Consider the following 245,314-nt stretch of genomic DNA (forward strand, 5'->3'; position numbering starts at 1 on the left):
ATGTATGACATACTGACTGGCCAGTATATAGATGTTATGTGACCTTGTCATGTATGACATACTGACTGGCCAGTATATAGATGTTATGTGACCTTGTCATGTATGACATACTGACTGGTCAGTATATAGATGTTATGTGATCCTTGTCATGTATGATATACTGACTTGCCAGTATATAGATGTTATGTGACCTTGTCAAGTATGACACACTGACTGGCCAGTATATAGATGTTATGTGACCTTGTCATGTATGACATACTGACTGGCCAGTATATAGATGTTATGTGACCTTGTCATGTATGACATACTGACTGGCCAGTATATAGATGTTATGTGACCTTGTCAAGTATGACATACTGACTGGCCAGTATATAGATGTTATGTGACCTTGTCAAGTATGACATACTGACTGGCCAGTATATAGATGTTATGTGACCTTGTCAAGTATGACATACTGACTGGCCAGTATATAGATGTTATGTGACCTTGTCATGTATGACATACTGACTGGCCAGTATATAGATGTTATGTGACCTTGTCAAGTATGACATACTGACTGGCCAGTATATAGATGTTATGTGACCTTGTCATGTATGACATACTGACTGGCCAGTATATAGATGTTATGTGACCTTGTCAATGTATGACATACTGACTGGTCAGTATATAGATGTTATGTGACCTTGTCATGTATGACATACTGACTGGCCAGTATATAGATGTTATGTGACCTTGTCATGTATGACATACTGACTGGCCAGTATATAGATGTTATGTGACCTTGTCAAGTATGACATACTGACTGGTCAGTATATAGATGTTATGTGACCTTGTCAAGTATGACATACTGACTGGCCAGTATATAGATGTTATGTGACCTTGTCATGTATGACACACTGACTGGCCAGTATATAGATGTTATGTGACCTTGTCATGTATGACATACTGACTGTCAGTATATAGATGTTATGTGACCTTGTCATGTATGACATACTGACTGGTCAGTATATAGATGTTATGTGACCTTGTCATGTATGACATACTGACTGGCCAGTATATAGATGTTATGTGACCTTGTCATGTATGACATACTGACTGGTCAGTATATAGATGTTATGTGACCTTGTCATGTATGACATACTGACTGGCCAGTATATAGATGTTATGTGACCTTGTCAAGTATGACATACTGACTGGCCAGTATATAGATGTTATGTGACCTTGTCATGTATGACATACTGACTGGCCAGTATATAGATGTTATGTGACCTTGTCATGTATGACATACTGACTGGCCAGTATATAGATGTTATGTGACCTTGTCAAGTATGACATACTGACTGGCCAGTATATATAGATGTTATGTGACCTTGTCATGTATGACATACTGACTGGTCAGTATATAGATGTTATGTGACCTTGTCAAGTATGACATACTGACTGGTCAGTATATAGATGTTATGTGACCTTGTCAAGTATGACATACTGACTGCCAGTATATAGATGTTATGTGACCTTGTCATGTATGACATACTGACTGGCCAGTATATAGATGTTATGTGACCTTGTCATGTATGACATACTGACTGGCCAGTATATAGATGTTATGTGACCTTGTCATGTATGACATACTGACTGGCCAGTATATAGATGTTATGTGACCTTGTCAAGTATGACATACTGACTGGCCAGTATATAGATGTTATGTGACCTTGTCATGTATGACATACTGACTGGTCAGTATATAGATGTTATGTGACCTTGTCATGTATGACATACTGACTGGCCAGTATATAGATGTTATGTGACCTTGTCAATGTATGACATACTGACTGGCCAGTATATAGATGTTATGTGACCTTGTCATGTATGACATACTGACTGGCCAGTATATAGATGTTATGTGACCTTGTCATGTATGATATACTGACTGGCCAGTATATAGATGTTATGTGACCTTGTCAAGTATGACATACTGACTGGCCAGTATATAGATGTTATGTGACCTTGTCATGTATGACATACTGACTGGCCAGTATATAGATGTTATGTGACCTTGTCATGTATGACATACTGACTGGCCAGTATATAGATGTTATGTGACCTTGTCAAGTATGACATACTGACTGGCCAGTATATAGATGTTATGTGACCTTGTCAAGTATGATATACTGACTGACTGCCAGTATATAGATGTTATGTGACCTTGTCATGTATGACATACTGACTGGCCAGTATATAGATGTTTATGTGACCTTGTAGTATGTATGATACTGACTGAAAACTGACTGGCCAGTATATAGATGTTATGTGACCTTGTCATGTATGACATACTGACTGGCCAGTATATAGATGTTATGTGACCTTGTCAAGTATGACATACTGACTGGCCAGTATATAGATGTTATGTGACCTTGTCATGTATGACATACTGACTGGCCAGTATATAGATGTTATGTGACCTTGTCATGTATGACATACTGACTGGCCAGTATATAGATGTTATGTGACCTTGTCAAGTATGACACACTGACTGGCCAGTATATAGATGTTATGTGACCTTGTCATGTATGACATACTGACTGGCCAGTATATAGATGTTATGTGACCTTGTCATGTATGACACACTGAACTGGCCAGTATATAGATGTTATGTGACCTTGTCAAGTATGACATACTGAACTGGCCAGTAATATAGATGTTATGTGACCTTGTCATGTATGACACATACTGACTGGCAGTATATAGATGTTATGTGACCTTGTCAAGTATGACATACTGACTGCCAGTTATATAGATGTTAATGTGACCTTGTATACCTATGACATACTGAGACTGGCCAGTATATAGATGTTATGTGACCTTTGTCAAGTATGACATACTGACTGGTCAGTATATAGATGTTATGTGACCTTGTCATGTATGACATTACTGACTGGCTCAGTATATAGATGTTATGTGACCTTGTCAAGTATGACTTATACTGACTGACCAGTATTATAGATGTTATGTGACCTTTGTCATGTATGACATACTGACTGGCCAGTATATAGATGTTATGTGACCTACTGTCAGGTATACATACTGCCCACCTGGCCAGTATATAGATGTTTATGTGACCTTGTAGATGTTATGTGATGACATACTGACTGGCCAGTATATAGATGTTATGTGACCTTGTCATGTATGACATACTGACTTGGCCAGTATATAGATGTTATGTGACCTTGTGCAAGTATGACATACTGAGATGGCCAGTATATAGTATATGTTATGTATGACCTTGTCATAGTATGACATACCACTGATGTTATGGCCAGTAAATGTATCGATGTTATTGACCTTGTCATGTATGACATACTGACTGGCCAGTATATAATGTTATGTGACCTTGTCAGTTATGACATACTGAGCTGGCCAGTATATAGATGTTATGTGAAAAACCTTGTCCAAGTATGACATACTGACTGGCCAGTATATAGATGTTATGTGGACCTTGTCCTGTATATGACATACTGACTCCCCAGTATATATGTTATGATGTTACCCCACACTGACTGGCCAGTATATAGATGTTATGTCATATATGACTTACCCCACTTCCCCAGTATAGATGTTATGTGACCTTGTCATGTAGGTGACACACTGACTGGCCAGTATATAGATGTTATGTGACCTTTCAAGTATTACATTACTGACTGGCCAGTAATATATGTTAATGTACCTTGTCAAGTATTACATAGCTGAACAGGCCAGTGATGTTATGGACCTAGTCAATGTTACAAACACTCCCCAGTGTATAGATCGATGTGACCCAGTATGACCACTGACCCCCAGTATATAGGTGTTATGTGACCTTGTCATGTATATAACACACTGACTGACCAGTATATATGATGTTATGTGATATTTTCCAGTATGACCCTGACTCCCCCCTGTATATAGATGTTATGTGACTTCCCTTGTCCAGTATACTACATACTGACTTCCACTCCCCAGTATATAGATGTTATGTGACCTTGTCAAGTATGACATACTGACTCCCCAGTATATAGATGTTATGTGACCTCCCCAGTAGTATGAGATGGTTAACCCACTCCCCAGTATATAGATGTTATGTGACCTCCCCATGTATGGGTGTTACCCACTCCCCAGTATATAGATGTTATGACCTTGTCAATGTATTACATACCGACTCCCCAGTATATAGATGTTATGTGACCTTGTCCCCACTGACTTGGGCCAGTATATAGGTGTTGTGACCTTGTCCAAGTATAGGTGTTACCCCACTTGACTCCCCAGTATATAGGTGTTATGTACCTTGTCCTCAGTAACATACTGGTGTTTACCCAGTATATAGATGTATATGTGACCCTTGTACCCCAAGTATACATACTGACACACCCCAGGTATATAGATGTTATGTGACCTTTTGTCATGTATGACATTCCTGACTCCCCCCAGTATATAGATGTTACCCCACCTCCCCAGTATGACATACTGACTGGTTATCCCCCAAGGGGTATATAGATGTTTATGTCCACTCCCCAGTATAGTATGACATACTCCCACTGGCCAGTATATAGATGTTATAGTGATCCTTGTCATGTATATGACACACCCCACTCCCCAGTATATAGATGTTATACCCCACTGTCCCAGTATATAGATGTTACTGACTCCCCAGTATATAGATGTTATGTGACCTTGTCAATGTATGACATACTGCTCTGCCTCCCTGTATAGATGTATATGTGTTACGCCACACTTGTCAGTATATAGAGGTGTTACTCCCCCACTCCCCAGTATATAGGTGTTATGTTACCCATGGTATAGACACTGACCCAGTATATAGATGTTATGTGAACACTTGTCATGTATATTGGTGTTACTGACTCCCCAGTATATAGGATGTTATGTGGACCTTGTTCCAGTATATGTCGTTACCCTGACTCCCCAGTATATAGGTGTTATGTGACCTTGTTCAAGTATGTTACCCTGGACTGGCCAGTATATAGGTGTTATGTGACCTCCCCAAGTATAAGGTGTTGACCCCACTCCCCAGTAATATGTGCTGAACTTGTCATGTTATGACTTTTACCCCTGACTCCCCAGTATATAGATGTTACCCCATGACCTTGTCCCTATATATGTTACCCCACTCCCCAGTATAGTAGTGTGTTACCCATGTATGACACTCCCCAGTATATATATGGTGTTACCACTGACTGGCCCAGTATGATACAGTGTTACCCACCACTCCCCATGTATGATAGGTGACTGGCCACTCCCATAGTATCATAGGTATGTTACCATGACCACTCCCCATACTGAATGGCATGTTAGTATGTTACTTGACCCAGTATATAGATGTTACCCCACTCCCCTGTAAATAGATGTTACCCCACTCGCCATATATAGAAAATACTCCACTCCCAGTATATAGATGTTTATGTCCCCCACTCCCCAGTATGACACCTGTGACTCCCCAGTATATATAGATGTTACCCCACCTTCCCAAGTATATATGTGTTTTACCTGTCTTGCCAGTAATATAGATGTTATGTTACCTTGTCATGTATGACCACTGACAGTATAAAGATGTTACCCCACTCCCCAGTATATAGATGTTACCCCCACCTTTGTCAAGTATATAGGTAACATAATGACTTCCCAGTATATAGGTGTTACCTCACTCCCCTTGTAAAGTATGAGTTACTAAACTCCCCAGTATATAGATGTTATGTGACCAACTCCCACAGTATGACACCCCACTCCCCAGTATATAGATGTTATGTGACCTTGTCATATATGACATAACAACTGGACTGGCCAGTATATAGATGTTACCCCACCTATGTCATGTATATGACACACCTCACTCCCCAGTATATAGATGTTGAGTGACATGTCAGGGGATGACATACTGTATAGGGTAGAGGAGAAAAGGTGTTATGTGACTTGGGAAGTAGGAGAGATGGACCCCACTGGACAGTATATAGATGTTATGAAGACCTGTCAAGTATGACATATTGACTGGCCAGTTATAGGATGTTTATTGTACCTAGTCAAGTATTGACATACCTTTCTCACTGGCCAGTATATAGATGTTATGTGACACTGTCCAGTATATAGGAGCATACCCTGACTGGCCCCCAGTATATAGTTGTGTGGTGACCTTGTCAATGTTTGACATACTAACTGGCCATTATATAGATGTTACCCCACTCCCTTGTCATGTATGACATACCCACTACCCCTGTAAATAGTTAGTTATGTGACCCCAGTATGTATGACATACCACCTGCCACTAGATGTTCTGTGATATAGGTGATGTTACCCCACTACCCAGTATATAGGTGTAAACCACACCATGTCATTGTATGACATATCTGACTGGCCTAGTAAATAGATGTTATGTGGACCCTTGTCAAGTATGACATACTGACTGGCAGTATATAGATGTTATGTGACCTTGTCAAGTATATAGATACTACTGACTGGCCCATTATTAGATGTTATGTGACCTTGTAAAGTATGGACACACTGAGTGACGCTATATAGGATTGTTACACTGACCTAGCCAGTAATATGGCCGTATGTTATGTGACTTGTCATGTATGATACATACTGACTTGCCAGTATAATAGATGTTATGTGACCTTGTATAAGGTATAACATACTGAGCTGGTCAGTATATAGATGTTTATGTGAGACCTCCCTGTCAAGTATGTTACCACTGACTTGGCCAGTATATAGATGTTATGTGTACCTTGTCAAGTGATTACTACTTGACTGGTCAGTTAAATATATGTTATGTGAACCTTGTCAAGTATAGACATACTGAACTGGCCAGTATATAGAATGTTATAGTGACGTTTGTCAAGTTACATACGAACTGACCCCTGTATATAGATGTTATGTGACCTTGTCAAGTATTAAAATACTGACTGGCCAGTATATAGATGTTATGGTGACCTGTCAAGTATGACAATACTGACTGGCCAGTATATAGATGTTACCCTGTGACCTTGTCCTGTATATTGATCTTACTGAACAGGCCTGTATATATGTATGTTACCTTGTGAAGTATGACACACTGCCTGACATAAATAGATGTTATTTGACCTTGTCAAGTATGATATGTGACTGACATATATAGAAATGTTTATGTGTCCCTTGTCAAGTATGGGACATACTGACTGGCCAGTATAATAGATTAAGGTTAGCTTGTCAAGTATTACATACAGACAAGCCATATATAGATTGTTATGTGACCTTGTATATAGATGTTACCTGACTTGCCAGTATAATAGGTGGTATGTGACCACTTGTAATGTATGACATACGACTGACATATAGAGTATGTGACCTTGTCAAGTATTACATACTGACTGGCCATATATATAGATGTTTATGTGACCTTGTCAAAGTATTACATACTGACAGGCCAGTATTATAGATGTTTATGTGACCTTGTCTAATGTTATAACACACAGACTAGGCCAGTATATAGATTGTTATTTGACCTTGTCAGTGGTATTGACATAGCTGACTGACCAGTTAATATAGATGTTATGTTGACCTTGTCCATGTATGAGCACAATGACTGGCCAGTAAATAGATGTTATGTGACTCTTGTCATGTATGACATGTTACTGACTGGCCAGATTATATAGACCTTGTCATGTATGACACACTTGACTGGCCGGTAATATGGGGATGTTATGTGCCCTTCCCATGTACATGTATGACACACTGATCCCCCAGTATTATAGATGTTATGTGACCTTGTCATGTATGGACATACCCGCACTTCCCAGTATATAGATTGTTAAGTGACCGGATGTCAGTGTATAGACATTACATGAAACTGTGGCCAGTATATAGATTGTTATGTGACCGAGGTCATGTATGAAACAACACTGACTGGCCAGTATATAGATAGACGTATGTGGACCGTGTCAAGCTATGAACATACTATACTAGGCCAGTATATAGAATGTTATGAGACCTTTGGTAATGTATGACATACTGACTGGCCAGTATATAGATGTTATGTGACCTTGACATGTATTGCATACTGATGGCAGAATATAGATGTTTTGTGACCATGTCCAAGTATGAAATACTGATGGCCTGTATAAGATGTTATGTGACCTTGTCATGTAAGACATACTAACTGGCCAGTAAAATAGAATTGTTATTTGAACTTGTCATGTATGCCATACTGACTGGCCAGTATATATGTTGTTATGGTGACCTTGTCATGTATGACTTACACTTGACTGGCCAGAATATAGAAGTTATGTTACCAAGTCACATGTATGATATACTGAACTGGCCAGTAATTATACGATGTTATGTGACCTTGTTAATGTATGACATACTGATGGCCAATATATAGGATGTTCAAGTGACGCTTGTCCAAGTATGACATACTGGACTGGTCAGTATTATAAGATTTGTATGTGATCTTGTCATGTATTATGACACACTGACTGGTCATTATATAGATGTAATGTGACCTTGTCAAGTATGACACAGCTGACACTGACCCAGTATATAGATGTTATGTGACCTTGTAAAGTATAACACACTGAACTGGCCAGTATATAGATGTTATGTGACCTTGTCATGTAGGACATACTGTGTTGGTCAGGTATATATATAGTTTTATGTGACCTAGTCATGTATGACACACACTGACCTGGTCAGTTTATAGAATGTTTATGTGACCTTGGTAAAAGTATGACACACTGGACTGACCAGTATATGAATGTTATGTGACCTTGTCAAGTGATGGACATAACTGAACTGGCCAGTTATATAGATGTTTATGTGACCCTGTGTCCACGTATGATCACAATGACTGGCCACTATATAGATGTTAAGTGACCTTGTCAGTGTATGACACACTGACTGGCCAGTATATAGATGTTATATGACCTTGTCAAGTATGTGACACACTACTGACCTAGTATATAGATGTTATAGACCTTGACAAGTATGACATACTGACTGCCAGTTATATGAGATGTTATGTGACCTTGTCAAGTATGACACACTGACTGGCACTATATAATGTTTATGGTGACCTTGTCAGTTATAACACACTGACTGGTGGCCAGTATAGTAGATGTTATAACATGACCTTTGTCATATATAAACATACTGACTGGCAGATATAGAAGGGTCTGGATGAGGCTAAGAAGATCCTTCTACTCATACTGCACTACCTACCCAAATCATGGACATTCAATTTCATTATCTTTGGAACAGGTAATATACTGACTAGATATGTTTCCTTGGGTTATTAAGTTGGTTTTTAGGGCTGAACATTATGACAGTGAATCAATAATTATCAGAAAGTTAATCTTCATATCAATCATTTAAACAATTGCAAAGTAGTGTACGTAACTTATACTATGGCTTTAGTAATTAGCATGCCCATTTGTCTCATCACAATATAAAAACCATTAGATTATTATCCGCTGCCCAACGAAGTTGGTGTAAAAATGTGTCTTTTAAAGCCAAATATCGCCTAATACTGGCCAACGAAACGACTAAATACCCAATACTACCCAATACTACATGTAAATCACTAATTAAACATTTTTTATGACATAATCTATTTAATTATGTTAAATTAAAAAAAAATTGTCTTATAAAATGAGTTTTGTGTAAAAATGTGAGTTTTAAGGCCTAATATCGGCCAGAAATTACCCAATACTAGCTAACGAAACGACGAAATACCCAAAACTACCCAATACTATATGTAAATAACTTACTAACCATTCTTTTATGACATATTTTGTTTATCTATGTGAAATTAATATAAAGTTTGTCTTATAAAATCAGTTTTGTGTAAAAATGTGTCTTTTAAAGCCAAATATCGCTCAATACTGGCCAACGAAACGACTAAATACCCAATACTACCCAATACTACATGTAAATCACTTATTTACCACGCTTTTGTGACATAATCTTTTTATTTATGTTAAGTTAAAATAGAGTTTGTCTTATATGACGACTTTTGTGTAAAAATGTGGGTTTTGAGGCCAAATATCGCCTATAAACACCCATATACCGCCAAACACATCTAAATGCCCAATACTACACAATACTACATAAAAAGCAACTAATTTAGCATTTTATGCAACATTTCTAATTAATTTTGCTTTATGATAAATAAGTTTTACTTATAATGTACAATATACAAATAATGTATCATTCATTTAATCCAAATTTCTAGTTTACATTATTCAAGGATTTAGAAGTGAGAGTCTTACTTATAAATCCTTGACATTATTATTTGAGTTATATATGGCATAAAAAGTAATTTGTAAATGTAAAATAGATGATTTGCTTTGATATCCTTTACCCATAAATACCTGATATCACGCAACACAATGAGTCTAGATACTACACAATACTACTTACACATTGTTTTGTTAAACTCTCCTAAGTATAATGTACATTATGTAACAATGTTATTTGTCAATAAAATGCGCGTGCTTGTCATCTACTGGGCTAGATATTGTTGTGGGAGTGGAAAAGGAATGACTTTCCTTGAGAGACAGCAGTCCACAATGTGACGGTTTATTACATTTTTGCTGTGAAATGCAAGGTTTTATTGTGAAAGTATACGGTATTTTCCAGTCGGGTAAAAATATCAAGTTTTGCATTTATTTGCAATACTTTTTTCATCTTTTATATCTAATTTGGCACCAATAGGCTTCCGTATATTTATATCCTAAAAGTTATCAATTTATATTGTAAAAACGTCATTTTGTACGTTACAGGAATACACATGGTAAAAATATGATTGGCTAGAAGTAGAAGATGGGATATGCATATTGCTCTATATACATTTTAATTTCCTGTCTTTAAGTCAACGTAAAACTATGAAAAATATTAATAACCACTCTCAATTTCCATTTGCCGTTCCATTATCTATTTTGAGCAATACGGCAAATATTCTATTGCGAAACACAGGGATCATAAAATTAGTTATAGTTTATATCAATATGGACCCGTTTTATTGGTATAGATCGAAAATCGGTAAAGTTTCTTTTTTTCATAGTATTGAGCATGTAAGAGGTCAGAGAAATCACTATATATTTGGAAATAAACACATAATCACGTGATCACTAGTTACCCAAAGTACAATTCCATATTTCAGCCAATGACACAAATGAGGAAGTAAGCATGGTACTTGTTTAACTAGGTTTTTTACTGCAGAAAAATGCACGTGTTTTGCACTTTTTTAGTGAAATTCTCTCGCGGATCGTGGTTTCATTTCCAAGGTTAGAAACAGATTGAATTTCACAAATATAAATTTGTATCTATCTTGTTACAAGCGTTTGTTATATAAAGGCATCACGAATTTTAATACGGTTTTAATGGCCATGTACAATATTGGTTCAACTGGGGGGGGGGGGGGGGGGGGGGAATCCTCCCGGAATGAATTTGAATTTCATACATGTACAGTATAAATAAAGATTAAGATGAATTGATAGTATCATATCCTTATTTATTGAATACAAGGTCAGTATAGAGGCTAATTTAGCAAGTCTGACCATTATGTATGGATATACATGTTGCGATATATTCAGGTACATTTAGGAACCATTGGAGATATTTCATTAAGTTCTCAGTATGGGCTGTGCATCGAAATGAAGTTTGAAATGCTCAATGCTATCCAATACTGTAAACAACTTATTAACCACTCTTTTATGACATAATCTATCTAATTATGTTAAAATCAAGTATCTTTTACCTTCAATAATGAACTTGTTTTTACAAATGTGTGTTTTAAAGCCAAATTTCGCGCGGAAATAACCAATACACAATGAATTAATGCCCAATACTTCATAAAAACAACTAACATGATTAACAATCCTTTTGCCGTTTTTTTTCTTTTGTGTTTTGAATGATGTTTTGGTGTAAATTTATTTCAAAATTTGTAAGTCCTATACTGACTGAACCAAAATATAAATACCTAATAACTGTTTCAATTTCATACTCGGAAACAGGCTTTGAAGACTTTCTGACAGACGCAAAATAAGAAAACTTGCGTCTATAAATCGAGAGTAATTTAGCACCATACTACCTCCATGTCACTTCTTCCTCTAAAAGTTCTTTGATACATTCTTCTCTCCATGTGGGAAATGACTTGGATGAAGCGACTAGATCAACACCTTCATTAGCAACTTTTCAAATATGTACATCACGTAATTCTGATAAAAAATATCCAGCCAATTACGATTTTGGTGACAGATTCTTCAGATTTCTTTATTACTCTCTGACACACTTACGTGTGTAACAAGAGGTCAAATCAGTATAATACATTTTGACATGACGGAACACAGTCAACATAGCATTAGTATGATACAGAATATAATGGACTTATTGATCTAATTATTATAAATTAATTTCTCTAATTTCTCAATAAACCTGCTAAGTTGCGAAAGAATACGTACGTTACACAGTGAGATTAGACCTTTCATTTTTGTTAGATTAGGGTTCGTAAAATAATATTTTGGTATGTGTATTTGCCTAATTTGATGAACTGATATGTGAGTACAATTAAATAAGTAGTGAAATTCGTCACCAATACCGTTGGAACAAAGGGGACAAATTCTTTCATTGCGGGTATATTAGCCCATCGTCCCGTTTCTATGGGCAAATGTAAATTAGAAGTACGTAATTTAACAATATTTTTTCTATCTTTTTCATTCAGTTTCAATAGATAATTCTCCATTTGAAAATCGTTTTTAAAAACTGTATACATTTTACCTTTTGATGACAAATTCATATCATTAAACCACCTTTGAATAAATTGATCCTTAAGTATTTGTTTAATGGTAAATTTTAAATATATTTTGTTCAATGTACAAGATTCCTGTATATTCCATACAAAATTTAAGCCTGTCTCATAAAAAATATTTCGCACAAAATCGATCCATTTAAAACTTATGTTTCCATTTACATGCAATTGGTACATTAGTTTATATATTTTGCTTGACAATTTATCAGTGGAAATTAAATTATACCAAAACATGACCATTCTACATTTCACTTCAATACTCAACGGATATCTACTCAATTCACCATAGACTATAAAGTTTGGTGTACTACGTCTCAAACCTAAGATACGTTTACAGAATTGCAAGTGATTTTTTTCAATAAGAAAATACAAATATTGTACATACAAAGTGAAGGCATCGATGTAGCCAGTTTTTCGATTTATTTCGAGTAAACATAGCTCACCAACAGTCCAAATTGTATCGTAGTCATATGTGTGAGAATGCCTATCATAATTTTTTTATTTCACCGAAAAACTTTAATTACTAATGCATATTTACTATGATTTTTAAACGAAACTTACTATAAATCCAATATGCGTGGGTTGATAAGTTGGTTGAAATGCTTGTTACCGCGAGAGTCATTACACATTATTAATATACTTTTGGCATTTCATTATAGTTACATGTTACATTTACTCCAGTGAGTGTAATAAAAGATTTCTTTTTCATATTAACGGCGGACAAAAGTAATTTGACTAAATATTAACTATCTAAATATCTGGTATAATGCGATTACTAGTCCGCTAAACCTGCCTATATTATTAGGCTTTTTTATTTATTTTTTTTTTGCCTAATATATAGTCTATATATTAGGCAAAAAAAATTAAAAAGCCGACGTCAATTTCTCATTTTTTCTTCATAATTCCACAGGCGAAAATAAAAATGTGTCTATCTTCAGTATTGAACATATTCAAGTCATATCATTTCGGATAAAAGTATCATTTTACACATTTCAGATACATTGTGCAATTTTAGAAATAGATTACACAGTGTATGAAGATATCTTATAAAGTATATAAAATATCTTATATATATGCAGTGAAATTAAGGATCGACATTGCTCTTTGAATAAATGTCATGTTGGCTTGCCATAAGATTGATTTGTTTAATTTCTTAGCTTCAGAGTCTTTTATCACTGAATATATTTCCTTTCTATAACAAGCGACTATACAGTGTCCTCGCAAGCAACTATACATCGCCAGTTTCAAAACAATGCAAGTGACTATACAATTTTAACTAATCATCCTACAACTTCAAAATTCGATTAAGTAAAAGATATGGTGTCCATTGATATATATTGATATGTGTTTTATATTGTTAGATTCACCTTAGATGGTGCTTGAAAGAATGGAAGTCATACAGAATACCTTAAAATTGTGCAAAATATTAGGCGGGCGTCTTAATTCTTCGATGATGAACAGCAGATCAACTCTCGAAATGTGTCTGAAACGTTAATGCTGATTAACCCTCAACATCTCATTAGTCACTGGTAGTTCAAATTGCTATCCATGACGCCATTTATAACTGAAAATTACAAAAAAAAAATGTATAGAATAAATGAAATTGGCAAAAATTATCCACTATCCATTGTCTTAGCAAGTGATCGAGTACCGCTATACAGACTCGCAACTACGAAATTTAAAAAATACTATTTATACACTTCCGTTCATACACTCTGGATTCGTTCATGTCCAATGTTAGAGATCAAGTAACCAATGAGAATTCAGCCTTGTCAATCACTTGATGATTATAATGACTGACACCTGTAATTAGTGTCCGCTAGCCAATGATATGTTTGAAGAGGAGGGGCCTAGAGTCGAGCACCTGTCAATTATACCTGACTGATCAAAGGGGACGTCCACGGACAAATGCCGTAATTTTTCTACACCGTGTATTTTGTAAAAAGATTAATTATAAAGTTTGAATGGATTTCTACGAAATTTTAGTAGAAAAAAATCGCGTTATTGCACAAAACTTTGGCGTTGTTACGCGAAACTTTGGCGTTATTACGCAAAACTATCGCGTTATTACGCAAAATGTACATTATACGTATGATGGTTAGCACACATTTTTGTAGCTATCAGAAAATAATCAACAACTTTCAAACCAAACGGTTATTACATGATCAATGGTGCAAAAACGTGTGCATTTGATGAGGCAAATATTTATTTTATGGTGTTATACCACCCTAATTAATTTACATTGTGTAAATTATGAATGAGGTCGTATACATAATCGGACATCATTTTTTATATTCTACCTGGGTAATATAACACCATATGCATATTAAACGAATTCGAATCGGTCCCTAATTTTTACATTAGATGTGTAGTTTCTCTGAAAAATATCAATTGGATTATTTGAGGTGCTTGAAGGATGGCCATAGGACACTACCCTGGTGAACTCAACGTTTGGACATTGGAGTTAAAAATTACAATATCTATGCGAATATGACGGCACAACACTAATATTAGATGATATTTTTGAAAAAGGTAAACAAAAACTTAAATGTCATATTCCTAACAACGGTAACAACCATTTTTTCCAATGATTTTCAAATTTCTTTTGAAGAGTATCGCTTTTATTAAAAACTATATATTTTTGGATACGGTAGTGATATTTTATAACATTTACATGTGCATTTACATTAAACGTTTTATGGAGACACTTTGTTTTATAAATATAGTGCTTAATAATTCTCACTTGCAACCACTGTAGTTTCGAACACACATTTTTACACAAAACTCATTTTATAAGACAAACTTTATTTTAATTTAACATAGACAAATAGAAAATGTCATAAAAAAATGGTTAGTAAGTTATTTACATATAGTATTGGGTAGTATTGGGTATTTCGTCGTTTCGTTAGCTAGTATTGGGTAATTTCCGGCCGATATTTGGCCTCAGAACCCACATTTTTACACAAAACTCATTTCATAAGACAAATTTTATTTAAATTTAATATAAATAAATAGATTATGTCATAAAAGGATGTTTAATTAGTGATTTACATATAGTATTGGGTAGTATTGGGTATTTAGTCGTTTCGTTGGCCAGTATTGGGCGATATTTGGCTTTAACACACTCATTTTTACACAAAACTCATTTTTAAAGGCAAAATATAGTTTAATTGAATGGTATTGATTATATAAAGTCCCAAAACAATGATTTATTAGCTATTTACAGGTAGTATTGGGTAGTATTGGGTAGTATTGGGTGGTATTGGGTAGTATTGGGTAGTATTGGGTATTTAGCCGCGCCGCAGGTAGACACATCAAGTGTTGACAAGCTTGATCCATAACACTAGTGCTTATGCTCTGTACAGGTAGGCACATCAAGTGTTGATATGCTTGACCCATAACGCTAGTGCTTAAGCTCTGTACAGGTAGACACATCAAGTGTTGGCAAGCTTGACCCATAGCACTAGTGCTAAAGCTCTATACAGGTAAGTACATATTGTTGATATGCTTGACCCATAACGCTAGTGCTTAAGATCTATACAGGTAAGTACATCAAGTGTTGGCAAGCTTGACCCATAACACTAGTGCTAAAGCTCTATACAGGTAAGTACATATTGTTGTTGCTTGACCCATAACGCTAATGATATCTTGTTAGGAAATTAATTCAAAATAAGTTGATCTATTTGATTGGTCTCAATAGTGCTGTCATAAAAAGGCAATATGTACAGTCAAAATTGTGGTTAATCTGAATGTACTGCAATCTATGAAATTTCTTGCAGGGATGCAGTTAAGTTGTTGGTTGTACTGTATGTACCTGAAAATTTGTGATTGATATATCATTTTATGCTGCAACTGTCCCACAAACTGACCGATAACTACGGCCGGATAAACTTCTGCTATATCTGTCAATATGAAATGCTTTAGGGGATCCGTCAATGCAATCACTTGAATATGTTACACATTTGACAAAACTTTTTCTTATTTGACCGATAACTTTAACCTTCAGGTGAATGGAACGTCATTCAGTCCCACTAAAAGGTGACATCACATTCACCGGAATTACGTCATTCTTATGATATTGCAAATCTTGTATAGCGCTTATATATTTCCCACGTTAGTAAAAGGAGTAGGTACACTCTCATTCGGTTATTAAATAAGTGAATGAATCTCTTCCTCCGCATCAAAGAAGTGTTTCACTTCGAGCAAAACCAAGTAAATAACTGGCAATTTGCTTTCTTTTTGAATGTCATAATGGTTGCAGGATAAACAGAATACATGGTTAGTATCTTATAATACAAGTTTTATTTTGGTGCTCAACACGGAAAGCCAAGATGACTTGGCACAGCCTTGTCATCTCGGCTTTCTTAAGTCTCACACCAAAATAAATCTTGTGTTGTAAGATACTAACCATGTATTCTCTATATATGTAAAGGGTATATTTACATGTCCATTGCATAATATCGAAAAATTAATTAATCAGCTTCATGTTTCAGTCACAGAAGTGCAAATATTGGTTGTTATATTTCTGAAATTGATGTGTTACGTGCTTAGGCTACCTTTACATTTTCTTCCTGGTCTGCTAGCATGCATTACTTAAAATTGGAAAGTAGCTAAATAAATTTTATATTTTATTTCTATTTCAATTGCAGTCTGTAGATGCTAACATGGGAAATACAGATCTGTACCGACCTCTGCACTCATTTTACCTTTTAAAGCCGGAGAATGCATTACGGAATATTTTCCTTGTGTCTGATGGACATATCAACCACAAAGATGTTACCATGGATACAGTACACAAAAACTCCCAACATACACGGGTGTTCACCTTTGGTGTCAGGTCTGAAACAAATCATTCTTTAAAAAATTCAACACTTATCATTGGAAAATTTGGGTAGTAGACTTAGAATATTGATTCAATAGTATTTAGTAATTAGACTGATGTGGGAGACCAATAGTAACCTTAGTGTCCATCTATATGTCTAAAACTAAAACAAAAATTGTCCCATTTCAGTAAAAATTGGTATACAGGAGTATTTGCAGGGGTTACTAGTCATTTACTACTAACTACAGCTAAGGGGTCAACTATATGGGGTCAGGGCCATTACTGTTGGATTTCAGTTTTCTAATAAGTTTTACTACGATAACCAAATATGATATTGACTTCCCAATCACTAGTCAGTTTTAGTGAGGATGATGTTTTAGTGATTTCACGTGCATGTGATTTAATTTGATTCGTAAATTGATTGTACATATTTCACATTTTTTCATCTGCAGGAAAAGGCCATGTAGTGTACTTACCTGGCAATTTTAAAGTTATCTTGGTATTGAATGTCTCCCCTCCTTAAAATCACCACCTTTTTGGATTTTTAGCCCACCATCATCAGATGGTGGGCTATTTAAATCACCTTTTGTCTGTGGTCCGTCGTCCGTCCGTCCGTCCTTCTTTCCGTCCGTCCGTCCGTTAACAATTCTTGTTACCGCTATTTCTCAGAAAGTACTGAAGTGATCTTTCTCAAATTTCATATGTAGGTTCCCCTATGGCCCTAGTTGTGCATATTGCATTTTGGGACTGATCAGTTAACAAGATGGCTGCAAGGTGGCCATCTTGGATTTTGGTAGTTAAAGTTTGTTACCGCTATTTCTCAAAAAGTGCAGAAGGGATCTTTCTCAAATTTTATATGTAGGTTCCCCTAGGACCCTAGTTGTGCATTTTGCATTTTGGGACGGATCGGTCAACAAGATGGCCGACAGGTGGCCATCTTGGATTTTGGTAGTTAAAGTTTGTTACCGCTATTTCTCAAAAAGTGCAGAAGGGATCTTTCTCAAATTTTATATGTAGGTTCCCCTATGGCCCTAGTTGTGCATATTGCATTTTGGGACCGTTCGGTCAAAAATATGGCCGACAGGCGGCCATCTTGGATTTTGATAGTTGAAGTTTATTACCGCTATTTCTCAGAAAGTACTGAAGGGATCTTTCTCAAATTTCATATGTAGGTTCCCCTGGGACCCTAGTTGTGCATATTGCATTTTGGGACCGATCGGTCAACAAGATGGCCAACAGGCGGCCATCTTTGATTTTGGTAGTTAAAGTTTGTTACCGCTATTTCTCAAAAAGTGCTGAAGGGATCTTTCTCAAATTTTATATGTAGGTTCCCCTAGGACCCTAGTTGTGCATATTGCATTTTGGGACCGATCGGTCAACAAGATGGCCAACAGGCGGCCATCTTTGATTTTGGTAGTTAAAGTTTGTTACCGCTATTTCTCAAAAAGTGCTGAAGGGATCTTTCTCAAATTTTATATGTAGGTTCCCCTAGGACCCTAGTTGTGCATATTGCATTTTGGGACCGATCGGTCAACAAGATGGCTGACATGCGACCATCTTGGATTTTTATAGTTAAAGTTTGTTACCGCTATTTCTCAGAAAGTACTGAAGGGATCTTTCTCAAATTTCATATGTATGTTCCCCTAGGGCCCTAGTTGTGCATATTGCATTTTGGGACCGATCGGTCAACAAGATGGCTGCCATGCAGCTATCATGGATTTTTATAGTTAAAGTTTTTTATTGCTTTTTCTCAGAAAGTATTGAAGGGATCTGTCTCAAATTTCATATGTAGGTACCCCTAGGTCCCTAGTTGTGCATATTGTGTTTTGGGACCGATCGGTCAACAAGATGGCCACCTGGCAGCCATCTTGGATTTTGATAGTTAAAGTTTGTTATTGCTATTTCTAAAAAAGTACTGAAGGGATCTCTCTCAAATTGTATATGCAGGTTCCCCTAGGGCCCTAGTTGTGCATATTGCATTTTGTAACTATTAGGTCAACAAGATGGCTGCACAGCCGCCATCTTGGATTTCATCGTTGAAGTTTGTTACCACTATTTCTTAGAAAGTACTATAGCGATCTATCTCAAATTTTATATGTAGTGTGTTTGAAAAAGTTTGAAAAGCAGGGAAAAGATCCCTCTTTCCATTGTCAGACATAGATAATTCTTTGGTGGGCGCCAAGATCCCTCTGGGATCTCTTGTTAAGGCAATGTGGTTTTCACTAATTACTACATCTTATTTCTCATATTTTTCATATTTTTATCAACAGCAGTGTAATGAATCGCCACTTGCTTGGAGCTCTTGCTCGCGTTGGGGCAGGTGCCTTTGAGGGATTTGATAGTAAAGCAAAATCAAAATGGGAAGGCAAGGTAAACTGTATTTCTATAAAACTTGGAAGTTTGAAAGTATAAAGTCTTGTTGAGAATGAAATTTTTATTCTTTTATAAAGAAACATGATAAAGTAATAGTCCTGCTAAGCAGTCCAACAGCAATGTTAACGAAAGTTCTATAATTACATTGTAAATTTTTGCTCCAATTACACATTCTGCTATGTGATAATAGACCTAAGGAGCTTAATTCATTCACTTGTGTTTTTAAGCCCAGCATCATCAGATGATGAGTTAAGTCATATCTTTTTTGCCAGCTATAGTTCTCTGAAATTGTTCTCAAAAGTTCTGAAAGTATCTTTTCCAAGAGTTTTTAACAATTCAAGTTTGTTATTGCTTCTTCTCAAAATACTGTGTGTTTCTATATCCCTATTGATCTCTAGGTGTGTGTATTCCATTTTGGAATTGATTTAGAAAACAAAGCCAACTGCAGGTGGCTATCTTAGTTTTGATAATTTAAGTATTAAATGTTTCCACAATAACCACATCTCAAAAGATGTTGGATTATTTATGGTCTAATATTACAAGTTTGCTCCCATTGTCCTTACCTTAGTATTGTTTATACATGTACTCCATTTTAGGGTCATATGAAAACCAAAACAGGAGAGAAATGAAAAAAGTATAGCTGATATATATAGGTCCTTGATTTAACCGATATCACATTATTCAGTTATGAACCATAAGATCCCTCAGATCTCTTGCTAAAATATATACAATACTACATGTACATCATTATATCTGTTTCCAGGTGAAGTCACAGATTGCTAAGGCGGGTCAGCCTGGTTTGACATCAGTTGCTGTCTCTTGGCAACAGGAAGATGGTGCCCCGCCTCCAAAACAAGCACCCAATCAAATCACAGCTCTGTTTAGTGGATCAAGGATGGTTGTTTACGGATTTGTAAAGAACTGTTCCAGTGTAAGTTGTTTGTCTATGATTTCCTGTAAGCCTTTGGGAGTCAGAAGTTGACAACCCTTTAATAACATGTAACTGTCATATGTTATACAGTTCTATGTAAAACAAACTGGTTACTCAGTATTGCCAACTCACTCGATTTCTCCGGGTTGACCCGTTTTTTTAGACATTTTAGAATGCATAACCTGATTGACCCGTCTGGTCATCAAATAACTTGATTTTCAGCACTTGTACAAAAGTGTCAAAAAGCTCACAAAAATCACGTCAGATAAAGCCATAAGCGCAATTTTAATTACATCTCAGGGCTTTAGACTCATATCGGCCTTTGTATAATGCAGGTAGCTATGTTTGTGTTTACACAAACTTTCATAAAGGTGTGAAATTGTAGCAATTAATCTATTCAGTCATGCATCACAATGTCTATGATCGTTTTTAGCAAGAGCCAGCTAGCAAAATCAGACATGGCCATTTAATACTCTTCAAAATCAGTAATAATCTTTTCAAAACTCTTCAAGATTTACTCACATAAATAAAACATAGTCACGTGAACGGTATCCTAGCTGTTGAAGTAGGCAGACAAGCTAATCATAATGGCTGCCATTTTGTTTAGTCAAAGACAATAGTGAAACCAGACAAAAATCCGGATTTATTTAATAAATATTTAAAAGATTTTTTAATAATTTTCTTTATTAATTATCAGATATTAATTTCATTATTACAAAAATATTCATAAATATTATTGAATAACAATATGAATATCATAAATATATGCATATTCTAGGCTTTAAAAAAGTGTTTAAAATTTCACTCAAATGACCCTTGTTTTGACCCTTTCACCCGTTTTTTCAAGGGTGATCACCTGATTTGACCTCATCAGAGGTTGTTGGCAATACTGGTTTCTGACTGCATAAAATATTATTTAGAAAAGAAGTATTAATATTGTAATTAAGTGTATTTGTGATGTCTACTGATGATAGTTTTCTGGGCATTGTGTGAACCACACCTGACATTACTCACCAGTCATATACAGGTGATGCAGTGCTTATATAAGAAATTACCCGCCAACTCTGTATAGATTGTCTGTAAACTGATTCCATCGCAACATTTAAGGTTCTATTAAGAAAATGTTTTGTTTCTTCTGCAGGCAACATTGACTGCTGAAATAGGCGACCAGGAAATAGCAGCTTTAGTGACCAAATCTGACCGATATGTCACCAAAGGAAAGGTAAGACAGCTCACAAGTGCTAAACAATAACGTGACGGCATCAATACATGTGGCGTAACTGCGGCGTGCATTGTAGATGACGTCATCAATATTGACGCATAACAACATTCCTGCGATAATGGCGCGATGAAAAAGCTGAAAACCAACTGGAATTTCATCATTTTTTCTACAAAGTATGGGAGAAAAAGAATCAAACATGGGTCTGTCAAGTGGACAAGCCTCGGGTTGACCGGCCAAAATCTTTCACTCGGGTTGAGATATCCCTGTCCACTTGACAGACCCATGTAAGATCCTAGTAGTCTCCTATGATCCAGTTTGCTAGTTTTTCTTAGATCTGTACTAGAAAAAGTAATTCTCCCATAATCTGTCAATGTCCCGTTTCCAGTTTGTAACATGTACATGTACTTGGAAAAGTAAAACAAAGGACTCACATGTGACTTTCCTTGATTTAAGCATGATATGTTGATTTTTAGTTTCAGTTTTAAGATGTTTGTACAGATTCAGGGAATTTCCACTAACATTTTGATGTTACAGATTTTACACCGTTTGGCAGCCAAAGCAATCATTCGTGATTGGGAGGATGGACTGCTCTCCCCAGATGGTCTAAATCAACAGGTAAGATGTCTTTTTAAGAATATTACTTTATCAACTGTGGTTTATATTTCTATACTGTTGTGTGTGGTATTTTAATACCATTGGTTTGGAAAAGTTTAGTTCAACATATGTGTATGTTGTTCAAGACACAAACATGTATTTCTTATAAAAGTGTTTTGAAACTCTTCTGGAATCTTCTAAGCCTTGACACTTTGAGCTGCACACAGGATTTACCTAGTAACTGGTTTATAAGTGATTGTCCAAAAAAGGATCACATATAAACCGGGCAGCGGTCCAAAATCTTAATATATACCGGCTACAGGTCTCTTATAGACCAGTTAAGGGTACATTCTGTGCCTTCCATGAAATGTAACACAAAAGGAACAAAAGGGTTTACACTATATTAAACTGTGTTTTAAGGGTTAAATAGACAATCTTTGGACACCTTCTTCTAAGTTACATATAGGCCAATAGCCTTATTATTTCTTAAAATGAATGGCTTTGAAAATTAATTCATGATTACAGGAATGAAGTAAGTTTTAAGTTTTAATAAGGATTGTTAACTCGATGTCCAAGGCCTTGGCAGTTGATATAAACATGGGCCTGTAGAATGCTTGAGTTTTGGAATGTGCTAGGTTTATTGATGGAAGAAAGTCAGAATACCCGGAGAAAAACCACTGACCAGCAGTCAGTACCTAGCAATTCGAATTCACGACCCAGAGGTTGAAGGCTTGTGGTTACACCCCCCCCTAAATTTGCTCTTGTTATAGAACATCTCATTGACATTAACTTTTGTATACATAGTTTGACCGTCTGAATTAATGTTTTTATTTCAGAGAATGAAGATGGACCTAAAAGGCTATGTTATAAAGCTTAGCAAAGAGTTCTGTATAGTGACTTCACTAACTAGCTTCATCGCAGTGGAAAAACGTGAAAAGGTCTGAGAGAAAACTTAATTTCAAAAATGTAACTTTGAAGTTAAGAGTTTGTATTTTGTTGTACTTTTGGCCGTTCTGCTCTTCCTATCAATATATATATATAGAAACAACCACATTATGGATATTTCTAAATAAATGTCACAGTAGGTTATTTTGTACTATGCCCCCTATGAAACAACTCTGTTGTTTCTATTGCATTATTATAGCTTTAGTTTTAAAACAATCTTGAATACTTTAGTACAAAAAGTCTGAAATTTTCTGATTATAATAATAGAAAGACATTTATAGAAATGAGATAATATTTTCTTCTAACAAGGTATTTTGTTATATCTTTACATATGAGCTGTTTATAAAAGGCTGACAAAATCATTGTGTGTTGACTTGTAATAGTGGTGATGTACTTGTCTGATTAATAATAGGATGAAGAAATGACATGTGCTCCGGATATCTATGAACTCTTGGATGAAGTGCGAGAAAATGTTTGTTCATTCCTTCGCCTCGACATCACCCCAAATGATTTTGAAGCAGCTCTAGATTCTGATGATGTAAGTGTGTTTTTAGATATAATCAAGCCTTCAGATTACTAAAAGGTTATTAGTAAGGCTTGTAAGACAAATTTACTTCAGATAGGGCTGAAACGATTAGTAATTTTTGTATTCAATTATTTGGTCTCATGTAATCGATTACTAATCGATTAATCGTTTGAATTGAAGGCAACTATATTGTTTCACTACTGACTACTGAAAACGTCCGCCATGTTTTGTTATCAACTAATAATAACACCTACCGTATAATATGACAGAGGACATGCCTTATATAATATAAGCCTACCAATATCCCAATGATATTTAAATCTCTGCAACAAATAAGAATAGATTTATTGACAAAACAAACGTATTTTATCCCAAATAAGCTCTGAATTCCGTTCCTGTATTGTCTTCCGTAACATCGTTTAAATCAAGTCTGCTAACCCGCTGTTTTGACGTGACCTTCACACGTACGACTAATCAACCAAATCTGGATCGCCACGGAGCAACATGACCAAATTTTCGTCAATGAACTTTTTTATTTCCGTGATCAAAAAAACAAAATAAATCAACAACTCTTATATTCAATTAGAATATGAACAAAAACATTCTTTTTATATGATAAACACATGCAATAGTAAAATCTAAATGTTCAAGATTACTGCTCCTTCCGCTCCCGAGCGTCCCGGCGGCGATTAGGCCTCCGTGACGTAACAACATGGAGTCGATCGCTAGTGAAAATTGGCGAACAGCGTGTTGCAAGCTTTCTCATGACATCCACTTTTTCATTGATTAATGACTTTAACTTCCACAGAGACGTAATTTAACAAGTATTTCTCACATCATATATGCTTTGTTGAGTTCAAAACATGTACATAAAGAGATGAAACTCCAGTCGGAATGGCTTACTCAGAAATCCATGATCTGTCAACGTGTTTAGTCAGCTTACAATGCACTGGCTATGCATGTTACGATTAACGATTAATAAAATCTTTAATCGATTATCAGCAATTAGCTTCATTAATCTAATCGCCTCCGATTATTCGACTAATCGTTTCAGCCCTAACTTCAGACCATAGGCACATTTTTAGTAGGGGGGAGGAGGGCAGTATTCTTGAATCAACGATCCCCACCTGTCCGTAGAAAAAAATGTCCAGACACTTCCACCTTATTTATTGAATCAATTTCAGTGAAACTTGGCAGCAACGCTGGCAGGGCCATGTGTAGATGTGTATGCAGGTTTTATCTTATAAAAAATTTGGTTGCCAAGGTAAACAGGTCACTGTACACAGGTTTTATAATGTAGCCAATGACTAAGCTTGTTGTTAAATTTTGGATAATTTTCTTCAAACTTGGTGAATTGTTGTAACACATGGATATCTATAATTTGACACACCACATGATTCCATAGCAGTTTTTATGGAAAAAAGATTGTACATAGATAATCTCATTTACTCTCTGATATCTTAAGCATGCACTATGATTACCAGGTACCAGGTGAGCGATTTTATTGTGTTCATGAAACTTAACCCTGTTATCTGACGTAAATGACCATACAATGTAGTTTGTTTCTGCCGAATAATTATGTAATGAGAGCAATATCTGACATTTAAATCAATTTGTAAGTTTTAATTGTAATATTAAATACTTCACAATTACTTAGTCGGTATATCCAAAGATGTAATGTAAATAAAAAACAAAAAGAAAAAAAAACCTCTGAGCCTTGTGTTTCCGTAAGGTTGTCAGTTATACACATATTTCATAACTTAATATTAATGTCATACAATTGAGACACAAAACCTTAATTAACCACTTTGTTGGAACTGTCCAAAAGTATATACTTTTCATAGACATACAGAATTCTGATTTATTCTCAGGAATCCACCAGTTATTCGACAGATGATACCGGTGAACATGTAAGTAATACATCAATTATTGTATGGATGTACCTTAAGGTGGCTAAGATGTGATATTGTTTATGTAGACAGAAGATCAAGTAAATGAGGTAGAGGTGTGATATTGTTTATGTAGACAGAAGATCAAGTAAATGAGGTAGAGGTGTGATATTATTTATGTAGACAGAAGATCAGGTAAATGAGGAAGAGATGTGATATTGTTTATGTAGACAGAAGATCAGGTAAATGAGGCTGAGATGTGATATTGTTTATGTAGACAGAAGGTCAGGTAAATGAGGTAGAGATGTGATATTGTTTATGTAGACAGAAGATCAGGTAAATGGGGTAGAGATGTGATATTGTTTATGTAGACAGAAGATCAAGTAAATGAGGTAGAGATGTGATATTGTTTATGTAGACAGAAGATCAGGTAAATGAGGTAGAGATGTGATATTGTTTATGTAGACAGAAGATCAGGTAAATGAGGTAGAGATGTGATATTATTTATGTAGACAGAAGATCAGGTTAATGAGGTAGAGATGTGATATTGTTTATGTAGACAGAAGTTTAGTAAAAATGGGTAGTGATATGATATTGTTTATGTAGACAGAAGATCAGGTAAATGAGGTAGAGATGTGATATTGTTTATGTAGACAGAAGATCAGGTTAATGAGGTAGAGATGTGATATTGTTTATGTAGACAGAAGATCAGGTAAATGAGGCTGAGATGTGATATTGTTTATGTAGACAGAAGATCAGGTAAATGAGGAAGAGATGTGATATTGTTTATGTAGACAGAAGATCAGGTAAATGAGGTAGAGATGTGATATTGTTTATGTAGACAGAAGACCAGGTTAATGAGGTAGAGATGTGATATTGTTTATGTAGACAGAAGACCAGGTTAATGAGGTAGAGATGTGATATTGTTTATGTAGACAGAAGACCAGGTTAATGAGGTAGAGATGTGATATTGTTTATGTAGACATAAGATCAGGTAAATGAGTTAGAGATGTGATATTGTTTATGTAGACAGAAGATCAGGTAAATGAGGTAGATATGTGATATTGTTTATGTAGACAGAAGATCAGGTAAATGAGGTAGAGATGTGATATTGTTTATGTAGACAGAAGATCAAGTAAATGAGGTAGAGATGTGATATTGTTTATGTAGACAGAAGATCAGGTAAATGAGGTAGAGATGTGATATTGTTTATGTAGACAGAAGATCAAGTAAATGAGGTAGAGATGTGATATTGTTTATGTAGACAGAAGATCAGGAAATGAGGTAGAGATGTGATATTGTTTTTAGGTCATCTGACCCGAAGGGTCAGGATGACCTATAGTCATCATGTTTCATCCGTCATCGTCCGCCGTCCGCCGTCCGCCGTGCGTTAACTTTTCACATTTTGAACTTCTTCTCAAGTTCTACCAGTGCAATTTGGCTGAAACTTGCATGAAATGATCCTGACATGGTCCCGACAAAGTGTTGTTATTTTTCGGGTCGATCCGAAATCAAAGATGGCCGCCACAGCCGCCATCTTGAAAACACATTTTGAACTTCTTCTCAAGTTCTACCGGTGCGATTTGACTGAAACTTGCATGAAATGATCCTGACATGGTCCCGACAAAGTGTTGTTAATTTTCAGGTCGATCCGAAATCCAAGATGGCCGCCACAGCCACCATCTTGAAAACACATTTTGAACTTCTTCTAAAGTTCTACTGGTGCGCTGAAACTTGCATGAAATGATCCTGACATGGTCCTGACAAAGTGTTGTTATTTTTCGGGTCGATCCGAAATCCAAGATGGCCGCCACAGTCGCCATCTTGAAAACACATTTTGAACTTCTTCTCAAGTTCTACTGGTGCGATTTGGCTGAAAATTGCATGAAATGATCCTGACATGGTCCTGACAAAGTGTTGTTATTTTTCGGGTCGATCCGAAATCCAAGATGGCAGCCACAGCCGCCATCTTGAAAACACATTTTGAACTTCTTCTCAAGTTCTACTGGTGCGATTTGGCTGAAACTTGCATGAAATGATCCTGACATGGTCCCGACAAAGTGTTGTTATTTTTCGGGTCGATCCCAAATCCAAGATGGCCGCCACAGCCGCCATCTTGAAAACACATTTTGAACTTCTCAAGTTCTACCGGTGCGATTTGGCTGAAACTTGCATGAAATGATCCTGACATGGTCCCGACAAAGTGTTGTTATTTTTCGGGTCGATCCGAAATCCAAGATGGCCGCCACAGCCGCCATCTTTAAAACACATTTTGAACTTCTCAAGTTCTACCGGTGCGATTTGGCTGAAACTTGCATGAAATGATCCTGACATGGTCCCGACAAAGTGTTGTTATTTTTCGGGTCGATCCGAAATCCAAGATGGCCGCCACAGCCGCCATCTTGAAAACACATTTTGAACTTCTTCTCAAGTTCTACCGGTGCGATTTGACTGAAACTTGCATGAAATGATCCTGACATGGTCCAAACAAAGTGTTGTTATTTTTCGGGTCGATCCGAAATCCAAGATGGCCGCCACAGCCGCCATCTTGAAAACACATTTTGAACTTCTTCTCAAGTTCTACTGGTGCGATTTGACTGAAACTTGCATGAAATGATCCTGGCATGGTCCCGACAAAGTGTTGTTATTTTTCGGGTCGATCCGAAATCCAAGATGGCCACCACAGCCGCCATCTTGAAAACACATTTTGAACTTCTTCTCAAGTTCTACCGGTGCGGTTTGACTGAAACTTGCATGAAATGATCCTGACATGGTCCTGACAAAGTGTTGTTATTTTTTAGGTTGATACGAAACCCAAGATGGCAGCCACAGCCGCCATCTTGAAAACATATTTCGAACTTCTTCTCAAGTTCTACCGGTGCGATTTGGCTGAAACTTGCATGAAATGATCCTGACATGGGCCCGACAAAGTATTGTTACATCTCTGGTTGATCACAAATCGAAGCTGGCTACCATGACACTCTATCTAATTAATTTCCTATATGTTAAGGCCCTTGGGCCTCTTGTTTGAAATAAAATTTGTTGAAAGAAATTGAAAATGATCCTGACATGGTCCTGACAAAGTGACACCATATATAATTAATTTTACTATTGCCAAGGTAGTCAGATGACCGTTAAGGCCCTTTGGGCCTCTTGTTGTAGACATAAGATCAGGTAAATGAGGAAGAGATGTGATATTATGAAGACAGAAGATCAGGTAAATGAGGAAGAGATGTGATATTGTTTATGTAGACAGAAGATCAGGTAAATGAGGTAGAGATGTGATATTGTGTATGTAGACAGAAGATAAGGTAAATGAGGTAGAGATGTGATATTGTTTTTGTAGACAGAAGATAAGGTAAATGAGGAAGAGATGTGATATTGTTTTTGTAGACAGAAGATCAGGTAAATGGGGTAGAGATGTGATATTGTTTATGTAGACAGAAGATCAGGTAAATGAGGTAGAGGTGTGATATTGTTTATGTAGACAGAAGATCAGGTAAATGAGGTAGAGATGTGATATTGTTTATGTAGACAGAAGATCAAGTAAATGAGGTAGAGGTGTGATATTGTTTATGTAGACAGAAGATCAAGTAAATGAGGTAGAGATGTGATATTGTTTATGTAGACAGAAGATCAGGTAAATGAGGAAGAGATGTGATATTGTTTATGTAGACAGAAGATCAAGTAAATGAGGTAGAGGTGTGATATTGTTTATGTAGACAGAAGATCAAGTAAATGAGGTAGAGGTGTGATATTGTTTATGTAGACAGAAGATCAGGTTAATGAGGTAGAGATGTGATATTGTTTATGTAGACAGAAGACCAGGTTAATGAGGTAGAGATGTGATATTGTTTATGTAGATAGAAGATCAGGTAAATGAGGTAGAGATGTGATATTGTTTATGTAGACAGAAGATCAGGTTAATGAGGTAGAGATGTGATATTGTTTATGTAGACAGAAGGTCAGGTAAATGAGGTAGAGATGTGATATTGTTTATGTAGACAGAAGGTCAGGTAAATGAGGTAGAGATGTGATATTGTTTATGTAGACAGAAGGTCAGGTAAATGAGGTAGAGATGTGATATTGTTTATGTAGACAGAAGATCAGGTAAATGAGGTAGAGATGTGATATTGTTTATGTAGACAGAAGATCAGGTAAATGAGGTAGAGATGTGATATTGTTTATGTAGACAGAAGACCAGGTAAATGAGGTAGAGATGTGATATTGTTTATGTAGACAGAAGATCAGGTTAATGAGGTAGAGATGTGATATTGTTTATGTAGACAGAAGATCAGGTAAATGAGGTAGAGATGTGATATTGTTTATGTAGACAGAAGATCAAGTAAATGAGGTTGAGATGTGATATTGTTTATGTAGACAGAAGATCAGGTAAATGAGGTAGAGATGTGATATTGTTTATGTAGACAGAAGATCAGGTAAATGAGGTAGAGATGTGATATTGTTTATGTAGACAGAAGATCAGGTAAATGAGGTTGAGATGTGATATTGTTTATGTAGACAGAAGATCAGGTAAATGAGGAAGAGATGTGATATTGTTTATGTAGACAGAAGATCAGGTTAATGAGGTAGAGATGTATATGTTTATGTAGACAGAAGATCATAATGAGGTGTGTGATATGTTATGTAGACAGAAGATCAGGTAAATGAGGTAGAGATGTGATATTGTTTATGTAGACAGAAGATCAGGTAAATGAGGTAGAGATGTGATATTGTTTATGTAGACAGAAGATCAGGTAAATGAGGTAGAGATGTGATATTGTTTATGTAGACAGAAGATCAGGTAAATGAGGTAGAGATGTGATATTGTTTATGTAGATAGAAGATCAGGTAAATGAGGTAGAGATGTGATATTGTTTATATAGACAGAAGGTAAGGTAAATGAGGTAGAGATGTGATATTGTTTATGTAGATAGAAGATCAGGTAAATGAGGTTGAGATGTGATATTGTGTAGACAAAAGATAAGGTAAATAGAGGTCAATCATTTAAATCGATGCATGTCATAATATTCTTCATGGATTGTAACCAAATTTGGCCAGAAACATCCTCTAAGAGTTTGTATAGTTATTGGCTCTGACCCCCTGGGGCAGGAGGGGCGAGGTTTAATAGGAGAAATAGAGGTAATTCCTTTAAATCGCTACTAGTCATAGAGTTCTGCATTAAATTTGGCTAGAAACATCTTTTGAGGAAGGGGAACAGACTGTTTATAAATTTTGGCTGTAAAGCAGAATAAGTGGAGCCTAATGGGGAAATTAGTAAATATCTAAATTTACTTCAGAAAAGAAACAATGAACCTGTAATCAGAACCTTACTTGGCATTACAAACCAGGTGAGCGATACAGGCCCTCTTGGCCTCTTGTTTAGATGATTTCAATACTTTTCTCTTTACTTTATTTTTGAATATAAACTGATAATTAGATAAGTTTTGTCTCTTGATAGGAAGAAGAAGAAAAGAAGGGTGAAAGTGATAGAAAGGTAACATCTGGAAATTGACCATAATAAGATTGATTATTTAGCCTTTACAAGCAATTTATTGTTCTGTTTATTATGTGCAACACTCAATAAACAAACAGGATACTTTATGATTGGAAACATTGCACAAATCGTGGCTAAACAAACTCTTGAAAAAAAAACTATCATACACCAATCCAAAAAAATGCCCTGCACTTAACAATGAAGGGCTACTTATATAATAAATCCAAATTTGGACACGCTTTTCATAAAATTATTGCATGTACCAGGGAGGAGATTAAAGTAAGGCCATAAATCACTATTTTGTAAAAGAAATCAAGGAAAGAAAACTTCACAGTTCTTATATTTTCAGTCTGCATTTGATTCGTGGTAAGTGAATTTGAGACTTCAAAAACGGGGAGGGGCGCTTATTGTGTCGGTATAGGGTAATCATGTTTTCAGTCTGTATTTAGTAAAGAAAATTTTATTAAAAGATTTAAATTCAGGGTAATTGAACTTAAATGCCTTGAAAAGGGGGAACCAAAATTTTATATCTGACTTCTGTATTTGACCCAGTAAGCACCCTACCCCTATCAGTTCCTCTCCCCCAGTTTTGAAGCCTCAATTTCACATACCTCAAATTAGATGGAGACAAATATATGAAAAACCAAATTAAATCATTTCTTGTTTTGATTTCTTTAATTTGCAAATTGATTTATGGCTTACTGTGTGCAATTATGTTATGAAATTAATGGCCGTCTTATTTCTTTCAATTTTTGAAGCATACTGTGCACTTCTGGGGTCAATTGTGATAATACATTAATTTTGTAGTATGTAATTAAAAAATAAAATTAATATAGTGACTTGCTTATATGAACAAGTTCAATAGTGTTTAATGGGTTTAGATTTTGAATTAATTGAAAATTTTAGATATTTTGTTTTCCTTTTTTGATAGAGTCCAGTACCACGTCAGTATGCCTTTTTTGGGGCAGGAGGTGATGATTATGAGTAAGTCTTAGTTGTAAAAATTACTTCAATTTAATGGAGTCAATTTAAAAGCATAATTCAATACCAGCGAGTTTATCACATCATTTGAAAATATAAAAATGCTAATATAAGAAAATAATGAACAACAATGATTGACATATTAAGTCCTTTTATTGGCTCAGTAGCGTATTTTTAAGACTGAGTTGGTTCAAGTAAATAACCTTGACTTTCATTTAAGTCTGAAAAGAATATTTAGTATTTTGTCTCTGTACTAAAGAGGCCTATACCATCTTCTCCACCTGATTATCACCCCCATTGGTCCATCCAGGTGATATGGTATGTCACCAAAACTATGTCAGTGTGACCTATTTTGAATTGAATTGTGACCTCAATTTAATGAAAAAATCACTTGTTTAGGGTCTTTCTTCTATATAATAAGGCACACTGAAGCATCGTACTTGGGAAACGGGGTTCATCTAGATGAGACATAGTGTTTCATACCAAAACCAGTACAATTGTTCAGTACCATTTGTGTAGTTATATCAGTGTTTATATTTCAGTTCAAATGGCTATATATATTGTCTACTTGAAACTTTAGTAGATGGATGAGACTTTGAACTACATATAAGATATGTTGGTTAATGGGTATAATAAAGTAGGTGAAATAAATTTCATGCCATTGAATTGACTTGCTGTTGATCAGTACATGTTTGTATGTAGTTTAGAATGTTATATTGAAGATGGTCTCAAACTCTTTTTTAGAGTGATTTCATCTTCCCATGATCATGACATTCCCACTGCTAATCCTGAATACTGTCTAATGTCTCAAGAGAAAGAATCTCCAGAAGACGTTGTAAGTATAAATCATTGCCTTTTGTCTGTCTTCTTGTGTCCCTAAACAATTGATATTTTAAACTTCTCCAAAACTACAAAAGCAAATTAAAAAAAACTTCTTAGGCATTAAGACCATTGAAAATGGTGAATTGTGTGGCCACTTTCCCTAGGAGGCTGTGGGGCCGGTCAAAAAGGCTGTAATTCACTAGAATTTCAAAAGTTGTCTTCTCAATTTACTTATGAAGTAGGATCAAATACTCTTCATATATAGAAGGATCATTATAAGGTTCTTTTCAGAAATTGTGAATTTCTTGGTCCTGGGATCTCAGCTTATCCCCTGGGGAGGGGATCAAATTGAATATAATAAACAATTATGGCCCTCTGTGGAGGAATACATCTAGAATTGTCTCCCTGGAAAGAGTTATTTTCTCGAGGGCGAAGCCCGAGAGAAAATAACTCTTTCCAGGGAGACAATTCTAGATGTATCCGGACACATAGGAACATAATTATTTTATTATACCGAACAAAATTAAAAGAAAAAAAAATCTCTGTTAAAAGAACCCAAGAAGATGTTTCCCAACAACAACGTTGTTAAATATTCGTTGGGCTACAAAAAATAAATAACAGCATTGCCATTGTTGGTTGACGTTGCAGATGACGTCAACTTCCGGTCACGTGCGGTTATTTCCCTCGCCTTCCAATTCCGGGGAAACATCTAACTTATGCAATATCATGTGATCAAGTTTAATCCAATCAGAACATTCTAAATGAAAATGAGGTATAATAATAGCTTATAGTCATACATGTTGTGTCCATCGTCATGCACCTTGTGTAAACTTTTAATTCAAATGACTTCTTTTCAATAAACAAAGGGCCCAGCATATTCATATTGGGCCTGCGGCATGCTGGCATAAAGTGGTACCAAGTTTGTTCGAATGAATGACCTTGACCTTCATTTCAGGTCACAGGGGTAAAAAAGGCTAAAATATTTAAACAACTTCATCTCTGTAACCAAAAGACCCAGGTTACTCAAATTGGACCTGTTGCATGCTGGCACAAAGGGCTACCAAGTTTGTTCAAATAAATGACCTTGACCTTTATTCAAGGCCACAGGAATCAAAAAGGCTAAAATATTAAAGACTTCTTCTCAATTGCTAAGAGCCCATGAGACCTGATATTGGGTCTGTAGCATGTTGGGGTGAAAGGCTACTAAGTCTGTTGAATGAATGACTTTGACCTTCCTTCAAGGTCACAGGAGTCAAATAGGCTTCAATCTTTTAATCACTTTTTGTGAATAACTAAGAGGCCGGGGTACTGATATTGGGTCTGAAGCATGCTTGGGTGAAGAGCTACTGTAACCAAGTATGTTTAAATGAATGACCTTGATTTTCATTTCAAGATTACATGAATCAGATACAATCTTACTGTGTATTTCAGTTTAACTAGATATTGTATTAGCAGTCAGATGACCATTAAGTCACTTTGGGCCTCTCGTTGAGCATTATTTGCTCACCTGCCCAAAGAGCAATTGAGCTTATATGTCCGTCTATCTGACATGAACATTTCCCTTTAAATAATTTCTTCTCCAAAAGTAGCAGACTTAGCGTCCTTAAACTTGACTTATATTATACTGGGATAAAAGGCTACTAAATAAGTTTATTCTAATGAATGACTTTGAATGAAGGTTAAGGTCACATATGTCAAATAACCTAAAATCTTTTAACGTTTTTTTTTTGTTAATAACCAAGAGGCCAGGAAACCTGATATTGGGTCTGTGACATGCTGGGATAATGACTGAATGTCAAGGTCACAGGGGTCAAAATAGTGAAAATCTTTAAACAACTTAAAATAACTAAGAGGCCTAGAGACCGGTTATTTGGACTGTGCCATGCTGGGACAATAGGCTACAAAGCTTGTTCAAACAAATGACCTTAACCTTTATTCAAGGTCACAGCTGTCAAATATTGGAAAAATATACAACTACTGTACTGGAGAATTACTAGTATATGTGTAATACTTTAATTGTTAGTTGAAGAAAAGGTGAACATTTTCAGTCTATTTGATTATTTCATATTGATGTGAAGTTGTTTTGTCCTACATACTGTATACTTGGAAGCCTGCTGTATTTTGTCAGGAAGCCTGCTGTATTTTGTCAGGAAGCCTGCTGTATTTTGTCAATAGTCAGATGGGCCATTTTTGGCACCATATAAAATTATATGCTCCCATTAGTTTAAAGCCAGATGGGTGCATTAGGGGCCATTATAGCTTTTACACATCTTTGTTACATTTTGTATCATATCTCAGGTGACTGTTAAGGCCCATGGACCTCTCTTTTGTTGTACCAATACCAATATCAAGTATGAATATCCAGGATATGAACAAGTCAGTAACATCAGTCCATAGGCTATCAAATACTTTTTAGCTCACCTCTTGAAGAGGAGGGGGGGGGGTGCTTATAGAATCACCCTGGTGTCAGCGTTGGCATTAAAATGACCGCGTTAAGGGTTTGGTGAAATTGTTGAAATGAAATAATGTTATCTGTAATAAATGACATGTAGTTCTACAATGATATTGGATTATAATTGTTAGCTCAAGATTAGCTTATACCATAATGTGGGTTCTGTCCTTCAACAGTCGACTTAACCGCTGGTCAGAATTTATCCCAATTTGACAAGTATTGCATCCTTAAGAGGTGGGAACTGAAAATTATACAAAAGATCAGGCTGAGTGGCGGGGCCAAAGGTATCAATTTGTCTATTTCCAGAATGATTTCTTCCCAGTAACTAACTAGACATAAGATAGTACACATATTGCATTGGTAGCAATCCTATGGAGTTGGGGATTCAAAATTGTTCAAATGGTTGGCCCCCTAGTTCACTTGAGGTAAATTGATATTGTATATATGTTGTAAGGTCAATTGAATTGGCATTAGAGCCTGAAATTGACAAAAGATATATATCATTTGCAGTATGAAGCAGCTTTGGGTGAAGTGTATGGACTTTTGTCTGACTTAGAAGAAGATGTGTATGACGATATGTATTGCAATGCCGATTCTGAAGTTGAGAGGTCACACAGGTAGGTAAAGTATTCTGGGAATGTGTATATATTATTTGTTAGCGGAAACTAATAGGATTACGCCTCATTAAGTAGAGCTTAATATTTTACTTAAAGACCTAATATGATACAAAGTATTTTTTTGCTGACATGATTAAACATTTTACTATAAATTCAATGTAATTTAAACTTTCAGGTAGCTCTAAAAGTTTCATGCATGATATGGTCCTGCTGATGTTAAGTTAAAGAAGTTTTATTGAATATTAAAATTGTTATGAACAAGGTCAATCATTTTGATAAATTGTGGAAGAAAGCAGAGTGAGGAGTTTGGAGGTTTCGTTAGCCTGCCATACCCCTTTCTAACTTATATAACCATAGTAATATGGCTTTTACAAAGAAAGTTGAGATCTATATCTAGCTCACCTGATCGGAAGGGCCAGATAGTTGCCATGAAATATCATCTATCCCTCTGTCTATTAATTTTTCCTTTGCTGCTAGATCTGCATAGATTGTAACCAAAGGAGGGGTATCACTTTGGGCTGTTTTACGGCCACTCAGTCATAAGCAAATTATTTTGCATGAAGATACATTAGGGTCAGCTGCATATTGTATGCTATTCAGAATATCCATGTTTTTCTATGCTCATGATAATTTCAGAGGTCAAAGATCAAACGGTGGAAATTCACATTTTCATTGTTTAAGTCCTAATTAATTAAATATTAGAATAGAGATAAACTTTTTTGCAGATTTTGCATGTAAATATTGGGTTTGTAAAGTTCAGTTCAGAAAACTGATGAAAAGTTCAAAAAGTAGGTCACAGTGACCTAGTTAAGCATTTATTCTATTTAAGCATTAAAAACTTTAATATTTTTGCTGAAAACTAAGATTTTTTCACCGATTTGATTGCTTGAAATTGATGTTTAGTACTGCATAAGGATCTTGACTTGACCTGTTTAAGATGATTACATCCTAGGGTCACATTGGTTAGGTCAGGTGCATAAATTAGGTCATATTCAATGAATGGTATCATCTATCCACTAAGCATATGCTGTTTTCCAATGTTTAAAACATGATTTGAAATTATTTAGACTTGTTTTATGAGCTTAATTTCAAGCAACGCATTGACTGTGGTAGGATGTTAGAATTATGCCTTCTGTCCCACTGCATGATCGTGACAGGCGACTAAATTTGGAATCTTAATTTCACGGTTACTGAGATGAAAATATTATAATTTTTCAACCATTTCAAAGCTTTAGAGTAATGTTTAGCACTTGATTTGTATTTTGTCAGATCTACAATAGATTATTACATCCTAATATCACATTTGCTGGGTCACATGTATAAATGTTATAAGTACAGGTTATGTACAAAAACATCCTTCAGGCCTAGGCAAACAGAAATTGTATAAATCTTGGTTCTGACCTCCCCCTGGGCCAAATATGGGGAAGCTGAGATAAGATAATTCCTCTAAATTGCTACAGTAACTATAGTCTTAAGGTTCTTCATCCAATGGATTTTAACTGAATTTGATTAGAAATGTTCTTTGGGAAAGGTGAACAGATTTTGTATAAATGGCTGGGTGGGACTCATTAGGGGGAAATAGAAATAATTCTTTTATATGATAACCTTGAGTAAATAAACATAACCTGTACCAGTGGAAATCTTACAAAATGACATAAATGAAATATCCCTGTCTATTTGACAGACCCATGTTTGACTCCTTTTCTCCCATATTTGAACAACAATTGATGAAATTCCAGTCATTAAATTGTGCCATATCCTAGAAATGTCATAATAATAATGATAACATTGTTGACAATGGGCGACACATATATTGATGATGTTATGCTTTTGTCTTAAGTATGGAGCCATCCTTTATGAAGTCACAGTGGCATATGTGAGTAAAGCCAGTCTGCCATATGGCAGTCATTGCTTTATGTCAATCTGGCAAAATTTCCAACTATGCAGTCAATGATGTCCCTAAGCATCATTATAGAATCTCGCCATGTTTTATTTTGAAATCCTTGTTGACCTTGTTTTGATAATAAATAATGTAATTAAAGACTTCTTTGCTTGCAAATAATTGGAGCATTCAGAATTTAAAAAAGTAGTTGTTGTAAAAATTCCAGTTACCTCTGTTTGTTACATTTTTGTATATCACCACATTGAATGTTTACTTTTTATCATCAGTAGAGTGTCAGAAGGGGAGTCAATACCTTCATCTTTACTGGTGACGGAAAAAATGGTGAGTTTACACAGATAAGCATTCCAGATTCATATTAATCCACCGGCATGCTGGAATGACTAGATCACTAAATAAAGTATTTCAGTGAAAGTTACTCTGTGTTCTATTTTGTCTTTGTATGTAACAGTTATCTATCCTTGAGTTATCTATTTGGCCCACTTCATTTAAAATGCCAGGTGGAGTCAGTCATGTGGCTGGCTTATAAAAGGCTTGTGTCAATAAAATTCTGCCAGTAAGCTAATTAAATCCAAATTTGTATTTAGAAAATGTGATGTTTTCCCAGATAATTACGGTAATATTTATTCCTGACTGGCATGGTAAGTGTGTTTTTAGCTCACCTGGCCTGAAGGGCCGGTGAGCTTATATATATTGATGATGTTTGCTTTTGTCTTAAGTATGGAGCCATCCTTTATGAAGTCACAGTGGCATATGTGAGTAAAGCCAGTCTGCCATATGGCAGTCATTGCTTTATGTCAATCTGGCAAAATTTCCAACTATGCAGTCAATGATGTCCCTAAGCATCATTATAGAATCTCGCCATGTTTTATTTTGAAATCCTTGTTGACCTTGTTTTGATAATAAATAATGTAATTAAAGACTTCTTTGCTTGCAAATAATTGGAGCATTCAGAATTTAAAAAAGTAGTTGTTGTAAAAATTCCAGTTACCTCTGTTTGTTACATTTTTGTATATCACCACATTGAATGTTTACTTTTTATCATCAGTAGAGTGTCAGAAGGGGAGTCAATACCTTCATCTTTACTGGTGACGGAAAAAAATGGTGAGTTTACACAGATAAGCATTCCAGATTCCAGATTCATATTAATCCACCGGCATGCTGGAATGACTAGATCACTAAATAAAGTATTTCAGTGAAAGTTACTCTGTGTTCTATTTTGTCTTTGTATGTAACAGTTATCTATCCTTGAGTTATCTATTTGGCCCACTTCATTTAAAATGCCAGGTGGAGTCAGTCATGTGGCTGGCTTATAAAAGGCTTGTGTCAATAAAATTCTGCCAGTAAGCTAATTAAATCCAAATTTGTATTTAGAAAATGTGATGTTTTCCCAGATAATTACGGTAATATTTATTCCTGACTGGCATGGTAAGTGTGTTTTTAGCTCACCTGGCCTGAAGGGCCGGTGAGCTTATGTCATGGCGCGGCGTCCGTCGTCGTCCGTGCCGTCCGTCCGTCCGTCCGTCCGTCCGTCCGTCGTCCGTCCGTCCGTCCGTCGTCCGTCCGTCCGTCAACATTTCCTTTAAATCGCTACTAGTCATAGAGTTCTGCATGGATTGTAACCAAATTTGGCCACAAACATCCTTGGGGGAGGGGGAACAGAACTTGTATAAATTTTGGCTCTGTCCCCCCCGGGGCAGGAGGGGCGGGGCCCAATAGGGGAAATAGAGGTAAATCCTATAAATCGCTACTTGTCCTAGAGTTCTGCATGGATTGTAATCAAATTTGACCACAAACATCCTTGGGGGAGGGGGAACAGAACTTGTATAAATTTTGGCTCTGGTCCCTCAGGGGCAGGAGGGGCGGGGCCCAATAGGGGAAATAGAGGTAAATCCTATAAATCGCTACTTGTCCTAGAGTTCTGCATGGATTGTAACCAAATTTGACCACAAACATCCTTGGGGGAGCAGAAACAGAACTTGTATATAAATTTTGGCTCTGGTCCCCCAGGGGCAGGAGGGGCGGGGCCCAATAGGGGAAATAAAGGTAAATCCTTTATATCGCTACTTGTAATAGAGTTCTACATGAATTGTAACCAAATTCGGCCACAAACATCCTTGGGGGAAGGGGAACAGAACTTGTGTAAATTTTGACTCTGGTCCCCCGGGGGCAGGAGGGGCGGGGCCCAATAGGGGAAATAGAGGTAAATCCTTTAAATCGCTACTAGTCATTGAGTTCTGAATGGAATGTAACCAAATTTGGCCACAAACATCCTTGGGGGAAGGGGAACAGACCTTGTATAAATTTTGGCTCTGACCCCCGGGGGCAGGAGGGGCGGGGCCCAATAGGGGAAATAGAGGTAAATCCTTTAAATCTCTACTAGTCATAGAGCTCTACATGAATTGTAACCAAATTTGGCCACAAACATCCTTGGGGGAAGGGGAACAGAACTTGTATAAATTTTGGTTCTGATCCCCCAGGGGCAGGAGGGGCGGGGCCCAATAGGGGAAATAGAGGTAAATCCTTTATATCGCTACTTGTCATAGAGTTCTGAATGGAATGTAACCAAATTTGGCCATAAACATCCTTATGGGAAGGGGAAGAGAACTTGTATAAATTTTGGCTCTAGTCCCCCGGGGGCAGGAGGGGCGGGGCCCAATAGGGGAAATAGAGGTAAATCCTTTAAATCGCTACTAGTCATTGAGTTCTGAATGGAATGTAACCAAAATTTGGCCACAAACATCCTTTGGGGAAGGGGAACAGAACTTGTATAGATTTTGGCTCTGACCCCCCCGGGGGCAGGAGGGGCGGGGCCCAATAGGGGAAATAGAGGTAAATCCTTTATATCGCTACTTGTCATAGAGTTCTGAATGGAATGTAACCAAATTTGGCCATAAACATCCTTTGGGGAAGGGGAAGAGAACTTGTATAAATTTTGGCTCTAGTCCCCCGGGGGCAGGAGGGGCGGGGCCCAATAGGGGTAATAGAGGTAAATCCTTTAAATCGCTACTAGTCATTGAGTTCTGAATGGAATGTAACCAAAATTTGCCACAAGCATCCTTTGGGGAAGGGGAACAGAACTTGTATAGATTTTGGCTCTGACCCCCCCGGGGGCAGGAGGGGCGGGGCCCAATAGGGGAAATAGAGGTAAATCCTTTAAATTGCTACTAGTCATAGAGTTCTGCATGGATTGAAACCAAATTTGGCCACAAACATCCTTGGGGGAAGGGGAACAGAACTTGTATAAATTTTGACTCTGGCCCCCCGAGGACAGGACGGGTGGGGCCCAATAGGGGAAATAGAGGTAAATCCTATAAATCACTTCTTGTCCTAGAGTTTTTCTTGGATTGTGACCAAATTTAGCCATAAACATCCTTGGGGGAAGGGGAACAGAACTTGTATAAATTTTGGCTCTGACCCCCTGGGGGCGGGAGGGGTGGGGCCCAATAGGGGATTTAGAGGTTAATATTAAAATTCCTTCAGAAAAGAAACAATGAACCTGTATTCAGAACATTACTTGGCATTACAAACCAGGTGAGCGATACAGGCCCTCTGGGCCTCTTGTTTACAAACAACATAATTATAGCCCCCTACCCTTACAACAAAGTTACGCCGTTTTGTTACAAAATGATAAAACAATTACTCCTCTTAAACTACTGAAGAAATTTCATCGAAGTTTGGTAGCAATAATCTTTATACAGTGCAGATATGCATAATTGATATCTGAACAAGACATATTCATCTTTATTTAGGTCATCTAACCTGGAGAGTCAGGATGACCTATATTACAGTGCAAATATGCATAATTGATATCTGAACTAGATATATTCATCTTTATTTAGGTCATCAAATTAAACCTGAACGGTCAGGATGACCTATATTCATCATGCTTTGTCTGTTGTCATGCTCTGTTTGTAAACATTTAAACCACTTCTTAATAACCGATGTATCTCCATTTGCCCACTTTTTATAATCTGATAATTACGGTAGCAGAATGTTATGACAAGGATTATAATCTATTTCAGAGAAGTTAACCTGGATTTACCTGTATTTTACCTGTAAAATTTCACCTGTACTACTGTACTTATTCCATAAGGGTATCATTTATATATAACATGTACATGTATGAAAATTATATTACATGGAAAAATCTATAAATTTGTTACTCTATTTGTGATCTCAGTTATGTTCTTGATATTTTTATATTAAGTGAACATATCAAATGTATAATCAATATTTGGTACTAACAAAAAAAATCCTTTCTATCATTTTGACAAACATACATACATGCCATACAATTACATTAAACTTCATGTACATATACACATAAATGATAACTAGAAAAATAGTTTATGGTAATATCTAATCATACAGTTTATATTTACGCCTCTTTTCATTAGAAATAACCTTTTTGACATTTTATTTTACTAAAATATATTGCAATATATCTTCATTTTTAGGAACCCCATTGTGCCAATTTGCTGACAAAAATCTTACCAGTACTTTTACGTTCATAATTGGACATGTGCGAAATTTATTATAAAAAGTCCTTTTTCGAAGTATCACTAGCTAAAAGATTACTGTTTTTCCGGGAAGATTGCGTGTTCAAACTATCCGGAATCAGCAAAACTTTGAACAATTTATCATTGTTCTTCAGTTATAGTATAATGTTAATCAGTTACAATTACATTTGTAGTCTCTCAAACAATTTGCATTCTGCAGAAGTATATCTTATGTAAAAATCCTTAGGTTTTTTATAGTGTGACATATATATATACCAACTCATGCAAATTCAGTTTTGCAGGCTACTGTTTTCGATATTACAGTACAACATTTAGGACAAAAGATATCTCAATTAATCCAAATATCACATTCTGACTAAAAGTATATTATCTTAACCTTTTATTAAGTAGATATTTTAGGGGCCATCTGGATGTTTAAAAAAAATTGCGAAAATATCATCCTTGATGAAAAAATAGCTGGATTTTCTCAATGTGTAACATACAAATATATACAGTCATTGTAGAATTGGAAGGCCGGGACATCGGTAAAATTTGGTATCGATTGTATCGTATAAAACTGTATACGATATAATTAATTATATACAATTATGTTATTTACATGTATATATATTGTTACATGTATCCTCCTATAGAACAGTATCTTGTGATATATTCTCTAATTCTCTATATGTTTGGATAAGTACACATGCCAACATAAGAAGCATTATTATCTTATATGATAATGTTAGTGGAATATGTGTATTACTTTTGTCAAATATTTTGTAGCTAACAGGTTAGTAATTACAGGTACATACAGTACCGTGCCAAAAGTATTGTAAATTAATGGTAATATTACATATTTGTTTTTAAATAACTCTTGAAATTGCAACAGTTTGTAAAAAACAACTTGCTATTTTTGTGACAAAAACATATATAGTACTGTACTGTATATATTGATATCTTTCTATTTCCCCACTTTTGACAAACTATAGTTTGCTCAGGTAAACTAATACAGGTAAGCACAGGTAAAAATTAATATGGAAATGACTATAATTGGTTTTCCATTGTTCTTCTATACCAACACTTTTCTTTGTTCTCTAAAAAGTGGGCAAATGGAGAACACACCACCCAAGGTACTGATATAAGGCATTTAGCATGCTTGGATAAAGGTTTATTAAAATTCACAGGGATCAAAAAGGCTAAACATTTTAAATGACTTTTTGAACAATTTAGAGTACTTGTGACCTGGTATTGGGCCTGTAGCAAGCTAGCGTAAAGAGTTATAAAGTTTGTTGAAATGAATGACCTTGAATTTTAAATGACTTACTGCATACTTCATTTCTACTATATGTAGTCAGATGACTGTTAAGGCCCATTGGGCCTGACTTGTTAGAGTTATGCTCTTTTGTTACACAAGTGGAGTAAAGTTGGATACCTGAATAACATTTCTGTTTTTTTTTCTGGTGTCAATTGTTTTTCTCGGTGTTCTGCCATACTTTTCTTGACCAGCTAAATCTCCCCTGGTCTAGCTATAGTGACACCCAGTCAGCACACTGGCAACATATGAAGTCCTACCATTGTAACAATAGGTGCTATAGTTATATCTAGCTATTAGCTTTGAGAGTTTAATTTTTGACCCTGATTGCATTGTTGTGGTTCCTCTCTCCAGAGTTCTTTGACACGTCTCACTCCTTATTTGATCCTAGCTGCTGTAACCAATATGTTTATACCATGAAAGCTGATATCTGTTCTGTTGCAGTCTATGATGTCTGAAGAGGAGTCGGATGAAGAAGAGGAAATGGGGTTTGGACTCTTTGAGGATGATCATGCAGCTGACTTCATTGTGGAAAAGCAGATGAAACTGTATAAACTACATCTTACATATTAATTATTTGTGTATCAAGCTAACTTATTGTGATTAGTTTTGTTATGACAATCACCATTTAGAAAACATAAATTTTGAATAAATGATCAATGCATTTTTCTCATATTTAATATTAGTATGATACCCTTGAACTGCAAATATATGTACTTAATTTGATCAATCATCAGATGGTGGGCTATTCAAGGTGCATTTTGTCTTGTTATTGCCATTTCAAAGCGATGCTGTAGTGATCTTTTCATAGAGAAGAGTAGAATTTTAGACATGAAATTATCTTCAAAGGCTGATTGTCAAGTTTTCGGATTTACTATATCTACTTTTAAATTAGTTTCATCAATAGTCATAACCAGAATGACCTTTGAACTATCCTTAAGCTTCAACCTATGGTAAGGAGAGTTCCATGAAGTTTCCTCTATGTCAAATATATTATTACATAAACTTGAATCATGAAGCAAGAACATTCTAAAAAAATTAATGAAAATAAAATGCCGGGAACTTACTTGTCTAAAGTTACACAAGTTAGCTGTATTTACTGCTGCTGGTTCTGCTTATAATAAAAAATGATTTTGTGTTTACAAAAAATGTATAATCTCTGTCAAAAGCAAGACATATTACATTTGTTTTTTTTACAGGAGTTCTGAAGAAGACTCGAAACAAGATCATCCAGTGACGCTACTATGTGCAGATTCTCTGCCTTCCTTATCAGAACGGTCTGCCTCACCTAAAACATCATTTTTACCCACTACAATAGAGGAGGACGTCTCAGAAGCTATTAGCTGTACCATTGCAAGGCCTGATAAGGTTGCCACATCGGTTTCCCCAAGGCCGTTAGGTGCAGGTCCACCCGAAGTCCCCCTATTTGACATGATGGATTTGAAATCCAGAGGCCCTCCAGATCATACTTCTGGTATGCTTAAAACCTATCGTCATCTAAGCCAATTTCATCCCATTGAATTGTCAGAAATACAACCTCCACCTGCCATGGCCTTTACACCTGGAGCAGCACCTTCCCATCAACAACAATCTGCAATGGCTGTTACACTGGGAGCTCCTCCACAAACACAGTCTGCCATGGCCTATACATCAGAAGTCCCTCTTCCTCTTCCACAACAAGCTGCTAATAGGTCAGCAATAAGTGCTCCATCAGCTAGGCCTCCTCCGCCTCCTCCGCCTCGTCAAATGCTTGACATGGCATTTACATTAAGTGGACCTCCTCCCCCACCAAGGGCTCCATCAGCTGGGCCTCCTCTGCCTCCTCAAATGCTTGACATGGCTTTTACATCAAGTGGACCTCCTCCCCCACCAAGGGCTCCATCAGCTAAACCTCCTCCGCCTCCTCCAATGCTTGGCAAGGATTTTACATCAAGTGGACCTCCTCGCCCACCAAGGGCTCCATCAGCTAGACCTCCTCTGCCTCCTCCAATGCTTGGCAAGGATTTTACATCAAGTGGACCTCCTCGCCCACCAAGGGCTCCATCAGCTAAACCTCCTCCGCCTCCTCCAATGCTTGGCAAGGATTTTACATCAAGTGGACCTCCTCGCCCACCAAGGGCTCCATCAGCTAAACCTCCTCCGCCTCCTCCAATGCTTGGCAAGGATTTTACATCAAGTGGACCTCCTCGCCCACCAAGGGCTCCATCAGCTAGACCTCCTCTGCCTCCTCCAATGCTTGACAAGGCTTTTACATCAAGTGGACCACCTCCTCCACCTCCTGTATCTCTCATGGCTGTTACATCAAGTAGACCTCCTTCCCGATCAAATTTTCGATTAGCTGGACCACCTCCACCTCCTCCAATGCCTTACAAGGCTTTTACATCAAGTGGATCTTCTTCCCCACCAATGCCTCAAATTACATTTTGTAAAATGTCTGCAAAGATTCCTTCAAGTCATAAAAGTTACTCATCTGACGATGATGATGAGTATTACAGGGTGCATTCTCTCAGTAAGCCTTCCAGACCTGATCCAATTCCAATGTCTTTGGATTATGACCTTGATGATGTACCAAAATATAAGGATGAAGGCAAAGATGGGGTTGTGCATTTTGCATGTTCACAGGTATGTCCAAGAGTTTGTGATTGATATATTGCAATACATGATATTTACTGATATCATAATTATTTAGGTATTTTTTGCTAAATAAATACATAATACATTATGTATATTATATTTGATTCAAAAGTGTAGTCATGTACATTCCTAGAACCGATCAAATTGCACTAAATAATTCAATCTATACATATGAGAAACGGATACATTTTATCATAAATGTACTAGTTAATCTACATTAGTGCTCCTTGATTACCTATACCTCATGAGAAAACATGCATTCGTTTATATAAGGGTTGTCAAACCGGTTGGAATTCACTAACCGGTTACTCGATATATTTTCCGATAAAGTAACCGGTTAGTTGGTGAACTTATATGTAACAATGGCTATAATTTAACGTACCGGTTTGTGTGCTGCAGTTTAAACGAGTTGTACTAACGACAGTGTGACTACCTTTTTAATAAGACTATTTTGTTAAACCAACACTTTCAATTCTGATATTTCTAAGAACTACTTTCGGTATGGAATCTGGAAATTCCAGATTCTGGAAAGAATAGAAAGTACAAAAAAGTTAAACTGACTTTATGCAGCGAGTCGTGAACAGTTGCTGATAGCAAATGGAGCCACAGCAAATTCTACCAATGTTGTGTTCGTTTGTTAACTACTATTAGCGTAGGCCTTTTGTTTAGACGTATTGCTATATAATTTGAAACTGTCACATCAAGAATAATGTAAATACTGCAAGTTTCTCTAAACATTGTACATTGTAAAGAGCCTGAATAAACCTGAATAAAGTTTGAAGAGATAGACTACAGGTATGATGTGTGTCTAGTTTTCAATCATTTGTTTACCAATATCTTTTTTGGGGCCGCGGTGGCCAAGTGGTTAAGATGTCTCGATATATTACCACAAGCCTTCCACCTCTGGGTCGCGAGTTCAAATCCCACGTCGGGCAGTTGCCAGGTACTTACCGCTGGCTGGTGGTTTTTCACCGAGTTCTCCGGCTTTCCACCACCAACTAACCTGGCACGTCCTTACATGACCCTTGCTGTTAATAGGACGTTAAACTAATAAACCCAAACCCAAATTAATATCTTATTGTGTCTCGCTATATACATACAAACATTATACAAACCTATTTGATAATACATGTACCATATTTGACCCTATAAACACTTCAGGCCCCTACAGAACTGGTAAAATGGGTTGGGAAATCATCAGAAGACCCTGATTTTGGATTCACGCTAAAGTTTTAAACAAATTTTAATAATTGCAGTTATGATACTTAAATGTAAAGTGAAATTTCTTTAATTTAGGTACTAGAAAAATGTGACAGCATTCCTTCACCTGCCAGTATTCTAGCTGATGAAACAGAGGTTATTGTTATTTCTGAGGTAAGCAATTTTGGATGTGTTTGGAACAGTCATTAAATACATGAATAAGGATACTGAGTTATACCTAGTTTTTATATACTTAGTCATAAAGTGAGACATATCTTCTCGTATTTCTTTATCATGGGGTATTAAAATGAAACTGAAATTTATTTACAGTGTTTATCAAGAGATAAATAACATGTAAGTGTGAAAACTTGAACACATACTCCAAATAGAATAGAAATATACTTTTAAATTGTTGCCTCACACACCACAGTGCTTTAAAATTTATCAATAGGATTGAATTGTATATAAACTGTCATTACATTGGAAAGGTTTGAATGTAACCATAAAATCTTAAATTGGGATTTTCTCAATCTTACAGGAGTTGACAGCACAAAAGGCTTCTCGTACAAAGAAAAAGAAGGCAATGTTGTCCATTTCAAAGCCACTCAAAAAGATCGACCTGGTAAATAATTAAGCTTCAACACATCTTCTGGTTCTAAAGATGTGATACATTTTTCTCTGACTGTATTTATAACACCCTCTGTTGTAGGTTATCATTAGTATAAAGTCATAGGTAGGTATTGTTATACTGTCCTTGGTACATAGTCATTGCTAGGTATTGTTATACTGTCCTTGGTACATAGTCATTGTTAGGTATTGTTATACTTGTCCATTGGTAATAGTCATTGTTAGGTATTTTTATACTGTCCTTGGTATATAGTCATTGTTAGGATTGTTATACTGTCCTTGGTACATAGTCATTGTTAGATATTGTTATACTATCCTTGGTATATAGTCATTGTTAGGTATTGTTATACTGTCCTTGGTATATAGTCATTGTTAGGTATTGTTATACTGTCCTTGGTACATAGTCATTGTTAGGTATTGTTATACTGTCCTTGGTATATAGTCATTGTTAGGTATTGTTATACTATCCTTGGTATATAGTCATTGTTAGGTATTGTTATACTGTCCTTGGTATATAGTCATTGTTAGGTATTGTTATACTGTCCTTGGTATATAGTCATTGTTAGGTATTGTTATACTGTCCTTGGTATATAGTCATTGTTAGGTATTGTTATACTGTCCTTGGTATATAGTCATTGTTAGGTATTGTTATACTTTCCTTGGTATATAGTCATTGTTAGGTATTGTTATACTATCCTTGGTATATAGTCATTGTTAGGTATTGTTATACTGTCCTTGGTATATAGTCATTGTTAGGTATTGTTATACTGTCCTTGGTATATAGTCATTGTTAGGTATTGTTATACTGTCCTTGGTATATAGTCATTGTTAGGTATTGTTATACTGTCCTTGGTATATAGTCATTGTTAGGTATTGTTATACTGTCCTTGGTATATAGTCATTGTTAGGTATTGTTATACTGTCCTTGGTATATAGTCATTGTTAGGTATTGTTATACTGTCCTTGGTATATAGTCATTGTTAGGTATTGTTATACTATCCTTGGTATATAGTCATTGTTAGGTATTGTTATACTGTCCTTGGTATATAGTCATTGTTAGGTATTGTTATACTGTCCTTGGTATATAGTCATTGTTAGGTATTGTTTATCTGTCCTTGGACTATATAGTCATTGTTAGGTATTGTTATACTGTCCTTGGTATAGTCATTGTTCATTGTTATACTTCCTGGTATAGTCATTGTTTATTGTTATACTGTCCTTGGTATATAGTCATAGTTAGGTATTGTTATACTGTCCTTGGTACATAGTCATTGTTAGGTATTGTATTGTACTGTCCTTGGTACATAGTCATTGTTAGTATTGGTATTGTTATACTGTCCTTGGTACATAGTCATTGTTAGGTATTGTTATACTGTCCTTGGTATATAGTCATTGTTAGGTATTGTTATACTGTCCTTGGTACATAGTCATTGTTAGGTATTGTTATACTGTCCTTGGTACATTAGTCATTGTTAGGTATTGTTATACTGTCCTTGGTATATAGTCATTGTTAGGTATTGTTATTACTGTCCTTGGTACATAGTCATTGTTAGGTATTGTTATACTGTCCTTGGTATATAGTCATTGTTAGGTATTGTTATACTGTCCTTGGTATATAGTCATTGTTAGGTATTGTTATACTGTCCTTGGTATATAGTCATTGTTAGGTATTGTTATACTGTCCTTGGTACATAGTCATTGTTAGGTATTGTTATACTATCCTTGGTATATAGTCATTGTTAGGTATTGTTATACTGTCCTTGGTATATAGTCATTGTTAGGTATTGTTATACTGTCCTTGGTATATAGTCATTGTTAGGTATTGTTATACATCCTTGGTATAGTCATTGTTAGGTATTGTCCTTTAGGTATTGTTATACTGTCCTTGGTATATAGTCATTGTTAGGTATTGTTATACTGTCCTTGGTATATAGTCATTGTTAGGTATTGTTATACTGTCCTTGGTATATAGTCATTGTTAGGTATTGTTATACTGTCCTTGGTATATAGTCATTGTTAGGTATTGTTATACTGTCCTTGGTATATAGTCATTGTTAGGTATTGTTATACTGTCCTTGGTATATAGTCATTGTTAGGTATTGTTATACTGTCCTTGGTATATAGTCATTGTTAGGTATTGTTATACTGTCCTTGGTACATTATCATTGTTAGGTATTGTTATACTGTCCTTGGTACATAGTCATTGTTAGGTATTGTTATACTGTCCTTGGTACATAGTCATTGTTAGGTATTGTTATACTGTCCTTGGTATATAGTCATTGCTAGGTATTGTTATACTGTCCTTGGTACATAGTCATTGTTAGGTATTGTTATACTGTCCTTGGTATATAGTCATTGTTAGGTATTGTTATACTGTCCTTGGTATATAGTCATTGTTAGGTATTGTTATACTGTCCTTGGTATATAGTCATTGTTAGGTATTGTTATACTGTCCTTGGTATATAGTCATTGTTAGGTATTGTTATACTATCCTTGGTATATAGTCATTGTTAGGTATTGTTATACTGTCCTTGGTACATAGTCATTGTTAGGTATTGTTATACTATCCTTGGTATATAGTCATTGCTAGGTATTGTTATACTATCCTTGGTATATAGTCATTGTTAGGTATTGTTATACTGTCCTTGGTATATAGTCATTGTTAGGTATTGTTATACTGTCCTTGGTATATAGTCATTGTTAGGTATTGTTATACTGTCCTTGGTATATAGTCATTGTTAGGTATTGTTTATACTATCCTTGGTATATAGTCATTGTTAGGTATTGTTATACTGTCCTTGGTATATAGTCATTGTTAGGTATTGTTATACTGTCCTTGGTACATAGTCATTGTTAGGTATTGTTATACTGTCCTTGGTACATATAGCCATTGTTAGGTATTGTTATACTGTCCTTGGTATATAGTCATTGTTAGGTATTGTTATACTGTCCTTGGTATATAGTCATTGTTAGGTATTGTTATACTATCCTTGGTATATAGTCATTGTTAGGTATTGTTATACTGTCCTTGGTATATAGTCATTGTTAGGTATTGTTATACTGTCCTTGGTATCATAGTCATTGTTAGGTATTGTTATACTGTCCTTGGTATATAGTCATTGTTAGGTATTGTTATACTGTCCTTGGTATATAGTCATTGTTAGGTATTGTTATACTGTCCTTGGTATATAGTCATTGTTAGGTATTGTTATACTGTCCTTGGTATATAGTCATTGTTAGGTATTGTTATACTGTCCTTGGTATATAGTCATTGTTAGGTATTGTTATACTGTCCTTGGTACATAGTCATTGTTAGGTATTGTTATACTGTCCTTGGTACATAGTCATTGTTAGGTATTGTTATACTGTCCTTGGTACATAGTCATTGTTAGGTATTGTTATACTGTCCTTGGTACATAGTCATTGTAGGTAGGTACTTCCTTGGTATAGCATTGTTAGGTATTGTTATACTGTCCTTGGTACATAGTCATTGTTAGGTATTGTTATACTGTCCTTGGTACATAGTCATTGTTAGGTATTGTTATACTGTCCTTGGTATATAGTCATTGTTAGGTATTGTTATATACTGTCCTTGGTATATAGTCATTGTTAGGTATTGTTATACTGTCCTTGGTATATAGTCATTGTTAGGTATTGTTATACTGTCCCTTAGGTATTGGTCCTTGGTATATAGTCATTGTTAGGTATTGTTATACTGTCCTTGGTATATAGTCATTGTTAGGTATTGTTTATACTGTCCTTGGTACATAGTCATTGTTAGGTATTGTTATACTATCCTTGGTATATAGTCATTGTTAGGTATTGTTATACTGTCCTTGGTATATAGTCATTGTTAGGTATTGTTATACTATCCTTGGTATATAGTCATTGTTAGGTATTGTTATACTGTCCTTGGTATATAGTCATTGTTAGGTATTGTTATACTGTCCTTGGTACATAGTCATTGTTAGGTATTGTTATACTGTCCTTGGTATATAGTCATTGTTAGGTATTGTTATACTGTCCTTGGTATATAGTCATTGTTAGGTATTGTTATACTGTCCTTGGTACATAGTCATTGTTAGGTATTGTTATACTGTCCTTGGTACATAGTCATTGTTAGGTATTGTTATACTGTCCTTGGTATATAGTCATTGTTAGGTATTGTTATACTATCCTTGGTATATAGTCATTGTTAGGTATTGTTATACTGTCCTTGGTACATAGTCATTGTTAGATATTGTTATACTGTCCTTGGTACATAGTCATTGTTAGGTATTGTTATACTGTCCTTGGTATATAGTCATTGTTAGGTATTGTTATACTGTCCTTGGTACATAGTCATTGTTAGGTATTGTTATACTGTCCTTGGTACATAGTCATTGTTAGGTATTGTTATACTGTCCTTGGTATATAGTCATTGTTAGGTATTGTTATACTATCCTTGGTATATAGTCCATGTTAGGTATTGTTATACTGTCCTTGGTATATAGTCATTGTTAGGTATTGTTATACTGTCCTTGGTATATAGTCATTGTTAGGTATTGTTATACTGTCCTTGGTATATAGTCATTGTTAGGTATTGTTATACTGTCCTTGGTATATAGTCATTGTTAGGTATTGTTATACTGTCCTTGGTATATAGTCATTGTTAGGTATTGTTATACTATCCTTGGTATATAGTCATTGTTAGGTATTGTTATACTGTCCTTGGTACATAGTCATTGCTAGGTATTGTTATACTGTCCTTGGTATATAGTCATTGTTAGGTATTGTTATACTGTCCTTGGTATATAGTCATTGTTAGGTATTGTTATACTGTCCTTGGTATATAGTCATTGTTAGGTATTGTTATACTATCCTTGGTACATAGTCATTGTTAGGTATTGTTATACTATCCTTGGTACATAGTCATTGTTAGGTATTGTTATACTGTCCTTGGTATATAGTCATTGTTAGGTATTGTTATACTGTCCTTGGTATATAGTCATTGTTAGGTATTGTTATACTGTCCTTGGTATATAGTCATTGTTAGGTATTGTTATACTGTCCTTGGTATATAGTCATTGTTAGGTATTGTTATACTGTCCTTGGTATATAGTCATTGTTAGGTATTGTTATACTGTCCTTGGTATATATAGTCATTGTTAGGTATTGTTATACTGTCCTTGGTATATAGTCATTGTTAGGTATTGTTATACTGTCCTTGGTACATAGTCATTGTTAGGTATTGTTATACTGTCCTTGGTACATAGTCATTGTTAGGTATTGTTATACTATCCTTGGTATATAGTATTGTACTATCCTTGGTATATAGTCATTGTTAGGTATTGTTATACTGTCCTTGGTATATAGTCATTGTTAGGTATTGTTATACTGTCCTTGGTATATAGTCATTGTTAGGTATTGTTATACTATCCTTGGTATATAGTCATTGTTAGGTATTGTTATACTGTCCTTGGTACATAGTCATTGTTAGGTATTGTTATACTATCCTTGGTAACATAGTCATTGTTAGGTATTGTTTATACTATCCTTGGTATATAGTCATTGTTAGGTATTGTTATACTGTCCTTGGTATATAGTCATTGCTAGGTATTGTTATACTGTCCTTGGTATATAGTCATTGTTAGGTATTGTTATACTGTCCTTGGTATATAGTCATTGTTAGGTATTGTTATACTGTCCTTGGTATATAGTCATTGTTAGGTATTGTTATACTGTCCTTGGTACATAGTCATTGTTAGGTATTGTTATACTGTCCTTGGTATATAGTCATTGTTAGGTATTGTTATACTGTCCTTGGTACTTATAGTCATTGTTAGGTATTGTTATACTGTCCTTGGTATATAGTCATTGTTAGGTATTGTTATACTGTCCTTGGTACATAGTCATTGTTAGGTATTGTTATACTGTCCTTGGTATATAGTCATTGTTAGGTATTGTTATACTGTCCTTGGTACATAGTCATTGTTAGGTATTGTTATACTATCCTTGGTATATAGTCATTGTTAGGTATTGTTATACTGTCCTTGGTATATAGTCATTGTTAGGTATTGCTAGGTATTGTTATACTGTCCTTGGTACATAGTCATTGTTAGGTATTGTTATACTATCCTTGGTATATAGTCATTGTTAGGTATTGTTATACTGTCCTTGGTATATAGTCATTGTTAGGTATTGTTATACTGTCCTTGGTATATAGTCATTGTTAGGTATTGTTATACTATCCTTGGTATATAGTCATTGTTAGGTATTGTTATAGGTATTGTTATACTGTCCTTGGTATATAGTCATTGTTAGGTATTGTTATACTGTCCTTGGTATATAGTCATTGTTAGGTATTGTTATACTGTCCTTGGTACATAGTCATTGTTAGGTATTGTTATACTGTCCTTGGTATATAGTCATTGTTAGGTATTGTTATACTGTCCTTGGTATATAGTCATTGTTAGGTATTGTTATACTGTCCTTGGTATATAGTCATTGTTAGGTATTGTTATACTATCCTTGGTATATAGTCATTGTTAGGTATTGTTATACTGTCCTTGGTATATAGTCATTGTTAGGTATTGTTATACTGTCCTTGGTATATAGTCATTGTTAGGTATTGTTATACTGTCCTTGGTACATAGTCATTGTTAGGTATTGTTATACTGTCCTTGGTATATAGTCATTGTTAGGTATTGTTATACTGTCCTTGGTATATAGTCATTGTTAGGTATTGTTATACTGTCCTTGGTATATAGTCATTGTTAGGTATTGTTATACTGTCCTTGGTATATAGTCATTGTTAGGTATTGTTATACTGTCCTTGGTATATAGTCATTGTTAGGTATTGTTATACTGTCCTTGGTATATAGTCATTGTTAGGTATTGTTATACTGTCCTTGGTATATAGTCATTGTTAGGTATTGTTATACTATCCTTGGTATATAGTCATTGTTAGGTATTGTTATACTGTCCTTGGTATATAGTCATTGTTAGTGTTAGGTATTGTTATACTGTCCTTGGTATATAGTCATTGTTAGGTATTGTTATACTGTCCTTGGTATATAGTCATTGTTAGGTATTGTTATACTGTCCTTGGTATATAGTCATTGTTAGGTATTGTTATATCTTTACTTTACATTCCTTATACTATTCTATAGTTAAAGTCTTTTAAAGTACATTTTTTTCAGATGTTTGTGCACGTGAAATGTTGACCAGTCAACATCGAAATGCTGACTGCTTACTTCATGTTGATGTTACAATTTATATTTGGCACGTATTTGTCTAAATGATAAAAGATATAACAAAACATTTGTAGAGTTTTTGGTCAACATGTTATATGGTGATTTGTTTTACTGAACTAACCCTAACCCTAGTTCAACGTAACACATGTTGACCTCAAACTCCGTCAACGTAAATGCAGTCAAGTGTCTGTCAAGAGAGACCAAATAGGATCAAATGAATTGTTTTTCAAAACAAAATTTTCTTCAATGCTTGGAATTTCAAAACAAAATTTTCTTCAATGCTTGGAAATAATTATTATACTGTAGAACCCTTTATCGTATTTATAATAGATTGAAAAATCTTATGGTGGAAGCATGATACCTGAACATGTCTTTATGATATACAAATAGGAGCAGTCTGTTTCGTGGAGGAAATGTGAGTCACCAGACTTCTTCAGAAAGATGGATCAAGAAAATGACTTACTTGAAGCTGATCAGAAGAAGCCAACAGAACATGCAAAGAAGGTTGGTATATAAAGCAGGTACAATGAAGTAGCAGATCCAACATATGTTTTCATCAGGTAATGTCGAAAGAAATGTCTACAGATACTTCTAAGTTATAGGTAATAATTAGTCCCAACAATTCTAAGTTAGCGTATTACAGAGAGATCTGTCCGTACAGGTAGGTATTGATTGTTATGTCAAGTTTTTCAGAGAAAAGACATAATTTTCACTCACAAACGTCTTTAATGTTTACATTACTACTGCACAGTAGAGCTTGATGTTACTACTAAACCCAATGTATGATAATTTACAATTTTTACATTTGTTTTGGCTCAGCTGGCAAAGTTTTACCTTCATCAGAGGTCACGAAAAGATTGGATTCATGACAGTATGAGAATTTACAAAGGATATTCTTAAAATTAATCAATAAGAAAATTAAAAGTGATTAAAAGTGTTCTATTTATCTTTGTTTATTCGGGTTATCGATTGAATGATTTGTTACTGTTTAGTTGGTTTTCCTTTCAACAACAGCAACAGTCCAGAAACCCATTAGTCCAGAAACCCATTATTTCTCATCAAATATTTTCCTCTATGCATACGTGTCGGGTTTTTTTCATCCTTTATATATATATATATATATATATTAATTTCATTTCTTATAACTGGAATAACTGTAGTGTAGTTAGAAAATTAGCACCTTTGTAAATAGTTATGTTTTACAAGAAATACGAGCACTTGGCTTAAAATTTTTAGCCTAAAATATCTGGCGCGAACAGTGCTAAGATGTATTTACCGTTAAAATATGTATTAACTGGTAATGACGTTACATTCAATACTTTCCTCCATAGACAGATATTCTGTAATACAAAATGAATGCAAAGACGGAATAAAAATTATAGGCATACATATATATACTGTAAACATGGATATTTTAGCGAGTGCTTAATTTCGCGATTTGCATGCATAAACTCCCCCTCTCCTAAATTTCCATGTTTATAGTAGATATAAAATTTGATATGTATGATAGGATTGAGGATAAGTGTACTAGAATAGACTTTGATTATACTATAACCTTTTGAGCTGATGGTTTCTCTGATACATTTAATAGATAATGCAGGATTTTGTTCTACAACATGATGTGTTTGTTCTTTTGATTTATTCAAGATACCAGTTGGTAGGAAGTGTCATGGAATGAGAGTAACAGAGAGCATTGAAAGAAATACGGAGGAATTAAGCTTCCAAAGGGCTGGAGCCTATCGTACAAGGTCTTCTGGTGGATCTTGCTGTATGGGTATATGCTATATTTGATATTTCACACACTTGTGACCTTGTTGGGAAGATTACTTATCAGATTTGCTTATCTGAATGACCTTGAGCTTTATTTCAAGTTCTATAATCTAATTTTGAAGATTGTTTAAACACAATTTAAGCATTCGAGAGCTTTAGATTTCTGAATTAACCAAAAGGCGAGGAATTAAGACCCATTGAATGTTTTCTTTACTCTAGTGCTTCAGTCTGTATTGACTTTGGCGTTGGTTGAAAATATATACATTTCATCTCAAATTATTTCTGTGTAAAGAGATCATATTCTATCATCCCTACAGCTCTAGAAAGGAAAGTAAATTATTGAACTTTTAAATTGAACTTTGTTAATTGTTTCGCAGAATTAATAGTCAGTGTTTGAAGAGACACTGGTGTGACAACATACTTTTGTTTCTTGAAAAAAAAACCCACTGATATTTAGAAGGACTAATCTGTTGTTTGGGCAGCACAGTCCCAATACCGCTCCATAATAGAGGACCTTTGCTGTTTCTTCCTGGTAGGCCCTAATACAACACTTGATATTTTTCCAATTTCAACAAAATCTAGGATTAAGCAACAGGCAATGCCTATGTAAGTTCTCTTTCTCTCACCATAATAACCACCTGTAAAACCACACAGTCAATCACAGTGCCCCGTTATTCAATTCTTTTGATGTGCATCAAAGGTCCAAACTTCCTTTTTATCTTTGCTCACACGGTTTTCAGTTTTCCTACAAAAATATCCCATAGGTGGATATAATGACAGTGATAGTAACCACTGGAATATCAAGGTGAATAATAGAACGCAAACGGTTTCTTGGTAGGCCCTAGAACGGCAACATATGAGAACACACGCAATGGAAGAGCTCTACATGTAGATGGACGATGGGTTCAGGATAAAGAAAGACCAGAAGAACTGCATGGATTTTTGTCTAAAGTCAAAGATAAATCTGGAGGCAAAGGCCGAAGCTTAAATGATCTGACTGACAGAGAGCCTGGTGAGTTAGGCTGAGACATAATCTCTGATACTACAAAGATGGTAGCTGTTTTCTTCATTTCTTCTCCTGGAACTTTTCAAAAGACAGTCAGACTTCAATTCATGATTTTTTCTTTCAGTGTAGAAGGCTTATTTTGTAGTGATATTCATACCAGGCAAGGGAGATGATTATGTCACACCTTGCAGTGGTTTGCTGACACTTTCTTGAAAGAGTGATCACATCAATGTTATGATGTATCCTGATTAACATGTCACATGATTGCGAACATGTCACATGATTGCCAACATGTCACATGATTGCGAACCTATTGAGAAGGTGAAATATTGTACACCAGGCCATTAATTTTATGGTTGACACAGAGGCTGTTATTATAATTTTTAGATTATATCCAACTGATAATATATTGTCCTGTTTAATAATCCAGAAACTTTGGTAGACTTTATGGATATCCAGTGTTAAGATGATAACTTTTAGGCTGCCTCGCTGCTGCTGATTATCAGCCAGTGAATGGAAATGGACTGGTCAAAATTACTCTGCAAGATCTGCTGATGTACTTAGCTGTAATCCCTAGACAGCCAGCTGACATATATCACATGTTACAATCCATTTATGTATATATTTATTGCTTCTCAAGTGATAGCTCTTATTTTGACAGTCAAATGTTGGCGCCTTCATGTCTTTATTGTTTTGTATAACCCCCTGCCTACGATCAAGCTATGTGGAGTATACTGTCTCATCTGTGTTTTGAATTGAACACTGACAATCGATGGATTATGAAAACATTGTGTACAACACATACAATGTTTGGCATATTTTCTTTTAATGATATTCCCAAAACTCCTTCCCATTTACTAAACTAGTACTTGTATTAGTACATTTACTAGTTTTTAGCTCGCCTATTCGAAGAATAGGGGGAGCTAATGTTGTCACCCCGGCGTCGGCGTCGGTGTCAGCGTTGGCGTCCCATTTCACGTTAAAGTTTTTGAGCAAGTTTCTGTTTCGTCAATTGTTTAAGCTTAAGTCATAATAAATGTTTATGATTTTATTTTCCTAATGTGTATGGATGCTGAACGTGATAATACAACCAATTTGGGGCCCTTTAAGGGGTTTTTGAGTCTGTTAATTTGTCATATTTCCATGTTTAAATAGTAAATACTTGAACATCAACTTCTTCTGAATAGACGAGCTTTGCTGTTCTCCAACAGCTCTTGTCTTTTTCCTAACTTACTCTGCTGTCACATTTTTCTCTCAAATCTTTTATAAAACTAGGTATGCTTATCATCTGTTGGTGTGTCTCCATATTTCCTGCATTATGAGAGGTTTTGCTATATGTTGTGAATAGAAAATATCATGGAAAACTCCAGTCATATGACACACTTAGGAACCAATTCAAATCTTGAATGTTTTACACGAAGAGTAGAGAACATGTGCAGGTCTTTTAATAAAATATAATTGGAAATGCTGCTATTGTATTTAAGTAAAAACAAGATATTATTTTCATATAGACAAGTTCTAAATTCTTATTTAGGATCACGTTTTAATAACATCATGTAAAATTGGTGATGCAATACACTGACATAAGCAATTGCATAGAAATGCTCTTTGTATACATACATTATAGAGTGCCATGTCAGTATACCGGGAGTTGGATTACTGGTTCGCCCGGGCCGTTGTCAGTATAATGTGACGGAGTGGGGTGTGTTGCTTTGAGTCTTTGGTGGAATGTTTCAAATATATAGCACTATAAAAAGGGCAACAGTTCCACTATACAAGGAGGCACAATGCGAATATACCACAGTCTTCCAAAGCACGCACAGCGCACTTCATACACACTGCACCCCGCATGCATGGGAAGCCATCCTTACATGACCATGGCTGTTAATAGGACATTAATTAACAGAGCACCATGTACTGACTGGTAACCACAAAATTAAATTTCATGTACTCCAAGGTCAAGGTCATTAGAGGTCATCCTGGTCACATCACAGGACCAGCGGGGTTAATCCCTTAATGAGCAAGTCATGGTTTACTCCATAGGAATGGCAAACAAAGCTTATAAACGGTCATGATTATTTTGTTTAATTGCATCTTTCCATAAAATTTCAGACATGTTGACTTTTAATAGAGAACAATCTATATTCCATGCGCATATCTGTTGTGCTTAAAGTGGCTTGTCGGAGTTGAAGAAATGAAGCCTATCTTCAATTGTTTTGTTTGTTATGTTTTAGATCTTGCCGATGTCGGATCAAAAATGCCAGTCATTGCTAAGGCAGCAAAGAAAAACCTCAGTAAAAAAGAATTTGACATCCTGAAAAAAATTCAAAATAAGGTACATGTATATCCAAACGTAAAAAGTAAATGGATACTTTAACATCTTTAAAGGATATGAAAATAAAGTGCAATGTAAATATTCATCTTCATAATAAACTATTGGATTGGATTTAAGGTTAACTATTGATAGTATTATCAATATTTTGAACAACCCTATTACTATTTGATAAATAAAGCAATTATAACCGAATCTCTATTATTATAAATATCACATTATGAAAACGATGAAATATTAGACTTCATAAAAGTCGAGGTATCAGCTGTATATGAAATTGAAATTTCACACTCATATTGTTCATAATAAACTGATTGTATTACAGTTAGGGGGTTGGACGAGGGATGAACTGGAGAAGGACCTGTATATTGATTTATCAGCCTGTATTGAGGTCCTAAACACTGCAGGACTGAAGTCACTTGGTAGGTGGTACTGCATCGTAACTTCATCTCTATGGGAGTTTACTCAACAGGATTTTTCTCCAGTTGCATTTAATTTGATAAAAGTCGGTAAAAAGAAATGTAATTACGTTGTTTATTTTACTTTGTGGACTTCCTTTTCATTTTTGGACAGTCTTGAGCTAAAAACTTTGGAAACAGGAGAAAAAAATATCATACACAATTAGAGCCGAAACCTTGTTTTCTGGTATGGTTCGATCACACATAATAAATTTATATTTAAGATGCTGAGTGAAGGGTATTCGATCATCGGTAAATGAACAGAAATCCTACTATACTGCATGAATATTTTTTTAGGTGTGAAGGTCGCTATGGAAATGGAGAATGTTTTAGTGACAGCATTTGTTGTCATGTGGATACTCAAGACACTGGCACCAGAGTTATTCCCCTTGGATACCACCACCAGGAATTGGTCCCAAACTGCCGTGGAAATAGCAGCAGCCGTACTGGAGATATATGACCATGATCGGTCGTTGTTGGACAAGGCTGTTCAGTACTGTGACCAGTTAGAGAGGGCACACCCAGGTGTCGCCTATATATTGGAACTGGGGTCTAACTGGTTCAATGTGGCTTCAAAAATATTAGGGTTATGATTTCTATAACTGATGCAAAATTGAAAAGACTGAGTAACTAGAGTATCATTTGAATATGAAGAATTTTGAAATGAGATTAATGTTCTTTGATTACAAGACATTTGAAATTAGGCAAAGGCATTTCAAATGAACTATATACTTTTCAAATGAAAATTGTTAGGTAGTTGATATGGTTGTATGTGAAAAGGTTTATTTTTTTATGAAAACTTATGGTGTGCTGATTATGTAAAAGACATATTTTAGGTCATCTGACCCGAAGGGTCATTATGACCTATTGTCATCATGCACCGTCTGTCGTCGTGCGCCGTGCGTAAACTTTTCATTTAAATGACTTCTTCTCTATAACCGAAAAGCCAAGGGTACTCATATTTGGCCGGTAGCATGCTGGGATGAAGGGCTACCAAGTTTGTTAAAATGAATGGCCTTGACCTTCATTCAAGGTCACAGGGGTCAAATAGGTGAAAATCTTTAAATGACTTCTTCTTAATAACCAAACAGCCTAGGGACTTGATATTGGGCCTGTGGCATGCTTGGATGAAGGGCTACCAAGTTTTTTCAAATGAATAACATTGACCTTCATTCAAGGTCACAGGGGTCAAATAGGTGAACATCTTTAAACGATTCTTCTTAATAACAAAGAGGCCTAGGGACCTGATATTAGGCCTGTTAGATGCTGGGATGAAGGGCTACAAAGTTTGTTCAAATGAATGACCTTGACCTCCATTCAAGGTCACAGGGGTCATAAAGGCTAAAATCTTTAAACAACTTCTTTTTAATAATAAAGAGGCCTAGGGACCTGATATTGCGACTTTGGCATGCTTGGATAAAGGGCTAATGAGTTTGTTCAAATGAATGACCTTGATCTTCATTCAAGGTCACAGGGGTCAAATAGGCTAAAATTGTTAAAAGACTTCTTAATAACCAAAATGCCTAGAGACCTGATATTGGGCCTGTGACATGTTGGGATGAAGCTCTACAAAGTTTGTTCAAATGAATGATCTTGACTTTAGGGATCAAATAGGCTAAAATATTTAAATGGCTTCTTTTTAATAACCAAGAGGCAAAGGGGCCTCTAATGTGCTTAGGCATGATATAAATTCTTATTCACTCTCCTATTTGTTAAGTATGAACCATGCATGATTACCAGATAGCAGGTGAGCGATTCGGGCCCATTGGGCCCTTGTTACATTTACAATAACACAGAATTGATGCACTTAATTCTATTGTTAATTTATAACTACCTATATCACTGTACAAAATTGAATTGAAATTGTAGACCACAACTTGCCTTCTTGGTTTGATTATGTCATGCGCATTTAAAAACTCTTTAGAAGTAAAAATGATTTTGACGGAACAAGTTCATGTTGTTATCAGATATATGTTTGGGCAGTTAAAAGAACTTGAACCGTAATTAAGGTCGGCTCTGATATTGTTGTCATATACTCTCAAAGTTTACTATAATCTGTATCTATGTAAAACATTAATCATACTTTCTAGGAAAACTTTCTTATAAATCATTGTGATATATTTTACAAGAAGTATTTTTTTGTATTTCTTTTACTGTTTTAACTATATTATAAAGTCTGTGATCAACCTGAATTGTGATAAAAAGGACATAGTTGTATGAGTGATGCGTCATAAAACTGGCCTTTAAGTTATAGGAAATTGTAGTTTCTCACACACATCTACATGCATTTCTCAATACTGCGAAATGTAGCATGTGATGTGTCAGCAAAATGTTTATATTGATGATGGCTCCACATTATGTGTATTGTTTGAAAAATGTTTTTTAAGCGGAAAACACTTTACCTTCATGATCAGTTAATGCATAATTCAGTACTCTGAACTGAAAGTTGTTAAGTATACGATTGGCATTATTCATGACTACTAAATAAGCTGTTGATGTAATAAATGAATTTGATCGTATAATGATGACCATTCTTGCTTTTCATGCTCATAAAAGCATTACAATTTTATCGCACTAACATTGAATTTAAATGTGGTGTATGGAATGATCAGTGATACGAAATAAATTCATAGGTTTTTGAAAAACCTTTTCTTATAGAAAAATAAAAACAAATGCTTATCTTAAGAATAGCACCAATGAGGGCAATTATTTATGCCTTTTTGTGACACGAACAAAACAAAACGGCTGAACTATTTTAGATTAGAGATTGTTGAAAACTAAAGCTTATATCGTTATGTTATTATTTTACATATTTTGTTTATTATTCATTTTAATGTGATATTGCCATGATGTATACTATGCATTGGAATATATCAATAAATGCATTTTCCATTTAAAACTTACCACTTTACTTGTCAATGTGTGTTCTTTTTACCAGTTTGTCATGGAGGTTTTCAGAGGTGAGACAGATCATACGATTCTTGCTGTTTGATTGAGAGCATGGAAACATAACTAATTATTAATATAATAATAATGAGGGGAAAAAGCAACAACAAAAAATTAAAACGACCAAATATGTAAAATTATGATATAAAGCTCAATATTTAGCGAGTCCTCTCTATTCTTTTGACACCCACAAATTTGTTTTTGACAAAGGGCTTCAGAAAAGACGCTTGCTAAGATTATTAAATAATATTAAGTATCATAGATTATAAAGTTTGTTTATGTTTAAAGAGAAGGAGAAACAGTAGGAATCCACTTAGATCTTTTTTGGTCAAAATAGAAAGATCCTCAGCAGTAAAAATGTATGAAAATGAGTTGATTTTACAGGAATTTTATGGACCGGAAGTTATTAGTCTATCCTCATGAGTGCCAAGTGAAGTTCGTCTATATTGTGTTATGTTTGGCTGGGATTTGAGCACACTATGTCTCTTACCTTTTATGATATGTAAAACCACTTGAGTACGGAGTCCGGAGATCTCATAAACAATTTCAAGTGATAACCATATGACGAAATTCCTAGCATTTCAACCAAACTGTTGTCTGAAGGTGAAATACCTGCAAATGGAAGGGGTAATCGGATCGGAAGACGGCAAGACTAGACAACGATGTTTAGTAGGCATATTGATTCTTTTTACATGTATATATGATGTTAAGCCGTAAAATTTCCTTGGCCAATTGATCAAATTGAGTTTTGACTATTACCGTCAAACATTTATATTTCATTTTGTCTTTGTTTTCGAAGGTGAGCGAAAAAGAACACACTTTGTTAGGTATTTATTGGGTAATGAGGTTTAACGTCCTAATTATAACCAGGGTCATTAAAGGTCAGCCTCCCCTATATGTAATGTGCCGGTGTAACGTTGAAAATGGACCCCCGTTGAAAACTGACCTCGGGTCATTTTTCAACGTTGAAAAATGACCCCGAAAACCGTTGAAAACTGAACTTTCAGCGCACTTTTTACACCTACCCGTTGAAAATAGACCCCGTTGAAAAGTGACCCCATAAGAACTCGTTTTTACACAACAACACAACACGACACCACAACACCACGAAACCACACACCATCACACAGCACAGCAACACACCAACAACACAACAACAAAACACAACATAACACCACACAACAACACATCACATCACACAACAAAACACAACAAAATAACACAACATCACACAACACAACATCAAACAACATAACATCACATAACACAACCACGCATCACACTAAACACAACACAAGACAACATTACACAACAACACGACACAACATCACAACAAAACATCACACAACACAATCACAACACACAACACGACCTAACAACACAACAATAGAACAACACAACACCCGACAACAACACAACATCACACAACATAACGCAACAACACATCACAAAACAACACAACACAACCATACGCAGAACACAACATAACTGATCCATACGCAGATATAATACATGCATTCTTGTATTGCAGGGAATAAATATATATTAACAATTACTGAATATCTGACAAACGTAAAATCGTCGAAAATATAATCATAAAAAATCATTAAGAAACAAATTAATGATATCCCATAATTATAGTTTTGTAACACTATCCACTGGTACTAGGAAGTGAACACCACATAGTACAAACTTAGTGCCGTATTCTCCATAATAAACATACAAGCACCTAAAATATTTAAATGAGGTATTTGTTACGATGATAACAATATCAATTTTCAATTCAAATCGAGGTGATTACGTAATTTAAATACCAGCACAGAAGGGTCGCTTATATTAGGAAAGGCGGTAACAGAATTCGAGAACAGTTATATATGTGAATGTACTAGGGTCATATTTCAACAGATCACCCGTTGATAGTTTGCCAAAGTCATTTTTCAACAGACCTGCCGTTGAGAATTGACCCTAGACACTGTCAATTTTCAACGGCATGTTCAATTTTCAACGGCATTCGGGTCCGTTTTCAACGGAGGTCCATTTTCAACGTTACACCGTATGTATGCATGTTTTGGGAGACTGCAGTATATTGTATATTTGTCCCCGTGTAATAGTGGACTATTGTGGTTTAGAGCTCCCTCACTAAAGCATGTCGTCAACAACACATCCATCCGTCATATCAAACTCACATCGGATAAACCAGTCGTCCCACTCCTTTTCTACTGAGCGTTAAGCAAGATCAGAAACTACCCTTTTAATGTCGTGTCACGACTAGAGGATATAACGTTGAGTCTTTCATACTGGGACGAACGTTTAACTCGAGGCCAAGGTAGTAAAATGGTATTACAGGAGACATTATGATGAAGAAAGTCAGTTAGGAAACGATAATATCTAGTCACCTTTTCAATTCATTCAAACGCCTTTCCTACAGGGGAGACATACATGTGGTCAAATCATTTACGTATTTGACATTCTATCCTTTACACGGTACTTCCTGAGAAGTTTCAGGTATACATGGCTTTAGATCGGCGTGCTGCCCTACATTATTCATGTACAACCTATATTTCATATGTCAATTTGTGATTATGAGTTGCGTGTTATAACGATCTACCTATGTTTATCCCATAACTATGCATGTTTCACAATGTAAAACTCCTGTGATAAATTCCATAGCAGTTGGTTATCGTTTATGTTTACACACTTCCTTGAATGAGAAACAACTGATCACCATGGTATTCAGATAGAGGTAAGTTATAGGATAAACAAGATCCCCAACACGTGACTGCTGTTCATCATGTTTATTTAACACTCGTTAGTTAATTTTCAAATTTTTAAAAGACACGAGCCTTAGCGAGTCGTTTAAAAATTTAAAAATTAAATAACGGGGTTAATAAACATGGTTAAGAACAGTCAGTTGTTGAGGAACCTCTATGTAACAGCACTTCAGGGTACCTGACGTCATTTTTTATCAAAGAAAACTACTAAGTACGTAACTTTTCACACAAACTGATGACGTATCAATCAGTACCTACAGCAATCAGAGTAAGTACCTAATTACTTGTCCTTCAGGATCATCTCCTGTGATGTCCATTTAAAATTACGTTTCAAGAGTCTTGAATATAAAAATATGTGTAAACTACCCCGCTTGTTAATTCTACTTTAGGTTGATCTATGGTTTGGCATTTATGTAGATATATCTATTTATTTTAAAAAAGTATATATTTTTTTCATGTTTTAATTTTAGTAAAAAAATAAACACTTCTCCGTCAACACTAATTCAAGTTTGTTACTCACAGTGGCAAATATGGACAGACTTATATCTGCCTGCTTACAATATGGCAACGGATATAAACCAATCTTAATACAATTTTTAGCTCCCGAAATGAGATAGAATGAAATTCTTACACATCTATGCAACAGAACAATGGGTGTGAGAATCGTGAGAGCTTATCACAAGGGAGAACCGACGCGCCGGAAGTTGGCCAGTTATGAACAGAATAAGGATATCAAGAAGAATGTTTGCTTTTGTTTTGCTGCTATTGGCTTCATCATCTGCAGCAGATGACGGGTAAGTTATATTGATGTAATAGCAATATTGTAACAATATCTTTACTTACTGATCACATCGTATGTTCCGTCAAATAAATATTCCATATCATTATTTCCTTCTTATTTAGAATATAACAAAATAAAAGAGCATCATCATTTGCACGGTAATGCTGTAGTGTAATAAAGCGGACCAAAGTTAAGGGTTACTAATAGGACACAGATATCTAAATCTTTGTTCAGTATCACTGTAGACGTATCATGTTGGTAGACCGGGTAAAAATACTTCCCACCATTTTTTTTCATATTTAAAAACAACGATTATGTTTTAACGTTGGTTCGGTAGTTTTAGGTAGTCTCTGAACACCACGTATTGAAGACAACAGGTACCGGTTAAATCTGTATATAAATTGTTTGATAATGATATTTCATTAGATATCGTATGGTACGCTCGTATTGCTTGTATTGGAAACCTTAAGATGCTAAAGTTTCTGTCCTATGGAAAATTGGTTTCCATAACTTTTTTTGTCTTTTTTTTTTGTAACAGGGTGTTTGACATCAAGTACCCAAATGTTGTTATAGCGGCCCAGGGTGATGGGAATGTGTCGTTACAGGTAACATTTGATATGTCTCAAGAATTATAAGGTGTTCTGCTTAAATATGGAGGATATAAAACTATATGTATTAATTGTTTGCGAAATCTAATATAACTAACATGCATAATAATGTATAAAGGCAGAATAATTCGCACTATTTTTTAACAACATTTCATTGGTTAAAATTGATCCTATATTGGCACGGTGGTTATCTTCCTTATTTGTTGTTACAAGACTTGTATTTATTACTACTATAGCTAAGCAAAATGTACATGATTGAATGGATATATGTGAAGTGAAAACTAATTCCCTACCTTTGTTATACTCCATTCATTGTTTTGAGGTGATAATCCAACACATTTACGAATATTGACGAAATCATATTGGCATCACTTAATATAGTAATTATTATCCTCCCGTCAGTCTGGCCCTGCCACGAAGGACTTGTACATACTTCCTGGACCAAACGGAGGCTCTGTATACATGGAGGATACAGATCTGCTGCATATAATAAAGGTAATAAGATATAACTATATCTATTTAACTCAGTTCAACAAGACTATGCAGTGTTTGTATGCTAGCATAAGATACAAACTTTTGGAAAGTCTCTCTGTTGACTTCATGATCACGTCTGGGAAAACACTTTCATTTATCAAATGTGAGATCAGATGTGTTTATTACTTTAAATATGTATGTTGGTTCCAATTTCGCCATATAACCTTATTCCATATAGTAAATTACTCTCTATCTTCATACGTAACTATAACTGTAATTATAAAGCAAGTAAAGTAAGCGGTTTGGAAAGGTTATGTGCAGTCTTCCCTTCTCGAAAGGGTTCATAGCGTTCGACATATCTATAGACGTTACCAGCTTTTACATTCTACAGAGTACATATTTGGGAAGGTGTTATAATTATTTTATTCCACTTATTATCGTACTAACTAACATAATTTTGTTATTTGTCTTTCTCTACTCTAGATTGCTGAAAGCCTTCCGCCTGTCTGGTCTCCTCATGCTCACGTAGCATTCTTCGGCACATTTAAGGGTGAAGAGAAGGTGGACTTGAAACTAGAAGCGGAGGTAATAAAACCTAAAAAGCAATTGTTTAAGGATACATTCTGTGTGCACAGTTAATATTTAGATGGTTTCCCCTGTATTTGGCATGTGACGAGTGCGTTTATGGTTTGGTGTCCATTCTATAGAATTGTATTTTACAGAATCATGCTGCTAAAGAGAAGGGACAAAGAACACATTGCACGGTCACATCAAATTGCCAACTTAATTTATGTTAAACCTTAATCAGAAGGGAAAAAAATACATTTTTATGCTTAAGTATGTCTCGGCAATGGGTAGAAACAGATCATTCCGCATAGAAGTGTACAGTCAACTCAAGGATAAACGTGAGGACAGTCTCATGGGAAGGTAATGTTCAGAAATGAAGTCATGTAGGAAGCGAAGATATTGTCTTAAATTTATTGGCCTCTATGATTTCGGTTTTTTCCAATCTGCGGAAAATTAAAATATTTAATATTTTGGAATTTTAAAATGGTATTCAAGTACTAAATCGACATTTTATTAATAAATTTTGCTGAAGTATAATTTTAGTTGCTATCGTTTGAGGACCCGGAGGGTAGGGCCCTCAAGTTTGCCCTCGTTGCTGGAGACCTACCACCAGGTTTCAAGTTGAACGGTACCACTGGTCACGTGACGGGTGTTGTCCCTGATGTAACCACTAGTTACAAATTCACCATCCGGGCTATCGATGTACATAACAAGTACGCTGACGCAGTGTTCAAGATGGAAACCTTAGGTACAACTAATAAAATAAGATGGTTGTTTCTTATTCTACTTTTCATAAAATTTCAGTAATGTATTTGAGATATATCTTATTCAAATGAATCAACTTTGGTTTTCATAAAAGTTCCGCTGTGTTGGATACACACATCGCAATTTCCTGTGTGGTCAGCGGATTGCATTTTCTTGAGAAAGTAAAATGATTTCTTTCACTATTTCGCAAATGACGTTTGGAGGTACATATTGCATTAATTCCTCGTCATTGAATGTTGTCTATTATAGAATTTTCCCTTAAAGTATTTTTGCTGTAAATGTAAACTTAATTTGTGTATAGCAAGATCATTTTTTTACGTGTACATTCATTTTCATAAGCTTACTTTTTGTAGCAGTTTATAACGTACAAATGGCAAGCCTTGGATAAGTTGATACAAAGACGTAAACGTTGAAAGAGAAACGTCCTTTACAGAAAGAAATTTAGAATTGTGTTCAGTTTATTGAATTAGAATAATTGACCTGAATACGTGTTTGATTCAAAAATAGTAGTCACTTCCATCATAATCGGTTTTTGGTTAAATAGAATCGCGTTGTGATGTTTTTTTGATATATCGAAATTAGCAAAGAAATGTAGTTAACCTGAATGTAAATGTAAATTTGTGGAAATAATAAGTAATGAAGAAGATTGTTTTCTTGCATTGATTATGACATCCTTATCAAATATGATATATATACTTCAGAGTTTGATCACTGTGCGTCCAACCCTTGTCTACATAACGGTGAGTGCACTGATAGGACAGGTGGATTTTTCTGTAACTGTACGACTACCTACGGTGGAGCTAAATGTGAATATGGTAAGGATTAAATTTATTGTAGTATTTTGAAATTTGTGTTGTATTAATGATCTTGTTTTATGTAATTGTATTTAATACTACTTTCGAAAAGGAGATGGCTAACTTATATTTATTTTTATCTTATTTCAGTGAGATACTTCAATGCTTTTCGTTATTTTTTGAGAGTTTTGTTTACAAAATAAAAAATGACTTGATATTCGATTTATTTGCTTTATCAAGAAATCATGTTTACAAATCTATATGTATAATCAATGCCTTTATTGTAAATGGAAAGTCACGATAATGTTGTGTTTTTGCTCTATACTTAGATTGTCTTTAAATATTGGTGGGAAAGAAAAAAAATATCCAGTGAGAATGTCGCATTCTGCATACAAACAGCGTAAAAAGGATTATTTACGTTTTATTTAAGCATGTTCGAATAATGCCGTTGGTATAAGAAGCCGGAGCATCATACCCGATGCCCAGTTGTCAGCCTATCAAACTTACAGTTCCTATCTAGCCTCCAATGGCAGATACAGCGCCAGCGGCTACGGTTGGTGTGGAGTAAATACCGATTCGTGGCTCCAGGTGGACTTAGGTTACTATATTTTCTTCTTTTGATATTTCTATTTTCAATAACAGAAAAACTCATTTGTATGACCTAGAGAAGGTATTTCGATGTCACCATATTTTGATGTCCTTGCTTCATCTGTCGACATTTTTAACATGAAATACCATTCACTCGATTTATATTCGTACCGTGTTATTTCTTAATATCAATAATAAGTTTCATTCGGTAGAACTTATGTAAAGCTGTAGGAAATAGCATTTAGTAGTTAAGTCTAAAATTGATGTTTCGCTTAATTAGCCATTAAATTTCAGTCATTTTCCTTTTTCCAGTAACACCACTACTTACGCTGTATTCAGATTTGATACTTTAAGGTTTGTTCTCAGCACTTTCAAAGAAAATAGCACAATACCTAACAGGAGTTTATTGATAAAATTATTGCTTAGAAAAATACTATGTTACCATTATGATAATAGGCCAATGGTTCTCGACCTGTTATTTTTACATAAATGTTATTGCAGGAAATATAACAAGAATATACAGAGTCAGTCAGCAAGGATATTCTAGTTCTCAGTACACCTTAGCATACACAATATCTTACAGCATTGATGGAAACACATTCCAGAAAGTCAACGACACGAACGGAAACGAGCATGTACGTATGGTTTAATTTCACAATGCATTTATGTCTGTTCATAAATAGCGCCCTTTTGTAATTCGTAATTTCCCTCATGCACTGATTTAATGAATAATTCAGTTACAGTGTTAGGTGTTTAACTGTACGCATGTTACAAGCATCTTAAAGAATCTTGACAGAGAATGAAAATTTCAACGTTTAAACTATGAATTTGTTAAAGCATGTTCTATGTAAACGTACGCATGTTTAGCATTGCTATGTTGAATTATTTTTGATGTTACAGACATTCTCAGCGTCTACAAGCACACGTTCCTACAGTCTACCCACACCCGTCGATGCAAGATTTGTTCGTTTCCATCCTACGAGCTTCCGTAGCAGGCCTTGCTTTAAAGTGGAACTGTATGGATGTCATGTGTACGAAATCTGAATAAATGTTCTCAAAATTTTGCAAAGATTTGAAGTTTTGTTATAAAGAAGATTTAAGTATTTTAACAATGCCACACAATGTAAATCGCCATAAATGTTACGACAATAGTTAGTTAGCAACTCTTTGTATAAAGAAGACAAATAAAACCAGGCTACTCCAATCGATTCATATTTCTATACGGCTTAAATTTTCAAAAATGGCTACTGGAAGATGGAAATTGTCCTCGGTTCACCACTGTCACCGGAACAGGCATTGAATAAGTTAATTTAAAATTCGAACCACAACTAATACTTTCAGAAACACAAAATTTGAAAATATGTATCATCATGAAAGTTATGCTTTCAACTAATTTGAATTTTTGAATAGTTGTATTCCAATATTTAGTCAAAGCAAACATTATCACCATCTTTTGTTACGTTATACGTATTTGAAATTGTACTTTACCAATGTATCAAATCTCTCGGAATATCTTTTATTTATACAACCTAGAGGAGTAAGCCACAAAGTCATAATCAAGTTTTGATGCTTATATACACAATTAGGATATTATAGTAATTTCGACAATCGATTCCAAATTTCATAGAATAAATATCATTTTGGATTCCTTTTGATTAATAATGGTAAGTTCTTTTTTTGCTATCGATATGCACGATGCATTTTGTTTTAATTCCAAGACGGCAAAACAATGAATTTAACCGAATAGAACGAAGAAACGACTGTACGTTCTATATTTATCATGCTTTTATTGATAATATGACATTATAATCAGGGACAGCCATATACTTCCACACGTAGACCTGGGAGACCGCCGGTGTGCCATACTTTGGGATAGAAACGGACGAATCTGGCCTGTACTGGTGTCACAAAGTCGTGTTTTATCACCATATCGTAGCTTGAACTACCAGAAAACGTCTGCAATAGATCAATATAGAAATTTCAATGTGGTATTATTAAGAAACGAAAAATATTGATACTTTTTAAGCTTCTCGCTGCAAATATGATCATGTAGCTTTAACGTACGATAAATAGCTTCTTACAATAACGTCATACAAGCGCAAAATTAAACAATTTAAATTCTTCTGAAAACGTTTTTATCGCCTTAAGAAAAGAACAAGAAGCCTCTAACTTACGTTTCCGCCTGACACCGCCGCGTCCCGGAAGGTGTTGCCGTCTTGACTGTAGGTAACGGTGTAGGTTAAGGTGTAGTAGGAGGATGAACGGTAACCCTGTGTAGCCACGCCGTACACTGTCGATACGTTACCAAGGTCCACCTAATTAAATAATATACATCTATAATAGAAGTCAACGCCTTATGCTTTAGTTCGTATCAGAATGGGCGCTTTTATCCGTTGTTAACATGCTATGAAAATATCACATTACCCATACATTATAATCACTTTATATTTGGAAAATTGAAAAGAAGGCATCCACCGCAGCGCTTTTCTTTCTTTAAGTGTGACCACCGTGTCAACTTCCCTGGGTTCTACACTTACTGTCACGTTAATTTTGCGAAATTCCGTCATTCTCTCAAATTTATGAAATTTCATTTATTAGCCCCAGACAAGAAGATTAGATAACTGCATTATGGAAAACTGTTATAAATTTAACCTGTAAGAAGGACCCGGTTCCATTCCCTACCCATCCTGTGCGTGAGTGCAGACGACCGTCGTGGGCATTGTACGTGTTGTAGGTTAAGTGTGCGGATAACTGGGCGTCAGGGATGTGCTTGACCGACTGGTCCACTCCGTATGAGTTCGTCGAACATACTGGGAAATACCATACAAAGTTCCATAAAAGAATAAAAGAATGAAAACATAAACGGTGTTAGTACCATAAATCTACCTGAAGGTAGCTCTCCACAGAAAATTACTGCATATTGATTTAAGGATGTACACCTCTGAGAAGTCAAAACTTTCTTGTATTAATTTTTTTCTGAAATATTTGTGTGTACATTCTTGCACGAATGTGGGGGTGTGTAAGGGTGAGTGTGTGGGTGGGAGTGTGTGGGTGTGAGGATGTGTGGGTGTGTGTATGTGTGTTTTTTATGTGTGCTCGCGAGTGATATGTGATTGTGAATACATATATATGTGTACCTGTATATTGTTTTATGTGACTGTGTACATTGTGTTGTAATGTAATTATGCAAAAATAAAAAAAAAATAAAAAAAATAAAAAAAAATTCTGATATAGAATTATCAAAATTCATACCACAGTTCATACCATAGAAGAAAATGGAAGAAAAAAAATATGTCCGTGTGCTCGTTTTTTAACTATTGTCACTCAAAGTTAAATAAGTAATTTCTTCAAATTCCTGTATAGAAAATCTACTAAAAATAGAAATGTAATTTTTTGACAAAATTTGTAACTGGCAACTTGCTACAAGTATTGATAGGTTTTTTTATCTATGTCGAAACGATACTTCAACGGGACTGAAACCTCAGAAGAATACACCCTTAATGGTAAAATTCATTCCTGTATACAAGGGAAATATAAATAATTGATTGTTTACACTGGGAAGACATACAATTTTAAAGTAATTTAATCAGGGGATAACTCACTTGTTTCACATCTGTTCCCGCCATAGCCATGGACACACCTACATGTGAATTGGTTTAGGTTATCCGTGCATGTTCCACCATGCTCACACGGCTGGTTTACGCATTGGTCTTGCTCTAAAAGAAAATCAAACTTTCTGTTTCTTTTTTGACGTTTTAACTACATAAGATAATATGTGAAATGACAACAAACCTTTTGCAAAAGAAATTAATACCAAGCAAAGAGTGTATTTAAAATATACAGACCCCGGATATTGATGCTGAAGGACCCGTCAGCATATTTTCCATGGACATCGGTGGCGCGAATTTCAAACTGGTAGGTTGCGTCTACATCGGGGGCAGTTCCGGATATCTCCCCAGTGGCGTTATTGAGTGTAGTACCTGGGGGCAGGTGGCCGGATACTAGTTCGTACACAATACGCTGTCCATCAGGATCCTGTGAAAAGTTTAATTGGTACAAAACATAAATAAATCACATAATTGTGTTGTAGCTCCCTATCATTTTTGATCGCCTGTTGTCTGTCTTTGTTTGGAAATGTTTTCGATCAAGATGTGTTGTATTACCATTACTTACCATAATTAAGTTTTAAACGATCACAAAACCCAGACCTGTTTTGTGAATTACCTTCGCTTCCACCGATACTGAGAAAGATTTCCCGGAGTTAAATGTACCAAGGGAACCATGCACTGATTGCTTAGTCCAGATAGGAGGAAGACTCTTCACTTTCTGAAAAAGAAAAACAATGTAATCGTCGCTATGGCCGCATTTGTATCTTATTGTATGCTGGTATGACATTTTGCTGTTTCAAAATCATTTTCGTGCAGCTGACGAATTTGACATTATCATTTCCGAAGGGTATCGATGCAAACGTACCTTTGGTTTACTACCATGGCTAACACACGCCTTGTGAAATGTGAAAAATAAAAATCAGTCAAAAGAAATAAAAATCTATAACTTTCAATGCGCTATATCTAGAAAGTACTGCTATAATACATTACATACGAAAAATAAATTGACATCATCAGTACTCAAGTGCTATACTTTCACATACCTGGATGAACTTCCTGAGGTCCACTCCAGCTATATACACGGTTCCCCCAGCTCCAGGCTTCAGGATTACATCTCCACCCTGACCCGCCTGAAATTAATATTTTTATATAGACTTTATCATAAAAATAGCATGTTCTCATTAATTTGACTAAGGAAAATATGATTTATGATATTTAGGCAATGCGTTTGCGGAAAACCAATTCGAGTTGAAATTCAGTGATACATTCCACCACCGGTAATGTAAACGTGCTAATATTTTATTTCACATAGAAACACAACTTAGGATTTATTCAGAATATTTTTTTTCATATTTATTTATTATATATTTTCAAACACTAAATGATCAATTTAGAATATAATGATACACGTTTATAGCATACCTCAAATATAAGATCTCCATTTGGTTCTGAGGAAATGTTTACATTCGGGTAGTCCACTTGGAAAAAGCTGAAAAATTGAATGATATAAAACACAGAAACTAATAAAATGTCTTTGTTTTAGAAAACATCACTAGTATCCGCAATATAAAAGTTAAACACGGACTTACCTGGCTTTAACAAGTGCTGGTAATATCAGAAAAATAGCGTACATTGCCGCCATGATGGATTTCTAACTTTTCAGTAACCGGAAACTCTTTCTTTCGAAAGCTTTACTAACTCTACTTGTGTGGGATACACCATGAACTCATTTTAATATCACCATGGTAACATAATGTGTGACACAGGTCTAGGACAAGGTTGGAGTTTTACCGTTATTTACTGTTCTAAAACCCAGGCTAATCCATGGATGTCATTCATATTTACCTCGTGTTTCCGACTCCATGTAACCTAACAACGAGTCTGACAACGATGATACAGGCAGACTTTAAATATCTGTAATTAAACTTCCTCCTTGTCACATGTCCTCTCCAACTATACGAACTAGTGCTTACTTAACTCATCTCATTTCACCTTGAACTATATTGACTAAACAAAATGTTGCAACATATATCTGTGTCATTAATTATTATGTATAGTAACACACCCAACACTAAAACAACGCCATACATTTTATTGTACCATTAGCTCATGCAGTTAAAGAGAACTTTATATTTTCCTGCTTTTAATAATTCTTTTTTTTTTCAATTATGGTACAGTGTATTTTTGTAGCTTATAGAAGTTCCTCTATCCCTCTACTTGGCTTAATTTACATGACATGTGATCAGTTTAAATATCATTTAATACGAAGCCGTGTTTACCAATGCCATACTTGACACATAAGAAGAACTGCGATCTCGTATATATGTTTGACAATATTACTGAGTCACAGTTGATTTACAAAACGCTTTTATTTAGTTGAACATTCTCGCATCGATCACACTACGATTACTATTATTAGTGAGACTAGAAAACGATGAAAAACGCAAAAAAGGTATTTTTTATATACAAAGAATTGAAATGAAAAAAGACACTTGGTTTCCTCATAAAAAATATTCAAAATAACAAAACTAATATTTTAACAAAATGCAACTTTTTGTAATTAAATTTGGGAAAAAAAAGTAAAAGAGGATATATTAGTCCGCTGCTTCATTGACGACATACCTTATAGGATTCTTGTAAAATCTGGGTGAAAGCACCATTTCCATTTCAAATTGTACAAGTTAGAATTAATCCTATAAAATTAATTAGAAGCACCTTTTGTATTGTACTATGGAATGTGGTATTGTTAGTCAGAAAAACCATGTTTAGACTTCATTGCATCTTATTTTACTTTAATACAAGTATTTGAATATTAAGCTTTTCATAATACATAGATTTTCCTCTTTCGATTGTTTTCCACATGATACCGATTCACCGCTTTATACCATCTGTAGGTAGCTGTATTTAACCAGGTAAAACTAGAGACACCAGGTTGACTTTCCAGAACATACGCTACACCATTCCTGTACCAACTTTAACAACACAAACATGCAGACATAACAGTGATTATAGACATCGAGCTTCCTTCGGTGACCGAATCAGAAGATATGGCATGGCATATTGGAATTATATTTATATTTTCAATTATTTTATCAGCTATTGATGGCTCCCCTGGCAAGTAAGTATTTTCAATAATGTCTTTCAATTAATCCATTTATAAAAAAATCATTGCCGTCATGGCGGAAATGACGTCACAGTCAATTTTGTAACGTTAAAATACAGTTATGCTTTACGTAAAATACATCTGTTTATCTTTAAAAATCAAATGGATCGTTCATATATTGCAGCCTATTATTAGTATTTTTATGAACTGATATATCCAATTATCATTTTCCTTTTCATGACAATGTCGTTTTGTAGTGAAGATATCACATTTGATTATATTCTATGCTAAACTGAACTTTAAATAGAAATATACCTCATGGCAGTGAATGCTAGAGTATGTGGTATATGTTTGAATGCATAACTTTCATATTGAGATATTTGTTATTCTTATCTAAAAAGCGTTCTTCAGTTGGACTATCCTGATGTGACCATAGCTGCTCAAAAGAATGGAACATTTTTGGGGCAGGTAAAAGTGGTTTCAGATTAAAAGAAATACCATACTATTAAATTATCAGATGATTAAATAATCTGAAATAATCAGGACCGATTTTACCGAAACTCTTAAAATTATACGAGGGTAAAAGGTAAAAGCTATACACGCAAGTAAAAATGCTTTCGAAACCAGGTGGATATGAGTTAGCGTCTTAAAACCAATACAGATGTATATATTTTTTTAACGTTAAATCTGTTATTTATATATATGACACATTCCAACTATTACAAAAATGTTGTCACGAATTTCTACTTTTTATTTGAAAAGCGTAAAATTGTCAATTTATTCCAATGTGTGTTATATTATTTAGTCCGGACTGAACGGCGACATCTACATACAGCCGAATAAGACCAATTTTGGAACCGTCTTCTTTGATGGTTATGATCTCCTAGAAATTATTGACGTATGTATATATTAAGGGAAACCAGTCAAACCTTATTAAATTGTAGCAGTCAATTAAAACCTACTTGAATTATTAGGTATTTTCTACATTGAATCATTAAAACATAACGATTATTTTGTAACTTTATTTGGGTTCATCCAAATGCTTTTAAAATGATTTGCAGGTAGATAGCTTATGATATACCAATCGGCTAACAGTTGGCTTCCAATTGATAATCACAAGAACATATTTCAAAGTTATATGTGCTGTAACTGGGCGAACATTTTGACATTTTATTAATAACTTATTTTTCGATAATCTATTGAAAACCATACGGCTTAATGGGTCAAGCATATATGATGTCTTTTAAACTTAAGTAAAACACAGAAATTACGCACTGTACAATTATTCTGCCTTTTTATGCCTTGTGCATATTAAGGAAGTAAATCGCCTGCAAAACTCACATTACAATTACTACTAACACTGCAAAAATGTGAAATGAAACCTAATTTTGTTCTTTTCACTGAACTATACATGGATTTGTGTTTTTAAGGTACTGCCAAAAATCATTTTAGCTCCTATTTGTTCAATTACATTAATTATAAAATTGAAACTTATGCACTGAACATATTGTAATTATCAAAATGTTGGTAACTTTTGGTGGTGACTAACATAGATTAACTTATTGATTTATTTAGATCATTAACAACATGCCCCCTCTATGGCGGCTACACGGCCACACCGGTTACTCTGGCACGTTCGAGGGCGGCTCGGACATCAACATTCCACTGGAGGTGTTGGTGAGGTTTAGTATCCTGTTCATAACAAGCGGTGATGTATAGTAGAAAATTGAAAACAAGTTTTCTTCTTGATACCGGGAAAGATTTAACTTTCCATTACATTTTCCGTGTTCAGTATAGTTATATTGCTTTGCTTTATGGTGTTCCAATGAAATCAGCAAGAGGTGGCTAAATGTTGAATACCTTTTGTTTGAATATTTCAAATAGTTTCTTTCTCTGTTTTGATTTTGGATCTCCAGCTTCTGAATGCTTTTTTCAAGGAAAATTTATGCGTTTTTGCACAACTTTTCCGGTTAAGGTTAAGAGTGTTTTTTTCTAACATTGCAGGACCCCGAAAGTCAGGACGTACGATTTGAACTTGTTGCTGGGAATTTCCCCATAGGTTTAAAAATAGCCAAAAATCCATGGAGAATCGAAGGAATTGTCCCGGACGAAGACGCCATTTTCACATTTACAATCCGGGCACTTGATTCAAGTGATAAGTACGCTGATGCAGTGTTCAAGATAGAAACTCTAGGTAACGTAACTTATCAGTATCTCTGACATCGATATCAGAGTCTTAGAAAACCATTGCAGTTGATCAAACGACTCAAACTCGGTGGTATGTAGGAAGAAAATGGGATATATGTGTATAGATATATTGCTTAAATGATACCAAAACTCAAATGATCAAATTACATACTTTCATCAGTAATCAGTAAAAAAATAGTAAGAAATAAATTACCTCTAAATTGTTGTCAAGTGTTCATTGATGTGGATTTTGTTTAGATTTTTGCTTCTTTGCATTGCTCATTGATTTAGAGGTAGACCAGTGCCTCCGGGAGATGTGTCATAACAATGGACAGTGTAACAATACCAATACCCACCGTGGGTTTACATGTACATGTCCTACAGGATATGGCGGACCAACATGTGATATATGTAAGTATAATATTTCATTTGTATGTTAACTTTTACGTGTTCTTCAAACCAAATTGCGAAAAACATGTCTGCTCATTTGCATGTGTTTCAATGTTATTGGTTCCTATGACAAAACCTTAAAGTTCTTCGTTTAGTGGAAAATCTGGGCAGGCGGTGAAAATCATCCATACCTGTTCACTTCCGATTGGTGGAATCAGCATCAAGTGGTTGTTAAAGGCAGCAGTGTCACACCAATATGGTGCCGCGATAATACTTCCTGTTGACTTGTTACTTAAACTATGTATTTGTATTGTAGATCCAAAGGAAGCAGTTTGAAGTTATAAAGATCTATGCATACATTAAATTAATACGCAAAAAGTATCAAGATTATATTTCCTTTTATTTATCTTTTTATATGTTAGCATTGCTAATACTATCCATTTATATCATATGTATATCTAAAATCAAAACTAAATGAAACTTGTAGGATAATAAGGATTGATATCTGTGTTAATTGACGAGTATATTGCATCCACTTTCCCTTTATCTTGTTATATACAGGACTAATTGTTATATTGTTTTTTACCCATTATGAAATGTTGTTATTCGTAACTTTTCCACTTTCTGTATTTCGACTTGTTTTAGCATGTACCAGGACTGCCTTGGGGGTCGGGAATGCGTCCGTGGTTCCTGACGCACAAATGAGTGCTTACCTCTCCAGGTATTTGTCAAAGGCAGAAAACGGCCGATTGTCGAGAAGTGGGAACAATTGGTGCGGCGAAAACGCTAATTCGTGGCTACAAGTCGATCTAGGTATTAACACTGTAATTATACATAATCTATATATTTGTGAGACTTCACTATATATTTGTGAGACTTCACAGTTCATGTTTCACAAGCAGAATATTAGGCAACGGGGGGGGGGGTTGAGTGAATGGAACAGATTGTTTTCGTGTTTACGAATTCCTTCCGTTTTTTAATTAGACAAAAAGAGCTACATATACTTGATTATAGATTAGCTTGAAAAGTAAAACTCATAATTCAGGTACCTAGAAAAACCCCCATCAATTTCCTTTCCAGGTAGAAAAGCACAGATCTACAGAATAGAAACAGCTGGAGCCAACTCAACGTTCTACACAAAGACGTATACACTATCCTACAGTACGACCGGAACCAGCTTTGACTTCGTCAACAGTGTGAATAGTACAACTGTACATGTAAGTATTGAGGTGTAAACACTTTATAACATATCATCATCAAACAGCTCTGGTAACTAACAAGGTTCTCATTCATGATGGACCGTAGCTTCATCAACACCGATGGTAGTGCCTTCTAACATTATCAGTTGTTTAAATGCTATATACTGTTTATTTATAGTAAGGCGATGTCAAAAGAAGAGTAAGATAAAAAAAAGAATGGCACCTAATAAATCTTTACATTGTTATTTTGTTTTGTTACAGACATTTCATGGATCTATTGGTGCAGAATACCAAACTCTGCCCGAACCTTTAGAAGCACGTTTTATCCGGATTCATCCGAAGACATACGACAGCCGATACCACCCCTGCTTGCAGGTCGAAATGTTTGGCTGTTGGCTTTAACCGGACTTTACTCTGTTTGAACCGCATGTTTTATTTACAGAATAAACATAGAAGTACGTGTAAAACAATTTTGAAGTATTTTTTGTCTTTAAAAGTCAGTTTTTGTTTCAAAAGCAACATAGTCAAACGAAACAGCTTCACATTGGACAAACAATTTCTGTACCATGATATTCATGTCTTATTTAAGTTGCATTATGGCATTGTTGTTATACTGCTTGAAGATGGTTGTATTTTTATACTAACAACAAGTCTTTCGTATTTGAGAATAGAATCTTATTCAGATTTTACCTAAACTTCTAGTAAGTGGATAGCTCCCCGTGAAGACGCTTATTCTCCTGATGCAACATGTTCAATTTTCATTGTATTTTTTAAAATGTGCTCCTGTAGACACTGATCTATGGTTTTGTAAATTATATCAACATTTATTGGTTGACATAACCCTGTCATCCTCCATGACCATTTGGCCTAATGTAATGATGGCTAGTTCATTATACCAATTTTTTTTCCTTTTCTCATCTAGATCACTTTACGACGCAAAACCCAGATAGGTCTTCCTAAATTAAAAATATCGTAGCGGAAAGCATATATTCCATTTTTTTAAAATTCAAATTTAAACAAATAATTATTTCCACTCTTGGACTTCAATGGGAAAAGGTGTTAACTGTGAGCAATATGAGATAGAGACAGGTTTTGATTTGTGGAGATGATTTCTTATGTAACCGTTGACGCCAACTATATTTCAATCGTCTTATATCTATTCAACGAGATGCATGCGTATCTTGGGATTAATATGGGTTTGATTAATCAATTACTTATTCATGTTACTATTGAAGGACTAACTGTTAACATCTGTTTGATATAGTTGTAGAAGTATATATAATATGATTGGTATAGAGTAGGTAATGATACTTTAAATTGAGAATGTTCTTGTGATAAAAATATAAGAATTGATAACAAATTCAGCACCATTCTTTTACTCTATTTCCACCAGGAACAATTAACGCTTTACATAACTGATTCAGGTTCTATATAGTTAATTACACAAACTCACTTACTGACATTAGTATGATATTATTTCGTAAAAGTTACGTTAAGTATTTTAGTTATAGTAAAACTGTGAGTTTGATATCCGATGCATTAACAGTTCTTATTTAAAAAAAAGACTTGAACACAGATTTGTTAGACTAAATCAAAATAGTTTTATTACTATTTAAATCAAAATTAAATCTGAAGACTTGATCTATACACCATCTGTGTTTCTACGAATTAATCTCGCATCCGTAAACCTCTACACGTAAGCCTGGGTGACTACTATACGTAACTGGCTTAAATCGGATGAAGCGTGCGTGGATTGGTGGAGTTAGTACGTGTTTAGTGATGGTGTTGACGTTGGTGCTGCCGTTATACACTTGAAACGAGAAAACATGGTGTCAAAAAGACTAAAATCTAAACAATAAAACCACAATAGAAAACAGAAAAAGGTTATCATAAAAATATGATCCATATATTTATTTGTTTGTTTGATTTATTAACGTCCTATTAACAACTATGGTCATGTAAGGACGGCCTCCCATGTAAGCAGTGTGTTGCGTGTATGTTGTGCGAGGTGCGTGTTTTGGGAGACTGCGGTATATTCATGTTGTGTCTTCTTTTATAGTGGACCTGTTGTCCTTTTTATAAAGCTATATCACTGAAGCATGCCGCCGAAGAGACCAAGCGACACAACCCACCCAGTCACATTATACTGACAACGGGCGAACCAGTCGTCCCACTCCCTGTATGCTGAGCGCTAAGCAGGAGCAGAAACTACCACTTTTATAGACTTTGGTGTGTCTCGGCCAGGGGACAGAACCCAGAGCCTTCCTCACAAGGGCGAACGCTCAACTCAAGGCCAAAAGTGAGGCGGTGCCAAGGGAGGCATTAGGAACGATAAAGTCGCCTTTTACGATCATGCAATAGGGGCAGCAGGTACAATTATAATGCCCTACCTGCAATGATCCATTTAATTGCGTTAAAAGCTCAATCAAATATCTATCGATGGTCTCACATGTTGTTAAACATGATTAATTAAACCTTTATCTGTGATATTGCACACTGCAATCCGTATGATAATGCAAACGATCAGGTTTAGATGCTTTAATGTCGTATCACAGTGTCAACCTACCATGTTGGATGTTCCGTTCTTTGTGTTGACGAAGGTATTTCCGTCAGAGCTGTACTGTAATTGGTAGGTTGATGTGTAGTAGGTCGAGGATGTGTAACCCTGGGTAGCGACGGCGTGAACATCCATAACGTTCCCGAGATCAACCTTATTGAACAATAGATTTCAGTCATTATACCTTATTATGACATCAGCAACTGATAATGTTAACGAACATTGAAATATTACCACTTGAAAAAACATTGTCAACGTATTCTATTTCCATTGAAGGACGTGAATTGCAAGCATGTTTTGTTTGAGGCGCACGACAATGAAACATCATTTTCATTTTAATAAACTCATATAAATACTTTATCATACGAGATTATCAGATCAATACATATAACCAAGAAAGTGTGTTCTAGCGTATTCAGCATTAATTAGTAACCTGTAACCAGGATGCTGTGTTCTGACCAATCCAGCCTTGTGGAGCATTCAGCCGTCCGTCCGAAGCAGGATGGTCTCCATACGAGTAGTGAGCAGACATCTGGGCATCGGCTATCTTCTTACTACTCTGGTCCACACCAAAGGCGCGGCTCTCACAATCTGGTACAGATTAACACTTTTGTAAAAGTAATTGTTATCCAAAATTAAAAAAAAACTAATTGGAAAGATATCTTCAGATAATTACAATCAATGTCAAACTTATTTTGGTTTGTGTTTTTATCATGCTTTTGGTCATTTAGCTATTAATTAGACAATTCCGCCATTTTCCTATAGTGACATAACGTTAATGCTTGATTGAGCAATCACAGTTGATAACACGGAATGTACAGGTTTTTATCCTGATGATATACCACCTGGCCAACGTTCCAGGTTATGGGCCTGACATTGGGCGCGGTACTTACTAGTAGCACAAGTCGTCCCACCGTACGGACTCTGACAGGTACAGACAAAGCTGTCTATATCGTCTTTACAGGTCCCACCGTGACTACAGGGGTTACTCAGACACTGGTTCTTCTCTATCACAATGTTAAAGCATAAAATAATATATGTGAGTTATCAATATCAGCACAACGGAATTACATAACTTAAAATACTAATGTATACCATGACACTACATACCTGAAAACTTCCGTCTTTGGTTTAATGAATATTGCAAATCCATTAATAAAAATCATTTATACATCAAATAACTTTCCAGAATGCTATATTAGTCACATATAATACATATCAAAATATTTTTCAAAGAAATATAATAATCCTCATCAACAGAAAGACTGCATGTCTTGGTCATATTACTGGATAAAATATAACGCCCACAACCATAGTTTCGAAACATTCCAATAACATTTTTTTAATATAAACATGTTAAACCAACCTCTTGTGTCAATGGAGAAAATTTGGTCAGCGTATTTTCCGTGTTTGTCCGTTACTCGTATCCCGAATTGATATGTGGCATCTACATCAGGTGCTGTACCGGAAATCTGTCCAGTGGCTTTGTTTAGAACCACGCCAGGTGGCAACGCTCCCGATACTTTTTCATATTTGAGAGATCCTCCTTCAGGGTCCTACATGAAATATGTTTTTTTTTTCATTAGGTAGTGATTATCAATGAATAAACAGAAGAATATACTATTTTGATCTTTATCACATTGTCATTTATCGATATTATGTTGAAGTTAGTAAGTACAGTAAATTAAGAGTTTCAATGAATCAGGTAAAAACGTATAACGGGGCGTTTTTCCTGATGTTTAATACATTTATATTACAAAAAACTGAACAGTTTAACTCACTTTCGAATTCATCACATTTTTATTACGTACAGTATTTCAATGTGTGATGCCTTACCACAGCTTCTAGATTCAGTGATATCAATGACCCTCCAAGGAATGTACCCAGTGAACCGTGAACGGATTTCAATTCCCAGACAGGGGGCATGCTGTTGACAACCTAAAGATGACATCAAATCTGTCACACAATAAGCTTGTAGGCATTTTCGAACCATTCAAAGGTGGATTTCTAGTAATTACCAAATGTGTTTTGAATACATCAAGTTCGCGAATGACAGAATACAAAAACTTCTTATAAAGTACGTTTCCGTGCTATTCTAAGTAAAATTTATGAAAGCTGTGAAATGACGACTATTAAAAAGTTTCAAGAAGCAACATGACTTTGAGCAAATATAAGGACATTGATTAGGTCTCATTAGCAAAGGTATATCATTTAATCATTCAATCGATATACGGTGACTGTTAAGGCATGACAACAATTAATTGATTATCAGCATTAAATATAGAGTGCATCATCGATTTATTACCTCAAACAGTTTCAGTATGTCCGTTTTGCCGATGTAGACAGTGCCGTTACCAGTAGGTTTCATTATGATATTTCCACCTTGTGGCCCCGCCTATCAAACAGCATAAAGTAAATCATTTGAAGTACTGTTACATCACGTTTTGAACACAACTTTATTGTTATATTAACGGTTCAATTTTATAAGAAGTTTCCTCTAATTAGCCCATTCAAAAATGAAATATAAACTAAACAAAGAGCAGAGGATATTAAAACATGCATAATGTAAACACCTAAATTTGATTGGTCTATGTAGTTACACTAAGAGTATTCACTCACCTCTACAGTGAGGTTACCACCTGTTTCTGCCGTTACCAGTACATTAGGATACTGTATCTCGAAAAAACTGTAAAATAAGACACAAACAAGATACAGATAATCCAGGTAACTAACATAGCTAATAACTCGGTAAATCTTTCCTGCTTCTAAAATCTCCTTTTCGTTTTTTATATGAGGAAGTCCCTTCTTTGTTTGTTTTTGTTTTTTTAAATTTAGTTCCCGAATTTTAATACATTCATCGTTCATTAGTGATTTCTTTGAAATATCTTAAACGTAAACTAGTGTTCAAAGCAGTCGTAGCAGCTGTAATATGAAGTTATCGAACAATCTTAAATACAAAAACAATCAGGAATATTGAATTGTATGGAATATCGAGAAACTTATTAAAAATTATTTCGAATAAAAATATTTTAATGCAAATGGATATAATGAGCTGAAGCTAAATACCTAAGACACGAAGTAATGACAATAAACGAAATTTACCTTGCTAAGGAGTTAGGCAAGAAGAGCAGGAGGAGGTACGCTGTTTTGATGGCCGCCATTTTGTTTAGAGATGGTAAACTGTCCTGAAGTCGTAAAATGGAGAGTTCACCTACCATATGTTGAAATGTTTGGTTGGCCTAGATGGTCATATCACGTGACTGTATTGGTTACCAGGTACGAAATCTCTCATACACTCATCAACATTCATTCAATAAACATTATCTTGTTTTGATGGTAATGCTAAATGATTGGTTTGCTTTTCATATTTGTGAACATTCTGTATAACATTCGATAACATTTCAAAAGATTGTCAAAGCAATATTGGTTTCTAGTTATGTCAAGTTATTTACATCATCAAGGAAATCATTTTTAAGTATATATCCAAATGGTAAAATAATCAATAAATATAATGGCCATTTTATTGTTTTCATTGTCAACTCAACTAACCAAATTCAATAAATAATTCTGAATGCTTACAAGTTACAGCACATAAACCAACGCATCCTTTATAGAGAGATTGAATTTGATGGTTCAGACCCCGAGATTCCAATGATGTGTGTTTTGTGTATCTAGAGGACTTTCGTGAGTACACAACCATGATAATAAATTGTAGCCGGAATGGATTACAATCAAATCCTTTAATAGCAGATACCCATGTTTCCAGACATGGCCTGGAATTGGGTCAGATTGCTCTAGGTGTGTCTGAGAATGACTTGTCAGGTAATGCACATTCGCTGCAACAGGAACATGCAAAGTCTATTAAAGTAAATCTGACCTTTATAAGTAGGATGTTTATACATCTCCCCGGACTAGCCTAATTTTTAATAAATGTTCAAACCAAAATATGCTTTCATATATTTTCTACAATTAAGGATAAAAGGCTAATTTCTTGTTATCATTAAATAAACTATTTTTGAATTTATTATGATAACATTTTAGGATAATTATCACACCTTGTTCATTAACTTATCAGTACAAAACTCGAATACTTTGCGGTCTTGTAAACCTATCATAAAACTAACTTTCCATTTATTATTTTCAAGGGCTCCACACATGTGGTGTGCTAAATCACCACTGTTAGCAAAATTGATGAAACTCACATTACTCATTAATGAAACGTCACTACGAAAAACAATTTCAAATGTTTACAATGGATCTGCTCTTAAACTGAAAGTAAGCAATAAAATGTGCTAAAACGTCTAAACCATTGATGAAGACACCTTATTTGATATTGCTGCATTTAGTTGAAAAAGCAAATATACATGTATTTGGCTTCGTGAACAAATATATACGTCATATTCTTTTCTATCGAAACTTAAGTATTGAACAGTTAATTTGTAAAACATATAAAGGACAATACATGTATTCTAAAAACATACATCGTCGATTCATAGAAAGTATCTGAGATCAGTTAAAATGATATGTCATAAACTTTCACAATCTTTTATATTAGAGGAGCTGTTGAAGGTGAGACCAGATGTTGTTTCCTTGGCGACAGTGGTATCTCTAGCCACTTCACGGAACCGCACTAAGCTGTGCGTGAGTGTAATTCAACATGGCGAACATGAACAGAATGTTTTCCACTTTGACGCTCTTGTTCCTTTTGATGCCAATTGCTGTTTTGGCCGCCACTGAAGAGTATGTAAGTTTTAACATATAATTTCATCCAAATTAAACCTGTAATGTTAGCACATGGTATTCATCTTATCAGCGGTATAAGTTTACTGTAAGCAGAAATGTAGATGTACTATCTAAATCACTGCTATATGATATGTATCGAACCATTGATAATTTTTTGATTGCTTGAATTGTGTATGTCTTTATGATATATAACATATACCAATGGCGTTATAAAACACGTTATGCTTATCTAAAACTCCATAGATCATATTGTCACAACAGTTACTTACTGAAAATCATCTCTGGATTACATATCTAAAGACTGCATAATAATCTATGCATTTCACTCATTGTGATGTCCTCTCAGTATTGACGATTTATTTTATATTTTTAGCCCTTTAAAAGTGGATTATCCTAGTGTGATCGTTCACGCAAAAGACGATGGAAACTTCACTATGGTGGTAAGTGAGGTTATTAAATAAGATGTATCACTATCCGTATGTTATTCTTACTTATGGACTTCTTAATATATCTGTGGTTTGATAATTCCACAGTCTATTACCATATATTTAAAAAAATAACACGAACCATTTGATTGTTTTGCGTGTCATTTAACATTTTTTCATTTTTAAACATTTGGGCCGAAGGAATGCACAATCTTTACTTTCGATAAAGTGTATTGTTAAAAAGCATATCGTCCATAGACGATTTGGGTTAAAATGAAAGTGTAGTCTGTTTTTTATAACATGATAATTTAACTATTTTATACAAGGACAAATACTATCAAATAATCATTTCGGGTTTTAATTGATCAGCACTTATTCTGTATGTTAACAGTCTGGCTTCAATGGTGATATCAAGCTGTTACCTGGTGCCAACAACACAGGGAGGGTATACTTCGAGGGCGAGGACTTACTCTACCTGTTTGAGGTAAGAGATTGTAAAGAATGTAACTTACCAGTAAGTTGTGTTCTGTTGGTGAACAGCCCTTTCACCGTTTTCCATTCGTCTGCAATAGAAAACACATTAGTTCATTAGAAAACTAAAACAGTTATCAAGACTTTTGTCAATTTAATTAATTATTTATAAAACATGCAAAACATATTCATGTCTTCACCAAAAATGAACCAAATGTATAAATAATGTAAATCACTTGCGATAAAAATTATTAGAAATGTGAATGTTACCAAACTTACAGATCAAAAATCATTCTCAGTCTTAATTATTTATAATATTGCCTTTTTGCGTGCAGATCATCCTTAGCCAGCCCCCTGTGTGGTCTGAGAACTCGCCGTTCGGACACATCGGCGATTATCATGGAGGGCAGAGAGTATTCGTTCAGTTGGAAGCAGTGGTATCCTCATTACTTTTCATACATTAAGTTAAACCTCTTTATGGTCATTATCAATAAACATTACTACTAAAAGAGTGATAATTGTATTTTGGTATGTTTTCGGAGGTATGGACACAGAATTGTTTAATATAAATTATACAGATGTGTGTATGTCAATTCATTTAATTACGAAAAATATAGATATAAGCACTTCTCTTTGAAAATCATGAAAGGATACATTTTTTGATGAGTCTGTTTTATGCCACTGACAAAACTAAAAGTTACAAAAGCAAGTGTATCGTTTCAAAACTAATGAAAATTTAATATTTCTTTTGATATGGTCAGGATCCAGAAGGAGGCCACGTGACATACTCTGTGGTAGCTGGTAATCTTCCTCCAGGAGTAACACTTGATTCCTCCTTAGGTGAAATAAAGGGATTAGCTCCAGATGCTGACACAACCTATACTTTCACTGTCCGAGCTACAGACTCACAGGGCAAATACGCCGATAACGTTCTGCAAATGAAGGTTCGAGGTAAGACATACCCGATTAAACAATTAAAGATTTCAAACATTTAGAAAACCTGACCATGTGCTCCGAAAGAGTTAATGTCTATTATAATTTAAAATTTGGATATTTTTATTCAATGGATTGAGTGGTCAAAAAGGCCCTAAGCATACATAGTCCTTTCATACGTCAACGTATTGTTTTCTTTCAATAGAGTTGATATTCATTGTTTTGTCCTGTTGATTCAGAAAAAAACCTGTTTTATTGTACATATTGTATAGCTCAAATCGATAAGCTACGATGATTGTGCCAATACATAGATAACAAATTTTAATACCATTTTGATTCGTTGTTACAGGTAGTAATTCGTGTACACGTACCACCTGTAGACACGAGGGGATCTGTCAGGACCATGTTAATGACTTCTACTGTACATGTATACACCCGTACGGAGGCAAAACATGCAACCTGGGTAATAGTTAGCCTTTTAATAATACAGTACAATCACTAAAAATCTAGCATTTTTTCTATTTCTAAGAAGAAAGCTTGTACAGGTAAACATTGATGACTGCGACTCGATTCCCCTTCGTAGTTTAAAAAATATCTGGCTGGCAACTCAATTTTGTCTTTTAGTTTGCGATATCTTTCTACGTCTTTTCATCCTTCATCTAAGCCAGTGATGATGGTAACTTAAACTTATTAATATTTGTTATCAATTGTCATTGTTATGCATTGAAAAAGTTAATATTGATACTTATACATATATCGATTTACCATCCAAATACCGTATCTGACACATCAAGTTTTTGTTTAAGACTGCCGAAGTAATGGCCTAGGAGTTGATAGTAGACACAAGGTTGTACCTGACGCCCACATGTCAGCCTTCAGAACCTACAGCAGCTACCTGGCCTATAATGGCCGTCTGTACGGGTCGGGATGGTATGGAGAGGACAGCAAATCATGGCTTCAGGTCGATTTAGGTAAATACGGTAATAGTTGGTAAATGTAAAACTCCATTACGCACAATCAAATTTTAGTGCAAAATTGATTTTGAAAAAAATAGCGCAATGATTATTTTTACGCATTTACAACAAATTGCTCTATTAAACAAAAACTTTCTGGCGCGAAATGCGTTAAAATATTATCATTACTAAAATATGCACGTTTACAGTAGGGTAGGCAAGTTGGTCAGTAGTCGTCTATGTATTCGTGATGGTTGGAATATATTTAGATTTTTATTAAAATGATCAAGTATTTAGATACTTACATTATCTAATTGCCTAAATTCATTTATCAAGTAATAAGTATATTAACTGGTCACTTCATTTGCCTAATATTTGCGTAATTAGCTTTCCTTTAATGAAAACAAATTCATTGAAAGTGATATAATAATTATGAAATAACATCGGAGTATACAATTATCTTTGTCATTTACATCACAAGTTAGTCATAGTATTTGTTAGTAACACAACGAGGATTTGACTTACAAAGTCATCTAAGAAATGAACATTCGTCTATTATCAAAGCAGTATGAGTCATAATGCCATTGTGTCCTAATAGGAAACATCACACAAATCCATGGCGTCCAAATGCAGGGATGTAGCAGCTACTATTATACTACAAGGTTTAATCTGCAGTTCAGCGTCGATGGGAATTCATTCACTAATTACACCACTGACGGCGTCAACCCGAGGGTAAGAATGATAGTCAAAGCATCAATCAGGCAACACATCACATGTAGTGAACGACATTAAGGTATCCATATTATAGGTAAAGGTTGAAATGGATGCATAAAACCAAAGCAGTGTATTAGAAAGCAGAAATATTTTTTTTAATTTAACGCTACTTTCTACTTATTCATTACGGCAGCTTTTAAGATTACCACGTCTCATTTTTTGAAGTAACTAGCGTTTTATATATATTTTAACCGTTACAGAAATGAAGTGCGATTGATGCTTAATGGGATCTTTCAAAAAAGACCTGAGGTGAATATTGAATTGTCCTTGTTGATTTCTAGGTATTTTCTGGGTACAGTAATACTAACAGCGTGTATACGTCGGCATTGGCCCAACCTGTAGACGCACGATACATCCGGTTTGTACCCACCAACTGGAACCACTCTTACAGACCTTGTATGAGGGTCGAACTTCAAGGATGCTACTACTTATAAGTATTTTTTTTCTTGTATTAGGCAATAAATGATAAGCCTCTTTGTCTTTAATGTTAATTCCTTAAAAACAATGTAAACATTACCATATAGAAAGGTTTCTGATATTGGGTGTATACGTATTATATGACTGAAAATATCATACAACAAACATGTCTTGTCGAAAACATCGTCCTAAAACTATATCTTCATTAATGTGGATATTTAGTTTGGATCGCATTCCTTATAAATAATTGTAAATGGAATTGAATCCAAGACCAATATATAGAATCGGGACAAATGTAAGCAGACGCGGGGTGTTTTTGTTAATAATACATGTATATTTCATGAATTTTGGCAATAATTTTGAATAAAAAATATTTATTCTTTAATTGATTTCTGCGGCTTACCAGGTTCTAAAATAACGTCCTTATATCCGTGCCCGATTTATTGTTTTCATGATTTAGAAGAATCATACAGAGATAGGACTAAATCGAAGTCAAGATGAACGATAATGATTCGGAACTTGATCAAATCAAATAAATATTGAACATCACTAGGCGGGTCCTATTTAGTCAAACAAGCCAAATTAAGCCGACATTGCAACGTCGTTGCCGATAACGTCATGTGACTACCGTAACTACGTAACGTTTGTTGGAACTCTTTCGAGAACGGGTCATAAACTTTCCGACTTCCGTTCGGCGATAATCGTAACTTCTATGGCGACCAGTTTGAAATGAAGGCATGTTTACAATTATCGACTTCCAACAACTGCTTTACCAAAGTTATTAAGAAATCATCATAAATAATCTTTGGCATGACTTAATTTCAACTACATCTACAAATATTAACAATATCGGGATCGAATCTAACTTGACACTTTGTTAATAACTACGTATAGTGTGACTTTAAAGTATGTGGATTTTTTTAATTTCAAGAAAACGCTACCAGAGTTAAAAATCTGAATAAATTCCGTTGTAAAAGAAAGTAGTAAAAATACTTGAAATAATATCTAAATACATGAAATATAAACAATACCAGAATTCCACGGAAGTGGGTGTGTTGCCTGCACAGCATATAAAACATCACAAAAAATAATTATTTACAGTTGAAAATATTGTAAATAACTAAGTTAAGTTATCAAGTCCCGTAACTCTTGCAAATATTGTCGGATTTTGACCAGTATCAAACCCATCTGAGATCTCATTGATATAAAGTAATATACATAATTTGGTTGAAATCGGAGTATAAATACAAAAGTTATTGAGCGGAAACCAAGAAATTATCTGTTTTGATGATTTTAAGTTATTGAGCGGAAACCAAGAAATTATCTGTTTTGATGATTTTAAAGTTCCGTAACTCTTGCAAATATTGACGGATTATTACCAGTATCAAACCTATTCTAGATCTCATTAATAGCAAGCAATATACAACATTTGGTTAAAATCGGATAATAAATATTAAAGTTTTCCCACGGACCAAGAGATTGTCTGTTTTTACGGTTTTAAAGTCCCGTAACTCTTGTAAATATTAACGGATTTGGCCAGTATCAAACCAATCCGAGATCTCATTAATATAAAGCAATATACATAATTTGATTGAAATCGGATAATAAAAACAAAAATTATCGAGCAAAAACCATGAATTTATCTGTTTTGGCGATTTCAAAGTTCCGTAACTCTCGCAAATATTGAAGGATTTTGACCAGTATCGAACCCATCGGAGATCTCATAATATCAAGCAATACACTAACTTTAGTTGATATCAAATAATGAATACTTAAGTTATCGTACGGAAACCTTTTCCCGGACGCCACCGCCACGACGACGCCTATGGGTCGCCCTTGCGTTGCAGGAGACACAGAGAATCAAACATTCAAATTATTTGTTAGATTGTTGCATCTAGGATAACTTTGATCTAGGTAGCAATACTGTGACAGCAATAATGCCTGTCAAGACAAAATGAGGTAGTTGCGACTCAAATTGAAATAGTATGTGTCCTAATTATCAATCGTATCAGTGCTGCAATATTGGAAGGTGCAAACCACCAAAAGCTTGGGGTAAAACAAGGAACCAATAACAACCGAGAAAATACAATAAAATAAATGTGCATTTAACATTAGAGTTAAGTCTGAAATGCATTTTATTGAAATTAAATAAACGCAAAACGATGTGATATCAAAACATGAAGACCAGCTTCCTTTATTTGAATTAACTTGTATATATACCGCAATGTAATAAGATATAATTATTTTGTGAGAAGGAGTGTTTTAAGAATAAGTAAAAAGCATATATAAAGAATCTGAAATACTTTGTAATGTCACAGTCCTTAAAAATATGCGAAAAATAATCAGCATGCATAAATTTATATTTCTTTTTCAATTTCATTAAGTTACTTTACATTTAAATTCGAAATCAGAAGTAAGCAGTGGATGCAATTACCAATTATCGTCTATATCAGAGTACATTTAGTAGTTAGTAATAAGAAATAGGAAAAGTATAAAATAAAATGATAACCATTTTGCTAATGAACTGTGAAATAGTTACGTTATAACATCAGAACTGTATTATTTGTTGCCGATAATGGTTCAAGAAAAACATCATAAACCATACAAGATTATTCCATCAATTTTGTTCGTTTTCCCCATTCTATTTCTATTTCTTGCTCAAACATATTCTATGAAAGATGTATTTATTGCACAAGTACTTGAGAGAGAAGACCAGCTCCCGTGATCATGTTTTAACAGAAATGCCAAATATTGTCAAAAATGGATGATTTGGTCAGAATTACGTTTTCCATTTCTTACATCTGAAAACGTATTACCCTAGATATGTAGGAATCATTATTGGTCCGATATATCTGACAAATAATTCATTCAAATTCACTGAAGGGACAGTTTAGTCTTTGCGTTCATTGAAATATTTATCATCCTCTTGCTATGTAGGCGACTTATAAAATGAAAAAACCCATTAGATATAAGGTTTTCCTATCAGAGTCTGTGGTGTTCATCTTGGATTTTTGATTCACAATAAAAAGACACCACAACAAGATATTATGCCATGTTGGGACATCTCTTAGGGAATGCATTGGTTTTAGCTGGTAATATCTTGAATCAGGACATAGAAGACACATTACCCACCAATTCATATCTGGTTTATAGAAATAATCATTAATTATTAGTGGTGATAAAAATTCCTTTGATTGTATGTGAATGGTCAAAGTAATATAAGGATTTGTTAAGGCTAGCGTGTATGATGAATGTACCTTGCTATATATTTTTCTCTTTACGAGAAGACTGAATATTTGAACCCGAGGAAAGAAAACTAACAATAAACTTATCATTTTACAATAACAATAGCATTATGTCAACATTTGCATAGAATTACTGTATTAGTATAACTGAACGGATGGAGACAACAAATCTCCGTGGTAACGATGTGCAGAGACGACGATCAACGGGTCCTAGCGACAACGTTTTAACAATATTACCACAGAAATGCTGCTTTGATTTTCTTCTTCGAATCATCAACAATCTGAATGGCAGATCTACATTCCAGACAAGCGTGCTGCATTTTCGCACGATTTTGTTCAATTGTTGCTGATATTTCTTTGATTTCTGCTTGACTTCTGGGCACATTGTCTACCATAGCAACGACATCCCAGCATTCCTCACACATGGTATTGAGGCGGGAATCCATCGTCTGAAGGTTGCTGTCTATTGTAGGACATTCCGCTTGTATGGCCTTACACACGGCTGCAAACTGTTTTAAACACATGTGTATATACATGTATCTTTATCAAAAATCAGACGACAAAAAAGAATATAAAGACGTATTAGAACAAAATTTCGAAATTACTCTTAGGATCCTACTCTGGTTTTATCAATCGTCAAATTGTATAGCATGGAATATTCGAGGGTGCTTTCTTTCGTGGTTTAAAGACTTAAAAGGTATTTTGTTGGCAAAACTATGCATGGTATGGAACAGCGATTCCAGTAACTTATTTCTGCTATATAAATAGTTCCTACTACATAACGAACATTTCATAGTATATAGTGTTAAATAAACCTTTCTCCTTAAATATAATAAATACGTAGTCAATCCAAGTGTCAGTAAATAATTATAAATAATTAATTACATATGCAAAACAACATGTTCTGTTCTAAAAGAAGCAAAACATTGGGATTACATAATATTATTTTGTTTTGTTAATTACAATGCATAAAGCATTGTGAACAGTATGAATTTTAACGGAATCCGTAGCTTGATAAAACTGCTTTATTTAATAGAAGCGCACCAATTACATGATTTCAAATGATGCAATGACATTACAATTAACCAAAATGTATGTATTTCACAAATCTTTATGATATCAACTGTCTTTCAAATCGGTGTAAGTTGTGTATAATAAAATGAATTCACTAATCAAATAGTCAGAAATATGGCAACTTACTTCATTGTGGAAGAGTTTCAAAAGTGTTCTCATTTTCTTCACTGGCTTGAAATTTTCATCTTTAGAGACAGTATCCAGCTTACAGAAATCTTCATCTTTCTTCACCTGCAGAGTTAATAGTTAAAATCTTCACTATCAATAGTTTCTTGAAAAAGAAGAAGTTGCTACTAACTTAGGTAAATGAATAGTTGGATAACTTTGATAAGTTCCTCATCTCTTATGTTAACCTGAATCATTAATTCAACAATTATTTCCTGTGAATGAATAACAATGAAACTAGTATGACTGCCAAAATGGAGAACGACACAATTTAGGTACAATTGTAGATATTTAACATGTACTTACTACAGGATGTCTTTTCTAAAGAGCAAATTTCAGTTCAGGCATGCTTTAGGCGCAAATGAGATATGAATCAAAATACTTTTTTTCAGTATGAACTTTGTACTTTTAAATCATCTCCTTTGTTCTTACCTTGAGTTCAGCTCCATCACCTATGTTCCGTTTGAGGGCAATTATACAATCTTCCAGACTTGTCTCCCCTGATTCCAGAATTTGGGCTTGCATGCACATCTCCTTGAGTTTTGTGACAGATTTATGGTGATAATCACGTAACAAGGCTACCTTCTTTACAGCAACGTCAGCCATCTCAAACACGTGGTCAAACTAATAACAAAACAAATTCTTGTATCATTGTAACATAGCAAACACGTGGTCAAACTAATAACAAAACAAATTCTTGTATCATTGTAACATAGCAAACACGTGGTCAAACTAATAACAAAACAAATTCTTGTATCATTGTAACATATCTAACATGTGGTCAAACTAATAACAAAATAAATTCTTGTATCATTGTAACATAGCAAACACGTGGTCAAACTAATAACAAAATAAATTCTTGTATCATTGTAACATAGCAAACACGTGGTCAAACTAATAACAAAACAAATTCTTGTATCATTGTAACATAGCAAACACGTGGTCAAACTAATAACAAAATAAATTCTTGTATCATTGTAACATAGCAAACACGTGGTCAAACTAATAACAAAACAAATTCTTGTATCATTGTAACATAGCAAACACGTGGTCAAACTAATAACAAAATAAATTCTTGTATCATTGTAACATAGCAAACACGTGGTCAAACTAATAACAAAATAAATTCTTGTATCATTGTAACATAGCAAACACGTGGTCAAACTAATAACAAAATAAATTCTTGTATCATTGTAACATAGCAAACACGTGGTCTAACTAATAACAAAATAAATTCTTGTATCATTGTAACATATCTAACATGTGGTCAAACTAATAACAAAATAAATTCTTGTATCATTGTAACATATCTAACATGTGGTCAAACTAATGATAAAATAAATTCTTGTATCATTGTAACATATCTAACACTTGGTCAAACTAATGATAAAATAAATTCTTATATCCTGTCATTGTAATGTCATTTTAAAAACTTCACTCTCAGTAACATGGTCGATCAACCAAAACCTGTCCTTATAATGACCCTCTGCCAATTCTAAATTACTTGAGGATGAAGTGTTTCCAAACATTAGGACAAGTTACCAATAAAACAATTCCAGGCACATTGCAATATTTTTAACAATTTCTGCATTATCCATGAAGACTCCCCATCATTTCTAAAGACATGGCCAAATTATCAACAATACCAATCTCAAACAGGTGACCTATATACCAATAAACCAATCTATAATTTTACAATCTCTGCCTTTCAGAATCATTAATAAATTCATTATATGTATATAAATATATATGCCAGCACGACCATTACAATGAAGTACAACATTAAGGTGTCTATTAATTTCACAATCATGGTTCAACTATTAACAAAACCATTTTTGTAACATTTAAGTAATATAATTGTAAGTAAGGAGTGGCATTTCAAATGAAAATTAAAAAACAAAAATGCTTTGAACAAAGGTTATACACATCAACAATTAACTAACCTCCTTAACATTTGTCAGTTGTAGTCCTTCATACTCGAGTTCCTTGGCTTTCTTCTGCTCCGAAGTCTTATCTTTCCGTTTATACTTGTTAACTGCAAACTTGGTCTCCAGTACATGCCGTATAAGGTACTGTATTGCTTCTCTTACTGATCCATCGCCATCTCGAGCAGACGCCATCAGGCTACACAGTAAAATCAGCTTTGTTAGAATAAATTGGTGTTTTATTTATTGCATGAATGAAAAATGGTTACAAAAATGCAATTTATAGAAAAGTACCATAATTGTATAATTTATTGGCCTCTCATCAATTTTTCTATAAATGTATTGCATATTGTGGATTTTTTTTAATTATTATTTTACGTTTTTTAAACATGTTTTTTTCAATATATTAATCCTCCATCTTCTTGTTGCAATCCACTATTTGTTCATATGGTGAATAGTGATCAAGCATGTACCTGCCATGAAAGTTGTGGTCTGTTGCTGTTTTTTCTAAGAACTTAACACACTCCGGTTTCTCTTCCTCCGTCATTGGACCATTTATTGACCATATTTTCCGAGAATTCTCCTCAATTTCTTGGTTCTCTTTATCTACAGAATAAAAAAAACTGGTTACTTATATAAATAATCTGTCTGTAAACAGTTTATGGCAAACCATCAGGTCTTCAATAACATATTACGATCTTATTGAATTATAGAAATATCATGATTCTTTCAAATTACATTGTAAAATATAAGATAACATGGTTATTAAGGCTTCAGTTGAGCAATATATGATTTGAATAAAACACCTGTAATAAGTCTGTGAATAATGCATTTACTACTAAGCATCACACATAGATAGTAAGTATGATTTGCTATAATTATTTTACCTTCTTCCTCTTGACTTTTCTTCTCCACTTTAGCTCGCTCTGCCATCATTTTCTTTAAACGTTCAGCCTGTATCCTCTGTTCTATCTGAAATTGGCAGTAGTTTATCTTATAAAAATTTTTTTTTTCAGATTGTTTTTGTTCAAAATCACAATATAATCTTGCTGAAATATACTGTTTTTCTTATGGATAGCATTGTTTTACTCCTCTTTGGCAAAACATAATGTAAATGTCTGTATGATATTAAGGTATACCCAGTAACAGATTTATACATAAATGATTGTTGGTACGGAAACTAAAATGGAGTTTTTATCCCTGTAGAGTGTACTTTAAGAGAAATAATGTGGTTGTAGTAGAACTATTTACAGAAATTTGACTGGTTCGATCATCGTGACCTGGTAGCTCAATCAGTAAGGCATCCAACTACTGACTGGAGGTTCCAGGCTCGTACTCGATTTAGCCACTACATCTTCTCCTCTTCTGTTATAATGATTTAACAATGTCTTTCTGATAATGGATTACATGTACTTGAACGATTAAATATGTTGTTTTATTAAACTGATACATAGACATACATATTACATTAAAGAATATATCAAGTCACCCACCACATCAAACTTGTTGCCTAGTAACAGTATCGGGAAAGTTTCCTTGTCAACAGGGGTCTCCTCCATGGTGGTTGTGTGGACCTGGCCTGCCTTGTCCTCCACTGGGTGTGTTATAAAGGTGTTGTTTAGGACCGTCTGACGCCACACTGGAGCCATCTCTATACTGGTTTGTTCCGTCATATCAACTACCACTGTAATACAGGAAAAGTAGTTCCATGAATCTACAGACAAATATTAATCACTATGAAGATATAGAGTTAGGATTTCTTACTAATTCTTCATTTTTTCCTCTAGTTCATCATTCAAAAAAGTCATATACACATTAAAATCAAGTTAGTTTTAATTTAATATTTATCTTGGTTTAAATCATTGTATGCTTTTTTAATTTACAATTATAGAAACATTCTGATCTTCCTTTCATTCAATGATTTTTTTTTAAGTGTTGATTGCATATTGTTGTCTATATAGGTAAATTAGGAGTAAGGGGATGAGGGGGGGTGACGGAGGTATCCAACGTCCTGAAGGTACTGGTTGGTGAAGGTTCAATGGGTTCTGTAGGGCCATCCACAACATGTCAACTAAATTATTTTTGAACAGAAACATTGATTTTGATGCTCCATCTCATTTCCATTTGTTGTCTTTATAGTAAACATGGTTGTGTTGGAATTAAGTATAGTGATAAATTACTAACTCACCTATAGCAGCATCGAGATTCCTGAAGTAAGACTTATGGAGATCTATATCCTCTCGTCCAGGAATATCCCACAAAGTCAGGGAAACAACTGTATGGCCTGGAACATTCAACTTCCTAACTGTACTTTCTGAAATCAGAAAACAATATCAAGTTATACATAGGTATTTCTAAACTTCTTACATGATCACAAGTATTTCTATAAACCACATGTAGGTCTTACATCACATATAGTATTACAATAGTATGAAGAAATAATCATTTCGGGGGATGGAGGCGCAACGTCCTGGGTTATGGAAAATGTAGAAATTCTTGATGGAACCGGCCTTGGATTCAAAAGAATACAGAGGCCTCACTTGTAATCCAGGTAAATATATAAAAGAGCGAGTCCAACACGGTAGTTCCTTCCAGTAAGCTGATTTTTTAATCAGAGAGTTGTTGACATGTTTCGACTCTAAGCGAGTCGTCCTCCTGGTTCTGAGGACAACTCGCTTAGAGTCGGAACATGTCAACAACTATCTGATTAAAAAATCAGCTTACTGGAAGGAACTACCGTGTTGGACTCGCTCTTTTATACATTTAATAGTATGAAGAGTTATGATGATCATCTTAAACACTAAACACTTGGTGGCAGTTTATTCCTCAACCAGCTCTGTAATACCCCTTTGGAGGAGAAATCTGTCAATACTGAAGTAAGTCTAATCCATAGTGTTCTTACAACATACCATCGTACAGAACGTCCAAATTCATGGAGAAGAATAAGGGAAAAAATAATCATGTCAAGTACTGCAAGCAGGAATTAAACCAAGGTCTTTGTCGTAAACTGATGGATATATACCTGCTGAGCCAAAAAAGCATGCTCCATCAGCTGAGTGATACAGATTGTCTTTACTGCTAGTAATAATACATGTACCGGGTATGTGTATATAAGCCACACCAACATTTTATATGTATATAATTCTAACCATTCCAACTCACCTATGACTGCCTTCTTGGTGGGAATATACATAGGACTGAACTGGTTCTTGAGAAACCTCAGGGCTACACATGTTTTACCAACTTCAGGATCACCTAAAGCAACACAGAGGTATGTTTTTAAAGTATTTATACAGTGAGAAATTAAGTGTACAAAGTAATTCACAATTCAATACACAGTTTTAACAGTTGTACATGTATGGTAATACAGCTAATACATTTTAAATGTTAACCATCTGTACAAAGTGTTGTCCATTACATTTCAGAATTGACAATCAATCTGATAAATCTTGTGAAAATAGACTAGTATTCATCACTGCTTAGTGTTGTAAAAATAATTTACTGATAAAATATATCTTACCAACTAAAGCAATCTTCAGAATTTACTGATGAAATATATCTTACCAACTAAAGCAATCTTCAGAGGTGGAACATGGTGCCCTGTGCCTATAGGTGAAAAGATCAAGATGTTTATTCCATTTCACTTATAACTCAATGTAAACATCAGCTTTGTATTGAAATAAATCAGCATGAAAGTCTGAATGAAAAATCAATACAACCTGTAATAGAATTTGATCATTCTTATTGCATCTGGTTAGTGTTCGGAGGTTACGAGTTTGTCACAGGCCTTGTCGCTACATTTTCTCCACTTCTGTTAACAGCTTATTCTCAATAACAAATACATTTTTTGTATGTAACAAAAACTGCATGAAATTATGGACACCTATGAAGAAAAAAAACTTTATTTAATTACAGTATATATCTTAAATGAATAATCAATAAACTTTGAGATGTCCTGACATATTGCCACAAGTCCTACATCTCTGGGTTGCGAGTTTGAATCGCATGTACATGTATAACACAGTTACCAAGCACTGCATGACCACTGGTCGGTGGTTTTTCTCCAGTATCTACAGCTTTCCTCCACCAACAAACCTTGCGCATCCTTAAATTACCATGGTTATTAATAACTTAATAGGACAATAAACTAATAAAGTGAAACCTTGACTACCTGTCGGTTTAATTTGTCAGCACATACAATGTACATGTAGGTACTACACTATATTGTCAAAAGCTTGATACATAAAGCATCCATCCAGTTACTGTACACTATACAAAAACAATGTACATAAAAAGGGCAAACAACAATGTACATTGTAGTAATGTATATGCTGTAATGATTATAGTATAATTGTTTGATTTCAGATTTCCTGATGGCTTAATGATAAGTAATAAGCAAAATCCACCACTTTGATTTGGACTATTAAGTTTATGTATCAATTCACAGGGGTTAATTTGTAATGAATAACTATCAAAATAACAATAATCTTAAGTCAAGATAAATATGAAGTATAACAATTATCTTCAGTTTAAGCTCTCAGAATCAAAATCATACATTTATGTGTAGCATTCAATTAAGACTGAGAGGAGAAAATGTAGTGGCCAGACCAGGTTTCTAGGTTATCAAATTTGGCATACTTGTAGAAAATTATCTTCAATTTCAGCTAATAATATTTACATAATTTTCCTTTATGCACTTTTTGAGAAAACCGTATTTCATTACCACACAATACTTTTTCATTGCCATTTTGATAAAAACAAAGAAGTAGTGCACAAAAAGGATACATATGAAAACAAAATATCGGAAAATTATACAAATATTATGAACTGAAAGTGTAGACAATTCTCTACAAGTGTGCCAAAATTAAGTAAAATCTGCCAATAGACGAGATCAGGAAAAATCAAAGAAAAAATGTAAAAATACATAGAATATATAGGTAAAAATAAAAATCACGAAGACTTTTGGCATGTTACTGTAGCTACTGTTGTAGCGGAAAAGATATCACCTTCTGACAACAAAAAGTCAGTCAGAAGGTGATATCTTTTCCGCTACAACAGTAGCTAAGCTACCTAACCAGATTTAGCAGTGCTACCGGACCTGCTAAGAAGCTCTTTGCAAAAACAATATCACTGTTCTAAACACACCTAACAGTGTTACCATCAAATATGTTGACTAATGTCATAATTCTTGTTAATTTTACAGATAGTAAATATTATTTTAAAGTAGATTTCGTTCCTACGCATAGTAGTAATTATGAAAGCACAACGTAATCAGGTAATTATGTCAACTTCCATCATCGTAACTTTAAAAAAACACCAAGTAGGCTAATGCATATCAAATCATATCAAATCTTTGAATGTGTTGTTTTAAAACCAACCAGAATAGACGAAGGGATTATCTAAATCTGAACTGCAACCTGCTCCCATTGTGATTTGTCTAATACAATCCAGAGTTCATTGTAATAATGTAACATATTTGAGATTGTCGGCCATGTTGTTGATATTGTAGCTAGGTGTTCTCGTGAAGAACGTCATCGTTTTATGTGTATTAACCTAACAGAGTCAGTCGTTATCACATGTACAGAAATATACGACATGAATTACATTTTGCGTAAACCAATAGCGTTATAATTGTAAATACCAGTCAACATACCATTTTTAGCAAATGGGTTGGTATGAGCTGGTTCTGTGGTGTAGTGGTTATCACGTCTGCTTTACACGCAGAAGGTCGCGAGTTCGAACCTCGCCAGAACCTCTCGATTATTTTTCTTATTTTTTTTTACAATCTTTGTTTTTACTTATTTCTTGGATGTTAAAAATGAATTTCTCATATCTAACAAAATTATGTGATTATAAATGAATAACAATTACTGAAAATGACGCATGTGTTTGCTTTTATGAGAATGCAGGGCCTACTAAGTTCTAAATCTCTGATGACTGGAGTGTTTTTATCAAAGTTCGTGTCATTATTTGAGGTAGACGTATATTTATGGTATAGAATGCATATATATCACAATAATACAATGATATTAAATAATAAAGACGCTGATAGCCTACAAGTATACTCTAGTAATACTCAACTCGAAATCCAAACATATTAGATATGACGACAGCTCGGTTCCGTGGTGTAGTGGTTATCACGTCTGCTTAACACGCAGAAGGTCACGAGTTCGAAACTCGTCGGAACCTAGACGATTATTTTTGTTTACATTATTCATAAATCAATATGTTAGATAGAAGACAGTATGAAAATTTCATTTATGTTTTTATGAATTGCTAATTTGTACACATGAGTTAGAAAATTCTGTATTGTTCATGCATACTTTTATACACTAACCATTCTAATTATGTTTACATATTTATTTTCATCTATTTTTCATCTTTACAAGATAAAAAAAGACTCGGTGTGTAAAGTGGCATGGTTATTTGATGAAAGAAATATGTACCGAACCCTGTGCACTTGCTGTATTGAAATGTACAATTTTTGCATATTTTAAGCAACACCACAATTTACGACTAAACATTAATACAGGTACCTAAGATTTACCTGATGCATACACTGATACTATTTACAGTCAACGGAGTTAAACTCAAGTACACCTAAGAAGTGTTAGGTATATAAAATATAAACATGTCTAAAACCTTAATCATGATCAACCAGCCAACTTCCAATTCCTAGTATGGAGTACCGTAGAAGAGTCAATTGTGGATATTCGGACCACTACGGGCAATATTATATGATGAATTCATGAGCTGTGGTACGACCAAAGGACATCAACCATTATAGATAAACCGGAGGTATATAAATAAAGTAAAACTTGAAAACATGAAAAAGGTATTATCAAATAACGTAACAAAAAACCCCAGAGAATTATTAAAGATAACAGGTATGATAAAACAACCTACCGGACTGATAATACTAATAACAGTTAATAAAGGATTAAGTCTGAATACATAAAGGACAAAGAAATAACTGGGGACTCATAAAGCATATATAAGTTGTCTAAATATAAAAAAATAAATGATTAAAAAACATGCGGAGATGTTGGTATGAGTTATTTTTTTTAAATAATTCTTTTATTTTTAAAATCATATTGATATTACAATTGATCATCCTCGTTATTATTTAAGATAATGCAATTCACCTTTTCACACATACATCTACGCATACACGATCATGCATACATACATGTACATACATACAAAATACATACATACATACATACACACACACACACACACACACACACACACACACACACACACACACACACACACACACACACACACACACACACACACACACACACACACACACACACACACACACATACATACATACATACATACATACATACATACATACATTAATTACATACTTACATACATACATCACATACATACATACATACATACATACATACATACATACATACATACATACATACATACATACATACATACATAAACATACACACACACAACCAATCACACTCTTAAATACATTATATGAGTTTTTAAAATTTACCAATGGCGGTGTGCGACCTGAATTATCACTGGGTGTATCGCATATCTTTGATATGTTTAGTCATTCAGTGTACTTATCTGATTGATCTGATAAGGGATAACATACTGATCTCATGCACTGTCCACAAGCAATGGTCACATCAATGTGACTCATATTGACTTCACGCCTGTATAACAATATGCGAAGAGATACATGACAAGCATGTAAAGACACATATGTTGTCTAGCTGATCAGCTACTAAGGTCAATTCAAGGCCCAGGGATCCTATGTTTAACTCCCTGTCTATTGACTGTATTGACAACAAAACTAATATAATATACCAAATGTAAACTCTACTTCAAATAATACAAAGCGCTGTTGATAAAAAACAATTCACATAATCATATAAGCATTGATGTCAATATTTTTTAACTTCATCAGAGTAAGAAAGAAATGTTGTTTGAAAACTGTTTGAATCCGCGCACAAAAGTTTGCAAACAAAACGATAACATAACCCGATGGAGTTAATAAAAAAGTTACATCAATGCTTATAATTAATTTTTCAGACTATTTGATAACATAAAATACTTTTAAGCGTACGATTCCATTGATTTTCCAATACGAAAGGTCGACGTCTCTATTGTGACGCCATGCTAACTTGGGTTTCCGCCATTCTCGGATTTTTTCGATATAGAATATGAAGAAAAAGAATCTGTCAAGCAGAAAGTCGGATTTCGTATGAATGCAAATAAAAATAAATTATATTTCTGTGAACTAATTTCTATTAGTACAAGGTACATATATCATAAAACAATAAGGCGATCATATTTCTTATCTTAGAAAGTGATTAAACTATGTGATGCTAGGGGGCCCTCATGTATTTTATGGGAATCAAAGACTACTAGAGAATGGATAAAAACGGGGCCAATTTAACAATTTTGTCGTTGACAAACTGATCTGAAGGAGTTTCACGGTCTTGGGATATCAGTTTTCACGCCCGGCATTATGCAATTAAACTATAGAAAAAAGTAAATTATTGGCCATTATTTGTTCAATGGTGATATGGAATTATACAAACTAATGAAAAGAAAATTTCAGTTTTAAATACACCTATCAGTCTTTGATACCAACAAAAACGTCAATATTTGTGTAATATTTTTGAAGGCATTACAAATGGACCTCTGTCTTGATTCACGCCAAAGCATAGTCAAGCCATTACCATCATTGCTGTAACCGTTGGAGTGCAATCGCGGTCTCGGTGCATAAACTTTTTTTTATATCACAATAAGCAGCAACCCGTTTAAATGTCATCGTACATGACACTCCACGTTGCAGACGTCAACACGTTGGGTTTGTTATCATCTTCATTATCACCTTTAGTACGTCTGTAGTTCAAATCAGAATAACAAATGAGAGATAAGAGTAAGGACATTTCGGTCGAAGTCGTGCATAGTGTTTCTTGACAGCAGCCTGTTAATAGATATGTCCTCAATTACGGTGACATTTAATGTTACTATCCTTCCCATATGCTTTGATAAGGGACTTGAATTTGTTCACTGATTCCGCATTCAGTGTCTGAAGGTAATAGCTACAGATCACTGACAAATGGATGTTTCCTAATGTTACATTTAAAGTCATGTTTATGTTTTTTGTAATCTTTAATTGTGTCCCTTTGGTCTGAAATAATCTTAAATCGACAGCAGACTGCGACCTCTATCACCTGTTGGGTCGATGTGTAATTGATAATTACGAATAAATGTAGAACATCTTCTCTTTTGCGTTTATACCCTAGAAATGGTAATCCGAGTTGGTCGGAATACGGTAATATGATAAATCTTTTCACCAGCTTGGTCGCCCTCCTTTGTACATTTTCTTGTTAATGAGAAGATCCTTAGGTAGCAGTGAACTCTGTGTGTTGAGACGGTTCAACAGTTACTTCGTTACTCGATTCCTGGTAATCTACGTATTCAGACGGTTCAACAGTTCCCTCTTCCCTTGATCTCTTGAAATCTGTTTGCTGATCTGATTCACCATCTCCCTCGTCCCAAAATCTCTTGCGGTTTATGTGCTGCGAAGGTTCATCAGCTTTATATAAACAAAACGTATATTTCAAAACAATGGCACATTTATGTTTCCAAAATAAACTATTATTCGCGCCATTAATATTGGACAAACACGAATAAAGCTCTCTTTGTCAAATCACGTATGCTTTAGTTTTCTGAGACAATGCTTTAAGTACATCAGCTTTTGCAAAAATCAGATATTTGAAATTATCACGTTTTTAAAGATTGTGAAATTACGAGAGAAATGTTGTATGTACATGTTAAGAAATAAAGTAGCATTATACACTGTACATGTACATGTATATTGTTTTAGACATGTATGCGATCAAGGAAAGGCATCGTATACGACCCAAGTTACACGTTGTTACACGTTTTGATATGATATTCAGTTTAGTCTACATACTAAATAAATGATAGATACTTAGCCAAATTGAAATATTTTTAGGAGACAAAATGGTCTAAACCAAACATAGCTTGGCAAAAGATAATTTTAATTTCCTGCTCCTAACTCTTGTCTTCGAAACACCCAATAATATAATAGACACTGTAATAAAATAAAACTATGAGATAGACACCTTAAACATCACAATAGATAAAAGTATATTGTGTAAACTGCTTTGAAAAAAAATCATTTGTCCATACTTTAACACTCAACATGACAAATTAATTTCATTAAATGTCATTAATAGACCTATTGCACTTGTTACCTGTAAATGTGTGTTCTGTATACTGTATGGCTTCCTGAGACCTCCCAACGAGGACTAAACACTCGCCTGTGATGTGGTATATCGGAAGGTCACTAGTCAACCTCAGCTTGCTAGAATTCTGCTCGATAAACACCTTCAAATCGTTTGCTACCTCTGACGCTCTGTTGAGATTTTCATATGCAAGAAAACAATGCAGCTTGATCACGTGGGTGTAGAACAGCGGATTGATGAACAGGACACTTTGGGATTTTTGAAGGACTTTTTGAACAGCTTTCGGTAAGAATTCTGTAAAAACGGGCAGACAGGCGATGTCTAGGGCTATGAATCGCTTTAGGGTTTCCTCAAAGGTGCTTGTTTTGGAGCGATACATTTCATGATAATCCTCGTCGTTTGGATCTCTGTCTCTGTTATGGAATGTGTAATGGATGATTGTCCTGTTGTAGCGGCTGATGACATCTTCAGCAATGTCATGTGCCTCTTTTACCCTTCCTTGGTTCAGATGAAATGTAGCCAGTACTACTAGACCACAGCAGAATGTTAAATCAGCTTGCCGTTCTAGTATTATTTGAAGTTCATTGTTATCACCTTCCATGTCTCTCCTTTGAGATTTGTAAAATTTGTGTATGGCATCAATGGTGTTGACTTCTTTCTGCAACATCAAACATATATTCTTTTGTAAATGTATATCCAAAGCTTTTTGTATTTTTTCTATGCTATGTTGCAGACATTTAGAAAATTTGTCAGAATTAGAAAAGAAATTCAGAATGATATGGCGAACAAAGCACAATGCGCTGAATGAAACATGGTGAACATAAACGTCGTTTTCGGCGACTTCATTCATTCGTTTTTTAATTATTTCTCTCCATTTCGTGGAATTCCGATTTTCAAAGGCCTTTAGTTCTGCCAGAAGTCCGTCTAAATCCAAAGCCAGTTTTGTGTCCATCATATTGTTTGAAGGAATGAAATAGTTTTGTATTTCCTTTCTTTGTACACAGATTATTATCATATTAAGAAACTTGTCCAGGCATTGGTAGATTTTCTGGCCTCCACAAGTCCTCTGGCGACTTCTCTACCATCCAAAGCATGACTGTTTTAATGAAATAAGACGGGAAAGCGTCTGGAAACTTCGAACTTATCTTCGAGTGGAAGAAGATCTTCACGGTATCGACACAGGCATATTGGGTACTATTGAATGACCATATTAGTTCTCTTCCATCTTGTTGAACGATATTCTCCATTCTATTTCCTTTTGTAAGGAATCGGCATGTCCTACGGGGACTAGACAGCACCCTAATAAAGAGGATTTGTCGATAGTACTTCTACCGGGCCAGTTGTACTCTCGATGCCTAGTAAGCCAATCTTTGGCGGTTTTAGGCCAATCACATGTCAACGCAAACAGTGTGTCGATGTTGAAAATTCTTTCCATTCCTCCATACTGGAATGTTATGCAAGGTCCATGAGGCTCAAGCTGTTTGAACATACCATGACGAGGAAAATATAATCCCTTCGCTATTTGCGTTTTCCAGTAATTTGACGTCTTTACACTCGATACGTATTCTGTGCCTTCAAAACAAAGTGATCGAACATCAATTTCACACTGGTTTCTTCTATTGACATCAAATAGTTTAACTTTGGTATAGCCAGGGTGAGTTCCATGTGTATCCATCACAACTATTGCATCGATTTCTTTCCTCGCTGAACCTTGTGCACTCCCATGATTTTTCCTGTTTTGTTGCAGGTATTTGGCCTGTTCAATCTCAGTTGCTACCTTAATAGGTTGAGATTCATATATAAGATCCGAGTCGCAATCCAATCCTTGAATAAATTCAGCTCTGCTACCAGATACAAACATAGGTTTTCTGGTTATTTCTTGTATTGTGAAGTTTACCAATTTGTAGCGTTCGATCATCTTTGCTACTCGTTCCTTGAATAACTTCACTATCTTTAAACTAAGATCATCCATGTTGGCAATCACTTATTCCTCTGGAACCGCTACCTACATTTTATATTGGAATACAACTATAATATTTGACCAATACTACCTACAGGATTACGGATTTAAAAAGGAATACGAAAGCAATAAAACTGTATATTTTCCTGTCTGAACATGCAGTAAAATATGACTACAACTGTTACAGTTCATATTTGCATAAGACTTTTAAAAACAACTCTATATTGGTTTATGGTTTAAGTTACTGTTAAAGCGACTCCTACAATGATGACACACAAACAAAATCATTCGGTAAATATAAACCATCAATACGAAAAGGAATTTTTAAAACTTCATGTTTTCTATATACAATCAAAGAAATATGTTTGATAATATCGAATACTTGGTTAAAGGAAATGTCTCGTTCATCTCATACTTGATTTCTATAATTGTCTCGAACTTGTTCGCTTTAAAAGACAATCAAATGTAACGCGATACATGACGTAGGCATGCAGGGCAACACCTCGCTCCTGTAATGTTTAAATTGCATTGATTGTAAAATCTCGTAACATGAAGTATATTTACCCTTGGGAATGCACTGCATAACCGTGTCGGTTATATAACATAACCAAAGGGAATAAACAAAGATCCTTTTTTGGGCCAGCTTTTCTCTCCGTCTGTAGACTCATATAAATATATCATCATTTGAATAGTATTGAGATATCCGTTGACTTTCTAGATCAATTCGACTGAGATCTATGCTTTAGTACTCCATGAATTGTTTTTTTAGAATCATTCTCAACAGACGAGGGTTAATTTTCAATTCATTTATTGATTTTCACCAGCATATAATATAATACAAAGTTGTAAGTAAATGGTCTATGTTTCTATATTTACGTATCATTAATTGATAGGGCAATTGCCTTACATCCTGGCTCTATTTTATAACAGAACCACCAATGGATGTAGAAAGTCAAACATAAAGTATTCCTTAAATGACTGTGGTTAGTATTCTCCTATTCGGCTAGATTAATGAGACTGCCGTTCAGTGTCCGTGGGGGTATGGTGTAGTGAGATATGTAAATTTTACACAATTACAAGACATGCCGTAGACTCCCAAAACACCATACAAAACAATCACTGCACACAACACTTCGTATTCACAGAAGATCGCCTGAAATGACTAACCGTTAATTTGATTAAGACCGTCCTGAAAATAACCCTATTAATGAGACGAAACATAATGTGTATTCTGCATAGATTGGTTACAACATTTATACATTCTATTCGATGCTATATTGGTTGATTTATGAACATTATAAAACATTGTTTCAGAGGGGAAAAAATATAAAAAAATATTTATCTATATATACTTTACTACCACATTAATTTACATTAAACTGAAAAATAGAAGAACAAACAAATGAATGATGTTGTACTTCATGTCATGATTGAACAAATCGTAGAGGGCGGCCAAATTAAGAATATTACTTTTTCTCTTCCTAACTAGCATTCTCTTTTCTAACGTCTTTTTTGACACCACGTGCACCCCATTTGTGGTCTGGAGGACGTTAAGCTTTATCATCCAAATAGCCAATCATATCATAACACAATTCTAGAGCCGAAACGTAAGTAATGAAATCCCTTGACGACTGTACACGGTAAGGCTGTTTTACGAATTTGGCGGTTTCATAGGCCAATATATATATTGATTAAATCTAATACAAAAAAAAAAAAAAAAAAAAAAAAAAATGGCGACATAAACCTTTATCGCTCCCAGCATCTCCTTGATGTCGCCTATAAACCACTTAATAATATCTGTAACACCCTGTCACACAATATTAACATAATTACATAAAATGATGATTGGCCTTTAAGATACAATGTAGCATGATGATGAAACAATGTCCAAACATGAGACAATTCATCCTCGATACTCCAGGGGTTACTATCACTGACGTTATATCTACCCCTGGAATATCTCATAATAAAACTTGAGGCAACAGAAGACACCGATAATTTGATCCTTTCATCTCCATCACGTCAACGATACACTGTGATTGACTGTGATGCTTTAAGCTTGGCGTCGCTCTCTCTCTGTAATCTTCAAAGAAAGTCTCTGCAGTCCTGTGAGTGGTCAGTGATTTCTCCTGAACTGATTCATTTCAGTGTCACTGGTGAAGCCTATAAAGATAATTGGTTTATTGTTTGGGCATTGCTGTTTCTATTTATCATGAAAATAAAAATAACATATTTTAAAACATTGTGTAAAATGCGTTATTTCTACACAGCTTAGCTATAGAATAATATGAATTACAAAATCATCCAAAATGTCGCAAATAACTAGCTATATGGTATAAATCGACTTCTAATACATATATATCACATATTTTGCATTAGAATACGTACTTCGCATCAATAAATTTTAACAATTTTTTTAAGTTTTATTAATAAAATCTTAAAATTTTGAAAATATGAAGTGTTAAAGATAACCAATGCTAATGAAACCAGTTTGCAAACGATGGAATATTGAGTCAGTATTTAGCCCAAGATCGTTTTGCTGATTCAGAATTAATCATGTTGCCATGTTGTCATATCAAAACATCCTCTTTCAATAAGTTACACATTGATGTCTTAGTAATGTAAACTCACGTCAGTCCGGCTGACCTTTGCAGTATTTTCCGAGACGGCATTACTACTCGAATTATCCTCGTTCCTTGATCTCTTGAGGCCTGTTTTTTGAAAAGGTCAAACAGTGTATTAGCGTTATTTTTGCAATTAGTATCCAAAATTCCAATATATTGAAATATAATTCTGCACCATAATGTTTTAATGGTATAACTGACATAACATCTTTTTCTAAAACAATCCTTACCTGTCATTTTCTTGCATTAATTGTAATACGTGTAAAGTGGTTTTCTTCAAATTAAATAACTAGATCAAATGCCTTTAGAGCTAAACAAAATCAGTCGATTATACTTCCAGATTTAATTATGCAGTTACGTCTAACTCTAATAATACTCTTTTGTCACAAAAATGACCTGTATTACAAATCAGCGCACATGTTAGCAATCGAATGTAATCTAATATGACTAGAATTGTACTAATATTCAGTTCGTAAACAGGAAAACAAATATTACGGAAACGATAGGAATTAAGTGTGTTTTTGAATCATGTTTTAAAATATCCGTAACAACAAAGTTCCACATTCAAATTTTATATCTAATTTTATAAGATGTTTATACTGTGATATGTTATAAACAACACTTTATATCGCATGTATTTTGCTATATACTAGTTGTTGCTTAGGGAGATAACTCATATAGGCTATGCCAGTTGTTCGATCCTTTTCAAATGTTTTTGAAATAAAATATGTTGAAATTGCAACGTTTTGTTTGAGAATTCCTGTGTGAAAAAGCAGTGGGTTTTCTGATTATCAAGTAGCATGTTAGCGTATAGCCAGTTTATAATGCTAAAAATTTAACGATTTTCCTTTTAAACGAAAAAAAATATCCTATCAAAATTTCGCCATCAGATTAAAACAATACATTAATACTACCGATTTCTTAGCTTTCAACAAATCAAACTTGGCTAGCATGTAAATGTCCGGCATTGAAAATACCAGCCTGAAAAATCTTACCTTTAACGGTATAGTCTGTATACTCTTCCGCCTCACGAAGCATTCCGACAAGCTTAAGGCACTCTGCAGTGATGTGATATATCGAAATGTCTGAAGACTGGTTAAGTTTGGGGGAATTTTCTTCAACAAATGCCCTCAGATGGTTGGCTACCTCTGATGCTTTGTTGAGATTTTCAGACGCAAGACAGCAATGCAGCTTGATCACGTTGGTGTAAAACAAAGGATTGATGAACAAGACATTTTTGGATTTCCTCATGACTTTTTGAACAGCTTCCGGGTAAAATGGTATCAGAACGGGAAGGCATATGACATCAAATGCTATGAATCGCTTTAGCGTTTGTTGAAAGGTGCTTGTTTTAGAGCGATGCGTTTCATGATAATCCTCGTCCTTTGGATTCCTGTCCCTGTTATAGAATGTATAATGGATGATTGTCTCATCGTAGCGGCTGATGACATCTTCAGCAATGTCTTGTGCCTCTTTTACCCTTCCTTGGTTCAAATGAAATGAAGCTAACATCAACCGACCACTGCAAAATGTTAAATCTGCTTGTTGTTCAAGTAATAATTCAAGAGCGTCCTCATCACCGATTTTCTGTTGGAGGTTGTGAATAGCAGAGATTGTTTCGAATTCTTTTTGTAAAATCACAAAAATATCCTTTGATAAATCTTGATCTATAGCTCGTTGAATCTTTTCGCGGATGTGTCGCAGACATCTTGAAAATCTGTCAGCCTCAGAGGTAGAAAGGAGATTCATGCTGATATGACGAGCAAGACACAGCCCATTGGACAAAACATGATGAACGTTTACGTCATTTTCAGCGACATCATTAGTTCTAACTTGCAAAACTTTATCCCATTTTGCGGGTTCAAGTGTTTTGAATGCCATCAGTTCCAAAAGGAGTCCGTCTAAATCAAATGTCAATCTTGTGTCCATCATGTTGTTTGAAGGAATGAAATAATTTCTCACTTCTTTTCTTTCTAAACAAGTTATAATCCTATTCAGAAGCTCATCAAGGCATTGGTAAAGATTCTCAGGTTTCCACAATTCAACTGGCGATTCTTCTATCATCCAAAACATGGTTGTCTTTATAAAGTACGATGGGAACGCGTCTGGAAACTTAGGACTTATCCTCATGTTGAAGAAGATCTTCATGATATCAATGCATGCATATTGAGCAGTATTGAATGACAACACAAGTTGTCTCTCCATTTTGTTGAAAGATATTCTCCATTCCAGTTCCTTCTCGGATGAATACGCATGCCCTACAGGGACCAAACTACCTCCTAATGTGGCTGCCATTGCGAGTGTTTTCTCATCAGGCCAGTTGAAATTTCGGTGCCTCGTGCGCCATTCGTTGGCAAATTCAGGCCAGTCACAGTGTAAAGAAAAAAGAGTATCTATGTCGTTAACACGTTCTAATCCCCCATGCTGAAATGTTATACATGGTCCATGAGGCTGGAACTGTTGGGACATTCCTTGGCTTGGGAATATTAAACCATTGGTTAATTGCTTTTTCCAATATTGAGACGTCTTCATACTTGATATGTAGTCTGTGCCATCAACACAGAGGGATCGAACATCAATCATCATTTTGGATTGGTATCGATTGACATCAAACAATTTAACTTTGGTGTAACCAGAATGTGTGCCATATGTATCCATTACAACTACTGCGTCAGTGGATGTTGGTCTAACTTGACGTTGATTAGTTAGATAGCTTGCTTGTTCTACGCCAGTTGTTGCCTTAATAGTTTGCGATTCATATATAAGATCGGTGTCCGATTCAAGTCCATGAATGAATTCGGCTTTGCTTCCGGATAAAAACAGAGGCAGTTGGGCTATGACCTGGATTGTATAGTTAATAATTTCGTACCGTTTAGCCATCTTTGGTAATTTGTCCTCAAATAAGTGAACAACTTTCGAACATTGATCATCCATTATGGTTGTGGAATAAACTGGATCCCGCTACCTTGTACGATCTACGTTTTACACTGCACAATGAACCCTCCAAATTCTTTCCTACTTGTTATAGTGCTACCCTACCTGATCGCTTATTTGATCATATACATGTACATGTACAAGGATACGCCTCCAGAAGTCATAAGGACTTAAATTGGTGTTTTAATTACATGATTACATGATTACACCGGACTGTAATCTTATTGATATACACTATACACCTACGTTTTGTGTGAACACCTGCCTAATTCTGAGCGCAGACATAATCAATCAGGCGTTAAATTCATAATTAGTACTTGCGATCATACTATAAACCAGATTTGAAGGACAGATCGATTATGTGACACCAAAAATACATTAAATGTTGCGTCAGTCAGTTTATTACGATGAAAGAAAGCGGTTGCAACATTTATAAAAACATAATACGAACTATGTGACTGATACCTGATACCTTCCATAGACGTCAATTGTTAGTTGAAACCAGCTCATTCTAACGCGTTTTGTATAGATGAATAGATACTCCATTGGTTTGGATATTTGATCTACAATTTCTAAAATTAGTTTCAGAGTGGCCCTTGTGATTTGCTGAGATTTAACTTCTCAGTGGGTTACCGGATTTTCAAGCATGACTTTTAGGGGTCTAACTTTTGTGTTGTCCCTAGACGAAAGTCTGCTGTTATTTTTAAGTCATTTTCTCCCAGACTGGTAGATATATGCCTAATGTCTAACTGTTTGTTATGATTTCCGTCTCCAGTCTTTTTGGGGACATTGGATTCATAGAATCGTACATGGATCTGTCAAGTGTAATAGGTCTTGCTCTTCTTGCTGAACAGTTATTTATGTGCGATTGTGTCCCAGAAGGTAATACATGTATAAATGTGGACCTGCTAGTGTTGAATTCTAGGTAAACTCATTCCTTTTAATACAACGAAGTTCCGTCTGGAAGTAATTGAATACGTTGTTTCACGGTAAACCTTTAAAAAGAATAATATATTGATCTAATAAAGATCCTTATCTTCCATTGTTCACAAAGAAGGTCTTAATCTATCTACGGTCTCTTTCTGTCTACTATCATTCATATTTATCGTAAAATATTTTAATACGTTTCAACTTTAGGGAAATGGAACAACAGGTTGTCAGTACCGGTTCGAGGTGTGCTGCTGGATATCTTTGGTAGTTCATCAGGTGAAATAGCTCTATAAACATCATTAGGAGATAAAGCATCATCTGTGTTACGTTAAGTATCCATATCTTATGTATGTATTTGTAAAATATTGAAAATATAAAATAAATGCATGGAAACTAAATGTCATTGCGTCCAAAAAAATAAACGTGTTCCAGGTCCACTACCTTTCCGAAATAAAAAAAATCAAAAAAAAAATCCTAAAAACAAAAATATTCTACAAAGCAATGTTTACATCGATAACGTAAGATGAATTTACAACGCTAAACAAATGCAATATTGAATATTCCCTGTGTAACCTATGTTTTGCCGTCAGGCGCACATATAGTCAACTAACGTGCGGTAATCAGAACAACGGCGGGAAACATAACATTTCATTTATATTTTATTTTATTTGAGTCATAAATATAGTATTAACTTTTGCGGGAAGGTTGTGGCCCGGTCCTTTAATGAAACGTAAGCATAGATTGAGATTCCAACCACTGTTCAGTCAATGTTGGAACTATTTCATAAAGGGTGTGTCAATATCACAATGAGTCACGGCACGAACCAAGCTTTTTCTTCAGTACGATATCTTCAGCATACTTTATTTATGACTTTTACTGCAAATGTGATGCTGAAAAATAATAAGAATTCTATATGTATCCCTACACATAGGGACAAAATTATTTTATCATACCGAACAAAATTTAAATGAATTCATGAATATGTTATTTTTCTGGTTTAAGAACTCATAAAGATGTTACCCAATAACGTTGCTAAGTTCGTCGGATGGCAAAATATAAGCAACAACGTTGCCATTGTTGGTTGACGTTGCAGACGACGTCCACTTCCGTTCACGCACAGAGCTTCCAAGGGGTTATCTCCCTTGGGTTATTTCCCTGAGGGGTTATTTCCCTGGGTTATTTCCCTCGCCTCCCAATTCAGGAGAGATATCTCACTTATTCAATGTCATGTGATCAAGTTTAATCCAATCAGAACATTGAAAGTGAAGTTAATAAATGCATCATTCGGATTCTATATGAATATAAGACAAAACAGGTACACGGTGATCGTGATCTTGAATGAATAGAATTATATTAGTAGTAATGCATACACTCTATAGATGTACATCAATTGATTTCAACAGTATGGTAGATACCTCCTAAACAATGTTTTGATTGTTTCAACTTTAATCAATTTGTATTGGTCAAAACATTATCAAAAGGATGTCAGTGTTATATGATATTTCTACTTTTGAAATCGTCACCATTGTCTCCATGTTTTCATAGTGTCATTGCAGACGGACTCTTACATCAGTATTTCACAAAAAATCCGTATCAAGTATCAACTTAGATCTGTGATTATGACATTAAAGAATCATATTTTGACGGAAGGTTCATAACTTTGATAACTATATAAGACAAATAATGTTTTTTATCGTTTTCTATTGATGCAAAAATACCATATGTATGCATCTGCGCACATATGAAGAATAACGCAACATTTATATGAAATTGAAAGGGTGACAATTAAATTTATTGTCGAAAATTTCATCCTGTAAATACATGAAATAAAGATTGTCAATGCAAAGTAGTTGCACCCATAAACTATTTATAACTACAATCACTAAACTGCACATATACAACAAAATATCAAACTTATACTAGCCTTAGCGAGGTTAACAATTTATCACCGACAAAAACATGAAATATATCAAGATTTATTTCTGGATTCTATTATTCTACACACAGAGCCGCTATATCCTCCAGCTTGTTATTCTGATAATGTTTTGCAGATGCCGCGAGTTGTTGTGCTAGCTCTGCAGCCTCCTTATTGTATTTCTCAGCCTTAAAACAATGAAATTTGATAAGTTTGCCGTAAAATAGTGGGTTCATAAAAAGTACAGATTCCATCTTCTCTAACATAGTTTGAATTGATTTAGGATAAAGTGCATGTAGCATGGGCAGGCAGACAACATCAAACACAACAAACTTTTCAAGTGTTTCTTCTAAACTTGGTCTTGGGTACTTAATATCGAAATCGCAATCTTTTGGTTTTTTGTCCCTGTTGTGGAATGTATAATGAACAACGTTGTCGCCATAGCATGGCACAAACATATCCACTTCTCTCCGTGCCTCAGGATATTTTTCCTGGGACAAATACCACGTTGCTAAGTGAAGACACCTGAAGCCTAAATGCACATTTTTCTGTCCTGTCATCCAAGCCACGAATTTATCATTGGTTTCTCTTTCCATTTCAGCAGATGTTAATATACCATTGATGTCCGCACGCAGGTCACTGCTTGATCTAGTTTCAAATTGAATGTGTTCATGAAGCTTTTGAATAACGCCAATTTCAACTTGAAGAAGTGCCCATAACTCCTTCGATAGTTCTTGCTCAATAGCATATTCCATGCTGCTGTTTATGTGTTCTATACATCGAGTGAATTCCTTGTTTTCTGTCGTAGAAAGCAGATTGATTATATAGTGTCGTACAGTGGACAAGGCGTTGATTTGGACATGGTAAAAATAAATATCATTTTCGTTTTTTTCATCTATCCTTGCTTTTAAAACAGGTTTCCATTTGTCTTGGCCTAACGTTTGGAATTTCCTCAGCTCCACTAAAAGTGCATCAAGTCTTCCAGCGGGCTTCGTATCCATCATGTTGTTTGATGGAATAAAGTAATTCTTTAGTTCCTTCTTCTCAACGCAGGAGATAATACGATCAAGCAATCCTTGCAGGCAACTGCACAGGTTTTGTGGTTTCCATATATTTTGATCTGATTCTTCAACCATCCAAAACATAATCGTTTTTATGAAATATGACGGAAACAAGTCGGGGAATTTCGGGCTGATTTTCACGTGAAAGAATATCTTCATAAAATCCACACAGGCAAATTGCGTGCCATTAAAAGACCAAACAAGTTGTCGTTCGGGCTTGTTAAAAGAAATTCGCCACTCTAGATGTCTTTGAGGAGAGCATGTATGTCCGATAGGCACAAGATGACATCCTAGTGATTTTAATTTATTTTGAAGTTTCCCGTCTGGCCAGCCATGCTGTCTCGGCCTCGTAAACCAGTCGTTTGCCTGTTCGGGCCAGAGACACGGCAAGGTAAAAACAGAGTCAATGTCTGTGTCGACTCGATTCTCGGTCCCTGTGTACTTGAATGTAATACATGGTCCATGCTGATACAGGCCATTCTTCATCCCGTGAGAAGGAAACAGGTCCCGCCTAGACAGTCTGTCCTTCCAGAATATAGACACTAGATTGTTGGACAGGTAACCATCTATACATAAAGATGGGACGTCTACCTCTTCATAGGCCTGATCACGCCGAATATCGAAAAGTTTTATTTTTGTATAGCCCTGATGTACCCCTTCCGAGTCAAACACCACCACGGCGTCGTAATCCTGCGTTAGTATACCTAGCTCTCTCGTCTGTTCCAGGTTTTGTACGACCTTTATTGTTTGGGACTCGTACATAATGTCAGTGTCCGAATTGAGTCCGTGGATACATTCAGCCTGACTGCCTAGATACATCATCGGCACACACCCAATACACTGCATCGTAAAATCGCGTAGTTTTACACGTGGGATCATTTTCGTTACCTTTTCCATAAAAATTGATACTGATTTCGTGCATAGCCTTTCCAAGTCGTTCTCGTCATCGTCAGCCATGTTGTCTGTGTGACTCACACATATGTTAAAACATTTGTGTAAGTACACATATATGTAGCATGGATGCCCGCAGGGCATTTAAACGACTGTTATTAGACTTGCATGAGTCCGCACAATCATTTCTTCATTCACATTTCCTTATCGATTGTTAATCTTATCTGGTTTTTACCACCTCAGATGAAATAATATGGTGTACACACGTCCAATTGTCCTTTATTAACCTATACCAAGAGACGACGTATTACAGGTACACTGTAACTTATCAGATTATTTGTTTTTATATCATATAGGGATTGGACAGTGCATATTAATAAAAATAAGAGCGTGCTGAAAGATATGTTTTGGGTTTAAGCATAAATATTTTCAATGCTATATATGGATAATAAAAGAGCTCACCTTCCCAGCTGTTCAGTAGACAGGCAATCCTATACGAATAAGATATCCACGAAATTGAAAAATTACGTGGTGGGAGTCTTTCACTCGTTAATTTTAGTTTCCAATTGATTGACTGCCTAAAGTGAATAATAAATCAGTTTTCTAAAATGTTTACATTCACATGATTACACAAAAGACGTGGTATGATATTTTATGTCTAAATCACAAATTTATATTCAAACATACTGTCACTGCTCCTTGCTGTGCATATTGCTACCGTTTCAACAATGGTCGGTAATAGCACTTGAATCAAATAAAAACAAAACCACTTTTCATCTGATTAATCTGATTAATGAATCTAGACTTAACTGAAAAGATAACTTTTACTCCATCCGAGAATCTGCTTCTTTTCTTCATTCCCATCTCGAGAGAAATGTCCGTACAAAGCAATTTTAGCTCATATCTGCTATTAAATTAAAATTATTAGTTTGTAACTGTGTCGTCTAACGTTTTCGTGTTTCCCCGTTTTGTTTCATTATAAATCATTCATATCTATACTTGATCATATCTAATACAAAGATACAGGAATTAAGAAAACAACAACAATATTTTAAAGCAAGGCTATATGATATCACAATTTTATCAGAGTGTGCAAAATAGGCAAAACTACATTAGTAACATCAAATTGAAGATTTTCAAAATGAGTAGCACAATGTATATGTTTGTAATACATAAATGATCCTTGGTTCTATTCTATTCGAGGGTGAGAACAGAGCGGATAGGACCAGACGGAACGATATCGACACGGTACATGCTGCATTCATTCCCAACACGCCATGAATAAAAATCAAAGTATGTCTGTATTCAAAATGACACTGCCAAATCAAGAATGATATTCTTCAACAACCGTTTTCTAGACAGCAGCTTGCTTGAAATAGATTTTTATAAAGAATTTGTTGTGTAAATTAAATGTTGATTTGACATTACGGGGTCCATCAGGGAGCTGTTTTGACTCTGCTTATTATCTAATATTAAAATTGACAATAAATTTAATCATTGATTAAGGTTTTTCCTACCATGGCAATAACATGTCAATGAATGTTATTGCTTGTCTTCTTGGTTTCATCTGTTATTTTTATTACTTTATATTGCGCCAATAGCCAGCGTTATAATGTATTTTAATGAGTTTTGGGGCAGAGTGCAACTGCGTAAGCAGAAATCAACTACATCGATGTCCGAGATATGCAGGTTGGTAAAGAAGACTGCAGCAAAGCTTATTGCTCGATATAATTATCTCACCGGTACATCCTATGTTGTCATTTGGTAGAATAGGTCAGACTTGCTTACTATTTCCCTTGCTGTGCATTTTGCTGCTGTTTTATCAACAATTGTTGACGATAGGGCTTGAGTGAATTAAAAACCAAACCGCTGTTCATTTGGTTATACAACAATGTATTGCTGAATCTGGACTTGATTGAGAAGACAACTTTTTACTCCATCAGAGAATCTGCTTTTTTTCTTCATTCCCCTCTCGAGAAATGTCCCTATCCAAATCAATCTTAGCTCATATCTGCTATTAAATTAAAATGGTTAGTTTGTATATGTGTCGTTTAACGTTTTCGTGTTTTCCCGTTTTGTTTCTTAATAAATCATTCATATCTATACTTGATCATATATAATACAAAATGTTCTATGTCGATATGAAATATTGATGCAGAAGGGATAGCATAAAATGGAGTAACTTACAAGGCGTCTATTTGCTCTACTGATGGTAACGAGGTTCCGTGGTGTAGTGGTTATCACGTCTGCTTAACACGCAGAAGGTCACGAGTTCGAAACTCGTCGGAACCTGCAATTATTTTTATTGCATTTAACTAAATTATTTTCTCTATTCTTTGTGAAAAGAACCAATGCAAATTGAAACTTTCTTTCAAAACAGAATTAAATTCAAATATTTTTCTTTTCCAGTTAAAAAACTCCTAGGGAAAAGAATGTGAAACAAATACTATTGATATCTGGGCAGTGCATTAAGAAATCGGTTTCGTGGTGTAGTGGTTATCACGTCTGCTTTACACGCAGAAGGTCGCGAGTTCGAACCTCGCCGAAACCTCCTTATATTTTTTGTATGCATTTAAACTTCACTTTTTAAAATGTAACTTTAAGTTGAATAAATTTGTTTTTGCACTATTAATTTTGTTTCACCATGTTTTTTTATATAGCATTAACCAAATGCACTTTGAAATAATTGATGAAATATATATGTAATAATAGCATAATTAAATGTGAGAATATCAATTTTGCTTTACAAACACGTTACTTGAACCGACCGATAATTATATTTTCCAAACTAAAGAAGCCATCCCTTCCCATATATGAATTTTATATCGTCAAGTAACATCACACATTCTATCATTTCAGCAATAGTGATAGATGAACTAAATCGGTTTTCAAAGATACATGAAATAAGCATATTTTTGTCAACAAATATCAACATGATAAAGCGTAAGACAATATTTGAAGAATGCGTAGCATATCGGTTTCGTGGTATAGCGGTTATCACGTCTGCTTCACACGCAGAAGGTCGCGAGTTCGAACCTCGCCGAAACCTCTTTTATTTTTACATAAGAACAAGACATTTTATTTTATTTTCATATTAAGGCCTTAATACCAAGTTGATAGGATATCCGCGTTTATTAGCTTCAAATTACAAAATCAACGTTGTTTCTCTCTCTCTCTCTCTTAATTGATAACCGTATAAGGTGTTAATGTCGATAAGAAAACTCGTCCACATCAGCAGGAATTCGTATTTATACTATCCTTGTATTGCCAGGAATTAAGAAAACAACAACAATATTTTAAAGCAAGGCTATATGATATCACAATTTTATAAGAGTGTGCAAAATAGGCAAAACTACATTAGTAACATCAAATTGAAGATTTTCAAAATGAGTAGCACAATGTATATATTTGTAATACATAAATGATCCTTGGTTCTATTCTATTCGAGGATAAGAACAGAGCGGATAGGACCAGACGGAACGATATCGACACGGTACATGCTGCATTCATTCCCAACACGCCATGAATAAAAGTCAAAGTATGACACTGCCAAATCAAGAATGATATTCTTCAACAAACCGTCTTCTAGACAGCAGCTTTCTTGAAATAGATTTTTATTAAGAATTTGTTGTGTAAATTAAATGTTTATTTGACATTACGGGGTCCATCAGGGAGCTGTTTTGACTCTACTTAGTATCTAATATTAAAATTGACAATAAATTTAATCATTGATTAAGGTTTTTCCTACCATGGCAATAACATGTCAATGAATGTTATTGCTTATCTTCTTGGTTTCATCTGTTATTTTTATTACTTTATATTGCGCCAATAGCCAGCGTTATAATGTATTTTAATGAGTTTTGGGGCAGAGTGCAACTGCGTAAGCAGAAATCAACTACATCGATGTCCGAGATATGCAGGTTGGTAAAGAAGACTGCAGCAAAGCTTATTGGTCGATATAATTATCTCACCGGTACATCCTATGTTGTCATTTGGCAGAATAGGTCAGACTTGCTTACTATTTCCCTTGCTGTGCATTTTGCTGCTGTTTTATCAACAATTGTTGACGATAGGGCTTGAGTGAATTAAAAACCAAACCGCTGTTCATTTGGTTATACAACAATGTATTGCTGAATCTGGACTTGATTGAGAAGACAACTTTTTACTCCATCAGAGAATCTGCTTTTTTTCTTCATTCCCCTCTCGAGAAATGTCCCTATCCAAATCAATCTTAGCTCATATCTGCTATTAAATTAAAATGGTTAGTTTGTATATGTGTCGTTTAACGTTTTCGTGTTTTCCCGTTTTGTTTCTTAATAAATCATTCATATCTATACTTGATCATATATAATACAAAATGTTCTATGTCGATATGAAATATTGATGCAGAAGGGATAGCATAAAATGGAGTAACTTACAAGGCGTCTATTTGCTCTACTGATGGTAACGAGGTTCCGTGGTGTAGTGGTTATCACGTCTGCTTAACACGCAGAAGGTCACGAGTTCGAAACTCGTCGGAACCTGCAATTATTTTTATTGCATTTAACTAAATTATTTTCTCTATTCTTTGTGAAAAGAACCAATGCAAATTTCAAAACTTTCTTTCAAAACAGAATTAAATTCAAATATTTTTCTTTTCCAGTTAAAAAACTCCTAGGGAAAAGAATGTGAAACAAATACTATTGATATCTGGGCAGTGCATTAAGAAATCGGTTTCGTGGTGTAGTGGTTATCACGTCTGCTTTACACGCAGAAGGTCGCGAGTTCGAACCTCGCCGAAACCTCCTTATATTTTTTGTATGCATTTAAACTTCACTTTTTAAAATGTAACTTTAAGTTGAATAAATTTTGTTTTTGCACTATTAATTTTGTTTCACCATGTTTTTTTATATAGCATTAACCAAATGCACTTTGAAATAATTGATGAAATATATATGTAATAATAGCATAATTAAATGTGAGAATATCAATTTTGCTTTACAAACACGTTACTTGAACCGACCGATAATTATATTTTCCAAACTAAAGAAGCCATCCCTTCCCATATATGAATTTTATATCGTTAAGTAACATCACACATTCTATCATTTCAGCAATAGTGATAGATGAACTAAATCGGTTTTCAAAGATACATGAAATAAGCATATTTTTGTCAACAAATATCAACATGATAAAGCGTAAGACAATATTTGAAGAATGCGTAGCATATCGGTTTCGTGGTATAGCGGTTATCACGTCTGCTTCACACGCAGAAGGTCGCGAGTTCGAACCTCGCCGAAACCTCTTTTATTTTTACATAAGAACAAGACATTTTATTTTATTTTCATATTAAGGCCTTAATACCAAGTTGATAGGATATCCGCGTTTATTAGCTTCAAATTACAAAATCAACGTTGTTTCTCTCTCTCTCTCTCTCTTAATTGATAACCGTATAAGGTGTTAATGTCGATAAGAAAACTCGTCCACATCAGCAGGAATTCGTATTTATACTATCCTTGTATTGCCAGGAATTAAGAAAACAACAACAATATTTTAAAGCAAGGCTATATGATATCACAATTTTATAAGAGTGTGCAAAATAGGCAAAACTACATTAGTAACATCAAATTGAAGATTTTCAAAATGAGTAGCACAATGTATATATTTGTAATACATAAATGATCCTTGGTTCTATTCTATTCGAGGATAAGAAACAGAGCGGATAGGACCAGACGGAACGATATCGACACGGTACATGCTGCATTCATTCCCAACACGCCATGAATAAAAGTCAAAGTATGACACTGCCAAATCAAGAATGATATTCTTCAACAAACCGTCTTCTAGACAGCAGCTTGCTTGAAATAGATTTTTATTAAGAATTTGTTGTGTAAATTAAATGTTGATTTGACATTACGGGGTCCATCAGGGAGCTGTTTTGACTCTACTTAGTATCTAATATTAAAATTGACAATAAATTTAATCATTGATTAAGGTTTTTCCTACCATGGCAATAACATGTCAATGAATGTTATTGCTTATCTTCTTGGTTTCATCTGTTATTTTTATTACTTTATATTGCGCCAATAGCCAGCGTTATAATGTATTTTAATGAGTTTTGGGGCAGAGTGCAACTGCGTAAGCAGAAATCAACTACATCGATGTCCGAGATATGCAGGTTGGTAAAGAAGACTGCAGCAAAGCTTATTGGTCGATATAATTATCTCACCGGTACATCCTATGTTGTCATTTGGCAGAATAGGTCAGACTTGCTTACTATTTCCCTTGCTGTGCATTTTGCTGCTGTTTTATCAACAATTGTTGACGATAGGGCTTGAGTGAATTAAAAACCAAACCGCTGTTCATTTGGTTATACAACAATGTATTGCTGAATCTGGACTTGATTGAGAAGACAACTTTTTACTCCATCAGAGAATCTGCTTTTTTTCTTCATTCCCCTCTCGAGAAATGTCCCTATCCAAATCAATCTTAGCTCATATCTGCTATTAAATTAAAATGGTTAGTTTGTATATGTGTCGTTTAACGTTTTCGTGTTTTCCCGTTTTGTTTCTTAATAAATCATTCATATCTATACTTGATCATATATAATACAAAATGTTCTATGTCGATATGAAATATTGATGCAGAAGGGATAGCATAAAATGGAGTAACTTACAAGGCGTCTATTTGCTCTACTGATGGTAACGAGGTTCCGTGGTGTAGTGGTTATCACGTCTGCTTAACACGCAGAAGGTCACGAGTTCGAAACTCGTCGGAACCTGCAATTATTTTTATTGCATTTAACTAAATTATTTTCTCTATTCTTTGTCAAAAGAACCAATGCAAATTCAAACTTTCTTTCAAAACAGAATTAAATTCAAATATTTTTCTTTTCCAGTTAAAAAACTCCTAGGGAAAAGAATGTGAAACAAATACTATTGATATCTGGGCAGTGCATTAAGAAATCGGTTTCGTGGTGTAGTGGTTATCACGTCTGCTTTACACGCAGAAGGTCGCGAGTTCGAACCTCGCCGAAACCTCCTTATATTTTTTGTATGCATTTAAACTTCACTTTTTAAAATGTAACTTTAAGTTGAATAAATTTGTTTTTTGCACTATTAATTTTGTTTCACCATGTTTTTTTTATATAGCATTAACCAAATGCACTTTGAAATAATTGATGATGAAATATATATGTAATAATAGCATAATTAAATGTGAGAATATCAATTTTGCTTTACAAACACGTTACTTGAACCGACCGATAATTATATTTTCCAAACTAAAGAAGCCATCCCTTCCCATATATGAATTTTATATCGTCAAGTAACATCACACATTCTATCATTTCAGCAATAGTGATAGATGAACTAAATCGGTTTTCAAAGATACATGAAATAAGCATATTTTTGTCAACAAATATCAACATGATAAAGCGTAAGACAATATTTGAAGAATGCGTAGCATATCGGTTTCGTGGTATAGCGGTTATCACGTCTGCTTCACACGCAGAAGGTCGCGAGTTCGAACCTCGCCGAAACCTCTTTTATTTTTACATAAGAACAAGACATTTTATTTTATTTTCATATTAAAATTGACAATAAAGTTGATAGGATATCCGCGTTTATTAGCTTCAAAATTACAAAATCAACGTTGTTTCTCTCTCTCTCTCTTAATTGATAACCGTATAAGGTGTTAATGTCGATAAGAAAACTCGTCCACATCAGCAGGAATTCGTATTTATACTATCCTTGTATTGCCAGGAATTAAGAAAACAACAACAATATTTTAAAGCAAGGCTATATGATATCACAATTTTATAAGAGTGTGCAAAATAGGCAAAACTACATTAGTAACATCAAATTGAAGATTTTCAAAATGAGTAGCACAATGTATATATTTGTAAAACATAAATGATCCTTGGTTCTATTCTATTCGAGGATAAGAACAGAGCGGATAGGACCAGACGGAACGATATCGACACGGTACATGCTGCATTCATTCCCAACACGCCATGAATAAAAGTCAAAGTATGACACTGCCAAATCAAGAATGATATTCTTCAACAAACCGTCTTCTAGACAGCAGCTTGCTTGAAATAGATTTTTATTAAGAATTTGTTGTGTAAATTAAATGTTGATTTGACATTACGGGGTCCATCAGGGAGCTGTTTTGACTCTACTTAGTATCTAATATTAAAATTGACAATAAATTTAATCATTGATTAAGGTTTTTCCTACCATGGCAATAACATGTCAATGAATGTTATTGCTTATCTTCTTGGTTTCATCTGTTATTTTTATTACTTTATATTGCGCCAATAGCCAGCGTTATAATGTATTTTAATGAGTATTGGGGCAGAGTGCAACTGCGTAAGCAGAAATCAACTACATCGATGTCCGAGATATGCAGGTTGGTAAAGAAGACTGCAGCAAAGCTTATTGGTCGATATAATTATCTCACCGGTACATCCTATGTTGTCATTTGGCAGAATAGGTCAGACTTGCTTACTATTTCCCTTGCTGTGCATTTTGCTGCTGTTTTATCAACAATTGTTGACGATAGGGCTTGAGTGAATTAAAAACCAAACCGCTGTTCATTTGGTTATACAACAATGTATTGCTGAATCTGGACTTGATTGAGAAGACAACTTTTTACTCCATCAGAGAATCCTCTTTTTTTTCTTCATTCCCCTCTCGAGAAATGTCCCTATCCAAATCAATCTTAGCTCATATCTGCTATTAAATTAAAATGGTTAGTTTGTATATGTGTCGTTTAACGTTTTCGTGTTTTCCCGTTTTGTTTCTTAATAAATCATTCATATCTATACTTGATCATATATAATACAAAATGTTCTATGTCGATATGAAATATTGATGCAGAAGGGATAGCATAAAATGGAGTAACTTACAAGGCGTCTATTTGCTCTACTGATGGTAACGAGGTTCCGTGGTGTAGTGGTTATCACGTCTGCTTAACACGCAGAAGGTCACGAGTTCGAAACTCGTCGGAACCTGCAATTATTTTTATTGCATTTAACTAAATTATTTTCTCTATTCTTTGTCAAAAGAACCAATGCAAATTTAAACTTTCTTTCAAAACAGAATTAAATTCAAATATTTTTCTTTTCCAGTTAAAAAAACTCCTAGGGAAAAGAATGTGAAACAAATACTATTGATATCTGGGCAGTGCATTAAGAAATCGGTTTCGTGGTGTAGTGGTTATCACGTCTGCTTTACACGCAGAAGGTCGCGAGTTCGAACCTCGCCGAAACCTCCTTATATTTTTTGTATGCATTTAAACTTCACTTTTTAAAATGTAACTTTAAGTTGAATAAATTTTTTTTTGCACTATTAATTTTGTTCCACCATGTTTTTTTTTATATAGGATTAACCAAATGCACTTTGAAATAATTGATGAAATATATATGTAATAATAGCATAATTAAATGTGAGAATATCAATTTTGCTTTACAAACACGTTACTTGAACCGACCGATAATTATATTTTCCAAACTAAAGAAGCCATCCCTTCCCATATATGAATTTTATATCGTCAAGTAACATCACACATTCTATCATTTCAGCAATAGTGATAGATGAACTAAATCGGTTTTCAAAGATACATGAAATAAGCATATTTTTGTCAACAAATATCAACATGATAAAGCGTAAGACAATATTTGAAGAATGCGTAGCATATCGGTTTCGTGGTATAGCGGTTATCACGTCTGCTTCACACGCAGAAGGTCGCGAGTTCGAACCTCGCCGAAACCTCTTTTATTTTTACATAAGAACAAGACATTTTATTTTATTTTCATATTAAGGCCTTAATACCAAGTTGATAGGATATCCGCGTTTATTAGCTTCAAATTACAAAATCAACGTTGTTTCTCTCTCTCTCTCTCTTAATTGATAACCGTATAAGGTGTTAATGTCGATAAGAAAACTCGTCCACATCAGCAGGAATTCGTATTTATACTATCCTTGTATTGCCAGGAATTAAGAAAACAACAACAATATTTTAAAGCAAGGCTATATGATATCACAATTTTATAAGAGTGTGCAAAATAGGCAAAACTACATTAGTAACATCAAATTGAAGATTTTCAAAATGAGTAGCACAATGTATATGTTTGTAATACATAAATGATCCTTGGTTCTATTCTATTCGAGGATAAGAACAGAGCGGATAGGACCAGACGGAACGATATCGACACGGTACATGCTGCATTCATTCCCAACACGCCATGAATAAAAGTCAAAGTATGACACTGCCAAATCAAGAATGATATTCTTCAACAAACCGTCTTCTAGACAGCAGCTTGCTTGAAATAGATTTTTATAAAGAATTTGTTGTGTAAATTAAATGTTGATTTGACATTACGGGGTCCATCAGGGAGCTGTTTTGACTCTACTTAGTATCTAATATTAAAATTGACAATAAATTTAATCATTGATTAAGGTTTTTCCTACCATGGCAATAACATGTCAATGAATGTTATTGCTTATCTTCTTGGTTTCATCTGTTATTTTTATTACTTTATATTGCGCCAATAGCCAGCGTTATAATGTATTTTAATGAGTTTTGGGGCAGAGTGCAACTGCGTAAGCAGAAATCAACTACATCGATGTCCGAGATATGCAGGTTGGTAAAGAAGACTGCAGCAAAGCTTATTGGTCGATATAATTATCTCACCGGTACATCCTATGTTGTCATTTGGCAGAATAGGTCAGACTTGCTTACTATTTCCCTTGCTGTGCATTTTGCTGCTGTTTTATCAACAATTGTTGACGATAGGGCTTGAGTGAATTAAAAACCAAACCGCTGTTCATTTGGTTATACAACAATGTATTGCTGAATCTGGACTTGATTGAGAAGACAACTTTTTACTCCATCAGAGAATCTGCTTTTTTTCTTCATTCCCCTCTCGAGAAATGTCCCTATCCAAATCAATCTTAGCTCATATCTGCTATTAAATTAAAATGGTTAGTTTGTATATGTGTCGTTTAACGTTTTCGTGTTTTCCCGTTTTGTTTCTTAATAAATCATTCATATCTATACTTGATCATATATAATACAAAATGTTCTATGTCGATATGAAATATTGATGCAGAAGGGATAGCATAAAATGGAGTAACTTACAAGGCGTCTATTTGCTCTACTGATGGTAACGAGGTTTCCGTGGTGTAGTGGTTATCACGTCTGCTTAACACGCAGAAGGTCACGAGTTCGAAACTCGTCGGAACCTGCAATTATTTTTATTGCATTTAACTAAATTATTTTCTCTATTCTTTGTCAAAAGAACCAATGCAAATTCAAACTTTCTTTCAAAACAGAATTAAATTCAAATATTTTTCTTTTCCAGTTAAAAAACTCCTAGGGAAAAGAATGTGAAACAAATACTATTGATATCTGGGCAGTGCATTAAGAAATCGGTTTCGTGGTGTAGTGGTTATCACGTCTGCTTTACACGCAGAAGGTCGCGAGTTCGAACCTCGCCGAAACCTCCTTATATTTTTTGTATGCATTTAAACTTCACTTTTTAAAATGTAACTTTAAGTTGAATAAATTTGTTTTTGCACTATTAATTTTGTTTCACCATGTTTTTTTATATAGCATTAACCAAATGCACTTTGAAATAATTGATGAAATATATATGTAATAATAGCATAATTAAATGTGAGAATATCAATTTTGCTTTACAAACACGTTACTTGAACCGACCGATAATTATATTTTCCAAACTAAAGAAGCCATCCCTTCCCATATATGAATTTTATATCGTCAAGTAACATCACACATTCTATCATTTCAGCAATAGTGATAGATGAACTAAATCGGTTTTCAAAGATACATGAAATAAGCATATTTTTGTCAACAAATATCAACATGATAAAGCGTAAGACAATATTTGAAGAATGCGTAGCATATCGGTTTCGTGGTATAGCGGTTATCACGTCTGCTTCACACGCAGAAGGTCGCGAGTTCGAACCTCGCCGAAACCTCTTTTATTTTTACATAAGAACAAGACATTTTATTTTATTTTCATATTAAGGCCTTAATACCAAGTTGATAGGATATCCGCGTTTATTAGCTTCAAATTACAAAATCAACGTTTTTCTCTCTCTCTCTCTCTCTTAATTGATAACCGTATAAGGTGTTAATGTCGATAAGAAAACTCGTCCACATCAGCAGGAATTCGTATTTATACTATCCTTGTATTGCCAGGAATTAAGAAAACAACAACAATATTTTAAAGCAAGGCTATATGATATCACAATTTTATAAGAGTGTGCAAAATAGGCAAAACTACATTAGTAACATCAAATTGAAGATTTTCAAAATGAGTAGCACAATGTATATGTTTGTAATACATAAATGATCCTTGGTTCTATTCTATTCGAGGATAAGAACAGAGCGGATAGGACCAGACGGAACGATATCGACACGGTACATGCTGCATTCATTCATTCCCAACACGCCATGAATAAAAGTCAAAGTATGACACTGCCAAATCAAGAATGATATTCTTCAACAAACCGTCTTCTAGACAGCAGCTTGCTTGAAATAGATTTTTATTAAGAATTTGTTGTGTAAATTAAATGTTGATTTGACATTACGGGGTCCATCAGGGAGCTGTTTTGACTCTACTTATTATCTAATATTAAAATTGACAATAAATTTAATCATTGATTAAGGTTTTTCCTACCATGGCAATAACATGTCAATGAATGTTATTGCTTATCTTCTTGGTTTCATCTGTTATTTTTATTACTTTATATTGCGCCAATAGCCAGCGTTATAATGTATTTTAATGAGTTTTGGGGCAGAGTGCAACTGCGTAAGCAGAAATCAACTACATCGATGTCCGAGATATGCAGGTTGGTAAAGAAGACTGCAGCAAAGCTTATTGGTCGATATAATTATCTCACCGGTACATCCTATGTTGTCATTTGGCAGAATAGGTCAGACTTGCTTACTATTTCCCTTGCTGTGCATTTTTGCTGCTGTTTTATCAACAATTGTTGACGATAGGGCTTGAGTGAATTAAAAACCAAACCGCTGTTCATTTGGTTATACAACAATGTATTGCTGAATCTGGACTTGATTGAGAAGACAACTTTTTACTCCATCAGAGAATCTGCTTTTTTTCTTCATTCCCCTCTCGAGAAATGTCCCTATCCAAATCAATCTTAGCTCATATCTGCTATTAAATTAAAATGGTTAGTTTGTATATGTGTCGTTTAACGTTTTCGTGTTTTCCCGTTTTGTTTCTTAATAAATCATTCATATCTATACTTGATCATATATAATACAAAATGTTCTATGTCGATATGAAATATTGATGCAGAAGGGATAGCATAAAATGGAGTAACTTACAAGGCGTCTATTTGCTCTACTGATGGTAACGAGGTTCCGTGGTGTAGTGGTTATCACGTCTGCTTAACACGCAGAAGGTCACGAGTTCGAAACTCGTCGGAACCTGCAATTATTTTTATTGCATTTAACTAAATTATTTTCTCTATTCTTTGTCAAAAGAACCAATGCAAATTCAAACTTTCTTTCAAAACAGAATTAAATTCAAATATTTTTCTTTTCCAGTTAAAAAACTCCTAGGGAAAAGAATGTGAAACAAATACTATTGATATCTGGGCAGTGCATTAAGAAATCGGTTTCGTGGTGTAGTGGTTATCACGTCTGCTTTACACGCAGAAGGTCGCGAGTTCGAACCTCGCCGAAACCTCCTTATATTTTTTGTATGCATTTAAACTTCACTTTTTAAAATGTAACTTTAAGTTGAATAAATTTGTTTTTGCACTATTAATTTTGTTTCACCATGTTTTTTTTATATAGCATTAACCAAATGCACTTTGAAATAATTGATGAAATATATATGTAATAATAGCATAATTAAATGTGAGAATATCAATTTTGCTTTACAAACACGTTACTTGAACCGACCGATAATTATATTTTCCAAACTAAAGAAGCCATCCCTTCCCATATATGAATTTTATATCGTCAAGTAACATCACACATTCTATCATTTCAGCAATAGTGATAGATGAACTAAATCGGTTTTCAAAGATACATGAAATAAGCATATTTTTGTCAACAAATATCAACATGATAAAGCGTAAGACAATATTTGAAGAATGCGTAGCATATCGGTTTCGTGGTATAGCGGTTATCACGTCTGCTTCACACGCAGAAGGTCGCGAGTTCGAACCTCGCCGAAACCTCTTTTATTTTTACATAAGAACAAGACATTTTATTTTATTTTCATATTAAGGCCTTAATACCAAGTTGATAGGATATCCGCGTTTATTAGCTTCAAATTACAAAATCAACGTTGTTTTCTCTCTCTCTCTCTCTTAATTGATAACCGTATAAGGTGTTAATGTCGATAAGAAAACTCGTCCACATCAGCAGGAATTCGTATTTATACTATCCTTGTATTGCCAGGAATTAAGAAAACAACAACAATATTTTAAAGCAAGGCTATATGATATCACAATTTTATAAGAGTGTGCAAAATAGGCAAAACTACATTAGTAACATCAAATTGAAGATTTTCAAAATGAGTAGCACAATGTATATGTTTTTAATACATAAATGATCCTTGGTTCTATTCTATTCGAGGATAAGAACAGAGCGGATAGGACCAGACGGAACGATATCGACACGGTACATGCTGCATTCATTCCCAACACGCCATGAATAAAAGTCAAAGTATGACACTGCCAAATCAAGAATGATATTCTTCAACAAACCGTCTTCTAGACAGCAGCTTGCTTGAAATAGATTTTTATTAAGAATTTGTTGTGTAAATTAAATGTTGATTTGACATTACGGGGTCCATCAGGGAGCTGTTTTGACTCTACTTATTATCTAATATTAAAATTGACAATAAATTTAATCATTGATTAAGGTTTTTCCTACCATGGCAATAACATGTCAATGAATGTTATTGCTTATCTTCTTGGTTTCATCTGTTATTTTTATTACTTTATATTGCGCCAATAGCCAGCGTTATAATGTATTTTAATGAGTTTTGGGGCAGAGTGCAACTGCGTAAGCAGAAATCAACTACATCGATGTCCGGATATGCAGGTTGGTAAAGAAGACTGCAGCAAAGCTTATTGGTCGATATAATTATCTCACCGGTACATCCTATGTTGTCATTTGGCAGAATAGGTCAGACTTGCTTACTATTTCCCTTGCTGTGCATTTTGCTGCTGTTTTATCAACAATTGTTGACGATAGGGCTTGAGTGAATTAAAAACCAAACCGCTGTTCATTTGGTTATACAACAATGTATTGCTGAATCTGGACTTGATTGAGAAGACAACTTTTTTACTCCATCAGAGAATCTGCTTTTTTTCTTCATTCCCCTCTCGAGAAATGTCCCTATCCAAATCAATCTTAGCTCATATCTGCTATTAAATTAAAATGGTTAGTTTGTATATGTGTCGTTTAACGTTTTCGTGTTTTCCCGTTTTGTTTCTTAATAAATCATTCATATCTATACTTGATCATATATAATACAAAATGTTCTATGTCGATATGAAATATTGATGCAGAAGGGATAGCATAAAATGGAGTAACTTACAAGGCGTCTATTTGCTCTACTGATGGTAACGAGGTTCCGTGGTGTAGTGGTTATCACGTCTGCTTAACACGCAGAAGGTCACGAGTTCGAAACTCGTCGGAACCTGCAATTATTTTTATTGCATTTAACTAAATTATTTTCTCTATTCTTTGTCAAAAGAACCAATGCAAATTCAAACTTTCTTTCAAAACAGAATTAAATTCAAATATTTTTCTTTTCCAGTTAAAAAACTCCTAGGGAAAAGAATGTGAAACAAATACTATTGATATCTGGGCAGTGCATTAAGAAATCGGTTTCGTGGTGTAGTGGTTATCACGTCTGCTTTACACGCAGAAGGTCGCGAGTTCGAACCTCGCCGAAACCTCCTTATATTTTTTGTATGCATTTAAACTTCACTTTTTAAAATGTAACTTTAAGTTGAATAAATTTGTTTTTGCACTATTAATTTTGTTTCACCATGTTTTTTTATATAGCATTAACCAAATGCACTTTGAAATAATTGATGAAATATATATGTAATAATAGCATAATTAAATGTGAGAATATCAATTTTGCTTTACAAACACGTTACTTGAACCGACCGATAATTATATTTTCCAAACTAAAGAAGCCATCCCTTCCCATATATGAATTTTATATCGTCAAGTAACATCACACATTCTATCATTTCAGCAATAGTGATAGATGAACTAAATCGGTTTTCAAAGATACATGAAATAAGCATATTTTTGTCAACAAATATCAACATGATAAAGCGTAAGACAATATTTGAAGAATGCGTAGCATATCGGTTTCGTGGTATAGCGGTTATCACGTCTGCTTCACACGCAGAAGGTCGCGAGTTCGAACCTCGCCGAAACCTCTTTTATTTTTACATAAGAACAAGACATTTTATTTTATTTTCATATTAAGGCCTTAATACCAAGTTGATAGGATATCCGCGTTTATTAGCTTCAAATTACAAAATCAACGTTGTTTCTCTCTCTCTCTCTCTCTTAATTGATAACCGTATAAGGTGTTAATGTCGATAAGAAAACTCGTCCACATCAGCAGGAATTCGTATTTATACTATCCTTGTATTGCCAGGAATTAAGAAAACAACAACAATATTTTAAAGCAAGGCTATATGATATCACAATTTTATAAGAGTGTGCAAAATAGGCAAAACTACATTAGTAACATCAAATTGAAGATTTTCAAAATGAGTAGCACAATGTATATGTTTGTAATACATAAATGATCCTTGGTTCTATTCTATTCGAGGATAAGAACAGAGCGGATAGGACCAGACGGAACGATATCGACACGGTACATGCTGCATTCATTCCCAACACGCCATGAATAAAAGTCAAAGTATGACACTGCCAAATCAAGAATGATATTCTTCAACAAACCGTCTTCTAGACAGCAGCTTGCTTGAAATAGATTTTTATTAAGAATTTGTTGTGTAAATTAAATGTTGATTTGACATTACGGGGTCCATCAGGGAGCTGTTTTGACTCTACTTAGTATCTAATATTAAAATTGACAATAAATTTAATCATTGATTAAGGTTTTTCCTACCATGGCAATAACATGTCAATGAATGTTATTGCTTATCTTCTTGGTTTCATCTGTTATTTTTATTACTTTATATTGCGCCAATAGCCAGCGTTATAATGTATTTTAATGAGTTTTGGGGCAGAGTGCAACTGCGTAAGCAGAAATCAACTACATCGATGTCCGAGATATGCAGGTTGGTAAAGAAGACTGCAGCAAAGCTTATTGGTCGATATAATTATCTCACCGGTACATCCTATGTTGTCATTTGGCAGAATAGGTCAGACTTGCTTACTATTTCCCTTGCTGTGCATTTTGCTGCTGTTTTATCAACAATTGTTGACGATAGGGCTTGAGTGAATTAAAAACCAAACCGCTGTTCATTTGGTTATACAACAATGTATTGCTGAATCTGGACTTGATTGAGAAGACAACTTTTTACTCCATCAGAGAATCTGCTTTTTTTCTTCATTCCCCTCTCGAGAAATGTCCCTATCCAAATCAATCTTAGCTCATATCTGCTATTAAATTAAAATGGTTAGTTTGTATATGTGTCGTTTAACGTTTTCGTGTTTTCCCGTTTTGTTTCTTAATAAATCATTCATATCTATACTTGATCATATATAATACAAAATGTTCTATGTCGATATGAAATATTGATGCAGAAGGGATAGCATAAAATGGAGTAACTTACAAGGCGTCTATTTGCTCTACTGATGGTAACGAGGTTCCGTGGTGTAGTGGTTATCACGTCTGCTTCACTCAAATGCAATACTTGATGTTATTAGGGATAGTAATCCTGATATTTCTAGTGATATGATTTTAAATTATTATAAAATTATCATGGACTCGATTCCTGCTAAATATAAAGATGTTATTTTGAGCAATGAACATACCAATATAAGAACTGACTGTAGACCTTTCGTTAAATATATGGATGGTAATGGGACTACTGTACAGCTCTATCCAAAAACTACCAAAGATATATATGGGTGTTTTATTCGCCGATTTTTCAGAAGACCAAAATCAACTGAATATTGGTCAAATGTTTTTAATAGCATGAGTCTACCACAAGTCTTTGCAATAATGTATTTGCCATTTTTACCATGTGATATTGTTGATGTTCACTATCGTATTGTTCATAATACTATATTTACCATGGAAAAGTTGAAGAAAATTGGCACTGTTAATAATGATCAATGTCTAGTTTGTAAAACTGATTCAGAAACTTTACAGCATTTGTTTCTGGATTGTTCAGAACTTTCCGAGTTTTTAGCTTATATCCAAACATTAACAAAGAAACTTTTTTCAAAGGCTGATCAGAATTACTTATCGGATATTTCTCTAGGAAGTCTTGTATTTCTGGGTTTCACAAGAAAGATCAAATTTACTAATCCGTATTTCATTAACTTCTTTTTTGGAGTAGTTCGTTTCTGCATATTTAAAAGACGCAATTTAGTAGTTAGTGATATGTCAAAATTGAATTTGAAAACTTTCTTTAAGTATACAATTAGAAAATACTTTGATTATGTTAGACATTATTATCAAACGGCAAAGAAATATCAGTTATTCAAAAAGTATATTGCTGTAGATAATACATTGTTAAAAGGTGTTGATATTTCTTTAAACTCTAATGATTTGAGTTCCTTTGTTTTAGATATCTAGTCAACACTGTTGTACTCATTGTCTTTGTATTATTTTTTCAAATGAAAAGAAATTGAATGTATGCGTTATAAAGTCTGTGATATATTGATTTCAAATGTTTATATTAAATGAAATGTGAGGAGCCTTCGGGGCCCCAACCCCGGGGGTCCTATTTGCTGGGAACATTAAAAGATTATTTTTAAAGATAAAAAAAAAATCACGTCTGCTTAACACGCAGAAGGTCACGAGTTCGAAACTCGTCGGAACCTGCAATTATTTTTATTGCATTTAACTAAATTATTTTCTCTATTCTTTGTGAAAAGAACCAATGCAAATTGAAACTTTCTTTCAAAACAGAATTAAATTCAAATATTTTTCTTTTCCAGTTAAAAAACTCCTAGGGAAAAGATTGTGAAACAAATACTATTGATATCTGGGCAGTGCATTAAGAAATCGGTTTCGTGGTGTAGTGGTTATCACGTCTGCTTTACACGCAGAAGGTCGCGAGTTCGAACCTCGCCGAAACCTCCTTATATTTTTTGTATGCATTTAAACTTCACTTTTTAAAATGTAACTTTAAGTTGAATAAATTTTTTTTTGCACTATTAATTTTGTTTCACCATGTTTTTTTTTATATAGCATTAACCAAATGCACTTTGAAATAATTGATGAAATATATATGTAATAATAGCATAATTAAATGTGAGAATATCAATTTTGCTTTACAAACACGTTACTTGAACCGACCGATAATTATATTTTCCAAACTAAAGAAGCCATCCCTTCCCATATATGAATTTTATATCGTTAAGTAACATCACACATTCTATCATTTCAGCAATAGTGATAGATGAACTAAATCGGTTTTCAAAGATACATGAAATAAGCATATTTTTGTCAACAAATATCAACATGATAAAGCGTAAGACAATATTTGAAGAATGCGTAGCATATCGGTTTCGTGGTGTAGCGGTTATCACGTCTGCTTCACACGCAGAAGGTCGCGAGTTCGAACCTCGCCGAAACCTCTTTTATTTTTACATAAGAACAAGACATTTTATTTTATTTTCATATTAAGGCCTTAATACCAAGTTGATAGGATATCCGCGTTTATTAGCTTCAAATTACAAAATCAACGTTGTTTCTCTCTCTCTCTCTCTCTTAATTGATAACCGTATAAGGTGTTAATGTCGATAAGGAAACTCGTCCACATCAGCAGGAATTCGTATTTATACTATCCTTGTATTGCCAGGAATTAAAAAAAACAACAACAATATTTTAAAGCAAGGCTATATGATATCACAATTTTATAAGAGTGTGCAAAACAGGCAAAACTACATTAGTAACATCAAATTGAAGATTTTCAAAATGAGTAGCACAATGTATATGTTTGTAATACATAAATGATCCTTGGTTCTATTCTATTCGAGGATAAGAACAGAGCGGATAGGACCAGACGGAACGATATCGACACGGTACATGCTGCATTCATTCCCAACACGCCATGAATAAAAGTCAAAGTATGACACTGCCAAATCAAGAATGATATTCTTCAACAAACCGTCTTCTAGACAGCAGCTTGCTTGAAATAGATTTTTATAAAGAATTTGTTGTGTAAATTAAATGTTGATTTGACATTACGGGGTCCATCAGGGAGCTGTTTTGACTCTACTTATTATCTAATATTAAAATTGACAATAAATTTAATCATTGATTAAGGTTTTTCCTACCATGGCAATAACATGTCAATGAATGTTATTGCTTATCTTCTTGGTTTCATCTGTTATTTTTATTACTTTATATTGCGCCAATAGCCAGCGTTATAATGTATTTTAATGAGTTTTGGGGCAGAGTGCAACTGCGTAAGCAGAAATCAACTACATCGATGTCCGAGATATGCAGGTTGGTAAAGAAGACTGCAGCAAAGCTTATTGGTCGATATAATTATCTCACCGGTACATCCTATGTTGTCATTTGGCAGAATAGGTCAGACTTGCTTACTATTTCCCTTGCTGTGCATTTTGCTGCTGTTTTATCAACAATTGTTGACGATAGGGCTTGAGTGAATTAAAAACCAAACCGCTGTTCATTTGGTTATACAACAATGTATTGCTGAATCTGGACTTGATTGAGAAGACAACTTTTTACTCCATCAGAGAATCTGCTTTTTTTTCTTCATTCCCCTCTCGAGAAATGTCCCTATCCAAATCAATCTTAGCTCATATCTGCTATTAAATTAAAATGGTTAGTTTGTATATGTGTCGTTTAACGTTTTCGTGTTTTCCCGTTTTGTTTCTTAATAAATCATTCATATCTATACTTGATCATATATAATACAAAATGTTCTATGTCGATATGAAATATTGATGCAGAAGGGATAGCATAAAATGGAGTAACTTACAAGGCGTCTATTTGCTCTACTAATGGTAACGAGGTTCCGTGGTGTAGTGGTTATCACGTCTGCTTAACACGCAGAAGGTCACGAGTTCGAAACTCGTCGGAACCTGCAAATATTTTTATTGCAATTTAAGCTACATAATTATTTTTTCTAGTTCATTGTCAAAAGAACCGAATGCAAAATATCAAAGTTTCTTTCCCAAAAACATTAGATTTTAAATGCAAATTATGTTTTCTTTCTCAGTTTAAAAATCTCCTTGGTGAATGAAGAAATGTGATAACCAGAATACTTAATTAGTATGAATGCTTTGCATTGCTATTAAACAATGCGGTTTCCGTGGATGTTATGTGGTTATCACTTGTTCAGCTTAACACGCATATGGACTGGACGTTTTCTGAACGCTCGCCGCGAAAAACACGTCCATTATATACTTTTAGTATGCAATTTAAAACTCACGTATTTTAAAAATAGGTAAGCTCTTTTATTTGAATATATTTGTTTTGCACTCATTAGATATTTGTTTTCACACATGTTTTTTTAATATAGCATTAACCAAATGTCACTTTGAAATAATTTGATGAAATATATATGTAAAAAATAGCATAATTAAAATGTGAGAATATCAATTTTGCTTTACAAACACGCTTTACTTGAAACCGACCGATAATTATATTTTCCAAACTAAATAAGCCGATCCCTTCCCATATATGAATTTTATATCGTCAAGTAACATCACACATTCTAGAATCATTTCAGCAATAGTGATAGATGAACTAAATCGGTTTTCAAAGATACATGAAATAAGCATATTTTTTTTGTCAACAAATATCAACATGATAAAGCGTAAGACAATATTTGAAGAATGCGTAGCATATCGGTTTTCGTGGTATAGCGGTTATCACGTCTGCTTCATCGACGATAGTAAATGTCGCAGAGTATCGATACTCATCCGCCGGAAACGCTCTTTTATTATTACTTCAGAACATAGTACAAGTTTTAATGTATTATTTTTTCAAATATAAAAGGCACTTAATACCAAGTTGATAGGATATCCTGCGTTTAATTCAGCCTTCACATTCACCAAAATATCATACGTTATGTTTCTCTCATCTCTTGCTCTCTTCAATTTATAAACCTGTATAAGTTTGTGATTATTGTTGCGATAAGAGAATCTCGTCCACATCCAAGGGCAGGAATCTGTATTTATGACTATCCTTGTTATTTGCCAGAATAAGAAAAAGCAACAAACAATAAGTTTTATAGCAAAGGGCTATATGGGTTATCACAGATTTTCGTATGAAGAGTGCTGCCGAAAATAGGCCAATACTACATTAGTGTAACATCAAATTGAAGATTTTCAAAATGAGTAGCACAATGTATATGTTTGTAATACATAAATGATCCTTGGTTCTATTCTATTCGAGGATAAGAACAGAGCGGATAGGACCAGACGGAACGATATCGACACGGTACATGCTGCATTCATTCCCAACACGCCATGAATAAAAGTCAAAGTATGACACTGCCAAATCAAGAATGATATTCTTCAACAAACCGTCTTCTAGACAGCAGCTTGCTTGAAATAGATTTTTATTAAGAATTTGTTGTGTAAATTAAATGTTGATTTGACATTACGGGGTCCATCAGGGAGCTGTTTTGACTCTACTTAGTATCTAATATTAAAATTGACAATAAATTTAATCATTGATTAAGGTTTTTCCTACCATGGCAATAACATGTCAATGAATGTTATTGCTTATCTTCTTGGTTTCATCTGTTATTTTTATTACTTTATATTGCGCCAATGCAGCCAGCGTTATAATGTATTTTAATGAGTTTTGGGGCAGAGTGCAACTGCGTAAGCAGAAATCAACTACATCGATGTCCGAGATATGCAGGTTGGTAAAGAAGACTGCAGCAAAGCTTATTGGTCGATATAATTATCTCACCGGTACATCCTATGTTGTCATTTGGCAGAATAGGTCAGACTTGCTTACTATTTCCCTTGCTGTGCATTTTGCTGCTGTTTTATCAACAATTGTTGACGATAGGGCTTGAGTGAATTAAAAACCAAACCGCTGTTCATTTGGTTATACAACAATGTATTGCTGAATCTGGACTTGATTGAGAAGACAACTTTTTACTCCATCAGAGAATCTGCTTTTTTTCTTCATTCCCCTCTCGAGAAATGTCCCTATCCAAATCATCAATCTTAGCTCATATCTGCTATTAAATTAAAATGGTTAGTTTGTATATGTGTCGTTTAACGTTTTCGTGTTTTCCCGTTTTGTTTCTTAATAAATCATTCATATCTATACTTGATCATATATAATACAAAATGTTCTATGTCGATATGAAATATTGATGCAGGGAAGGGATAGCTTACAAATTTGCTCTACTGATGGTAACGAGGTTATTCAATCAAATGTGAAATCTTGTATCAAATATAATGGATTTTTGTCTGAATTTACAGAAACACGTTCGGTCTATTCCAAGGCGAAATATTGTCACCGATTTTGTACAGTTTATATGTCAATGGGATTGTGAAATGTGTTTTAATAGAGAGAACTGTCCATCAGTAGAGAAATTGGTTTGATTAACTTGTTTTTGATTATGTATGCAGATGATACAGTTCTACTCGCTGAATCGCCAAATCTCTGCAAGAAATGATTTTGATACGTTATATATAAATATAATAACGATTTTGTAAGTAGACTTTTAATGTTGATAAGACAAAAATAATGATTTTCAGAAACGGGGGTAGACAGAGGGAAAATGAATATTGGACTTACAATGATGTTAACATTTGATGTAGTCGACGAATTCAATTATCTTGGTATGTTATTTAAATTACAATGGTAAATTTAAGAAAACGCAAATTCATGTTGCAAAAGCAAGGAAGAAAAGCTTATTTTTTCCATGGCGTAGTAAGTTGAAAAATCATGCATTTAATATTTCGACTCAGTGTTCTATTTTTTATACATATATTAATAGTATACTTGGATATGCAAGTGAAATTTGGGGACATCATAAAGCTCCTGATGTAGAAAAAGGTGCACACTAACTTTTGGCAAAAACGTTCTTGGAGTAAATAAAACAACTTGTAATGATTTTGTCTATTTAGAACTAGGAAGGTATTGCCTTTGTATATAACCAGAAAAATTAAAAAATTTTGAAGTATTGGATAAAACTAAAAAGGTTACTTCTAACTGTATTTTAAAAGAATGTTTAGATTACTAGAATTGAAACTAAATTATGGTCAATCAACATTAAAAATGAAACTAGCAAAAATTGGATTAGCATACCTCTGGAATGATAGATACGTTGACTGTTAAATACATTTAATATTTATTGAAATTAGAATTAATGAGGTATATAGACAAAAAGGTTATCAACAATATAAGTAATACAACACGAGGTACTCTGTATAAACATTTAAATGATAATTTTTTGTTCTCAATTTATTTAAGAAAGCCTATTGACACTGTATATAAAAATGTTTAAACCAAAATAAGAATTTCGGCACACTATCTGAATATTGAAAAGGTAGAAAACAATATATTCCACGAGAGAATAGATTGTGTACATTTTGATGTGATTTAAATGAAACTTGAAGATGAATATCACTTTCTATTACAATGTCCATTTTATGTTGATTTACGTCAAAAGTATATTAAAGAAATATTATTACAGAAGACCAAGTGTTTTTAAATTAGTTAAATTATTAAGCGTTAATAACGTTAAATGTCCACAGTTTGTGTGTTACACGTGTGGAGGTCAAGGTCATTTCCGGAGGGCTTGCAAAACACAGCCGTGTGTGCGATGTGGAGAGATTCGCTTCGAGTGTGATTGTTTGCCGCGCACCCAGGTGTGTCGACACTCTTTGTGACAGGTGTGGGCGCTACGACTGTGATTGTTTTGACACTGGCGATAACCAGTACAGTGGAGATTCAGACGAGGCGGGTGATATTGCCAATGATGATGACTCGTGCTCTGTGATTGAAACCGCTGTTTCCATTCCGATTCCCGATGGGCGTTGTGATAGCTCTGAATCTATGAGCACCAGTGGTGGGGATTGATGACGCTGACGATGACGTCGATGATGATGATGATGATGATGGCGGTGATGCTGACGGTGTTGGTAGTGACGGTCTTTGTAAGGATGTCGATCGCGAATCGGAATCCGCTCTGAGTCAGAACACTATAACTGACGGTAATGATGTTTGCTTTGGCGACGTCCTCGCGCAGCCAGTGTGTTCCAAGTTTTGGGATAATTATGGTGTAGAGGAGGAGGGGGATGATGATAAGAAAGTAACTGAGAGACCTAGTTCTGCTCAAGGGAAAAGATTTTTTTTTAAAATTAAAGGTTGGAGATGGTGGAGTAAAAGAAAAAGAAAAGAAGAAAGCCAAAAAGTTAAATAATTTTATAATGAACTTTGTCTTTTTGCTGTGCTTTTTTATGTTTACGATATCATCCATCAATGTTAATGGTTTAAGGGATGTTGTTAAAGTTAAAAATTTATTTGAATACTTTCAGTATCATAATTATAAAGTTGTTTTATTGCAAGAAACTTTCTGGGATGACACTTTTGTCAATCAAATAAGTCACCTGTGGAAAGGTTACGATTGTTTTTTAACAATAGTAATGATAACAGGAAAGGTGTCGCTATTTTAGTGTCTAATGATTTTAAAGATGGTTTGATTGATTTTGATGGGTATGACGGAAGAGTTTTACGATTGAAGATAACAATTGAAGATAAGGATTGGAATATTGTTAATATATATGCTCCGAATGTTGATAGTGAAAAAAAAACTTTTTTTGAACGTTTAAAAATTTGGTTAGGACCATTTTTGGAGAATCTGATTACAGGGGGTGATTTTAATACTACTCTTTCCACTCTAGATCGTACAGGTGCTACGTCACATACGGTGAATCCTAGTGTGTCGGCATTGAAAAGTCTTATGTTTTCATGTGATATTCACGATATTTGGAGAGTTAGAAATAAAAATTGTGCTGTTTTTTCACGGAAACGAGTGAGTTTAGATACTTTATCGCAAAGTCGTATAGACTACTTTCTAGTAGCTAAAACCATAAGTTCTTTTGTACAAAATGTATACTATAATGATACTTCGTTTAGTGATCATTGTTTTGTTGTTATGAAAATTGACTGTGATAGTGAAAGTAAAGGTCCAGGTATTTGGATTTTTAATAATTGTTTTTTGTTAGAAGATGATTTTAATACAAAAATAAGGTATATAATAGATTCTGCTAAAAATTGCCCTTTGTATGTTAATGAACCGAAAGTTTGGTGGGATAATTTGAAATATAAAATTAAAAAGTTTTCTCGAGTTTATGGTAAGGATCGAAGAAAACAGAAAATGTCCGAGTTTTATAAGATTCAGAATAAACTGCATAATTATTCCTGTGATATAGCTAATGGGAGATCCTTTGATTGTACTAAGTATGATGAGTTAAAACAGAGTTTAGAAAAATTTGAAAAAGAAAAGTGTAATGGGGCTGTTTTGAGGTCAAAAGCGAAATGGGCAGTAGATGGTGATAAAAATACTGGTTATTTTTTAAAATTGGAGAAGTATAGGCAGAACTCTAATGCCATAAAGTGTCTGCATGACAGCGATGGAAATGTTTTAGCGTCATCTGAAGAGATGTCTCATGAAATATTTAGTTTTTATAATCAATTGTATAATTGTATTGAAACAGATGATTGTGATATTGAAAATGTTTTAACTTTTATTGACAAAAAGGTATCTGAGGATGACAGAATCAAGTGCGATTCGCCTGTAACTGTTGATGAAATACACAAAGCTTTGTTTTCTATGTCTAAGTCTAAAAGTCCAGGCTTAGATGGTCTGACTGTTGAATTTTATTGCCATTTTTTTGATGATTTAAAATATATTTTTCCTCACATGTTGTACAAAGTATCTGGGAAGAAAAAGAATTGACAAAAAGTATGAAACAAGGGGTTATTAATCTGGTTTATAAAAAGAGAGGTGATAAAACTTTGTTGAAAAATTGGAGGCCTATTAGCCTTTTAAACGTAGATTATAAAATTTTAGCCCGGGTTATGTCAGAGCGGCTTAAGTCTGTTTTGCCTTCTATTATTTCTGATTTTCAGTCTTGCTGTGTTGTTGGGCGTGATATCGCGGATACTATTTTTTTTTTGTGCGTGATATTATTGATCTTACTACACAGGAAGATCGTGAGGGGTATATTCTAAAAATTGATCAAGAAAAGGCCTTTGATCGTGTAAGTCATTCGTATTTGTTCAAAGTTTTGGAAAAATTTGGTTTTGGTGGGAATTTTGTTGACTGGATTAAGATATTTTACCACCAATATTTCTAGTTCTGTAAAATATAATGGCAATCTTACAAATTTTATATCCATTCCGGAACTCGGTACGGCAGGGCTGTCCAATTTCTGCGATGTTATATGTTTTGGCGGCAGAACCTTTGGGAAATATGATTTTGAAATCTCCAGATGTTAATGGTATCACGGTTCCTAATACAAATTTTGAATCTAAAGTGTATCAACATGCGGATGATACTACTTTGACACTTGGAAATAAAATGTGTATTGAAAATTTTAAATTATTGGAAACTTATAGTAAGGGATCTGGTGCCAAAATTTTTTTTAATGATCATGTTACCCATATTATTTTGCATTGTGATAAAAATAGCGAAATTCGTGACGAGTACTGGTGTTTTTGGTGAATAATTTTGGATTAGAAATGTCGTCGCTTCACAATTTAAACAGATTTTGATGTATGTAAAACCTTGTTTTAAAAATTTGCCTATGATTTCTCAAATAGTGAGGGGTTTAGATTAGGAAATGCATCTTTTTTGTATAGACTCCTATGCGATCCTTATAGCTTGAAATAATCTCAACTAATTACTTATTATTAGACTTGAACTTGTACATATTTTGTAAATTTCTATTTGCTTTGTTTTGTTTATTGTTTTCATGTTAAATGTCATTCTTTATGTAATTTTCAATTTTGGAGTAAAAAAAAGATAATAATGCTAAGTTTATATCCATTCGGAATTCGGTACGGCAGGGCTGTCCAATTTCTGCGATGTTATATGTTTTGGCGGCAGAACCTTTGGGAAATATGATTTTGAAATCTCCAGATGTTAATGGTATCACGGTTCCTAATACAAATTTTTGAATCTAAAGTGTATCAACATGCGGATGATACTACTTTGACACTTGGAAATAAAATGTGTATTGAAAATGTTTTTAAATTATTTAGAAACTTATAGTAAGGGATTGGTGCCAAAATTAATAAAGATAAGTCAGAAAATCTTTGTGTTTGCCAAGGTAATATTTCGCCAAACGAGCTTGATAAGTTTCATATAAAATTATGCGAAAAGGTTATTTGTGTTCTTGGTGTGTATGTTGGTATAGATTTACGTTTATGCAACGAAAAGAATTGGGATAATAAAGTTGCTAATATTAGAAATATTTTTAAAATGTGGTCCCAGAGACTGTTAACTAAACAAGGGAGTGCTATTGTAATTAGTTCATTGTTGATGTCTAGATGTTGGTATTGTCTAACGTCACATACAATACTCTTGGCAGTTATAACTGAAAATTATAAAAAAAACTATGTATTGCTTTTTTTGTGGCATAAAAGTGCGCATTTGGTCGCTTATGATACTATTATTGGCAAAAGAAAACGATGGTGGTTTGAATGTACCTGACATTGAATTAAAAACTTAAAGCGTTTAGATTAAATTTTTTTAAGGTGGTTAGATAATTCTTGCAGATCAGTCTGGAAATGTATGGGTTAGTATATTTTTAACAAAGTTCTGGATTTAAATCTCAATTTTGAGGTTATTTATTGTAAGTTTCCTAATAAGTGTCTTAGATCTTTACCCATTGTTTATCACGAAATGTTAAAGGCTTGGTATGTATTTCAGTCTGTTAACGAGGTCTTCTATAATGAGGACACCTTTTTTGTGTATGAACAGCCGTTGTTTTTCAACCCAATATTTTTGAACAATGACAAACCTATTTTTATTGAATGTTTCGCTAAAGCTGGTATAGTTAAGGTTAAACATTTGACTTTAGAAGTTGTATCCAAGTTCATTCACTCAAATGCAATAGTTGATGTTATCAAGGATAGTAATCCAGATATTTCTAGCGATATGATTTTAAATGATTATAAAATTATCATGGACTCGATTCCTGCTAAATATAAAGATGTTATTTTGAGCAATGTACATACCAATATAAGAACTGACTGTAGACCTTTCGATACATCTATGGATGGTAATGGGACTACTGTACTGCTCTATCAAAGAACTACCAAAAATATATATGGGTGTTTTTATTCGTCGATTTTTCGAAGAAGACCAATATCAAACAAAAACTTAATAGCATTAGCTACCACAAGTCTTTGCAATTACTGTATTTTCCATTTTTACCATGTGATATTGTTGATGTTCACTATCGTATTGTTCATAATACTATATTTTACCATGGAAAAGTTGAAAAAAAAAATGGCACAGTTAATAATGATCAATGTTTAGTTTGTAAAGCTGATTCAGAAACTTTACAGCATTTGTTTCTTGATTGTTCAGAATTTTCCGAGTTTTTAGCTTATATCCAAACCGTAACTGTCAATAAATGAGCACGATTCGTATCCCTATCCCAAAGCTACAATCATTAGGAATATGAATTTCAAATAACTAAACTTGTTCTGAAACATTTTCTATTAAAAATAAAATTGGAGTAATCCCCCTTTAATTAGTTATTATTAATATTATTATCACTATACTGTAACTAATTCAGTTTTTATTTGGTTATATTAATATATGTTATTAATGAATTGCAGAATGAATTCATGTTTATACTTTAAAATAAGTTCTGGAGATGACTTAAATAGGCGTAGCCTGATGTCCGATCCTATTGATGTACATAATATCAATAAAATATTGTTGAAATTGAAATCCAAACATAACAAAGAAACTTTTTTCAAAGGCTGATCAGAATTACTTATCGGATATTTCTCTAGGAAGTCTTGTACTTCTGGGTTTTTCACAAGAAAGATCAAATTTATTAATCCGTATTTCATTAACTTCTTTTTTTGGAGTAGTTCGTTTCTGTATATTTAAAAGGCGCAATTTAGTAGGTAGTGATATGTCTAAGTGGAATTTGAAACTTTCTTTAAGTACACACTTAGAAATTACTTTGATTACATTAGACATTATTATCAAATGGCAAAGAAAAATCAGTTGTTCAAAGAGTATATTGCTGCAGAGAATACATTGTTATAAGGTGGTAATATTTCTTTAAATTCTAATGATTTGAGTTCCTTTGTTTTAGATATCTAGTTAACACTATTGTTCTCATTGTCTTTGTATTTTATTTTTTTCAAAGGAAAATAAATTGAATGTAATAAATATATACTGCCAGCATAATAAAAAATAATGTCATATAATTTAACTCTCTGATATGTATTAATTCAAAACTATATAAAACATTTCTTTATAATATCTGAAATTAAAATTCAAAACTATAAGTTATCTCCTTATATATACCATAACTGTCTTCTTTACACTCAGCTGATTAAAATGGTATATGATATGTATATATTGTTTAAATAATGATGACATTAGATAATTTTAAACATTGTGTAAAATCCAGGTTATGTGGGAGAAACACAGGTAAAATCCAGGTAAAGTGGGAGGAACACAGGTAAAATCCAGGTAATGACGGAGAACACAGGTAAACTCCAGGTAGTGGATATGTGAAGCAGACTATAATGCTGTCACAACATAACTGGCCCAATTTTATTGTAAAAAAGTGGGAAGATAAAAGAACACACCTTGAATGTATGCGTTATAAAGTCTGTGATATATTGATTTCAAATGTTTATATTAAATGAAATGTGAGGAAACCGGGGGTCCTATTTGCTGGGAACATAACAAGATTATTTTTAAGATGAAAAAAAAATCACGTTAGCTTAATACGCAGGTCACGAGTTCGAAACTCGTCGGAACCGGCAACTATTTTTTATTGCATTTAACTAAATTATTTTCTCTATTTTTGTCAAAAGAACGAATGCAATTTCAAACTTTCTTTCAAAACAGAATTAAATTTTAATATTCTTTTCCAGTTAAAAAATTCCTAGGGAAAAGAATGTGAAACAAATATTATTGATATCAAAACATATATAGGCATTGCATTAAGAAATGGGTTTCGAGGTGTAGTAGTTATCACGTCTGTTTTACACGCCGGGAGGATTAGTTTTTTTATGATTTTATATTTTATATTTGAAAGCTTTATTTTGCTTAATTTGCAGTTGATTATTGCATTTTTGTTGCTTTATTCGTGTTAAATTAAAAATATAGATATACATAACATCAAGCTTAGCAAGCATATCAGAAGACTATTGCATTACTTTTCTCGTTGATATGTGCAATCGTAACCATATAATACTACCTGCTATTATGATATATTCATTTTACAATGTAATATTACATGCATGTATTAACGGAGAAAATAATTTCACTTTTGATTTTCATTCCACAATGTTTCGCGGTATTCTTTGAAGATTTCTTTTTTTAATTTCCATTTTTCATTATTTCATACATTTATTCCCTTTTTATATTTTGTAATGAAACAATTCAATTATGTAAGGGTATGTTAATATTCTATACATAATATTTAATTCTACATTATAAGAACATTATTTTCAGACATTTTTATAATGATTGCAAGAAAGATTTGTTTGTTTGATTAATTAACGTCCTATTAACAGCTATGGTCATGTAAGGACGGCCTCCCATGTATGCAGTGTGTTGCGTGTTATGTTGTGCGAGGTGCGTTTTGGGAGACTGTGGTATATTCATGTTGTGTCTTCTTGTATAGTGGAACTGTTGTTAATATTCTATACATAATATTGAATTCTACATTATAAGAACTATATTTTCAGACATATTTTATAATGATTGCAAGAAAGAGAAAACCTATTTGCTTAAGATGTGCTATATATATATATACAGATTGAAACATTGATTAACAGTTACTTTTAATGGATACTAGTTGAAATACAACACTGTCGTTATGTTGGGGGGATTAAGTCTGCTTTACACGCAGAGTTCGAACCTCGCCGAAACCTCCTGATATTTTTTGTATGCATTTTAATTTCACTTTTTAAGGTGTAACTTTAAGTTAAATAAAATTTGCCTTTGCACTATTAATTTATGTTTCACCGTGTTTTTTTATATAACAGTAATCAAATGCACTTTTGAATTATTGATGATATATATATGTAATAATAGCATAATTAAATGTGAAAATATCAATTTTACTTTACAAACACGTTACTTGAATCGACCGATAATTATATTTTCTAAACTAAAGAAGCCATCCCTTCCCATATATGAATTTTGTATCGTTAAGTCACATCACTCATTCTATCATTTCAGCAATAGTGATAGATAAACTAAATCAGTTTTCAAAGATACATGAAATAAGCATATTTCTGTCAACAAATATCAACATGATCAAGTGTAAGAGAATATTTGAAGACTACGTAGCATATCGGTTTCGTGGTGTAGCGGTTATCACGTCTGCTTCACACGCAGAAGGTCGCGATTTCAAAACCTCGCCGAAACCTCTTTTATTTTTCAATGAGAACAAGACATTAAACAAAATTACAAAATCTGCGTTATTTCTCTTCTCTTTCTCTCTCTCTTTTAATGGATATCACCGTATAATGTGTTAAATGTCGATAAGAAAACTCGTCCACATCAGCAGGAATTCGTACTTACACTATTCTTGTATAACCAGGAATTAAGAAAAAAACAACAACATTTTAAAGCAAGGCTATATCATATCACATTTTTTACATGAGTTTGTAAAATAGGCAAAACTACACAAGTAACATCAAATTTAAGATTTTCAAAATGAGTAGCACAATGTATATGTTTGTAATACATAGATAATCCTCGTCTCTATACTATTCGAGGATGAGAACAGAGCGGATAGGACAAAACGGAACGATAAGACACGGTATATGCTGCATTCATTCCCAACACGCCATGAATAAAAATAAAAATATGTCTGTATTCAAAAAATAACACTGCCAAATCAAGAATGATATTGGTTCAACAAGCAGTCCTAGACAGCAGCTTGCTTCTATCAAGAAGTTGTTGTGTAAATGAGATGTTGATTTGGAAAATGCTGGGTCCGTTCAGGGAGCTGTTTTGGACTATACTTATTGTAACTTGACATTTAAATTTGATCATTAATTAATGTTTTCCAAACCATAACGCTGGCTATTGGCGCATTGTAAAGCAGAAAAGATAAAAACCAAGAAGAAAAGCCAGTAATGTTCACCGACATTATTATCAGGACTACAACACCACAAAATTTGCTTCAAATTCCAATAATTATCTTTGCCCCAACATTGAGGAAGAGAACTTCAAAAAGCTCATTCTTTAAGCGCCGTGTGAACTACGTTGGGCGCGTATTAGTCACTGAAGGACGGTATAGAAACTGACACCCAGACAAGGTCGACAAAAAGTAGTCAATTGTGAGACGCCAACTAAACCCGAAGAAGTAAGAAGGTCTCTTGGATTCGTCGGTTATTATTGTCGCTTTATTAAGGATTTTGCGAAGAAAAAGAGATTCAAGAATGAAGGTTGAAGCTCAACAACCGTGGACGTGGGCTCAGATCAAAAGACGGCATTCCAGGAGCTGAAACTGAAGTTGGGTTTAGCCGCATATACTCGGTTATCCAGATTTCAACCAAACTTTTGAAGACCACACTGAGGCCTCCCTCAATGGGCTAGGAGCTGTTCTGTACTCAACAGCAAGGTGAGGTCAAACGCATTATAGCCTACGCCAGTAGAGGCTTTCATGAGCTACAGACGGTATCCCAGCCCATAAGCTAGAGTTTCGTGCTCTGAAGTGGTCAGTAAGTGAGAAAGTTTAAGGATTACCTCTGCCGCAGCCGCTTTACAGTAGTAACCGACAACAATCCTCTCATCTACGTCCTAATTTCAGCAAAGCTTGATGCCACATCACACTGTTGGGTTGCTGCCCTTGCCAGCGTCTATTTCGACATCTTATATAGGCCAGAAATCAACAACGCTGATGCAGAATTCTATTCCGCTTGCCTAAAAGGATGACAGACGGAACCATCAAAGGTGTTTGCCAGCAACGTTTTACAGGACGATAAAGATCTCATACCAGAGGCCAACTATTTCAGGAACAGCAAGCCGATCCAGAAATCAGTTGGATTATCCCTTGGGTTAGACGAGGACAAGCCACCACGAAGCAAGACATTACTTGGATATTATATCACAAGGGGATTTGAGCATCTAAGGATCGCAAATGGATTGTTTTTAGAGAGACCGTCGTGAATGATATGACGAAGCGACAGCTAGTGTTGCCATGGTCATAGATAATGGTTGTCATGGAAATGATCAACGGGTATGAGTCTCATCCTCGCAATATACTGTCGGCTCGCACGTGACCACTTGTCCTGAACAAGTGACTCTTTCCATATATAAACTACCAAAGACACACTCGTGCACATGTACAGTTATGTGTAAAACCTAGTTTATATTGAAGTGTTTTATTAGCTTGAAATTGACATATGTTTTGATCTAGCTGACAGTATTACTTCAATGAAACCTTGTAAGGTGAGTGCGTTTTTTTATTTACAGTTTGATAGTGTTATCTGCTATTAGAAGTTTCGTGTTTGTTTACGTTATAATGGATCTCGCACGTGGAAAGAAAGTACAAACTATATGTACGATGTATTTATACATTGTATAATTATTTTCTTCATTTTCATAATGTACGTCTTCGATAGCCACCTGTTTTGATTAAAGTTTTTAGGATTATATACATGTAATAGTATTTTTTATATATCATTTTTATGTAATCCCTGTACACATCTATAGATACATAGTACCTCTCAACTACAGGAGGATTCTAGACAAAATATATGGCTGATGAGATGTGCCTCACCTTACCATATTGCTTCCGTCCTACCATAGTGAGAGGTAACTAGACTTCAAAAGAAAAATTTAATTTCATTTTAACACAGTTGCATTGGTTAAATATCACTCTATCATGCATATAATCCACTGAATACTCAAAAAACATTTTATATAATAGTATTTTAATTATCTATCTTACGACTTATGTATACCAATCACATGCGCCAGTTTGACGTCATACTGGTCATTTAGACACGTGACAGGTGACATAGTCTGGGTGCGACATAGAACAGACATTTTGAATTAGACGTATTGTTACTGGATGCATGAGAATATTTGAAAATACTTCTAACTTGTTTCAACATTGTGACATTCTGTGAGAAAGAAAAAAAAGAACTCGGAAGTTTTAACATATGTCTATTGTGTAAACCAACCGCTGCAACATATATGAACGTTGTGGTGTCTTTGTGTCATTACCTGTATCCCTAATTCCGGGAATTTGTTTGATGTGACCCTTGAGGGCGTGGAGGTATGCGCCTATTTTTGATACACGGCTGAAAAAATCAGTGCAATGATGTTACTCAGAAATTCACACTTCATACATTTACTTGCGTACATTGTTGTTGATGAAATAAAACAAAAGCTTGAAAACATTGGCATTGAACTGCTTTACCCTATAAAACGACGTTTTTAAAAAGGAACCAACATCGCGGACGATACGAGATATGCGCGTGTAAAGCTCCACAAACCCTGAAGTCTAACATATCATAAAATTCGGTAATGAGTACCATCGTGTTATACATGACAACCAATTAAAGAACATTCATTCATAGACTGCCCTCAATTTGTTTTTCTTGTGGTGGTCAGGGGCATTTTCGTAGAGCTAATAACACTCTAAGGTGTGTTCGATGTAGGGATGTCAAGAACGCGTGTGATTGTACGCGAGCAATAAGGCATGTCGATATCCTTTGTGACCAATATGGCAGATATGACTGCTTGTGGTTTGACACGGGGGTCAATCAGGGTGACATAGAATATGTTGTCTGTAGTGTCCATACCAACGATGATATATCTGTTGCTGTTAGAGGGAGGATGGTGGAAATTTGTTTGTTAGTTTGTTTGATTAATTAACCTCCTATTAACAGCTATGGTCATGAGATTTTCTCAAGTATACGGTAAGGACCGAAGTAAACAAAAGAATTTTATAGTATTTAAAATAGCCAATGGGAAATCATTTGATTGTACTAAGTATGATGAGTTTAAAACAGAGTTTAGAAAATTTTGAAAAAAAGAAAAGTGTAATGGTTCTGTTTTGAGGTCAAATGTGAAATGGGCTGTAGATGGTGATAAACATACTGTTGTTGTTTTTTTAATTAGAAAAGTATAGGCAGAACTGCAATGCCATAAAGTGTCTACATGATAAAGATGAAAATGTCATCTGAGGAGATGTCTCATGACATATTAATTTCTATCAAGACTCCTTGACAGCAACTTTCTTTTAACGGATTTGTATAAAAAGAATGTAAATGAAATGTTGATTTGGAAATACGGGGTCCATCAGGGAGCTGTTTTGACTCTACTGATTATCTGATAGTAAACTTGACAAGAGATCAATAATTGTCAATGAATGTTATTGCTTTTCTTCTTGGTTTCATCTTTTATACTTCTTTATTGTGCCAATAGCCAGCGTAGTTGTATGTTTTAATGAGTTTCAGGGAGGAGGACGACTACGTACGCAGAAATCAACCACAATGAGGTCCCAGATATACAGGTTGGTAAACACTAGCAAAGCTTAATGGTCGACATTATTATCTCATTATTGTCCCTTGCATGGATTCCATACCAGATTCTGACTGAACTTCATGGTGTTGTTGGTAGGACACTGGGCGAGTTGGGGTTCCCAGAAGTTGGGTTTGACCTCTCCTGATTCAACTCGCCCAAATTTGATGTGGTGAAGTCCGTGACCATTATCGGCGTAGTTTACACCTGGTCATGCTAGAATTCGGACGTATCATACGAACCCGTAACCGTAAACTACAACTGCCTTTATCGGCACTATATGCACATTGAACATATTTACCACATTGGTGACGAGGGTAAATACAATTTTGCTATATTTACCTGACAATATTTCATCAAATATTATTACAGCGTATGGTTATCGAGTAGCTACTTTTACCGTCTCGTTTTAGTGAGTGCGTGTTAACCGCGGCAGTACATTGTGGTTTCAACAGGTTTGGCAACTACTTTGTATAAACACTCTTACAACACGCGCTGTGTTTTCTAATTCTTCCGCTATCTTATTATTGATTGCTGGTTTTGTCATAAACTATTTTCTCCATTATGGCCATAAATGTTAATGAAGCTACAATGGTAGCCCTGCAGGTCGGGCGTTAGAATTGTACCTGCTGCCCCTAATGCATGATCGTAAAAGGCGACTAAATTTAGTATCTTATCTTTTCTCTTCTTCCTAACTAACTTTATCTTTCCAAATGCTTCCCTTGGCACCGCCTCACTTTTGGCCTTGGGTTGAGCGTTCGCCCCTGTGAGGAAGGCTCTGGGTCCTGTCCCCTGGCCGAGACACACCAAAGTCTATAAAAATGGTAGTTTCTGACCCTGCTTAGCGCTCAGCATACAGGGAGTTAGACGACTGGTTCGCCCGTTGTCAGTATAATGTGACCGGGTGGGGTGTGTTGCTTGGTGTCTTCGGCGGCATGTTTCAGTGATATAGCACTATAAAAAGGGCAACAGTTCCACTATACAAGAAGACACAACATGAATTACGCAGTCTCCCAAACTTGCACCCAGCACAACATACACGCAATACACCGCATACATGAGAGGCCGTCCTTACATGACCTTAACTGTTAATAGGACGTTAATTAATCAAACAAACAAACAAATTAGGATCTTACTTTTTCCTAACTTTTCACACTAACCACACACAAGACAACACATGAGGTCGTCATTAAATGACCTTGACTGTTTATAGGACGTAAATATAATAAATCAATTAAACCAAGTAATGGTTGTGAAGTGCTTATAGTCGAAATCTGTTTAGGCATGTTTATATGTATTTTGAATATTTTTCCTATCGCAATCGACTTATGATTAAGGTTGAGTTGTTATTAAAGGAAAGGACTTTGTGCTTTTTACACATGGCAATCTTTTCCCGTTGCCAAGTCCCCTTCAACATGTTGGCCATATATATATATGTCCCAGTTCCCTTATCTCTGCAATAGCATATAACAATTGATAACCACTTCTGTTTTTGTCTTTCGTTCAACATCATGGTGTCTTCGACTGTCTTTTGGAAGTAAGAAGCTGGAAACAAGTTTGGCTATTTTCCCTTTTACAAGAGATTTTTTGGTTAAAATGATTTAAACTATTGACAATATATTTTAAAGGCAATAATTGTAATGGTCTCAGTTTTTACACAAACGTTTCTAAAATATATTTCCCTAACAATTTCCAAGCTAGAGTGAATGAAGTCAATTAATCTATTGCTTTGTGTATTTATTGTGACTATTTTAGTCATTTACTTTAATCTTTTTTTTTTCATTACAAGCATCACTTTTCTTTTATTTCGTTGTACATATATACAATAATGATGTGTTGATAGGTCTTTCAAAGTGTACTAAAGATGACCAGTGGTCGGACACCTGACGCAGTCACGTAATTGGAATCTTTATCCGCTGCAGGATTTCCACATGGAGGTCCATCTCTTCACCACGCGTGTCCGAAATGTCCATTACTATAAAGTCATTTCATAGCTGTTTAGAATAGTTTTAAATATACATGTTCTTAACACACTCTTTTGTTTCATTTTCATTTGGGAGAATTAGACGTATTGACAAATACTTCGTACTACCTAAGTTAAAAGCAGACAGGTTTTATTCATCCAGGATGAAATCTCCGCCATCCCCACGAGAAACATTTCCTGTTATAGAAAATACCTCAAGTTTCGGAACTCGATTTCCTGGTAATACAGCTAGTTAGGTCCAAAATATAATGTAACAATCTTTGTTTGGTCAGTCAGAATAGCTTCAGAAAAAGTCGTCAACAAAGTCAGAAGTAGCAATTCACTGATGTAGAGCTGACTCTCTTTTCAGGCAAGAACATCCAAATATTGACAATTCTGTTACAGAAAAAGTGCCCTGTTTGTTGTAGTCGGTGTTGTTTATTTTTAATAATTTTCTCTTCATATAAGAGATCTGTTAATGCTTTTAAAATATTTGAACATTTTCGGTAGTGATTTTGTCCTGAAGTATAGATGATGTAACAGGCGTGGCATACTGCAGGTGTGTTCTAATGAGAGTTGTATATAGGATAAGGGAAATTTCAGCGCTCATGAAAGAAAATGTTCTGAATACAAGTCCAATCATCCTATTTGCCCTAGTACATAAGCATGGACTGAGAATTTTAGGGATTGGTCTATATATATTCTAGATCTTTCTCTGACGAAACTATTTGTATCTGCGAAGTAATACCATCCTGTTGAAGATGGTATTAATGGTTTCCCTGAGTGGTTCTTGCCTCCAGATATTTACATTTTGACGTATTCAGCTTCTTCAACCATGTTTTTGTCCATTCACACATTTTTTGATGTTATCTTGGAGAACGAATCAGTCAACTTCTGAGTGAATTCCTTTGCATATCTTGTTATCATCTGCGAATAGTTTGATGGTACAGTTGATCATATCTGGCATGTCATTCACATAGACAAGAAAAAGTGTTGGCCCAAGGACACTTCCCTGGGGTATCCCGCTTGTCAGCGGTAGGGGGGCAGACAAGCTTCCATTAAACTTTATTCTCTGTGTCATGTCCTCCAGAAAGGCTTTAATCCATGCTAGTAATATTCCTCCTCTCCTATATTGTTCTAGTTTGTAAAGTTTGTGCGACATCTTGTCAAAAGCTTACTAAAGTCCAAATACAAATGTATATAATGTCTACATTGCTTCCCGAGTCCAATTCACTTATCCTTCCCTCCATAGATTTGAGCTGAGTTATACACGAACTGCCTAATATAAAGCCATGTTGGTGATTTGACAGGAGATCTAGGTATAATCAAGTATACATATATATATATATATATGAATGATAATGGGATGTTTGAAATGTACATAAATGATTAAGAAACAAAAGGAGTACAGACGGGAACGTTTAAAAAACACAAACCTTACAATCTTATTGAAAAAACAGAGATGAGCAAATATTAATTCTCTGATGGAGTGAGTTCCCACAACAAGGAACATGGGCAAGTCCTTGTATTCAAAAGATCCCCATTGCATATGGAACATTTATGGGGGAACCGACATCCATTGCAGTAACGGCCATTCAAAAACTGTTTCCAACAGAGGAGGAGAGACACTGACAGAGCCTTTGTTTGTGCTGGACTTTGCGGGTTATAGCCTCATGCCAGAGCTCCCATTTCAACCTGGTCCCAATGATAACATTGTTTCTCTGCTAAAAGTCGCCGAAAGGAGACATCGTAAAAAAAGACCAGTCTGTTTGTTTTGAAGCCAGCTTCCGTATTACGGATATATATTTCAGTAGTGCCTCAAAAATCCCCGTGGTTTCTTTTGACAGTAAATAGCGACAAAAGAATGCTAAACAAAGCAAGTCCATTGGTCAATGGACAAAATTTTAGTTTTAGTTTTTGGCACCCACTGAGCCACAGGAGCCAATGAAAAGTATCATATGCTTGAATGACCATTTCAAAGGTATTTTGTTCATTTTCTGCTGAGTGTACTCAGCTCTACATAATCCCCAGTGATTGTTTCCTTAATGGGTATAACAAACCATATCAGCCAACGGAATGGACGTTGTGTTGAAAGGAGTGTTACTGTGGCTTTCGTGGGGCTCAACGACGTTTGCCAAAGTCATTGCAAAGACAATATGACCTACTAATCGAATCATGTGAGGTTCATGACTTGTTCGGTTACCGCTATAGGTGGGCAAGTTGGTAGCCATAGCTTCTCCAGCACTGGCACAAAAGCATTGTCAAGCCGTGGATTACATAAATTGAGGCCGAGTGTTCCGAGTTTAAAAAAATTTATTTATTTTTATTCGCTTCCTCCACACATTTGTTTGAAGGCTTCTTTTACTAAAGCCTGTACATCAGCGACAGGAACCGTCTGTGCAGGGGCAGAGGAAGGGGCAGGGGCAGGTTCGAGTGTGGCACTTCAGTTGTTGTTCAACGCTGACAGCTGGTGCGACACTGACCGATTGCTTGCAGCCGGCTCAGTTACTCATATCGCTGTTTTTTGGCTGTATTATTTGCAGCTGCCTTTCGTTTTGGCCTCATATTGCAGCTTAACTGATATACCACACTAGTTATGAAACACCTGTGATAAAAAAAAAACTATAGCAGTATATCTCCAAAACAAATATAAATAATAATGTGTATGGTTTAGAATTAACTGAAGCCAATAACTTTTGGCAAGTAATCAAATCAATCAATATTACTGTTATAAAGCAGCAACCCGTAAAAGGTCATTAAAATTACAATATCTATGATTTGTGACATACGTATCTTGAAATGTAAATTTCCAAACAACTGTAATCATTGGCCAATAATAAGCAATTTATATTGCATATTTTGATAAATCTAGCTTGAAAAACTGGAAACTGCTATATAGGGCCAGTAAAACAGAAAATTTTCATTAATTACTCTATACATAAGTAGAAACCATATAAACAATATAGTTACGAACAACTGCAACCCTTAGGGCCATAAATTACAAAGCCCAACAGGGCAACCAGCATGTCTTGAAAGTAAAACATTACCATGTATACCAATGCCACCTTGCGGCAACATATTACAATAGTGAGTTCATGAAACCATGAAAACACCGGTAAATATTACATTCGACTGAACAATGCCAGGTACAACTCAAAAGTTTATTTTTTTTTTTTTTTTTTTTTTAATTAATAATAATATGTCCAACTGTTTTAGAAAATTGGTTATAACACTAAACATTAACCTCAAGGGCCATTAATAATTTAAAATGTAAAAGATATAAACTGTAACCTCAAAGGCCATGTATTTCAATGTCGAATATAAAAACTGTAACCACAAAGGCCAGTTAATTTCAATGTTTAATATAAACTTAACCTCAAGTGGCCTTTTAATATCAATACTCAAGTAAAACTGTAACCTCAATGGCCAGTAATATCAATATTTAATATATAAACCTGTAACCAAAAAAGGCCATAATTTCAATGTTTAAATAAAACTGTAACCTCATGGGCCAGTAATATTAATATTTAGCAATTTTTAAATGAAATATTCATGTCAAAATTTATCCATCATATGGAAAATTCATGGCAATAAAATTTATCACACAAAAGAAAAATTATACAAAAGTATAGACAACATTTAAAATGAGCTGTCAGAAAGCTATGCCAAAAAAATTTCGAACACTCAATGGAAGGGAGACAACTCGAAATAAAACTTGGAGTTTACAAAAAAACAACTAATAAAAACCTACGCAAAGTTGGCCAAAGCTAAACCGGAACCTGTCCTCTATCTGCTAGCTTTAATGCCATAAAGCACTACCACGAACGAGATTTGAAATACGGCTGCTGATCTTTTGAAAAATGCACACTATCCGGCAAAATTGTCTGTCAAACTGGACATGTTCTTATCGTGTTTTCCCTTATCTTTTGCAAAATATGCTAACCCTGGGAGAGCTTCACGTATTAATGGTGCTTTTAAAATATGAACTCTGACATTTGTAACTCCTCTACAAGGATAGTACATCGAACCCTTATGTGCTCTTTTTTTTCGACCTTAAACAGCCCTAAAACCATATCAATTTCAGAGAGAGAGCATGAAACAACTTGATTCAATTGTCAAATTTGATAACACACTCCGGGATCTGGGAAGGGCTTACTCAAAATCATTAAGGCCTTAATTGTAACAATAAAAAAATTTCTTGTTCTTATTAAATGAATGTACATAGGTTTCTTGAAGCGTAGAGATCGAACCCCAGGATATCCAACTAAATGTACCTTGCGTAGAACTGGGTCGAAAACTAAGGTTTTTTGCTTTGAGCATGCTCGTCACAAATCTACGCAGCCTCGGATAAACTGTCAGATCAAAACTGTATTGCTTTTCATGTTGAACACATATCCATATGACATAAAAAGTGCAGAAAATTCAAGAGTTTATTGAAACCGATCTTAGAACGATCTTCAACTCACTATTGATGAACCTTAGTGGATGATTGGGCAATTTAATCAACGATAAACTTTTAAAGCTTATATTCTATGAAGGGATGGCTTTAGAAAAATTTGGAAAACTCGGAATTATCTTCGGTTCATTTTTAGTAACGTGGTTGCACGTGCAATGTGTTTTTCACTCTTCACTTTCAGTTTGAAGCAATTCAAATTGAAATTTTTACTACTGATTTAAATATATAACAATTCATTTCAAAATCAATATTTGGCGTAAAAGATGGGTACTTGTAGGAAATGTGCTCACATTTCAAGGGATGCTGAAAGGGGCCAAACTTCATCATGCGTTGCAACACAATGACATTTGCTATTCATGTAGACCTATACTAAAACATATGCAAAATTAATGATGTAAAAACAAATTCAAAAAATGGGCGGAAAATTACATTTTAAAAAGTGAATTTAAATGCATACAAAAAATATAAGGAGGTCGGCGAGGTTCGAAACTCGCGACCTTCTGCGTGTAAAGCAGACGTGATAACCACTACACCACGAAACCGATTTCTTAATGCACTGCCCAGATATCAATAGTATTTGTTTCACATTCTTTTCCCTAGGAGTTTTTTAACTGGAAAAAGAAAAATATTTGAATTTAATTCTGTTTTGAAAGAAAGTTTGAATTTGCCATTGGTTCTTTTGACAAAGAATAGAGAAAATAATTTAGTTAAATGCAATAAAAATAATTGCAGGTTCCGACGAGTTTCGAACTCGTGACCTTCTGCGTGTTAAGCAGACGTGATAACCACTACACCACGGAACCTCGTTACCATCAGTAGAGCAAATAGACGCCTTGTAAGTTACTCCATTTTATGCTATCCCTTCTGCATCAATATTTCATATCGACATAGAACATTTTGTATTATATATGATCAAGTATAGATATGAATGATTTATTAAGAAACAAAACGGGAAAACACGAAAACGTTAAACGACACATATACAAACTAACCATTTTAATTTAATAGCAGATATGAGCTAAGATTGATTTGGATAGGGACATTTCTCGAGAGGGGAATGAAGAAAAAAAGCAGATTCTCTGATGGAGTAAAAAGTTGTCTTCTCAATCAAGTCCAGATTCAGCAATACATTGTTGTATAACCAAATGAACAGCGGTTTGGTTTTTAATTCACTCAAGCCCTATCGTCAACAATTGTTGATAAAACAGCAGCAAAATGCACAGCAAGGGAAATAGTAAGCAAGTCTGACCTATTCTGCCAAATGACAACATAGGATGTACCGGTGAGATAATTATATCGACCAATAAGCTTTGCTGCAGTCTTCTTTACCAACCTGCATATCTCGTCGGACATCGATGTAGTTGATTTCTGCTTACGCAGTTGCACTCTGCCCCAAAAACTCATTAAAATACATTATAACGCTGGCTATTGGCGCAATATAAAGTAATAAAAATAACAGATGAAACCAAGAAGATAAGCAATAACATTCATTGACATGTTATTGCCATGGTAGGAAAAACCTTAATCAATGATTAAATTTATTGTCAATTTTAATATTAGATAATAAGTAGAGTCAAAACAGCTCCCTGATGGACCCCGTAATGTCAAATCAACATTTAATTTACACAACAAATTCTTTATAAAAAATCTATTTCAAGCAAGCTGCTGTCTAGAAGACGGTTTGTTGAAGAATATCATTCTTGATTTGGCAGTGTCATACTTTGACTTTTATTCATGGCGTGTTGGGAATGAATGCAGCATGTACCGTGTCGATATCGTTCCGTCTGGTCCTATCCGCTCTGTTCTTATCCTCGAATAGAATAGAACCAAGGATCATTTATGTATTACAAACATATACATTGTGCTACTCATTTTGAAAATCTTCAATTTGATGTTACTAATGTAGTTTTGCCTATTTTGCACACTCTTATAAAATTGTGATATCATATAGCCTTGCTTTAAAATATTGTTGTTGTTTTCTTAATTCCTGGCAATACAAGGATAGTATAAATACGAATTCCTGCTGATGTGGACGAGTTTCCTTATCGACATTAACACCTTATACGGTTATCAATTAAGAGAGAGAGAGAGAGAGAGAGAGAGAGAAACAACGTTGATTTTGTAATTTGAAGCTAATAAACGCGGATATCCTATCAACTTGGTATTAAGGCCTTAATATGAAAATAAAATAAAATGTCTTGTTCTTATGTAAAAATAAAAGAGGTTTCGGCGAGGTTCGAACTCGCGACCTTCTGCGTGTGAAGCAGACGTGATAACCGCTACACCATGAAACCGATATGCTACGCATTCTTCAAATATTGTGTTACGCTTTATCATGTTGATATTTGTTGACAAAAATATGCTTATTTCATGTATCTTTGAAAACCGATTTAGTTCATCTATCACTATTGCTGAAATGATAGAATGTGTGATGTTACTTAACGATATAAAAATTCATATATGGGAAGGGATGGCTTCTTTAGTTTGGAAAAATATAATTATCGGTCGGTTCAAGTAACGTGTTTGTAAAGCAAAATTGATATTCTCACATTTAATTATGCTATTATTACATCTATATTTCATCAATTATTTCAAAGTGCATTTGGTTAATGCTATAAAAAAAAAACATGGTGAAACAAAATTAATAGTGAAAAAAACAAATTTATTCAACTTAAAGTTACATTTTAAAAAGTGAAGTTTAAATGCATACAAAAAATATAAGGAGGTTTCGGCGAGGTTCGAACTCGCGACCTTCTGCGTGTAAAGCAGACGTGATAACCACTACACCACGAAACCGATTTCTTAATGCACTGCCCAGATATCAATAGTATTTGTTTCACATTCTTTTCCCTAGGAGTTTTTTAACTGGAAAAGAAAAATATTTGAATTTAATTCTGTTTTGAAAGAAAGTTTGAATTTGCATTGGTTCTTTTGACAAAGAATAGAGAAAATAATTTAGTTAAATGCAATAAAAATAATTGCAGGTTCCGACGAGTTTCGAACTCGTGACCTTCTGCGTGTTAAGCAGACGTGATTTTTTTTATCTTTAAAAATAATCTTTTAATGTTCCCAGCAAATAGGACCCCCGGGGTTGGGGCCCCGAAGGCTCCTCACATTTCATTTAATATAAACATTTGAAATCAATATATCACGTACTTTATAACGCATACATTCAATTTCTTTTCATTTGCAATCAATAATAATGCAAAGACAATGAGTACAATAGTGTTAACTAGATATCTAAAACAAAGGAACTCAAATCATTAGAATTTAAAAAAATATCATCACCTTTTAACAATGCATTATCTGCAGCAATATACTTTTTGAACAACTGATATTTCTTTGCCATTTGATAATAATGTCTAATATAATCAAAATATTTTCTAAGTGTATACTTAAAGAAAGTTTTCAAATTCAACTTTGACATATCACTAACTACTAAGTTGCGCCTTTTAAATATACAGAAACGAACTACTCAAAAAAGAAGTTAATGAAATACGGATAAGTGAATTTGATCTTTTTCTTGTGAAAGCCCAGAAGTACAAGACTTCCTAGAGAAATATCCGATAAGTAATTCTGATCAGCCTTTGAAAAAAGTTTCTTTGCTAATGTTTGGATATAGGCTAAAAAAAATCGGAAAGTTCTGAACAATCAAGAAACAAATGCTGTAAAGTTTCTGAATCAGTTTTACAAACTAGACATTGGTCATTATTAACTGTGCCAATTTTCTTCAGCTTTTCCATGGTAAATATATGTATTATGAACAATAACGATAGTGAACATCAACAATATCACATGGTATAAAAATGGCAAATTACATTATTGCAAAGACTTGTGGTAGGCTCATGCTTATTAAAAAACATTTGACCATATGACATCGTTGATTTTGGTTTCTTCTGAAAAATCGACGAATGAAAACACCATATATATCTTTTGGTAGTTTTGGATAGAGCTGTACAGTAGTCCCATTTACCATCCACCTATATGTAACGAAAGGTCTTACATTCAGTTCTTATATTGGTATGTACATTGCTGGAAAATGGACTCATCTTTATTCAATATTTAGCAGCACATGGAACCGAGTCCAATGATATTTTTTATAATTGATTTAAAACAAGGTTAGCCGGGAATCATGAAATTACGGTTTGTTGAACACGTATGCCAATAGGACCCCTTTTCCGTTTACAACGTTTACCATTCCTTGACTTCAGTGCATGATTACGTTCACATCGACATTAGTGGGTTTGCAAATAATCAAGATAGAAATGAATCATTAAATTACGTACTATTCCTCGGGTATACTCAAGAATTCACATATAAAACTGACAGAGAAGTTTAACCTAATAAAGACAGTTTAAATGCCTATTCAATAACAGGGACAACAAACCAACCTCTCGATTTTGAATGAAGAACCATAATTGATTTTGTACATTTGAAGCTAAAGTAAACTGAGAGGTATTGTTGTTGTGTATCAAGCCTGTAAATCGGTATTGGCATTTTAAAATTGAATCTGGTCATAACCATAAACTTGCTTTGAATCTTATGATGTATTTAATTTGAAAAAGGTTGATATCTTTACGATTTCTACGGTTATAATGATATCGAATACGTTCTACCACAAGCATAGTGTTATATGTTTTGGTAAAAACATAACATTTTATACGTTGATAAATTTGTTTCTTAACCATGGCAATAACATGTCAATGAATGTTATTGCTTTATCTTCTTGGTTTCATCTGTTATTTTTAATTACTTTATATTGCGCCAATAGCCAGCGTTATAATGTATTTTAATGAGTTTTGGGCAGAGTGTGCAACTGCGTAAGCAGAAATCAACTACATCGATGTCCGAGATATGCAGGTTGGTAAAGAAGACTGCAGCAAAGCTTATTGGTCGATATAATTATCTCACCGGTACATCCTATGTTGTCATTTTGGCAGAATAGGTCATCAGACTTGCTTACTATTTCCTTGCTGTGCATTTTGCTGCTGTTTTTATCAACAATTGTTGACGATAGGGCTTGAGTGAATTAAAAACCAAACCGCTGTTCATTTGGTTATACAACAATGTATTGCTGAATCTGGACTTGATTGAGAAGACAACTTTTTACTCCATCAGAGAATCTGCTTTTTTTCTTCATTCCCCTCTCGAGAAATGTCCCTATCCAAATCAATCTTAGCTCATATCTGCTATTAAATTAAAATGGTTAGTTTGTATATGTGTCGTTTAACGTTTTCGTGTTTTCCCGTTTTGTTTCTTAATAAATCATTCATATCTATACTTGATCATATATAATACAAAATGTTCTATGTCGATATGAAATATTGATGCAGAAGGGATAGCATAAAATGGAGTAACTTACAAGGCGTCTATTTGCTCTACTGATGGTAACGAGGTTCCGTGGTGTAGTGGTTATCACGTCTGCTTAACACGCAGAAGGTCACGAGTTCGAAACTCGTCGGAACCTGCAATTATTTTTATTTGCATTTAACTAAATTTTTTCTCTATAAACTAAATTAACCATTCAAACTCAAACTTTTCTGCAGAATAAAAGATTTACAGCAATAACATACCAAATTGAAATTAGACTTTCGAAAAATTATGGATGGTATTGGGACAGTACATTCCAAAAATACCAAATATATTGTGTATGGGTGTTTTTTTCGTCGATTTTTTCAGAAACCAAAATCAACTGAATATTGGTCAAATTTGTTTTTAATAAGCCTAACAAGTCTTTGCAATAATGTAAATTTTTTATTGATATTATATTGTAATGTTCACTATCGTTTGTTCATTATACTATAACTTATTTACCATGGAAATTTTGAAGAAAATTGGCACAGTTAATAATGACCAATGTCTAGTTTGTAAAACTGATTCAGAAACTTTACAGCATTTGTTTCTTGATTGTTCAGAACTTTCCGTTTTTTTAGCTTATATCCAAACATTCAACAAAAGAAACTCATTTTTTCTTCAACGAAAGGCTGGATCAGACATTACTTGACAAGTGATATATCTGCTAAGGGGAAAAGGGGGCTCTTGTATTTCTTTTATTCACTAAGTAAAGATCAAAATTTCTAACTAATCCGTAATCTTTTCAATAACGATCTAGATTCTTTTATTGAGTAGTTCGTTTTCTAATTTTCTTCTGCATAATCGATTAAAAGACGCAACTTATAATTAGTTAGTGGATAAATGTCAGAAAATTGAAATATCGAAAAACTGTTCTATTAAAGTTATATCAATTAAGAAAATACTAATTGATTAATGTCATAGCACATGAATTAATTCAAACAGGCGAAATGACGATATTCAGTACTTATAATTACAAGAAAAGTTAAATTTCTAGTGAGATAGATAAATAATATGAATAAATAGTAGTGATTAGAACTTTACTTTAGCACAAACTAAATGATTTTTTTGAGTTCCTTTTTTTTAGGATATCTCAAGTACAACCACTAGATTGACAACTCGTCATATATCTTTTGTAATTAATATTGTATCAAATGCGAAATAGAAATTGACATGTATAGCGTAATAAAGATGCTGTGAAATCAAATGACAAGTCAAACAGAAACTAAATCTAAGAGATGCAAAATAGATTTGAAGGGAACCTCATCTGAAACCAACAACCCCCGGGTCCTAATTTGCTGAGGAACATTAAAAGATTAATTTTTAAAAGATAAAAAAAAATCAACGGTCCTGCTTATCTACGTCAGGAAGACCCAGGATGAAAAATGTCACGTTGTGAGATATTCGAAAACGTCGTCGGAAACCTTGCAATTATTATAATATATTAATTCAGGTGTCAAAACACATCAATATTAAAAAATTCTCCACTTCATTTCTTTGTATGAACAAGAACACGCAAATGCAAAAATTAAGACCTTATCTTTTCAAATAACGTACGCATTAAATCTCATATAAATTTAACTTTTAATCACAGTTCAAAAACTCCAAAGGTAAAAGATTGATGAGCACGACTACTACTTGATACATCTGGGCGGAGCTTATGCATTTAAGAAATCGGTTATCGTGGTGTAGGTGGGTTTAATCACTACAGCTACAGCTTTTCACGCAGGAAGGTCGACGAGACTGGATACCTACGACCGGAACCATCCTTTACTAAACTTATCAAACAAAGATCTTTGTTATTGCATTTAAACTTTCACATATTAAAAGTACAGTAAACTTATAAAGTAGGATTAGCATTTTTTTTACTTTAAGCACTATTAATTATTGGTGTCACAACCCAATGAGTTATTTTTTTATATATGGATTAACCAAATTCAACTTACGACATAATTGAAGAAATATAACATCTGAAATAATATGCAAAATTAAATTGTATGAGAATAGCTCAAAGATTTTAAGCTCTGTACAAACGGGCGTCTTACTTGACAGCCGACCAGATAAACTATATTTGGTTCACTAACTAAAAAAGTCCAGACCCTATCCGCCAATAAAAAACTATTTAATATCTGTGTTAAGTAACATGACAACACAAGGAAACGACATTCTACTTACATTTACAGCACAAAGAGTGAAAAGACTTGACCTAAATCCTGATTTTTCCCAAAGATAGCCAAAAGAAATGAGGCAATAATTTTTTGACCAAACACAAAATCAACAATATATAAGAAGCGTTAAGACACAATTACTATGCATGAATGCGCGTAAGTGCATAGTAATATTACGGTTTCGATTTTCTAAGTAGAGCGGTTATCCACGTCTCTGCTTCACAACGCAGATAAGAGTTCGCGAGTTCGAACCATCGCCGAAACACATCGATTTTATTTTTTACATAAAGAGACAAGAACATTTTATTTTATTTTAAATATTAAGGCCCCATAATACCAAGTGAGTAGGATATACGCGTTATATTAGCGTCAAAATTACAATAATCAACGTTATTTCTCACTCTCAATCTCAACACACACTCTTAATTGATAACCGAATAAGGTGTTAATGTACGATAAAGAAAAAAAAACTCAAGTCCACATCAGCAGGAATTCGTATTCGTATACTATCCTGTGTATTGCCAGGAATTATAAAGAAAAACACAACAACAAATAGTTATTTAGAATACGCAAGAGAGGCTATATGATATTCAATCAAATTTTATAAGAGTTGTGCCAACAAATAACGGTCGTAAACTACATGAGGATCAGCATCAAGAATTGAAAGATTTATCAAAACATGATGAGCTAGCACAAATGTATATGTGTTGGTTGTAAATACATAAATGATCCTTGGTTCTAATAATTCTATTCGAGCGACATTAAGAACTGAGAGCGGGATAGGACCAGACGGAACGATATAGAAAATAAAATCGACACGACGATACATCATGCATTCTCAATGCCCCAACACGCACTGCCCATGAATATCAAAGTGAAAGTCTCGTGAACCCTGCGATAATCAAGACATGGATATCGGCTCTTCACTCACAATCTCTCTTACTTTCCTAAAGCTCACGCCAGCTATCGGCCTCTGAAATCTAGATTTTTATATTATAGACGATTTTGTTGTGTACTAATTCGTAAATGTTGATTGTAGTAACATTACGAGTGTTCCATCAGGGTGGCATGTTTTGACTCTACTTAGTATCTTAATATTAAAATTGAACAATAAATTTAACATTGATTAAGGTTTTTTCCTACCATGGCAATAACATGTCAATGAATGTTATTGCTTTATCTCATGGTTTCATCTGTTATTTTTATTACTTTATATTGCGCCAATACCAGCGTTTTATACATAATGTATTTTAAATGAGTTTTTGGGGCAGAGTGCAACTGCGTAAGCAGAAATCAACTTACATCGATGTCCGAGGATTTATGCAGTTTGGGTAAAGAAGACTGCAGCCAAAGCATATTGTGTTCGATATAATTAATCTCAACACGGTACATCCTATGTTTGTCCAATTGGCAGAAATAGGGTCAGAACTTTGCTTACATTTACCCTTGCTGTGCATTTTGCTGCTGTTTTATCAGACAATTGTTGTAGTTAGGGTCTTGGATTGAAAATAAAAACCAAACCGCCACTGTTTCATTTGGTTATACAACTCTGTATTTGCCTGAATCTGGACTTGATTGAGTAAGGACAACTTTTTTACCTCCATCAGAGAATCTGCTTTTTTTTTTTTTTTTTCTTCAATCCCCCCCTTCTTCGAGAAATGCTCCCCTATCGCAAATCAAATCGTTAGCTCAACATAACCTGCTATTAAAATTAAAAATGGCTTTAGTTTTTGCTAATCGTGTCCGATATTATAAAAACGTTTTCCCCCGTGTTTTTCCTCCACCCCCTCCCCCGTTTTGTGTTCTTCTTTAATACATCATTCATATCTATAACTTGATCATATATAGATAACAAAATGTTTTCTAATGTCGATAATGAAATAATGATGCAGAAGGGAAAGCAAAAAAAAATGGAGTAAACTTACAAGGCGTGTGTGTCTATTTGCTCTAACTGATGGTAACGAGGTTCCGTGGTGTAGGGTTATCACGTCTGCTTAACACGCAGAAGGTCACGAGTTCGAAACTCGTCGGAACCTGCAATTATTTTATTTATTTTAATTTAACTAAATTATTTTCTCTATTCTTTGTCAAAAGAACAATGCAAATTCAAACTTTTTTTCAAAAACAGAATTAAATTCAAATATTTTTCTTTTCCAGTTAAAAAACTCCTAGGGGAATGTATGAAATACTGATTGATATCTGGGCAGTGCAAATTAAGAAATCGGTTTCGTGGTGTAGTGGTTATCACGTCTGCTTTTCAGAAGGTCGCGAACAAAAACTGAAATAATGGTTATTTTTTGTATGCATTAAATTTAAACTTCAAGTTTTTAAAATGTAACTTTAAGTTGAATAAATTGTTTTTTTGCACTATTAAATTGTTTCACCATGTTACTATTTTTATGGAAAAGTATTTATAACCAAATGGCACTTTTAATAATGATGAAATATAGTTTGTAAAATGATTATTAAACTTTACATAATGAAATTGTTAGAATTTCATTTTTGCTTTACCAAACGTTACTTGAACGACCGATAATTTTTTTTCCAAACTAAAGAATTCTTATCCCTTCCCATATATGAATTTTATTCTGGGTTTAAGTAAATCACAAACTATCATTTAGCATTAATAGTGATAGAGTGAACTTTAAATCGTTTTTCAAATTTAAACTAACAAAATATTTTTGTATGTCAAAAATATTTTTAAAGATAAAAAAAAAATCACGTGTCTGCTTAACACGCAGAAGGTCACGAGTTCGAAACTCGTCACGGTAACCTGCAATTATTATTTTTATTGCATTTAACTAAATTATTTTCTCTATTCTTTGTGAAAAGATCCAAAAGTGCAAATTGTAAACCTTCTTTCAAAACAGATATTAAATTCAATATTTTACATTTCCAGCTTAAAAAACTCCAAGGGAAAAGAATTTTGTGAAACAAATACTCTAATAAATGCTGCAGTGCATTAAGAAAATCTGTGAATCGTGGTGTAGAGGTTATCGACGTCTGCTTTACACCTCAGAAGTCGCTATTCGAAACCTATACGCCGAAACCATCTCCTAATATTTTTTTTATGCATTTAAAACTTCACTTTTTTAAAATGTAACTTTAAGTTTCAATAAATTTGTGTATGCACAATTAATTTGTGTTCACAAACACCAAGTTTTATAATTATATAGCATTCAAGCCAAATGCACTTTAAGGCGAAGATAATTGATGAAATATATTATGAGTAATAATAGCATAATTAAAATGTGAGAATATGCAACTTTATGCTTTACAAACAGCGTTCCATTGAGAACCGACCGAAAATAAAAAATATCCAAACAACAGAGAACCATCCCCATCCCAAATATTGAATTTTATATCGGTTCAAGTAACATCACACATTCTAAGCATTATTCATGCAAAAATGAATAATTGAAACAAAAACGTTTTACAATTATCCATTTAAAAAAGGCAAATTTTTTGTCAACAAAAATCAACATAATAAAGCTAAAGCGACATAATATTAAGAAAGCGTAGCATCTCGTTTTTCGTGGTGATAGTCTGTGTATCACCGTCCTGTCTATCACCCGCACCAACTCAGGACGCAGAAGGTCCGCGAGAATCGGAAACCTACGCCGTGAAACCATCTATTAATATTTTTAGCATACAGAACAACACTAATAATTTTAATTTACATAAAAAGGGCCTAATAATTCCGAAGTTGATTAGGATATCCCGCGTTTATTAGCTTCAAATTACAAAATCAACGTTGTTTCTCTCTCTCTCTCTCTCTTAATTGATAACCGTATAAGGTGTTTAATGTCGATAAGAAAAACTCGTCCACATCAGCAGGAATTCGTATTTATACTATCCTTGTATTGCCAGGAATTAAGAAAACAACAACAATATTTTAAAGCAAGGCTATATGATATCACAATTTTATAAGAGTGTGCAAAATAGGCAAAACTACATTAGTAACATCAAATTGAAGATTTTCAAAATGAGTAGCACAATGTATAATGTTTGTAATACATAAATGATCCTTGGTTCTATTCTATTCGAGGATAAGAACAGAGCGGATAGGACCAGACGGAACGATATCGACACGGTACATGCTGCATTCATTCCCAACACGCCATGAATAAAAGTCAAAGTATGACACTGCCAAATCAAGAATGATATTCTTCAACAAACCGTCTTCTAGACAGCAGCTTGCTTGAAATAGATTTTTATTAAGAATTTGTTGTGTAAATTAAATGTTGATTTGACATTACGGGGTCCATCAGGGAGCTGTTTTGACTCTACTTAGTATCTAATATTAAAATTGACAATAAATTTAATCATTGATTAAGGTTTTTCCTACCATGGCAATAACATGTCAATGAATGTTATTGCTTATCTTCTTGGTTTCATCTGTTATTTTTTATTACTTTATATTGCGCCAATAGCCAGCGTTATAATGTATTTTAATGAGTTTTGGGGCAGAGTGCAACTGCGTAAGCAGAAATCAACTACATCGATGTCCGAGATATGCAGGTTGGTAAAGAAGACTGCAGCAAAGCTTATTGGTCGATATAATTATCTCACCGGTACATCCTATGTTGTCATTTGGCAGAATAGGTCAGACTTGCTTACTATTTCCCTTGCTGTGCATTTTGCTGCTGTTTTATCAACAATTGTTGACGATAGGGCTTGAGTGAATTAAAAACCAAACCGCTGTTCATTTGGTTATACAACAATGTATTGCTGAATCTGGACTTGATTGAGAAGACAACTTTTTACTCCATCAGAGAATCTGCTTTTTTTCTTCATTCCCCTCTCGAGAAATGTCCCTATCCAAATCAATCTTAGCTCATATCTGCTATTAAATTAAAATGGTTAGTTTGTATATGTGTCGTTTAACGTTTTCGTGTTTTCCCGTTTTGTTTCTTAATAAATCATTCATATCTATACTTGATCATATATAATACAAAATGTTCTATGTCGATATGAAATATTGATGCAGAAGGGATAGCATAAAATGGAGTAACTTACAAGGCGTCTATTTGCTCTACTGATGGTAACGAGGTTCCGTGGTGTAGTGGTTATCACGTCTGCTTCACTCAAATGCAATACTTGATGTTATTAGGGATAGTAATCCTGATATTTCTAGTGATATGATTTTAAATTATTATAAAATTATCATGGACTCGATTCCTGCTAAATATAAAGATGTTATTTTGAGCAATGAACATACCAATATAAGAACTGACTGTAGACCTTTCGTTAAATATATGGATGGTAATGGGACTACTGTACAGCTCTATCCAAAAACTACCAAAGATATATATGGGTGTTTTATTCGCCGATTTTTCAGAAGACCAAAATCAACTGAATATTGGTCAAATGTTTTTAATAGCATGAGTCTACCACAAGTCTTTGCAATAATGTATTTGCCATTTTTACCATGTGATATTGTTGATGTTCACTATCGTATTGTTCATAATACTATATTTACCATGGAAAAGTTGAAGAAAATTGGCACTGTTAATAATGATCAATGTCTAGTTTGTAAAACTGATTCAGAAACTTTACAGCATTTGTTTCTGGATTGTTCAGAACTTTCCGAGTTTTTAGCTTATATCCAAACATTAACAAAGAAACTTTTTTCAAAGGCTGATCAGAATTACTTATCGGATATTTCTCTAGGAAGTCTTGTATTTCTGGGTTTCACAAGAAAGATCAAATTTACTAATCCGTATTTCATTAACTTCTTTTTTGGAGTAGTTCGTTTCTGCATATTTAAAAGACGCAATTTAGTAGTTAGTGATATGTCAAAATTGAATTTGAAAACTTTCTTTAAGTATACAATTAGAAAATACTTTGATTATGTTAGACATTATTATCAAACGGCAAAGAAATATCAGTTATTCAAAAAGTATATTGCTGTAGATAATACATTGTTAAAAGGTGGTGATATTTCTTTAAACTCTAATGATTTGAGTTCCTTTGTTTTAGATATCTAGTCAACACTGTTGTACTCATTGTCTTTGTATTATTTTTTCAAATGAAAAGAAATTGAATGTATGCGTTATAAAGTCTGTGATATATTGATTTCAAATGTTTATATTAAATGAAATGTGAGGAGCCTTCGGGGCCCCAACCCCGGGGGTCCTATTTGCTGGGAACATTAAAAGATTATTTTTAAAGATAAAAAAAATCACGTCTGCTTAACACGCAGAAGGTCACGAGTTCGAAACTCGTCGGAACCTGCAATTATTTTTATTGCATTTAACTAAATTATTTTCTCTATTCTTTGTGAAAAGAACCAATGCAAATTGAAACTTTCTTTCAAAACAGAATTAAATTCAAATATTTTTCTTTTCCAGTTAAAAAACTCCTAGGGAAAAGATTGTGAAACAAATACTATTGATATCTGGGCAGTGCATTAAGAAATCGGTTTCGTGGTGTAGTGGTTATCACGTCTGCTTTACACGCAGAAGGTCGCGAGTTCGAACCTCGCCGAAACCTCCTTATATTTTTTGTATGCATTTAAACTTCACTTTTTAAAATGTAACTTTAAGTTGAATAAATTTTTTTTTGCACTATTAATTTTGTTCCACCATGTTTTTTTTTATATAGGATTAACCAAATGCACTTTGAAATAATTGATGAAATATATATGTAATAATAGCATAATTAAATGTGAGAATATCAATTTTGCTTTACAAACACGTTACTTGAACCGACCGATAATTATATTTTCCAAACTAAAAAAGCCATCCCTTCCCATATATGAATTTTATATCGTTAAGTAACATCACACATTCTATCATTTCAGCAATAGTGATAGATGAACTAAATCGGTTTTCAAAGATACATGAAATAAGCATATTTTTGTCAACAAATATCAACAGGATAAAGCGTAAGACAATATTTGAAGAATGCGTAGCATATCGGTTTCGTGGTGTAGCGGTTATCACGTCTGCTTCACACGCAGAAGGTCGCGAGTTCGAACCTCGCCGAAACCTCTTTTATTTTTACATAAGAACAAGACATTTTATTTTATTTTCATATTAAGGCCTTAATACCAAGTTGATAGGATATCCGCGTTTATTAGCTTCAAATTACAAAATCAACGTTGTTTCTCTCTCTCTCTCTCTCTTAATTGATAACCGTATAAGGTGTTAATGTCGATAAGGAAACTCGTCCACATCAGCAGGAATTCGTATTTATACTATCCTTGTATTGCCAGGAATTAAAAAAACAACAACAATATTTTAAAGCAAGGCTATATGATATCACAATTTTATAAGAGTGTGCAAAACAGGCAAAACTACATTAGTAACATCAAATTGAAGATTTTCAAAATGAGTAGCACAATGTATATGTTTGTAATACATAAATGATCCTTGGTTCTATTCTATTCGAGGATAAGAACAGAGCGGATAGGACCAGACGGAACGATATCGACACGGTACATGCTGCATTCATTCCCAACACGCCATGAATAAAAGTCAAAGTATGACACTGCCAAATCAAGAATGATATTCTTCAACAAACCGTCTTCTAGACAGCAGCTTGCTTGAAATAGATTTTTTATAAAGAATTTGTTGTGTAAATTAAATGTTGATTTGACATTACGGGGTCCATCAGGGAGCTGTTTTGACTCTACTTATTATCTAATATTAAAATTGACAATAAATTTAATCATTGATTAAGGTTTTTCCTACCATGGCAATAACATGTCAATGAATGTTATTGCTTATCTTCTTGGTTTCATCTGTTATTTTTATTACTTTATATTGCGCCAATAGCCAGCGTTATAATGTATTTTAATGAGTTTTGGGGCAGAGTGCAACTGCGTAAGCAGAAATCAACTACATCGATGTCCGAGATATGCAGGTTGGTAAAGAAGACTGCAGCAAAGCTCATTGGTCGATATAATTATCTCACCGGTACATCCTATGTTGTCATTTGGCAGAATAGGTCAGACTTGCTTACTATTTCCCTTGCTGTGCATTTTGCTGCTGTTTTATCAACAATTGTTGACGATAGGGCTTGAGTGAATTAAAAACCAAACCGCTGTTCATTTGGTTATACAACAATGTATTGCTGAATCTGGACTTGATTGAGAAGACAACTTTTTACTCCATCAGAGAATCTGCTTTTTTTTCTTCATTCCCCTCTCGAGAAATGTCCCTATCCAAATCAATCTTAGCTCATATCTGCTATTAAATTAAAATGGTTAGTTTGTATATGTGTCGTTTAACGTTTTCGTGTTTTCCCGTTTTGTTTCTTTAATAAATCATTCATCATATCTATACTTGATCATATATAATACAAAATGTTCTATGTCGATATGAAATATTGATGCAGAAGGGATAGCATAAAATGGAGTAACTTACAAGGCGTCTATTTGCTCTACTGATGGTAACGAGGTTCCGTGGTGTAGTGGTTATCACGTCTGCTTAACACGCAGAAGGTCACGAGTTCGAAACTCGTCGGAACCTGCAATTATTTTTATTGCATTTAACTAAATTATTATTTTCTCTATTCTTTGTGAAAAGAACCAATGCAAATTCAAACTTTCTTTCAAAACAGAATTAAATTCAAATATTTTTCTTTTCCAGTTAAAAAAACTCCTAGGGAAAAGAATGTGAAACAAATACTATTGATATCTGGGCAGTGCATTAAGAAATCGGTTTCGTGGTGTAGTGGTTATCACGTCTGCTTTACACGCAGAAGGTCGCGAGTTCGAACCTCGCCGAAACCTCCTTATATTTTTTGTATGCATTTAAACTTCACTTTTTAAAATGTAACTTTAAGTTGAATAAATTTGTTTTTGCACTATTAATTTTGTTTCACCATGTTTTTTTTATATAGCATTAACCAAATGCACTTTGAAATAATTGATGAAATATATATGTAATAATAGCATAATTAAATGTGAGAATATCAATTTTGCTTTACAAACACGTTACTTGAACCGACCGATAATTATATTTTCCAAACTAAAGAAGCCATCCCTTCCCATATATGAATTTTATATCGTCAAGTAACATCACACATTCTATCATTTCAGCAATAGTGATAGATGAACTAAATCGGTTTTCAAAGATACATGAAATAAGCATATTTTTGTCAACAAATATCAACATGATAAAGCGTAAGACAATATTTGAAGAATGCGTAGCATATCGGTTTCGTGGTATAGCGGTTATCACGTCTGCTTCACACGCAGAAGGTCGCGAGTTCGAACCTCGCCGAAACCTCTTTTATTTTTACATAAGAACAAGACATTTTATTTTATTTTCATATTAAGGCCTTAATACCAAGTTGATAGGATATCCGCGTTTATTAGCTTCAAATTACAAAATCAACGTTGTTTTCTCTCTCTCTCTCTCTCTTAATTGATAACCGTATAAGGTGTTAATGTCGATAAGAAAACTCGTCCACCATCAGCAGGAATTCGTATTTATACTATCCTTGTATTGCCAGGAATTAAAAAAACAACAACAATATTTTAAAGCAAGGCTATATGATATCACAATTTTATAAGAGTGTGCAAAATAGGCAAAACTACATTAGTAACATCAAATTGAAGATTTTCAAAATGAGTAGCACAATGTATATGTTTGTAATACATAAATGATCCTTGGTTCTATTCTATTCGAGGATAAGAACAGAGCGGATAGGACCAGACGGAACGATATCGACACGGTACATGCTGCATTCATTCCCAACACGCCATGAATAAAAGTCAAAGTATGACACTGCCAAATCAAGAATGATATTCTTCAACAAACCGTCTTCTAGACAGCAGCTTGCTTGAAATAGATTTTTATTAAGAATTTGTTGTGTAAATTAAATGTTGATTTGACATTACGGGGTCCATCAGGGAGCTGTTTTGACTCTACTTAGTATCTAATATTAAAATTGACAATAAATTTAATCATTGATTAAGGTTTTTCCTACCATGGCAATAACATGTCAATGAATGTTATTGCTTATCTTCTTGGTTTCATCTGTTATTTTTATTACTTTATATTGCGCCAATAGCCAGCGTTATAATGTATTTTAATGAGTTTTGGGGCAGAGTGCAACTGCGTAAGCAGAAATCAACTACATCGATGTCCGAGATATGCAGGTTGGTAAAGAAGACTGCAGCAAAGCTTATTGGTCGATATAATTATCTCACCGGTACATCCTATGTTGTCATTTGGCAGAATAGGTCAGACTTGCTTACTATTTCCCTTGCTGTGCATTTTGCTGCTGTTTTATCAACAATTGTTGACGATAGGGCTTGAGTGAATTAAAAACCAAACCGCTGTTCATTTGGTTATACAACAATGTATTGCTGAATCTGGACTTGATTGAGAAGACAACTTTTTACTCCATCAGAGAATCTGCTTTTTTTCTTCATTCCCCTCTCGAGAAATGTCCCTATCCAAATCAATCTTAGCTCATATCTGCTATTAAATTAAAATGGTTAGTTTGTATATGTGTCGTTTAACGTTTTCGTGTTTTCCCGTTTTGTTTCTTAATAAATCATTCATATCTATACTTGATCATATATAATACAAAATGTTCTATGTCGATATGAAATATTGATGCAGAAGGGATAGCATAAAATGGAGTAACTTACAAGGCGTCTATTTGCTCTACTGATGGTAACGAGGTTCCGTGGTGTAGTGGTTATCACGTCTGCTTAACACGCAGAAGGTCACGAGTTCGAAACTCGTCGGAACCTGCAATTATTTTTATTGCATTTAACTAAATTATTTTCTCTATTCTTTGTCAAAAGAACCAATGCAAATTCAAACTTTCTTTCAAAACAGAATTAAATTCAAATATTTTTCTTTTCCAGTTAAAAAACTCCTAGGGAAAAGAATGTGAAACAAATACTATTGATATCTGGGCAGTGCATTAAGAAATCGGTTTCGTGGTGTAGTGGTTATCACGTCTGCTTTACACGCAGAAGGTCGCGAGTTCGAACCTCGCCGAAACCTCCTTATATTTTTTGTATGCATTTAAACTTCACTTTTTAAAATGTAACTTTAAGTTGAATAAATTTGTTTTTGCACTATTAATTTTGTTTCACCATGTTTTTTTATATAGCATTAACCAAATGCACTTTGAAATAATTGATGAAATATATATGTAATAATAGCATAATTAAATGTGAGAATATCAATTTTGCTTTACAAACACGTTACTTGAACCGACGATAATTATATTTTCCAAACTAAAGAAGCCATCCCTTCCCATATATGAATTTTATATCGTCAAGTAACATCACACATTCTATCATTTCAGCAATAGTGATAGATGAACTAAATCGGTTTTCAAAGATACATGAAATAAGCTAAACGTGAAATATCAGCAGGAATTCGTTTTATACTATTTTTTGCCAGGAAAAAACTCGAGCACATTATTGATGTTCCTGTATTTAGGATATCAATTTGTCAAAGTTCATCGTTTGAACATCAAATTTACGTGAAGACTTCTCCAGGGTAGCATATTTTGCAAGTTTCAAAGGGAAGATCATATGCATGTCCATGTTTGACAGTAATATTTATGAAACTAGCAAGTGTCATTTCAAAAATCAGCAGCCGTATTTCAAAATCTATTCGTGGTGAAGTGCTTTATGGCATTAAAGCTAGCAGACAGAGACATAATATTTTTTAAGCTTGGCCAATTTTTTGCGTAGGTTTTTATTGTTGTTTTTGGTTTGTCTCCAAGTTTTTTCGAAGTTGTCTATCCATTGAGTGTTTGTTTTTTTAGGCATAGCTCTAAAACAGAAAAAATTTATATTTGTCTATAATCTTGTATAGATTTTTTTCTAAATGATATTGTTATTGCCTATGAATTTGGCTTAAAATGTTTTTTTGAATGATATTCATAATTATGTTTGCTAAAAATTTAATATTACTGGCCCTTGTTCAGGTTACAGTTTATATTAATGACTTTATTGAAATTACTGGCCTTTGAGTTAAACAGTTTATATTAAATATTGATATTACTGGCAAAAGTTTATTATCAGGTTTAACTAAGTATTGAGGTTACTGGCCCTTGAGGTTACAGTTTATATTAAACATTGAAAAAATGCCTTTGTGGTTACAGTTTATATTAAAATTGAAAATTACTGGCCTTTGAGAACATTTTACAGTTTATTCTTAATATTTAAATTACATTGGCCCTTGAAATTTTTTTTAGTGTTTATACCATTTTTTCTAACAGAAATTTATGAAATTGTAAAATTAAGATTTTATTTTAAAAAAAAAAAAAAAGTCAAAAAAACTCGTTTGAGTTGTACAAAAAATGGCATTGTTCATCGTTAATATTTACCGGAATGGTTTCATGAACTCACTATTGCCCAATATGTTGCCGCATTGCATTGGTATACATGGTAATGTTATAAAAATTATGACATGCTGGTTGCCCTTTGGGCTTTGTAATTATGGCCCTAAGGGTTGCAGTTTTCGTAAACTATATTGTAATATATGGTTCTTACTTATTATAGAGATAAAATTTTTCTGATAACTGGCCCTATATAGCAAGTTCCAGTTTTAATCAAGCTAGATTTCAAAATATGCAATATAAATTGCTTATTATTGGCCATATGAGTTACAGTTGTTTGGAAATTCAATTTTTACATTTCAAGATACGTATGTCAAATCAAAAAAGATATTGTATTTTAATGACCTTTACAAATGCTTTATAACAGTAAATTGATTTGATTTGATTTGGCCAAAAAAGTTATTAGCTACAGTTAATTCTAATTCATTACATTATTATTTATATTTGTTTGGAGATATATGCTATAGTTATCTTTTATCACAGTTTTTGTTTCATAACTGAAGTGTGGTATATCTTTAAGCTGCAATATGAAAAAAAAACGAAATGGAGTTAACTGCAAACAATACATGCCATTAAATAGCGAAGAGTACACAAAAGCCGGTATGCAGCTGTTTTCAGTGTCGCACCAGCTTAGATACGCCCCAACTGTTTTGCAATTTATTGCCATTCCAAACCAATTATTTATTTTTTGTGCCCCTGACACAACGGTTCCTGTCGCTGAATACAAAGGCTTTTAAGTAAAGAATTCAAACAAATATTTTTTTGGAGGAATGAAAAAATTTTATAAGTTTTTAACTCGGAAACTCGGTCAAACTTCCACGGAACAACTGATGCCAGTGCTGGAGAAGTATGGCTACCAAAATCTTGCCCCCTATAGCGGTACCCACCGAACAATTTTCATATACAAATCACTTTACTCGTATTTAGTAGGTATCAGTTTACCAGCAATGACTTTGGCATCCGTTGAGCCCCACGAAATTGCCACATTTGTAACACTCACTTTTTAAAATGTCAACGTCCATTCCGTTGTTGCTGATATGGTTTTTTTTACCCATTAAGGAAAAAATTTTTGGGCTGGGGATTATTTGAAACTAGAGCTGAGTACACTCAGCAGAAAAGAAACAAAATACCTTTGAAAAATTCATCAAGCAGAATTGATACTATGGGCTCCTGTGGCTCAGTGGGTGCCAAAAAAAAAACTAAAATTAAAACTTTGTCCATTTGACCAAAATGGACTTCTTTGTTTCATATGCTTTTGTCGCTATTTACTGTCAAAAGAAACCAATGGATTTTGAGGCACTAATGAATTTATATATCCGTAATACGGAAGCTGGCTTCAAAATTCAAGCAGACTTTTTTACGATTCTCCTTTCGGCGACTTTTTGAAAATGTTATCATTGGGACCAGGTTGAATGGGAGCTCTGGCATGAGGTATAACCTGCAAGTCCAGCACAAAAAATCTGTTTAAGTGTCTACCCAAAAGGCCTCCTGTTTGGAAGTTTTTGAATGGCCGTTACTGCAATTTTGTCGGTTCCCCCATAAATTTTCCATAAATGCAATGGGGATCAAAACAATTGTAATGCTCCAAAATGCAAACCAACCAGTCAAACATCCAGTTGCCTTTTCGTTTAAAGCGTTTCGCAAAAAATTTGCTGCCTAAAGTTATCCCGTGGTTTACCCAGAAATCGTTACTCAATTTGAATAAATTATGAAGATAAAATTGCGGACATACTTTTTAGGGTATGACATTGAAAAAAATTCAATATTTTATACAAGGGGTTCAGGGAAGTTTTTCGTATACATTTAAATGTGATACGTTACAAACATGAATGTCCTAAACTTAGTGTCTGCATCTGAATTATTCCCAGATTTAATTCAAGCTAAAATCGATAAAAAGAATTACTTGCTAAACGGGTAGCCCTTTTTAGTCACCATATCCAAATATCAGTTTTAGCCCCAAGGAGTTTACCAATGAATCTGGTAAATACCGAATGATACATCATCTTATGTCATCCTAAAGGGATATTATAAATGACGGTATTACAGAGGAGGCTTCTACTGTCTCTTAAAAATATCTTGATGCCATTGATCATATCAAATCTTTAGGTCAGTTTGCATTCTTATCTAAAAAAAACAGACAATTGAGTCAGCATTTTTATAGTTGCCTATTCACCCAGCTGCTCGTCATTTATTAGGGGTTTAAATGGAATGTGTGAAATTATATTTTGACAATTGTTTACCTATGGGACTTTCTGAAATTAAATTTTTAAAGGAATTAAGTAAGGCACTTGAAAAGCTTACATAAGTTTAAAGCAACAGCATTAATTCATGATTTGACATGTATTTGATGATTTCCTTTTTAAATAGAAAAGACTGGTACTTTGTCAAGAAATTCTGTCAAATTTAAAGACATGTGCAAAATCTGTATATCCATTAGCACCAGATAAAAACATTTGGTCCTACATGGAAAACTTTGGATTAATCAATAAGTCACGCTTGCCAATATGACAAGCTTTTACAAAAGGCGTTATGAGTCCTTATTAATAGATTTTGTAGTTAGGAAAAAAGTCAAATCAGGGAACTACAATCCCTTTTTGGAAATTAACAATTTGCCACTTCAGTAGTTTTTTCCTGGTCGTGCCTTTTTATGCCGAATTGTTAATTACCTATATTGGTGTTTCGAAACCCTTCTTTCGAATAAAATTGCACAAGGAAAAGGCAAGGACTTGATCATTTGAATTCATTTACAAAGTTTAATGGTAGTTTTGTCTTTTTAACTTTAGATTGATTTTGTTTTTTATTTTAAGTGACAATATTACTTGTACACTATTCTTCCTCTATAGGCTTTGAAGCTGTTTTTGTAACCAATGGTTTCGATATAATAACTGAATCTATTTGTAAAAAAAGCCACTGTTAAGAAACGTCATTTAAAACATAGCGATTTTAGAATTTTTTTCCAATTGTTTTGGCATTTAGCAGCTTGAAATATGATACAGAATGAAAATTGCATATGGTTATTCACTGACAATCACGCAATTAGTACCAATATCATCAAAACATAAACTTCACGCGATAATATTATTATATGCGCTTGATTCGCAAGTTTTATCTCTTGTGTTTTTTAACTAATAATATTTTTTTAATTAAAAAGTTCATGGTGGTCATACCAATGTTTTAGCGGATTCCCTATCTCGTTTACAGATAAAAAGTTCAAAATTGTGTCCGACAGCACTTCAAATTTTCCAGCGCAAAGTTCACACACTGATGGACCAAAGACACTACCTTTTACTTAAACAAATTATTGTATCCTTAGCCCCGTCATCCCATAGGGCATATGCAGTTAAAAATTTGGGAAAATCTTTGTACCTTTTGTAACATCTGTTTTATTTGACATTGTATCATTTGAACCTTTATGGTATGCCACTGTTTGCATTATATGTTGCACATTTACATGAAAAGGGTCTTTCTGCTAGTTCGAAAACTTCACACTTGCAATAGCATATTTCCATTTAATAAATTAATGGTTATGACACAAATGACCAATGCAAATTCAAAACTTTTTTAGTAAGAAAGGCATGTAGCATATTTGTGCAATGTTAAAAACAAAGTTTATCGGTACTGCCAAATATTGACCAATTGCACGTCTCCCTATTACAAGCCAATTTACAAAACTGGTTCAATCTTTACATATGTATACCCATCACCTAATGAACAAGTTTTATACAGAATCCATTTTCACTTCGCCGCTTTTTTGGCTTGGCATAGAGTTGGGGAACTAGTAAATGTAACTTTAAGTCTTGACAATGTTTTTCAATTATTGATTTCAATTGTTTTCCCATGCCAAACTAAATGCATTTGTCAATTGATTAAAATATACAGCAGTCAAAAAGCCCATAATTAATTGAAACATCAATTTTTACTTTACCTCGTTATCTCCCGGTTCAATCTATGTTGGAATATTCTTCAAACTAAAGAAGGACCCAAACCATGAATGTTTTCCTTGAACAAAAATCGAACAAACATTTATCATTTAAACAATTTTGACAATGTTGTCAGAACTAAATGTTTTCAAAATTGTTCTGTGAAAAAGCATACTTTTTTGTCAACAATAGCTTTCGGAAGGGGGGGGCAACTTTTGCAGTCAAACAATATTTTATGCACAGATTCGTTTATTAGGTAGATGGATCAGTCTGATGTTTTTTTAAAACGCAAAACATCGCGAGTTCGAACCTCGCTCGAAACCTCTTTTACTAGTTTACATAAGAAATGTTTATTTTATTTTCATATTAAGGCCAATATTTTGATATGTGAAAATTGTCAAATTACCTTATTTTTTTTTTTTTTTTTTTAATTGATAAAAGTTTTATTCAAGTTCGCATAATGTCGATATGTATGAAAAAGTCTATGCAGGCGGAATGGGACCTTATCAATATCCTTTTTTTTACACTGTAGGAAAAAAACCTATATTATATTACATAAAAAATGACAACATGACAATTTCCATTATTTTTTAGCAAATGGAATGATTTTACTTTTGTGTTTGGAACATGTAACCTATCAACTTTAATATTTTCAGGCATGCAGAGCACGATGGGTCCCTGTCCATTTTTTTTTTATCAAATGATTTTCAAAAAATGATGCAAATTTAATACATAAATGATTTGTGTATTGGAACAATGAACCTAGTCGGATTTCTAATAATGAAATTTGTTGTGTAAATTAAATGTTGATTTGACATTACGGGGTCCATCAGGGAGCTGTTTTGACTCTACTTATTATCTAATATTAAAATTAACAATAAATTTAATCATTGATTAAGGTTTTTCCTACCATGGCAATAACATGTCAATGAATGTTATTGCTTATCTTCTTGGTTTCATCTGTTATTTTTATTACTTTATATTGCGCCAATAGCCAGCGTTATAATGTATTTTAATGAGTTTTGGGGCAGAGTGCAACTGCGTAAGCAGAAATCAACTACACTCGATGTCCGAGATATGCAGGTTAGTAAAGAAGACTGCAGCAAAGCTCATTGGTCGATATAATTATCTCACCGGTACATCCTATGTTGTCATTTGGCAGAATAGGTCAGACTTGCTTACTATTTCCCTTGCTGTGCATTTTGCTGCTGTTTTATCAACAATTGTTGACGATAGGGCTTGAGTGAATTAAAAACCAAACCGCTGTTCATTTGGTTATACAACAATGTATTGCTGAATCTGGACTTGATTGAGAAGACAACTTTTTACTCCATCAGAGAATCTGCTTTTTTTCTTCATTCCCCTCTCGAGAAATGTCCCTATCCAAATCAATTTTAGCTCATATCTGCTATTAAATTAAAATGGTTAGTTTGTATATGTGTCGTTTAACGTTTTCGTGTTCTCCCGTTTTGTTTCTTAATAAATCATTCATATCTATACTTGATCATATATAATACAAAATGTTCTATGTCGATATGAAATATTGATGCAGAAGGGATAGCATAAAATGGAGTAACTTACAAGGCGTCTATTTGCTCTACTGATGGTAACGAGGTTCCGTGGTGTAGTGGTTATCACGTCTGCTTAACACGCAGAAGGTCACGAGTTCGAAACTCGTCGGAACCTGCAATTATTTTTATTGCATTTAACTAAATTATTTTCTCTATTCTTGTCAAAAGAACCAATGCAAATTCAAACTTTCTTTCAAAACAGAATTAAATTCAAATATTTTTCTTTTCCAGTTAAAAAAACTCCTAGGGAAAAGAATGTGAAACAAATACTATTGATATCTGGGCAGTGCATTAAGAAATCGGTTTCGTGGTGTAGTGGTTATCACGTCTGCTTTACACGCAGAAGGTCGCGAGTTCGAACCTCGCCGAAACCTCCTTATATTTTTTGTATGCATTTAAACTTCACTTTTTAAAATGTAACTTTAAGTTGAATAAATTTGTTTTTGCACTATTAATTTTGTTTCACCATGTTTTTTTATATAGCATTAACCAAATGCACTTTGAAATAATTGATGAAATATATATGTAATAATAGCATAATTAAATGTGAGAATATCAATTTTGCTTTACAAACACGTTACTTGAACCGACCGATAATTATATTTTCCAAACTAAAGAAGCCATCCCTTCCCATATATGAATTTTATATCGTTAAGTAACATCACACATTCTATCATTTCAGCAATAGTGATAGATGAACTAAATCGGTTTTCAAAGATACATGAAATAAGCATATTTTTGTCAACAAATATCAACATGATAAAGCGTAACACAATATTTGAAGAATGCGTAGCATATCGGTTTCGTGGTGTAGCGGTTATCACGTCTGCTTCACACGCAGAAGGTCGCGAGTTCGAACCTCGCCGAAACCTCTTTTATTTTTACATAAGAACAAGACATTTTATTTTATTTTCATATTAAGGCCTTAATACCAAGTTGATAGGATATCCGCGTTTATTAGCTTCAAATTACAAAATCAACGTTGTTTCTCTCTCTCTCTCTCTCTCTCTCTTAATTGATAACCGTATAAGGTGTTAATGTCGATAAGGAAACTCGTCCACATCAGCAGGAATTCGTATTTATACTATCCTTGTATTGCCAGGAATTAAGAAAACAACAACAATATTTTAAAGCAAGGCTATATGATATCACAATTTTATAAGAGTGTGCAAAACAGGCAAAACTACATTAGTAACATCAAATTGAAGATTTTCAAAATGAGTAGCACAATGTATATGTTTGTAATACATAAATGATCCTTGGTTCTATTCTATTCGAGGATAAGAACAGAGCGGATAGGACCAGACGGAACGATATCGACACGGTACATGCTGCATTCATTCCCAACACGCCATGAATAAAAGTCAAAGTATGACACTGCCAAATCAAGAATGATATTCTTCAACAAACCGTCTTCTAGACAGCAGCTTGCTTGAAATAGATTTTTATAAAGAATTTGTTGTGTAAATTAAATGTTGATTTGACATTACGGGGTCCATCAGGGAGCTGTTTTGACTCTACTTATTATCTAATATTAAAATTAACAATAAATTTAATCATTGATTAAGGTTTTTCCTACCATGGCAATAACATGTCAATGAATGTTTTAATTTAATAGCAGATATGAGCTAAAATTGATTTGGATAGGGACATTTCTCGAGAGGGGACAACTTTTATACTCCATCAGTGAATCTATCTGCTTTTTTTTGCTTCATTCCCCTCTCGAGAAATGTCCCTATCCAAATCAATTTTAGCTCATATCTGCTATTAAATTAAAATGGTTAGTTTGTATATGTGTCGTTTAACGTTTTCGTGTTCTCCCGTTTTGTTTCTTAATAAATCATTCATATCTATACTTGATCATATATAATACAAAATGTTCTATGTCGATATGAAATATTGATGCAGAAGGGATAGCATAAAATGGAGTAACTTACAAGGCGTCTATTTGCTCTACTGATGGTAACGAGGTTCCGTGGTGTAGTGGTTATCACGTCTGCTTAACACGCAGAAGGTCACGAGTTCGAAACTCGTCGGAACCTGCAATTATTTTTATTGCATTTAACTAAATTATTTTCTCTATTCCTTGTCAAAAGAACCAATGCAAATTCAAACTTTCTTTCAAAACAGAATTAAATTCAAATATTTTTTCTTTTCCAGTTAAAAAACTCCTAGGGAAAAGAATGTGAAACAAATACTATTGATATCTGGGCAGTGCATTAAGAAATCGGTTTCGTGGTGTAGTGGTTATCACGTCTGCTTTACACGCAGAAGGTCGCGAGTTCGAACCTCGCCGAAACCTCCTTATATTTTTTGTATGCATTTAAACTTCACTTTTTAAAATGTAACTTTAAGTTGAATAAATTTGTTTTTGCACTATTAATTTTGTTTCACCATGTTTTTTTATATAGCATTAACCAAATGCACTTTGAAATAATTGATGAAATATATATGTAATAATAGCATAATTAAATGTGAGAATATCAATTTTGCTTTACAAACACGTTACTTGAACCGACCGATAATTATATTTTCCAAACTAAAGAAGCCATCCCTTCCCATATATGAATTTTATATCGTTAAGTAACATCACACATTCTATCATTTCAGCAATAGTGATAGATGAACTAAATCGGTTTTCAAAGATACATGAAATAAGCATATTTTTGTCAACAAATATCAACATGATAAAGCGTAAGACAATATTTGAAGAATGCGTAGCATATCGGTTTCGTGGTGTAGCGGTTATCACGTCTGCTTCACACGCAGAAGGTCGCGAGTTCGAACCTCGCCGAAACCTCTTTTATTTTTACATAAGAACAAGACATTTTATTTTATTTTCATATTAAGGCCTTAATACCAAGTTGATAGGATATCCGCGTTTATTAGCTTCAAATTACAAAATCAACGTTGTTTCTCTCCCTCTCTCTCTCTCTCTCTCTCTTAATTGATAACCGTATAAGGTGTTAATGTCGATAAGGAAACTCGTCCACATCAGCAGGAATTCGTATTTATACTATCCTTGTATTGCCAGGAATTAAGAAAACAACAACAATATTTTAAAGCAAGGCTATATGATATCACAATTTTATAAGAGTGTGCAAAACAGGCAAAACTACATTAGTAACATCAAATTGAAGATTTTCAAAATGAGTAGCACAATGTATATGTTTGTAATACATAAATGATCCTTGGTTCTATTCTATTCGAGGATAAGAACAGAGCGGATAGGACCAGACGGAACGATATCGACACGGTACATGCTGCATTCATTCCCAACACGCCATGAATAAAAGTCAAAGTATGACACTGCCAAATCAAGAATGATATTCTTCAACAAACCGTCTTCTAGACAGCAGCTTGCTTGAAATAGATTTTTATAAAGAATTTGTTGTGTAAATTAAATGTTGATTTGACATTACGGGGTCCATCAGGGAGCTGTTTTGACTCTACTTATTATCTAATATTAAAATTAACAATAAATTTAATCATTGATTAAGGTTTTTCCTACCATGGCAATAACATGTCAATGAATGTTATTGCTTATCTTCTTGGTTTCATCTGTTATTTTTATTACTTTATATTGCGCCAATAGCCAGCGTTATAATGTATTTTAATGAGTTTTGGGGCAGAGTGCAACTGCGTAAGCAGAAATCAACTACATCGATGTCCGAGATATGCAGGTTGGTAAAGAAGACTGCAGCAAAGCTCATTGGTCGATATAATTATCTCACCGGTACATCCTATGTTGTCATTTGGCAGAATAGGTCAGACTTGCTTACTATTTCCCTTGCTGTGCATTTTGCTGCTGTTTTATCAACAATTGTTGACGATAGGGCTTGAGTGAATTAAAAACCAAACCGCTGTTCATTTGGTTATACAACAATGTATTGCTGAATCTGGACTTGATTGAGAAGACAACTTTTTACTCCATCAGAGAATCTGCTTTTTTTCTTCATTCCCCTCTCGAGAAATGTCCCTATCCAAATCAATTTTAGTTCATATCTGCTATTAAATTAAAATGGTTAGTTTGTATATGTGTCGTTTAACGTTTTCGTGTTTTCCCGTTTTGTTTCTTAATAAATCATTCATATCTATACTTGATCATATATAATACAAAATGTTCTATGTCGATATGAAATATTGATGCAGAAGGGATAGCATAAAATGGAGTAACTTACAAGGCGTCTATTTGCTCTACTGATGGTAACGAGGTTCCGTGGTGTAGTGGTTATCACGTCTGCTTAACACGCAGAAGGTCACGAGTTCGAAACTCGTCGGAACCTGCAATTATTTTTATTGCATTTAACTAAATTATTTTCTCTATTCTTTGTCAAAAGAACCAATGCAAATTCAAACTTTCTTTCAAAACAGAATTAAATTCAAATATTTTTCTTTTCCAGTTAAAAAACTCCTAGGGAAAAGAATGTGAAACAAATACTATTGATATCTGGGCAGTGCATTAAGAAATCGGTTTCGTGGTGTAGTGGTTATCACGTCTGCTTTACACGCAGAAGGTCGCGAGTTCGAACCTCGCCGAAACCTCCTTATATTTTTTGTATGCATTTAAACTTCACTTTTTAAAATGTAACTTTAAGTTGAATAAATTTGTTTTTGCACTATTAATTTTGTTTCACCATGTTTTTTTATATAACATTAACCAAATGCACTTTGAAATAATTGATGAAATATATATGTGTAATAATAGCATAATTAAATGTGAGAATATCAATTTTGCTTTACAAACACGTTACTTGAACCGACCGATAATTATATTTTCCAAACTAAAGAAGCCATCCCTTCCCATATATGAATTTTATATCGTTAAGTAACATCACACATTCTATCATTTCAGCAATAGTGATAGATGAACTAAATCGGTTTTCAAAGATACATGAAATAAGCATATTTTTGTCAACAAATATCAACATGATAAAGCGTAAGACAATATTTGAAGAATACGTAGCATATCGGTTTCGTGGTGTAGCGGTTATCACGTCTGCTTCACACGCAGAAGGTCGCGAGTTCGAACCTCGCCGAAACCTCTTTTATTTTTACATAAGAACAAGACATTTTATTTTATTTTCATATTAAGGCCTTAATACCAAGTTGATAGGATATCCGCGTTTATTAGCTTCAAATTACAAAATCAACGTTGTTTCTCTCTCTCTCTCTCTCTCTCTCTCTCTCTCTCTCTTAATTGATAACCGTATAAGGTGTTAATGTCGATAAGGAAACTCGTCCACATCAGCAGGAATTCGTATTTATACTATCCTTGTATTGCCAGGAATTAAGAAAACAACAACAATATTTTAAAGCAAGGCTATATGATATCACAATTTTATAAGAGTGTGCAAAATAGGCAAAACTACATTAGTAACATCAAATTGAAGATTTTCAAAATGAGTAGCACAATGTATATGTTTGTAATACATAAATGATCCTTGGTTCTATTCTATTCGAGGATAAGAACAGAGCGGATAGGACCAGACGGAACGATATCGACACGGTACATGCTGCATTCATTCCCAACACGCCATGAATAAAAGTCAAAGTATGACACTGCCAAATCAAGAATGATATTCTTCAACAAACCGTCTTCTAGACAGCAGCTTGCTTGAAATAGATTTTTATAAAGAATTTGTTGTGTAAATTAAATGTTGATTTGACATTACGGGGTCCATCAGGGAGCTGTTTTGACTCTACTTATTATCTAATATTAAAATTGACAATAAATTTAAATCATTGATTAAGGTTTTTCCTACCATGGCAATAACATGTCAATGAATGTTATTGCTTATCTTCTTGGTTTCATCTGTTATTTTTATTACTTTATATTGCGCCAATAGCCAGCGTTATAATGTATTTTAATGAGTTTTGGGGCAAAGTGCAACTGTGTAAGCAGAAATCAACTACATCGATGTCCGAGATATGCAGGTTGGTAAAGAAGACTGCAGCAAAGCTCATTGGTCGATATAATTATCTCACCGGTACATCCTATGTTGTCATTTGGCAGAATAGGTCAGACTTGCTTACTATTTCCCTTGCTGTGCATTTTGCTGCTGTTTTATCAACAATTGTTGACGATAGGGCTTGAGTGAATTAAAAACCAAACCGCTGTTCATTTGGTTATACAACAATGTATTGCTGAATCTGGACTTGATTGAGAAGACAACTTTTTACTCCATCAGAGAATCTGCTTTTTTTCTTCATTCCCCTCTCGAGAAATGTCCCTATCCAAATCAATTTTAGCTCATATCTGCTATTAAATTAAAATGGTTAGTTTGTATATGTGTCGTTTAACGTTTTCGTGTTTTCCCGTTTTGTTTCTTAATAAATCATTCATATCTATACTTGATCATATATAATACAAAATGTTCTATGTCGATATGAAATATTGATGCAGAAGGGATAGCATAAAATGGAGTAACTTACAAGGCGTCTATTTGCTCTACTGATGGTAACGAGGTTCCGTGGTGTAGTGGTTATCACGTCTGCTTAACACGCAGAAGGTCACGAGTTCGAAACTCGTCGGAACCTGCAATTATTTTTATTGCATTTAACTAAATTATTTTCTCTATTCTTTGTCAAAAGAACCAATGCAAATTCAAACTTTCTTTCAAAACAGAATTAAATTCAAATATTTTTCTTTTCCAGTTAAAAAACTCCTAGGGAAAAGAATGTGAAACAAATACTATTGATATCTGGGCAGTGCATTAAGAAATCGGTTTCGTAGTGTAGTGGTTATCACGTCTGCTTTACACGCAGAAGGTCGCGAGTTCGAACCTCGCCGAAACCTCCTTATATTTTTTGTATGCATTTAAACTTCACTTTTTAAAATGTAACTTTAAGTTGAATAAATTTGTTTTTGCACTATTAATTTTGTTTCACCATGTTTTTTTTATATAACATTAACCAAATGCACTTTGAAATAATTGATGAAATATATATGTAATAATAGCATAATTAAATGTGAGAATATCAATTTTGCTTTACAAACACGTTACTTGAACCGACCGATAATTATATTTTCCAAACTAAAGAAGCCATCCCTTCCCATATATGAATTTTATATCGTTAAGTAACATCACACATTCTATCATTTCAGCAATAGTGATAGATGAACTAAATCGGTTTTCAAAGATACATGAAATAAGCATATTTTTGTCAACAAATATCAACATGATAAAGCGTAAGACAATATTTGAAGAATACGTAGCATATCGGTTTCGTGGTGTAGCGGTTATCACGTCTGCTTCACACGCAGAAGGTCGCGAGTTCGAACCTCGCCGAAACCTCTTTTATTTTTACATAAGAACAAGACATTTTATTTTATTTTCATATTAAGGCCTTAATACCAAGTTGATAGGATATCCGCGTTTATTAGCTTCAAATTACAAAATCAACGTTGTTTCTCTCTCTCTCTCTCTCTCTCTCTCTCTCTCTCTCTTAATTGATAACCGTATAAGGTGTTAATGTCGATAAGGAAACTCGTCCACATCAGCAGGAATTCGTATTTATACTATCCTTGTATTGCCAGGAATTAAGAAAACAACAACAATATTTTAAAGCAAGGCTATATGATATCACAATTTTATAAGAGTGTGCAAAATAGGCAAAACTACATTAGTAACATCAAATTGAAGATTTTCAAAATGAGTAGCACAATGTATATGTTTGTAATACATAAATGATCCTTGGTTCTATTCTATTCGAGGATAAGAACAGAGCGGATAGGACCAGACGGAACGATATCGACACGGTACATGCTGCATTCATTCCCAACACGCCATGAATAAAAGTCAAAGTATGACACTGCCAAATCAAGAATGATATTCTTCAACAAACCGTCTTCTAGACAGCAGCTTGCTTGAAATAGATTTTTATAAAGAATTTGTTGTGTAAATTAAATGTTGATTTGACATTACGGGGTCCATCAGGGAGCTGTTTTGACTCTACTTATTATCTAATATTAAAATTGACAATAAATTTAATCATTGATTAAGGTTTTTCCTACCATGGCAATAACATGTCAATGAATGTTATTGCTTATCTTCTTGGTTTCATCTGTTATTTTTATTACTTTATATTGCGCCAATAGCCAGCGTTATAATGTATTTTAATGAGTTTTGGGGCAAAGTGCAACTGTGTAAGCAGAAATCAACTACATCGATGTCCGAGATATGCAGGTTGGTAAAGAAGACTGCAGCAAAGCTCATTGGTCGATATAATTATCTCACCGGTACATCCTATGTTGTCATTTGGCAGAATAGGTCAGACTTGCTTACTATTTCCCTTGCTGTGCATTTTGCTGCTGTTTTATCAACAATTGTTGACGATAGGGCTTGAGTGAATTAAAAACCAAACCGCTGTTCATTTGGTTATACAACAATGTATTGCTGAATCTGGACTTGATTGAGAAGACAACTTTTTACTCCATCAGAGAATCTGCTTTTTTTCTTCATTCCCCTCTCGAGAAATGTCCCTATCCAAATCAATTTAAGCTCATATCTGCTATTAAATTAAAATGGTTAGTTTGTATATGTGTCGTTTTAACGTTTTCGTGTTTTCCCGTTTTGTTTCTTAATAAATCATTCATATCTATACTTGATCATATATAATACAAAATGTTCTATGTCGATATGAAATATTGATGCAGAAGGGATAGCATAAAATGGAGTAACTTACAAGGCGTCTATTTGCTCTACTGATGGTAACGAGGTTCCGTGGTGTAGTGGTTATCACGTCTGCTTAACACGCAGAAGGTCACGAGTTTGAAACTCGTCGGAACCTGCAATTATTTTTATTGCATTTAACTAAATTATTTTCTCTATTCTTTGTCAAAAGAACCAATGCAAATTCAAACTTTCTTTCAAAACAGAATTAAATTCAAATATTTTTCTTTTCCAGTTAAAAAACTCCTAGGGAAAAGAATGTGAAACAAATAAAAGTTTGTGAACAAACAGATTTTTGTAAAGATTGCATAATTTTATTGAATTGTTAATTTTATATGTGTTTTATTATGTTGTTTGTCTTGTTATGAAACATGATAGTGACGTCATACGTGTATATATATATATATATAGATCAGTAGGCTCCGCCCATTCCCTGATAAGGGACACTGTACATCCGGGCATATGTGAGAGGTCAAATGTCATTGGTCAACGCAGGATAAAGTTTGGCCCCTGTTCAGCATCCCTTGAACCCCACAGCACATTTCCTCCTGAGAACCCATCTTGACGACGCCATATTGATTTTAAGGAAAAGAATTGTTATAATTTCTAATCAGTAGTAAAAATTCAATTTGAATTGCTTCAAACTGAAAGTGAAAGTGAAACACATCTGCACGTGCAGTACCACCAACCAAAAAGATGAAGGAGTTCCGAGTTATTCGTCATTGTTAGACGTCAGACGACAACTTTAAAAGTTGAGGTCGATGATCGCCCAATCCTCCGGACGGAAATCAGGAGAGTATCGTTCTGAAGATCGGTAGGATAAACTCTTTATTTTCTGCACGTTTTTCATGTACATATGGATATGTGTTCAACTGAAGGCAATACAGTTTTGATCTGGGGTCACAGTTTAGTCCGACGGCTGCGTAGATTGTGACGAGCATGCTCATAAGCAAAACCTTAGTTTTCGACCCAGTTCTCGCAAGGCACATTTAGTTGGATATCCTGGGGGTACGATCTCTACGCTTCAAGAACATATGTCGGACATTCATTTCTATCAGCCGGAAATTGTTTGTCTACAAGTAGGCGGTAATGATTTGAGTCGCCCTTCCCAGACCCCGGAGTGTGTTATGGCAAATTTGACAGGCCTGATTGAACAGTTGTTTCATGCTACTTTCGTGAAATATGTTGTGGTTTTAGGGCTGTTTCCCAGGGAAAAAACTCGAGCACATAAGGGTGATGTTCCTGTAGAGGAGTACAATGTCAGAGTTCATCGTTTGAACACCATGTTACGTGAAGCTCTCCAGGGTAGCATATTTTGCAAGTTTTGGGAGCACGATCGCATGTCCAGTTTGACAGACTTATATTTGCCGGATAGTGTGCATTTCAAAAATCAGCAGCCGTATTTCAAATCTGTTCGTGGTGGAGTGCTTTATGGCATTAAAGCTAGCAGACAGAGACAGGTTCCGGTTTAGCTTGGCCAACTTTGCGTAGGTTTTTATTAGTTGTTTTTGGTTTGTCTCCAAGTTTTATTTCGAGTTGTCTCCCTTCCATTGAGTGTGTTGGTTTTTTAGGCATAGCTCTGACAGCTCATTTTATATTTGTCTATACTTCTTGTATAATTTTTCTTTTGTGTGATATTGTTATTGCCTATGAATTTGGCATATGATGTTATTTTGAATGATATTCATCATTATGTTTGCTAAATATTAATATTACTGGCCCTTGAGGTTACAGTTTATATTAAACATTGAAATTACTGGCCTTTGAGGTTACAGTTTATATTAAATATTGATATTACTGGCCATTGAGGTTACAGTTTATACTAAGTATTGATATTACTGGCCCTTGAGGTTACAGTTTATATTAAACATTGAAATTACTGGCCTTTGTGGTTACAGTTTATATTAAACATTGAAATTACTGGCCTTTGAGGTTACAGTTTATATCTTACTATTTAAATTACTGGCCCTTGAGGTTACTGTTTAGTGTTATACCAATTTTCTAACAGTGGACATATTATTATTTAAAAAAAAAACAAAAAACAAAAAAACTCGTTTGAGTTGTACCTGGCATTGTTCAGTCGTGTAATATTTACCGGTGTTTTCATGGTTTCATGAACTCACTATTGCCCATATGTTGCCGCAAGGTGGCATTGGTATACATGGTAATGTTATACTTTCCTGACATGCTGGTTGCCCTGTTGGGCTTTGTAATTACTGGCCCTAAGGGTTGCAGTTGTTCGTAACTATATTGTAATATATGGTTCTTACTTATTATAGAGATAATTATTTTCTGATTTTACTGGCCCTATATAGCAGTTCCAGTTTTTCAAGCTAGATTTCAAAATATGCAATATAAATTGCTTATTATTGGCCATATGAGTTACAGTTGTTTGGAAATTTACATTTCAAGATACGTATGTCACAAATCAAGATATTGTATTTTAATGACCTTACGGGTTGCTGCTTTATAACAGTAAATTGATTGATTTGATTACTGGCCAAAAGTTATTAGCTACAGTTAATTCTAATTCATACACATTATTATTTATATTTGTTTGGAGATATACTGCTATAGTTTTTCTTTTATCACAGGTGTTTCATAACTAGTGTGGTATATCAGTAAGCTGCAATATGAGGCCAAAACGAAAGGCAGCTGCAAATAATACAGCCATTAAACAGCGAAGAGTAACTGAGCCGGCTGCAGCTGTCAGTGTCGCACCAGCTGTCAGCGCCCCAACAACAACTGATGTGCCACCTCCACCTGCCCCTGCCCCTTCCTCTGTCCCTGCACAGACGGTTCCTGTCGCTGATGTACAGGCTTTAGTAAAAGAAGCCTTCAAACAAGGAGTGGAGGAAGCGAAAAAACTATTTTTACACTCGGAACACTCGGCCTCAACTTCCACGGCTGACAATGCTGATGCCAGTGCTGGAGAAGCTATGGCTACCAACTTGCCCCCTATAGCGGTACCCACCGAAACAAGTCATGACATCACATGACTCGATTAGTAGGTCATCAGTCTTACCAGCAATGACTTTGGCATCCGTTGAGCCCCACGAAAGCCACAGTTACACTCCTTTCATGTCAACGTCCATTCCGTTGGCTGATATGGTTTGTTTACCCATTAAGGAAAAAATTTGGGCTGGGGATTATGTAGAGCTGAGTACACTCAGCAGAAAAGAACAAAATACCTTTGAAATGGTCATCAAGCAGAATGATACTTGGGCTCCTGTGGCTCAGTGGGTGCCAAAAACTAAAACTAAAACTTTGTCCATTGACCAATGGACTTCTTTGTTTCATTCTTTTGTCGCTATTTACTGTCAAAAGAAACCACGGGATTTTGAGGCACTAATGAAATATATATCCGTAATACGGAAGCTGGCTTCAAAACAAGCAGACTGGTCTTTTTACGATGTCTCCTTTCGGCGACTTTTAGCAGAGAAACAATGTTATCATTGGGACCAGGTTGAATGGGAGCTCTGGCATGAGGCTATAACCCGCAAGTCCAGCACAAACAAAGGCTCTGTCAGTGTCTACCCAAAAGGCCTCTGTTGGAAGTTTTTGAATGGCCGTTACTGCAATGGATGTCGGTTCCCCCATAAATGTTCCATATGCAATGGGGATCATCAACCCACAATGTGTAATGCTCCAAACATGCAAACCAACCAGTCAAACCAGTTGCCTTTTCGTGCCCAGCGTTTCGCAACCCCCTTTGCTGCCTCAAGATCCCGTGGTTTCCCCAGAAATCGTTACTCCTATTATCGCAGATAAACTTGCGGACATACTTGTAGGGTATGACATTGAAAAAACTCAATATTTAGTACAAGGGTTCAGGGAAGGTTTTCGTATACATTTTGAAGGTGATACGTTACAAACAGAATGTCCTAACTTAGTGTCTGCATCTGAATTCCCAGAGGTAATTCAAGCTAAAATCGATAAAGAATTACTTGCTAAACGGGTATCAGGCCCTTTTTCTTCGTCACCATATCCAACATATCATCTTAGCCCCATAGGAGTTGTACCAAAAAAGGAATCTGGTAAATACCGAATGATACATCATCTTAGTCATCCTAAAGGGATATCTATAAATGACGGTATTACAGAGGAGGCTTCTACTGTCTCTTACGCAAATATCTCTGATGCCATTGATCATATCAAATCTTTAGGTCAGTTTGCATTCTTATCTAAAACAGACATTGAGTCAGCATTTAGGATAGTGCCTATTCACCCAGCTGCTCGTCATTTATTAGGGTTTAAATGGAATGGTGAATTATATTTTGACAATTGTTTACCTATGGGACTTTCTGAGAGTTGTAAGATTTTTGAGGAATTAAGTAAGGCACTTGAATGGGTAGCTTACACTAAGTTAAGAGCAACAGCAGTAGTTCATGTACTTGATGATTTCCTTTTCATAGAAAAGACTGGTACTCATTGTCAAGAAATTCTGTCAGCATTTCAAGACATGTGCAAATCTGTAGGTATTCCATTAGCACCAGATAAAACATTTGGTCCTAGCCAAATACTCCCCTTTTTGGGAATTACTTTGGATACCATCAATATGGAGTCACGCTTGCCACTTGACAAGCTACAAAAGGCTCTAGAGTCCTTAGATAGATTTGTAGTTAGGAAAAAAGTCACACTCAGGGAACTACAATCCCTTATTGGAACATTACAATTTGCCACTTCAGTAGTTTTACCTGGTCGTGCCTTTTTACGCCGGTTAATTGACCTCACTATTGGTGTTTCGAAACCCTTCTTTCGAATAAGGCTGCACAAGGAAGCTAAGGCAGACTTGATCATGTGGGCTGAATTCTTACAGAAGTTTAATGGTAGTCTTTTCTTTTTAGATGAGAGGTGGTTAGTAAGTGACAATATGGAGCTGTTTACAGATTCTTCCTCTATAGGCTTTGGGGCTGTTTTTGGTAACCAATGGTTTTATGGGGAATGGCAGCCAGCTGTTAAGAAACGTCATTTAAACATAGCGATTTTAGAATTGTTTCCAATTGTTTTGGCTGTAGCAGCTTGGGGAAATATGATACAGAATAAGTGCATATGGTTATTCACTGACAATCACGCATTAGTACCAATAATCAACAAACAAACTTCACGCGATAAAATTATTATGCGCTTGATTCGCAAGTTGGTACTCTTGTGTTTAACTAATAATATTTTGTTTAAAGCAGTTCATATTCCTGGTCATACCAATGTTTTAGCGGATTCCCTATCTCGTTTACAGATAGAAAAATTCAGAAAATTGTGTCCGACAGCACTTCAACTTCCAGCGCAAGTTCACACACTGATGGACCAAAGACACTACCTGTTACGCTGAACAAATTATTGGTAGCCTCCTTAGCCCCGTCATCCCATAGGGCATATGACAAAATTTGGGAAAATCTTTGTACCTTTTGTACATCTGTTTTACAGACATCTGTCTCACTACCTTTATCGTATGCCACTGTCGCATTATATGTTGCACATTTACATGAAAAGGGTCTTTCTGCTAGTACCATAACTTCACACTTGTCAGCCATAGCATATTTCCATAATATTAATGGTTATGACACCAATGACCCAACCAAAGATTTTGTAGTAAGAAAGGCAGTAGCAGGTGCAGCACGTTTACTGCCACAATATGATTCACGTCTCCCTATTACAGAGCCAATTCTACAAAGACTGGTTCAATCTTTACCATATGTATACCCATCCCTATATGAACAAGTTTTATACAAATCCATTTTCACTTTAGCTTTTTATGGCTTGGCTAGAGTTGGGGAACTAGTAATGACTGCACAAGATAAGTCTCACAATGTTCTTCAAGTATCTGATGTTCAGGTTGTTTTCCAACATGCCAAACCTGCTAATATGCAGGTCTGTTTCCGTCATTTTAAACACAACAGCAGTCAAAAAGCCCATACAATTACAGTGAACACCATTTTACCTTCCTCTATCTGCCCGGTTCAATCTATGTTGGAATATCTTCCTAAACGAGGACCCAAACCAGGCTGTCTGTTCCTTGAACAAAACGAACAACCATTATCTCGTAAACAATTTGACAATGTTGTCAGAAAATGTCTGAAGTTCTGTGAACTGAACAGTACTTTTTATAAGGGTCATAGCTTTCGGATAGGGGGGGCAACTCTTGCAGTCAAACAAGGTATGTCTGATGCACAGATTCGTTTATTAGGTAGATGGAAGTCTGATGCGTTTAAGAAATACATAAGGGCTCAACCACTCACAACTAGTCTTCCCTGAACTCTGTGCTTGTTACGTACAATATTTTGCTCATGTGAAATTTTATTGTCAATGTCCTTATTTTTTTTTTTTTTTTTTAATTTAAGTTTTATTCTTCGCATAGATATGTAGTGTTTTTAAGTCTATGCAGGCGCATGGGACCTTGTCAATGTATTTTTACACTGTATTGGAACAAAACCTATATATATTACAATAATAGGCAGGCGCGTGGGTCCCTGTCCATTATTTTTTATCAACATGGTGATTTTACTTTGTGTTTGGAACAATGTACCTAGTCAGACTTTCTAATAATGGGCAGGCGCGTGGGTCCCTGTCCATTATTTTTTATCAACATGGTGATTTCACTTTGTGTTTGGAACAATGTACCTAGTCAGACTTTCTAATAATGGGCAGGCGCGTGGGTCCCTGTCCATTATTTTTATCAACATGGTGATTTCACTTTGTGTTTGGAACAATGTACCTAGTCAAACTTTCAGTTTGTTTCTAATAATGGGCAGGCGCGTGGGTCCCTGTCCATTATTTTTATTGATGTGGTATACCGGTGAATGACACAACCCTGCTTACTATTCAGTACAATTGTCTTTTGATAATGTTTTAATCAATGTATATCTGTTTTTTCATTTTTAAATTTAGTTGTTGAAGTTTTTAGCCAATTCAAACCTAATCAACCTCTTTGCTGTTCGGGTGGCGGATGACTTTGTCATTTTGGCTTAATTTGGCCGCTCACCTTTGCGGTCCACATCATGTATTTTCTAATAAGTATACTGTAATTTTTTAAAAAAAACCATATCTTAATGAAAAATAAATCATAAAGGCCACTTTAAGTGTGCCAATTTCCGCCATATAAGTGTTTGATTTTATTATTTTCACTCGCAAACAGAGCTTCACAGCATTGAGGTGGATTAGGTATCTTCTGTGTCATGCAAACAAGGCAAAAATAAAAGTTTGTGAACAAACAGATTTTTGTAAAGATTGCATAATTTTATTGAATTGTTAATTTTATATGTGTTTTATTATGTTGTTTGTCTTGTTATGAAACATGATAGTGACGTCATACGTGTATATATATATATATATAGATCAGTAGGCTCCGCCCATTCCCTGATAAGGGACACTGTACATCCGGGCATATGTGAGAGGTCAAATGTCATTGGTCAACGCAGGATAAAGTTTGGCCCCTGTTCAGCATCCCTTGAACCCCACAGCACATTTCCTCCTGAGAACCCATCTTGACGACGCCATATTGATTTTAAGGAAAAGAATTGTTATAATTTCTAATCAGTAGTAAAAATTCAATTTGAATTGCTTCAAACTGAAAGTGAAAGTGAAACACATCTGCACGTGCACTACCACCAAAAATGAAAATCCCTTCCCTTTCCCACCCGTTGTCAAAATTTATTCTTGTTCACCTTGACTCACCTTGACATTTCTTTTAATTCGTACTCATATTTTTATAATTACATGTTTATGTATGTAAACCTAATTTGGCCGCTCACCTTTGCGGTCCACATCATGTATTTTCTAATAAGTATACTGGAATTAAAAAAAAAACATATCTTAATGAAAAATAAATCATAAAGGCCACTTTAAGTGTGCCAATTTCCGCCATATAAGTGTTTGATTTTATTATTTTTACTCGCAAACAGAGCTTCACAGCATTGAGGTGGATTAGGTATCTTCTGTGTCATGCAAACAAGGCAAAAATACTATTGATATCTGGGCAGTGCATTAAGAAATCGGTTTCGTGGTGTAGTGGTTATCACGTCTGCTTTACACGCAGAAGGTCGCGGGGACTTCCGGTTTGGACTTTGATGCGAATGGACGTTTGTCTATGTGCGTAATTCAAATCTGTCAACATCGGTGGTAAGGAAGGGTCATTGACCCTAAATTTGTGACTTTTGAATATTTATATATATGCTGATTACCCGCTGAAATATATTATGTGACTTTTTCTGCGTATTTTGACATTTTCCCCTATTCCCGTTTCCGGTTTTTACCGGGGGGGATGGCGGCCTCGGGAGGAGGCTCCGGTGGGAAGAGACAATATTCTAAAGATAACACTGTTGTAGTGGATGTGTTGGATAACAAAAATATCAAGGCGGCACGTGTTATTCATGAAATATCGGAACTTTGTGGTGAGGGTTCAGTTTTCGCTTGTGTCCCGAAATCTGGAAACCTTTTTGAAGTGACCTTAGAAGGTAGAGCTGGGATAAACATTTTATTGGATGGTGTTGTTATTGATGGTAAAAGGTTTGATTGTCGCGATATCACTCAGCGGTTTACGCTTGTGAGTTTCCTCCATCTTCCTGCCTATATTAGTGACGATGAAATCGTGAATAAGCTTCAGCAGCTTAATGTTGAAATGGTTTCGCCGATTAAACGTCGTTTTTATCAAGGGACAACTGTTGCTGATGGTACGCGATATGTGCGTGTGAAATTGCCCCCGACATTGAAATCCCTACCGTATACAATGAAATTTGGAACTGATTACTATCGGGTCATTCATGATAATCAGCTGAAGGTATGTACACTATGCTACTCGGATCAACATTTGTTCCGCGAATGTCCACAGTTTGTGTGTTTCACGTGTGGAGGTCAAGGTCATTTCAGGAGGGCTTGCAAAACACAGCCGTGTGTGCGATGTGGAGAGATTCGATTTGAGTGTGATTGTTCGCGCGCACCCAGGTGTGTCGACACTCTTTGTGACAGGTGTGGGCGCTATGACTGTACATGTTTTGACACTGGCGATAACCAGTATAGCGGAGATTCGGACGAGGTTTGTGATATTGCCAGTGATGATGTCTCGCGCTCTGAAGTTGGAACCGCAGATTCCATTCCGTTACCTGATGGGCATGGTGATAGCTCAGAATCTATGAGCACCAGTGGTGGGGATGATGACGCTGACGACGGCGATGATGATGATGAGGATGATGGCGGCGGTGATGCTGATGGTGGTGGTAGTGACGGTCTTTGTACGGATGTCGATCGTGAATCAGAATCCGTCCAGAGTCAGAACACTTTAACTGACGGTAATGATGTTTGCTTTGGCGACGTCCTCGCGCAGCCAATGTGTTCCAAGTTTTGGGATAACGATGGTGTAGAGGAGGAGGGGGATGATGATAAGAAAGTAACTGAGAGACATGGTGTTGCTCAGGGAAAAGATTTTTTAAAATTAAAGGTTGGAGATGGCGGAGTAAAGAAAAAGAAAAAGAGGAAGAAGAAAGCCAAAAAAGTTAAATAATTTTTATAATGAACTTTGTCTTGTTGTGTTTTCTTATGTTTACGGTATCATCTATAAATGTTAACGGATTAAGAGATGTTGTAAAAGTTAAGAATTTATTTGAATATTTTCAGTATCATAATTATAAAGTTGTTTTATTGCAAGAAACTTTCTGGGATGACACTTTTGTCAATCAAATAAGTCACCTGTGGAAAGGTAAGATTTTTTTTAACAATAGTAATGATAACAGGAAAGGTGTCGCTATTTTAGTGTCTAATGATTTAAAAGATGGTTTTATTGATTTTGATGGTTATGACGGAAGAGTTTTACGAATTAAGATAACGATTGATGATAATGTTTGGAATATTGTTAATATATATGCCCCGAATGTTGTTAGTGAAAGAAAGGGTTTTTTTGAGCGGTTGAAAGTTTGGTTAGGACCTTTTTTGGAGAATCTGATTACAGGGGGTGATTTTAATACTACTCTGTCCACTCTAGATCGTACGGGTGCTACAGTACATACGGTGAATCCTAGTGTGTCGGCATTGAAAAGTCTTATGTTTTCATGTGATATTCACGATATTTGGAGAATTAGAAACAAAAATTGTGCTGTTTTTTCACGCAAACGAGTGAGTTTAGATACTTTATCGCAAAGTCGTATAGACTACTTTCTAGTAGCTAAATCCATAAGTTCTTCTGTACAAAATGTATACTATAATGATACTTCGTTCAGTGATCATTGCTTTGTAGTTATGAAAATCGACTGTGATAGTGAAAGTAAAGGTCCAGGTATTTGGATTTTTAATAATTGTTTTTTGTTAGAAGATGATTTTAATACAAAAATAAGGTCTTTAATAGATTCTGCTAAACATTGTCCTTTATATGTCACTGAACCTAAAGTTTGGTGGGATAATTTGAAATATAAAATTAAAAAGTTTTCTCGAGTTTACGGTAAGGATCGAAGAAAACAGAAAATGTCCGAGTTTTATAAGATTCAGAATAAGCTGCATAATTATTCTTGTGATATAGCCAATGGGAGATCTTTTGATTTTAGTAAATATGATGAGCTTAAGCAGAATTTACAGAAGTTTGAACAAGAAAAATGTAATGGTGCTGTTTTAAGATCTAAAGCGAAATGGGCTGTGGATGGTGATAAAAACACTAGTTATTTTTTAAAATTAGAAAAGTACAGACAGAATTGTAATACTGTCAAAAGTTTACATGATGTTGATGGCAATGTTTTATCAACGCCAGATGAAATGTCTAATGAAATATTCAATTTTTATAACGAATTGTATAATTGTATAGAAACAGATGATAATGATATTGAGAATGTTTTATCTTTTATTGATAAACGAGTAACTGATGAAGATAGAGTTAAATGTGATTTGCCTGTGACTATTGATGAAATACAAAAGGCATTATTGTCCATGTCTAAAAATAAAAGTCCAGGCTTAGATGGTTTGACTGTTGAATTTTATTGTCACTTTTTTGATGATTTAAAATACATTTTTCCTCGAATTGTACAAAGTATATGGGAAGAAAGGGAGTTGACCAGAAGTATGAAGCAAGGAGTTATTAATCTTGTTTATAAGAAAAGGGGGGATAAAACTTTGTTGAAAAATTGGAGACCTATCAGTCTTTTAAATGTTGATTATAAAATTTTAGCTCGGGTTATGTCTGAGCGACTTAAATTTGTTTTACCTTCTATTATTTCTGATTTTCAGTCTTGCTGTGTGGTTGGGCGTGATATAGCGGATACTATTTTTTGTGTGCGAGATATTATCGATCTAGCTTCGCAAGAAGATTGTGAGGGATATATCCTTAAAATTGATCAGGAAAAGGCATTTGATCGTGTTAGTCATTCGTATCTATTTAAAGTTTTAGAAAAATTTGGTTTTGGGCAAAATTTTGTTGATTGGATTAAGATATTTTACACTAATATTTCAAGTTCTGTAAAATATAATGGTAACCTTACCAAGTTCATCTCGATTCGGAACTCAGTAAGGCAGGGCTGTCCAATTTCTGCGATGCTATATGTTTTGGCTGCAGAACCTCTGGGAAGTATGATTTTGAAATCTCCTGATGTTATGGGTATCACTGTTCCTAACACAAATTTTGATTCTAAAGTATACCAGCACGCAGACGATACTACTTTAACACTCGGTAATAAAAAGTCTATTGAAATTGTTTTTAAATTATTGGAAACGTATAGCAAAGGCTCTGGTGCCAAAATTAATAAAGATAAATCTGAAATTCTATGTGTTGGCCAGGGTAATATCTCGCAAAATGAGCTTGATAAGTTTCGTATAAAATTATGCGAAGATGTTATTTGTGTCCTTGGCGTGTATGTTGGTATAGATTTGCGTTTATGCAATGAAAAGAATTGGGATAATAAAGTTGCTAATATCAGAAATATTTTGAGAATGTGGTCACAGAGACAATTAACTATACAAGGGAGAGCTATTGTGATCAATTCATTGTTGATGTCCAGATGTTGGTATTGTCTAACGTCACATACAATACCTCTAGCTGCTATTACTGAAATAAAAAAACTATGTATTGATTTTTTGTGGCATAAAGGTGCGCATTTGGTGGCTTATGACACCATTATTGGCAAAAGAAAAGATGGTGGTTTGAATGTACCTGATATTGAGTTAAAACTTAAAGCATTTAGATTAAAATTTCTTTTAAGGTGGTTAGATACATCTTGCACAGCAGTCTGGAAATGTATGGGTCAGTATTTTTTTAACAAAGTTCTGAACTTAAATCTCGATTTTGAGGTTATTTATTGTAAGTTTCCTAATAAGTATCTTAGATCTTTACCTATTGTTTATCACGAAATGTTAAAGGCTTGGTATGTATTTCAGTCTGTTAACGAGGTCTTCTATAATGAGGACAACTTTTTTGTGTATGAACAGCCTTTGTTTTTCAACCCAATATTTGTGAACAATGACAAACCTGTATTTATTGAATGTTTCTCCAAAGCTGGTGTAGTTAAAGTGAAGCATTTGACTTTAGAAGTCGTATCTAAGTTCATTCACTCAAATGCAATAGTTGATGTTATTAAGGATAGTAATCCAGATATTTCTAGAGACATAATTTTAAATGATTACAAAATTATCATGAACTCTATTCCTGCTAAATATAAAGATGTTATTTTGAGCAATGTACATACCAATATAAGAACTGACGCTAGACCTTACGTTACATATATGGATGGTAATGGGACAACAGTACAGCTCTATCCAAAAACCACAAAGGATATCTATGGTTGTTTTATTCGTCGATTTTTCAGAAGACCAAAATCAACTGAATATTGGTCAAATGTTTTTAATAGCATGAGTCTACCACAAGTCTTTACAATAATGTATTTGCCATTTTTACCATGTGATATTGTTGATGTTCACTATCGTATTGTTCATAATACTATATTTACCATGGAAAAGTTGAAGAAAATTGGCACAGTTAATAATGACCAATGTCTAGTTTGTAAAACTGATTCAGAAACTTTACAGCATTTGTTTCTTGATTGTTCAGAACTTTCCGAATTTTTAGCCTACATCCAAACATTAACAAAGAAACTTTTTTCAAAGGCTGATCAGCATTACTTATCGGATATTTCTCTAGGAAGTCTTGTACTTCTGGGTTTCACAAGAAAGATCAAATTCACAAATCCGTTTTTCATTAACTTCTTTTTTGGAGTAGTTCGTTTCTGTATATTTAAAAGGCGCAACTTAGTAGTTAGTGATATGTCAAAGTTGAATTTGAAAACTTTCTTTAAGTATACACTTAGAAAATATTTTGATTATATTAGACATTATTATCAAATGGCAAAGAAATATCAGTTGTTCAAAAAGTATATTGCTGCAGATAATGCATTGTTAAAAGGTGATGATATTTCTTTAAATTCTAATGATTTGAGTTCCTTTGTTTTAGATATCTAGTTAACACTATTGTACTCATTGTCTTTGTATTATTATTGCAAATGAAAAGAAATTGAATGTATGCGTTATAAAGTCTGTGATATATTGATTTCAAATGTTTATATTAAATGAAATGTGAGGAGCCTTCGGGGCCCCAACCCCGGGGGTCCTATTTGCTGGGAACATTAAAAGATTATTTTTAAAGATAAAAAAAAATCACGTCTGCTTTACACGCAGAAGGTCGCGAGTTCGAACCTCGCCGAAACCTCCTTATATTTTTTGTATGCATTTAAACTTCACTTTTTAAAATGTAACTTTAAGTTGAATAAATTTGTTTTTGCACTATTAATTTTGTTTCACCATGTTTTTTTTTATATAGGATTAACCAAATGCACTTTGAAATAATTGATGAAATATATATGTAATAATAGCATAATTAAATGTGAGAATATCAATTTTGCTTTACAAACACGTTACTTGAACCGACCGATAATTATATTTTCCAAACTAAAGAAGCCATCCCTTCCCATATATGAATTTTATATCGTTAAGTAACATCACACATTCTATCATTTCAGCAATAGTGATAGATGAACTAAATCGGTTTTCAAAGATACATGAAATAAGCATATTTTTGTCAACAAATATCAACATGATAAAGCGTAAGACAATATTTGAAGAATGCGTAGCATATCGGTTTCGTGGTGTAGCGGTTATCACGTCTGCTTCACACGCAGAAGGTCGCGAGTTCGAACCTCGCCGAAACCTCTTTTATTTTTTTATATAAGAACAAGACATTTTATTTTATTTTCATATTAAGGCCTTAATACCAAGTTGATAGGATATCCGCGTTTATTAGCTTCAAATTACAAAATCAACGTTGTTTCTCTCTCTCTCTCTCTCTCTCTCTCTCTAATTGATAAGGTGTTAATGTCGATAAGGAAACTCGTCCACATCAGCAGGAATTCGTATTTATACTATCCTTGTATTGCCAGGAATTAAGAAAACAACAACAATATTTTAAAGCAAGGCTATATGATATCACAATTTTATAAGAGTGTGCAAAATAGGCAAAACTACATTAGTAACATCAAATTGAAGATTTTCAAAATGAGTAGCACAATGTATATGTTTGTAATACATAAATGATCCTTGGTTCTATTCTATTCGAGGATAAGAACAGAGCGGATAGGACCAGACGGAACGATATCGACACGGTACATGCTGCATTCATTCCCAACACGCCATGAATAAAAGTCAAAGTATGACACTGCCAAATCAAGAATGATATTCTTCAACAAACCGTCTTCTAGACAGCAGCTTGCTTGAAATAGATTTTTATAAAGAATTTGTTGTGTAAATTAAATGTTGATTTGACATTACGGGGTCCATCAGGGAGCTGTTTTGACTCTACTTATTATCTAATATTAAAATTGACAATAAATTTAATCATTGATTAAGGTTTTTCCTACCATGGCAATAACATGTCAATGAATGTTATTGCTTATCTTCTTGGTTTCATCTGTTATTTTTATTACTTTATATTGCGCCAATAGCCAGCGTTATAATGTATTTTAATGAGTTTTGGGGCAGAGTGCAACTGCGTAAGCAGAAATCAACTACATCGATGTCCGAGATATGCAGGTTGGTAAAGAAGACTGCAGCAAAGCTTATTGGTCGATATGATTATCTCACCGGTACATCCTATGTTGTCATTTGGCAGAATAGGTCAGACTTGCTTACTATTTCCCTTGCTGTGCATTTTGCTGCTGTTTTATCAACAATTGTTGACGATAGGGCTTGAGTGAATTAAAAACCAAACCGCTGTTCATTTGGTTATACAACAATGTATTGCTGAATCTGGACTTGATTGAGAAGACAACTTTTTACTCCATCAGAGAATCTGCTTTTTTTCTTCATTCCCCTCTCGAGAAATGTCCCTATCCAAATCAATTTTAGCTCATATCTGCTATTAAATTAAAATGATTAGTTTGTATATGTGTCGTTTAACGTTTTCGTGTTTTCCCGTTTTGTTTCTTAATAAATCATTCATATCTATACTTGATCATATATAATACAAAATGTTCTATGTCGATATGAAATATTGATGCAGAAGGGATAGCATAAAATGGAGTAACTTACAAGGCGTCTATTTGCTCTACTGATGGTAACGAGGTTCCGTGGTGTAGTGGTTATCACGTCTGCTTAACACGCAGAAGGTCACGAGTTCGAAACTCGTCGGAACCTGCAATTATTTTTATTGCATTTAACTAAATTATTTTCTCTATTCTTTGTCAAAAGAACCAATGCAAATTCAAACTTTCTTTCAAAACAGAATTAAATTCAAATTTTTTTCTTTTCCAGTTAAAAAACTCCTAGGGAAAAGAATGTGAAACAAATAAAAGTTTGTGAACAAACAGATTTTTGTAAAGATTGCATAATTTTATTGAATTGTTAATTTTATGTGTGTTTTATTATGTTGTTTGTCTTGTTATGAAACATGATAGTGACGTCATACGTGTATATATATATATATATAGATCAGTAGGCTCCGCCCATTCCCTGATAAGGGACACTGTACATCCGGGCATATGTGAGAGGTCAAATGTCATTGGTCAACGCAGGATAAAGTTTGGCCCCTGTTCAGCATCCCTTGAACCCCACAGCACATTTCCTCCTGAGAACCCATCTTGACGACGCCATATTGATTTTAAGGAAAAGAATTGTTATAATTTCTAATCAGTAGTAAAAATTCAATTTGAATTGCTTCAAACTGAAAGTGAAACACATCTGCACGTGCAGTACCACCAACCAAAAAGATGAAGGAGTTCCGAGTTATTCGTCATTGTTAGACGTCAGACGACAACTTTAAAAGTTGAGGTCGATGATCGCCCAATCCTCCGGACGGAAATCAGGGGAGTATCGTTCTGAAGATCGGTAGGATAAACTCTTTATTTTCTGCACGTTTTTCATGTACATATGGATATGTGTTCAACTGAAGGCAATACAGTTTTGATCTGGGGTCACAGTTTAGTCCGACGGCTGCGTAGATATTGTGACGAGCATGCTCATAAGCAAAACCTTAGTTTTCGACCCAGTTCTCACAAGGTACATTTAGTTGGATATCCTGGGGGTACGATCTCTACGCTTCAAGAACATATGTCGGACATTCATTTCTATCAGCCGGAAATTGTTTGTCTACAAGTAGGCGGTAATGATTTGAGTCGCCCTTCCCAGACCCCGGAGTGTGTTATGGCAAATTTGACAGGCCTGATTGAACAGTTGTTTCATGCTACTTTCGTGAAATATGTTGTGGTTTTAGGGCTGTTTCCCAGGGAAAAAACTCGAGCACATAAGGGTGATGTTCCTGTAGAGGAGTACAATGTCAGAGTTCATCGTTTGAACACCATGTTACGTGAAGCTCTCCAGGGTAGCATATTTTGCAAGTTTTGGGAGCACGATCGCATGTCCAGTTTGACAGACTTATATTTGCCGGATAGTGTGCATTTCAAAAATCAGCAGCCGTATTTCAAATCTGTTCGTGGTGGAGTGCTTTATGGCATTAAAGCTAGCAGACAGAGACAGGTTCCGGTTTAGCTTGGCCAACTTTGCGTAGGTTTTTATTAGTTGTTTTTGGTTTGTCTCCAAGTTTTATTTCGAGTTGTCTCCCTTCCATTGAGTGTGTTGGTTTTTTAGGCATAGCTCTGACAGCTCATTTTATATTTGTCTATACTTCTTGTATAATTTTTCTTTTGTGTGATATTGTTATTGCCTATGAATTTGGCATATGATGTTATTTTGAATGATATTCATCATTATGTTTGCTAAATATTAATATTACTGGCCCTTGAGGTTACAGTTTATATTAAACATTGAAATTACTGGCCTTTGAGGTTACAGTTTATATTAAATATTGATATTACTGGCCATTGAGGTTACAGTTTATACTAAGTATTGATATTACTGGCCCTTGAGGTTACAGTTTATATTAAACATTGAAATTACTGGCCTTTGTGGTTACAGTTTATATTAAACATTGAAATTACTGGCCTTTGTGGTTACAGTTTATATTAAACATTGAAATTACTGGCCTTTGAGGTTACAGTTTATATCTTACTATTTAAATTACTGGCCCTTGAGGTTACTGTTTAGTGTTATACCAATTTTCTAACAGTGGACATATTATTATTTTAAAAAAAAACAAAAAACAAAAAAACTCGTTTGATTTGTACCTGGCATTGTTCAGTCGTGTAATATTTACCGGTGTTTTCATGGTTTCATGAACTCACTATTGCCCATATGTTGCCGCAAGGTGGCATTGGTATACATGGTAATGTTATACTTTCCTGACATGCTAATTGCCCTGTTGGGCTTTGTAATTACTGGCCCTAAGGGTTGCAGTTGCGTAACTATATTGTAATATATGGTTCTTACTTATTATAGAGATAATTATTATCTGATTTTACTGGCCCTATATAGCAGTTCCAGTTTTTCAAGCTAGATTTCAAAATATGCAATATAAATTGCTTATTATTGGCCATATGAGTTACAGTTGTTTGGAAATTTACATTTCAAGATACGTATGTCACAAATCAAGATATTGTATTTTAATGACCTTACGGGTTGCTGCTTTATAACAGTAAATTGATTGATTTGATTACTGGCCAAAAGTTATTAGCTACAGTTAATTCTAATTCATACACATTATTATTTATATTTGTTTGGAGATATACTGCTATAGTTTTTCTTTTATCACAGGTGTTTCATAACTAGTGTGGTATATCAGTAAGCTGCAATATGAGGCCAAAACGAAAGGCAGCTGCAAATAATACAGCCATTAAACAGCGAAGAGTAACTGAGCCGGCTGCAGCTGTCAGTGTCGCACCAGCTGTCAGCGCCCCAACAACAACTGATGTGCCACCTCCACCTGCCCCTGCCCCTTCCTCTGCCCCTGCACAGACGGTTCCTGTCGCTGATGTACAGGCTTTAGTAAAAGAAGCCTTCAAACAAGGAGTGGAGGAAGCGAAAAAAACTATTTTTACACTCGGAACACTCGGCCTCAACTTCCACGGCTGACAATGCTGATGCCAGTGCTGGAGAAGCTATGGCTACCAACTTGCCCCCTATAGCGGTACCCACCGAACAAGTCATGACATCACATGACTCGATTAGTAGGTCATCAGTCTTACCAGCAATGACTTTGGCATCCGTTGAGCCCCACGAAAGCCACAGTAACACTCCTTTCATGTCAACGTCCATTCCGTTGGCTGATATGGTTTGTTTACCCATTAAGGAAAAAAATTGGGCTGGGGATTATGTAGAGCTGAGTACACTCAGCAGAAAAGAACAAAATACCTTTGAAATGGTCATCAAGCAGAATGATACTGGGGCTCCTGTGGCTCAGTGGGTGCCAAAAACTAAAACTAAAACTTTGTCCATTGACCAATGGACTTCTTTGTTTCATTCTTTTGTCGCTATTTACTGTCAAAAGAAACCTCGGGATTTTGAGGCACTACTGAAATATATATCCGTAATACGGAAGCTGGCTTCAAAACAAGCAGACTGGTCTTTTTACGATGTCTCCTTTCGGCGACTTTTAGCAGAGAAACAATGTTATCATTGGGACCAGGTTGAATGGGAGCTCTGGCATGAGGCTATAACCCGCAAGTCCAGCACAAACAAAGGCTCTGTCAGTGTCTACCCTAAAGGCCTCTGTTGGAAGTTTTTGAATGGCCGTTACTGCAATGGATGTCGGTTCCCCCATAAATGTTCCATATGCAATGGGGATCATCCACTCACAATGTGTAATGCTCCAAACATGCAAACCAACCAGTCAAACCAGTTGCCTTTTCGTGCCCAGCGTTTCGCAACCCCCTTTGCTGCCTCAAGATCCCGTGGTTTCCCCAGAAATCGTTACTCCTATTATCGCAGATAAACTTGCGGACATACTTGTAGGGTATGACATTGAAAAAACTCAATATTTAGTACAAGGGTTCAGGGAAGGTTTTCGTATACATTTTGAAGGTGATACGTTACAAACAGAATGTCCTAACTTAGTGTCTGCATCTGAATTCCCAGAGGTAATTCAAGCTAAAATCGATAAAGAATTACTTGCTAAACGGGTATCAGGCCCTTTTTCTTCGTCACCATATCCAACATATCATCTTAGCCCCATAGGAGTTGTACCAAAAAAGGAATCTGGTAAATACCGAATGATACATCATCTTAGTCATCCTAAAGGGATATCTATAAATGACGGTATTACAGAGGAGGCTTCTACTGTCTCTTACGCAAATATCTCTGATGCCATTGATCATATCAAATCTTTAGGTCAGTTTGCATTCTTATCTAAAACAGACATTGAGTCAGCATTTAGGATAGTGCCTATTCACCCAGCTGCTCGTCATTTATTAGGGTTTAAATGGAATGGTGAATTATATTTTGACAATTGTTTACCTATGGGACTTTCTGAGAGTTGTAAGATTTTTGAGGAATTAAGTAAGGCACTTGAATGGGTAGCTTACACTAAGTTAAGAGCAACAGCAGTAGTTCATGTACTTGATGATTTCCTTTTCATAGAAAAGACTGGTACTCATTGTCAAGAAATTCTGTCAGCATTTCAAGACATGTGCAAATCTGTAGGTATTCCATTAGCACCAGATAAAACATTTGGTCCTAGCCAAATACTCCCCTTTTTGGGAATTACTTTGGATACCATCAATATGGAGTCACGCTTGCCACTTGACAAGCTACAAAAGGCTCTAGAGTCCTAAGATAGATTTGTAGTTAGGAAAAAAGTCACACTCAGGGAACTACAATCCCTTATTGGAACATTACAATTTGCCACTTCAGTAGTTTTACCTGGTCGTGCCTTTTTACGCCGGTTAATTGACCTCACTATTGGTGTTTCGAAACCCTTCTTTCGAATAAGGCTGCACAAGGAAGCTAAGGCAGACTTGATCATGTGGGCTGAATTCTTACAGAAGTTTAATGGTAGTCTTTTCTTTTTAGATGAGAGGTGGTTAGTAAGCGACAATATGGAGCTGTTTACAGATTCTTCCTCTATAGGCTTTGGGGCTGTTTTTGGTAACCAATGGTTTTATGGGGAATGGCAGCCAGCTGTTAAGAAACGTCATTTAAACAAAGCGATTTTAGAATCGTTTCCAATTGTTTTGGCTGTAGCAGCTTGGGGAAATATGATACAGAATAAGTGCATATGGTTATTCACTGACAATCACGCATTAGTACCAATAATCAACAAACAAACTTCACGCGATAAAATTATTATGCGCTTGATTCGCAAGTTGGTACTCTTGTGTTTAACTAATAATATTTTGTTTAAAGCAGTTCATATTCCTGGTCATACCAATGTTTTAGCGGATTCCCTATCTCGTTTACAGATAGAAAAAATTCAGAAAATTGTGTCCGACAGCACTTCAACTTCCAGCGCAAGTTCACACACTGATGGACCAAAGACACTACCTGTTACGCTGAACAAATTATTGGTAGCCTCCTTAGCCCCGTCATCCCATAGGGCATATGACAAAATTTGGGAAAATCTTTGTACCTTTTGTACATCTGTTTTACAGACATCTGTCTCACTACCTTTATCGTATGCCACTGTCGCATTATATGTTGCACATTTACATGAAAAGGGTCTTTCTGCTAGTACCATAACTTCACACTTGTCAGCCATAGCATATTTCCATAATATTAATGGTTATGACACCAATGACCCAACCAAAGATTTTGTAGTAAGAAAGGCAGTAGCAGGTGCAGCACGTTTACTGCCACAATATGATTCACGTCTCCCTATTACAGAGCCAATTCTACAAAGACTGGTTCAATCTTTACCATATGTATACCCATCCCTATATGAACAAGTTTTATACAAATCCATTTTCACTTTAGCTTTTTATGGCTTGGCTAGAGTTGGGGAACTAGTAATGACTGCACAAGATAAGTCTCACAATGTTCTTCAAGTATCTGATGTTCAGGTTGTTTTCCAACATGCCAAACCTGCTAATATGCAGGTCTGTTTCCGTCATTTTAAACACAACAGCAGTCAAAAAGCCCATACAATTACAGTGAACACCATTTTACCTTCCTCTATCTGCCCGGTTCAATCTATGTTGGAATATCTTCCTAAACGAGGACCCAAACCAGGCTGTCTGTTCCTTGAACAAAACGAACAACCATTATCTCGTAAACAATTTGACAATGTTGTCAGAAAATGTTTGAAGTTCTGTGAACTGAACAGTACTTTTTATAAGGGTCATAGCTTTCGGATAGGGGGGGCAACTCTTGCAGTCAAACAAGGTATGTCTTATGCACAGATTCGTTTATTAGGTAGATGGAAGTCTGATGCGTTTAAGAAATACATAAGGGCTCAACCACTCAAAACTAGTCTTCCCTGAACTCTGTGCTTGTTACGTACAATATTTTGCTCATGTGAAATTTTATTGTCAATGTCCTTATTTTTTTTTTTTTTTTTACAAGTTTTATTCTTCGCATAGATATGTAGTGTTTTTAAGTCTATGCAGGCGCATGGGACCTTGTCAATGTATTTTTACACTGTATTGGAACAAAACCTATATATATTACAATAATAGGCAGGCGCGTGGGTCCCTGTCCATTATTTTTTATCAACATGGTGATTTTACTTTGTGTTTGGAACAATGTACCTAGTCAGACTTTCTAATAATGGGCAGGCGCGTGGGTCCCTGTCCATTATTTTTTATCAACATGGTGATTTCACTTTGTGTTTGGAACAATGTACCTAGTCAAACTTTCAGTTTGTTTCTAATAATGGGCAGGCGCGTGGGTCCCTGTCCATTATTTTTATTGATGTGGTATACCGGTGAATGACACAACCCTGCTTACTATTCAGTACAATTGTCTTTTGATAATGTTTTAATCAATGTATATCTGTTTTTTCATTTTTAAATTTAGTTGTTGAAGTTTTTTGCCAATTCAAACCTAATCAACCTCTTTGCTGTTCGGGTGGCGGATGACTTTGTCATTTTGGCTTAATTTGGCCGCTCACCTTTGCGGTCCACATCATGTATTTTCTAATAAGTATACTGGAATTTTTTAAAAAACCATATCTTAATGAAAAATAAATCATAAAGGCCACTTTAAGTGTGCCAATTTCCGCCATATAAGTGTTTGATTTTATTATTTTTACTCGCAAACAGAGCTTCACAGCATTGAGGTGGATTAGGTATCTTCTGTGTCATGCAAACAAGGCAAAAATAAAAGTTTGTGAACAAACAGATTTTTGTAAAGATTGCATAATTTTATTGAATTGTTAATTTTATATGTGTTTTATTATGTTGTTTGTCTTGTTATGAAACATGATAGTGACGTCATACGTGTATATATATATATATATAGATCAGTAGGCTCCGCCCATTCCCTGATAAGGGACACTGTACATCCGGGCATATGTGAGAGGTCAAATGTCATTGGTCAACGCAGGATAAAGTTTGGCCCCTGTTCAGCATCCCTTGAACCCCACAGCACATTTCCTCCTGAGAACCCATCTTGACGACGCCATATTGATTTTAAGGAAAAGAATTGTTATAATTTCTAATCAGTAGTAAAAATTCAATTTGAATTGCTTCAAACTGAAAGTGAAAGTGAAACACATCTGCACGTGCAGTACCACCAAAAATGAAAATCCCTTCCCTTTCCCACCCGTTGTCAAAATTTATTCTTGTTCACCTTGACTCACCTTGACATTTCTTTTAATTCGTACTCATATTTTTATAATTACATGTTTATGTATGTAAAGCTTAATTTGGCCGCTCACCTTTGCGGTCCACATCATGTATTTTCTAATAAGTATTCTGGAATTTTTTAAAAAACCATATCTTAATGAAAAATAAATCATAAAGGCCACTTTAAGTGTGCCAATTTCCGCCATATAAGTGTTTGATTTTATTATTTTTACTCGCAAACAGAGCTTCACAGCATTGAGGTGGATTAGGTATCTTCTGTGTCATGCAAACAAGGCAAAAATACTATTGATATCTGGGCAGTGCATTAAGAAATCGGTTTCGTGGTGTAGTGGTTATCACGTCTGCTTTACACGCAGAAGGTCGTGAGTTCGAACCTCGCCGAAACCTCCTTATATTTTTTGTATGCATTTAAACTTCACTTTTTAAAATGTAACTTTAAGTTGAATACATTTGTTTTTGCACTATTAATTTTGTTTCACCATGTTTTTTATATAGCATTAACCAAATGCACTTTGAAATAATTGATGAAATATATATGTAATAATAGCATAATTAAATGTGAGAATATCAATTTTGCTTTACAAACACGTTACTTGAACCGACCGATAATTATATTTTCCAAACTAAAGAAGCCATCCCTTCCCATATATGAATTTTATATCGTTAAGTAACATCACACATTCTATCATTTCAGCAATAGTGATAGATGAACTAAATCGGTTTTCAAAGATACATGAAATAAGCATATTTTTGTCAACAAATATCAACATGATAAAGCGTAAGAAATATTTGAAGAATACGTAGCATATCGGTTTCGTGGTGTAGCGGTTATCACGTCTGCTTCACACGCAGAAGGTCGCGAGTTCGAACCTCGCCGAAACCTCTTTTATTTTTACATAAGAACAAGACATTTTATTTTATTTTCATATTAAGGCCTTAATACCAAGTTGATAGGATATCCGCGTTTATTAGCTTCAAATTACAAAATCAACGTTGTTTCTCTCTCTCTCTCTCTTAATTGATAACCGTATAAGGTGTTAATGTCGATAAGAAAACTCGTCCACATCAGCAGGAATTCGTATTTATACTATCCTTGTATTGCCAGGAATTAAGAAAACAACAACAATATTTTAAAGCAAGGCTATATGATATCACAATTTTATAAGAGTGTGCAAAATAGGCAAAACTACATTAGCAACATCAAATTTAAGATTTTCAAAATGAGTAGCACAATGTATATGTTTGTAATATATAAATGATCCTTGGTTCTATTCTATTCGAGGATAAGAACAGAGCGGATAGGACCAGACGGAACGATATCGACACGGTACATGCTGCATTCATTCCCAACACGCCATGAATAAAAATCAAAGTATGTCTGTATTCAAAATGACACTGCCAAATCAAGAATGATATTCTTCAACAAACCGTCTTCTAGACAGCAGCTTGCTTGAAATAGATTTTTATAAAGAATTTGTTGTGTAAATTAAATGTTGATTTGACATTACGGGGTCCATCAGGGAGCTGTTTTGACTCTACTTATTATCTAATATTAAAATTGACAATAAATTTAATCATTGATTAAGGTTTTTCCTACCATGGCAATAACATGTCAATGAATGTTATTGCTTATCTTCTTGGTTTCATCTGTTATTTTTATTACTTTATATTGCGCCAATAGCCAGCGTTATAATGTATTTTAATGAGTTTTGGGGCAGAGTGCAACTGCGTAAGCAGAAATCAACTACATCGATGTCCGAGATATGCAGGTTGGTAAAGAAGACTGCAGCAAAGCTTATTGGTCGATATAATTATCTCACCGGTACATCCTATGTTGTCATTTGGCAGAATAGGTCAGACTTGCTTACTATTTCCCTTGCTGTGCATTTTGCTGCTGTTTTATCAACAATTGTTGACGATAGGGCTTGAGTGAATTAAAAACCAAACCGCTGTTCATTTGGTTATACAACAATGTATTGCTGAATCTGGACTTGATTGAGAAGACAACTTTTTACTCCATCAGAGAATCTGCTTTTTTTCTTCATTCCCCTCTCGAGAAATGTCCCTATCCAAATCAATTTTAGCTCATATCTGCTATTAAATTAAAATGGTTAGTTTGTATATGTGTCGTTTAACGTTTTCGTGTTTTCCCGTTTTGTTTCTTAATAAATCATTCATATCTATACTTGATCATATATAATACAAAATGTTCTATGTCGATATGAAATATTGATGCAGAAGGGATAGCATAAAATGGAGTAACTTACAAGGCGTCTATTTGCTCTACTGATGGTAACGAGGTTCCGTGGTGTAGTGGTTATCACGTCTGCTTAACACGCAGAAGGTCACGAGTTCGAAACTCGTGGGATAATAAAGTTGCTAATATCAGAAATATTTTGAGAATGTGGTCACAGAGACAATTAACTATACAAGGGAGAGCTATTGTGATCAATTCATTGTTGATGTCCAGATGTTGGTATTGTCTAACGTCACATACAATACCTCTAGCTGCTATTACTGAAATAAAAAAAAAACTATGTATTGATTTTTTGTGGCATAAAGGTGCGCATTTGGTGGCTTATGACACCATTATTGGCAAAAGAAAAGATGGTGGTTTGAATGTACCTGATATTGAGTTAAAACTTAAAGCATTTAGATTAAAATTTTTTGAAGGTGGTTAGATACATCTTGCACAGCAGTCTGGAAATGTATGGGTCAGTATTTTTTTAACAAAGTTCTGAACTTAAATCTCGATTTTGAGGTTATTTATTGTAAGTTTCCTAATAAGTATCTTAGATCTTTACCTATTGTTTATCACGAAATGTTAAAGGCTTGGTATGTATTTCAGTCTGTTAACGAGGTCTTCTATAATGAGGACAACTTTTTTGTGTATGAACAGCCTTTGTTTTTCAACCCAATATTTGTGAACAATGACAAACCTGTATTTATTGAATGTTTCTCCAAAGCTGGTGTAGTTAAAGTGAAGCATTTGACTTTAGAAGTCGTATCTAAGTTCATTCACTCAAATGCAATAGTTGATGTTATTAAGGATAGTAATCCAGATATTTCTAGTGACATAATTTTAAATGATTACAAAATTATCATGAACTCTATTCCTGCTAAATATAAAGATGTTATTTTGAGCAATGTACATACCAATATAAGAACTGACGCTAGACCTTACGTTACATATATGGATGGTAATGGGACAACAGTACAGCTCTATCCAAAAACCACAAAGGATATCTATGGTTGTTTTATTCGTCGATTTTTCAGAAGACCAAAATCAACTGAATATTGGTCAAATGTTTTTAATAGCATGAGTCTACCACAAGTCTTTACAATAATGTATTTGCCATTTTTACCATGTGATATTGTTGATGTTCACTATCGTATTGTTCATAATACTATATTTACCATGGAAAAGTTGAAGAAAATTGGCACAGTTAATAATGACCAATGTCTTGTTTGTAAAACTGATTCAGAAACCTTACAGCATTTGTTTCTTGATTGTTCAGAACTTTCCGATTTTTTAGCCTACATCCAAACATTAACAAAGAAACTTTTTTCAAAGGCTGATCAGCATTACTTATCGGATATTTCTCTAGGAAGTCTTGTACTTCTGGGTTTCACAAGAAAGATCAAATTCACAAATCCGTATTTCATTAACTTCTTTTTTGGAGTAGTTCGTTTCTGTATATTTAAAAGGCGCAACTTAGTAGTTAGTGATATGTCAAAGTTGAATTTGAAAACTTTCTTTAAGTATACACTTAGAAAATATTTTGATTATATTAGACATTATTTTCAAATGGCAAAGAAATATCAGTTATTCAAAAAGTATATTGCTGCAGATAATGCATTGTTAAAAGGTGATGATATTTCTTTAAATTCTAATGATTTGAGTTCCTTTGTTTTAGATATCTAGTTAACACTATTGTACTCATTGTCTTTGTATTATTATTGCAAATGAAAAGAAATTGAATGTATGCGTTATAAAGTCTGTGATATATTGATTTCAAATGTTTATATTAAATGAAATGTGAGGAGCCGTCGGGGCCCCAACCTCGGGGGTCCTATTTGCTGGGAACATTAAAAGATCATTTTTAAAGATAAAAAAAGAGCGTCGTGCTAATAACGCGAATGTCGTGGGTTCGACCCCCACACTGGCCATTTCCTTACATATTTTGTTTACTCTAGACTTGTTCAGAATCACGTTTGGTTCCATTTTATTTTACCAAATTTGTTTCAAATGAAACATTATTGCAGCGTATATTATTAGCACTTTAACACGATCTATCTTATTGTTTGTCAAATCTCCGTCTTTATATTTCAAACGGGGCTTTGCTATTTTGCCACATTGACATTTACAATTTCGACTGTTCGCAGAAATTATTATATACACAAGTAGATAATGAAAAACTATAAATGGGTAGAATTATTTAAGATGCACAAACATGTTTTCACATCATTTCATCCTATATGTCTAATTTGTCAATGTTCAATTATGAAAGTCTTTATGCTATCACAATGTTCACCAGTGAATCGCCGTTTCATTGTTTATCACCATTAGAATTATATTCTTGTACTGTTTGCAGATTTAAAATAAAAAAATCAAGCAATGAAAAAAAAAAAATCACGTCTGCTTAACACGCAGAAGGTCACGAGTTCGAAACTCGTCAGAACCTGCAATTATTTTTATTGCATTTAACTAAATTATTTTCTCTATTCTTTGTGAAAAGAACCAATGCAAATTCAAACTTTCTTTCAAAACAGAATTAAATTCAAATATTTTTCTTTTCCAGTTAAAAACCTCCTAGGGAAAAGAATGTGAAACAATTACTATTGATATCTGGGCAGTGCATTAAGAAATCGGTTTCGTGGTGTAGTGGTTATCACGTCTGCTTTACACGCAGAAGGTCGCGAGTTCGAACCTCGCCGAAACCTCCTTATATTTTTTGTATGCATTTAAACTTCACTTTTTAAAATGTAACTTTAAGTTGAATACATTTGTTTTTGCACTATTAATTTTGTTTCACCATGTTTTTTATATAGCATTAACCAAATGCACTTTGAAATAATTGATGAAATATATATGTAATAATAGCATAATTAAATGTGAGAATATCAATTTTGCTTTACAAACACGTTACTTGAACCGACCGATAATTATATTTTCCAAACTAAAGAAGCCATCCCTTCTAGGCCATGGGCTAGGAGGGTCCCACATGCACCCCCCCCCCAAACCTCCGAACCAATATTTTTCTGAACCCTTATGACCCACTGATCACAAATCCAAATGTTAACATTGCATAAGTTGGGATGAACTTCCGGTTATGACGTCATCAAGATGGCCGCCATCTCGAATTTCACTAAAATTTGAAAAATAGTCATAACATTAACATTTTTCAATCGAAGTAGACAAATGAGGTATCAAAATGACCACATTAGAACAACAAATACATATCAGGACCAAAAAATCCAATATATGTGATGATTTTTATGCAGGAAATGAAAAAATCGGATTTAAAGCTCAAAAATGGTGATTTTTCAGCAAATTTTTCATTTTTGTTTGACGCAGCAAAAATGTTTCCCAACAGCAATCTATTATTTCTAATAAGTTTTTTGACCACTTGTCAATCAGTTTAAGCAACAAAAACAACCAAAACCAATGTTAACATCGTATAAGTTCCGGTTATGACGTCATCAAGATGGCCACCATCTCGAATTTCACTGAAAAATAAAAAATAGTCATAACATTGACATTTTTCAACCGAAGTAGACAAATGAGGTATCAAAATGACCACAATAGAACAACAAATACATGTCAGGACCAAATTATCCAATATATATAGTGATTTGAACGCAGGAAATGAAAAAAAAATAATATTTTAAGCTCAAAAATGGTAATTTTTCAGCATTTTTTCATATTTGGCTTGACGCAGCAAAATTGTTTCCCAACAACAAATTATTATTCACAATCAGTTATTTGACCTCTTATCAATCTGTTAAAACAACAACAACAAAAATATATAGAAATGCAAAAGAGAAATGTTATACCATCATTTGGTTTACAAAACATCACCGGATGCGGCACATCGGTGTCTTGGAATTTCCTGAATATAACATTGGCTATTGACGATTTATATCTTAACAAATTTGAATTTAAAGTTGGCTGAATATCTAAGTGGGACTTCAAAATAATCCATTTTCATGTTCGAAATTTTGTAGACTAGTAGCCTCTCAAACTGAATTATTACAGCAAAACGCTAACTAATAGCTATAGGGTATCAAATTAAAGTTCCGTAAATACCATGACACTTTTCGAAACATATGGTGTCTTTTAGAATGAGCACATCCATTGTTTATTTCCTGTGTATAACGCAAGGAAATATAAGATGGTTACTACAGTGTCACATATTTCTTTCACTAGTTCTTAATGCTAATCATTTTCGTTGTGCGTGCTTTCTCGCCAGAGTGTCGTCTTCGACCTCGGTGACCTGATGTGACATTACATTACCGGGTTACCATCGTGGTCCTAACTTGTCAACTGTCCATGGTCAGAGTTAAGATCAGAAACATCGGCTTCAGGGATGTGGGAGCTCTTCCTGTTTCCAACCTAGTTTCACCTAGATTCACATATCTTATATTATGTTCCAGACTTCCCCGGCATGATGGAAAAGACACCAGATCAACATTCTGCGGAGGGTTGAGTTGGTTCTCCTTAATTCGTATGAAGCACAATTCCTCATTCTTGTGAACCTCAGTGACCATAGGTGGCACAGGCGGATTCTTTGAGGTCATAAATGAGGTCAGCAGTGAAGTTTCACTCTTTGCCAAGTCTGGAAAGCACTTTAGAGAACTTTTTACTGGAGAGTCTTCAATGGTCTCTTTGCGCATATACCAGATGTGACACAACCAGCACCTTACACGGAGTGGGGAAAGTCAGACCAATGAAAAACATTTAACATTTATGCCCTCATTAATGACCTCAATGATATCACCTGTGCCATTTATGGTTGCACGAGGGTCCACAAGATTGGTGAATAGTACTTCATACAAATTATGGAGTTATGTGCTAAGGAGAACCAATTCCACCATTGGAAGAATGTGCATCTGGTGTAATTTCCATTATGCCGGAGAAGTCTGAAACAGCATATACATACGATATGTTAGAATCTGAAAGAGATCCCACATCTCTGAACCTGTTGTTTCTGATATGAACTCTGGTCATGGATGGGACATAAAAGGCTAGAACAACACTGGTAATGCAGTGTCACATGAGCTCATCGGCATCGAAAACGTCGATCTGGCTTTCGACGAATTGGATACTGATATCTCGAGTACTCTGATTCGGACTGCATGTACCAGCTACCAGATATGCCGAGTCTCTTCAGTGGATAGGTCAGTGAGGCGAGAAAGCACGCACAATGATAATGGTTATCATTGAGAACCAGTGAAAGACATATTATTTAGTGACATTGTAGTAACCATCTGACATTTTGCTTATGCTATGCACAGGAAATAAACAATGAATGTGCTCATTTTCAAAGACACAAACACTTTGGGAACTGTTAATGATATTAACGGAAACACAGGCTTAGCTTAGGTTACATTTGTTACGCTATCAGTAGGTGTTGTGTTATTTTTGAGACGATGCTAATCTACAAAATTGAGGGTATAACAATAATTCTTTTTTTTTTGCATTTCTATATATTTTTCATGTTGTTTTTAACTATATTTACTTATTGATAGGAGTTTAAATAACTGATTACGAGTAGGCCTAATAATTTGTTGTTGGGAAACATTTCTGCTGCGTCAAGCCAAGTACGAAAAATTTGCTGAAAAATCACCATTTTTGAGCTTAAAAGATTATTTTATTTATTTCTTCCGCACAAATCACTACACATATTGGATTATTTGGTCCTGATATGTATTTGTCGTTCTATTGTGGTCATTTTGATACCACATTTGTCTACTTTAGTTGAAAAATATCAGTGTTAGGACTATTCTTCATTTTTTAGTGAAATTCGAGATGGTGGCCATCTTGATGACGTCATAACCGGAACCTATACAATGTTAACATTGGTTTTTGTTGTTGTTGTTGTTTAAACTGATTGATAAGTGGTCAAAAAACTTATTAGAAATAATAGATTGTTGTTGGGAAACATTTTTGCTGCGTCAAACAAAATATGAAAAAATTGCTGAAAAATCACCATTTTTGAGGTTTAAATCCGGTTTTTTTCATTTCCTGCGTAGAAATCACTACATATATTGGATTTTTTGGTCCTGATATGTATTTGTTGTTCTAATGTGGTCATTTTGATACCTCATTTGTCTACTTCGGTTGAAAAATGTTAATGTTATGACTATTTTTCAATTTTTAGCGAAATTCGAGATGGCGGCCATCTTGATGACGTCATAACCGGAAGTTCATCCCAACTTATGCAATGTTAACATTTGGATTTGTGATCAGTGGGTCATAAGGGTTCAGAAAAATATTGGTTCGGAGGTTTGGGGGGGGGGGGGGTGCATGTGGGACCCTCCTAGCCCATGGCCTATTCCCATATATGAATTTTATATCGTTAAGTAACATCACACATTCTATCATTTCAGCAATAGTGATAGACGAACTAAATCGGTTTTCAAAGATACATGAAATAAGCATATTTTTGTCAACAAATATCAACATGATAAAGCGTAAGACAATATTTGAAGAATGCGTAGCATATCGGTTTCGTGGTGTAGCGGTTATCACGTCTGCTTCACACGCAGAAGGTCGCGAGTTCGAACCTCGCCGAAACCTCTTTTATTTTTACATAAGAACAAGACATTTTATTTTATTTTCATATTAAGGCCTTAATACCAAGTTGATAGGATATCCGCGTTTATTAGCTTCAAATTACAAAATCAACGTTGTTTTCTCTCTCTCTCTCTCTCTCTTAATTGATAACCGTATAAGGTGTTAATGTCGATAAGGAAACTCGTCCACATCAGCAGGAATTCGTATTTATACTATCCTTGTATTGCCAGGAATTAAGAAAACAACAACAATATTTTAAAGCAAGGCTATATGATATCACAATTTTATAAGAGTGTGCAAAATAGGCAAAACTACATTAGTAACATCAAATTGAAGATTTTCAAAAAGAGTAGCACAATGTATATGTTTGTAATACATAAATGATCCTTGGTTCTATTCTATTCGAGGATAAGAACAGAGCGGATAGGACCAGACGGAACGATATCGACACGGTACATGCTGCATTCATTCCCAACACGCCATGAATAAAAGTCAAAGTATGACACTGCCAAATCAAGAATGATATTCTTCAACAAACCGTCTTCTAGACAGCAGCTTGCTTGAAATAGATTTTTATAAAGAATTTGTTGTGTAAATTAAATGATGATTTGACATTACGGGGTCCATCAGGGAGCTGTTTTGACTCTACTTATTATCTAATATTAAAATTGACAATAAATTTAATCATTGATTAAGGTTTTTCCTACCATGGCAATAACATGTCAATGAATGGCAATGCTTATCTTCTTGGTTTCATCTGTTATTTTTATTACTTTATATTGCGCCAATAGCCAGCGTTATAATGTATTTTAATGAGTTTTGGGGCAGAGTGCAACTGCGTAAGCAGAAATCAACTACATCGATGTCCGAGATATGCAGGTTGGTAAAGAAGACTGCAGCAAAGCTTATTGGTCGATATAATTATTATCTCATCGGTACATCCTATGTTGTCATTTGGCAGAATAGGTCAGACTTGCTTACTATTTCCCTTGCTGTGCATTTTGCTGCTGTTTTATCAACAATTGTTGACGATAGGGCTTGAGTGAATTAAAAACCAAACGCTGTTCATTTGGTTATACAACAATGTATTGCTGAATCTGGACTAGATTGAGAAGACAACTTTTTACTCCATCAGAGAATCTGCTTTTTTTCTTCATTCCCCTCTCGAGAAATGTCCCTATCCAAATCAATTTTAGCTCATATCTGCTATTAAATTAAAATGGTTAGTTTGTATATGTGTCGTTTAACGTTTTCGTGTTTTCCCGTTTTGTTTCTTAATAAATCATTCATATCTATACTTGATCATATATAATACAAAATGTTCTATGTCGATATGAAATATTGATGCAGAAGGGATAGCATAAAATGGAGTAACTTACAAGGCGTCTATTTGCTCTACTGATGGTAACGAGGTTCCGTGGTGTAGTGGTTATCACGTCTGCTTAACACGCAGAGAAGGTCACGAGTTCGAAACTCGTGGGATAATAAAGTTGCTAATATCAGAAATATTTTGAGAATGTGGTCACAGAGACAATTAACTATACAAGGGAGAGCTATTGTGATCAATTCATTGTTGATGTCCAGATGTTGGTATTGTCTAACGTCACATACAATACCTCTAGCTGCTATTACTGAAATAAAAAAAAAAAACTATGTATTGATTTTTTGTGGCATAAAGGTGCGCATTTGGTGGCTTATGACACCATTATTGGCAAAAGAAAAGATGGTGGTTTGAATGTACCTGATATTGAGTTAAAACTTAAAGCATTTAGATTAAAATTTTTTGAAGGTGGTTAGATACATCTTGCACAGCAGTCTGGAAATGTATGGGTCAGTATTTTTTTAACAAAGTTCTGAACTTAAATCTCGATTTTGAGGTTATTTATTGTAAGTTTCCTAATAAGTATCTTAGATCTTTACCTATTGTTTATCACGAAATGTTAAAGGCTTGGTATGTATTTCAGTCTGTTAACGAGGTCTTCTATAATGAGGACAACTTTTTTGTGTATGAACAGCCTTTGTTTTTCAACCCAATATTTGTGAACAATGACAAACCTGTATTTATTGAATGTTTCTCCAAAGCTGGTGTAGTTAAAGTGAAGCATTTGACTTTAGAAGTCGTATCTAAGTTCATTCACTCAAATGCAATAGTTGATGTTATTAAGGATAGTAATCCAGATATTTCTAGTGACATAATTTTAAATGATTACAAAATTATCATGAACTCTATTCCTGCTAAATATAAAGATGTTATTTTGAGCAATGTACATACCAATATAAGAACTGACGCTAGACCTTACGTTACATATATGGATGGTAATGGGACAACAGTACAGCCCTATCCAAAAACCACAAAGGATATCTATGGTTGTTTTATTCGTCGATTTTTCAGAAGACCAAAATCAACTGAATATTGGTCAAATGTTTTTAATAGCATGAGTCTACCACAAGTCTTTACAATAATGTATTTGCCATTTTTACCATGTGATATTGTTGATGTTCACTATCGTATTGTTCATAATACTATATTTACCATGGAAAAGTTGAAGAAAATTGGCACAGTTAATAATGACCAATGTCTTGTTTGTAAAACTGATTCAGAAACCTTACAGCATTTGTTTCTTGATTGTTCAGAACTTTCCGATTTTTTAGCCTACATCCAAACATTAACAAAGAAACTTTTTTCAAAGGCTGATCAGCATTACTTATCGGATATTTCTCTAGGAAGTCTTGTACTTCTGGGTTTCACAAGAAAGATCAAATTCACTAATCCGTATTTCATTAACTTCTTTTTTGGAGTAGTTCGTTTCTGTATATTTAAAAGGCGCAACTTAGTAGTTAGTGATATGTAAAAGTTGAATTTGAAAACTTTCTTTAAGTATACACTTAGAAAATATTTTGATTATATTAGACATTATTATCAAATGGCAAAGAAATATCAGTTGTTCAAAAGGTATATTGCTGCAGATAATGCATTGTTAAAAGGTGATGATATTTCTTTAAATTCTAATGATTTGAGTTCCTTTGTTTTAGATATCTAGTTAACACTATTGTACTCATTGTCTTTGTATTATTATTGCAAATGAAAAGAAATTGAATGTATGCGTTATAAAGTCTGTGATATATTGATTTCAAATGTTTATATTAAATGAAATGTGAGGAGCCTTCGGGGCCCCAACCCCGGGGGTCCTATTTGCTGGGAACATTAAAAGATTATTTTTAAAGATAAAAAAAAGAGCGTCGTGCTAATAACGCGAATGTCGTGGGTTCGACCCCCACACTGGCCATTTCCTTACATATTTTTTTTTACTCTAGACTTGTTCAGAATCACGTTTGGTTCCATTTTTATTTTACCAAATTTGTTTCAAATGAAACATTATTGCAGCGTATATTATTAGCACTTTAACACGATCTATCTTATTGTTTGTCAAATCTCCGTCTTTATATTTCAAACGGGGCTTTGCTATTTTGCCACATTGACATTTACAATTTCGACTGTTCGCAGAAATTATTATATACACAAGTAGATAATGAAAAACTATAAATGGGTAGAATTATTTAAGATGCACAAACATGTTTTCACACCATTTCATCCTATATGTCTAATTTGTCAATGTTCAATTATGAAAGTCTTTATGCTATCACAATGTTCACCAGTGAATCGCCGTTTCATTGTTTATCACCATTAGAATTATGTTCTTGTACTGTTTGCAGATTTAAAATAAAAAAATCAAGCAATGAAAAAAAAAATCACGTCTGCTTAACACGCAGAAGGTCACGAGTTCGAAACTCGTCGGAACCTGCAATTATTTTTATTGCATTTAACAAAATTATTTTCTCTATTCTTTGTGAAAAGAACCAATTCTTTTTCGTGAAACACAGGTACGTTAACAAACGTGTTAAGAAACATAAAAATCAAACAAACATGGAAAAAATGCGTTCATATGTGCTAAAATGACAACAACTGTCTTGTGAATACCTGTTTAGTTCCGCTTGACTGGATTTGACCAAGGCACGGACTACATATATATGTAATAGCAAACTAGCATACGCGTACGTGTAAAGGTGTATGTGTATTGTGTATTGTGTACAGCTTCCATACATAAACAGTAAATATTTATAAATACCAACATGGCTGACACAGCCTCTGAAGCAGCCAAACGCCTACGAGAGTCTTCACAATCGGAAATGAGTATGGGAGAGAGTCCAATCCATGACAAAAAACTGTGAGTAGAAAGCCTTCAAAAAAGGCAAAGAAAAAAGCAAAAATTGAAAAAGATCAAACGACACTTGAAAGTTTTCTAGATAATCCTGACGATTCCCAAAAAGAAAATGATTTAAAAATGACACGAATTGAAGAGTTAATGAATAGTTTCATGAAGGACTTGAAATTGGAAATGCAAAATTTCGTTACTAAGGAACAGCATCAGGAATCATTAAAAAAAGTTACATTGGAATTTCAAATGCAAATAGACAATGTCAAACTACAGCACCGAGATGAGATTGAGAGATTAGAAGGTCAAATTTTGGAAATGGAACACAAAAATAGAGAGCTAGACATCAAAGTTGATAAACTGTCGAAAGAAAGTGAAACTCATGCCATTGAACTCGATCTAATCAACCGTGATACTAGAGACTTATTTCTAACTATCAATGATCTTGAACAACACGGGCGATCCAATTCAATTAGAATATCCGGCGTCCCGGATGACAAGAAGAATGAGGATGTGGAGGACACATGCGCTGTAATAATAAAACTCTTTAAGTCTAAACTTCAATTAGACATAAATTCGGAAGAAATTGATACAGCTCACAGACTAGGGCCATATAAGCAGGGCAAACCACATAACATTATCTGCAAATTCATTCATCGCAGATGTAAGACCAAAATACTGAATGCGGGTATAAAAAATCTACCAAAGACTGGTATGTGGATTAGGGATGACGTGACGAAATACAACCAAAATCTACTAGACCGAGCTTTCCAATGCCCATTCATCGCCAAAGCCAGGTTTTCCAACAGAAAAAATCCGCGTCATTACAAAGTCAGGTCGAACTGAATTTATATCAACTGAGGACGAGTTCGATCATCTGTGGGGTTCGCTCGCCCAGGAGCATGCCCATCATTAATTAACTTCAATTAATAAATGTGTATTTATACCTATAATACACTTACGCGCGCGTATGTCGGACTGTATATAACGCGTCTCCAAGGAAAATTCCGTTCGAGATATAGACTTGAATAAATTTAAGTGTGTATGGAATCATTTAGTGTTTTAGATTTACAACAACTATGTACTGTACATGTACATTGTGGAAGATATTATATTTTATAACGAATAATATTAAATACTATACTGAATAATATAATATGTATTATTTACATTTGTAGTATCAAATTTTATGATTGTTTATTTACCTTACACCCCTATAAAATTGATATATTTTTGTAGAACAGGTGATGTATATACATAGCCGGATTTTTTTCAGGTGTAGTCAGGGAAGCTGTGTGTTGGTTTTAGCTATTAGAAAACAGTATCGGTCTTCCGGGTCCAATACACTTCACGATTTCTTTCATAATGTAGTATATCTACACACAATATTGGTAATTTTCTTTGTGTGCGTTTTTTTTTTTTTTATTATTTATATATATATATATATCATATATACTCATAAGCTGCAGAAAAAAGTAAATAAATTATCTGTCGTTATATTTTTTTAATACTTTCCGGAAACTACGGATCTTCTTTAAAGACTACACCGATAGTCCCTGTCTTTTGGACGCTTAAATGCTATAATTCTATTATATTTCAAAGCTGCAAACTAACCTAGATCGGAACAATGGTCCGTTTTCCTTTTAGTAATGCAATAAGATTTCCGGTTAAATTGTAAACACGAGGTTGAAATTTTACTATGTTTTTACTGCTTCAGAAGACCATTTAAAAAGACAAAGATCGACTCAACACGGTAATCATACTAAATTCTATCATCATAATTATTTTTTAAAGAACATCGGTTGTTGTCTGACTAATGATAATATGTTACATGATAGCTATTTATATCATCAACAAATTTTAAGTCTCCTATAATTATAAATCCATGCAACAAATAACACAATCTTGCTAGTTGAAATTGGTAGAGAATAGGTTATCAAAAAATTTAACTAATACATATCTACTTGTGACATGGCAGCCGATGCCCTGTCACGATATTTACATGTAGTTTATAATAGTACAACACTAATAGTAGTCATACTTTTGATCAAGATACCAGGGGTATGAATTCTTTTATACATTATAATACCGTAAATGGCGAGCATTGCTTTATCTTGTTTTTTTTCTTCTATTTTTCGGCTTGGATAATACATAAGATATGCAGACATTGAAGTATTTTTACAGTCTTTCGGAACTACTGTCAAGGTTTTCACATTGTTTTACTTCTTGATTTATTAATGTCAAATTTGATTTTTGTGTTTATGGGTCTTGGTGATTCTATGTTCGTTGTTGTTTTCATGTCATAAAGTGTTTACTTTGTGTAATAGATTGGCAATTTCAAATATATATATACATTTACTTGTTTTTTTACCTATTCTTGGTGTCAGACTACTGTTGCTTTTGCATTTTCAATACTTTTTTCAATTGCTATACAGACAACATGTGTAATATTTACTATAATGTATTAGATTATGGCAAAAAGTATTAGGATAGCATCTGCAAACTGTAGAGGATTAGGTCAAAAGGAAAAAAGAATGGATGTCTTTAATTTCTTAAAAAGCCACTTTAGGGAATTTAGTATTTTCTGTCTCCAAGATACCCATTTTATAGAAGACCAAGAAAGGGAAATTATTGAGCAATGGGGTTTTAAATGTTATTTCAATTCCTATAGAAACAACTCGAGGGGGGTATGCATTCTTTTTAACAACAATTTTGAATTCAATATTTATGATAAGTGGAATGACACTCAAGGTAACATACTGGCACTCGATATTTCTATAGAAAAAAGTAGATTTACATTGATTAATATATATGGTCCGAATAGAGATGATCCAGACTTCTATAAAAAAATTCATGAACAGATCAATATTTTTGACAATTCAAACTGTATTATATGTGGTGACTTCAATCTAGTTTTAGATCCTGACATTGATTCAAATAATTATCTACATGTAAATAACCCTAATGCACGAACTCAAGTTCTTAAATTAATAGAGGAATGTAATTTGATAGATCCTTTTAGACATTTTAATCCAGACTACAAAAGATATACATGGAGGAAGAAAAACCCAATAAAACAGGCTAGATTAGACTTTTTCCTCACTTCAGATAACCTCCTAAATTTAATTGATAAAATAAACATTCATGCAGGATACAGATCAGACCATTCTATTATATCATTAGATCTTAAACTAAATAATTTTGTTAGAGGCAAAGGCCTATGGAAATTCAACAATGATCTCTTACATGATCAGGAATATGTGCAAAAAGTTAAAGATACAATATACAAAACTAAAATACAATATGCTTCTGATATGTATAATAACGATATTAAAAATATACCAGATTCTGACCTTGAATTATGTATTGATGATCAACTGTTTTTTGAAACTTTACTTTTAGAGATCAGGGGAGTAACTATTTCACATTCATCATTTAAGAAAAAAGAAAGAGATAAAAGAGAAAAAAAGTTAATAACTGAAATAGAATTACTTGAAAAAAATGATTCTTGGGTATCTAATCCAGAAACGTATGAAGAAAAAAAATGAATTAGAGAATATTAGAAAGATTAAAATGAAAGGACATGTAATACGATCTAAAGTAACTTGGCTTGAAGAAGGCGAAAAACCATCTAAATATTTTTGTAATTTGGAAAATTATAATTATATCAATAAAACTATCTGTAAAATAGAGAAAGATAATGGTGATATTTTAACGGATCAGAAACAGATTCTTGATGAAATTCAAATGTTTTATAAAGTATTGTATTCAGATCATTCGGGGTCCATTAAAGATGTTGATCTGGATCATCTCTTATCAGGATTTGATTTCATGAATTTAAGTAATGACCAGAAAGTAAAATTAGAGGGACCATTGACGGAGACAGAAGTACTATCTGCCCTTAAGAACATGAAAAACTGTAAATCGCCTGGCTCTGATGGTTTTACAAGCGAATTTTATAAATTTTTCTGGATAAATTTAAAATGTTTCATTATTAGATCACTAAATTTTGGCTACACCAAGGGTGAACTTTCAATTACACAAAGACAGGGTATTATCACCTGCATACCAAAGGGAGATAAAGCTAGACATTTCTTAAAAAATTGGAGACCTATTACTTTGCTGAATGTAGTGTATAAATTAGCATCAGCTTGCATAGCAAACAGGCTAAAGTCAGTTTTAGATTATTTAATTTCGGAAACTCAGACAGGTTTTTTAAGCGGACGTTATATTGGAGAAAATACTAGACTCATTTACGACATTATGAATTATTCAGAATTAAATGATATACCTGGACTTTTAATTTTTATTGATTTTGAAAAAGCTTTTGATTCGGTCTCATGGGATTTTTTACATAAAGTAATAGATTTTTTTAATTTCGGAGAAAGCACCAAAAGATGGATTAAAACTTTATATAATAATACATTTTCAGCAGTTACACAAAACTGTTTTCTATCAGAATTTTTTAATATACAAAGAGGTTGCAGACAAGGTGATCCTGTCTCCCCATACCTTTTTTTACTTGTTGCTGAAGTGCTAGCTATTCTTATAAAAAATAACAGAAATATCAAGGGCATAAAAGTTTATCAAAAAGACCATAAACTCTCACAGTTTGCAGATGACACATCAATTATTTTAGACGGATCGCAAAACTCATTCAATGAAACTCTAAATGTGTTAGAATTTTTTGGTAAGATCTCTGGCTTGAAAGTCAATAATGACAAAACTAAAGTTATTTGGATTGGGAAGAAAAAATTCAGTGCTTACGTATACCATCATAGATGGAAACTTAAATGGGGTGAAACAAAATTTAATTTGCTTGGTATTGATTTTTCAGTTAATTTAGATGAAATGACTAGTATAAATTACACAAAAGTGCAAACTAATATAAAAAAAAATATCCTTGGGCATTGGTCAAGGAGACTCCTTACTCCTATTGGAAGAATTGTAGTTTTGAAATCAATTATTATACCTAAATTCAATCATTTGTTTATAACCATTCCCACTCCTGGAAACTCTTTCATTCAACATTTGAATACTTTATTCTTTAATTTCATTTGGCAATCACCAGTTGATAAAATCAAAAGAAAAACATTAATATCAAATTATGAAAATGGTGGTCTTAAAATGGTTGATATTTCTGAATTCATATCTAGTTTGAAATCTACATGGATGCGAAGGCTTCTTAAAAGTAATAGAAAATGATGGATTAATATTTTTGAATCACAACACTTCCCAATATCATATGTATCTGATTTAGGAACTGATTTTATAAAAAAAAACATAAAACAAATAATACATTTTGGATGCATGTTTTCCAGCCATGGGTTAGGGTATCTGAAGCAGTACAGGTGAGAACTTCTTCAGAATTTTTAAGACTTCCTTTATGGTACAACCCTATTTTTTGCATTGATAATAAATCCTTTTTTAACAAAAAATGGTTTGATAAGGGTGTTCGATATGTTTGTGATTTATTAGACCAAGAGAATAATTTTCTTTCTTTTAATGATTTCAAACAAAGATTCGGTATAGAATCAGAAAATTTTTTGCTTTATCGAAGTATATGCAGTTGTATCAAGAAAATATGTAAGAATCTAAATTTAAACCTTAGTATGTTAAATAAACTAGATAGACCATTCATACCTAGCCATATTCATATTCTATTTAAAAGTATTAAGGGATGTAAAGACATGTATCTTTGTTTAATTGAAAAAAATAAAGGTTTGATAACATCAGAGCAGAAATGGAAGCAACAAGCTGTCTTTAGAAACATACACTGGAAAAACAAATATAAAATACCTTTTCTAATTACCAAAGATACATCAATACAATGGTTCCAGTATAGATTACAGCACCGTATACTCCCTTTGAATAATTACTTAAAAATTATAAATATTTCTGAAAATAATATATGTAATATCTGTAATACAGAAGTTGAAACCATAGAACATGTTTTTTGGTATTGTCAAAAATCTTTTGAAATATGGCAAGGTATGAAAAGAAAAATATATGAAAAAACTAATAATGTGGTGGAATTTGAATTAGAAACAATACTGTTTGGTGAGACTGAATTTTTTTCAATACCTCTCAATTTTATTATTCTTTATATGAAGTTTTATATTTTTTCTGTATCAAGAAAAAAACAAAACATAAATATGCAAGGTTTGAGTGAGTTTTTGTTAACAAAATATGATGTTGAAAAAAAGCTGTCAATTAAAAATGGAAGTATTGAGAAATTTGATCAAATATGGACCAATTGGAAATATATTTTTGAATAGTTCTTGAAATATGCCAATCTATGTTTGTATGATGTTTTTATGTTGTAGTACTTAAATATGTATGATTTGAATCTTTTTGTTTTGTTTGTGTATTGTCTGTAATTCTTTATATATATATGTGTGTGTGTGTGTGTCTTTTTGTGCTAGATTTTGTTTGTATATACAAATGCTTTATTCATTCCACTACAAACATTAAACCAAAACAATTAAATTCTAAATCTTAATGTGAACAGAATACTCAATACACAAGTAATTTTCTTAAAAAGTTTTTCCTTTTTTCCCTTTAACTATAATGGCTCTAAAAACTTATATTTATTGTTTAAATTGATGAATTGATGCATGATGTGCGAGAGCCCTCCTGTGCGAGGACATTATTGTTCGGGGAGTTGACCCCAGGGCACCCCAACCCTGGCAGCTCTCACCAAATTACCGATGTGTATATACATTTGTTGCAATGCCACAAATGTATATACACATCATACTTAGCTGGGGGAATAAAATATTTGTACTGTAAAAAAAAAAAAAAAAATCAAACTTTCTTTCAAAACAGAATTAAATTCAAATATTTTTCTTTTCCAGTTAAAAAACTCCGAGGGAAAAGAATGTGAAACAAATACTATTGATATCTGGGCAGTGCATTAAGAAATCGGTTTCGTGGTGTAGTGGTTATCACGTCTGCTTTACATGCAGAAGGTCGCGAGTTCTAATTATTATCAAGTAGTATTATTGCAAGAAACCTTTTGGGATGATATGTTTATTAATCAGATAAGTCACTTGTGGCAAGGCAAGATTATTTATAATAATAGTAATAACCAAAGAAAAGGTGTTGCTATTCTGATATCTAATAATTTGAAAGATGGTATAATTGATTTTGATGGTTATGATGGCAGAGTTTTAAGGGTTAAGATTAAAATAGATGATATTGAATGGAATATTGTTAATATATATGCACCTAATATTGTGAGTGACAAAAAGTTATTTTTTGATACATTAAAAAATTGGCTTGTACCTTATTCGGACAACCTGATTACAGGGGGTGATTTTAATACTACTCTTTCTGACCTTGACCGTACTGGCATTACTGTACATCAGGTAAATACAAGTGTAGCGGCATTGAAAAGTCTTATGTTCACATGTGGTGTGTATGATGTTTGGAGAAATAGAAATAAAAATTGTGCTGTTTTTTTCGCGCAAGATGGTCAGTAATGGTAATTTATCACAAAGTCGCATTGATTATTTTTTGGTTTCAAATACACTTATTCCTTTATTCAGAATATTTACTATAACGATACTGCATTCAGTGATCATTGCTTTGTTGTAATGAGAATTGATTGTAATTGTGGTAGTAAGGGAAAAGGCATTTAGATTTTTAATAACTGTTTTCTGTTAGATGATTATTTTAATACTAAGATTAGGTCTATAATTGAATCTGCCAAGACGTGTCCTCTATACATGAGTGAGCCTAAGGTTTGGTGGGATAATTTGAAGTATAAAATAAAGAGATTTTCTCAAGTATATGGTAAGGACCGAAGTAAACAAAAGATGTGTGAATTTTATAGGATCCAGAATAGATTACAGAGTTTTTCCTGTGATATAGCCAATGGGAAATTATTTGATTGTAATAAGTATGATGAGTTAAAACAGAGTTTAGAAAAAATTGAAAAAGAAAAGTGTAATGGGGCCGTTTTGAGGTCAAAAGCGAAATGGGCAGTAGATGGTGATAAAAATACTAATTATTTTTTAAAATTGGAGAAGTATAGGCAGAACTCTAATGCCATAAATTGTCTACATGATAAAGATGGAAATGTTTTAACGTCATCTGAAGAGATGTCTCATGAAATATTTAGTTTTTATAATCAATTGTATAATTGTATTGAAACAGATGAATGTGATATTGAAAATGTTTTAACTTTTATTGACAAAAAGGTATCTAATGATGACAGAATCAAGTGCGATTCGCCTGTAACTGTTGATGAAATACACAAAGTTTTGTTTTCTATGTCTAAGTCTAAAAGTCCAGGCTTAGATGGTCTGACTGTTGAATTTTATTGCCATTTTTTTGATGATTTAAAATATATTTTTCCTCATATTGTGCAAAGTATCTGGGAAGATAAAGAATTGACAAGAAGTATGAAACAAGGGGTAATTAATCTGGTTTAAAAAAAGAGAGGTGATAAAACTTTGTTGAAAAATTGGAGGCCTATTAGCCTTTTAAACGTAGATTATAAAATTTTAGCCCGGGTTATGTCAGACCGGCTTAAGTCTGTTTTGCCTTCTATTATTTCTGATTTTCAGTCTTGCTGTGTGATTGGGCGTGATATCGCGGATACTATTTTTTGTGTGCGTGATATTATTGATCTTACTACACAGGAAGATCGTGAGGGGTATATTTTAAAAATTGATCAAGAAAAGGCCTTTGATCGTGTAAGTCATTCATATTTGTTCAAAATTTTGGAAAAATTTGGTTTTGGTGGAAATTTTGTTGACTGGATTAAGATATTTTACACCAATATTTCTAGTTCTGTAAAATACAATGGCAATCTTACCAAATTTATATCCGTTCGGAACTCAGTACGGCAGGGCTGTCCAATTTCTGCGATGTTATATGTTTTGGCGGCAGAACCTTTGGGAAATATGATTTTGAAATCTCCAGATGTTAATGGTATCATGGTTCCTAATACAAATTTTGAATCTAAAGTGTATCAACACGCGGACGATACTACTTTGACACTTGGAAATAAAATGTGTATTGAACATGTTTTCAAATTATTGGAAACTTATAGTAAGGGATCTGGTGCCAAAATAAATAAAGATAAGTCAGAAATTCTATGTGTTGGCCAAGGTAATATTTCGCCAAATGAGCTTGATAAGTTTCGTATAAAATTATGCGAAAATGTTATTTGTGTTCTTGGTGTGTATGTTGGTATAGATTTACGTTTATGCAACGAAAAGAATTGGGATAATAAAGTTGCTAATATTAGAAATA

General features: G+C 34.4%; 11 protein-coding genes, 58 non-coding genes and 1 pseudogene across 82 annotated transcripts; 61 read left to right on the forward strand and 9 right to left on the reverse strand.

The window, feature by feature from the left end:
* The first annotated feature begins 17,460 nt into the window (after window positions 1–17,460).
* Window positions 17,461–64,385, forward strand: LOC138336365 (protein mono-ADP-ribosyltransferase PARP4-like). Of its 8 annotated transcripts, none has more exons than XM_069285829.1 (24): window positions 17,461–17,669; window positions 19,925–20,024; window positions 20,791–20,958; window positions 22,100–22,180; window positions 22,715–22,795; window positions 23,611–23,712; window positions 24,132–24,257; window positions 26,117–26,155; window positions 31,596–31,631; window positions 32,563–32,615; window positions 33,357–33,447; window positions 36,397–36,503; window positions 38,344–38,379; window positions 38,673–38,727; window positions 44,665–44,768; window positions 45,420–46,842; window positions 48,151–48,228; window positions 48,593–48,676; window positions 56,307–56,420; window positions 57,564–57,690; window positions 58,525–58,698; window positions 60,927–61,027; window positions 61,350–61,446; window positions 61,780–64,385. In XM_069285829.1, exons 1-24 carry the CDS (start codon window positions 17,497–17,499, stop codon window positions 62,073–62,075), a joined length of 3,846 nt encoding a protein of 1,281 aa, XP_069141930.1. In that variant the 5' UTR covers window positions 17,461–17,496; the 3' UTR covers window positions 62,076–64,385. The 8 variants fall into 8 exon arrangements, with proteins under 8 accessions (XP_069141930.1, XP_069141954.1, XP_069141939.1 ...); XM_069285853.1 differs by having other exon boundaries at window positions 57,564–57,684; XM_069285838.1 differs by having other exon boundaries at window positions 38,676–38,727.
* A 3,464-nt stretch (window positions 64,386–67,849) lies between these two features.
* LOC138310979 (uncharacterized) lies at window positions 67,850–72,839 on the forward strand. The gene is made up of 9 exons (XM_069252395.1): window positions 67,850–67,993; window positions 68,519–68,585; window positions 68,991–69,083; window positions 69,546–69,647; window positions 70,188–70,377; window positions 71,096–71,209; window positions 71,619–71,786; window positions 72,278–72,411; window positions 72,677–72,839. The coding sequence occupies exons 1-9, from the start codon at window positions 67,914–67,916 to the stop codon at window positions 72,818–72,820; spliced, it is 1,092 nt and encodes a 363-aa protein (XP_069108496.1). The 5' UTR covers window positions 67,850–67,913; the 3' UTR covers window positions 72,821–72,839.
* Window positions 72,840–73,543: 704 nt separating this feature from the next.
* Window positions 73,544–77,098, reverse strand: LOC138310988 (EGF-like repeat and discoidin I-like domain-containing protein 3). The gene is made up of 9 exons (XM_069252406.1): window positions 76,974–77,098; window positions 76,807–76,873; window positions 76,428–76,514; window positions 76,001–76,102; window positions 75,622–75,811; window positions 75,379–75,492; window positions 74,429–74,586; window positions 73,951–74,091; window positions 73,544–73,732 (listed from the first exon to the last, which is right to left on the reverse strand). Exons 1-9 carry the CDS (start codon window positions 77,024–77,026, stop codon window positions 73,586–73,588), a joined length of 1,059 nt encoding a protein of 352 aa, XP_069108507.1. The 5' UTR covers window positions 77,027–77,098; the 3' UTR covers window positions 73,544–73,585.
* A 1,250-nt stretch (window positions 77,099–78,348) lies between these two features.
* Window positions 78,349–82,733, forward strand: LOC138310998 (lactadherin-like). Its single transcript, XM_069252415.1, has 9 exons — window positions 78,349–78,502; window positions 78,889–78,955; window positions 79,293–79,385; window positions 80,063–80,164; window positions 80,492–80,681; window positions 80,966–81,085; window positions 81,710–81,877; window positions 82,145–82,281; window positions 82,525–82,733. The coding sequence occupies exons 1-9, from the start codon at window positions 78,432–78,434 to the stop codon at window positions 82,663–82,665; spliced, it is 1,089 nt and encodes a 362-aa protein (XP_069108516.1). The 5' UTR covers window positions 78,349–78,431; the 3' UTR covers window positions 82,666–82,733.
* A 1,107-nt stretch (window positions 82,734–83,840) lies between these two features.
* On the reverse strand, window positions 83,841–91,338 carry LOC138336434 (EGF-like repeat and discoidin I-like domain-containing protein 3). The gene is made up of 11 exons (XM_069285943.1): window positions 91,248–91,338; window positions 90,501–90,551; window positions 87,923–88,005; window positions 87,440–87,506; window positions 87,126–87,215; window positions 86,657–86,758; window positions 86,187–86,376; window positions 85,714–85,827; window positions 85,254–85,411; window positions 84,828–84,973; window positions 83,841–84,072 (listed from the first exon to the last, which is right to left on the reverse strand). Exons 3-11 carry the CDS (start codon window positions 87,979–87,981, stop codon window positions 83,925–83,927), a joined length of 1,074 nt encoding a protein of 357 aa, XP_069142044.1. The 5' UTR covers window positions 87,982–88,005; window positions 90,501–90,551; window positions 91,248–91,338; the 3' UTR covers window positions 83,841–83,924.
* LOC138336445 (lactadherin-like) lies at window positions 88,966–93,595 on the forward strand. Of its 2 annotated transcripts, XM_069285952.1 has the most exons (10): window positions 88,966–89,095; window positions 89,376–89,560; window positions 89,937–90,003; window positions 90,380–90,472; window positions 90,795–90,896; window positions 91,221–91,410; window positions 91,742–91,855; window positions 92,199–92,363; window positions 92,944–93,077; window positions 93,401–93,595. In XM_069285952.1, the coding sequence occupies exons 2-10, from the start codon at window positions 89,478–89,480 to the stop codon at window positions 93,551–93,553; spliced, it is 1,101 nt and encodes a 366-aa protein (XP_069142053.1). In that variant the 5' UTR covers window positions 88,966–89,095; window positions 89,376–89,477; the 3' UTR covers window positions 93,554–93,595. The 2 variants fall into 2 exon arrangements, with proteins under 2 accessions (XP_069142053.1, XP_069142062.1); XM_069285961.1 differs by lacking the exon at window positions 88,966–89,095 and having other exon boundaries at window positions 89,412–89,564.
* A 2,106-nt stretch (window positions 93,596–95,701) lies between these two features.
* On the reverse strand, window positions 95,702–105,472 carry LOC138336423 (uncharacterized). 2 transcript variants are annotated; one of them, XM_069285920.1, is made up of 11 exons: window positions 105,324–105,472; window positions 103,510–103,551; window positions 103,108–103,200; window positions 102,134–102,259; window positions 101,439–101,629; window positions 100,833–100,917; window positions 100,419–100,551; window positions 99,964–100,144; window positions 98,453–98,644; window positions 97,982–98,086; window positions 95,702–97,290 (listed from the first exon to the last, which is right to left on the reverse strand). In XM_069285920.1, the coding sequence occupies exons 1-11, from the start codon at window positions 105,370–105,372 to the stop codon at window positions 97,015–97,017; spliced, it is 1,473 nt and encodes a 490-aa protein (XP_069142021.1). In that variant the 5' UTR covers window positions 105,373–105,472; the 3' UTR covers window positions 95,702–97,014. The 2 variants fall into 2 exon arrangements, with proteins under 2 accessions (XP_069142021.1, XP_069142030.1); XM_069285929.1 differs by lacking the exons at window positions 103,510–103,551; window positions 105,324–105,472 and adding an exon at window positions 103,466–103,495.
* A 155-nt stretch (window positions 105,473–105,627) lies between these two features.
* On the forward strand, window positions 105,628–105,700 carry Trnav-uac (transfer RNA valine (anticodon UAC)). Its single transcript has one exon. It is a non-coding gene; the product is annotated as a tRNA-Val (tRNA).
* Window positions 105,701–106,061: 361 nt separating this feature from the next.
* On the forward strand, window positions 106,062–106,134 carry Trnav-aac (transfer RNA valine (anticodon AAC)). The gene has a single exon. It is a non-coding gene; the product is annotated as a tRNA-Val (tRNA).
* A 1,350-nt stretch (window positions 106,135–107,484) lies between these two features.
* LOC138311003 (uncharacterized) lies at window positions 107,485–112,258 on the reverse strand (annotated as a pseudogene).
* A 738-nt stretch (window positions 112,259–112,996) lies between these two features.
* Window positions 112,997–117,849, reverse strand: LOC138336460 (uncharacterized). Its single transcript, XM_069285969.1, has 3 exons — window positions 115,793–117,849; window positions 114,805–114,884; window positions 112,997–114,336 (listed from the first exon to the last, which is right to left on the reverse strand). The coding sequence occupies exons 1-3, from the start codon at window positions 117,729–117,731 to the stop codon at window positions 114,313–114,315; spliced, it is 2,043 nt and encodes a 680-aa protein (XP_069142070.1). The 5' UTR covers window positions 117,732–117,849; the 3' UTR covers window positions 112,997–114,312.
* A 2,576-nt stretch (window positions 117,850–120,425) lies between these two features.
* LOC138336470 (uncharacterized) lies at window positions 120,426–122,620 on the reverse strand. The gene has a single exon (XM_069285974.1). It carries the CDS (start codon window positions 122,592–122,594, stop codon window positions 120,654–120,656), a length of 1,941 nt encoding a protein of 646 aa, XP_069142075.1. The 5' UTR covers window positions 122,595–122,620; the 3' UTR covers window positions 120,426–120,653.
* Window positions 122,621–124,747: 2,127 nt separating this feature from the next.
* Window positions 124,748–124,820, forward strand: Trnav-aac (transfer RNA valine (anticodon AAC)). The gene has a single exon. It is a non-coding gene; the product is annotated as a tRNA-Val (tRNA).
* A 186-nt stretch (window positions 124,821–125,006) lies between these two features.
* Window positions 125,007–125,079, forward strand: Trnav-uac (transfer RNA valine (anticodon UAC)). Its single transcript has one exon. It is a non-coding gene; the product is annotated as a tRNA-Val (tRNA).
* A 425-nt stretch (window positions 125,080–125,504) lies between these two features.
* Window positions 125,505–125,577, forward strand: Trnav-cac (transfer RNA valine (anticodon CAC)). Its single transcript has one exon. It is a non-coding gene; the product is annotated as a tRNA-Val (tRNA).
* A 1,401-nt stretch (window positions 125,578–126,978) lies between these two features.
* Trnav-aac (transfer RNA valine (anticodon AAC)) lies at window positions 126,979–127,051 on the forward strand. Its single transcript has one exon. It is a non-coding gene; the product is annotated as a tRNA-Val (tRNA).
* Window positions 127,052–127,239: 188 nt separating this feature from the next.
* Trnav-uac (transfer RNA valine (anticodon UAC)) lies at window positions 127,240–127,312 on the forward strand. The gene has a single exon. It is a non-coding gene; the product is annotated as a tRNA-Val (tRNA).
* Window positions 127,313–127,738: 426 nt separating this feature from the next.
* Trnav-cac (transfer RNA valine (anticodon CAC)) lies at window positions 127,739–127,811 on the forward strand. The gene has a single exon. It is a non-coding gene; the product is annotated as a tRNA-Val (tRNA).
* Window positions 127,812–129,215: 1,404 nt separating this feature from the next.
* Trnav-aac (transfer RNA valine (anticodon AAC)) lies at window positions 129,216–129,288 on the forward strand. The gene has a single exon. It is a non-coding gene; the product is annotated as a tRNA-Val (tRNA).
* Window positions 129,289–129,474: 186 nt separating this feature from the next.
* Trnav-uac (transfer RNA valine (anticodon UAC)) lies at window positions 129,475–129,547 on the forward strand. The gene has a single exon. It is a non-coding gene; the product is annotated as a tRNA-Val (tRNA).
* Window positions 129,548–129,977: 430 nt separating this feature from the next.
* On the forward strand, window positions 129,978–130,050 carry Trnav-cac (transfer RNA valine (anticodon CAC)). Its single transcript has one exon. It is a non-coding gene; the product is annotated as a tRNA-Val (tRNA).
* A 1,400-nt stretch (window positions 130,051–131,450) lies between these two features.
* Window positions 131,451–131,523, forward strand: Trnav-aac (transfer RNA valine (anticodon AAC)). Its single transcript has one exon. It is a non-coding gene; the product is annotated as a tRNA-Val (tRNA).
* Window positions 131,524–131,710: 187 nt separating this feature from the next.
* On the forward strand, window positions 131,711–131,783 carry Trnav-uac (transfer RNA valine (anticodon UAC)). The gene has a single exon. It is a non-coding gene; the product is annotated as a tRNA-Val (tRNA).
* Window positions 131,784–132,210: 427 nt separating this feature from the next.
* Trnav-cac (transfer RNA valine (anticodon CAC)) lies at window positions 132,211–132,283 on the forward strand. Its single transcript has one exon. It is a non-coding gene; the product is annotated as a tRNA-Val (tRNA).
* Window positions 132,284–133,684: 1,401 nt separating this feature from the next.
* Window positions 133,685–133,758, forward strand: Trnav-aac (transfer RNA valine (anticodon AAC)). The gene has a single exon. It is a non-coding gene; the product is annotated as a tRNA-Val (tRNA).
* A 186-nt stretch (window positions 133,759–133,944) lies between these two features.
* Trnav-uac (transfer RNA valine (anticodon UAC)) lies at window positions 133,945–134,017 on the forward strand. Its single transcript has one exon. It is a non-coding gene; the product is annotated as a tRNA-Val (tRNA).
* Window positions 134,018–134,442: 425 nt separating this feature from the next.
* Trnav-cac (transfer RNA valine (anticodon CAC)) lies at window positions 134,443–134,515 on the forward strand. The gene has a single exon. It is a non-coding gene; the product is annotated as a tRNA-Val (tRNA).
* Window positions 134,516–135,922: 1,407 nt separating this feature from the next.
* Trnav-aac (transfer RNA valine (anticodon AAC)) lies at window positions 135,923–135,995 on the forward strand. The gene has a single exon. It is a non-coding gene; the product is annotated as a tRNA-Val (tRNA).
* Window positions 135,996–136,181: 186 nt separating this feature from the next.
* Trnav-uac (transfer RNA valine (anticodon UAC)) lies at window positions 136,182–136,254 on the forward strand. The gene has a single exon. It is a non-coding gene; the product is annotated as a tRNA-Val (tRNA).
* Window positions 136,255–136,680: 426 nt separating this feature from the next.
* Window positions 136,681–136,753, forward strand: Trnav-cac (transfer RNA valine (anticodon CAC)). Its single transcript has one exon. It is a non-coding gene; the product is annotated as a tRNA-Val (tRNA).
* Window positions 136,754–138,155: 1,402 nt separating this feature from the next.
* Window positions 138,156–138,228, forward strand: Trnav-aac (transfer RNA valine (anticodon AAC)). The gene has a single exon. It is a non-coding gene; the product is annotated as a tRNA-Val (tRNA).
* Window positions 138,229–138,414: 186 nt separating this feature from the next.
* On the forward strand, window positions 138,415–138,487 carry Trnav-uac (transfer RNA valine (anticodon UAC)). Its single transcript has one exon. It is a non-coding gene; the product is annotated as a tRNA-Val (tRNA).
* Window positions 138,488–138,912: 425 nt separating this feature from the next.
* Trnav-cac (transfer RNA valine (anticodon CAC)) lies at window positions 138,913–138,985 on the forward strand. The gene has a single exon. It is a non-coding gene; the product is annotated as a tRNA-Val (tRNA).
* A 2,776-nt stretch (window positions 138,986–141,761) lies between these two features.
* On the forward strand, window positions 141,762–141,834 carry Trnav-uac (transfer RNA valine (anticodon UAC)). The gene has a single exon. It is a non-coding gene; the product is annotated as a tRNA-Val (tRNA).
* Window positions 141,835–142,261: 427 nt separating this feature from the next.
* Window positions 142,262–142,334, forward strand: Trnav-cac (transfer RNA valine (anticodon CAC)). The gene has a single exon. It is a non-coding gene; the product is annotated as a tRNA-Val (tRNA).
* A 1,405-nt stretch (window positions 142,335–143,739) lies between these two features.
* Window positions 143,740–143,812, forward strand: Trnav-aac (transfer RNA valine (anticodon AAC)). The gene has a single exon. It is a non-coding gene; the product is annotated as a tRNA-Val (tRNA).
* An 11,463-nt stretch (window positions 143,813–155,275) lies between these two features.
* On the forward strand, window positions 155,276–155,349 carry Trnav-cac (transfer RNA valine (anticodon CAC)). Its single transcript has one exon. It is a non-coding gene; the product is annotated as a tRNA-Val (tRNA).
* Window positions 155,350–166,612: 11,263 nt separating this feature from the next.
* Window positions 166,613–166,685, reverse strand: Trnav-aac (transfer RNA valine (anticodon AAC)). The gene has a single exon. It is a non-coding gene; the product is annotated as a tRNA-Val (tRNA).
* A 1,418-nt stretch (window positions 166,686–168,103) lies between these two features.
* Trnav-cac (transfer RNA valine (anticodon CAC)) lies at window positions 168,104–168,176 on the reverse strand. The gene has a single exon. It is a non-coding gene; the product is annotated as a tRNA-Val (tRNA).
* Window positions 168,177–168,605: 429 nt separating this feature from the next.
* On the reverse strand, window positions 168,606–168,678 carry Trnav-uac (transfer RNA valine (anticodon UAC)). The gene has a single exon. It is a non-coding gene; the product is annotated as a tRNA-Val (tRNA).
* A 2,598-nt stretch (window positions 168,679–171,276) lies between these two features.
* On the forward strand, window positions 171,277–171,349 carry Trnav-aac (transfer RNA valine (anticodon AAC)). The gene has a single exon. It is a non-coding gene; the product is annotated as a tRNA-Val (tRNA).
* A 4,017-nt stretch (window positions 171,350–175,366) lies between these two features.
* Trnav-aac (transfer RNA valine (anticodon AAC)) lies at window positions 175,367–175,438 on the forward strand. Its single transcript has one exon. It is a non-coding gene; the product is annotated as a tRNA-Val (tRNA).
* A 4,386-nt stretch (window positions 175,439–179,824) lies between these two features.
* Trnav-uac (transfer RNA valine (anticodon UAC)) lies at window positions 179,825–179,897 on the forward strand. Its single transcript has one exon. It is a non-coding gene; the product is annotated as a tRNA-Val (tRNA).
* A 427-nt stretch (window positions 179,898–180,324) lies between these two features.
* Trnav-cac (transfer RNA valine (anticodon CAC)) lies at window positions 180,325–180,397 on the forward strand. The gene has a single exon. It is a non-coding gene; the product is annotated as a tRNA-Val (tRNA).
* A 1,409-nt stretch (window positions 180,398–181,806) lies between these two features.
* On the forward strand, window positions 181,807–181,879 carry Trnav-aac (transfer RNA valine (anticodon AAC)). Its single transcript has one exon. It is a non-coding gene; the product is annotated as a tRNA-Val (tRNA).
* A 190-nt stretch (window positions 181,880–182,069) lies between these two features.
* Window positions 182,070–182,142, forward strand: Trnav-uac (transfer RNA valine (anticodon UAC)). Its single transcript has one exon. It is a non-coding gene; the product is annotated as a tRNA-Val (tRNA).
* Window positions 182,143–182,568: 426 nt separating this feature from the next.
* Window positions 182,569–182,641, forward strand: Trnav-cac (transfer RNA valine (anticodon CAC)). The gene has a single exon. It is a non-coding gene; the product is annotated as a tRNA-Val (tRNA).
* A 1,405-nt stretch (window positions 182,642–184,046) lies between these two features.
* On the forward strand, window positions 184,047–184,119 carry Trnav-aac (transfer RNA valine (anticodon AAC)). Its single transcript has one exon. It is a non-coding gene; the product is annotated as a tRNA-Val (tRNA).
* Window positions 184,120–184,305: 186 nt separating this feature from the next.
* Window positions 184,306–184,378, forward strand: Trnav-uac (transfer RNA valine (anticodon UAC)). Its single transcript has one exon. It is a non-coding gene; the product is annotated as a tRNA-Val (tRNA).
* A 6,884-nt stretch (window positions 184,379–191,262) lies between these two features.
* Window positions 191,263–191,335, forward strand: Trnav-aac (transfer RNA valine (anticodon AAC)). Its single transcript has one exon. It is a non-coding gene; the product is annotated as a tRNA-Val (tRNA).
* A 186-nt stretch (window positions 191,336–191,521) lies between these two features.
* Trnav-uac (transfer RNA valine (anticodon UAC)) lies at window positions 191,522–191,594 on the forward strand. Its single transcript has one exon. It is a non-coding gene; the product is annotated as a tRNA-Val (tRNA).
* A 425-nt stretch (window positions 191,595–192,019) lies between these two features.
* On the forward strand, window positions 192,020–192,092 carry Trnav-cac (transfer RNA valine (anticodon CAC)). Its single transcript has one exon. It is a non-coding gene; the product is annotated as a tRNA-Val (tRNA).
* A 1,097-nt stretch (window positions 192,093–193,189) lies between these two features.
* On the forward strand, window positions 193,190–193,262 carry Trnav-aac (transfer RNA valine (anticodon AAC)). The gene has a single exon. It is a non-coding gene; the product is annotated as a tRNA-Val (tRNA).
* A 187-nt stretch (window positions 193,263–193,449) lies between these two features.
* On the forward strand, window positions 193,450–193,522 carry Trnav-uac (transfer RNA valine (anticodon UAC)). Its single transcript has one exon. It is a non-coding gene; the product is annotated as a tRNA-Val (tRNA).
* A 425-nt stretch (window positions 193,523–193,947) lies between these two features.
* On the forward strand, window positions 193,948–194,020 carry Trnav-cac (transfer RNA valine (anticodon CAC)). Its single transcript has one exon. It is a non-coding gene; the product is annotated as a tRNA-Val (tRNA).
* Window positions 194,021–195,433: 1,413 nt separating this feature from the next.
* Trnav-aac (transfer RNA valine (anticodon AAC)) lies at window positions 195,434–195,506 on the forward strand. Its single transcript has one exon. It is a non-coding gene; the product is annotated as a tRNA-Val (tRNA).
* A 186-nt stretch (window positions 195,507–195,692) lies between these two features.
* Trnav-uac (transfer RNA valine (anticodon UAC)) lies at window positions 195,693–195,765 on the forward strand. Its single transcript has one exon. It is a non-coding gene; the product is annotated as a tRNA-Val (tRNA).
* A 427-nt stretch (window positions 195,766–196,192) lies between these two features.
* Window positions 196,193–196,265, forward strand: Trnav-cac (transfer RNA valine (anticodon CAC)). Its single transcript has one exon. It is a non-coding gene; the product is annotated as a tRNA-Val (tRNA).
* A 1,422-nt stretch (window positions 196,266–197,687) lies between these two features.
* Trnav-aac (transfer RNA valine (anticodon AAC)) lies at window positions 197,688–197,760 on the forward strand. The gene has a single exon. It is a non-coding gene; the product is annotated as a tRNA-Val (tRNA).
* A 186-nt stretch (window positions 197,761–197,946) lies between these two features.
* Trnav-uac (transfer RNA valine (anticodon UAC)) lies at window positions 197,947–198,019 on the forward strand. Its single transcript has one exon. It is a non-coding gene; the product is annotated as a tRNA-Val (tRNA).
* A 426-nt stretch (window positions 198,020–198,445) lies between these two features.
* Window positions 198,446–198,518, forward strand: Trnav-cac (transfer RNA valine (anticodon CAC)). The gene has a single exon. It is a non-coding gene; the product is annotated as a tRNA-Val (tRNA).
* A 1,422-nt stretch (window positions 198,519–199,940) lies between these two features.
* Window positions 199,941–200,013, forward strand: Trnav-aac (transfer RNA valine (anticodon AAC)). Its single transcript has one exon. It is a non-coding gene; the product is annotated as a tRNA-Val (tRNA).
* A 157-nt stretch (window positions 200,014–200,170) lies between these two features.
* On the forward strand, window positions 200,171–208,210 carry LOC138336481 (uncharacterized). 4 transcript variants are annotated; one of them, XM_069285990.1, is made up of 2 exons: window positions 200,171–201,382; window positions 202,490–208,210. In XM_069285990.1, the coding sequence occupies exon 2, from the start codon at window positions 203,461–203,463 to the stop codon at window positions 205,222–205,224; it is 1,764 nt and encodes a 587-aa protein (XP_069142091.1). In that variant the 5' UTR covers window positions 200,171–201,382; window positions 202,490–203,460; the 3' UTR covers window positions 205,225–208,210. The 4 variants fall into 2 exon arrangements, with proteins under 4 accessions (XP_069142091.1, XP_069142108.1, XP_069142084.1 ...); XM_069285983.1 differs by having other exon boundaries at window positions 200,171–200,709.
* A 5,778-nt stretch (window positions 208,211–213,988) lies between these two features.
* Trnav-cac (transfer RNA valine (anticodon CAC)) lies at window positions 213,989–214,061 on the forward strand. The gene has a single exon. It is a non-coding gene; the product is annotated as a tRNA-Val (tRNA).
* Window positions 214,062–215,467: 1,406 nt separating this feature from the next.
* Window positions 215,468–215,540, forward strand: Trnav-aac (transfer RNA valine (anticodon AAC)). Its single transcript has one exon. It is a non-coding gene; the product is annotated as a tRNA-Val (tRNA).
* A 205-nt stretch (window positions 215,541–215,745) lies between these two features.
* Window positions 215,746–220,675, forward strand: LOC138336508 (uncharacterized). Of its 2 annotated transcripts, none has more exons than XM_069286016.1 (2): window positions 215,746–216,905; window positions 218,052–220,675. In XM_069286016.1, the coding sequence occupies exon 2, from the start codon at window positions 219,023–219,025 to the stop codon at window positions 220,064–220,066; it is 1,044 nt and encodes a 347-aa protein (XP_069142117.1). In that variant the 5' UTR covers window positions 215,746–216,905; window positions 218,052–219,022; the 3' UTR covers window positions 220,067–220,675. The 2 variants fall into 2 exon arrangements, with proteins under 2 accessions (XP_069142117.1, XP_069142122.1); XM_069286021.1 differs by having other exon boundaries at window positions 215,746–216,230.
* Window positions 220,676–223,350: 2,675 nt separating this feature from the next.
* Window positions 223,351–223,423, forward strand: Trnav-uac (transfer RNA valine (anticodon UAC)). Its single transcript has one exon. It is a non-coding gene; the product is annotated as a tRNA-Val (tRNA).
* A 423-nt stretch (window positions 223,424–223,846) lies between these two features.
* Window positions 223,847–223,919, forward strand: Trnav-cac (transfer RNA valine (anticodon CAC)). The gene has a single exon. It is a non-coding gene; the product is annotated as a tRNA-Val (tRNA).
* A 3,988-nt stretch (window positions 223,920–227,907) lies between these two features.
* Trnav-uac (transfer RNA valine (anticodon UAC)) lies at window positions 227,908–227,980 on the forward strand. The gene has a single exon. It is a non-coding gene; the product is annotated as a tRNA-Val (tRNA).
* Window positions 227,981–231,766: 3,786 nt separating this feature from the next.
* On the forward strand, window positions 231,767–231,839 carry Trnav-cac (transfer RNA valine (anticodon CAC)). Its single transcript has one exon. It is a non-coding gene; the product is annotated as a tRNA-Val (tRNA).
* Window positions 231,840–245,314: the final 13,475 nt, after the last annotated feature.

Source organism: Argopecten irradians, chromosome 1 (genome assembly GCF_041381155.1).
Source record: "Argopecten irradians isolate NY chromosome 1, Ai_NY, whole genome shotgun sequence".
In the NCBI taxonomy this organism is placed as follows: Eukaryota; Metazoa; Mollusca; class Bivalvia; order Pectinida; family Pectinidae; genus Argopecten; species Argopecten irradians.

Coding starts and splice junctions, on each gene's coding strand:
- LOC138336365 (XM_069285829.1), top strand. CDS start 17,497: ATGGGAAATACAGATCTGTACCGACCTCTGCACTCATTTTACCTTTTA. Junction 24,258..26,116: donor CAGCTCTAGATTCTGATGAT/GTAAGTGTGTTT, acceptor ATTTATTCTCAG/GAATCCACCAGTTATTCGAC. Junction 57,691..58,524: donor TGGTGGATCTTGCTGTATGG/GTATATGCTATA, acceptor GTTTCTTGGTAG/GCCCTAGAACGGCAACATAT.
- LOC138310979 (XM_069252395.1), top strand. CDS start 67,914: ATGAACAGAATAAGGATATCAAGAAGAATGTTTGCTTTTGTTTTGCTG. Junction 68,586..68,990: donor ATGGGAATGTGTCGTTACAG/GTAACATTTGAT, acceptor TCCTCCCGTCAG/TCTGGCCCTGCCACGAAGGA. Junction 69,084..69,545: donor ATCTGCTGCATATAATAAAG/GTAATAAGATAT, acceptor TCTCTACTCTAG/ATTGCTGAAAGCCTTCCGCC.
- LOC138310988 (XM_069252406.1), bottom strand. CDS start 77,026: ATGGCGGCAATGTACGCTATTTTTCTGATATTACCAGCACTTGTTAAA. Junction 75,812..76,000: donor CAGTATCGGTGGAAGCGAAG/GTAATTCACAAA, acceptor AACTTTTCACAG/GATCCTGATGGACAGCGTAT. Junction 74,092..74,428: donor GAACCGGGTCCTTCTTACAG/GTTAAATTTATA, acceptor TTATTTAATTAG/GTGGACCTTGGTAACGTATC.
- LOC138310998 (XM_069252415.1), top strand. CDS start 78,432: ATGGCATGGCATATTGGAATTATATTTATATTTTCAATTATTTTATCA. Junction 80,165..80,491: donor ACATTCCACTGGAGGTGTTG/GTGAGGTTTAGT, acceptor CTAACATTGCAG/GACCCCGAAAGTCAGGACGT. Junction 80,682..80,965: donor GTTCAAGATAGAAACTCTAG/GTAACGTAACTT, acceptor TCATTGATTTAG/AGGTAGACCAGTGCCTCCGG.
- LOC138336434 (XM_069285943.1), bottom strand. CDS start 87,981: ATGGCGGCCATCAAAACAGCGTACCTCCTCCTGCTCTTCTTGCCTAAC. Junction 85,828..86,186: donor TTTCTCCATTGACACAAGAG/GTTGGTTTAACA, acceptor ACATTGTGATAG/AGAAGAACCAGTGTCTGAGT. Junction 84,073..84,827: donor AACGGAACATCCAACATGGT/AGGTTGACACTG, acceptor CTCGTTTCAAGT/GTATAACGGCAGCACCAACG.
- LOC138336445 (XM_069285952.1), top strand. CDS start 89,478: ATGGCGAACATGAACAGAATGTTTTCCACTTTGACGCTCTTGTTCCTT. Junction 90,897..91,220: donor TCGTTCAGTTGGAAGCAGTG/GTATCCTCATTA, acceptor TGATATGGTCAG/GATCCAGAAGGAGGCCACGT. Junction 93,078..93,400: donor CTGACGGCGTCAACCCGAGG/GTAAGAATGATA, acceptor GTTGATTTCTAG/GTATTTTCTGGGTACAGTAA.
- LOC138336423 (XM_069285920.1), bottom strand. CDS start 105,372: ATGGGAGCAGGTTGCAGTTCAGATTTAGATAATCCCTTCGTCTATTCT. Junction 101,630..102,133: donor GAATCTCGATGCTGCTATAG/GTGAGTTAGTAA, acceptor CCTGTATTACAG/TGGTAGTTGATATGACGGAA. Junction 100,145..100,418: donor GACCACAACTTTCATGGCAG/GTACATGCTTGA, acceptor TTTACTGTGTAG/CCTGATGGCGTCTGCTCGAG.
- LOC138336460 (XM_069285969.1), bottom strand. CDS start 117,731: ATGGATGATCAATGTTCGAAAGTTGTTCACTTATTTGAGGACAAATTA. Junction 114,885..115,792: donor TACAGACTATACCGTTAAAG/GTAAGATTTTTC, acceptor TTCAAAAAACAG/GCCTCAAGAGATCAAGGAAC. Junction 114,337..114,804: donor CAAAGGTCAGCCGGACTGAC/GTGAGTTTACAT, acceptor TTATCTTTATAG/GCTTCACCAGTGACACTGAA.
- LOC138336470 (XM_069285974.1), bottom strand. CDS start 122,594: ATGGCTGACGATGACGAGAACGACTTGGAAAGGCTATGCACGAAATCA.
- LOC138336481 (XM_069285990.1), top strand. CDS start 203,461: ATGGCCGTTACTGCAATGGATGTCGGTTCCCCCATAAATGTTCCATAT.
- LOC138336508 (XM_069286016.1), top strand. CDS start 219,023: ATGGCCGTTACTGCAATGGATGTCGGTTCCCCCATAAATGTTCCATAT.